The sequence below is a fragment of the Leuciscus leuciscus genome (genome assembly GCF_965113295.1).
Source record: "Leuciscus leuciscus genome assembly, chromosome: 16".
Lineage (NCBI taxonomy): Eukaryota > Metazoa > Chordata > Actinopteri > Cypriniformes > Leuciscidae > Leuciscus > Leuciscus leuciscus.
In genome coordinates, this window is record NC_138740.1 from 27796037 (window position 1) to 28069828 (window position 273792).

The 273792-nt window shown below is 38.1% G+C and overlaps 9 protein-coding genes and 4 long non-coding RNA genes across 19 annotated transcripts; 10 read left to right on the top strand and 3 right to left on the bottom strand.

Moving 5' to 3' along the window:
- Positions 1-669: 669 nt before the first annotated feature.
- mmp17a (matrix metallopeptidase 17a) lies at positions 670-88445 on the top strand (the record flags this gene model as incomplete). The annotated part of the gene is made up of 10 exons (XM_082140242.1): positions 670-1196; positions 46101-46233; positions 46500-46635; positions 56171-56457; positions 72084-72260; positions 75067-75169; positions 77966-78048; positions 80285-80437; positions 82665-82922; positions 88123-88445. The coding sequence occupies exons 1-10, from the start codon at positions 1056-1058 to the stop codon at positions 88443-88445; spliced, it is 1794 nt and encodes a 597-aa protein (XP_081996368.1). The 5' UTR covers positions 670-1055.
- On the bottom strand, positions 61402-63508 carry LOC309477124. Its single transcript, XR_014198525.1, has 2 exons — positions 63399-63508; positions 61402-61792 (listed from the first exon to the last, which is right to left on the bottom strand). It is a non-coding gene; the product is annotated as an uncharacterized lncRNA (long non-coding RNA).
- LOC309477123 lies at positions 63728-65336 on the bottom strand. 3 transcript variants are annotated; one of them, XR_014198522.1, is made up of 6 exons: positions 65097-65336; positions 64880-64985; positions 64710-64778; positions 64555-64627; positions 63915-64005; positions 63728-63822 (listed from the first exon to the last, which is right to left on the bottom strand). It is a non-coding gene; the product is annotated as an uncharacterized lncRNA (long non-coding RNA). The 3 variants fall into 3 exon arrangements; XR_014198523.1 differs by having other exon boundaries at positions 64710-64782; positions 64880-65333; XR_014198524.1 differs by having other exon boundaries at positions 64880-65332.
- A 6423-nt stretch (positions 88446-94868) lies between the features above and the next one.
- Positions 94869-120871, top strand: ulk1b (unc-51 like autophagy activating kinase 1). Of its 4 annotated transcripts, none has more exons than XM_082140220.1 (28): positions 94869-95512; positions 95918-96010; positions 96087-96128; positions 99946-99978; positions 100664-100700; positions 102362-102535; positions 102889-102962; positions 103048-103149; positions 103286-103344; positions 103460-103542; positions 103680-103730; positions 104584-104672; positions 105929-106097; positions 106254-106314; positions 106771-106860; positions 108533-108667; positions 110976-111118; positions 111247-111324; positions 111541-111770; positions 112555-112697; positions 112983-113098; positions 113512-113634; positions 113731-113918; positions 114009-114187; positions 114408-114526; positions 115112-115269; positions 118065-118200; positions 118290-120871. In XM_082140220.1, exons 1-28 carry the CDS (start codon positions 95423-95425, stop codon positions 118343-118345), a joined length of 3051 nt encoding a protein of 1016 aa, XP_081996346.1. In that variant the 5' UTR covers positions 94869-95422; the 3' UTR covers positions 118346-120871. The 4 variants fall into 4 exon arrangements, with proteins under 4 accessions (XP_081996346.1, XP_081996347.1, XP_081996348.1 ...); XM_082140221.1 differs by having other exon boundaries at positions 113734-113918; XM_082140222.1 differs by having other exon boundaries at positions 108536-108667.
- A 1034-nt stretch (positions 120872-121905) lies between these two features.
- On the top strand, positions 121906-125669 carry pus1 (pseudouridine synthase 1). Of its 2 annotated transcripts, none has more exons than XM_082140262.1 (6): positions 121906-122152; positions 122234-122451; positions 122919-123056; positions 123721-123823; positions 124219-124904; positions 125509-125669. In XM_082140262.1, the coding sequence occupies exons 2-6, from the start codon at positions 122272-122274 to the stop codon at positions 125539-125541; spliced, it is 1140 nt and encodes a 379-aa protein (XP_081996388.1). In that variant the 5' UTR covers positions 121906-122152; positions 122234-122271; the 3' UTR covers positions 125542-125669. The 2 variants fall into 2 exon arrangements, with proteins under 2 accessions (XP_081996388.1, XP_081996387.1); XM_082140261.1 differs by having other exon boundaries at positions 121907-122152; positions 122284-122451.
- Positions 125670-126277: 608 nt separating this feature from the next.
- noc4l (nucleolar complex associated 4 homolog) lies at positions 126278-131572 on the top strand. Its single transcript, XM_082140247.1, has 15 exons — positions 126278-126451; positions 126560-126680; positions 126873-126979; positions 127405-127512; positions 127603-127752; positions 127868-127970; positions 128888-128922; positions 129008-129058; positions 129154-129265; positions 129589-129649; positions 129743-129853; positions 129970-130133; positions 130855-130937; positions 131084-131197; positions 131327-131572. The coding sequence occupies exons 1-15, from the start codon at positions 126311-126313 to the stop codon at positions 131441-131443; spliced, it is 1578 nt and encodes a 525-aa protein (XP_081996373.1). The 5' UTR covers positions 126278-126310; the 3' UTR covers positions 131444-131572.
- Positions 131573-132501: 929 nt separating this feature from the next.
- On the top strand, positions 132502-134656 carry phpt1 (phosphohistidine phosphatase 1). The gene is made up of 3 exons (XM_082140279.1): positions 132502-132739; positions 133502-133629; positions 133727-134656. The coding sequence occupies exons 1-3, from the start codon at positions 132595-132597 to the stop codon at positions 133817-133819; spliced, it is 366 nt and encodes a 121-aa protein (XP_081996405.1). The 5' UTR covers positions 132502-132594; the 3' UTR covers positions 133820-134656.
- Positions 134657-135052: 396 nt separating this feature from the next.
- mamdc4 (MAM domain containing 4) lies at positions 135053-154896 on the top strand. The gene is made up of 28 exons (XM_082140215.1): positions 135053-135327; positions 139193-139288; positions 139399-139560; positions 140656-140781; positions 140943-141176; positions 141931-142056; positions 142227-142382; positions 146630-146730; positions 146899-147054; positions 147169-147259; positions 147386-147502; positions 147622-147720; positions 147799-147936; positions 148021-148160; positions 148498-148600; positions 148720-148824; positions 148935-149066; positions 149220-149347; positions 149571-149784; positions 149980-150117; positions 150205-150329; positions 150482-150572; positions 151212-151361; positions 151484-151609; positions 152385-152509; positions 152604-152703; positions 152874-153067; positions 153853-154896. The coding sequence occupies exons 1-28, from the start codon at positions 135270-135272 to the stop codon at positions 153889-153891; spliced, it is 3570 nt and encodes a 1189-aa protein (XP_081996341.1). The 5' UTR covers positions 135053-135269; the 3' UTR covers positions 153892-154896.
- Positions 154897-160001: 5105 nt separating this feature from the next.
- On the top strand, positions 160002-163728 carry LOC309477111 (glutamine synthetase-like). The gene is made up of 7 exons (XM_082140267.1): positions 160002-160106; positions 160380-160578; positions 160667-160828; positions 161807-161953; positions 162700-162827; positions 162957-163156; positions 163296-163728. The coding sequence occupies exons 2-7, from the start codon at positions 160410-160412 to the stop codon at positions 163606-163608; spliced, it is 1119 nt and encodes a 372-aa protein (XP_081996393.1). The 5' UTR covers positions 160002-160106; positions 160380-160409; the 3' UTR covers positions 163609-163728.
- Positions 163729-167221: 3493 nt separating this feature from the next.
- Positions 167222-197005, top strand: LOC309477101 (glutamine synthetase-like). Its single transcript, XM_082140253.1, has 6 exons — positions 167222-167575; positions 167665-167808; positions 194039-194185; positions 195979-196106; positions 196236-196435; positions 196571-197005. The coding sequence occupies exons 1-6, from the start codon at positions 167407-167409 to the stop codon at positions 196881-196883; spliced, it is 1101 nt and encodes a 366-aa protein (XP_081996379.1). The 5' UTR covers positions 167222-167406; the 3' UTR covers positions 196884-197005.
- LOC309477131 lies at positions 167799-238679 on the bottom strand. The gene is made up of 3 exons (XR_014198537.1): positions 238253-238679; positions 193216-193722; positions 167799-167895 (listed from the first exon to the last, which is right to left on the bottom strand). It is a non-coding gene; the product is annotated as an uncharacterized lncRNA (long non-coding RNA).
- Positions 224245-225199, top strand: LOC309477129. The gene is made up of 2 exons (XR_014198535.1): positions 224245-224801; positions 225101-225199. It is a non-coding gene; the product is annotated as an uncharacterized lncRNA (long non-coding RNA).
- Positions 238680-267119: 28440 nt separating the features above from the next.
- On the top strand, positions 267120-271343 carry LOC309477100 (glutamine synthetase-like). Its single transcript, XM_082140252.1, has 6 exons — positions 267120-267303; positions 267398-267541; positions 268473-268619; positions 270316-270443; positions 270573-270772; positions 270911-271343. Exons 1-6 carry the CDS (start codon positions 267135-267137, stop codon positions 271221-271223), a joined length of 1101 nt encoding a protein of 366 aa, XP_081996378.1. The 5' UTR covers positions 267120-267134; the 3' UTR covers positions 271224-271343.
- The last annotated feature ends 2449 nt before the right edge of the window (positions 271344-273792 follow it).

Below are 273792 nucleotides of genomic sequence, written 5' to 3' on the forward strand. Positions count from 1 at the left end.
ATGACAGCAGACTAAAAGGCTCTTGTTGAATTTTAACTCTCTCTCTCTCTCTCTCTCTCTCTCTCTCTCTCTCTCTCTCTCTCTCTCTCTCTCTCTCTCTCTCTCACACACTCACTCACTCACTCACTCACACACAAAATCTCTCAAAATATCTTTGTTTAATACTTAATGTATTTGGATAGCCTGTTGTTCACTCACTAGCCAGATACAAGTGCAAGATAAATGGTTATTGTAGGACATCTGACTTCCAAACTGACTGCAGATGTAGAGGTCCAATACATACATTCTTAAAACTGCTGTGGGTCACGACTCACGGTTACAAATTAAATTATCAAATTAAATCGATCCCAAGTTAATTGCATCCTAAAACATTAAAATCACATGCTATTTTCACGCATTCAACTTATGAAGTAAGCTTTCGCATGGGTGACGTCAAAAAACGTCTGTGAACCATACCTGTCTCTATCTTTTTTTTAACCAAAGTGAGTTTTTGTTAATGACTTTTTTTTTTTTAATAATTTTTTATTTATTTTAAAGTAAACTAGTGAAGTAACAAAAATAAAAACGCATAGGTTTCAGGACGACCGTACCCCCGCATCCCCCACCCCCAATCCGGGTAGTATACAAGTTCTCCTCTCACTTACCGCGCATCAGTCCGTTTCGTTCAGCGCCGAGAGCGCGGCACCTCTTTTCTGACAGAACACGCACAGATCTCAAAGGGCTTCGGATTAGGACTGAACGAAGGCATTTGACTTCTGGTCTTTTGGGAGGGAATGCTTACACGGCTTATCTTTCAGGCAGCTTTGGTAAATCGTGATGACCAATGTGAATGACATTTCGCTTGGAGACAGTGATCCCTGAGGAAATGAACTGTCCTGTAGCCTACTCCGTTGTATGTGATATGTGTTTCACGTGTTTGCGCACCACACCGAGGTAGTTTGACTGACACGCGTTCCCACGGACCGTTAAATGCACGGGATCCGGATTTGGGAGATCTATACGGTGGATGCGGCGGAAAGAAAGACCGTTCTGTGATCAGCGGGAGCGGGGACAATATGAAGTGTCTCAGAAAGTGGAATTCCGCCCGGACCATTTGGATTATTTACCCAGAGATGATTCTTTTTCCAGTTCTTTGGTTTTTATCTCAAACTCGGGCGGCCCCATCTATTACAGCCGAGCAGATGGATATGGGGGTGGTAGGTGCTCTTTCAAGCCCGTCTTCCGACTAATAATTATCGTTTAGGGGAAAGGCGTGAAAGAAAAACCTGTAGGTATTGATAATTACACTTATTAGACACGTCTATGAAATCGAAAATGTATTCGCACTTACACTCCCACACGTCTGAATGGACACACATAACGGATTATACTTCATTATGTCTTCACAGAAGTCAAGTTTCATTCAGCAGAACCAAATCGTGCGCGAGAGACTTATAGAAATAGTTCAGGCACAAATGAAAATCCTGTAATGGTTTACTCACCATCATTTTGTTCCAGACCTAGTATGACTTTCTGTCACACACAGAAGAATGACGGCCTCGGTCACTATTAATTGCATTTTTCTTAACATACAATGAGATTGCATGGTGATTATGAGACTGTCATTTCCTTTTATGTACCGCTGAAGAAAAGGTTACCCTGGTTTGCAATAATACGAGGGTGAGTAAACGATGACAGAATGTGAACTATCTCTTTAAATATCGAGCCGCTCACTTGTGGGTTATTTTTCTACATTAGTAACTCTATTATGTAAATTATGCGTATTATAGTGCATGTTAGACAATTTTCTTTTGTGTTTGTCTTCCGAGCCATAATCAACCTCTTATGTTCTTTTTTTCCTTAAACACACTTTCATGCTGCGGTCGGTCTCAGAAATAATGTTGATGTGCCATTTTCACGCGCAATGAGCTTTGGAGAGCGCGCAAACTGTGCTCATCTGTTCGTTTGAAAGAGAAGTTGACTAAGAAATATAGAAATGTTCGCTTATTGGATACGATTTGTTGGGTCATCAGCTAATTTGGCCACTTCTCAATATGTTGAACGATTTATTTGTACTTTTCCAACCTGCAATTCCTTAAGAAATGCAACAATGTGGTAAGGACACTGAAAAAAGGGGGAGAAAAATGTTGCTCACTCAGTTTAATAGTTTAGCATTCAATCTTCCCCAGAACGTTTTTAAAATCCTTTTGTATCCACATATTCATCTATGAAACAGGGGCGGTCACCTATACACACACACACACACACACACACACACACACACACACACACACACACACACACACATATATATATATATATATATATATATATATATATATACATACAGTATATATATAACACCCACTGTGTAGCCTACTATAGAAAAACAAGACTGGGTTTCCTGTGGGGAAAAGTTTTGTGCAAGTTTCGATCAATTTGATAAAGAGTAGTTTGGAGAATGTGCAATTCAGTTTGACTGACCTAATTTAGACATGTTCATAGACAGGAACATTAATAGACATGCTTAATAAACTATACTTTTTTTTTTTTAGTTTCTAAAATTCTGTTGGCTCAAAAGTCCCAGGTGGTCTGTATCCCTCCCTGCATGAGGTTGTGATCTGACAATCATATTTGTGTGCGCATGTTGCTTAAATATACATTACTGTTGCAACAGATGCTTGTAATTTAATTTAACAAGAGTACTCCAATACTTGCTTGTTAAGTTGTTCTTTTGTATTGATTTTCTTTTCTAAGGAATTGATTTTCCCAATCAATATCCTTTTATCTTTCATATCCAGTAACTTTTCAAGACATTTTTTGGCATGAACATAGTGCTCATAAAGATGCTGCTAAAAGTTTCTACTACAAGAAGTTATTTAAATAAAGTCAAATTTGACCACAAGTGATCAATACCCTCTTGTAATAGAAACTTTCAGCCTTGTCCAATAAGTTTTTCATTTAAACTTGCAAATGAATGGCAGCGAGTTTAAAGGCTCTGTAAGAGCCACCTTTTTAAATGACCCTCACAAATCTAATGTGACGCTACTGAGCAGTTGGTCCGTGCATATAATGAAGCGGTTGATGTCTGCCAGCGTGTGAGACTGCATGTCATCAAACCTCTGATCATTAAATGTGGCATAGACACTCTGCAGAGGATCTCTGATGAATTACAGCTCTCTGTGACAGCAGCTGATAATAACATGACACTTACAGAAACACTTCTTCCAAATGACATCTCCCACCCCGCCCTTTCTTGCAGTGTCCATATGACGAAACCACAACCATATAGCACTGTTATTAACTTGGCACTCCAGACCATTCATGCTTGAATGAAGACTTAAGGAGTCATGGCCACCTCCAGGGAGGCTGCTATTGCTCTGTGTGTTATTGGGACAGCAACACCTGACAGGCGCAGACAATGCTTTTAGAGATCTAAAAGCCATGGGTGATGGCACAGATGGTGGAGTATTGTTGTGCTGGAGTGGACGGGTGTTAAGGGAGAGCGTTGTGATGGAGCAGATGGGCGTGTGGCACGATGATTGGTTTTTAAGACTGTTGCTCAGACTGTACAGAATGGGTCAATAGTGACTGCAAACCCCATGTGACACAGTGGAGCTCTGTCAGCATCCCTCCCCTTGAACAATGCATCTCTTGGATAAGGTGACCAGGAGGGGACATGTTCGGTTCACTTTTGTCGTGGCCACGAGATATTAAGTCATGGGAACGTGATATGTTGTGACCACAAGATTATATTTCTTGGGAACATCATTTTAACTTGGGAATGTGATAAGTCGTTATCGAGGTAACGATATCTTTATGCCGTGACCTTGTGGTCATAGGCCTATCCATTTCTGATAATTCCAGGTTGCTATTAGCCTGGTTCTGCCCTCCTACGTACTTCTGCTCAATTTTCATTTTCCTTCAGTACGTCGTCTGGGTTTGCGGTATATTCGCGGGTTTTCTCCGGCCAACAGAGGGAGTGGCTGAGAACGATGACGTTGAGGTCGTGCACTAGTTCGAGTTGTAGGGTTACGTCACGACCAAATGTTAGTGATTGGTTATGGCAAATCCAGAGTGGCTCTGGGCAGATCCAATAGTTTTAAACTTCAACAGAGTACCTGCCTTCAAGGAAGTTAATGCTTGTCAATGGAGAGTGGCTAGACTCTCTGTACAAATGAAATGTACGAGAGTCTGGTAGGACAAGGCTAGGTTGCTATGGCCATGAGAAATAGATGTTGTTCCCTCAACATATGAAGTCGTGGCTCTGAGAAAAATATGCCTTTCCCTCAACATAGGATCTTGAGGTCTATGACTTAAAGATGTCGTTACCTTGGCAAAATGTGGCCACAACATAATATTATCACGATCCCACGAGTTGATATGTCGTGGGCACGACAACACTCGTGAACCGAACGTGTCCCCTCTCGGTCACTGCACTTAGAACATCATCATAATTATAAAAAACTGTATAAAAAATGTCCAAGTCATATTTCATCATTTTGCACGAAGAAATTGTAATCTACTTGTAGGATCTTTTAGCATATTTTTGCATGGTAACACTATATTTAATCACACTTTATCTGTCAGTTTAACTCATTAGTATTAGTACACTTTAACTCATTAGTATCTGGTATTATCTATATTATAGGTTACACATTTTCTTTTTACTTATACAGGTTAAAACAGTATCAGTAAAGTAATCGTGTTTCAAAGAGTTTTTAGAATTAAACTAAATTATTTTTTAAATAATTAAAGACACTACAACAAATTGTACCATGTATAATTACTTCTACATTCATATCTTATTAATCTTATTATTTATTTTTTTTTTACAGTAATGGGAATTGGAGTGTAACATGCTTAATTCTCACATGCTTAAAATAGTGTCACATTGTAAAAAAAAAAAAAAAAACTTTGATTATTAGATTGATTAATCAATGATGAAATGTTCACCTCTGTGAGAATCACCAAAATAGGTAAAATACATTAGATTCTATGTGGTGTGCATGAAAAATGTCCCTTCTTTTTTATAAGTTGTGAAACATGCTGCAAATATATTTTTCTTGCCTTTCTATTCTGCATTACAGGTTAATTTCTGTTTTGAAATCCTCTTGAGTCGAACCAAAACCACTTGAAGGCAAGCCTGCCAGCTTAAAAAAGAGTATCGCTGTGGTACGCAAGGAAAAGAGACCAGAGGCCTTTTTTTAATGGATATCAATGGAGGACAGCGTAAACAGATTCTCATTTAATGAATCGACAGCCCATCGGCTAATCTTAAACATGTTTGCTCTTAAACATTCGTTTTGGATTGATCTATTTTTAGAGTTTACTCCAAGTAGAAAAAGGTTTTATAAGAGAAACAGTGATTGACTGTCACACAACTTTAAACGAAATTCTATGACGTCAAGGCTGTAATGTGATTGGTTGTCTAAAAAAACGTGATTTAAGTTAGTCGTTACACTTTTTCCATTGGTAGAGCCATGGACCCTCAAATCTCCCAATAATAAGATCATCTCTGGTCAAACAATGACTCTGGTCAAACCACTGGTCTTAAGCGAGAGCACCAGCTGGACTCGTCAACAGATGCACGTAGCAGCGCATGAGCTCCACTGCCTGCCACCCTCACCCGTGCCATACTCATTATAGTACACACCACATATTAGCTCACAAGCCCTGAGTGGCACATCCTCAACTGAGCCAAAGAGAGCCAGCCACATCTGCTGTCTTGAGCCTGTCCATCATTCACAATGTCAATTTGACCAATGTGCTCACTTACTGGCTCTCACTTCTAATTACCCAGAAAGACTTAAGAATGAGTGGAGTGGGCCAGCGATTGACATCCAATGCAAGGTGGCTGAGAGCCAACACAGGCCCATTGCAGAGTAATCAAGAGAAAGGGATGAGTATGAAAGCACAGCCTTGGAGACTAAAAAGGGCAACAGCATTTAGAGAACTGGTAAACATTAAATCAATAGCATTTCTCTTGCTCATGTCTCTCTGGAATAATGTACTGTGGATTGATTTACAGCTTCAGTAGATCAGGTGATTTTTCTGGATAAAAACTCCCAATAATTGTACCTGTCAGTTGGAATCAGCTCCCTTGTGCATTTCCGCAAGGAAAACGTAGCTGTTCGGGGCCTTTAGTTTGGTTCATGTCCTACTTTTAGCTGCCGTTCTGGATTCTCATGACCTCAAGTCCATTCCCAGGCATCTGGAGTTTGGGATTTGGGACGAGGAGTTTATTTCAGGAACGAGTCTGTGGAGAGGTGGCAGAGGTGTTGATGAGAATAGATTTGGCACAGTGAGGCAGGAGAATAAGATGTGGAGAACTAAGCACCTGCTAAAACTGTGTTTTTTTTTAACGTATATTAGGCTACCTAATTAGATTTTCTCTCAACCTGGAAGTCAAGGTGCACAATACAGCAGGAAATCTAGTTAAAAGTTTTGAGTCAGGAGTAGCTGCCCAACAACAACACTGATGTATCTTTGTACCAAGCTATCACACTGTTTTTGATTGTGTCCAGCCCAGAGTAGAGAAAAGCACCAGGGAGGAATAGAATACGATGGAGTCTCATCACTCTCTTCACACTCCTATATTGTAACCCATTCGAAAGAAGCCCTGGATGCTGTCTCTAGATATATAGAGTGTCAGATAGGCAGACCTTTAAGGTGCTGTTTCTCATTGGCACCCAACGCGGCTCATCTCCCTGAAACAAATACCTTGCAGGGCTTGTGCTTCATCCTGACCCTGTAGCCTATCTAAATGACACGAGCAGCAATCTGGATGCAGGGTCAGGCACATGGTTAGTGCTCTGTAATGAGATCCATTATGGTGGCAAACATGTGTAACTCTAAAGGCTTTGGTAAAAGCTTGAAAACATTGTCCTTTCTGACTCTGGCATCTGAACAGGGGAATAGCAACCATTTATATTAACTCATATTTTGGGAAGTAAACAAAAAGGTGAGAACCCTGTAGATGTAATATATAATAGATAAATAGTATATTTTATGCATTTCTACCTGATATATGTATATTGAAATACATAAACTGAAGTGTGCAAGCAAGCAACATGTTCAACATGTACACTGGCAAAAAATAGCTAGTCCTCTATGCACGGTAATGATGTATTTTTGGTATGGGCCCTCTGAACATTACAGGCCAGGGTAGTGATTATACTGAAAGCCTCAATGGATAAACCTCAGGAGGAAACAGTGCCCTGTAATAAGTTAAATGCATGAGGGAATGAAAAGAGCGGGACCTTACGCCAGCAGCGAGCTCTCAGTAGTAACAGATCAAACTGTGTGGTAAAGGAAGTAAGAAGGACAATCTGTAGCTGCACGCAATATTATGTGCTTTCCATTGGATCACACCGATTGCAGCACTTCAGGCTTAATTCTCCAGTCCAAGTCTCTCTAAAGAAAACCCCAAATCATCTCCATGTGTACCCTTGGTCTTATTTTAGGCAAGGGGTACCCCTATCCTATATACCCAGGCAGGCTGAGATCAAGGGCATCTATGCTATGGTTGTATAAACAACCAACTGGCTCTTATAATTTTTGTGGTTTTGTGTTGGGTTGGTGTGCTCTTAGCAGCTCAAAGTAACCCACGAATCTATCGAGAAATAGGCAACCATAAAGCACCGTAAAAAAACAGCAACAACAGAGCTTGTCTTAAATTGCTTGCAGAATTGTTTAAACAGTTGCTGTGAAGTTTGTAAGAGAGTTGTTTTTTTCTTTATTTTGCTCAACAGCCATCCCCACTATAAAGATGTCGGCAAAAGGCCAAATGATTTTAAAAAGCACTGTGTAGGTTTTGGTGACAACCCCGAGCCTCTACTAAGTCAGTTCATTTTCCAGGTCTTCAGAGGCACGCAGCAGGTGCTCCTGTGGTTTGTCTCTCATTTGCATTTTTTCAGTTCCTAACGAGATGACAGAACAAGCTTAGAGTAGGGTGGAAGAAAGGCCTTCTCGGATGCAAGGAGTGCAGGAGAAATCATTTTGCGAGAATAAAGGCTTTTGATGTGCGGGAAAAAAAAGATTCAAGACACTGTAAAGTTTAAATGACACGGCTCCTTCCTTGTCTTGTGCCTGTGAAAAATGGCAGTGTGAAAGAAAGGTATGTTTGAGCCAGTAGCAAGGCTTTTTTGGATAGGTTTAGGACCCAGCCTAAAACTTGAAGGTTTAGAGAGATTCAAGATGCATGAGATAAGAGAGGCAGTATAATAAGGTATTCTTTCTGTTTCACCAAAAATTTAGGACTTGCCACAGCATTTACATTTTTCCACAGTAAAAAAAAAAAAAGAAGAAAAATCAGCATTGTTAGATTTAATAAATTAAGCTTTATTGAAATGACCTCATTAATACAAAGGTTTTCATGGAGAAACAGAGTTAGGGTGCCGGCACACCATGATTTATTGATTTCAATGGGGATTGAGTCTCACAAGAACGTAGAGGAGAAACACAAGGGTTTGTGAAAAGTGACGCTCGCTCATGCAACCAACAGTTGAGAAGTTTTGCTGCAACACAATCTAGTCTATTGCCATCCCTCAAAGTAATGTATTTTATTAAGTGGAGTTGGTTTTTGTATATCAATTATATTTTGGGGCTTGATTGAAGGAGAGACCGGAAGCGATAGGGAATGGGATCAGGAAAGGAGCACGGTCAGAACTCAAACTAGTTTTTCAGCAGGCCTTTCCATTGGAGAGATTAGGCTCAGTTAATTGGTTACCTAGATTTGGATAAATAACTACATTACACAGCATTTATTTTATATCAGTACTGCCCATTTTGTGTCAGTGCTGGTGGTGTAGGAGTGGTGTGTGCCTTTTAGCAAGGCTCAAGGAGGAATTAATAAATATACTGTACTGTCTTTTTAGGAACCACTTTACTAAAGTAACCACTTTACTACTCAAGCTTTATTATTTGTACACAGCCGTAAGTTGAATGCATCTGTGTTGTGATCAAATGATCACCTTCAGATGTCATTTATTACAACCCTTTAGGTGAATTTACTTGGATCAAGTGAGTACAATTTAATAAAAAGCATGGCCATCATAGTTGCGGAGAACCATTTGACATGGCATTTTGATGTAAATCTAACATCTAATATTTTTTAGTGCTGAGTGAAGGATTAAATTGCTATAGAGCACAACAGTGACTGTCCACTTTTTAAGCGGCCTTGGTTCCGGAATGTATTTTGTCACATTTATTTCCATGAAAAAAAGAAAAAAAAGAATGAGACTTTCAACAAAGAGTTTTAAGCCATGAACTGAACAAACCCACTCCCTGATGAATCACAGCAGTACAGATTTTGTTTTACAGAAAAGTATTTGAAGTGTATTGGAAAACATTTAGGTATACAATCGACAAGTGTTAGAGAGTGTAGGTAGACTGACATATAATTCGCAATTCAAACAGTGTTGAAAAAATGAATTTCCTCCTACTGCAGCATACGATATATCATGGCTTAATCCCAGAGGTCATGGTAGGTTTGTCTTGAAAGGTTTATATATTATTGTTAAAAATACAATTTTCTATAACAAATTGAATGAGTCACCTAATATTTGTGTTCTAGTGAGATATTAGTCTTAATGTTGCTGAAATGCTCAAGTCTAGCTATTATGAGGCATGATCTGGCACGTCTAGGTCACCCAAAAATGATAAACTTGACATAATTCACTCACCCTCGGGTTGTTCTAAACCCGCATGATGCACTTTATTCTGTGGAACACGAAATAAGATGTTTTGAAGAATGTTTCAACTGTTTTTGTCCAGACAACTCATTGGGAGCCAAAACAACATTGGACCCCATTGGGGGAAAATGTGAAATATAACGCTTTATGTACAATAAAAGGCATTGGCAGTATCATGGCAGAAGTGAAAGTTTTGTTGAACAGTGCATTCGTGATTTTCGTGGCACAATAACTCCAGAAGTGTTTTTGTCCCTTGGCTGACCTTTCCACAGCATTTGACATGGGGAACAGGGAACTGCTGTAGGGTTTTCTGCTGAAACTCTGTTGTATCTTAGTTAAATTATGAGTCACTTCCAGATGAGTCAGGACTGCATGCTGGCATCTTTGCTATTAAGACTGTGTATTGCATAACTTGCCCCAAGGAACATGAAGACAGTAGTGTAGATGTGAACTTTAGACTGGATGAGAACATCTTTACCATCATGCAATTTTCAGGTTAACGATCACTACAAAGATCAGCTGAAAAGATGTATAGAATGAATCCAGCATATGTTCAAAATATGGATGACGCCCACATCATCTAGCAACAGCTTGGCTATGATGGCACACATATGGTGGAGGTAGACAAAACAGAAATGATTCAGGAGGCACACATCCATGCCTGTCCCCACTAGCTATGTCACTTGTATTATTTGTCATGAAATTTGCATGTCTCAAAAGGAATTCTGTAATCCCTACAGAGCCCACCAATGAGGTAGAATCATTATTGGATATGATTCAGTACCATTAGTAGCCAAGGAAGCAAATTATCACATTCTTCTGTTTGTTTGTTTATCAGGAGCCTCTTGTGGCTGTTATGAACTTTTTGGACTATTTGTTTGTCATGTTAATGTCTTGCAGTCGCTAAACGAGGGCTTTTGGGCAATTTTTTCTGAATTTATTTTCTCACTTGGATTGCTACGAAGAGTAGTTGGGTCAATTGGTCTGTCGGAAGGGAAAAATAGCAGTCTTAAGTGTGCTTTTATGATAATTTCTGTTCTTAGCATCTCAGGGAGATGAAATACAGAACGCATAAAGCACTAAATAAAAATTACAGTTCACAGCAGCCAAAATTAAGGTGAATATCTTATCTCTCAACAGTGTTGGGGAGTAACTAAGAGCACATTAAAAGACTTCTGTGTTGGTTGATGTACTTTTTTTAATGTTCTTGAAGTTTTCCCTCCATGTTGTTTTATGACATTATCAAGAATAGCCTAGTCTCCTGTTGCTTTGTGCATCAGTTTGTGTGAGATGTTGTGGTATTGTTGGTAGTTAGGAAGAGAATTATCTTGTAATTGACGCACCTAGTCTGAGCCTTGCAAACAAGTTTGAAGTCTGAAATCTTCAATGAAATCTGACAACAACAGTCTCATAAACTTTGTTTCTAAATGCTCAAACAAGGATAAAATACAGAATTTTTCAGGCTGGGCCAGCCAGCATGTACGGGCTGTTTTTATTACAATAACTTTATTGGCTCCGCCCTCCTACGTAGTTCTGCTCAATTTTCATTTTCCTTCAGTACTCCGTCTGGGTTTGCGGTATATTCGTGGGTTTTCTCCGGCCAAATTTTTACCGGTCCAATCAGCGAACAGAGGGAGTGGCTGAGAACGATGACGTTGAGGTCGTGCGCTAGTTTGAGTTGTAGGGTTAGGTCACGACCAAATGTTAGTGATTGGTTATGGCAAATCCAGAGTGGCTCTGGGCAGATCCAATAGTTTTAAACTTCAACAGAGTACCTGCCTTCAAGGAAGTTAATGCTTGTCAATGGAGAGTGGCCAGACTCTCTGTACAAATGAAATGTACGAGATGTATGAATGTGTATGAGTATATGAGTGCACTGTCTTTGTATATCTAAAGTCTTTGGTAAGAACTGAAGACTTTGGAGAACTTCGTGCCAACGCATTACTCAAGTTACAGAAATCTATTGAGTAAACTGTAAGATATAAGAGAGAGTCTGTTGTATTGATGCTTTGCAAAGGCAATATCAAAGCATGGCAGAAGCTGTATGTATAGTCGATGCTTCTTCAAGCAATATCTATTTTCTCCGCCTCTTTTCATTTAGAAGGGTCAGAAATCTTCTGCAAGCGACGTGTGTGTGTAGTGCTCAGTGGCTCATTGCTCTTTTAGCCCATTCGGTTTCACAGATAAGAATAAAACAAAGCCTTTAGTTTGTTGATAGTTATCTTTTTAAATATTGGAAGGTAACTCTCACTACAGTACATGAAATATAAACTGAATCTAAAGACAGAGGAGACCGCAACACATGGGTCAGTTGTCACAAGGGCTGTAACCAGAGGGTTTTTAATTAGACAAATGTGTTTTCTCTCCATAAGTGGTTTTGTAAGTTCAAAATCCTCTTAAATTGGATTGGAAGTTTATTTTTAGAGCATTCAACAAACGTAAATTATTAAATCCTTTTCATAAATGTCAGCTCAAATGTTTTTAAATGTTATAAATGTTTACATTTTGTTGAAATGCCAATAATAGATTGTTTAATGGCAGATTCCATTGTATCAACTTACCACATAGCATTACAACATGTCCCAAAGGTCAATGCGCATTTAATGAACTGAAACTTTTTTGTTTCTTGGCCAATAATGCAATGTTCAATAGTTTTTCCTTTGTAGCTAAAACTTTATGATATGTATGAAACACTGTTTCTGCTGTAAAACAATAATATGGTAATTATGACTTTATTTCTTATAATTGTGACCTTTTGTGTCATAATTGTAGCTTTATATCTCACAATGGCACTTTATTATCTCACAATTGTGATTTTAGATCTCACTTTTGTTACTATTTCTCACAATCGTAGCATGATTTCTCTAAACTGTGACGATCTCTCACAATTGTGACTTTATTTCCCCAAATTGGAACTTTATTGCTTATATGTAACTTAATAGAATGAGACTTTTTATATATATATATATATAGGTACAGGTTCCCATAGGTATTTGCAGAAATTGACTTTCAAAAATGCTAGCCTACTAGATACTAGGCCCTGAAAACAATCAAATATAGTTTAGCCCTTTCTCATGTTTTGTAGATGTTGATGTATTTGTTGACATTTAAACATCGTAACATCTTGAATTGTACAGTCACAGACTCTTGTTTCAGTTTTCAATTTTTCATTACCCCACAGAACCTTTGGGTAATTTCATAAACTAATTTTACTGTAGAGTTGACCTTCTCTGGTCAGGACTCATTTGGTTGACAAAAGCGACATTAGAGAACATGTTATTTTCCAGGGTGGCCTTCTCATCAATCACCTGTGTGCTTCTGTTCTGTACATTTATCTGCTTCAAAGTGAGCATCCGTGGTTCTGCTTTGTTGAAGTGCCCTGAAGCGAGGCCCAATGCTTGCGTCACAGGACTCATGAGTCTGGCCCCAGAAAAGATAGGAATTATGAGCTAATTAGCCGTTTGTAGCTCAGGGCCCTGGGATGATTTGGAACATGAGAATGGATAGGAATCTGTCTTTTGTTGTGGCCTCTCTAATGATATAACGGACCTTCCCTGATCGCACAGGCTCATCCACAAAAAAAACCTCGCCCCCTTCTCCTGCACCATATACAGAAGTAGAAGACATCTAATTTCATCTGGTTCAGAGCGTCCTGCAAAAATTTATTCACCGATTCTGACAAGGACACAAAAGCTATTTTTACACCTTCCTAACGAAGTCACTGTATTCAACGGTTTGTTTTGGGATAGGGTGAAATATTATCACAAGAACGGAAATGCAGTCAATTGTCTACTTTCAGATTGTCTCTCAATTTCCCCAAGACTGATTTAGCAGTGCGAATGTTTCATACAATTCTCCCAAAATATATTTCAAGTTATTCAAGTAAAAGTAAAAGCTTCCTTGGTTGATAGTGTAAACAAGTAACAAAACGTATCTTATTACATTGTGCATTCAGTATTCATCAAACTGTGACATTTGTCAGTCTAATGCAGAAGACAGCGTGCACAAAGAAAGTTAAAGTTGACTGCAACTTTTTATATCTTCCTAGGCATTTGTTCATGTCTATGAATACACATATTCTCCTGTCAACACTCAGCCCCAGTTGCCACCATTCCTCAGGTCTGTCTCAGACAGAACGCTTCCGGGCTCTGTGTGTGCGAGTTAATCTCCATCACAATGATGTGTCTGACCGCGACAGCTGTTCTAGAAGTGCATCGGTGTTCCACCATAGATAGAACCCATCAAAAGGCTTTTTCGTAAAGTATAAGTCAAAAGATTGGACACATTCTTCTATCTATCTATCTATCTATGTTGTCTCTGAGTTAGTTTTTCAAAAATAGATAACTCTGTTTTTGTTAATTTTCATAAATCATGTTTTTTTTTTTTCATTTCAAGTAACATCACTCAAAATGCAGTTGGGTTGCTTTGATTAAGTTATAATAACTCAAAAAAATACAGGTCACTCACAAAATTAAAGTTCTTTGAAAGTATTTTTATATATATTAAAAGTTACTTTTTTAGCAACAGCACATAGTTATGTCACACAGTCATTTTTTGGCAAAAGCAGATAACTCCACATTTCAAGTTTCAGAGTTAAACAAAACCAAGTAATTTCTATGATATATAATAAAACACTTGGTTAATCGTTGTAACGTTAATCTCCTCAGCTGACATGGACGTCTGACAAACTTTGTTGTTATGATTACACGCAATACATGGAACTTTTCTCTCACCACTGTAACGTGCTGCTTTAGCAAGGTTCCATGAAAAAGTTTCAGCTTTTGTTTTCCTTTGAAGCCCCAAAGAAGATATTACAGGTTCATCAAGTTCGTCAAAATTATCCATCCTTGAACGATTTTAGTCAGCTTTAACGAATATCCTCTCAGCTAGCGCGTCTTTTCGAAGTGACTTTTGCCAATGAACTCTTCATATGTATTTTCACATTATATGCTGACCGGGAGCAACCACTGCTGACCGGGAGCAACCCTCAAGCCTTGACGTTTCAGAGATGCTCTGACACAGTCGCCTTGCCATAACAGTTTGGCCCTAGTCGCTCACATCTATATTCCTGCCCATTTCTTCTGCATGAGTACTGATTGTTCTGCTTACCGTCTAATCTTCCCAGATCTTAATATGTGGCCTTGTTAGGAAATGATCAACGATATTCTCTTTACAAGTTCAAGTTCTTTATTGTCATTACAACCATACAACAATAGTGTGCAGTAGAACAAAAATGCTTTTCTCCAAGCTCAAATGTGCAAAGTAAGTACAAGCATAAATAAGAAAACAAAATAAGGGTAGTACAAGCAGGACAACAGGTGGACATAACATACACTATAGATATACCAAATAACAAATCAACTTATAAGAAAATCAAAACTAAATATATTCTGAAAATATACAAAAATTATATAAATACTATACACAGTGGGTATAGTGCATTTAGTAGTACATTGCACATAGGGATAGCAGAATATGTGATTCAGTCTTTCTGTGTACATGTATTGACAGTCCAACAGCCAGCATATCTGTGTATTGTTAATGTGAGTTAAGTATTCTAATGGCCTGTGGGAAGAAGCTATTACTAAGTCTGGCAGTCTTGCATCGCATGCATGCATTTGCCAGAAGGCAGAATGGTTAACAGACCATGGGCGGGGTGGGTGGAGTCTCTGATTATTTTGGTGGCTCTGTTAAGGCAGCGAGCAGATTATTTTTTTCTGCTGTCCTCACCACTCTCTGGAGGGACTTCTAGTCTGTGGCCATGCAGCTGTTATACCAGATTGGGAGGTTGCTGGTTAAAATGCTCTCTATCGTGCCTCTATAAAAAGCTGAGCCCTCTTGACCAGTGATGTGGTATTAGTCGTCCATGACCATGACAAGTCCTCAGTTATGCACCCCCAAGAACTTGGTACTTCTCACTGACTCCACAGTGCTGCCATTGATTATGAGTGGGAAATGAACCGTATGCTTCCTCCTGATCTATTTAGTCTTGTTGAAGTTCAGTGAATGGTACTGTAGTTTATCACACCAGGGGCGATTTCACAAAGCTATTTTAGACCGGTCTATAGTGTTAGACAAGTCTAAAATTTGCTCATAGACTAGTCTAATGCAAGTTAGACTGTTTCACAAAAATAAAGACTGACCAAAAAAATGAGACACCTTACCTTATTTAGATGTCTATCTGAAGTCTGACTATCTACTATATCTAAGCCATAGTCAAAGTCTATCTTTGTGAAACCGGCCCCAGATGACTAGCTGGTTAAGTTCTTCTCTGTAGGCCGATTCATCATCATTGCTGATGAGGCCCACCACTGTTGTTGTCTGCGAACGATGTGGTTCGAATTGTATCTGGCGCAACAGTATTGTGTGTCATCAGGGTGAACAACAGTGGGCACAAGACACAACCTTGGGGGACCCCGGTGTTCAGGATGATGGTTTCAGAGGTTTTGTTCTCAACTTGTACTTTCTGGGGTCTATCAGTGAGGAAGTCCAATATCCAGCACAGTGGAGTGGTCACACCTGTGACTGGTCATAATATTTTGGCTCATCAATGTGTGTGTGTAATATATATATATATATATATATATATATATATATATATTTACATTTACATTTACATTTATGCATTTGGCAGACGCTTTTATCCAAAGCGACTTACAGTGCACTTATTACAGGGACAATCCCCCTGGAGCAGCGTGGAGTAAAGTGTCTTGCTCAAGGACACACTGGTGGTGACTGCTGGGATTGAACCAGCAACCTTTGATTTACCAGTTCAGTGGTTTAACCCACTAGACCACCATCTCTATTATTCACCATATTTGACATTAACAACCGCCAAATGCAGGTGGATTTCAACGGTGGCGTGTAACGCAGTCACTTTTACTAGCCACTTTGGGGGGTTGAATTTTATATAATATACATTTTCAATTGTAGTCTTTTAAAAAGGCATCTGAAATAATATACTGTACTAAGTGCAATCTAGTGTTGTCAAAAATTTAGATTTTTCAATACATATTGATACTGAACTATCTGAAACCGCATGATACACAATACCAGCTGCTCGTTCTCTCTCTCATCTCTCTGACAGCGAGCCTAATGTACCGGCTGCCAAATTATGAGATAATATAAAAAAAATATATATGGCAGTTTTTCCCCATGGTATCTATCGATGCTTAGTGGCTAGTTACTTTGGAAAACCACTAGTCACAGTGGCTGTTTAGCTAAAAAGTTAATGTCAAGCCCTGTGTGTATATATAGAGAGAGAAAGAGAGAGATTCAAGCTCACAAAAAAATGCAGCAAATTATGTCCAAACTTTTGATTGAAATTTTATCTGATATTAATACTCTCTGTTCTTGTGTTTGAAGAGCTATTTTTCCTGCTTCAATTCTCTGGAGCTTTATTAACGTATACGGGACGCCTAAGTTTACGTCACTATATTACAATTAAATCCTAATTTAATCATGACAAACTATATATTGTTGGAAAGGTCTAAGACTCCTTAACAGATATTTCAGCACTGTTTTTTGTTACAATTTATGCAGGAACAGTAATAGATGAATTTATGACAAGAGCGCACCTCAAAAAATCTACATCATAACAGGCGTTTCTGACGTTTGTCACAAAAAGTCGATGCACACACTTTTAATAATTGAAACTTTGGTTTTCATGCTAAAAGTTCATAATAAAACATTTAATCTAGTATTTGTCAATAAAAAAATATAAAATAATATTATCTTCTAAAAAGTATATCACATATATTATCCTCTAAAATATTATATTATATTTTTTTATCGCCTTTTTTTATTACATTACATATTTTAGTAGTTATCATAAATTAGGTATCATTTGAAAGCTTACGATCTCAGAATTCATCCTGTGAAAACTGTTTTGAAATTGGACATTGTGTTACCATAGAAACGGTTCTCTAAATTATTTTATCAGGCTCCTCCCCTTTTGGGCATAATTATGTTTCATAATTTATGATAAAAATATGTTATAATCTTGACAAAACACATATTGTCAGAAAGGTCTGAGTCTCAAGGTTCCATATTTAGTGACAGAAGTGATATTTGGACAGAAATTTATTAATTTGTTATGTTAGAATGCATACAGTTCAATTCAATGGAATTCAATGACACCCGGTGGCTATTTTTGGTAATACGCCTAAACAAAATCTCATGGGAACTTCAATTTTTGTGATATCAACTTCAAATTTGGAACACAACTTGGTTAGATATATGGCTTTCATTTTATAGTAATTTTTTTGTAAAACATATTTTGTAAAATATATATTTTATATAAAAGAAAAATATTAAATAAATCATATTTAATTTAATGTAAATTAAACTTCCATAACTTTTTCATACTTTAATTTTTTGAAGTGCTTTCACTTCAGCAATAATCTGCTATTTTTCCCCTTTAAAACAAGACCAAACTTAGGTCTATACTCCAAAGCATTCTTGAATTACAACCATTTAAGCTTGAATAGTGCATTTTAATGTACATTCTCAAAAAGGGGGGTGACAGCTAAGGGGTTAAGGGTGTATTGGAGAGTCTGTCAGAAGGCATTGTGTGTCTGTATGGCCTATATGCCCACCGTGCTCTATGTGGAACATAACATGTATTAAATAACGCAGTCTGTACTGTTTCAGATGTATTCATTCCCCCATTTGCGGGTTTTGGCTAACTGCCATTTCTGACTGGTGACCAAAAGGGATGCAACTTCAAGTGCTTATTTCAGGGCTCAGTACGGCACTTAAATTTAACTACTGTAATCGAAAATTGTTCCTGGAGTCAGGGTTTGTTTATTTTAAAACCAATACCGGCTCTTGTTTACCTTTCTCCGCTTCCCATTGGGAAAACAAGCTGGAACGTGAGCGCACATGAAAAGTGACAAGCTGCTTTGATGTGGGATTTCATCATTCCATTCTGACTAAATATTTGATTGGAAATATGTTGTTTGAAATATGCGATGGAAGTACCTCAAATGCTGCTAACTTCAGCAGGGATTTTCACACAGAAATCTTGAAATACGTGAGGTGCCCAAGCTTTGTTGAACAACTCACTCACTCTCTTACTTATAAAAGAGGAATAGGAATTAGAGAGAATATGTCAAGTGACAGAAGCAGGAAAGCGTGGCGAGGAATACCAAGGAAAATAGGCCTAGCTTATTTAAATGCGCCTGGCTTGTTCCGAATGGCACCCGCCACACTATTGAATATGAATTGATTTTCAAGTCTTTCGGCAAACGTGGTTTTGTAATGCCATAGTGCTTGCTGTTCTCTTTGGGGTAAATGTAAAAAAATAGTTTTTGCAGTTTAAGGCTAAGGCTTTGAAACTCGTTCATCCGAAATACAATTGCCTCCAGTGACCCATCATTCACAGCTGTTGACAGAAGATTAGAGCCTAAAATTAACTTTTTGCCACACCTGGGTGAGTTGAGAAACTATACCTTCCATATATAAGTATTATTCTGGACATGAAACTGTCTTTGCATTATTCTAAAATCTATATTTGTCTTATTTTTCATGTCACTCACAGCAAGATGAGTCACTTGCTGTCTCACAGTGAAACTGCACCTGGCACAAAAACAGAGACAAAAAGAGACGTTATGATTTTGTTTCTCATTTATTTTAAATATAAAACTTTTATGCATCCTAGATACCTTTGATTGCAAACTTTCCATTGGCAATGTGCAAGTGATAAATGTGCACTTTAATTGAAGCTTTCATGTCTTGATTTGAATCGCTTACACTACCATTAGTTTGGGGTCAGTAATTTAATCTTTTATTTAGTAATGATTCATTAAATTGACAGTAAAGTAACTGTAAGACTTTTACATTGTTACAAAAAAGATTTCAAATAAATGCCATCCTTTTGATTTCTCTATTAATCAAAACATCTTTAAAAATCATGGTTTCCACAAAAATATGAATCTGCACAACTTTGAACATTGATTATAAGAAATGTTTTTTGAGCACTAAATCAGCATAATGATTTCTGATGGATTATGTGGCACTGAAGACTGGAGAAATGTCTGCTGAAAATTCAGCTTTTCTGTCAAAGGAATAAACTGGATAACACTTAAATTTACAGTGTCCTTGTTACACGTTACATGTAGGCCTAGTTACTATAGTAATTACTATAAATTACACTGTAACACCTTGAAATAAAGGGTTATACTTTATTTTAAGGTGTCATTGTTACAGTATAATTATATATTTAAGTACTGAGTAATATTAATTAACTACTGTACATGTACTTACTATGGGGTTAGGATTAGCATTTGGTTGAGGGTTAGTTGCATGTTCATGCATAATTTACTGTTATTACTATGGTAAGTACATGTAACAAGGACTCTGTAAAATGAAGTGTTACTGAGATGTTCTTCTATATCTTTATGTAACTCTCTTCATTTTTTTTTTTACTTGCATTTGGTAATTGGCAAATGTTAATTTTGGATGATTCTGCTTCCTCAGTTGTAGCCCCTCTGTCCTGTAAAACGCTTGTGATGTTTTTTCTTATACCCCTATTTAGTTGTAAGGAGATGAAATGAACCTAGACCGTTAGCCTGACACAGACGGTGGCTGTTTGAAGGATCTGACATATTGATCCCCTACAAGGGTTTAACGAATCTGCCTGCATGTGTTCACCAGTGGTTTCAACTCAAATTTAATGGAGTGTGACGTCCATTAGCCTCTGCTCTGTAATGTTTCAGATGAAGACAGATTTGACAAATCCTCACTCTCTCTTTCTCTCTCTCTTATTGTCTTTTTGTTCTTGCCTCTGTACAACTCATAATGGTAATCTCGCTCCAGAAAATGAGATATCAGAAAGCCGAGAGATCAGTATTTCTTGGCAAACTTTGTCAAAAGCGCTTAGATTGAGAAGCATCAAGATGTTTATTAACCCTGAATCCACAGACAAAAGAATGTCGTTAACCACCCGAAGAAGAGCAGTTTCAGTGCTATGAGATGGGCGAAATCCTTACTGAAAAGGTTCAAAAAGACCATTAACATCTAAATATGATCGCAATTGCGAAGCCACAACTTTTTCACCGATTTTGCTTTAGAATGTTAAATTAGATAATGGCCTGTAATTGTCCATGTTTAGATGGTCAAGGCCTGTTTTTTTAAGAATGGGGGTCACCGCAGCCATTTTTAATTCTGCTGGGACAATGGCAGAAGCCAAACTACAGTTTATCACATGTGTTATGAAGGGTGCAACCTCGAGGACACACATCTTAAGCAAAACAGTAGGTGTAGGATCAAGCTGGCAGGATATGGAATTAGACTTCACAATTAGATTACTTATGGCAACAGGAGTAGTCAAGAGTAAAAGCAGAGAGAGAGTTTGTTGAGTGAGCTGAATCAGATAACATCAAATGAACATTTGAGTCACTTGTATGAGGGGTGTCCTTGGTGATGGATTCAGTGATTGACTTCAATTTGTCTGAAAAGAATTGGGACAAGCTATTCACAAGCACCCCAGAGCCCGAAATAACATGTTGTAGTGGATTAGTGAGTTTGTTAACCATAGCAAAGAGTGATTTGGGCCTGCATGTGGAATTCCTAATGGTAGAGGAGAAATAAGAGGATCTTGTATCGTTGAGTGCTGTACGGTAGTTGAACAAATGTTCTTTAAAAGCCAGTGAGTCCAGTTTTCCTGTATAGTCTTTCTAGGCGGCGACCCTCAGTTTTCATCATTCGAAGTTCAGGAGTGAACCAAGGTGAAGCACGAGTAGATGGAAGCAGTCTAGTTTTAACAGGAGCATGCCTCTCAAGTATTTGAGAAAAAGCATTATTGTAAATACAGCAGATTTCTGACGGACAGTTAGATAGTAAACATTAGGGTTGGGTATTGGTTGGGTTTTATCCGATACCAGTACCTACTCAGTATTTTTTAAACGGTTCCGGTGCTTAAACGGTTCTTGAACCGGTACTTAAGAAAATTAAAGCACACACACTTTATAAAAAATAAAAAAACCTGCGTGTGTGCGCGCGCGCGCGTGTGTGTGTGTGTCCAAACTGGACACAATATTAACTTAAATCTTTAAAGATTTTCAGATTTCTGATTAAATGAAAAATTGCGCCATTTAATAGGCTACTGATGTAGCTTAAAACACTTAAGTTAAGATAAAAATGTTGTCTTCTCATATTATGACTTTTACTTTAAAACAGAGAAATATCTGACACTGAGCAGAAATATTTAACACACACAGTATAGCCTCATATAAATATACTTGATATACTTGATACTTGATATGCAAGATTTGCAGTTGGCATTAAAATACTAGACTTCCATGTCCACCACGACACTGGCAGCTGAACTTGAACTTTAGTCAAGCGTGTCAGAGGTTTTGGGTTCTAATCCCCATTCGTACATTTTTTTTATTTAATTTTTTTAACCGATTATGCTCATCAGTGGTTGTATATCAAGCAGGGAGACGCATTTCGTGATTTCACCGGAACGAATAGAGAGTCTCCGCAACGTATTGAAGCGCGTGTCAGAGTGAAGGCAGTGCGGTGTGCGCGAACCCAAAAAAAAAACACTGTATCAGCGCCACTGATCGCAGCGGCAACGAGCACTTTGATCACTTGATTTAAAAAACACATTTCCACGCTAGATCGTCTCTTATTTAACAAACAAACTAATTGAATGCTCTGCTGGTTAACTGGAGATGTTTTATTATTGGGCTATGTTTTAGTTTTATAGGGGGCGGTAAAAAAAGTCAGGCACCGAAATCAGGCACTGAAAGTTTCGTTCTTATTCGGTCTCGTTACTAACCGTTTACGTTGGAACCGGTTCCCTATTGGAACCGGGTTTCGGTACCCATCCCTAGTAAACATTCTGACAAGGTTGAAGCCCTTATTGAAACAGAGAAAGAAGATGGATTCACAGAATTGATTTTACGATAAGTGAGCATTTTCTTCAGTGATGATATAGATATTGGAAAACTAAAACTGAAGTTTATGAGTTTGTGATCTGAGAAAGCAAAATCAGAGCCACTAACAAGAATGTTATATAAGCCAGATGTATATATGAGATCCAGTATATGACCCCTGGAGTGAGTAGCAAAAGTTAAGTTGAAACGGTCCAGCACAGACATCAATTTTTTGCATTGTGCAGTGTTTTCATGTATATTAAAATCACCAAGCAAAATAACAGATGAATGACTACCACAGACAAGAGTAACTCACTAATCTCGTTTTGGAGATTTTGGAGGTCAGTAAATTAAGATTACAGCCAGTGATGTTTGGCCAGTCATTTCCAGTCATTTTCAACATCATGAAACTAGATCTTGGACATTTTAATAGTCTCACAGCAAACTACAGCCAGCCCTCCACCTCTGCAATGAAGACGCGGTTGAGAGAAATAGATGTACCCAGGTGGTTTTAAAAGATTCAAGTTGAAAAGGTCATTAGGCACCTGCCAGGTTTCCGTCAAAAGTAGCATGTCCAGGTTTGTATCAATGATGATGTCATTCAACACTGATGCCGTCTGCAGGTTCTGAGGTCGGGATCAATACGCAATGATCTGAGATTTCCAAAGTTGATAAGTCGATTTTCCTGCTGTGTTTTACCCGAAGCACAGGTGTTGGTACAGACAACAATAATATTATTTGAAGACGAGCAATGATAAATCCGAAGTTTCTTCCGTGAACGGTGTATGTAGCGAGGTCGGCGTAAAACTCCAAGTTGTTCACACCATTTATAAGTGTCCGGAGCCAAGCAGAAAGATCCTTTTAATGTTCTGAGTTGAGCAGCAGAAAATTGTAAAGCCATCTCGGAAAAAAGTAATTTGGTTAACGTCATCCAAAAACAGCACGAAAAGACTAAAAAACTAAACCTGCAAGTGGATACGCAACGACATGACCAGTGATGACCAATGTGACCCACACAACATTTTATCGGTTTAACTACGTTAGCCAGAACCGTATCGGATCCACAATCCACACAATCCACAGAAGGGAAGGGTACCCAACCATACCAAGAATTGACACCACAAAAAGATAAAGAGAGTGGAGATCAGATGTCGAGAGGGATACAAGGATGGGAGTGGAGAGGGCTCGCAGCCGATCTGTGTGACAGGATCACGGAGACTGCCGGGTCAGGGTCAGTTATCCAAAAAACATATCCAAAATCAAACGTAACAGTCAACAATAGCAGACAGACAGGTACCAGCGTGAAGCGGCAGCACAAGTGCGCCTAGCGTTCTCACTCAGGAAGTCGCAGGTATGACATCAGTGACATCATCTCAAAAAACGTATTTCAAGATTACAGTATGTTCAAAACTCAGCAGCAAGAGTTCTCACCTCCACCAGGCGTTCTGTTCACATTACTCCTCGGCTTCATGACCTTCACTGGCTACCCTTGGCATCACGTATTCACTTTAAGGTATTACTTCTAATGTTTAAGGCATTAAATGGTCTTGCACCTCCATATCTGTCTGATCTACTTTACTCTTACCGCCCTGCCCGGTCCCTTAGATCAGCTGAACTTGGTTTATTGTCCATCCCTCGTTTCCAGTTGTCTATAGGTGGAAGGTAATTTAGTGTTAATGCTCCTAAACTATGGAATTAACTACCCCTTACACTTCGTAATATCTCATCTGTGGCTATTCAAGATTCAGCTAAAAACATATATATTTAACATGTATTTTGGATAATGTGACTATGTGTCCTTATGTGATTGTAATGTGTGTGCGGGTGTGTAAATGTATTGTAATGTACAATGTAAAGCGACCTTGAGCTACGGAAAGGTGCTATATAAATAAAACTACTTCTTCTATGTCTGTTACCACTGAAAATTAATTTTTTTTTCAAAGCACAAATCATGGTTACAGTTAAGGCACTTAAAATTGAAGTACACATGACCAAGTGGTACATTTTAAATAAATGACACTTTTCAAATGTATATATATCCTCAAGGTGTTAGCATGACACCTTGTCTGTTTAAAGTTATATCCAATCTTTTAAATGTGTCAACAATGCAGCTTTGGTAAATCTGTTAACTTTCTCACAATATGTGTTAAGACCAGAAAGAGGTGTGACGCATCTGTATATTAGAAGTACTGTTTACAAAGAGTAAAACTCCACCCGCAGGAATTGCAATGGTAGCTTGTTAGCTCATCTATCCAGAAAAGATGTTCCACATAAAAATGAATGATTTAGACAACTTTACATCTCAAATAATAATGGGCTTTGCCTGAATAATTCATGAAAGTGCTTTAACAAAAATACAAGCTTCACATTTGGGCTTTTAAACCTTCCAGAATGCTGCTCTGGTTTACATAAATTGTAAGTGTATTTACTGTAATCATGATTTATGTATGTAATGTATTTATTTATTTATTTAAAAAAAAAATAATTAAGTAACCTTTCAACTATATGTTAGCTAACTCATTAATTTGTAACTACATAACTCACATTAGAGTAATGGATCTGGTGAAGAAGCTGTAATTTTCAAGTTGTTGAAAATTATAGTTTTGAGAAAATATTTGAGAGTTTGTGAATATTAGCCAGATGCTGAATGTTCTGGGAAATGAGCTCTGACGAGGACAGTGATTATGGTATAAAACATCTGCTCAAACTGAACCCTTCCAAGCTCCAAAAGGTAACAAATATGCTTTATTTTATAATTTTATAATCGTTACTCTAATATCAGGAGAGTTTTATATTATCGTGACAGGTAGAGATCCATCCGCGTTATATATCCGGGTCGCTAAAGACCCGAATATGTACTAATGATTGCCGAAACATTCATGCATTTAAGGGTTAACTAATGAGTCTGTCTATTATTATTATTATTATTATCATCAATAGTAAAATATTATATTTGCTTTAAGAGCCATTTTATTATTAATATATACTTAAAAAATATATATTTGTTTGTTTGTTACAAATGCTATCAGTTGTGATTAGCTCTGTGTGTCAACATGTGTCATTTGTATACATTTTTTCCAAGACAAAGTTAACACTTTAGTGAAACATAACTGAGATCTCTATTAAGCCTCCTGAGCTTTGAAAGAGTCACATCTGAGAAATACTTTTTCTCTGGAAGTTGCTTTTTCATTTCAGCAATGAAGTGGAAGGATAGAGAAGGAGCATTCTGTCTACTCAAAGTACAGCCACGAGTGAAGCGTGAGTTTTTGGCTGTGGACAGATACGCCCTAGATCTTCAGCATTGTCAAACACAGGGAATTTAATATTGAAGCTACTAGAGTGCCTTCAAATCATGTGCACGTATTTGTGGGAGAGATTGTCGAAGTCAGAATGGCAGAGATGGAGAGGTTCCTGTCTTATTTTCTAAAATATATCTCTCGTACTCTCACTCCTCTCTGTGCTGCATGTAAAATATATATGAAGCTAAATAAGAAAGTGCTCATATGGAAAGACATCAACAACAGTTGCACCCTTTTGAGCAAAAACTGTGATATAAACCAGTGGAGACACACACTCCTTTTCTCTCTATGGGTACCGCAGGAGGTTAAAGCAGAAGTTTTTGATATGTATTATTAACACATATACTCCTCTGATCCAACACCTGTGCAATATTGATCAGCTTAAAGCCCTCAGGCCCCACAGAAAGCCTGCTCATCTGAGCTAATGTCAGATCATGGCCCATTTAATTGTGTGTGCGTGTGTGTGTGTGTGTGTGTGTGTGTGTTTGTCGCTTTCTCTAGGTGTGTCTGACAAAGGCACTAACTGGCTGACGGCATGTCTGACATGTTTGTAAATAGATAATGTATTAGAGATCGAATAATGAAGATATAATGTCTGCACATGGAGAAAGCTCTCATAGGACCTGATGGAATTTACTAGGTTTTTGAACATTTTCTGTAGTAGTTTTGTTGGAAATCTGTGGAATTCAGCTGAATGGAATGTGTTAAATGAGGCTGAGAATGCTACTCTATTACCGGTAATGGAAAACATAATCTAATTAGCCAAATTATTTGACAAACAAATTTGCAAGGATCATTAAAAAAGAGATGTATTTTGCTCTAAACATCTGGAAGAAGTCGCCTTTGTATTGTTCTGTACTTTTTTAGAAGATGCGTAATAGCACCCCCCACCATATAACAGTGAAAAAATGGATTGCGGAAAATTCCGTCAATAGCGTGGAAAGAGTTCAAACCTTTTGATCTAAAAATTGTATCCTGAAATGCTTGAAATTAGTGCTTGACTGCTTGAAATTAATGTTTTAAAGACAAACTTAAAGTTTCACCTGCATATGAATTTAGTTAGTAACTGAGTTACATCATTATAAAAGTAAAAGTAAAACTAATTACCAGGGAAAGTAACTATTGCATTATTTAAAAAAACTGCCGTTTATTTATAACGCCGTTATTCCCATCACTGATATACACATACACTAACACAGTGTTTCCCAACCTTTTTTTGCCATGGCAGAGTTTTGATAAGTATAAAATCCCACAGCACACCACTATATAAAAATATAGGCTAACAAAATTGCTAAAAAAAAAACATGCATTGCTTCAAATGGCATATATAAACTAGATATTATATTAAAAGTAGTAGGCCTACTCACATTTAAATATTTGTATAAAAAATTAAATAAATAAAAAACACACATACAGACGTAAAGGATGACCAATAGCATTAATTTGATAAAACAATGATTAAATATAGAGATACAAGGTTTCGGCCCGATAGCGCGATGATATATTCTTATTTTTATAGCATTTACTTTTTACTTATTTTTTGGAATTTGATCATTTTATACCGCACACCTGACAACCTGTCACTGCACACTAGTATACTGTGGCACAGTGGTTGGGAAACACTGCACTAACATTTAAGACTTGACATGAGGATGAATAAATAATAGCAGAACTTTTATTTTTGGGTGAACTATTCTTCCTAACATTTTGGGAAGTGTCTCCTTGTCGCTGTCACATTAGCTCGTGCTTTTTATGCGGTAATAGTCAGAGACAGTAATAAGGAGGACACATGCCACTCAATGAAAAATGAATGGAACAAAGTGCAATGCACGACATGGTAGCCGTAGGAAAGAAAGACTGTCTTTTGATTAAAATAACTAACTATCTTATTGGTAAAAGCATCATGTGGACCAACCTCAAAGATGTTTCTTTGCCTGATATGAGCTAAATTTTGAGTTCAGTTGGGTCCAATAGTCTGAGAGCCTTTTTTTACCAATTATATTTTCAGCATTACAATTTGAGTGGAAGGTTGAATTGAAAGATTTGCATGAATATCAGAAAGGCCCTGTCCCAAATGACATACTTCATGCGCACAAGACCGCAGGGTGTCCCATTTCAGGTTTCAGAAGGGTGTTCGCGAGCACCCCCTTTGCGGCCAATATACGCCTTCGATGCGCACTTTTGGTGAGCCCACAAGCCTGCAAGCTCCGCAGCAGACTTCTACCAGACAGTCAAAGTGGCATTACGTCACGAAAGTGTGGACTCGGAGGAAGGTCGCGAGAGCTTAGGGTTCCAGTGGGACAAAGCATTTGGTGTGTCCCAATTTCCTTTTAATGGAAGAAGCATTTGAGCTGCATGAACTCCACAAGTTTGTGTAAAACCTGAAAGCACCATCATTTCTTCAAAATCCTTAAACTTTTCAATATATTTCCAGGTTTAAATTAGATTTTAAATCCCATATTTTCAAATCTCAGCTGTTTAGATGTCACTGAAACGTAAGCTTGGCAAACAGTTCAGGAGGTTTGTCCCTTTACCTTATTTCTGCCACCTAGCCATGGTGGATGGATTGGACTGACATGCTTAAATGGATTTTGTCATTATTAAACCAATTTTCAATATTCTATTATGCTCAGTGCTTGAAGTGGAAAACATAAAGTGTCTTTATTTAGGATTTATATATCATACTGAACTCTTAATTTCCTGTCATTTCTTGGAATATCTGAAAGCCAGGTTTTTCCTAATATCTGTCATTATTAGCGGAACACATTTTACAAATAGGGAAAACCAGTTGCTTAGTCAATAATTCAAGTAGGTCCAGATTTTAAAGCTCTTGATTCTTACTTGTATTTGGCCTTATAAAAAAGGAGCATAGTTATTGTAATTGTTTAACTATAGCATTTATAAGGATATAATTACAGATAAGACCACTGATGGCTCCTCATTAACCATGCTCAGGCCAATGTTAACTTTTTTCTTTCTTTTTTTATCTATAGCTTTTGTCATGAAAAATAGTAACCTACAAATTTCTATAGCTACAACATGCCACAGTTGTAATATACATTTTTAGTGAATAATCTATTCCCCTAACAGATTATCTATTATAAATTCTCCAACAAGTTAGTCCAAATTTACCACAATAAATACAATAGAACGTGATCAATTCTAGTAAAGGGGCCCTATTTTAACGATCTGAAACGCAAGTGTCAAGGGCAAAGCGCAAGTAACTTTGTGGGCGGGTCTCGGCGCTGTTGCTATTTTCCCGGCGGGATAAATGACTCTTGCGCCAGGCGCAAATCTAAAATGGGTTGGTCTGAAGTAGCTTCATTATTCATAGGTGTGGTTTGGGCGGAACGTGAAATAAACCAATCAGAGCGACATCTCACATTCCCTTTAAGAGCAGACGTGCTTTTTCCATAGCGGATTGCTATTGTAACGGCGGATTTGCCAGGAGCGGTTCACAGCCAAGGAGAGCAACGCTCTCGTCACGGCCGTAAAAGAGAGAAGTTACATTGAAATGGAGAAACCCACCCAAATTAACTTCGGTTAAACAGGCGTATGATAATTTGGGTAAATGTGTAAGCTAGATGTATGCTTTTATAATAAATTGTCTATCTATCTATCTATCTATCGTAATAATGTATGATTTGCAAAAATGAAGACTGCTGCTTCTGTGTAGATGAGAGAATCAAAGTGTATCCGCGTTGTGCACACGCTACATTGATTATGGCCCAGCATGCACCCTTAAAATAGCATATGAATAACATGCGCAACGCGCCACTGACTTTAAACTATTTTTTCCTGGTTAGTGGCGCAATTGTTTTCTAAACCATCAAAATAGCATGAAGGAACATTTGCGCCGGAACACGCCTCCTTTTTTGCGCTGAACCGCCCAGGGAGCGCAAGTTCATTCCCTAGTTTAGCGACGTGCTTCTGTGGAGGGAAAAGCGCGCTTTGCGCGGGTGCAAAATAGGAATGATACATGCGTCGTGTACAAATGTTTGCGCTGGGTGCAAGATAGGGCCCAAGGTGTTCTTGAGGCTTTTTTAGTGGCTGTTTTATATTATGTGAATTTCTCCAGAACGTTTTACTACATTCTCAATAGAATTCAAATGGGTTGCACATTTTATCATTAGTGATGCGATAGGAACAGCTTGCGCAAATCTTACCACACCTTTGGAGCGTACTGGTGAACGCGCCTCCGGTGATTCGCTCGCCACTCATGCAAAATTAAACAATTGGGCTTCAGTCACAGTCATATTGCGGAGATAATTGATCCGTTCAGTTCGTACATCTTATAGAAGCTCCGAACGCACAATGTATACAATTAATTAATAGTCTGATTCTATGTTTCGGTGTGGATGCTCAGAGTAAAGGTGTGATGCCAAATTCTGTGACCCACCCAATTCGGTGACCTTAGTAGGCGATGTATTGAGCTAATCTGACCTACACCTAATCCCAATCCTAATCCTAACCCTACCGTCACTACAGCGCCTACTAGGATCACAGAATTCAGCATTACATCGGCACCATGTGAGTGGCAAGTGCCGTACGCAACAGATTCAAATAGAGAAGTGCTGCGTACCGGCCCACTTCGAGCACTGATTATACTGTGCTGAAAAAGTGTCAGAATGTTGCCTCCCTCTCAGTTTGAGTTACAGAAAAGTCACTGAACCCAGAGGGGACTGTCAAGCTTGTGTACACAGTCGCTTCAATCCCTAGATGCAGTGCAGATGTCTTGTTTTTCTATGTTATTGATGCATTGCTGTAAATGATTACACAGTGATGCAAAAAAACGTTGTTTGACTTTGTAAAGGACGGCGTTATTCCATCCTTGACTCGCTCGATTAATATATAAGCAACATGGCAGGTTGTTAGACAAAAGACCTGCGTGCTGGTTGGTGGTCTATGTCTGAGATGATTGATCACCGGTCTCTTGATTGTGTATTAAAGCAGTTCTGTTCTGAATGCTTGAAGTTGATACTGTATTGATTTAGCTGGCCTGTTTGTTTGTGTTGCCATTGCGCTGCCACACTGAATATGGATGGTCAGGGAACGGCAGACAGCTCAGCTTTATCTCCTGCTCTTCTTTTTTTCATGCACATCTTTCACTCACTCCATCTCCCTCTCCTAATCTTTCAGCTTCGTCATTGCAACTCATGAAATTCAGCAAACATTTCTACAGCAAAGTGTATTTCTTAACCCATAAGTCTTTATCCTCTTTGTGTTTACGGTTGGCTCTTGAATTCTGCAAGTGGATAAATCCTGCATTTTTTTTATATGCATTACTTTATTTCTCTTTCACCCTTCCCCTTCGGCTTGTTTACAATCTCCCAATCCTCTCTTGGTAGCTTGGGTTGGGCATCGTGATTGATGGATGGCTGGGTTTCCATTCTCTGCTTCAGCTGCGATGATGCCCAAATCCTTCCTGTCCTCTTACTCTCTCGATTATAAACTTTCGTCAGTCCCTGTGGGACAAGGTAATAGATTAGCAAGTTTATCTGGATGGAGAACAGCACCAAATCGTTCATCATGTGGTTTTGCAATTTAACTAAACTAAACTTGTGTTTGATTTATTTTACTTTACTTTAACTTTTGTTGTATTGCATTTATTTGATTATTTAAAATGCAACTAAACTAGGGCTGTCAACGAATATTCTAAATTCGAATAGTTTTAAAAAACAGAAATTCGAACGTTAAAATTAATATTCGAATGTGAATTTCGAACATGGAAAAACACGGCCGCGGAAGCAGAGGCGCGGCTGTCTGCTCTGCGAGTGGGCGCGCGCGCTGCCTGAGGGACAGGTCACACGAGTCGCACTGTCTAGCACAGCGTCACTGCTGAAAGTTGACAGTGCACTAAAAGACAATGGAATAAATTGCAGTCAGTTTTTCCTTTTTTTAATACAAGCACCAATAATGTAGCCTTTTTCTTTTTTAATAGCGCTTTATTTTTTATGAACCTCAGGCTCAGGGTAAAAGTTCTTTGTTGTCACATTTCTCGGAATTGTGTGCCTCATTTTATTTAACGTTAAACAGAAATGTTCCATGTTTACCACAGCACAGCTCGCTCGGATCGTTCAATGTCGGTTCTATACTGTAAAACTTTTAATGTTAATAAATTTGTTTCAATCACTGAATGAAGCCTGCTATATTTGGGACAAGAGTCGCGACCTTAAATTGCTTGCACAAAACTCTTGATCAGCACTCAACGTGTGCTTATTGTTGTTAATTTAAACCGTTATGCGCAGAGAGAGCGTGAGCGCGAGGGCGCGCGAGAGAGAGAGAGAAAGAGTGCCTGCGAGTGAGCGAGACTGAGGTCTGCGGTCTTGGCCATTAGTTTATTTACTTGGTTTTGTGTTGGTAATACATTGTCAAATATGTTTAAACTTAAATTAACTACCTATACAAATGTATGTATGTCTCTTTGTATTAATTTGTCCTGTTATTGACGTAATGCGAATACGTCAATAACTGGTTGCGCATTGACCAAATGCGCAACCAGATGTTCGAATAGTTCGAATATTCGTGTGTTTTTTAGAGGGAATATTCGAACGTCATTTTTGAGCAATTTTGACAGCCCTAAACTAAACTAATATTTTTTGGTAATTTTTTTAATTTTTTTGTTTATATATATATATATATATATAGTTGAACTATATGTGACCCTGGACCACGAAACCAGTCACATGGGTCAACTTTTATAAATTGAGATTTATACATCACATGAAAGCTGAATAAATAAGCTTTCCGTTGATGTATGGTTTGTTAGGATAGGACAATATTTGGGCGAGATACAACTATTTGAAAATCTGGAATCTGAGGATGCAAAAAATCTAAACATTGAGAAAATCGCCTTTAAAGTTGTCCATTTAGGTTCTCGATTCTGCTGCATTCACTCACAAAAATAAATCTTTTATATATTTACGGTTGGAAATTTTCTAAATATCTTCATGGAACATGATCTTTACAACAATATCCTAATGATTTTTGCCATAAAAGAAAAGAAAGATCGAGAATTTTGACCCATACAATGTATTGTTGGCTATTGCCACAAATATACCCGTGCGACTTGTGACCTTTGTGATCCAGGGTCACATATAGTGAAGAAAAAGCAGCCAAAAAGTGTCCATTATTACTCCCTCAATGCTATACTGTGCTTCAATAAGTGTCCAAGGATGCATCTCATGAAGAGAATGTCCAAATTGTGCAGAATGACCTACAGTAGATAGTGTGAACTTTTAAGAAATCTAAAATATATCAGTTAAACATTGGTCATCTCAACATTCCCATAATTCTATTTGGATGTCGTAATTTAAATGATTTTACTATTAAGTCCAAACTTTTGACTCATGTTCTTTCTTGCTTTTCAGCAGATACTTTCAATCCAGAGCGAGACTGAATAAACTCATTGCAGAGCCGATCACTCCTGAAGTGGAGTGAGGTTAAGTGCCTGAGTCAATTGTGATTTAACAGGAAAGTGGTATCAGAAACTCTCCATTTCTCCAAACACTCCTGTGTGGAGTTGAACCTGTAACCTTTGTTAGCAGACCCAGATCCTTTACTACGAGGTTGGCGTCACCTCATCAAACCCTTACAAAAATGTTCATGTTTTTATGGTACCATGCCAAAATACCATGCTATTTGATAAATGTTCCTGTTGGGAGCTGAAATAATTTGTCTCAACCAGATGGTGGTACAATATGAAGTTATCTCTTGAGTAATGTTCGATTGGTATATGGGGCCTTAGATTTCTGCTCTGTATTTTCGGTAGAGCCATGACTTAGTTTCAGGAGAGGAATGGAGGTGATATTTGGATGGCCTTACCAAGGATTTATTTTCACTTTCTTGTTTTGAAATCCTACATAAATCTTATACAGGATGACAGTGGGCCATGAAAAAAAATGGTGCTTTCTTTGGCACTCTGCCTTCTCTGCATCGAGGAAAAGCAAATTCGGTTCTGCTTAAAATCCCTGTTTATTCATAGATACACATAATTTGCCTGTGAATTTTTTTTATTAATTGCACACTTTTAAAGAGGATTTACACATCTCAGAAAGGCCCACAGGAGTGTATTTATTTATTTATTTATTTGGAGGATTAGACGGAGACCTTTCAGTTTGAATGTCTTTTTAGAGATAACTTTTACTTCAAAGCTTGATAAGAAATGTAATCTTAAACCCAGATTTCTATGAAACTGCTTGTTCTAAGATTTTTAGACACTCTTTGGTGAAAGATTGTCTGTGAACCTTAAGCTTAAGTTTAGCTGTATTTGCTTGTGTCTGTATTATTGTTTAAGTGCACTAATGACTGTAATAGACAGTTTGCTTTGCGTTCGGGTCATGACTTCAGTTCATATTTAAAGCACAACAGAATCTGCATATTTTAGATTTTTCTATTATATTTTATTTATACACTACTGTACAAAAGATTGGGGTCAGTAAGATTTTTGGAAAGACATTTTAATAAAAATGCTGTTCTTTTCATCAAAGAATCCTGGAAAAAAAAGGTATCATGGTTTCCACAAAAATATCAAGCAGCACAACTGTTTACAGCAATGATGATAATATTAAGAAATCTTTCTTGAGCAGCAAATCAGCATATTAGAATGATTTCTGAAGGATCGTGTGACATTGAAGACTGGAGTAACGGCTGCTGAAAAATCAGCTTTGCATCACAAAAATAAATTACATTATAAAATATATTCAGTTAAAACAAATTTTTGGGGGCCACAACCCCAATGTTAAGAAACATGACCTATGTCTATGTGGTGCTGGCAGGTCTGCCGAAGTCACTGTGATGGAAATTTTGTAGATTGAAAATATCGCTCATCAGCCACTTTCCCTGACATTTAGCTCTGTAAACAAGCGTTATTCACTGTATCCATGAGCAGACATGATGACAAGCCTGACAGGGATGTCAGTGTCTGGGGAGATCCCGACTAATGACTCACTTCCTCTCAGAAAGAGAGATGAAGGGGCTTTGTCAAATGAGCCGGTTGACTGGACACAGCAGACTGGATTGAGCTGCTGTGTGTTTAGATGCTGCCTATCAGTCAGAGACAATGGCCCTCTTCACCGGAGAGACGCAGCTGACTGACCGCTGTGACTCTCCACGGAAGCCGTGCGAAGGACAAGGGAAATGTCCTGCCATTTGACTCTCCCGCTTGACCTTTCAGAGCTCCGTATGAAAGCGCCCCCTGTGATGACAGCTCTACCCAAATTTAATTATGGACATCACATGGTAATGTGGGTATTTTAATCAGATGCTCTTTAATCAGAGGGTGAATGGGCAAAATGGTAGTCAAAAACAGAGTTTAGTTCAGTTTCCCTCTCTCTTTATCACTCAGTTGGCAAAGCATTGAAATAATGTGAATAGAGACAAAAAAAAGGCACCAGTAATGGTGATATAAAAAAGAAAGAAAGATGAGAAAACTTCTGAATACAAGATGACTGAAAAGTTTTGCTATATGGTTCTTAGGTTGTTCTGTATGGTTGCTAGGGCGTTTCTAGGTAGTTGGTAGATTGTTGGTGGTTGCAAGGGCAGTTAGGACATTCAGGGTGGTTGCTAAGGCAGTTCTAACCATTTGCTTAGATGTATTTTTTTTCCATGAAATCATAATATAAATTAATTAACTTCAGTGACAGAATTATAACGAAAGCATTTAAAATGTTACTCATTTGTGCAACGGCCGTACGTGTGTTCACGAGTCAAGTTCTGAACCGATGAATCTTGAGGGTGAGCACATTATGGGATAATTTTCATTTTTGGGAGAACTATTCCTTAAAGATCAAATCTGATTGTACATGCAAATCTGATTGAATAGGCCCCGGGAAAGCCGATTGCTAGGGTGTTCTGGGTGGTTGTCAGGGCAGTGCTTGGCAGTTGTGGGTGGTTGCTAGGACATTTGAATGCTGTTGTTAGGGCAGTCTGGGTGGTTAGGGCATTGCTAGGGTGTTACTATATGGCTTACTAGTCAAGTCTCCTATACAATCTGTTTCCTACTTGTCTGTATGGTGTAGATTATTTATTTTTTTTGCCTGTTTTTTGTTGTTGTTTTTTTACATTGTGCTGTTGCTGAGGCAGTCTGGGTGGTTACTAAGGTGTTGCTAGGACGTTACTAAATTAATTACTAGCCCATGGCAAAAATCTCTATGATATTATGATTCCTAGAAGATTTTTTTTTTTTTTATCCCTATTTTTGTCTGCTGTGCAAACATCTTAAATTAGATAGAGTTGTGAGCCAACATTTTGACAAGACAATATAGTTGAACATCAGAAAATAATCAGCACCACTAATAAAATAAGCATCCACTTTATTCAGCAATACTTTACAGCTCTGTCTTTCTTTCATGATCGTTTTCTCTCCATCTTAGTTCCATGTGTCCAGGCGTAATGAATGCTGCTGATTATTAGAGCATGCTGATTTAAATGAAATGTACAGCTGTGAAGAAGCAAAAGTCAATGGGTCTCATTCACTAATAATCGAGCACAAGTGTTCTCACTTATGTGAGCAGAAAAATAATTATCATGTACAATTCTGTAAACGGGTCCATATGTGCATAAATTTGATCTTAGCCTCATTCTAATGTTGATGAATCTGGATTATTGTAGATGAGGGAGCTCATGCTCGCACTAATTAGCATAATACATGCCTATCTGCTTTATAAAGGTGTTTCCACACAACCTGTCCTCTACAGGTATGAATGTGGAGAAAGGAGCTGAGCTGATCCACAGATGTGGGCGTCTTAATAATGATACCTCTTAAAATGTTTAATTTTAATCCAAATTATAAGGAAGCATTACATGGATTCTCCACAGAGACTATTTCAGTGAAGAAAAAATAAATTCAAGATTGCAGACGAGGTAAGAGAAATGTTGATTGAATAAAAAATTTCTTTTTTCATTCAATACTGACAAGCAACAACAACAACAAAAACATATTTTAAAATTCTTGTTTATCCTAGGTAACTTTATGCTTGTTAGAATACCATGTGGTTAACATGCTATTGTTAAACTCTATTGAAATCAATTGTGAGCTATTTAGGCTTATTTCTGTGTGAAATGTGCGTACAGGTTTTACGCACAGATATGAATGAGAGGTATGGAGAGAATAAACCTTTTTTCTCTGTATTGTTGTTTTCAGTGTATCATGCACAGTTGCATGTTGTCTGACAATATGGATTAGTGCAGCTGGGATTAGGTTTATGAAGGAATTAGAGACCGTTTTAGAATCCAAATGAAGTTACTTACACACTGCAGAGGTGAGATTTGGCAGCTCATGAGTTTGTGACTATAGTGAGAAGAACACCAGTATATAGATATAGGGATTACAGCATGGCTCCTTTGTGTTTGCTCTGCCCTCTGCTTCTATTCTGCGACAAAGTCAGTGTAACTTTAGAGGTTAAGTCCCATATAAGTTCCACCTGTCCAGCTCTAGATCAGCCCTTGGCCTGTGACATTTTGGAGGTTTGATCTGCAGATCCCCAGTAAGAGGATTGTTGTTTTTTTTGTTCCCCCTTTGAACTCATATTCTCTGCTGTGAGCAGTGTGCAGGAAGAGTTGGTCCTAACTAAGAAAAGAAACTAAATTAAAACATTTTCTAAATTAGGTTGTAATTGAATTGTAAAAATTCATATTTTTGTTAGTATTTTTTATAATTATTTTAAATGAATAAAAAATGTGCAACATAATTTATTGTTTTTATTATTAATAATATTTGCATGTATTATTGTTGCACTGCATGAAAAGACTCTCTAATGATATATGCACTTATTTTGTTTCTAAATAAAATCATTTAAATGTTGGTTGCGATCAACTTAAAGGCAGGGTAGGTAGGATTTTTCTAAAAAAAAAACATTCCAAATTTGTTTAAACTGTCTTTATATACCAATACATAATTAAAATGTAAGTACTCTAAAAAAGAGAGTATACAAATCGAGTGTCTGTAGACCTCTCACGACTGTTGTAAACACAGCTAATTATTTCCATTCACTCCACCCCCTCCCTTCTGGGCTCCTTCCAAAGCCACGCCCCCAAAACACATGAACGCGCGACGCCAAACGCTCAGGCTCAGCTGGAAGACGCATTTATTTACCTGAGACGAGTGGAGAGGAAGGAGCGCAGTGCATGTAGTGACATCATATCAGAATCACATGTAATAAAATACCTAACTTTATCACTATAAATATAAACAAATAAGATGGCTTTTAGTACTCACTATCAAGCTAGCATATCGATACTGGTAAAGTTTAAAATATATTTTGTTTGATTCGGTAACGAGCTATATTTATAGGTAACGAGCTATATTTATAAGGCAAAGCTAAAAACAGGTTGCACTGATACACGTTTTTCCATTACCATCAGTTACACTGTGATGAAGGTGAATTTCATGTAAGATTCATAACATATACAGTGTTTTGCATGTAAGAGTTTCCATGATGAAAACATTGTTGACTCTGATGAGGACTACACTCCGGAGACAAGTACCGCATCGTCGGTTCGAGGACAGGTCGAGGGCGAAGCAGAGGAAGTCGTTCAAGAGTGCGGGCAACCAGGGTTTTGGTCATTGCCTTTTCTAGAACTGTCTTTCTTTTGTTGCCTTGTTTGCCTTCGCTGACTGCATATGCAGGTGCTTTGAATTTTGAATGCTCTTTCTCTGCCATAATTTTACTCTTCGTAGGTTCTGCGCCTCTCTTGCACTCCTCAAATCAAACGGGTGAGCGCATATGGGCAGATCTTGTAGCAACAGGGGTGGCAGCCATGGTTGCGAGAGAGAGTGACAGTCGCCCAAACCAATCAATTGTTTCGTCCCGAATGGAAATAATGAGCTGTGTTTATTGCGGATTAAAAGGTCTACAGTCACTCGATTTTTATACACTCTTTTTAAGAGCACTTACATTTTAATTATGTATTGGTATATAAAGACAGTTTAAACAAATTTGAAAAAAAGTTTTTTAGAAAAATCCTACCTACCCTACCTTTAAGTTATTGAGAGAGAAGAATGTTAGGTTACATCTTAGATTAGGGTCCAATTCTCACTATTAACTAGCTAATAACTACAACTATATATTTTTTTCTTACTGCTTATTAATACCTAGTAATGTAGTTGTTAAGTTTAGGTATTAATTAGGTAGGATTAAGGGATGTAGAATATGGTCATGCAGAATAAGGCATTAATATGTGCTTTATAAGTACTAATAAACAGCCAATAGGAATATGCATGCTAATAAGCTACTAGTTAATTGTGAGACTTGGACCCTAAACTAAAGTGTTACAGAATGTTATGTGTTTATATAATATTTAAATAACTGTGTAGATTGTAAAATGTAATATATGTATTTAATGAATAATTGGCTCTATTATTTTCATTGATATATAATATTACAACATGATATGTAATATTAATATAAAGAATAATATAATATTAATATATCATAACTTTTGCAGCCAACATTTAAATGATTATATAGTTAGGAACAATTTTTTTTCTTTTTCTATGTTATATTTCATGGCACCCAGTTTTTCCCTATTATCGTATTCAAAACAGACTGCAAACACATAACTAAGCTAATTATATATATATATATATATATATATATATATATATATATATATATATATGTACACACACTGGGGAGAACAAGTATTTGATACACTGCCGATTTTGCAGGTTTTCCTACTTACAAAGCATGTAGAAGTCTATAATTTTGATCATAGGTACTCTTCAACTGTGAGTGACGGAATCTAAAACAAAAATCCAGAAAATCACATTGTATGATTTTTAAGTAATTAATTTGCATTTTATTGCATGACATAAGTATTTGATACATCAGAAAAGCAGAACTTAATATTTGGTACAGAAACCTTTGTTTGCAATTACAGAGATCATACGTTTCCTGTAGTTCTTGACCATGTTTGCACACACTGCAGCAGGGGTTTTGGCCCACTCCTACATACAGACCTTCTCCAGATCCTTCAGGTTTCGGGGCTGTCGCTGAGCAATACGGACTTTCAGCCTCCTCCAAAGATTAACTGGTGCAGTTAATACAGGTAATAAGTGGAGAACAGGAGGGCTTCTAAAAGAAAAACTAACAGGTCTGTGAGAGCCGGAATTCTTACTGGTTGGTAGGTGATCAAATACTTATGTCATGCAATAAAATGCAAATTAATTATTTAAAAATCATACAATGTGATTTTCTGGATTTTTGTTTTAGATTCTGTCTCTAACAAGTTGAAGTGTACCTATGATAAAAATTACAGACCTCTACATGCTTTGTAAGTGGGAAAACCTGCAAAATCGGCAGTGTATCAAATACTTGTTCTCCCCACTGTGTGTATATATATATAATTTTTTTTTTTTTTTTCGTGCAGCTGTATCTGTAGAAATGGCTCAAGAAAGACTGGTTTGCTCGGTTGAGCAACACTCAGTATGTTTACAGATGATGCTGTTTGGCTGTGTGGCAGTTGTGGCCTAATGGTTAGAGAGTCAGATTTGTAACCCAAAGGTCGCAGGTTCGAATCTCAGTAGCGGCAGAAAATTGACTGTAGGTGGGGGGAGTGAATGAGCAGCGCTCTCCTCCACTCACATTACCCACAACTGAGGTGCCCTTGAGCAAGACACCTAACCTCCAATCGCACCACAGCAAAAAATGGCTGCCCACTGCTCAGGGTGTGTGTTCAATACTCACTTCTGTAATTGGGTGAAACGCAGAGCACAAATTCCGAATATGGGACAGCATACTTAGATACACGTCACGTAACTGTTTGCATACTCTCTGAACAATATAGCCCAAATCAAGCCTGCAGCTTGTCTGTTGCTTCTGCTTCTTTTCAGAAATAAAACTCTGAGACAATTTTTTTCTGAAAAGAAGCAGAAGAAATGGACATGCTGCCGTCTTTCCTGCATCTTTCAGAAATATCCAGCAACGCAGACAGATTTTGAAAGGCAGGCGGATGGCATACAATGACTGGCTGCTCTACAGATAAATGCTAAACCTTGGCTTCGAGGAAAACGAAGCAGTCGGCTTTAAAGACCATGGAGGAAAAATAAAGTTTTTTTACAAATAAAAATTCTTCCAGAAGCCATTTTTTTTTGTCACTTATCCTAATGCATTTCTAAAAGATGTCAAGAAAGGAATGAAGCAAAATATTTTTCAGAAATGCCTCAAAGGTCAGGTTTTCTGAAAAACACAAGGTTGCGAATATTTTACAAATATTTAACTGTAAATTATCTCACAATTTGTTTGTAGTTAATGCTTTAGTACATTTATTTTTTTAAAAAGCGTAATTTTTAGGTTCAGCAATTTGTGCAGGTGACACTCATAACATAAATGTATGCAACTTTTTTTTTATATTATTCAGAAACAAACTGACTTCACTTTTGTTAAAGTCCTGTAGATTTTCCTTCATCATTTAATGATATAAGGTGCTCTGTGCCATTTGTGTACATGTGGAACCAATCAGTTCCAATCATCTCTGATGGGTCCTGTAAGTATTTATATCTGATGAGCTTATTGAATAAATGTCAATGCTGTTAAAAAATTTAAATATATATAATATCCATAAATATAAGTAATTTACCTCATGCATTAAGGTGTTAACTTAAGACAAAACATAATGCCCAAAAAATTGCTCTTCCTGTTCCAAGACTTTAACCACTCATTGAAATCTTTCCTTACGAAAAGACCTTTCATTCATATTGCCATTGACTGACGTCCCGGACTATTAGCCTCTCGGCGGCACATTAGTCTGTTAACCTTTCTCGGTGTGGCATAATGATCTGTGACACCTCATAGGGGATGAGGAGAATTGACTAGAATTCTCAGAGTTCGGCGCAGTTAGGTCAGGGCTATAAATCTATGCAGTAAAAGTCTTCTGTGCAACCAAGAGACTGGAACTGGCTTTGATACACCGAGCTGGGACTGTTTCAAAGCATAAAAAGCTGTGCTGGAGTTTATTTTCAGGTTTATACAGCTCCGCTCATATTCTATGAAGGTTTAATATACCTTTGACAATTCTCACCGCCCTATGCTAAACAATTCATATTGACTTCTGAATTTCATGTGAAGAGAAGCCTCACCTTTCCACTAGCTTTTCACCGGTTCATAGTAAGGCAGATAACATGCTTGAGGATTCTAAGCACCGCTGAACACTGACCTTCACCACTGAACACATTTTCTCATCATCACCTCCGGACCGCCAGGGTTTGTCCATCTTTTTCAGTAATGCACTTGATCAAAGCCAGCAAGCCAGGCTGAGTTTTTTGGAAAGAGTTCTTTTTTGAGTCTTTTGGAAAATGTGCCTCAGTAAAGCCTTCGACGTCTCTGACTTCTATTTAGTTCGCCCCTAACCATTAAAGGTTGTGAGATGACAGTCCTCTCTAAATTTGAGAGCTCTGTCAGTTAAGTGGCCTGGCTGATAGTGTACTTGTGTGGACAAATCTGGCCCGTGTCATGTCCTGAAATCCCCAACCTCCTTTTCTCTATAACCTCCTGTTATGTATCAAGTAAAGGCAAGAAAAGGTGATTTATAAATTATACAGAGAGAGAGTGACAAAGAAGTGTGGAAGTATGCAAACTTCTAATATCTATTTTGTCTCTTGGTTGTTGGTTGAAGATTAGCATGAATGGCATACTGTTCGCTTCTGTAATGGATTTTATCTTGCCTGTAATGTTGTGGGCAATTGTAACACTGTTTTATGAGTGATATAAAAATTGTATGCCTGAATTGAAAGGTTGAAATGTGATGAACAGTATTTCATTAAGGTATATAGCTGAAGCTATTGAAGACTGAAGTCATTCTTTAATGATTTTATTTGTAAGGATTGCACCAATATGAACATTGTGGGTGACAAAATGATATATAAAATATGTTGCTTGAATAAACTAAAAATAAAACATTGTCATGCAACCCTTATTATTAGTATTGCCACATATGTCGGCAGATAGATTTTGCCACCAGTCTCGCCTATCTGATGATTTTAGCATGAAGATAATTATAACAATGCTGATGTGTGCTAACCCAAGATAGTATTAGGATGTCGTCTTAATGATCACACAGCAAGTTGTCCTATTCTCTGGAACAGTGGACACTTGTACTTTGAGTTTTTAGATATCTTTGCTGCTGATAACAGTGTGAGATTGTCAGTGTGAGTAATCTGTGTTGGTACTTGATACTGTGTATGTATGCGTAGGAGATATGAGATATTGAGTACGCACAGTAGCTCGTCGTGCATCAATATTTCAGCCAGCGGGAAAAGAGCTCACACAAAGAGAGTTAGCATCTTCTCCACACTTTTACACAGCTGGACCGTGTGTCAACACACAAATTGTGTCAGCTGGTAGCGAGGAGGGAAACAGACTAGGCAGCAGTCAGCGCAGCATAGCTGAAGAGGACCATGATTTATTATCAACCCACGTAATGAATGACAACTTGTTAATATAGTCCTGTACAGCACTTTTAAGCTGTGGGTAATGTTTTTTTGTTTTGTTTTTGCTTTCTTTTGTGATTTATTAGAAATCATTTACAAAATCACTTTCTGTAAAATGGGGTTTCTTGTCCAAATTTCTTATAATGTTAAAAATGTGTTTGGGGTTGTGGATAAGTCCCTGTTTGCTCAAATTTCAGGTAACTTTGTATTGGACCTTTTATTTTATTTAAAAAAATTATATTTAGTATATAATGTATCTATTTTGTTATTATTTTATAAAATTTTGTCTATAGTGTACCTATTTTAATTTATTAAAAGATAATTTAATAAAATATAATCTGCAGTGGAGCTATTTTATTTAATTTTAGATTTTATTTTATTAAAATATTATTGGGTCTAGAGGACATTGTGGATTTTTTAATAACAAAAACTCAGGAAACATAACACATGCTAAGAACAGATGAAGAATGAGGGAGAACACATGGTATAAATGCAAGGGCAAAAAAAGGAACTTAATCAGGTAATTAACAGGTCACAGGTTAATGAAATGACTAATTACACTGACTGGGGAAAACTAGGTCACAGGGACTGAACACAATGAAGGGGGAAACACAGAACATACATGTTACAACTGTACCTATTGTTGATTTTTTTATTTTTATATTGCTCTTATAATGTGATTTTTGTCTAATCTGGAATTTATTTTGTTACACGTAGTTAATTATTTATTAATTATAATTACTCTCTTTTGTTGTTCCAAACCCGTATGATTTTCTTTCTTTTATTGAACTCAAAAGCATATATTTGTCAGACTTCACACTGTCTTTTTTACATGCAATTAAACAATTATTGTATAACTCTCTAGCTCCACTAAACTGTCTAAAATGGTCATATGGACCAGTTTTGATGGTGCTTTTTCTTCTTTGACAGCAAGAACATACTGTTCACAGCAAAGAAAAATCGCAGTGCAAACTTTCTTCAAAACATCTTTTGTGTTCCAGAAAAGAAAGTCAAATGGTTTGGAACGAAATATAAGTAATTCAATTTAATCTTTTTTTGTGAACTATTCCTGTAAGTCAGATCTTTTGGTTAGTGCTCCATGTTGACCCACTCATCCGCATGTCCCTTAGACCCTTATTTTATTCTTCTGACTCATACTTTGAAGTGATTCCTAATTCTTACTCTCTAGCTTGTTACAAGGAAGTGTGCTAGAACTTGAGGATGGAGCTTGACAAAGGTTAGCTTCAAGAAGTGAACTTTTCAAGTTCAACTCTTATTCAGATTCAAAGACAGAGCATGAATGCAATATTGATGGTGTTTTTAGCTCTTGTACCTGATGTTCTAGTTCTTTTGCTCGTCAGTGTCATCATTTGTTACACTGAGGTGAATTGGTTTGTTTGTGTGCTCCTGTTCTGAAAGACCTTGGTCTGTCCACACAGAGCACATCCTCATTCTTTTATAAGCCCACGTCATCAATGCCTTAAGTAAGCCAGCTTTGATGGTTTAAATCGCTCTCTTTTACTCGTATAATTAATGTAGCCATAATGCTGTTTTTCTAGACAATGAAGGTGGCATGATTAATCAAGCGAGAACCCTTTCAGAGATCATACATTTTAATGAACTGTATTACACTCGCGTTGTGTTTTTAGCACAATACTATATGAAATTAAGTCCATACGCAAACAGTTTGCCCGCAGGCCTGAACCGACGTGCAGCTGGGACGCCTCCATGCTCTGCTGAGTTTGCTGCACTGGCACAAAACAACTTTACTAATGGAATTGTTTGAATTGTGAGGAGATGGTCTCAGATATTGATCTGACTGGCAAAACAACATTAAAAGTCAACATAGTCTGGCATAATGCACAATAATGGAGAACAAAAAATCAGGCTTGAGTGTGTCAGAATCTTTAATGTCGCCCTGATTTTCAACTTAAATCAATGTTTGTTAATAGTCATTCAGCACTATTGCAATAGTCATCAATGTCAAGTAAATGAGCTGCAGAGTTGAGTCAACTTAAAGTGAGTGGGTGATTGTAAGAGATGGTGATTGTCTCTTTAGAATCTGTGGTAGTGATTTCATGAGGTCTGATCAACCACTCTTGACATTGAGGGGGATACGTATCAAACCGAATTCTGTAGTTTTATCATGTCTTTTAGTGAGACAAACACTAAATATACTAAAAAACATCCCATCATTTGAATTCGTCAAATCCATTGCTAATATTTACTAATGTTTGTGCTATTTCTAGCTCTCCAAAAATGATGTCACTGCCTGAAGGTTGATGTCATTAATGAATGGATAATTATTTTTTTTTAATTTATTTTTTTTGTGTGTGTGAAAGTTGAAGATTTATAAACGACTAACAGGATGGAAAGTGAAATTGAGGACATAGGAAAATGTATGGCATGGTAACCAATGAAAACTGAAACTTTTTAATTAGTAAAACCTGAAAGCACCTGGGATATTTCTTAATAAATTGCCAGTTTTAGAAGTTGCACTTGAAGACATGACAAAAAGTGCACGATTCTGTCATCTTAAATGTCTGCTAACTTAATTATGATATTGTGATAGAAACAAACTGATAAGATTACCATCTTTAGAAATCGCAAATATAATATTTTAGCCAATTAAACCCTGTACATGTCCATGCCCTCATCACGTCATACTATACAAAATTGATGAGGAATGCATGAAAATGCACTGCATTTGCTGTAAAGTGCCTGCTACTGTAGTTGTCAGAAATGTATCATTTTAGCGAAAGCATCTACTAATTTTGACACAGTGCTCTTTAACAGCACCTGCTTTCTACTACAGGATTGGCTGAGCAAGTTTGGGTATCTCCCAGCCCCTGATCCTGTGAATGGACAGCTACAGACCAAGGAAGCTCTGACACGAGCCATCAAAGCCATGCAGAGGTTTGGAGGGCTGGAGGAAACTGGAGTGCTAGGTTAGTACATGCTTTTATTTTCATAATACAACTCTGGTGCATGTTATCCTTGGTTGTTCTCCTTGCATTTTTGGATGTTTTAAGAGATACATATTTCTCAATTTTTTTTATATTATCATGTCCATCTGGCTTACTGCAGCTGGCAGATTTTCTTTTGAAGTCAGACAGAAAAACAGAAGACAGAAATAAAAAAGCATCACCCTATCTATCTGCATGCTGCACATGTGTCTGGGTCTGTATTTATGCATGTATGTGTTTCCCTGCAGACCTAGCAACCTTGGGCTTAATGAAGACCCCTCGCTGCTCGCTGCCAGATGTATCAGAGCCAGAGATGTCAGCAGGCAGAAGAAAGCGAGCACTAGCTCCTCAGAATAAGTGGAACAAGAGGCATCTTTCCTGGAGGTACATTCACCATATTTGCGTCTGAAACTGAGTGATTGCTATCAGACAGCTGTACATGTCAGAGATGCATTCAATACATTTGAATTCGAAACATAGAGGAATTGTAGCCTCGTTGATAGTAAGAGTTGATGGAAAGAGTCAGAATTAGTGATGCAATGAAATGAGAGTTCTTGGCCAAGGCTGAAAATTCTGGACACACTGGACAAAAAAAATATTTGTGATTTTATTACTAGACAGGTTGTATTCTGATTTTATAGTTAGAAAATACTGGCATATATTGTGATTTTTCTGAATATTCTGATTTCCTGCTAAAAATATAAGATTATATTCTGATTTTATAGCTAAAAAAATATTGGTTTATTTTGATTTCTTTGCTAGAAATATATTGGGTTATTTTCTGATTTTATAGCTAGGAAATATTTGGTTATATCCTGATTTTATGTCTTGAACATATTGGCTAATACTCGGATTGATTTTCTGATTTTCTAACTAAAAATATTGGGTTGTATTTTGGTTTTATAGCTAGATAATACTGGCTATGTCAGAAATCCATCAACACAAGCTTTTCCAATTTCCATCACAGAAGCTCTCCTCAAGGCTGTCTGTTTTGAAGACAGATTGACAATGTGAATGTGTCTGTTCTTGAAGTGTGTGTGTGTGTGTGTGTGTATGTGTGTGTGTGTGTGTGTGTGTGTGTGTGTGTGTGTGTGTGTGTGTGTGTGTGTGTGTGTGTGTGTGTGTGTGTGTGTGTGTGTGTGTGCGCGTGCGCGTGCGCGTGTGCGCCGTGTTGTGTAATATTGGCTTTTGTTTACAGACACTTGTCTTGGGTTTTATACCATGTTCTTTCCTGTTTCTCATTACAGAAGCCCACTGTGATCTCATATTCTTTGTGTTGTCAATCACAAAGGCTTACATTCAATCCACTCTTACCTATACAGTGAAATACACCTCTGCGACTACCTGTTATTTTTTTATTTGGTAAAACATCAATGTTTAGGCATGTTTGTTAGTTGTATCTAGAGTTATTTTATGACCTGCAAATTAGGTCTCCGTGGCATGCACATTCTCTGTGCTAGGAAATATATTGCCTTGGGATCAATATAACATTTACCTTCATCATCCACACACGGATAAGAACATTGAAGAATTTATTCTGGATCATCAGGATGTGTTTTTCCCATTTATCCTCATCTGAATGGCTTCATCAGTTGTAGGGTGGTAGTAATTTCCTGACATTTAAATACCCCATAAAAAGAGATTGATGAGTGCTGTTTTCCTATTAAAACAAAGTTGGCAAAAAAGCTGGCCAAAAAAATTGCCAATAGACTTTAGAGTGAGTGCAGTAGTATTAATCAACAATATTTTTGGTCCAGATTCCCAGAAGAGATGCATTTTATATGCAACACATTCTCACTCCCAAATCGTCACATATTGATGCTTGGTCAAGACTCGTCGGCATCACTTTTTAACGCACAGGGTAGAGGTTTGCGCTGGGTAGACTGTTTTTTTTCTGGCCCGCTCTCGCTAGGTAAAAAATATCGATTTCTCGATTTTAATCGATTCTCATTTTTACGAACGGATATCGATTCTTAAATCCTAAGAATCGATTAGTCATCCTGTTTTTCAGTTGATGAATGAATGTAACATTGTAGCGCGCATCCCATCCAATAAATCGCAATAATCTTTGTGCTTTGTTACTATTGATATGAAATAAAGTCTCAGATTTCAAATTACGTCCATTTTCTTAGGAAATTAAAAAACATAAATACCGTTTTGGCGCTGTGGCGTGAGATCGCTCTGGCAAAGCTCAGATCAAGAGCAGCAGCAGCGTGGAGCGCACGTGATCTTCTCTTCCGCCTTAAAGTCCCCGTGAACCGGAAGTTGCAAACGACTTTTCTCCAGTGTTGTGACGTATTTCCCAGTGAAACGGAATATTGAACAGAGGGCAGGGTTTTACTCTAGCGCTCCTCCTCTCCATCTCTGCTCATAACAGACTAACGGTTTGAGGGGAGTGGTTAAGCGTTTTTCAACCCAAGCCGTCAAGCCTATGTCATCAGAGAGGGACCGCCATTCCAGACCGGAAGTAACTTTTCAGACTTTTTTTCTGTGTATTAACTTGCACGGATTAATTGTTCACCACAAGACTAGTAATATGCACTAACAAAGTAAATAGGGTCAATTTTGATTTCACGGGGACTTTAATAACAGTTACCGCGCGAAATAAACATGAATGAGCATCTGAAAGTGTGTTAAAAGGTAGAGTACAACTTATCGAAATTCTTAAATTTTTAATGCATGTTTGAATAAATCTGGCAGGTTTTTATGACAGCCACCATTTAAATGTTTATATTTCATAACTTTATTATTATAAAAAATAAATAAAAGTGTAATTTAAGTGTTTGTATACAAATCAGTTCATTTTTACCTTCAATATTATAGTAGGTTACCACTGACTCCCATAGTTTACAGCATTAGTTAAGAGATTTGTTTTCCTTGAGAGAATTTGCCATGTATTGTACCTGATATCCAAAATAATCAATATTGAATCGAATCGAATCGAAATCGAATCGAATTGCAAGCTTGTGAATCGAAATCGAATCGAATTGTGAAATTTGTGTCAGTACCCAGCCCTACTCCGCACCCACCCGCTCCCTCTTAAAATTCACTCTCTGTTCTCTCTGTATAAAACGTAGGCTATACAAAAATGTAATTGTTATTTGTATTCGTCTTGTCGAGGTACAAAATAATTGTAACATTTTACTGTCAAGACAGTAGAAAAACATTTCAGAAAAATTCATTTAATACGACATCTGTCACTCAAAGTTATAAGCAAAATATTAATAAACGAAAACCACTGGCTTATAGCTATTGTGAAATGAAATCACTTTTTTAAACAGAACTATTTAACATCCATGCAAGAAAAGAATTGTCCTGACGAGTTTTAGCGTTTCTCGTCCAAAACCCGACCACGAAGGCTGAATCTGTCACTCATCGACCACCTGCCCGCTCTCAGGACGGTATTATGCGTGTGCTGTGCGCACAGACGCATGCAAATAAAACTTATGACGCAGAAAGCACTGGTCCATGCGCACAGCACATGCATAGTCCTCAGAGCAGGCTGTTCAGGTGGTCGATTAGAATGAGAAAAGCGCGGATATGCTGTCAAAGGATGTCCAAAGTACACCAGTTACCGATCACAACGGTCTTTTATTCCAGCGATATTGGGGCACAGTTTTGCCATTATGACATGTTTTGGCTTCTGGTTTTCAATTTAATCAGCCATCATGATCATCATTTTATTTATATTTGTATTTTTTGGACGTTTGAACGCGTAACCCAACACCTACCCCTAAACCTACCTATTTGTATATTATATAATATAAGGATACCTTGAATGAAATGTATTAGTCACTTTGGATAAAAGTATCTGCCAAATGAATAAATGATATACAGTAGCTTGACTTTTCCTTTTGTGTTCCACAGAAGAATGAGAAATCCATACAGATTTGTAACAACATGCGAAATTGGGAAATGGGAAATTTGGAGAAACTAGTTTTGAGTGAACTATCAAATGTAGAGACATTTCCGACATTCTAGAGCTGTGTTGTGAACATCTTCAACACATACAGTACATCCAGATGTTCCGGATTAAATTGCACAAGACATCTGACCTCAAAGACATGCAGTTTAATAAATGTTTGGCTTTCTGACTCAGGGTCCCTTGAGAGTTTGACCTGTGGCGATTGCTTTAAGGCTACACAGGAAGGGGTTCCCTTAAAAATTCCTCAGAAATGCAGCAATGATGTTTATCAGTGAATGATAATATATAGCTATTTAGCTAAATAATATGTACAAGATATTTTCAAAATCACTCTGGGTACATTTCAATGGTTTAGCGAATAAAAGTGTGACATATTACACAACACTATCGTTGGCCTTTGAAGATAATTGAATGTGACGTATATGACTCATAGTGCTTGAAACATCATACACTTCGGAGATACAGACGGAGACAGAAATCTGTTGTAACATTTTAAATTACTTCTATGCACTTCTACGTCATTCCACTCACTGTTTAGTAGAGTAGAATGAGCTTTTTGGAAGCAACGTGTGTCTATTCAAATGTATTTTTCTTGTCAAATTTGGAGTTAAAAAGAATTAAATATACATATACATTTTGCCGTTCGACACCTGTGCTTTCTCAATTTCCTCATCCTGTCTCCCTCAGCATTTGGATTATTTTTGTGTGACCTTAATTTTAGCTTGAACCTTCCTTCTCTGTGTTAATAAGTTTGGGCAGACTCAGTCGAGTGACCTCCTCAGACCCGCCAAGTGCTGGCTGGGGTGAAATGACTCCTATAACTGTGCAGGGAGAACTCTATCAGTTCTTGTAAAATGTATGTCAGGAGCTTTGCACCCCTGGTTCAGTTGTAGCGACAGAGGTGTGCCTGTACACCAGCCGAGAAGCCAGTCGCTATAATAAAGCATGTAATGGCTTGTTTTAGGAGCAGTGATAAAAAGCCTTTCCAAGCCAATTGAAAAGGGCTGTACAGAAAGAGACAGAAAGACAGGAAGGGAGAAGGGACTATGGCGGATTCTGAGTGATTATTGCACTGCACTATCATACAGGTTTTGTGTGAGAAGAGATCTTTTAAAATGGGCTTGAACAAGGGAAGAATCGATAACGCAGCAAATGTACAGACAGTATAAAACTCTGAGCTTTTGATCAGCACAGGCTGACGGGTTTTGGCCTCTTTATATTCATCAAGATTCTCAAGGGATGCAACTCTTTCTGCAGTTATATTGCAAGAAAAAAACAATTCTGTAAAAATATCTAAACAACCAACTAATTGTTTTTGATAATTAATTATCTAATTAATATTAACAATATTAATTTACAAGAAAATTTTAATTAGCAAATTGCAAAATGTTGTTTTTGTTTTGTCATAAGCATGAACCTCAATTAGAGTACATTTTGTTCAGTTTAAATGTAAAAAAGCAAATGTAGGGATGATAATCAAAACCAAAAAGATGTTTTGTTAGTTTTTGGCTGAGTATCTGGACAGAGGCATGAGCTGTAAAGGCTCCGCCTTCCACTCAAAAATGCATTTACAGCATGGTATACAGTAATAATAATCTGTGAGGTATTTTGAGCTGAAACTTCACAGACACATTCTGGGGACACTTGAGACTAATTTTGCAAAAAGGGGCATAATAGGTCCTCTCTAAATATTTTTTTGCTCACGGTAATGTCTATAGGCAACATACTGATTTTAAAATTAATTTGCATGATGTTTTTTATTATAGAGTGACAGTTCATAATGACTGTATTGCATTGGGATGAACTTCAGAACCTAATCAATAAATAATTATTTTGAGCTGACTCAATCAGACTAAATGATTCATTCCTAAATCGAACTGGTTTGTCCATGAAACAGAGTTCACTCAGTGATCTGTTCTCAGGAGTTTTGGGGTTTACAGCTCCATGGAAGGAAAGATTGTCAGTGAATAATGACTCAATTTTGTTCTTATGCTCTTGACTTGGACTGTTGTGTACGAATCCTGTGGACTCATTTTATGAAGTCACTATAAATTGGATGGATATTAAGAATCCTTAAAACATCTCACTTTTGTTCTACAATAGAAAGTCATACAAAAATGCAACATTTTTGGGTTTTATTTTTGAAACAACATGAGGGTGAGGAAATTGTCAGAATTAAAACAAATTGGCTGAACTGTCACTTTAAGGTTTTAACAGGCATCAAAACATGTTTAAAAAAGTTTCTTTGCACTAAGCATGAATCTTTTTTTCAATTTTTCAGACAGTTTACTGGTTCAGACAGTTGGATAAATGATTGATCAGTAAGAACAAGGTTCAGAGGTCTACATATGTATTCAGAGCACATGGACCATCAGTGTCAAGTGGAGATGGCCCCTCATCATGACTCCATCACTCCAAATTAGACCCTCACCATACTCTAGGGCCCCCGCCTGCTCGTTAACACTCTCATTAATTACCTTAATTGATTAGGAGTGATTGCTTTGAAGACAATGTGTTTCCCCCCCCCCCCCCAGACTCATGTTGTGTGTCTTTGGGGTTGATTTCCCAAGCTGATTAGTAGGGAGCAGAGTGAAATGGCTTTATGATAAGCATCTCTTTCCTCACCACCCTCCATTTCTCCCATCACATTTCTATCTATCAAACCCTATTGACGCTCCTAATCCTTTCCGTGCCGGATAAAAATGGGAACAACTCTCACAATTGCTCAATACGCTCCAGGCAATACCCAATGAGAGTGTGAAGGAGCTGTGTGATTTCTGTGTCATGGGCATCTATGTGTTCGCTTGAGCATCTAACCCAGATGCCGGCTTACAATGAGGGCGAAAGTTGTAAATAATCATGCTGTAGTTTAGCTAGATAATCCCACCCATGTCCAAAGGACTCAAATGACGGTAATCCGTCAGGGTTGGATTTCTTTTCATCCCTCATAGCGCGTGCCTGTTTGATTGGAGAAGTAACTAAAAACCATATCGCTGAATAGGCTGGGGGGATCATTAAAGGGATAGTGCACTCAAAAGTCAAGATAATGTTATCAATTATTCACCCTCATGTCGTTCAAAACCTGCATGACTTTCTTTCTTCTGTGAAAGACAAAAGGCAAAATTATTTTTTCAGTTATAATAAATGGATCCCAGAACTTTCAAGCTTCAAAAAGGATGCAAAAGCATCATAAAAGTGGTCCAATTTGATTCATACACTATATCAAGTCTTCTGAAGTGAGTTTTCAACAACTGCGAATCATTGAGTCAGTGAGTTGAATTCAAGAACCAGATCAGTCTGATTTGTGAAAAAAAAATTTCAGTCTAGTTTTGTAAAATGGATTATTTGATTCATTGAAAGCATTTGACTCAAAGAAATGATTCATTCATAAATTGGATAATGATACTTCTTTTAAAAAATTCTCATGAATTTCCATGGTGCATATAAAGATTTTCAGTGAATAACAAATTACATTTTTCTGTTTCAGAATTTTACAAAGGCTACACTAGAAAAGTTTCTATAGAACCTTTTAGGGGTTCTCATCATGGGATAATTTTACGGATTTAGTTTTAATTAATTAATAAATTTGTGTTAATTTATTTTCAATTTGAATAAAATTGTATGAATTATACCGCTCGTAAATATACTTTATCACTAGAATAAATTGAAATATCCCGTTAAATATGAACGTATTATTCAATCATTTAAGACATTTCTCCTTATATAGAATCATCTTGGCATTATGGATTCTTTAAAATTGAGTCAAATACAGAACCCCATTAACCTTTATTTCTAAGAGTGAATTTGAGGAATCATTCCTTTAAAACACCCATCTGGCTGTGCATCACTCTCAGTGCCTAGTTGTAAATGTGGAGGATTGATTTGATGTGTGATTATCACCATACAGTAAATGTCCTGTCTGGACCACTGATCTGCAGGGGTAAGACCCGCTGTGAGAATTACGACAGAATAGAGAAAATGAGTTCTTTTGAACTCGCTCCTCCTGATTTCTATTTGCCATTTTCTCTCTTTTTATCCACTTCCCCTCTTGTCTGTCTAATCAGTCTTGTATCACATGGAGACAAAGAAGGGGGATTGTGACTGAAAATTAAACTTCAACATTTGAGCGTTTACATGCTGCTGGGATGACCAATCTTCCCAGAGGCACTTTGTCTGGCTTTCAGGTTAGCTGCCACTGTTAGTGCCTGTATAATAACCAGACGACATGGAGAGGAAAAAAAAACTCCCTTGATTATTCTGCAATTTATGCCGGCCGTCTATTCAAACCCTGCCAAGGGCACATTATGGCGAAAATGGATAGAAAATTGAACTTGAAATTCATACTCCCTTCCCTAGCACCCTACATTTTCATGTGACCATATTAGGTCATTGTATACTTACAGGACAGACTGAACTTATTGAATGTAAACCTGAACAGACAAAAAGACACACAATTATGTCAAAATGCCAGTTTTTGGCGAGTGTCCTCATAAGCAGTCTTAAATTAGTTGAGACGTCTAAAATTAACATCAAGTTCAACAGATTCGCGTCAAGTCTTAAAGTGACAGCAGCCTAATATTCCTGCTGCAGTCTATGTCATAAATGTTAATCAAACAACAAAAGACGAAGAGAAAATCACTCACTGCTCTTGACTGAATAACTTTTGTAGCTTTAAAAGAGATTAATCCATATTTCCTTGGAAATATTAAGGTGATACATTCTGAAATAACGGTCGCCTTAAACTCACGCTGGGGGCTCAGCTAGAATATTTAAACTTATGTGTGAAAGGGTTAAAAGTGCATTTTCAGTTGAATTCGGGGAAACCATTTGAAACATTTGTTGTGTTGAGCTATTTAAATTAATTGTTTGATTTGTTCATTGCAAACAGCTGGAAGTCTGTAAATTTTGCCAATAAACCGGATTTGCAATGGGGGTTGAATATTTTTGATTACAACTGCATAATATACAAATATGTATATAATATACTTTATATGCTGTTTTCTATACTATATCTTTTTGTCTTTTCTATTTTATATATTTTGTTATCTAATTTTATAGGCTACACCATAAACATGAGCACAAATTGTACAGTATTTCACCTTAAATTCCCTCTCAAGCTTAAGATTTGCATGTGAAATACTTAGGGGGTTAACGGCATATCTGGCACAAGTCAAGCAGAAGAGCAATGGGTTAGGATGAATTAATGTACACGGTGTAGCACATCACAGGGAGAATGTTGGCACACAAAGAGGTCACTTAGCTCATTGTAAATTCAGCTGGGGGCAGCATTGACCTTGGCACGGCACTATTGTGCATCTCCTGTCTTTCCATTTGAACCAACCTGACTGTAAACTCATTGTAGAACCAGCTGTTACCACCTAAACTGTCATAGAACTTGATTGAATTTACGTGTTGATCTTGAGCAACCGGTGCAAATACGTTACCAGCACCCAAAGAGCCCTAATAACTGTATTGGAAGAGTCAATGTTCTGCAAATGTAATAGAATGCCTGAACCTGGTGCTTGTGCAGAAAGGATAAGTGTATTCTGTGCAGAAGGCACACTTCTTAGTGGGCACTTGCAGAGCCGGCACTTTGAAATTAATTTCTCATCGATCTGTGTCTGTACTTGGAAAGAGGGCTCAAATTGTCCTTGGAAGTGATTACCATCATTGTGGGGTGTAGTGGACCTCCAAATCACACTTAATTGTTTCCAAATTACCTTGAGTGAAACAGAAAAGAGGAAGATGGGAAGAAGATGTGTTGTAACTGTTGTGTATCCTAAATGTATTACCTTGGAAGTAATTCTGAGTTAAAAAGAGCCACGAGACAGGATTTTAGAGCTGCTTTTGACAGCCTGCTGCATGCCTTGTCCTATCTATGCATTCAAAAGCGGTGTGGATTTATCTTCTTGCACTTTCGGTGGTCCTACAAAGGGATTCTTGTCTATTTCAAGCCATAGTTTCAAACATATACTCATGTTTCTGCTCTCACAGGGTGAGGACGTTTCCAAAGGAGTCAGTTTTGCTAGGTCGAGACACGGTGCGGGCGCTCATGTACTACGCACTGAAAGTGTGGAGTGACATCTCGCCACTCAACTTCCATGAGGTGGCGGGGAACGAGGCAGACATTCAGATTGACTTCACCAAAGCGGACCATAATGACGGATACCCTTTTGATGGACCCGGTGGCACAGTGGCCCACGCCTTCTTTCCTGGAGAACGATTCACAGCTGGTGACACACACTTTGATGATGATGAAGCCTGGACCTTCAGGTCGCCAGGTAAGAAGTCTCTTTTTATTAACAACATTTTTTGTATTTTTGTGTACATGTATTTTATTTTTAATATATATAATGTCAAAGATGTGAAATGTACAGGTAGACAGGTAGAGATTGTTTCTGATTGGATCTGATAAGCTAAAAAGACTGCTGTCCACTCCCCTGACTCTTTTTCTGTCTGGGACTGTCCCAGAAGCAGGTGTAATTTCTCAGGACAACTTTTTCAGTGATGTCTGTCAGGTAATAGAGACATTTTTTGTGCGGTATTCCAAAACAGGATCCGGAGCCCAGGAGGCAAGGCCTGTCAGAAAGCAACAGATGCTGTTGTCTATCTCAGTTCCTCATTCTTCTCTCTTGAGCCATAACCTGGCTCGACCATCTCCAGGATGCATCTCCTCGCAATCCAAAGGTGCACATGTTTGCCGAGAGGCTGCGCTAACCACAAGGCTGATAATTAGCATGGGGGCAGGTGGGGTTCCCATTACACAAGCCTGCCCAGTGAGTGAACTCTGATAGGATTGGTTCAAACGACCCTTTGCATCCCAACTCTGCTCTCTTGTGGCTATGGTCCATATGCTCATGGACAGCAGTGGAGTCTGCCCCAATTAGGCCCCCCCATCAGACGAGCAGCTGTTTGCTTAGGCCTTTGGCAGGTGCGGATGTAATATGAGGGACTGAATGATGAGAGAGAGAGTGAGAGAGAGAGAGAGAATTAGGGAGGGAAAAGTCCTACTTAAAAATCACAAGCCTTTCACCACCCACTTACACAGTCTCGACATACACAGCTGAGCGATGCACCCCTCCTTCATCTCTCAGTACTGCTGAAGACAAGCCCTCCACCTCTCCGTGTGTGTTCAACTGACCCTTCACCATAACACGGCCATTTCCATGTTTTCGCTTCATTAGCTGTCCATCTAATGAGCACCTGCACCTGGACCTCCCATATGGTCATCAATTATTCGTCATTATTCATTATGGGCCGTTGTAACAGGCCCAAGATTTCTACATCAGCCAAAAATGTCCTGATTTACTGTGTTATTTTTGGTTTTCCATCTGCCCTCTGAGACTATCTAATGAGAAAAATCAAAAAATGTAATATGCATACACCACTGTTCAAAAGTTTGGCCTCAGTAAGATTTTGTCTCTTATGCTCAAATTTTTTTTAAATAAAAAAATGCAGTACAGATTTTCAGCATCATTACTCCAGTCATCACCAGAAATCATTCTAATATGCTTATTTGGTGCTCAAGAAACATTTCTTATTATTATCAATGTCAATGTGTTGTGCTGCTTTATATTTTTGTGGAAACCATTTTTGTAAAGATTTTTAATGAATAGAAAGTTCAAAATAACAGCATTTATTTTAAATATAAATATTTTGTAAAATTATAAATGTCTTTTTAAAAATATTTCATGCATCCTTGCTGAATAGAAGTATTGATTTCTGTTAAAAAAAAAGCATCTTACTGACCCCAAACTTTTGAACAGTATAACAGATGTAGCATCTGGACCAATCAGACACACACAACTTATTCATTATATTTAATGAATAATCCAGCAACGGTCTATAAAACTTCCCCCAAAACTAACATCACAAATAAAGCTAACACACTGGCAGAACCCGGTGTCCTGTTACAGGACACATTAAGACTGATAAGACTTTTTACGACCCCAAAAGGAATTTGCAGAGAGTTGTGAATCTCACTTAGGCCACATCCACACGAAGCCAGAGCTTTCCCTATCCGATATTTTTTTTTCCCGTTCCCAGAAATATCTGCGTACACACGAAACCACTGAAACCGACTCAAAACGATGTAGTATACATGCCAGACCAGTATGTGGCGCTGTAATTCTGCCTCAGACATACACTAAAAACGGAGAAGAAGACTTGGAGCTCGCGCATAAACCTTGCGCGCTGTATACAACAATAATATTAGGCACAGTAGCTTCTTTTTTTCTTTTTTAATCAAGAACTTTGTTGAACAATATGAAAAACCATAAATGTAGTTGCTGTGACTTAACGGTGTCTGACTAGTTGATACTTGGTGTAATGACATCATCGTTTCGCAAAATATACGGATTGGCCGTACACACGAAAACGCAAGGGCGGCGTTTTCAGATTTATCCACCTTGGGACCCGGTTTCAAAAAATAGCGGTTTCAGTCTCCGAAAACGCCGGATCCGTGTGGACGAAACACCAATACGATAAAAAATGTATACGTATACAGCGAAACGCGCCTCCGTGTGGACAGGGCCTTAATTATTGCTGAGAAGGAGAAATAAACCCTTTTAATCCTATATATTCTATATATAACCACTTGAGAAATGTATAAACATGTATCTAATTTTCCCATCTCATGATTTTCCTTTTATGTGGTTTGGCCTATGTACTCTTTTTAACTCTTTTGGGTTAATGTTTCAGACTTGCATACTATGGTTAACCAAAATCATATGTGTGGCATGTCTCTATAAACTCCAATCTTCATCCCCCATTTGTTAATTTACATTACATTTTCGCTAACTTTGTGACGCATTAGTATTATAAGTTATAGTATTATAGTATTCTTTGATTAAACATCCAATCAAATTTCATGTTCAAAGGCCTGCTTGAACAAAGGGTGGTAGAGAAATTCCCTCCAAAGTGAACAACTTCTTATTGGCTCACAGCCATCCAGAGGGTGTGACATCTTCACGCTTTAAAAATTATTTATCGCAAGATCACGCCTCTTAGCCTTAGTCTCTGAGGGCCCTATCTTACACCCGGCGCAATGCAGCGGCAAGCGCGACGCAAATGTTTTTTGCTAGTTTCAGTCTGACGCAGTTATCATTTTCACATCCTGCCCCACGTTGTTTAAATAGCAAATGCATTTGCACCCATTTGTGCACCCATGGGCGTGCTTGCTATTTTGAGGCAACAGAAATAGACTGTGTCATTGACCAACTGAAACCTGGTCTAAAGTCAATGGTGCAATATTTTTTTGTTATTTAAAGAGCGCGTTAGTAATGTGCGCCTATAGGCGGGTCTACAACGCGCATACACCCTGCTTATTAAACATACAGGGACAAACAGCAGCACACAAACATGCTAAATATGAAAAATAAAAGGATTACAATGTAAAATATTATTATTGTATAAATAAAGATATGGTGGAATCCAGCTTGTCCCGTAGATGGTCTGCTTGCGCACTTTTACCTTGCGCACGAGCAGTTTCGTTTGCGCTCTGGAGACGTCTTCGGTCTTTCCACTATCAAATTCCGTCATGTAAATAGCGAATCTGCCATGGCGCGAGTGCAGCTGGCATTTAAAGGGAATGGGAGATGAGACTCTGATTGGTTTAACGCACGTAAATCCCAAAACACACCCATTACCCATTATGAGAATAGGAACAACTCTTTTAGACCATGCGCCTGTGGCGCGCCGACCATTTTTCCCGTCGTTAAACTAGGAAAAGTGGATTCGGACATGCCCTAAGTGAACTTGCGCCCTGCGCTTTAAACCATGCGCTTAGATCATTCAAATAGGGCCCTTAGTCTCTTAGTCCCTTTCTGAAATCCTAATGTGAAGATGATGCTGAACTAGAAGTTTTCTAAGGACCCCCAAGCTTGTGCCAGGCTGCGGCCTTGTCTTTCCATTCACCAAAGATCCTCTGACTCCCACTGGTTCTCTCTCATCAAGACAACATCAGCAAAGATCAACTGGAGCCTCAACAAATTGCATCAGGATAGTTTAATTCAAATGGGCGAGACATGCAAGTATCAAACTTAGTCTCATTATTTGGTACATTAAGTTTTTTAAGAAGGGCGTGTTAGAACTAAACTGATGGTTTGCTCAAGGCTGTTGATCTGCTGAATTTCAAACATCTAGTTAATAGACCCTTTTACAGCCCACGTGATCAAATAGCTGCGCGCGCATTTTGGCAACGGAAGTGGTGTTTCTCCCCACTGGCTCTAACGTGTTAGCAACTCCGAAAGTTTATCAAAAACAGTTTCCCAGCATCAAAATGTCTGGTTGTTGCGTTTACGGTTGCCCTAATCGATATTCCACCAAGGGGCTTAAGTTTTATATTATTCCGACAGGATCACGGCCGTTTCAGAAGAGTGGCTGCAGGCGATTAAACGTGTTGATTGGAGCGAGGACATAATAAAAAATGCTTGCGTCTGTTGTTTAATCCGCTCGCGTAGCTTGACACGCTGTTGATTCTCGCCATACTTCCGTTGCCAATGTGCGCGCGCATACGGCATCATTGTGTACAAACAGTAAAAGGGTCTATAAAGTCTTGTTCATGTCACACGTAAAGTTGTCCGTGTGTCAAGCTCATATACTGGAGTCCCTAATCATAGATTTTGACTACAGGCTCTGAATAGTACTGTACAGTAAGAAAGACATTTCCCATGCCCCGTAAATGTCCATTTCTTAGAATTAATAAACAATTAACACTGAGTGTTCACGGTACAAACAGGTTATTTGATTGTAATATTAATTTGACTACATTAAGTTAATTCTATTAACTGATCCAAATATTCATAATATAACAAGTTATGATTGATTATTAATATTTATTTAGAGCTAATTTGCTACACAGATAAACAGTGTTTAGGCCATTTTTCAGTACCAGGTATGTACACTGTAAAGAGGTTGCTGTAAATTTTACAGTAACTTACTGGCAGCTGGATGCCAGTAAGTTACTGTAAAATGTTTTACAGTATTATTACTGTATTTTCACTTACAGTATACTGTACCATTTACTGTAATTGCATTTACAGTATTATTGCTGTATTTTCACTTGCAGTATACTGTATCATTTACTGTACTTGCATTTACAGTATTATTACCGTATTTTCATTTACAGTATTAGTATTGTTTTTTGTTTGTTTTTTTCATTTAAATTTTCTTTTTTTAATTTATGTTTACCCCACCCCCCAAAAAATCACAATAACTCACAAACATTTGTCCTTATAATATTCTTTTTAATCGTTGAACATTTTGTTTTAGAAGTACAAATTACAAATCTTGACCTTTAGGAGCCACTAGCTGAAGAAAAAAAAAGGCAACATCTCCAAAGTCCATAGAATTAATCTCCTGGTGACCATTTATATCTGTAGCATGGCAAAAACGTACACACACTGAAAAGCAAAACAGGCCTTAAAACAATAAAATACAGTCAAAGTCAGTGTTGTGTTGTTACATTTCAGTAATTTTGCCAGTCAAAGTTGACAACCTCTCTGATGAGAAACACTGAGGGTTTCAGGCTGATGCTTTTCTTTGGACCTTTCCAGATTTCCATCTGATCTGTGCCTTTGGTGTTTGGTGCCATCAGGGTTGACTCTCAGAATGAACCTGCAAACACAAGCAGGGAAAAAATATATAATTTTTTCAGACCGGTGTTGGCAGAATTTTCCCTAACCCTCAAACTTGATGCTGCATGTACTTTGGCGTTAATAAAAGCACTACATCTGATTCTGAATCCACCTACAGTAGTGGTGGGGGAAAAATCGATTCTGTTCAGTGTCGCGATATTTTGCGCACGCAATTATATTGATACAGTAGCGCAAAGTATTCCAATATAGGTTATAAGGCTGTGACGGTGGCAGTTTTTTTTACCACTGCGGTGGTAATGGACCAACTACCTGCAGTGGTTGGGGGGTTATTATGAAAATTGAAATAAAAAAATGTAGTTTATTCGAGCAAAAAAGTCTTTATTTGAGCAATTCCGTCAAAGAAGCAACACAAAGCCTGTAAAGCATTCAAATACATATCAGTAAATATTAGAAACTTACATAATAGAAAAGTTAAATCTATATAAAAAAAATAAAAACTTTCGTTTAATACTTCCACACAAAGACACGTGATTCCACATGAAGCCATACCGCTCTGTGCTTTGAGAGGGATGACACGAGGAGGAAAGAGACCATCTATCTATTTTCTGATATCTTCATGTTTTCTACTTGTTGTAAAAGGTATGAAAAGTGAATTTAATCTTCCACAAGGGCAAGACATTTAAGCTATGTTTGAAATTGCGCTGCCAAAGAGAGCGAAACTAAAAATCAAATAAACTTGACGCGCCGTACATGTCTAATAACAAGCAAAAACTGTGTTGAAATGAATCTGACGTGCAAGTAAAAATGTAGGCTATCTGTCCTACAACGTTTTTCTACTTTACCACAGTAAAGAATGTGAATGTAATAGGCCTAAATAAAAGCGAACCAAGGAAGAAACGTTTATAATCCCCTTCGAAAATCGAGACGTAAGTGAAGATTTTGGGAAAAAAACAAGGTATTAAATGCAGGGATGAGTCACAATTTTTGGATATTCGATTAGTTTATTTAATTATAGAATTATAGTATATCGAATAGGTTGTGTAATTATTCTCTAAAATAAAATCTCCATGTTTTTGGTGCTAATGCGGTGGTGACGCGTTCATATAATTACGTTCTGTAATAAGGTCCTGTGTCCTGAATGTTCAAGGACAAAGTTTTTGCACTAGCCTCCAGTAAATGTGTAGAAGATGTTCACAGATTTAATGTGACATTTGTAGTGAGTTGTAGCAGTCTTATTTTTTGTAATGTCTTTGAATAATATGGGGGACATGAATCGCAATATATCGCAGAATCGAATCGCAATACTTGCTGTATCGCAATGTTAGGAAGCGCAATAATATTGAATTGTGGCCCAAATATCGCAATACTATCGAATCATCAAATTTTTGCCAATTTCCACCCCTAACCTACAGGGATGGTATTACCCCATAATACATTACATTAAAATCATTAAAGCTTCATTCTTTTTCAATATTCCTGTAGCTTAGATTTCCAGGGAATGGATAATTTAAATTAAACTTAATACAATGTAAGTTGCTTTGGATAAAAGTGACTTCCAAATGCATGCATGTAAATGTAATGTAATGTAAAAATATATATATATATATATATATATATTGGTTTACCTGATTCTGCATTCGACAAAATAGACAGCTAATGCTGAAGAGTCGTCTGTTAGCAGTTCATTGCCCTTCATTGTCAGCATCCATGTTTTTGCTTTGAGAACAGACTCTCCTGAAACAGATAAAGTCACAGCAGCCTTTTAGTGTTATAGTTTACAGAAAAAAAACCTAAAATACAATAACAGAACTTATTACTAACAACAATAACATGTGGGGTGAAGATGAGGTAAGATATAATGTTGTATGGTGTTTATAGTTTTTAATCAATTAAACAACATTAAAAATATTAGTTAGCAAAACTTTGCTATATTGATAATGGTATATTGCTAACCCTTTCCTCCTCCTTCTCTTCCTCCTCCAACGTCAACCCGTTCTGTGTATTAGTGGAGAGCGTCAGCAGTGATGTACAGTCCGGAGGGAATGGCCGCTGCAAATTCAAAATAAAGAACAGAAAATAACATGTTTGCCTGCTTAACTAATGCATACTTCAGCTAATTTAGTTGATGTCATCTTACTCACCTGTAGATGTTATCACCATTACGAAGGCAATCACAAAAAAGACTCCAAAATACACCTCCGACATTTCAGACGACATAATTCAGACCACAAACTTGAAAATAAAACAAAAGATGAAATTAACAATGGTGTTGGATAAAGGGTTAGTTTACTCAAAATTGTAAATTCTGTCACCATTTACTCACCCTCAACTTGTTCATAACTTCCATTAAATTATTTAATGTGCTGTATACAAAAGAAGATATTTTAAAGAACATGAGCAACCAAACAGTTACTGGTCCCCATTGACATCCAAAGTATTTTTTCTATTATAGAAGTCCATGCGGACCAGCCACTATTTACCAACATTATTCAAAATATCTTATTTTATATCTTAATAATATCTTATTTTACATAAATGTTCAGACGAAAGAACTTCATGCAAGTTTAGAACACGTTGTGGGCGAGTAAATGATGACATACATAATTTTCTGTTTAAGGTGTACTACGTTATCCCTTTAACTAAGTTTTACTCAGTATTTACGCTGTACATCTGCCAAAAAGTTGTGAAAGAGGAGACAGAACATACCAAAGTTATTATGCTTCTCTGTTTAATAAGTTTACTTCGGCTAATTTAGGTGAAGGTGACCATAACGTTACATACCAGTTGATGTTATCACAATGAAAAGGCTCCAACACACTCCATCGTTGCAGATGGCATTATCCAGATCACAAACCTGAAAATAAATCATATAGGCCTACGTGAAAATATTGTTTAAAACCCGCACTTTAACAAGGGTTTCGTCTATCTCACTTTACCTCAGTATTTCACGTTGAGTTCGCTGTTAGCTCGGTTAACGTTACCGTCGACTCCGCCCGCCTGATGAGCTAACTTGCGTTAAAGAGGCAGAGGAACACACAACCATTATTTTTTTATAGTTTTAACTAAAGAATATTTCGGCTAATATAGGTGAACTTAACTTACTCACCAGTTAATATTATCACCGTGACAGCGACCCGGCCGACAGTCAGGAAAAAAGACAGTAATAAAGGCACCAAAAAAAACATTCTGACGACAGTCAGGAAAAAAAGACACTAAAACCATTCAGACGAAAACAAAACGATACATCATGTTAGTTTGCTGTTAACATAAGTAAAAACATTTGAAAATGTTTATTTTACATAAAATAGAAATTATATACTAACCTTTTTGGTGAGTTACATGATCTTTTGTCCGTGCATTAACTGCCACTTCACCCCTCAAAAAAACACTTGAAAAGAAATCCCTCTTGCCATTGGTCAGTTTTTCGCGGGCAAGTTCACTACTGTAAATTGATTTACAGTAGTGAAGAATTACAGTAGTGACCCTATATTTTCCCATAATCCTTTGCTGTTTACAGTAACATACTGTATACATATTTTACAGTATGTTACTGTACATATTACAGTAAAATACTGTTCAAATTACAGAAATCCGTTACAGTGTATTTTATGGGGTTTGATACCTTGACTAAATCTTCAGCTAGATATAGAGGAATTGCATAATATGCGTCATACTTTTTCATCTTTCAGTTTGTGCAGTTGTGTTTGTTGTTTCCATATACCAACCAGAAAAGTTTTTTTTTTTTTTTGACCACTTCTATTATTGATTGCTATAAAGATGTGAAGAAAGTTTCAACCGAAAAAACTAAGTGTTTATGAAAAACATTGTCTACCATACCTTTAAGAGTGACGAAACATGGAGTAATGCTAAAATAAAGACCTGGATGTTTTATTTTGAAGGTGAGGATGAACCTGTTATTAAGCAGTAAGCAGAACGGGAAACAATTTAGTAGTTTACAGTATGGGTGTTGCCAAGGGGTGTAAATAATTTATATGATCGTGTTAGAAATGCATCCACAGATAAAAACTTGCACTCTGGTTTCGAATTTGGTGTTAAATTTCAGTGCTATTAATTTAAAGAACAGTATATATTAGACACTTTCATTCGAAATTAATGAAATTTAATTCAAATTACATCTTAAATCATTACCCAGTAGAAAGAAAAATTAACATTCTCACATTGAAACTTTAAAATGAATTATTTCTAAGATAAAATCCTCACGTTTATAAGGAATGTAAATCTTCGAGGCTCAGCTGATTGAACTCCTTAAAAAAAAGACAAGCTTTATCATGCAAACAGAGGGGGAGTAAATGTACTTCCCTTTTCCCTGTTTCTCTCTCCCTCCAGCTCAGTCTGGAGAACTGTAAGCATATTGTTTTTGACATAACAAGAACTTTCTCTTTGAGGGAACAGCGGAAAGAAACAGGAAAGAGGAAGTTCTGCTATGTGTTCAGATTAATTAACTCTTAACAGAATTCAAAACGCTTCTTTTGAGATTGTGGGTATCGTCGTACTTGTTGCACAGCAGTGGAGGCGTCCCATGTTCCCATGGGTCAGAATAAGAGTGGAATCAAAGGAGCATATCTAGCTGCTGTTATGACAGCGGGCAGATTGCTTTTATTAATTATGCCTTCATTGGCTGCTCACTAATGCAGACTGATTATTGTGGCCCAAACAAAAGGCTCATTAAGCAGGTGGTTTTTTGATAAACTTTTCGCAATTTGGCCCAAGCCTGTGAATCACCATTGAATTTAATGTCTGTGTGCGTGTCCACATCTTTTTGTGTTTTTGACAAAATGAGGCAGAAGACCCTGGTCCATTATCGCCCATTTTACCGAGCCGCCAGTCATTAGCAGTGACTATCGTTGATTTCCTTTCTGTGCACACACTGCGAGAGAGAGTGCTCTTTTACCTTCATGAAGAAGGTTATTTTAAGAAATCATCAACTTTCTGCCTATGCTTCAGTGACCGTAAAGGATTAGTTCAACCACAAGGGAAAATACTGTCATTATTTACTCACCCTCATATCCTTCAAAACCAGTATGAATGTCTTTTTCTGTATAGCAGAAAAGGAGAAATTTATATCAACTGGCTAGGCTACTCTTTTACATTTAGTTGCAATTAAAGGGGACGCTTTAAAGCTTCAAACAGGACGTAAAAGCATTATAAAATAGTCTATATAACTCTTCAGCTATATTTCAAGTCTTCTGAAGCCACGTGACTACATTATTCATGGACGAATCTTTCAGACGTGTTTTGTGAACTAGATTAACTAATTCATTGACAAGATCTGACTCAAAAGAATGATTAAATCTTACTGATTTCTTCACAATTAAAAGTCAAGAATTTCATTGAATAATGACTCACATTTCGGTCAGTTTCTGAGCTGTCATAATGTTTTAGAAGATTTAAAATAGGGGTAAATTCAGGTTGATTGAGTTTTCCCACTCAATGGTAAAAAGTGTCCCGATCAACCTGAATTCAACCCCTATTCATATGGACTACTTTTGTGATACTTTTATTGTGCTTTTGCTCCTTTTTGAAGCTTGAAAGCCACCCCAAATGCATTGCAATAAAGTAATTGCATGAAAAAGAGCGACCAGTACAGTTTTTCCACAGAAGAAAGAAACTCGTGCAGGCTTAGAAAGGGTGAGTAATTGATGACAGATTTGAAATTTTCAGTGATCTATTCCATTAAAGCCTTTCTGATCTGATAATCCTAAACACATGTATTTGTTTACTGAACAGAAGGTACTTTAATACCCTAGCCTTCACTCAAACAAGCTTTTGAAATCCCGGGCCAAATTCTTAACATGCAAAGGCTACATTTCGGTCTTAAAATAGTTAACACTCATTTATTTCAGTCATCTGTGACAGACACCTTCAGCTTGCTGCTTTAGGCTGCCATGCACCAGATGTTTCCAGTGCGTAAGGTCTTAATCAGATTTCTTCAGATCCATCTGTCATCCGCCGCATCTCCTCCTTTGGACCCTGATCGGCGCAAAGTTCATCTGGATGAATCGCTAGCTTGTGCTAAACAAATCAGCCTCTAGCGATTAGAAACGAGGGTTGCTAACCAGACACAAGGCAAAACTCATCAGGCATGATTCTTCCTCAGAATGTGTGTTGTCTTAAAGGGACAGTGCACCCAAATAATAATAAAAAAATGTCATTTACTTCGCATCCTCATGCCTTTCTTCAATGAATATTTGTTATATAAAAAATAACAGTGTAAAAAGGTTTTCTTTTGAGTTACACAAAAGAAAGAAAGTCATATGTGTTTGAAACAACATGAGGGATCAGTAAACAATAGCTCCGTTTACATGGATCCATTTGTAAGCAGACTAGTAGCTAGGGCTGGGCGATGTGGGCGACCAAAAAAAAATTCTCTATTTACAATTTCGATGTTTTAATTTTTAACTAGTCAACTTAAAAACATAACTACAATATGATTCAAGTAACATTCTCTTTATTAACCATCTGGTTAAAAAAAAGTTATCTTCCAAGTACACAACACCTGAAGTGATCAAAACAAATTACTTATGTTAAATATTTTTGCAAAAAAAAAGAAAAGCATGAAATATGAAGGCAAATATTGTATAAACTTACAAAAGATTGTAAAAATCTCAAACATATCCTATATACTCATAAATAATATAAAATAAGAAAAATGCTAAATATTTCTTAGCCAAAAAGTCAAGGCAATTCAAATTCAAAATGACTAAAAGTATAACACCAGTAATAGTCTATTAAATGCTTTAAAAACATCTTCGTAAAAAGTGAAAAATGGTTTTTGCTTCGTAAAAACAGAAAATAACAGCACCTTTCAGCCTGTCACCGACATACAAACATGAAATATCAAACATTTAGTTGTTCTTTACATTCAATTTAGCTATTTTTCTATTGTGTTTATGTTTGGCAGATGTGTTTGGCTTTTGCACTCGTGTCTCAAGTCTTTTTCAGCGTCTCACCCATTAAAAACAGCATTCTAAAAACGCGGCGCTCAAATAAAAGAAAAATTTAATAACTTAGATTTTTTTTACCATTCCACTGCCCACATCTTGTTTTGTTTTGTTTTTTCAATGCTTTTTCTTTGTGAACAGCTACTTAAAACCAGGGGGGCAGTGTTTCGGAAAACATTGAAGCATCCCCGTGCGCCGCCATTGATTAGCAGACCATCACCTGCTGTTAGCATTCCATTGACTCCCATTCATTTTGGTGTCACTTTGACAGCGAATAACTTTACATCTGAGGCGTTTAAAAACTCCATTTGTCCATTATTTATTTCTAAAGAAAGTAACACGAAAATGTATAAAAGGCTCCATTACCTTGTATCTTACGTTATGGCCCAGTAGAAACAGTTTTTGTAAAAGTAGGCTAACGATTGCGTCATAACCACGCGACTCTCTGTCGCACAGTAGAGAGATTACCGTATGGACAGGAGGAGAAGCTCGCGGGCAATCGGGGGGACGTGGAGGCAAAATGACAAAGTAATTAATATTTAGCAAAAGTTGCTCCTGCTCCTAGCTCATGGACACCTCCTACTCACACTCTCCGTCTCTGCAAGTTTCGGAAACTGAATGATTCAGATTTCTCTTGGCACAACTACTAGGAGACAGACAGTTTGCTCACGTCACATCTACGTCATCAAGTTCAGTTTGAGTCTGCGCAGTACACTCAGCCATCAGGAAGTGAGTGCTTCTAATTGACTTCACTTTTCTCCGTTGAATCCAATGGGGTCGCTGTGTCCATTTCTTATACTGTCTATGCTTAAAACTAACGTCTTCTACGTTCATAGAGCGCGCCACACAAGAGCGGTTAATCAGTGGCGCCATCATTTGGTCGGATCATTTTCTTATCTTAACTGTCAAAATGTCTAATTGTAACATTTGCTAAAATGTATTCAAACCCGCGATTTCTCGATTTAAAAATAATAAAATTGAAGCAAAACATTACAATCGAATTAATCAAAAAATTCTGCCTTCTAGTATTAGTCCTACTAGTAGCACAGTCGGAATAAATAAAAAAGTCAGGAATGAATCGAAATTTTATTCGGATTGTAAGGGGTGGTAACTTTTCTCATCTGTTCGACAGGACATGTAAACACTTGATTCGATTGAAAACCGAAACTGGAAAGATCTGTGCATGTGCAATGACATAGAAATTATGCCTACACTCATCGTCTGTGAAGTGGCGTAGGACAACGTCTAACCAGGCCTTTGCTTTGGGCTCTCATTCATAGTCAATGCCTTGTTTTTGGCACGGAAAGGGGCATTTTTACTGCTTGGTGATGAATATATAAGCCACCGCACGGCACAAAGCTTCATGTGCTCGTTGTCTCCTAATCAGGACCTGAAATAGATCAATAATAAGTCTGTTTTTAAAACAAAGAAAAGAAGCAATGGCAGGATGATGGTTAGTATGCACCAACAGCGAGGTGCACATGTCAAAAGATCATTTCTGATTTGAAGCTTGTGACATAAACACGCACATCAACCTGATCACTTTATTTAGGCTTCATGTAACACTACGTTCGGAATGATTTCATTCCAATTGGAACAAAAGGTGTACAAGTAAATGTAGCAAATGACAGAATTGTCATTTGCACGTGTACTGTTGCTTTAAAACGTGCACACATTTTCAGACAGACACACTTTAAGATTATGCTTGCATTGTTCTGTTGGAATCTTGGGTGACTTTCTTCACCAAGCAGAAATCCATCAGGTCCCGGCCTCTTTTGTTTTGCGTAATCTTTGAAGTGCATTATGCTAATGCAAAAAGCAGGTACCCACACGAGGGTGTCGATCCCCCGTTAGTGATACACGGCTCATTTTGAGTCGTAATCTTAATGAGCAAGTCACTGATTTAATACTCTGTTTTGCTCAGAGAAGCTTGACTAGCTGTGTTCTGCTTATACAAACCTGCAGCATAAGACAGCTGTCGCACATTTTGGTATTTTCACAGTTTGTAGAGCCCAAGGCTCTGCTCACCTTTCTCTCTGTCTATCTATCTATAAAACTCTTCCTGTCTATTTGTCTCTCTCTCTATTCAAACGAATCCAATGACACTTTCCTGGCCCTGTCTGCATTTTTGTTGCCATCTCTAGGGGCCATTTAACAGAAAAGTGTGAATGTTATTTTATGGCTGGCTGCATCGCACAGATCTGTCTGTGTACTAAAGCGAGATAATGAAAAAGGTGAGTAACGTTTAATGGTGCAGTCCTCCCTGTCAATCACAAGCTCATTGTGTTGAAAATGACAACGTGGGTGGACATCCTGAACTATTTCCAATTTAATCACCATGATTTCCGGGACGTAATTGCACTGGATGTCTTCTTCCTTATGAAACAAGGTATTTGATGTTCAATAGGACAGAAATATCGCAAAAGAAATCTGTTTCTAGTTTCAGTTCTTTCTCCTAGATTGCATGGAAAGCAAATTGCTGAGGTCTTGTGCTTCTCAGATCGTTCTCCTCATCTGTTTCTTAACAATGCCTCAAACTGTGCTTATATTTGCTGAGTCAAGATAAACCTCATCAAATTCTTCAGGGACAAAATTATGTGAGATTTGCTAACCACGTAGTTTTATAGATATATTTATAATGGATAAATCTTATTTCAAATCATATTCTGTTAAATGTATAAACCTGAAGAGAGATATAAAACAATGGCCATCGATAAAATAAAATAGTTGGTGAATTTTAAAGTCAAAATTCTGTCATTTCTAATGTATTATCTTTTGATTTTATTATGTTTTGTAAAAATTTTCTCTGAACTTAAGGGCCATTCGCATCAAGAATTATAACTATAATGACATTTTTGTCATCTGCCGCTTTAAATGCTAAGTAGAATGGATTCTGATTGGCTGTCAATGTTTTTATCGTTTCATCTATCTATCGTTCGCTCGTTAGTTCGTTTCGATAGATGGATGAAATTCTATCCATTCATCCGTCTGTCTATCTATATATATCATTCGTTAGAATTTCATCTATCTATCTATCTATCTATCTATCTATCTATCTATCTATCTATTGTTAGAATTTCATCTATCTATCTGTCTATCATTCGTTCATTAGAATTTCATCCGTCTGTCTGTCTGTCTATCTATCTATCTATCTATCTATCTGTCTGTCTATCTATCTATCTATCTATCTGTCTGTCTAATTTCTCTTAACTTTTCACCCTCTTGTGGCCCCCTGGTCGTATCCGGACCCCATTTCGAATAAGCATTACTGTCTTGAACTGGTTTGTTATTATGAAGAAAAGACTTTTCTTTCTAACATTTCTTTTTTATTGTGTCTTTTCTCTTTAGATTCCCACGGCATGGACCTTTTCGCAGTGGCGGTGCATGAGTTTGGCCATGCCATAGGGCTCGCACACACCTCTGCCATCGAGTCCATCATGCGCCCTTACTACCAGGGGCCAGTAGGCGACCCGCTCAAGTACAACCTCCCGTACGAAGACAAGGTCCGTGTCTGGCAGCTTTACGGTAAGAACGTCCACCCCTTGGTCACGTCTGGTTTCTTTCTTTCCTCCCGGTCCTCCTCCCTCTCCATCAGTTAACTGAAAACAGGCACTGTGGCAAGCTGTGTGAGCTGAGATCCTCAATCAAACACGGACACCCTGCTATCATCTCAGATGCCTTGGCATTGTTGAAGAAGCAAAAAGTGACAAGTAGCGACAACTTGTAGACGCAGTCTCTCTGCAAGACATACAGACAGATAGATGCTGTAATCTGTCAACAGTAAACACACAAGGATGACACAAAGAATGAGGTGTGCCTGCTGATAGCGCTGTTACATGCGCTGTCTGCATCGCTTTAGAGCCCTAATATTTACTAAAAGAACTAGAATCAGGAGGTAACCCTGCAAATAAGCCTGCAAAATCTTCATAATGCAATTTGCACTGTCATTTCTGTTCTTGTGGGCCCATCCGAGTGCTCGGATATAAATGATGCAGCCAGTGTTCATTCGTATACATACAGTTTTCTGTTTTAGTCCTAATTTATACATTTCGTTTATTTCGTCAATTTATTGTAGTCAATTTTATTTAGATGAAAATGTATTTATAATAAAACATTATTATTATTGTATTCTATTATTTAATTCTAATACATTCATATCAGAATAATATGAATATATTATTATATATTCAATATTTATTTTCATTGTATTCAAATATTAATGTTATTATTATAGTCAACTTTAATAAAAAATAAAATTGACTACAATAAATTATTTTATTCTAGTACTTATATATAATTAATATGTTTATAAATTATATATTCATTTAATTATATATTCATTTGAATTTTATTCAAATTATTATTATATTAATTTATACATGTTAACATTAGATGTGTTCCTGAGAAAATCATGACTGTAGTGTACTATTCATGATGTTAATTCTTTATGCTTTAGTGAGCTTATTTAATGTCCATGTTTAAGTGAGTAATTATAGGAGTGCATTCGCATCGTGACTTACACAATCGGACATAAAAAAGTTCAACAGTTCTCTGTTTTTCCTCTATCCCTCCCCACTCACATTATCTTGTTTTTTAGCTAAAGTGCCCATTGTAATTGTAAAAACAAAGTGATTGGCAGTGCATGCCCCCTCCGCAGGCTGCCCTTTTCTGTGATCCCACCAGGCAAATAACAGGCCCTAAACGAGGGGCGCAGCGAGCAGAAGTGATTTGGTTTGTATAGGGGCACTATTGATTTAATTACATGGCTGTGTTGAGTCAGACTTGGGAGCACAGGGATTAATTGGTCGTCACCATGATTTGGACCCTGCTAATCAACATGCAGAACGCCGCACGGCGCTGCAAACAAGCATGGTGGAAAGCAAAGAGATAGAGAAACATTTAAGGAGAGGGATGGAAAGATCAGGATTGGCTCAAGCAAATAGTGCCAGGAGCTCTGGACCTCGAGGTGATGAACACTGGCCAAGCGTTTAATAAATGCATGTGCAGTTTCAAAATAATGAGAGTGTACATACCCTGAGTTAAATCGGTCTTTAAACCAGTCCTTTTCCCCAATGAATGTTCTTCAGAACTTCATGTTCTGTTGAGATTTACAATTTACTGTCTTTATTTTTGAGGCCCAGAGACCACTGTGAAGTAGGCTACTCATAAAAATGATAATGATAGTATTTAGTAATTAACCTCTTATTTTACATTCAAATTCTTTTCTCTTGAGAAAAAGAACCCAGTAATCTCAGCGTCTCTTTTTTGTGCGTTTCAGAAAGATTTCAATAATGCCTCGAGCTGTGCTCAGACATTTCAATATGAACTGAAATAAGCATACTCCAAAGACCAAATTATCAGAGCTATGCTATCCACATCGATTTTATAGCTCAATACTATTAACATTTGATTTACAAAAAGTCAAATTTCTGTCATCTTTTTAAGATAAAAATCTAAAACCGAGACATATCTGATAACTAAAAATAGTCCTAATTTCATGATTATTTCATACTGTGTTTTTATTTTTAAATATATGTTCCTCTAATTAAGTCAAAACTCTAAATTATTGAAGCTTTAACCCTCTGTTGTAAAACTAAGTTAATTGCTTGTTTGTGAGGTCAATTTGCCCCCAGCAAAAAAACCTTGTACAATATGAACAAATCCAAATAGAAAAGTGGCAGTTGTTGACTTTTGTGCACACTAGAAATACTAACTAGTTAAATATTTCTCTGTATAACCAGAAAGTTTTCAGAATGAAAGTTAATTGCATTTTATCATGTTTTTTGTCTAAGGTCACTTGATGGGCCCCCGTCATACTTTTTTGTATTGAATTTTTTGATGGAGGACATTTGCATGTGTGTTTTTAAGGCAAAATCTCATTTATAATAAATTTGCATATGATTACAAATCCCACCAGACAAGTATCACCAGACAAAGTATGTATATTGCTTATATATTTTTGAACTATTAAAAGGGCCTTGGAGTCCCCAAGCAGAACAGGAGGATTAAAAGTTAAAGAGATAGCGTCCTTTTGAAATAAATACTATTTGATTTGGAACAAAGCTGGATTGAACGTGCACTTTGTTGGTTGTTAAACATGTTGCTCATTAGATCAGTTTAATTTTTACTTATGCATTATTACTCATAAATGTTCTATGTATGCAGTAGTTTTACAGAACTCCTTTTCTTAGACTGGTTATTATCTCTATCTTTGAGTGATTACTTAATGAGGTTTGTCAAAAAGTCAAGAATGCACTTAGTGTGTGTTCCTCTCAGATGTGTGGCATATTTATTATTGTGCACAAGTTTAACTCATCTTGTGTTTTGTCAGGTGTTCGGGACTCTGTATCACACACGCCGCAGACAGGTGACCCCTCTCAAACAGCTGAACCTCCTGTCCTGCTTGACCTCCCCACAAACAGATCTACAATACCGTGAGTCAACAAGCACACATCCACAAAACCCACAAAACCCACATTCCTCTGTTCAGCGAGTCTTGAGTATTTTGAATTGCAGAGGTAGTGGTCCATCATTTGGGAGGCGAGTATGTACAGACTTCATAATGCACCCACAACTGCACTCAGCCTTCCTGAAGCAAATGCCAGAATGACACAAATTATAGACTCAATTCCTGACTCCTTGTAAGCAAGAATTTAGCTTCTCAGAGAGAAGCCTGCACCTCTTTATTTTCCTCTCTCTCTATCTTCACGGTCGACATGTGAGGCAGGTAGATTTAGTTTGACAAAGGTCAGTAATATATTCCTCTCGGAGAGTTCAGCTAATAAGCTGTGAATGAAGATCTTTGTTAATAAAGTGTCAGGCGAGTTCCCGCTCACAAAAGCAGCTCTGTCACCGTAATTGCTCCATCATTAGCATCCCAGCCACGTCAAAGTGCTAAGTCAGTCATTAGCCGAGGGGATAACGCATTCAGAGATTTTGTTGCCAGCAGGTTATAACATCTTTAATTTGCCCAATCTGAAACCAAACACATAAAAAAGGACATTCGGGACTGGTTGGACATAGCCATAGCTAGCCAAAAATATTCATATACAGACTTGCAATAAAATATGTAAGCACCATTAAAAAAGCACCAGTGGCTTGTGCTGATTCTAAACTGGATATTTAAAGGTGCTCTATGTAAAAAAAAAAAATGTTTACTGTACTAAAGCATTAAATACAATAATTGGTTTGCAGATGTAATACTTGTTTCTCTGAAAACAGCCAGTGATTTTACTTTGAAATGTGCATTCTGTTTCGTAATATCTGTTTTGTTTTGGTCTGTATGATCCCACCCACTGCCGGTTTACCCAATAGTATTTGGACACCCCGGGTTGCCAGTTGGCGGAAAACACAGCAATAAAAGCCAACAAACGAAATGGGACAAAGATCGCAAATTATATCCGACCTAAAATGCCTTAGAAATAAAAACATTGCAAACAAATATATTAGCTGATCAACTTATACGGTAAGGCTCATTGCTTTCTATTTTCAATTACACTCGTCATGAAATCTGGCAACCTGTGTGAGCATTGAGTCGACTCAATCCAATATTTTGAATTTGGACTGAAGTACGCTGTTCAACTGCTAGCTATCAATATTACATAGAGTACCTTTAAATGGTGGCGTAAGAAAGTAGTGTGTTTTTCTCTAATACACATTGGCCACAATTATTGGAAGTTAGAACCCCTAGAAACTCTTGTGAGTAAAATATCTCTGAAGTACAGTACTGTGCAAAAGTCTTAGGCATGTTAATAGTCAGTTATTTATATATTTTGCTGTAGTGTGTCAGTAGGAAATATCAGTTTACATTTCCAAACATTCTTTTTGCCATTCATTGTAATAATCCAGTGAGATTTGTGTATACACAAGGAGTCTGACAACAGCCGGTATGATCTGATCTCACCATCATCGAGTCCGTCTGTGATTACATGAAGAAACAGAAAAAAACTGAGACAGACTAAATCCAGAAGAACTGCGGGACTGTCTCCAAGATGCTTGAAGAAACCTTCCTGCAAAGCTACCTGAAAAACTATGCGCAAGTGTACCTGGACAAAAGCCGTTTTAAACGCAAAGGGACATTACACCATATATTGATTTGAATTAGTTAATAGAAGTTAAATCATAAATAAATTCAATTTGTGATTTTATTTTTGAAAGCATTCTCACTTTACATCATTTTAACACAAGTGCCAGTACTTTTCACAGTACTGTAGCTTTGCAGGAAGGTTTCTTCAAGCATCTTGGGATATTAACATGCCTAAGACTTTTGCACAGTACTGTATATTCCCTTCATATTTACAGTTTTTTTTTACCAGGGTGACTAGGAACATGAAAATATCCAGTCATGACTTCCTGTTTCACAAGAGTATAAATATGAGGTAAACACAAAAGCCAAATTCCCTTAATCATCTATTACAATAGGTCAAACCAAAGAATATAGTTCTGATGTGCAGCAAAAGATTGTTGAGCTACACACAATAGAAAGTGGCTATAAGAAAATAGCTATAACAATCAACAGGAAATGTTAAAAATCCGCGATGTAAGGGGACGCATGTGTATATTGTCTTAATGCACGGCAAGGAGAACAGTTTGAGTGGCCAAAGACTGTTCAAGAATCACAGCTGGAGAATTGCAGAAAATAGTTGAGTCTAGGCCTTAAAAAAATATATCAAACTACATCAGTTGTTTGGGAGGGTTTCAAAAAGAATCCTCTGCTCTCCTGCACAATCAGTTGTCAGACACTACTGGATTTTCGTTGATGGAGATCTGGCAGCAACATCACATTTTTCCGCTTGGGTGAGTGATTCGCGGACAGCTTTCCCTGCACATGAAATCCCCCATATGCCAGCAACCAATGAGAACGCGGGACACTGACTACGACACATAACAACAGAGCGCAGGTGCCAAAGCTGTTGTGGATCCGCTCACCCGAAACCCTCCGTAACTGGCACAGGTTTAAAGAAAATGTTACGTTTGGCAAATAAATAAATGACAGACAGTTACGTACGTGTTACCAATATTTTATCATGTAAGCTTTATGGAACACATCAAACAAGGGAATTTGTAGTAATTTATAGTCTTATTATTATTAATTAGCTAGTCCAAAACTGGCTTGGGACCGCACGACCCTGGTAGAAACACAAATACTTCTACTAGTGAATGTCTTGTGCTCTACCTTCACACTCCTGGTAAAGTTTATCTATCTCTTTTTTCTTCGTATTTTCTCATAGACCTGACCGTGATGCCCCTGACCGATGCACTAGCCACTTTGATGCTGTTGCCCAGATTCGAGGGGAGGCCTTCTTTTTCAAAGGTAAGAACCAAGGGCGTAGGTTTGGCCTCAGCTTTGGTGGGGACATCCCCCTCCCCCTCCCCCTGGAATGAGTTTTCTATATGTAATTAAATAATGAACAAATGAATAATACACACGTATCATATGCATTCAACACAACAAATCCATTATTATTATCTATTATTATTATTATTATCCATGATTACAGTATTCCATTAATACTAAAATTGTATCTACTATTCTATATCAAATTCTATTGATATATTCTATTCTTAAATATTAAATTCTTAGGCTACACTCACTCACAAATACATTAGCCTACATAAATAGAATGTAGAAACGAAAAATGTCTCAGATCCACTGTTTATGTTGACTGCAAGATTCTAAAGCCGCTTGTCCAACAGCGTCTCGATTTCTGACGCGACGCCAAAGCCCATTCATTTCCTATGGAACTACGTCAGGCAGCAAAAACGCCCCCGCAAAGCATGATGGTTCGCGTCGCGTCGATTTGGTCAACAGCGGCGCTGCAAAAAAGTATCTCGGTGGATACTTTATGCAAATGAGAGCGTCAAAACGCGGGGCAGCAGCCAATGGAAACTCGGCAGCGAGAATTTGTGTATGGCCGTTGCTATGGTTTCATATTTTTTTTTACATTTTTCCCGGCGCGAAAAGCAGCGAAAACGTCACAGGCGTCGCGTCGGAACAAAAATTGATCGGACGCTGGTGGACAAGCGGCTTAAGTTAAGGTCAGCTAATGAACATTCAGTGACTTGCTAACGTAGCATTCTATCATGATAGCGTGACTTCTATGAGTCTATCAGTGCTGCACAGCCTAATCAATACTCTTAACCTTAGTTGAAAGATTGCTGCTGCTAGGTTTAACTGTAACAACATGGTAACACATACTATCACCAATCAATACTATTTTCCACAGTAGAATCTGCATTTGAAAGCCTGGTCAGTCACTACTACTGCTAGTTTATTTGTGTGGCTAGTTATTTTGCCTATTTACACTCTGCTTTATGAAAAAGCTTCGTATGTCCCCTTTCTTCTTCTTGGGTGGCATAGCTGATCTATCTACAAAGTACAAAAAGTGGCAAAAAACGGAATATTAAAATGTTTTACTCTGGCCTTTGTATGTGGCAGAGAGACAGCCCTGGTAACTTACCGTCGGCGTCGTCGACGCGCGCGCACTCACACACCACCCGCTCGCTGCCAGTGCAAGCACAAAAGTAGTCCCGGCCCGCGCGTGTAGCCTGTCAGATACACCGCCGCCAATCAAATTACGGCGTTTCTTGTACTGTCGTTGTTTTGGCCGTTGGAATCGATCCAAATAGCAGCGCAAAGATCCAAATAGCAGTTCAAAGGAGCTTGCTAAATATTGGTGGGGACAAATTTGTCATCTCAAAATATTGATTGGGACTAGTACCTAGCGTCCCCCCCTAAACCTACGCCCATGGTAAGAACACCCAGAAGTCCAGTGAAATCAATAGATACTAGAAATTGATCATGTATGAGGTTCTACATCCTTTTGTGTGTATAAATTACAAAACATCTGTATTAAAAAAAATCTTAATCTGTATTTGTGTCTTGTTTTCTAATATTTTGACATTTTTAAAATAAAATGTATTTAATTGAATGCATAATTGCATTAGATATTATGACTAAAATTTATATGAATATATTCCGACTTCTTGTCAGGCGACATATCTTGAATTTTAGGTTACTTTTTTAACTTTAAGTTTAATTTTCTTACCCCATTATTTATTGAAACAAGGAATAAAAAGTTTGCCAGTGGGGTAAGAAGATATATTATGTGATAATATAATATAATATTATCAAGATGCACTTTTTTATTTTATTTTATTTAAAATTAAATAAAATATTAATTAAATATTTGCTTCTTAAGTAAATGTATCTAGAAATATTGATAAAGAAAGTAATGATCATAATCAACCTTCAAATCGGTTTTGAGGGGCACTATTGAATTTATTGAACTGCTGTTAAATTGTTTTGTTTTCCTGTTTAGCCATTCATGTGCTGTCTGTATTTTGATACATAATCATTTGTGCGTTGTATTTGTTTGGCTGATTCTGCCAGCTGGGTACACTGCTACCCACTGCCCCCGGCCAGGCAGCAATTCCTCGCTTTATTTAACCGATGTCCCTCATACATCATGTGATAGCACATAATTACACCATAAGCTTACATAAACACACAAATAATCACACCTTCTTACTGTCAATCCTCTCGTCAGGGAAGTATTTTTGGCGTCTGACACGTGAAAAACACCTGGTGTCGTTAAGGCCAGCTCAGATCCATCGCTTCTGGAGAGGTCTTCCTGCCAACCTGGACAGTGTGGATGCTGTATATGAGAGACCTGGAGACCATAAGATAGTGTTCTTTAAAGGTAAATGCCTGAATTCAACCTTTTATTAAATTATGATTTAACATCTCCCTTCAATGCACCTTTTGCAAATTTGTTATATGTCTGGTTCATTCTGAACTGGTATAGACATGCTACAGACATGAATGGTAACTGAACTCATGCAGCTTATCTCAGATGTTATAATTTTCCAAAAAATATAAGATTTCTAGAATATACCTTAAACAAATGCATGGTTGCAAATGAAAAAATTGTTTTTATTTGATTTAATTAAACCTTGTTGCAAACATTATTTTGAGGGGATCTATGTTGATCAACTTAATATTGTTGAGTAATTTAAAACTGAAACTTGATTTTAAAAATAAATAAGAAAATAAGTTGTAGTAACGTAATGAAATTGTCTTGATTACTTTGAAAAATTTAGTGTTGATTACTAAATTGAAATTGTGTTATTTTATGTATTTTTTAGTAAAGGAAAAAACCTGTTAGTGTTTAATGCTGTTATGTTTGACATTTAAAGGTGCTATATATAATATATATATATAATTTTTTTTTATTACTGTCCTAAAGCATAAAAGTACCATAATGTGTTTATGATGTTTGAAATGTTCCGTGTCAGAATGTCTGTATTTGTTTTGGTCCGTGTGATTCCACCCACTGCGGGTTGCGGGTTATAACCCGGGTTGCCCGTTGATGGAAAACACAGCGTATTGCAGCAAGCTAATGAACAGGGTCGCAGATTCTACCTGAACTAAAAATTAGCTGAACAACTTGTAGTGTAAAACTCGTGGGTTTCCATTGTCAATTACGCTTGTTCCTGTTACATGTCCTCAATCTGGCAACCCGCATGAGTGCGGAGTCTGAGGATGATGGGGTGGGGGAAACAACTCTTTCCAATATTTAGAATTTGGACTGAAATGCCCATTTCAACCTAGCTGTAAATATTACATACTGCACCTTTAAATAAGTTTCTGTTATGTATGTTAAGTTTTTGTCGTTACCATTGTGATAAAGATTAGTGCTCTATATGAAGGTAAGTGAGTACAATTTTATTTATAATTCGTAATAATAATTCGTTACATTTATATAGCACTTTTTCTGAGACCTCAAAGCGCTTTACAATCAGTATATGAGGATGATTAGGAGGCCACGATGGACAGAGGCCAAGGGGCAAATTTGGTTTGAAATTTATATAGCACTTTTAACGCAACAATGCACAAAGTGCTTTACACAAATTTAAAAACACAATCATTAAAATCATTAATGAGGAGCTATACACAGTACATGAATAAACAAAATATTATATAAAATATCAAAACCCAAAATACACAAAAGATATCACAAAATATTAAAAGCACGTCTATACAATTAAGTTTTCAGACGACATTTAAAAACAAACACACATTCAGATGATCTAATATCAACTGGCAAGCTCTTCCATAGTTTTGAAGCCCTCACTGCAAACACTCTATCTCCTTTAGTGTTGTATCTAGTTCTTGGAGCAGCCAGTAGCCTGTTAAAAGAAGATCTAAGACATCTCCCTGATTCATAAGGTCTCAGGATCTCAGTTAAATATATAGGTGCCAAACCATTTAAAGCTTTATATGTCAACAATAAAATTCAAATCAATTCTTATATAAACAGGTAACCAATGTAAAGAAGCTAAAACAGGTGTAATAATGTGAATACGTATACAGCACATTGACTATAGAAATTATATCTTATTAAATTAAATATGTTGTATTTAGTATTTGTTATGCTAGCTGTTTGTTTTAACTGAAATATATATAAAAGAATAGATAGAAATAGCAACCATTCAAAACACCTTACCCCGGTGGTGTTGTTTTGTGCTACACATTTCCTTCAGAAAATGTCCAAATCTAGTTTCACACTGTTTGTTGCTTTCGTGCAGTATTTCAAAAAATATTGTATGGTTAATTCCAGACATTTTAAGCAAAATGCTCCCTAGACACTCTTACAAAAATTCTCTAAATGATTGGAATTTAAAGCTCTCGAGTTATGTAAATGTCATTTTTAATAAGAGTTTTCACTATAAAGAGAACAATGTCCTTCAAAGATATAACGCAAGAGTGTTTTGAAGCTCAAAAGCACAGAGGTAAAAAGAACATATTAAATATTTAAAGCACTAAAATGCATTTCACTGCAGGTCTGTGTTTTCTAATCTGGTCTGCTGGTAAAGAAAGCCTTTACCATTATCACACCTCACAAGAAGTTGTTCTCACTTCTTTAGGAGGGAAATATTGGGTGTTCAAGGACAATAACGTTGAAGAGGGCTACCCACGGTCTGTCGGTGACTTTGGGCTGCCCCTGGAAGGAGTAGATGCCGTATTTGTTTGGCTGCACAACGAGAAGACGTACTTCTTCAAGGACAGCCGTTACTGGCGCTACGATGACCATCTGCGTCGCATGGACCTCGGCTACCCAAAAGACACGGCGCTGTGGAAAGGGATCCCACCCCAACTGGATGATGCCATGCGGTGGTCTGACAGTAAGCATTGTGAATCGTAGTAGGTCTCTTGAATTTTAAGCAGTTCTCCTGGATCTTATTTTTTAGGGCCACAAGAAATGAACATTTTCCTTTCCCTGGTGAAAAAACAGACTTGAATTTCCATGCTAGTTTATCCAGGTTAGCTGTTTAACTAGGAAGGGAAGAGCATAGCTATACAAAATGTACTCCTAAAAGTTGACAAAATCAGCTTTTAGCAGATATAAATATTTTGATTGTAGTCGATTGAAATTGTTGACGTCTCATTCTCTACACACAGATGTCCAATAAAATGATAATAAAATCTGATCAAATTAGAACATCCCCTCCACATAAATAATAATTACTGCTTATAAATGCCTCAAACTAGTAATAGAAAGTAGCAAATTGTGTTGTTGTTTTTCAGGTTGTGTCAAGCCAAAAACGAAAAGAGAGAACTTCCGTATCAGTGTTATTTTAGTATTATTTATATCTATACTATTATAGTATTTATCAATATTTTGTTATTTTAGTATTTTCAACTTTCATTTTAATTTTAGTTTAAGGTTTTTTTTGTTTTCCATTTAGATTGAATCTATTTTGTTTCAGTTTCAGGCATTTTAGTACTTCAACTTAAACCTGTTTTATTTCTGTTAGTCGCCAAGACAACACTTCTAGACATTTTTTTATGCTTAAGTTTTTCATCTTATATTTATTTTTTTATTTCAGCTTTATTTCAATGAACAAAAACAATTTTTAATAGTTTTGGTTAACAATAACAACAATCGAAAACACAGGAAAGAATACTGAGCTTATCAAGAAAATAAAAAGGCAGCACTTGGCTTTTTTCACTAATTTAGCCATAGATGCTAAAATAGCAGTATTTTCTTTTGCAAGAAGTGTAAATAGTAGTGAGATGCTGCTTATACTTTGTGCAAATAGTGGCAGATACTATTTGCACCTCAGTGTATTGTATTGTATTATATTATAAAACAGTATGCAATAACATATTCAGTAATATTTATTTAAATGATAAATGGATGCTGCTTTATTGGGACATTACTTGTACTTGACATTACCCCTACACCTACTCGTTAAACACTTCATTCCCATTATTAAATACCCACTTGAATATGATATTTAATAAATATCATATTTTCTTCATTTTTATTTAAAATAAATGCTGCTCTGAGCTGATATGCGATGGGAAAAGGGAGAAGAATGAGTTCGGGAAAAGGCGGGTTCGAACTCAGGTCAGGCATGTCAAAAGCTAACGCCACTTCTCCTGTTATCAGATGTGTTTCTTTTATCATTTTGTTTAATCAAGACAATGATTTTGTCATCAATCAGACAATGGTGGGTGGAGTTAGTGTAAATAGCCTCTGCCAACAAGGCAGGCTATTTGAACTTGGTGTAGACATTGTGAAATAAACATTAAATCATAAAATGATTCCTCCTAAAATTCAAATGTGTGCTAATATTATCTTCCATATGCAATACATATCTAGTAGCATCTCAAAACGACTCTTCAAAGCCCCAATCCGCCTTGGAAGAAATGGTTTTATTTGGATGGAGAGGCTGTTAGCCATGCAGGTGTTTTGAATGTGTGGTTGTCATAGCAGCAGTTTTAAGGTCTATGTGAGCAGAATGGAGAAAGGGGCATAATGTCCTGTCATGCCTAATGCACAGCATTGTGTCTAATGCACAGTGAGCTCTCACTGATGGATGGACCTCAAGGATGAAGGCCAGGCAACTGCAATGTTGTGGTGAATCACAAGAAGCCTGTGTTAAATAAAAGCAAAGCTTCAAAGCAAAGATTCAGTTGACCATACCAATCAGCAAATCCAAATATGCTAAAGGTTTGACATGTAGAAAGCCTATTTCTGATAGGAAAGAAGTGCAGGCCATTCCCCCCTTTTCTTTTTCTTTTCGCAGAGTTGAGGATGGTCACATAGATGAGTATGATTTATCAGGATGCGTGTTTCAGTGATTAGGACATTTATGTGTGGTATTCCAACAAAGTAATTACATCCAGCACCTGTAATTAGCATTGAAGCATTTTGAACATTTTTCAGATGTCACCCACGAGTGAAACATACCATAATTTGTATGAATGTGAAGGTCAGTTATTTAGCATATTATGCATAATGTTAGCCTATAAAGACATGCAGGTGAATGTTTTTTTGGTCATTGAGTCATCTCTTGTGGTTTTTTCCCTTATAGTCTCATGCAAAATGTATAAAATGGCAAGTTTGGGCTGTTTTATTCCCCTAAAAAATCATCTTTGCACTTTGCATATTGCTAATTCCTTTACAAGCACAGTTTTAACCATCTTTAGGATAACTATAACGATAAAAATATAGTTCTAAAAAAAAATGTACATACAAAAGAATATATAGCAGAGTCCACACCACGACCATAATGATAACGGCACTGAGAAACTATATTGTTGGAATCACTTTCTGAATGATTTTTTCCAGCGGACAGCCAGTCAGAATCCATTCTGCTTAAAAGAGCTCAAGCATTTAAATAGGCAGACGACAAAACTGCAGCGCTCTTAGAATAAACAGAAAGATATCATTGTACTCTGGTGTGGATGGTAATCATTATAGTTATCTTTACAGTTATTGTTCTTGGTGTGAATGGACCTTTAGGTTCCACTTGATGCACCAGATCTTCTTCCCTGCTGTGGTGACTCTGTAAGCAGGGGCAGAGAAGGGGCAGAGAAGTTGTCTCATCAGGTGTTGTTCTCTGAGGCTTTGCTAGCCCCACAGGAAGAGCTTTGAACGAGGAGTGAGGGCAGGACACTCTAAAGTGACAGTCCCCTGCCTCCATGGGAGCGAGAAACTATTAAGCCTGTGGAGGTGCTGGCAACAGTATCCTGTTCGAATAGACAGCACTGATGGCCCATTTCACCTGCAGAGTGAGACAGAGAGATAGTCTGGCTATCACCAGACCAAGCTCAATCTTTTAAGATTGAACATTAGTCTGGGGAATCTGCTCTGTATTTTCTACTGCACAAGAGGCGTGATCAATGGGCATAGTTCAAATGACTCAGTACGCAATTGGATAGTCCTTCAACCAATCAGACCAACGATCCAGGTGACATACTTTGCAGCGAAAACTCCAGGCAGGAAACGTGTCAACAGACGTGTTGGTTTGGAGCATTGATCAGCGGTTTGCAGAAGCAGCAATGGCATCGAGCAATTTTTGCAGGTTGTGCAAAAAAAAAAACATAAAAGTGAGTGGTATTTACACCCACTCGAGCGATTTGTTTGCTAAACTAAAGAAGCCATAGAGCATCGTCAAGAGGTTAAATGGAATTGGATTGGATTAAACCCGACAATAGCGCGCCAGGTGGGTAAGCCAGTTTGTGATTGATCCCCGCAAATTTGTAACAGAAGCAGGATAGAAGAATGTACAGGTTTCCAGCCTGAGCTGCAGGGCGAAATCAAATCGCCGGCAGATCGAGCTGGATTTACCCAGTCTAACAGAGAGAGATAGTAAAGCTCATGTTCAGATTGAACAAATGCAAGCATTAGGTTGAACCAGAGGAAAATTGTCTCCATTTGTGTTTCTAGACTCTATCTGGGCTATTGTCTCATGTTTCATCTCATCCCCCAAAAAACATGATTTACTGTCAGATGAGTAGAGTGGGTTTTAAAAATATATCATTTCTGTCATCATATACTCACTCTCATATCATTCCAAACCCATGTAAGACTTTATTCTTTGGAACACAAAAGGAGATATTTAGCAGAATAACTAAGCTGCTCTCTTCCATTTAATGAAAGTGGATGGGGACCAAGCACTGTCAAGCTCCCAAAAAGAAAAAAGCACCATAAGAGTAATCCGTATGAGTCTGTGATCTGATGGCTTCATGTGAGGAAAAGACCAAATGTGACCCGTGCTTGCAAAATGAGTTGCAATGAGCATATTTTCAAAAATGAATTATTGTTATTTTCACATTCTCTATTAAGAAACCTTTCAAAATTGATGTATTGATGTACCAAAAATGAGATACACCTGTTTGAAGTCGATAGAGTCAGCAAAGTCAATTTGGAGAAAAATTGAGTTAAAGTTTTCTAAGGTTTCCAAAACAAAATCACCTAGCAACCATACCTTAAAATCCCTGGTAATAACACAAAATTTGGCTAACACCAAGTCAAAACCAAATATCAATAGGAAAAATATATATTCAACTTTTATTCCATGATACCACAATTATTTGATTAACGTTAATGAAACAGACAGCCTATAATTTAAGACCTACTGTACATCACGGATCTAATATAATGTTACCACCAGGTGTTTTTCCCCAACAGTTCACCAAACATTCACTTAAGACATAACAGATAATGTGAATACTCGCCAAGACAGATATTTTGAATTACTGTAATTCTGTGTATATGTGTATATCGGGATCGCACGCTTCGTGTCAGTCAGGGCGAATAAGATCGTTTTGTTTACATCAGCATTAGTCACATCACAGAAAATCACATTTCATTGGTTCAGACTCCAGATTCCATCAAGAATTCGCTATGAATATTCACAAAGCTGGAATACTGCGCTTTAAAAAGATAACATTGTAACTTTCATTGTACAGAACAATGGCTAGGATATGTTTTTCATGAAAAGAAATTCATGCAAGTTTGGAAATGCATGAGAGTGAGTAAACACACATTTTAACTAGCTCTTTAAAAATATGAGATTATGCAATCATTGATCATTTCATTTTAAGTTAATATGACATTTTTATGATTTATTTAATTACTAGCTTTTTATCAACCCATAAACCCCCTGCAGTTCCCTCAGTTAACCCTGAGTTATTTCATTGTAATGAGTTAAAGCTGCAGTCCTTAACTTTTTTTTGTTTAAAATGTAAAAAATGTATATAATAATCCACATCATGAATCCATTTTCCAAACTGTGTTTTTATCTTATCCTGAATCACTACGGTACACCTATAATAAGTGTTTATATTCGGACTATTTTAGACTGGTTCGGGTCGTACTGCTGCAAAGTAACCCAGTAACTGCGTGACTCATCATAGACATAAACTGAGAGTAGTAGCTCTGAAACAGGAAATAGGGTTGACAAAAGCCATAGAGGGAAAAGTAAAACCATAATGATCTGTATACTAGATGAAAGCAGGTCTGGAAAAATCCATTCTGTGCATCAACCTGTATTTTATTATCTTGTATTTTCCGCTCTTTCTACCCAGGTGCATCATATTTCTTCAAGGGAAAGGAGTACTGGCGTGTGGCGGGCAGCGATATGGAGGTTGAAGCGGGTTATCCGCGTCCCATCGGGAAGGACTGGCTGGTGTGCACGGAAATGCAGTCGGACTCCCCGGAGATGCAGAACAACTCTAACACGAGGCTTCACGGGCAGCACCACGCAGACCATGCAGAAAATGGCTACGAGGTTTGTTCCTGCACCTCGGACTCAGCCTCCCCGCTGGGGATGCGACTGACCCTCTCACGCGCCTGGGTGTTAGCGCCACTCTGGACGCTTGCTCTCGCTCTCTCCTCTGCTCCTCTCTGATAAGGGCAGAGCCACAGGCCTGTACTCAAAAAGACTCAAGGAGCAGAACATACAGCAGCCTGTGGGTGAAGAGAGCAATAAAGTAGCACCGGACTAATGGAATGGACTCAGCACTTCAATCAAGAGAGGGATTGGATCACTTTTTCTTTCTTTTGTTTTGGTTGATGCTTTTTGTTATCTTCTTTTTCTGGAAACTGGAAATTCTATTATTATTATTCTCACCATCATTCTTATTAGTGATGCTTGCTATTGCTATCTCAACCCCAAGTATTAGACTTCAGCACATCATTTATCTCACGCCGTTTGTGCTACAGACATAGCCTAAATGATATCTTAAATGGTGCCGCTCAAATGGTGTGCTATTCATTTATCAGACCTACAACTTCACCTGGCAGACAATAAAGCAAGCGAAAAAATATGATATGAGCCATATTTAGGACCCAAAATAACAGAGACTTGGAATACATCCATATGAAATGCTACAAATTAGTCTAAACGCCTATCGTGGCAGCGTGTTTTGCACAGGCAAGCATCACTAACATTTAAAAAAAATTATTGGTAGTAGTATTCAAAACCTGAAAATAATCATTATCAGATTTATGTAATCATTTTGTGTTTCACAATATCAAGATATATAGTAACTAGCTTCCTGAGGCATATCCAGACCCAATAATAATAATGATCATGATGATAATGATAATAATGGTAGCAATAGTAGTAATATTGCTGATATCGGAAAGGTGGCGGAAATCTCACAAATAGGCATCATGGGATAACATGAGTCACAACCTTAACCTTCCTTCGCTCACTCGTTTTTATTGGCACTTTTTTCTTCTAAAAGCGTAATCCTTTAGCCTACTTGTTTTACGGGTTTCTAATTGTAACCGTCTCTTCTGTCTGATCCACCTATTCCCAGTGTTTTAGCATCTTTTTCTTATTATTCTGCCTTGTTCTAAGCAATTATATTTACTCTCATCTTCAATACTGACTGTTTTAGTAATAATACACCACATCACTCTAAAGCAATGACAGTTACTGATTGCAGTCAACTGTATTTTTGTAATAAACATCACTGATGTTTAGTTCAAGGTCATGCATGATGCTGGATTCACAATGCCTGGATCACCACAGCTAGAAACATTTCACAGCTTTGTTTATATGATTATTTTTGTCTTCTTACAGTCTTTCCAAAAGTTTTCCCAGTCAGAGAGAGCTGAGGACATTGAGAAATACTTAGACTGGGAAGATGTTTGACTCATATCCTGGGCTGCTGAGAGTGCACTCTGATCATTAATGGAAAGAAATGCTTATACTATATATAAATACATATACATCTATATTTAAGGTAAAAACTTCTATGGCAGTTGCAAAAACAATGTACATTCTGAGCTGTCTTTTATAAGGTGAAATATTTTTGTAGAAAAATAAAGAAGTATGAGCAAGCTCGCGTGATGACTGCTGTAATTTCATGACACAACCGAGTCTAAATGCGAGCCCCACGCGGCTATTTCCCCGCAGACATGACAGCTGCTGTCACACGACGGCGGGAACCGCATTCGCACCACATTCACCCCGCGATGCCAAGATAACATCAAACCACCAATCAGAATTTTCTTAGCGCTCAGAACTCTGTTGGTGTGATATTCCTGTTTGTTTGTGTGGAAACATAGCACATGTATTCTGCTGTAACGTTGACTATTCGGTGCCTGTCTTACTGTAAATCAAGGACAGCGCATATATTTCATAATGGATATGGAAAGTAACCGTCGCCTTGGTAACGAGCCCACTCCGCATCATCTAATGGGAAAAGCTGTAGACTTTGTTTGCGTGTGCCTGAATGTGTGTGGGTGCCGAAACAAAGATGTTTTAAAAGTGCTGAAAGCAAAACCAATGACTCTGAACGAATTGTGTCGGTTATCTTCCGGTGGCGATAACCGAAATACTTTGAGCGGTAAAATGTTTCATCAAAGATTGCAGTGCTGCTAATTACCGGCTGCCTGGAGACCGTCTGTGCCCGCAGGTAAGCAGAGTGGACATGTTCCAGCTCAGGGACTGTGTGCTGCTGCCTGGGACCATGTGAAGTACACCCTGAAATTCAATAGGTTTGGCTTTAACTCTTTATTTGAAGGTTATAACCTTGTTATAAACAATCTAAATGGTTTTCCGGGTTTATCATGTCAACCAGTGCTGTGCAAAATTCGAAATTGAGATAAACTGGAGCAAGCCTGAGTTTGAATCGAATCGGACACGCCCACACGAAGTTGAATTGGAATTAGCGGAAGTAAAATTTACTGAATTTATAATGCGTCGTGCGAAATATAGTGTTTTACACAAGTTGATCTTTTAAATATGACAATAATACAGATATCTGTCAGATAGGAATCCGTGTATCATCGTTGTTTTTTTAATTTAATATTGAAAGTAGAAAAATGAGAAAACTCTTTCAATATTCAAGCTGTTTAATCATTTTTCTACCTCAGAACGAAAAATGAAAAAGCAAGCTGAATTCTGTTTTTTTTGTTGTTTTTTTTTGTGGAAATGATGAAAAAAAAACGTTTTCTCATTTTTCTACTTTCAATATTAAATCAAAAAACGACTGAACGAATGATACACGGATTGATAGGATACTATCACTTCCAGATATGATCGATCGATCGATCTATCTATCTATCTATCTATCTATCTATCTATCTATCTATCTATCTATCATTTTTGGGTATCTATCCACCTGTCTGTCACTTTCAGATAGGGTAGCCTATCTATACTATCTATCTTTTTTAGGGTATCTATCTATCCATCTGTCTGTCTGTCGCTTTCAGATAGTGTATCTATCTATCTATCTATCTATCTATCTATCTATCTATCTATCTATCTATCTATCTGTTATTTTAGGATATCTATCCACCTGTCTGTCACTTTCAGATAGGGTAGCCTATCTATACTATCTATCTTTTTTAGGGTATCTATCTATCCATCTGTCTGTCTGTCGCTTTCAGATGTCGATTTACTGTCCATCTAGTAAAACATAAATATCTCTGCTAAAGCAGCACTGGCCCCCTCTTACCCATTCCTCTAGTTGTTGTAGGCATAGGGTCCCAGGTGTTTTGAACACATTGTATGACAATACGAGCAGTAAGAGTGTCACCAGTCTTCCCTCACTGGTGCTGAAGGGCTTTGGACTGAGCAACAGCAGGGGAATCCACCATATGGTTCAGGCAGAACCAATCCATTTCCTCTAAGGCTGTTGCAATCACAAAGCCTCCATATGCCAAGCCAAGTGCACACAGAGCGCCGGGGTCTGAGCTGCTATTGATACTAGCGGTGATAGAGAGTTTTAGGGGCGGTCATGAACACCCACCTGCCTGTCTCTCTACCTAACTGACAGTTTCTGATAACCTTTTGGCTCATATGAGGAGCAGCTCAGCTCAGTGGTTGTGTGAGTGATGGTTTGCTTGGCATGAGTTAAGCTCCTCTGCAGTTACATTTGATAAGGTGACAGGTGACTCATGAACACTAGGGGTTTACTGCTCAGGGGTCTTTCACTTTGATCTCCACCATACATCTGAACAGCAGCTCTGTCTGCGGGCACTATTGACACTGGAAAGATCTGACGTCTGGGGCATCACATTTTTCTCCAACCTTAAATTCCACCGGCCCACTGTGTTCAGTTCAAGCATTTTTCTCTGATGCAAAGTCACGAAAGACTATATCCATAAATGTGAACAAACGGGGCTGCAATCAGGAGCAACATGAGTGAAAAGAACCAGCATAAAAGAGCCATTTGAAGGCATTTACCATCATAGCACCTGCATCTCCACTCCATGCAGGGCAAGAGCCAAACATATCAGATGCAAAACATGAAAGAATTTGAAGTAAGCTTGTTAAAATGGGTCACAATGCAGGACGCTAAGTGCTCTCAGGCTCAGCTGGATCTTCCAAATGACTCTTCTTCCCCAGACCGATTCCAGCTGCCAAACTACGCTCTCTCGTGCATCAATAATGCTGTTGTCCTCGAGGCTCAGACACTTTTGAAAGCCTGCAGCGTCCTCTTGTGGTAGAATTTGTAACATTTGAACCCACATGTTCTGATAGTGTTATGAATGGGGTCCCACTGAGACTGTAATAATAATGATCGTAATGTTACATTTCCATTTATAATACTTTTAGTTCCAAATCAACTATTATAAGCTTTTAACACAAAGTACACATGGACTTTTGAAAAGAAATAACTTTTCCTCCATGTTTTCATGTCAAAACTTGTCATGTTAGCATATGAAAATTCATTGCATTTATTCATATTTTATATCTGGGGTCTGTGAGAACCCAAACGTATGTGACATTTTTCATGGAGGATGATTGTGTTATCAAGTTTATTTTCAGTTCTCCTAGGGGAAACGTATCCATCTATTCTGATATAGCCTATCGTATAATGTTTTTGAAGTCTCAAGGCTGCATTGGATCAAGTTGTGAAATGTTATTACAATTTAAAGTAACTTTTCTATTTTTAATATATTTTATATTTGTTATTTATTCCTGTGATGGAAAAGCTGAATTTTCAGCAGCCATTACTCCAGCCTTCATTTGCTGTTCAAGACACAGTTATTTGTATTATCAATATTGAACACAATTGTGCGGAGTAATTTTCTTTATGTGGAAACTAAAAAATATATTTGTTGATGAATAGGAAATTCAAAAGAACAGTATTCATTTGAAAATGGGTTTTTTTGTACCAGAGTAGAAGTCTTTACTGTCACTTTTGACCAATTGAATGTGTTCATGCAGAATAAAAGTATTAATAAAAAATGTGTAAAGTCTTACTGACCCCAAATTTTTGAATAGTATAGTATGGTACTAAATGATTGGCATATACCATGGTATTTACATGGTACTCCAGGGTGCTTCAAAGAATACATGCTACATGTATAAAAAAATAATAAAATAAAAACATGGTATTACCATAGAACCATGTCCAAATAAATGGTACATAATACATATAACTGCAGTGTTTCATTTTTTTTCATTAACAAAACATGGGTTAAAGTTCATGTCATATTGTATACCTGCTATGAGAAGGTTAAGTTTTGATGAAGCAAAAACTTATCCTTGACTATATGCTCTGCGTTATATTTGCAGTGGGCTCACGGCTTTCGTATGCTGCAGTCAAATCATGGGGAGAAGGTATTTTCTTTCAACTGCTCAATTTCCGAGGCTATCTTCTTTCTGAAATTTTCAAAAGCTTGTCAATAAACAGGCTGTCTGAAATACCCAGGCAGTTTGACCAAATTTCAGATTCAAATAGAAACACTTTTTTGTTTATGTGAAGATCAAAGCGGACCCTCTTATGCATGAGTTGCCTTAAAAGTTCAGTTTGGTGTTTGGAATATGTATGATGATGATTCTCTATGGGATAAGTTTTTGCAGTGCAGTTGATTGCTCAGTGAGAATATAATTTCAACAATATTTAATCCGCCTGTTTTATTTATCTTGTTTTATGGATGTGTAGACTTTTACTGGAAAACTTGACAAAATAATGTATTAGCTTTTAAAATATTTGTACTTTCTTTTAAAACGTTACACTAAAAAAAATCAAAAACATTTTTTAAGACTTTAATTTTTTAATTGTTTTAATTGTTGGTTATTTTGCCATCATGGATTCAGACAACTGAGCTCAACCAATAATATTGTTATTCCAAACTACTCCACATGATGGCACCTGAAGTACTCTCTTCTACAGAATACCTTCCTGCACTTAAAAAAGTTATTCTTTTTTAATTTCTTTTAAAAGTTTTGAATCAAGTACTAAATTAAGTATAAAAACCGCAAATACAAACTGAACTGCTATTCGCTTGGTTTGTTTGTATACAACAAGATACATGTCACAGATATTAAATATATTAAAGCGGGTAAAGTTTAGTAATCACGAATTTACTGTTAAAGTAAATGCAGTAATGTACACTGAATTCCAACAGTGAACCCGTTTACAAGGAACATTTTTTTGTGTTTCTAATAAAAAATTTGTTTGGGCAACCTTGGATTTACTTATAGCCTGCCCTATATGCTATCACACTTTGATGAGTTGCTTCTTGTATTTTGATCTGAAGGTCTGTCTGAAGAAGCCGAGAATTACTGATTTTCTTTCTTTTAATCACCTGTGCCAAGCTGCAACTATTTCCTTGAGTTAAAAAATATATATATAGGCCTAACTTTGTTACTACCTGTCTTCTCGATGAATAGCCTACCTGTAAATGATTAAAATTGATGAATTATGTTGCAATAGTCTATTGTCTACTTTCTTGCAGTCAACTTGTATTAAAATATTACAAAACTCGACATTATTTCAACTCATTACTTCATGTGACTTGATATCAATTTGTGATGTGTTTATTTTTGTCACTGTGACAGCGCTTCCTTGACGTCAACATTGAGCCTGTGTGAAATGGTTGTGCGCATGCGCAACGCTGCAGACCTAGACTAAATTGAGGTCTTTGTTGAGATCAAAAAGACAAATCTTGCTCGAGCTTTTCAGATGTCTCAGGGATATTTCGTGAAACGACAACCGTGTTGTATACAATCGCGAGCCTGGTGTAATCCTGAACACGAACTCAAGGATGTTAGCATAGCTGACAACATCGGATGTAACGTACATAAACAAACACATCGCTGCCGTTTTAAGGTGGTATTTTTTTAGCGCAGCTTGATTTTATTTATTTTTACAATTACGACAAGCGGTTTGCCGAAATGGGGAACTGTCATATTTTTAAGGAGTAGATCTCCTCTTCACCTCCATGATATCATGAAAGTAGAGAGGAGTATTTGTATGGAAAGGCCCCCGATGGCACGCAGAAGTGGGGTTCAACTTTCCAGCTGCCTCGTCCAGACAGAGGAGAAGAGGGACGCAGAAAGAGGATATTTGTGGGTCAGCTTTATTTTACATAACGTTAAATAGTCAGGCTGCAAAATTCGGGATCAGGTGGGAGATGGAGACTGTCGGGAAATTCGAGTTCAGCAGGAAAGACCTTATAGGACACGGTGCCTTCGCAGTGGTATTCAAAGGCAGGAATCGAGAGGTGAGAAAATATCATTTTAAAATGTTTACCAAATAATTGCCATTTGCATACATTGGTGTCATTGTGTGTTGATAGGAATTAGTTTTTTGTTTACCTCTGGTTGCAGAACTGGCATACCACCTTAAAGGCCTCGAGCACAACAGATGGAGGAGAGAATAAGAGATTAAATTCTCAGTATTATAAAATATAGAGATGTGGAATGCTTTAATATCCCATTACATATATATCCAAGCTTTAAATGTGGCATTTCCGTTTTTATAAATGACAATTATTCAGAGAGATTGAAACAAAGCATCTGAGCACTCAAGCCGACAGTAGACATGCACTGACATGTTACAATATATTTAACACAATATAAACTACAAGATTAATCTGTTTAACCACTTATATCATTGACATTTTCAGAAGCATGATTGGGAAGTTGCAGTCAAATGCATAAATAAGAAGAATTTGGCCAAATCTCAAACTCTTCTGGGGAAAGAGATCAAGATATTGAAGGTATGTTTTGGTTGTTTTGGTCAGAACCCAAAATCGAGCGTTTGTGTGCCAATTATTTTTTCTTTGTTTTCTCTAGGAATTGAAACATGAGAACATTGTTGCATTGCACGACTTCCAGGTAGGATGATTTGTTCATAGAATTACACTGCAGATGTTTAGATGAACAGTTTTCGATTTAAGTATAGAGAAAGTGGTTTTGTTAACTTTAGTAGTCCAAATGGTATTAGTTACTAATATTTTAATAGTTATTATGGACTAAAAAGGGTTCAAATTTATGTTTTACCACCCCAGAGTGTGTATTATGACTTCCTTTGCATTGATTGGTTAAAAGCAGTCACATGTTCTTCTGTTGACATGACATGTGCACTTGTTTTTAATGGCTCTGCTGCAGGGCATTGTGGGTATTGAAGTCTTAGTCACAAACACACACACACACACACACACACACACACACACACACACACAGTATATACCAGGAAGAGAAATAAAGTTATGTTTACTCACTCGATTTGGCATTTAGAGTTTATTGGCACTCAGTGAATGCTTTTCTTGCAATGGTGTGAGTGAAACATGTCTACCCAGACTGGTGAAATGATTTCATTGAAGTCTTGACACGTTGTTCAAACACCTGGGTTTTTGCTATTTGCTCTGCTCTTGGGTCATCATGAGGTTAATGTGTCAGGCATGTGTAAGTTAAAGCCACTAGGATTACAAAAAACATGCAAATTGTAGCCTACCTCTATTCAGTTGTAAATGCTTTGAATTGTCTCCTTTAATGCAGTCTTTGTTACTGACTTTTGAACTAATAAGCATAGTAATGTATTTGGTTGGATAATCCCCATGTGACTTAAAAATAGGATAATAAAGAATAATTTATCATTTTATTAGTTGATAATTTTTTTTAAATATATATATATATATTATTTACAAAAGTATAATTTATTTAAAAAAAATACTTAATAAAGCTTTAAAAAAAATAATTGTACCTATATTTTTATTTCATTGTTTTTATTTTAAGTATTTTCCCTTTATTTTTGCAATTAATTGTTTTAAAGATATTATTATCTGCATCGGACATAAAAAATTCATGTCAGTTAATTACAAACAAAAACTGCTATGCTAACTTGTTAAGGTGTCAAATACCATTTTACCTTGATAGTCACTAAGCGACTGAAGAATCTCCATATCTATGCGGTTTACGTAGTACCGTGGTACTTCAGTGGTTAGTATTTACAGTATACACTGAGGTTTGATGCTGCTTTTGTCTCCATTCATGTCAGTTATTTTAACGAAGGCTCACACTCTGGTGTTGCTTTTAAGAGCCACATGCACATTTCAGCCACATGCTTCTCTGATCTGACCTCTTCTCACATCTCCTGGAAAGTCACACCACTTTCTTCTGTGAGGTTGTCTGTCTGTGAAGTGAATTCCATTAAAGTTTGAGTTGGTCTCCTTGCACGACCTGGAGGGAAAAGTCTGTGACCTGCTTGGCTCTTTGCCACACGTGACAAACATGAGCTTGCTTGTGCTCGACGAACCTGGCAAGAGTTAATTTGGTCATCTCTCCCTCACAAACACACAAACAAGCTAAGTTTTAGGGTTTATTTTTAGTGCATCAGTCCCATTTGGTTTTCAATATCAAAGGGAAATATAACCATTGTCTTCCTACAGTTAAATGTGTGATGTAGGATCTTAACAGGTTCAGTAGCATTTCAGGTCAACTTCAGCGTTCAAAATATAATGGTTTCTATTTGAAACGGGATGAGTAACAAAGCAAACATTAGTTAAATTACAAATGTCCTCTCCAGAAGCAGTTAATTAGGGTCCCTACTGCATCTGTGGTTAAATTCAACATTAGCAGATCTCACAGGCATGCTGTGTTCATAAGCAAAGCTCACTTTATCACCCACATGAACATCAGTCATTTAGGCACCCAGCAGTCTGTGAGTTATGTTGGGCTTGTTGGGTTTTCCCAGCTGAATCGCTAAGCTCGTTCAAGCGCTAGTTGTCATTAAACAGTGATGTTTGGCCTAGTTTCAGTCTGGCTACACAGCCAACTGAGGTCTATCTTCAGTGGCAGAAAGTAGAACATGGGGAACGCTGAGTCAGCAGCATACGCCAGTCACGGATCAGCCGATCTGGCTGATTGGTTGCAGGCAGACACCAGAATGGGGGAGGTCATATGTTGCTAAGTGATAAGGTCATTCTAAATGGGCTACCCTGTATTTTTTCGAGAGGCCTCAGCCATGGACTCAGGAAATAACAGGATTATGGTGCTGTAAAAGCTGACCTGATAACACAAACAACCTGTCCTGTGGGACTGATGGCAATTGTCTGGATAATTTAATATTTAGTGCTTTGACTATTTCGGAGAAGCCTATCTGACACGGTTTAAAGAAAATTTCATGCATTTGTTTAGTTTAGTCTGTTCATATGTACTGAGGACAGTTCTGTTTTAATAGCTAGTCTTAGTCTGTGTTTAAATGTTAATCAGTGTCCTAAAGCTTATAGACTGGCATTGCTGCTTTGTTGTTGTCTGAATAAGGATTACCAGGTTTAAAAACATTATCTAAAACAACATTTTATCGGTGCATAATAGGCAAATACTTACAAATACATAAAGGGATAGTTCACTCAAAAATGAAAATTCTGTCATTTACTCTTTCAAAACCTATATGACTGACTTTCTTGTGTGGAACATAAAAGAGAGAAATAATGTCTTAGTGTTTGTTTGTCCATACAATGGAAGACAATTGTCACCTAAAATGTTACATTCAGATTGCATTTGCTGTCATCTAACGCTCAATTTAGTTAATCTTTAAAAGCAGTAACAATTTAATAACACGTATGTAATCTTTGGCAAATCTCAGAAAGATGATTATTTAATATTCATACTGTATTTTTATTCATTTGCAGCATTTAAAGCTATTCATTTTAGTTTTGTATTGTTTTGTTTAATTTTTTTTTTCTTTCGATCTCAAATTTTAATACTGATTATTTTGGGGGAATTATCAGCTTATTGGTATCAGCCAGAGTTTTTATATTAGTTAACCTCCACTCAACTCAATACTCAACAGTATCAAGCTTCGGCAGATAACTGGTGCTGTTCTGTGGATGATATATTCTTGGGGAAGGGATCTTTTGTCTTTAACCAGTAAGAAACCCCCCGGAACACCCTAGCAACCACACAGCATGAGCTAAATCCACTCAGAAACCAGAGCAACTGCGTAGTAACACTTAGGTAATCACACAACACCCTAGCATCGTTCTAAACACCACTCACATTTCACAGCATCAGCACTATCAGTACTTTCGTGTGTCTGAGTGAGCTTCAAGTGTGTGTGTGTGTGTGTGTGTGTGTGTGTGTGTGTGTGTGTGTGTGTGTGTGTGTGTGTGTGTGTGTGTGTGTGTGTGTGTGTGTGTGTGTGTGTGTGTGTGTGTGTGTGTGTGTGTTTGTGTGTGTTTGTGTGTGTTTGTGTGTGTTTGTGTGTGTTTGTGTGTGTGTGTGTGTGTGTTTGTGTGTGTGTGTGTGTGTGTGTGTGTGTGTGTCAATGGCTGCATTGAATAGAAATCTGTCACACCATCACACGGTTAGCACAGTGAAAATGCACAGTGTTAACAAAGCTTATGACCTTTGCCCTCCCCCTGGCCTGTATTAGCCTATTATGACCCAGTGCAGAGAAAACACGCTCACGGCACGCCATATGTGGATTAGTGTTAGGCCACTGCATTTGTAAAACACACAATACCAGTTCCACTGTAAACATGTTCTATTAAAAGTCTAAAAGCCGACATACAAACAATGTTATGCACAAATGTTGAATATATATATATATATATATATATATATATATATATTTTAAAGTTCATTAATTTGCTTTGATGGCCACCTGTCTGTCCCAGTGTTGAATCTCATTACTCCTATCTCTTTCTAGGAAACGGCAAGCTCTGTGTACCTAGTGATGGAGGTAAGAGGGCCTGTTTTCCCAGTGTCTTTTGTTGTACATCTTGTCTTACATTTACATTTACATTTATTCATTTAGCTGACGCTTTTATACAAAGCGACTTACAATTGCTATATATGTCAGAGGTCGCACGCCTCTGGAGCAACTAGGGGTTAAGTGTCTTGCTCAGGAACACATTGGTGTCTCACAGTGGATTCGAACCCGGGTCTCTCACACCAAAGGCATGTGTCTTATCCATTGCGCCACCACCACCCATGTCTTGTCTTGTACCTGGTAATGCCTGCAATTTGCCATGCCCTGGGGCCAATGGAAGACAGCTGCAGTTGTTAATAACACAACACCCATAGATATATAAACCTGAATTCATGGTGTTTTGTGGAACACAGTGAGGATTTGTAAAGTTTTTTAAATCACTATGCAATTCAACTTCCTGTAAAGGCCACGCTACAGAGTCAGCTTTCAGAAAAGCTCCATGGAAAAGCAATGGGGCCACTGGGATACCCATCATTAGTGGACAAAGGGAAATAATGGCCCATCTTTTCTGAGTGGCTTGTTTTAATATGCATCTGAATCATCTCTCCCCATGCAATGAACTAAGCCCCATTTAGATACAGGTTTTGTTATACAGCATTGTTGTGTGGTTCTGTTGTTCAAAGTAAAAAGATCAATGTTCTTTCTTTAACTGCAGTACTGCAATGGGGGAGACCTGGCTGACTACTTGCACTGTAAGTGGGACATTTCATTTATCATGCTTTGAACTCATTTTTGGATTTTTTTGCTCACTGCACACCAGCCTTCTTTAGTAAAATTGTGTTCATTCTTAAAGGGATGGTTCACCCAAAAATGAAAATTGTGTCATCATTTACTCAGCTCATGTCGTTGCAAACCCGTAAGACTTTCGTTCATCAATTTGGACTAAACCACTCAATTCATTTGGATTAGTTTTACGATGTCTTTATGAACTTTTTCAAACATCAAAGTGGTAGTTGCGTAGCTGTCAACAGAGGGACAGAAAGCTCTCAGATCTCAACAAAAAGATCATAATATGTGTTCCGAAGAAGAACGAAAGACGGGTTTGGAATGGCATGAGGGTGAGTAATTAATGACAGAATTTTCCATTTTGCGTGAACCATCCCTTTAATACATAATTATTTGTTTTAAGATTGCAAACTTGCCAAAAGAACATCTGCTTTTTTTGAGTAGAGAGGCAAGTCCTAGCTTCAAATGCTGAAATTATTTGCTTGCGTGATGAAACAAATTATATCGGTTCATTTCAAAAGCATGCAAAGAGGAACTAAGGAAGTTAGGCCAGAAGGGTATAGGGTGTGTGTTTGTGTATGTATGTTTTGTTTAAAGCGGGTCTGAGGAAGCTGTAACTGTTAACTGCAGGGTGTGAGTATATTTTCAGAGGAAGTAGTTGCTCTGAAAATTCCAGACAAAATCATTTTTGTTCTTTATGGAATCTGACATTTCAGTTCAGTTCAGAGAGGTTCAGAGAGGTTGAGAAGAAATATGTGAATCACTACTGCATATTGGATTGCTTATATATGCAGTGTGTAGTAACTCATTTGAATTTCCAGTGCTGTCTTAGTTGATATGCTTTGCACTGTGGAAGGATTGCATATTCCATTTGCATTCAATTTGCATGTAAAAAAGTTGTTGAATGGACTCTATACTGTATATAGTATGAAACAGTGGAGTCAGGGCCAGGTGATATAACACAAAACATTATCTCAATATTTTTTCGTCTTTTGATGATATGTTTTTTTTTCTATTTGTTCTGAAATGTCTTAAAAGGTGATGTATTTTTGTCAATGAGATTTGCAATGTTTAATGCAAGGCATAAATTCATTAACAATCTATTTAAATATCAATTTAGAGCTCAGTAACTTAAAAAAAAAAAAGAATTTAAAACTTTTATTCAGCAAGAATGCATTAAATTATTAAACTGATCATGATGCCATAGATTTATATATTTCAAATAAATTCTGTTCTTTTGAACTTTCTATTCATCAAAGAATCCAGGAAAACGGTTTCACAGTTGCCACAAAAAAATATTAAGCAGCACAACTGTTTTCAAAATTGATAATAATAAGAAATATTTCTTGAGCAGCAATTCAGCATATTAGAATGATTTCTGAAGGACTTGAAACTGGAGTAAAAAAATATACATTTATTTATTTATTTATTTATTTATTTATAAATTATAAATATAAGCCTAACCATGTCCCTTTGGGGGCTCCGTAGAATGCGTTACTCATTTTCCGTGCCTTTACGAATTCGGATTTAGGCTTCTAGCACCAGCAAAATCTTCACAAATGTGTTGTATTGTCAATAGGAATCGCCTAACCCTAATGAACTCCTCTTTACTATGATGCTCTTTCAGCTAAGGGCACTTTAAGTGAAGACACCATCCGAGTATTCCTGCAGCAGATCGCAGGGGCTATGAGGGTCCTTCAGGCCAAAGGGATCATCCACAGAGACCTGAAACCCCAGAACATCCTGCTGTCCCATCCTGCAGGTCGAAAGTCCCACTCCAACAACACCTGCATCAAGATAGGTGAGTGTGTGTGTGCACGCCTGTTTTTATTATTTATACATTCTCAGCTTTCAGCATTAGAAGCTCTAGATACCACATCCATATGTTTGAGGAGGTCCGATGTTTGCAGATGCAGCCTTGTTTTAACAGTTTGTTTGTGTTTTGCTTGAGGATTTCACTTAGTCTACAAACTCTATTGCATATTGAATTGCTTTAGCCCAGTGAATATGGAAATAAATAAATAAATAAAACAATATGCTGATTTCTAAAGCCACACTTCACAGCATGTTCTTTTTTCTAACCTGGGTTTGCCATTACCCAGAGTGTATTGCTTGACCAGCACAGTTTCTAAGATCTTATTTTGGTCTCTTCAGCTGACTTTGGCTTTGCACGGTACCTCCAGAACAACATGATGGCCGCCACACTCTGTGGGTCCCCAATGTACATGGTATGAATTGTACATTTTCTTCATTTCAGACTTTGCACATATATGAGCATCACTGAGATTATAACTCTGAAATGCTGTTCACCAGGCACCTGAGGTTATCATGTCACAGAACTATGACGCCAAGGCTGACCTGTGGAGTATAGGGACCATTGTGTTTCAGTGCCTGACTGGAAAGGCTCCATTTCAGGTACTCAACATTCTGTGAGAAGATGCACTTTGAGTTAACTGTTTAGTTGTCATTTACAAGTGTAAGATATGATGCATCCATGCCATGATTTGGAAAATGACTTTAAGTAAGCTTGTTTTGATTGTCTGTCCATCAGGCCAGCAGTCCACAGGACCTCCGCTTGTTTTATGAGAAAAATAAAAGTCTTAGCCCAAAGTGAGTGCATATCTTATTGACTTTGATGGCCAGCGACACTTTTCAGATTAGTCTTGGTGTACATATTCTGCTAAACCTTGTGTAAAATTCCATCTCTTTCCATCTTTCTCTACAGCATTCCCAGAGAAACTTCCAGCCATCTCAGACAACTTCTGCTTGGCCTCCTGCAAAGGAACCATAAGGACCGTATGGACTTCGGTAAGTGTCCCGAGTGCCTGTGTCCACTAGTTTTGATGCGGCGATGTTTGTTATTTATAAGATTAGCTTTGGCCATGGTTCTGTTATTCACCATGCAGTCTTTTTGAGGTGTTTGTGAAATATTTCTGTTTTTATAGATGAATTCTTCAGACACCCCTTCTTGGAGGCAAGCTCCTCTATGAAAAAGTGTGAGTTATTACACTGCCATTTCAAACAATGTTTTTACTCTATTTTAAATAGTCAGTAAAAGGAGATGCTTAACCTTCAGAACATGTTTAGTGTCAAATTTAATATTATTATTTATAAAAAAAGATTATTTTATAATATAAAAAATATATATTTGTTTATTTTTTGGTTTATTTTCTGTCATGTTTGGATCCTTGGTACTAAACTTTGCTTTAAACCCCTGATTCTTTTCAATAGATATTAAATAAGCTTCAACATTAAATTGACCACATTTATCAAGTTAAATAAATATGATCAATATCCATTATTATTTTTTAATAATAATTATGACATAATGAATTATAGTAATTAAAACACCAGAATGGGTAACAGGGTAAATAAGAGGGTAGCAAAACTGGGATCAAATGTTGGTTTGTAGATATTCATAAAATAAAGAAAGTTGAGTATTTTTACTTACATGGTTTAATCACAAATACAGTCATCATTACAATTTTTGTAAAAATTTAGAAAGTGCAATAATATCATTACTTGTCTGTAGAAAGGGTCCAAATGATGAAATACCAAATGTATTTATTTATTGGGTTACAGGGTTGCAAAATATGGGACAAAACTACATATTTTGTTTTTGGTCAGTAAAATGAGTTAAATTTACTTTTTTTATTACAATGATTTGCATTTATTCTTTTTTTAATTAATTGTATAGGAACTTATTTGAACCGAATTTATATGATTGTAATTGTCGGGTACGATTGAGAAGTGGACCGCTTAAAGTCATCTGACTCTGTAGTGTGCTGCACTTATGGAAAGTACCGAACTGTCTTCCAGGATATTAAGTGTCTGTGTGTATCTTCACAGCTACTCCAGTGACCGTGACTTGCTTTCCAAATTCAGCCTCTGCAAGCTCATGCAGCAGTTCTTCTACTTCACACCTGGCCTCTCCTCCTGTAAGTGTGTGTGTGTGTGTAAATGTATTTCATTAGAATGATCAATGGCAGGTCATCGTGTCTGTGCACTGTTAAGTGTTGACGTGTCAGGAGTTTGTCACAGACATGAAGATAAATAAGCACAGCAAGCAGCTGCCTCATTGAACAAAGACACACTTTCTTAACATTTTATGGTGGCTTGTAACACTAATCCATGATAGGAGCCACATGTTAATCAGCTCTGTATTTTGTGACATTTTATGGGTCTCATGGTGTCAGAATGCTGTATAGAGGTCAGTGCTTCAAAAGCAAAGAAATCATACTGTCACATTCGTTATTTAACGTCTATGAGTGGTTAGGAATCATATATATATATATATATATATATATATATATATATATATATATACACACACACTCACACACACACGCACACACACACACACGCGCACACACACACACACACACACACACACATACATATATATATATATATATATATATATATATATATATATATATATATATATATATATATATATATATATATATATGTGTGTGTGTGTGTATATATATATATATATATATATATATATATATATATTGGGTTTTTTAAGTTTTTCACAGTTCAAAAGTTTGTGGTGGGTAAGTTTTTCAAAAGAAGTCTCTTATGCTCATAAAGACTGGATTTATTTTATTAAAAAAACAGTAATATTGTGAAATATTATTACAATTTAAAATAACTGTTTTCTATTTTACAATGTCATTTTTTTACTTAATATTTTTGTGAATTTTTTTTCCAGTATTCTTTGAATGGAAAGTTCAAAAGAACAGTGTTGTTGTTTTTTAAATATATATTTTTTTTTTTTTTGCAACAATGTAAAGGTCTTTATTATCAATTCAAGTATACATTTTTCAAAACGACCCCTTTTATACTGTAGTGTATGTATCCGTGAAAATATATAAATATATATGAAATATATGATAAAGAAAAGAAACGGGGAAAAAACAAATAACACACGGAAAAGGAACCTGAGTGGTGCCAAATCAAAAACCCCCAAAAAATTCCCTTAAGACTAATTCCTAAGCCCTCTAACCGAGAGAGAGAGAGAGAGAGAGAAACAGAAAAGAAACACTAAAACTGGAATGTAACATTTATGATCTCTCTTATACTTTAAAAAGAATGTAAAAGTTAGCAGAGATGTTTATGACCAATTCAGGATACAAAGGATCTTTATGGTGTAACATTTGTTCTCATCCTCTTATATATTTTGTAGCAATCCCTTGCAGAGATCCAGCAGGTCCGTGCAAAGGCGTTAGCCTCCCCTACCCAGGATTCTCCAGGATATCTGCTGAAGGACTCGGGAGGTGGCGGAGGCGGCAGCAGTAGCAAGAACTCGTCCTGTGACACTGATGATTTTGTCATGGTTCCAGCTCATTTCCCCAGTAAGCTTGCAAAAACTTCTCCTGCAAGATTTTTGATTTCCTTTCTTTCTCCCCACTCACAAGAAAATTGTGTCTGTCTTGGTTAAGTGGGAATGCTGGGTATTTATCATCTTCCCCCCCCCCCCCCCCCCCCCCCCCCTCTGTCTGTCTTTGTAGGTGAGCTTACCTGTGACATGCCGACAGGAAAGGTTATCCAGGACAGTCTGATGTATAGTGGGTAAGAGCTCAATTGAACTGTGATGATCATGCATCTGATGCAGGTTTGAATCCTGCTTGTAACATAATCCTTCGGAAATAATTCTAATATGCTGATCAAGAATCATATTTTATTATTATCATCAATGTTGAAAAAAAGTTTTGCTGCACTGTGATACTTTTTTCAGAATTCTTTAATTAATAGAAAGTTCAAACAGCATTTTATTTAAAATAGAAATAATTTAAATGTCTTTACTGCCCTTCTTATTGTTTTAATGCTTGTTTTATTAATTAATTAATTTAAAATCTTACTGACTCCCAACTTTGAATGATAGTGTTTAGTTGTACAGCTAGAATAATAAGATTTTCAGTTTGACACGTTCAGTTAAATTATTTTAATTAACCATGCTTACATCTCCTAGAGTAATCGTCTGGAATGAATCTTCTCCTTACATTCTCCATCTCTGTCCTGCTTTAGGAGTTCTCTTCTGGCATCTGGAGGTCAGTGCAGTCAAGTTAAGACCCCTCCACGCTCTCCCTCCTACAGCAGCTCTCCAGGACCCAGCGGGTATGAACACAGCAGGATGAACACATAGAGCTTAAAAAAAGAAAAGAAAACACAATGATTATTTCATGTCTGGACATTTTGCATTTGTTTTTTGTGAGTAACTAGTAACTAGTCAAAATATTTATTTCTTTTTGTTTTCATATTTCTTTTTTGTGGCGGTGCTTTAAATACTTACATAATTGAAAAATAGTTTAAAAATGTAATTTGTATGTTTTTTTTTTTTACTATTTTAAATGGAAATAATTGGTGTATAATTTGTTAAGGCAAGGCAAGTTTATTTATATAGCACATTTCATACACAATGGCAATTCAAAGTGCTTTACATAGAAGAAATTAAAATAATAAAAAGAAATAAGAATAATTAAAACAGTTTAGAAAAATAAAATAAAATACAGTACTTTTAAAAATAAAAGAGAATATTATTATAGATCTTTCCTTCAAAGGATTCCCTTAAATCTTTCAACCATCTTTTAACCTTCAATCTTCTTATGACTTCCATCTATCAACTTTCCTTTAACTAGTTTACTGTTAGATGACCCCATGTTTGGCTGAATCCCCTTTCTGGATTTAACTCTCTTGACACGTGTCTTACTAGTCCGTCAAACGTCTTCAACAGACCCGATTTTTTCACCCAAAATCGGCCAGGTTTTAGCTGTGATTATGGTTTTACTCAAAATCTTCTCATGACAGAGATTTTGAGCAAAATTAATCAATCATCACCTGTGATTATCTGAATCACCAGTGGCACTTCCGTCCACCAACGAGCTGGGTTTGGTGGAAACCGGTCTGAATCTGTCAGATCAGTTTCTCCCTCAAAAACTCCCTCTGCTCGTACCAAAAGCAAACTCAGCCAAAATGGTTCACGTTCACTCACAATTATCAAATTGCACTTTCTTTAAATTAAGTATAGTAAGACCTCTGAATATTTTTCTCTAGTCTCCTCATGGATTTTTGTTTAAAAAAAACTCAAGCATATCACAAGTTATAACAAATTATTGCAAAAAAATAATTCATGCATTTGCTAATTTATTAATTTATATTGCTACTCTTCAAAAAATTGTGATTGTAAGTTAATGAGTTCAAAGGGGAATTATATAAAAACATTTTATATTAATCAGTGTGTTGAAAGTATTAAGATTTAGACAACCCACCTGTACATTTTGAAAATATATAGTTTTACACTTCCCTACACGCAAGTTGCATGAGTAACCAAATGCCATTTTCAAGCTTGCACATTTCTCCATGTTGCAGCCAAGACTGATTTCCTCCTGCCTAGCTAAGGCTAATCTTTTCACTGTTTGATTTCTGGGTCATTGAAGATTGGGGCCTTTGCCACAAGGGTAATGAGTCCTAGATTGGCATGAAGATTGCATCTTTGATGGGCACAGATCGTCCTGTTCTCCTTCATTATTAAACGCAGCCCATGAAACCCACAGCCACACACAATAGGCGTAGGCCATAGAACTCTTGCAGCCTCTCCTGCTGACTAATTTGTAGTTCCTATACAGAAATGTCCTGTGAGATTTTAAATGATTTTATTGTATCGATGGGAGCTAGAGGATATGCTGGTGTCAGTGCTTTTATGTTTTACCATGTTTCTCTCTCTCTCTCTATTCAATCACTCAATTTCTTTGGCTCTCCCTCTAACATTTTATTTCTGCCTCATTCTCAGCAGGCATAGTGAGTTTTCTGGGAGTAACTATGGCAACTATGGGCAGTCTGTACCCATTCCAGTCCCCACACAGATTCACAACTACCAGCGCATGGAGCAAAACCTCCAGTTCCCAAGTCAAGAGGGCTCTCCACGGTGAGTGAAATCATATCAGTGTATACTAATGGCAAAATTCCCTCTTGAAATTGTAACTTGAATATTGCGCAACAGTCATATTTTTTCACTTTATAAAAATTTACATTCTCATGAAATTTTTTATATTCTGATTATTTTAAGTTAATATTTTGTAAAGTGTTTGTCTATAAAATGGAAATGAATTCATTACATGTAATTATTTAAATGTATTTTCCTGGAAATACTCCACTTTTTTGTATAATAACATAGGGGTGTGCGATATGACGATTTTTGATCGTGGACGATTAAAATGTCTCCACGATCTGCTTTTGAAGAAATATCGTAGTATCGCGCATTCTCAGTTGCTGTTCTGGCGCCTCTGTCCCAACATGCTGAACAACGCGACATATATTCAGATCAAATGTTAACGCAGCGGAACGGGACACTACAGTTCACAAAAGTTCATAATTTGCATGTGCTTTAATGCCTTGTCGGTTAAACATTTAATTCGCGTGCTGATGCGCTGTTCTAACGTGTGCGTTTCTCAGCGCGTACATGCGAAGCTCACATGCACTAAAAGCCTGTCTACCAGTGCCTGGACTAAGTTATCTTTCGAGTCTTTACTGTCAAATACACACAAGCAGTGGTGTATACGTGATACGCAGGTATACGCCGTATACCCACTAGAAAAGGCCAAGGATTTGCGTATACCCACTTAAAAAAAGCGTGAGGATACGTATCAACTTCGTTTTGTGTCAGAACTTTCACACTTTCATTCATAAATTCACCCCGTCTGTGTTTGCGAAGCGACGGATCGAATTGCGGAATCCAGTCACAAATGGAACTTGCTATATAAAGCAGAACGTCACGGAATTAGGCTATTTTTGAATGAATAAATCAAAAGTAGCTGCTGTACAATGAATCAAATCTCGATATGGACTAGTGTCTATGAATATTAAAGCTAAAAGAGACTGCAATTGTTCTACGCGTCTCTGGGAATGAGCGCTCAGTGTATGCTCCACTACACACACACACACACACACACACACACACACATGTTATATAGAGTATACTCACTACAAAAAACTAGACTACACCACTGCACACAAGGTTTACATAAACAAAGTCGGTGATGTCTAAAGTGAAAGCAAACTTGAGAAAATTGAGAGAAAATCTGCTTGTCAAATGCGTGTATAAAAGACGCGTCGAGTGCAGCTCTTAAAGAGACAAACACGCTGCCGTTTGTCCTTAAAGGGATAGTTCACCCAAAAATAAAAATGATCTCATTATTTACGCACTATAATGTTGTTCCAAGCCTGTATTAATTTCCTTCTAATATTTTCTAATATTTTTCTAATATTAATATTTTGAAGAATGTGGCTATACAAACAGTAGCTGGTCCCCATTGACTTCCATAGGAGAAAAATATACTATGGTTGTCACTGGGGTACATCAACTGTTTGGTTACCCACATTCTTCCAAATAACTTTTATTTTCAACAGAAGAAAGAAACTTATTCGAGTTTAAAACAACTTGAGAGAGTAAATTATGACAATTTGAATTTTTAGGAGAACTATCCCTTTATTGTTAATAAAACAACAAAATGCAAAGAGAAAATCACTCACTGCTCTTGACTGATAACTTTAATAGTAGCTTTAATAAGTATCAATTTATAATTTATACAGTGAAGTCTATGTTTTGTTTTATTTTCATATTTGTTCATTTAATTACTTTCTTCAATGCTACTGTTAAATACACCTGTAGCTGAAAACAAAGCACTGTTTATTTAATTTGTATATTAAGTTGTGTGTGTAATGTGTATCTTTGATCTTAACAAAGAAAATAATGACAAATATTTTTATCTTCGCCCCTGTCTTCTTTCGTATTTTATATTTTGTTACCTAGGCTTTGTTTTTAAAATATGGACATTAGTTTGGCTATAATGCTCAGTCACAAAATAGTAAAACCAACATAAAAAAGAATCGTAATAAAATCGTTAATCGTGATTTTCCTGAAAAAAATCGTGATATGATATTTTTACCATATCGCCCACCCCTATAATAACATGTTTAGGGGTAATTCATACAGAAAATGAAACGTTAAAATGACCAATGAATGACCAATGCAGCTATACATGAATTTCTTTGAAAATCATTTTACTAAAATTTAAAGGGTTTTGTTCCTACGTTTTAATTTAAATTAGCCTAAGTTCAAATGAAATTTAAAGGCATGTATTCATTACTTCTTTCTTTCTTTCTTTCTTTCTTTCTTTCTTTCTTTCTTTCTTTCTTTCTTTCTTTCTTTCTTTCTTTCTTTCTTTCTTTCACAGATCTGCCACGGTCCAGCGATGCGGTAGCGGGAGCTTTCTGGCCTGTGGAAGGACAGGGCCTTCTCCTCCTCAGCCTGGTTCTGCTCTCACTTCTCGCAGGCTGTCCACAGGAGGCACGAAACCCTTCCAGCTCTCTCCACAGGGTGAGTGCCACTTTCTTTGGCCCAAAGCCTTAGTTATGTCACTGTAGCTAAAGATGATTTAGCTGTGTTTCTGAACAAACCCTCTGGCTCACTCTCTCTCCCTCTCTGCTCTGCTTTTGTCTCAAAAGTGGGCACCATTCCTGAGTTGCCAGGCCAAATTTGCCCAGCGAGTACAGAAATGGTTCACAGGGGCTCTCGGGGTGGAGGTAAAATCATTTTTCCTCTGTTTGCACTCTTTTGTTGTTTTTTAAAGAAACATCTGTATTTCATAGCCCAGTTAGTTTCCATTTTGTAAATGTTGCATGTCAAGAAAGTTGGACACGATTGCTTTCAACTCTTCCCATAATATAAAAGTTTATCCATTCGTTTTTCTGTTTTTGTATTTTTGGATGACGACTCTTCCACTCTTCCCGGCTGTTTAGAAACCAAGGCTCGGCCACAACAGCAGGGTCTAGGCACGCGGCTCAACAGCGCCCCCTGTTTGCTGGAGGCGACTGGTGGGTGCAGGCAGAAGATCAGGAAGCAGCATTCAGATCCAGTGGGAGCTCCTCAGGGAAACATGATGCCCTTTAGGACCCTGCACTCCTCGCCCAGGCTCAGTGAACTTATGCAACGCAACCCCCTACCAACCATCCTGGGTTCTCCTTCCAGAGTAAGATCCTTATTTCTGTTTGTGTGGCCATGAGCTCCCAGTTTTACACTCCTGTCCAAAAGTGTGAGATTGGTTCGAATATTTATTTTTTTATGTTTCAAAAGAAGTCTCTTATGTACAGAGCCCCTAAAGGGACATGGTGAAGGAAAAAAATATGAGATGGAGGAACAATTATTTGTCAATACTTTTGCGTTCTCTTGCAAATGTTTTCATTACCCCGAGTAACTTTGCGTTTTTCCACCACCATGTCCCTTTAGGGGCTCTGTACTTATGCTCACCAAGGATGCATGTATTTGATCAAAATACAGTAAAAACAGCAATATCTGTAAAATATTATTAACATTTTAAGTAACTGTTTTCTGTTTAAATATATTTTAAAATGTAATTTATTCCTTTGATTGCAAAGTTTCAGCATCACTCCTCCAGTCTTCAGTGTCACATTATCCTTCAGAAATCATTCTAATATGCTGATTTGGTGCACATATTTCTTATTATTATCAATGTTGAAATATAATGAAAATATTTTTTGGGTGGAAACCATGATACATTTTCCCCAGACATTTTTGATGAAATAGAAAGTTCAAAAGGACAGCATGTATTTTAAATTGAAATCTCTTTATTTGTTATTTTGATTTTTAAAAAATGTGCATCCTTGCTGAATAAAAGTCCTTATTTCTTAAAACAAACAAACCAAAAAATCTTCCTGACCCCAAACTTTGGTGCATGTATGTAATATGTAATAAATGCAAACAAATAATGTAAAAATGTCCTTTTTCTTTTCCAGGCCATGCCTCCATTTGAGTTTCCCAAGCCCCCGAGTTCCCCAAACATGGTCACGTTTCTTACCCACCAGGGCCTCAGACCAGCTCAGGGAGAGGCTAGTTTGTCACCTATCTACCAGCCTGAGGAGAGAAAAGGCTTTGGGAGGTAAGAGAAGAAGAGTTGGGTAGATTTGAGCTCCATTCCAAATCCTAATAAGCGGCCTCGCTGTCTACATAAGCAGCATTGTAAACAAATAAGAAACCCTTAATGACTTAGACACTCTTCAAAAGGCTAGGCAGATCTCCTTGTTTTGGAACAGAGCTATCATTTAGGTTGGAAAACTGGACTCAAGCTGTAATTGAACAACAAAGCCCCTGTCCTTCTACCATTCGTTACTGCTTTATTTTTCCTCTTATTTTGTTTCTTTATCATCTCTACTTCTCGGGACAGGTCTCAGAGTGCTGGTCGCCTATCTGATGTGCTACTTATGGCGGCATTTGGGGGTCAGCGAGGAGAAAGAAGCAGCATGGAGAATCTCAATTCTGACAGAGGCATAGACATCACAGGTGAGCTCACTGAAACATTCACAATGGTCACCCCAATTTAACTATCCCGGTAAATTACCTTTTAAAAAATTACCTTTTTTTGCATTATATGTACATGGGATAAATTACATTTGAAAATATATTAAAAATAAAAACATATTTTAAATGTAATTGTTTCCTGTGATGGTAAAGCTAAATTTTCAGCATCATTACTCCAGTCTTCAGTGTCACATGATCCTTCAGAAATCATACTAATAAAATCGAATTAAAAGAATCTTGACCCCAAACACGGTAGCGTTAATCTGTAAAATGATTTCTGTCCTTGAAAGGGAACATCAGTATGTAATTGGTGTTCATCTTGTAATTAAATGTTATTTTAAATGTCGAGTTATATGCAGTCTTCATTTAACACACTGTTGTTTTTCTACTCACAGCGCCACCTGGTGGTGGAGGCATCGTGGTGGGCTCAGGTAGCCCTGCCCGAGTAGTGTTCACTGTGGGTTCTCCGCCTAGTGGGGGAACACCTCCTCAGAGTTCTCGCTCAAGGAAGTTCTCCGGTAAATTCGTTTTTTCCCTCTAAGTGTGACTTCTTCATGATTTGTCTAAATTTAAAATGGATCCTTCAGGGTAGCACTGACTTGAGTGTCTCACAGCAGGCTCTTCAAGCTCCATTAGTCCGGTAGGGTCCCTCACCAGCCGCTACCCGCAAACAGGCCTTCTCATGGACGGCTACGAGGGGCCCTCCAGTCCCCGCTATGGTTTCTCTGACCCCATCTCAGCCAACCTAGAAGGAGCTGTGACTTTTGAAGCCCCTGAACTACCAGAGGAGACCCTAATGGAGGTAAGCACAAAATTGACTGCTTTTTGTTTTGATAGTCATGCTAACTAGTTTAAGTTTGAGTCTAACGCCACACTTCTCTCTCCACTGCAGCAGGAACACACAGAGACTTTGCACAGGCTCCGATTCATGCTGGACTTTGCTCGATGTATGGTGGATGTGGCAGAAGCCCGGGGTGATGAGGCTCCCCAGGCCGACCCCTCTTCCACCAGCCTGCTCCAGCAACAAAGCCTGGTGGCCGACCAGATCAGCTCTTTGAGCCGAGAGTGGAGGTGAGAAGATGTACACCATGGCTAGTCTCTCACAACTATGATTCTCTCTAGTAATGGATCACAATTGCATTTGTTCTATACATTTTGAGAGCAGAATGGCAGTTCTTCTGTTCACAAACTGTGTGCCAGTGTGGTGTAATGTTGTATAAAATCCTTTAATGTGGAAATCCTGGTTCTGCGTAGAGGGGTGTTAAAAATGTGTATGTTTGTGTCGTGTCAGTTATGCTGAACAGTTGGTGCTTTACATGAAGACTGCAGAGCTTCTGTCATCTTCAATAAACACAGCCATGGAAGGAATCAAGCAGGGAAAACTCTACCCCTCTACCGCCGTCAAACAAGGTCAGCAGTTTAGACACACTTTCTCCTCACCACCATCATAGTATGCACAACAGTGACCATCCACTTTTTAAGCATAGTTCCTATTCATTTTCTCAGTAGGCATTAAAAATGTATTGACTATGTTTACGTGCACCCTCATTATGTAAATCTAATGAGATTTAGGCAATATTGATGAAAAAAAACTGGGAAAAAAACAACTGATGACTATAAGTCAATGAATAGAAGTACAATATAATATATTTACAATGTGCAATTTAAGTAAAACAATACATTTGATGTTTATAGCAAAATATTTAAATATGTATACAAGTCATTTGAGGGTGTCTTATTTATTTATTTAATTTTACATCATTATGATTTACTTAATTACAAACCTCCAGTTTGGAAAACCCTGGTGTAGGGAGACTGACTCATTCGCAATTCTTTATGAGACTAAGATACATTAAATATACACTGTCAAATACTTGAGACTGTAGTTCTAATATCAAAGTAGATATTACAATTATATTATTATTAATAATTATAATATTATTATTCTTGTCCATGCAGTGGAACTGAAGGTGTTTACACATTGATGTTTTTCAGTGGTTAGGAGGTTAAATGACCTGTATAAGTCCAGTGTGATGTCCTGTCGCTCTCTGAGCGCTCAGCTGGAGCGATTCTTCTCCCGTAAACACAAACTCATGGACCACATCAACAGCATCACCGCAGAGAGGCTCCTCTTCAGCCACACCGTACAGATGGTAAGATAGGTTCCAAAGGGTGGTTTTCCCAGCCATGCCATAGAAGAACCATGTGCTCCCCCCACAATGTTCTTAAAAGAACCATTTTTACTAAATGTGGAGAACATTTAAATCTAAAGCTCCTTTTTCCTCAATAAAGAACCTTTTCTGCAATGGAAAGGTTCCATGGATGTTGAAGGTTCTTCAAGGAACCATACCAATAAAGAACCTTTATCTTTAAGAGCGTGGCCTTGAAAAATCAGGGTATTTTGAAATTGTGACTTCAGGGTTCTAGAAAATACTTTTTTTCCTAATTATGCTCAGTAGAGCTGCATGATTAAAGGTTCTCTAAGTGATGCCGGGAGTGTTGACATTCGAATTGTTGTCAAACAAAACGGAGGCTAGCTAGACCCTCCCTCCTCCTCATCCCGTCTCCTCCCTCCTCCCCTCCCTTCCGGCATAAAGGAAAGTCAAAGTAGTCACTAAAAACAAAGTTAAGTTTTACTGATACTTCATTCAATGTGTAATGTCACCAAGTTAGATAAATGCTTTTATATATTGCAGAACAGAATGCAGAAAAAAAGAAACATTGTCTTAAAATCGTTTCGCCACCTGAGGTTATAACTATAACGTTAGCTCCCATACAAGGACGAACGCTGACTGCATAGTTCTAGCTAATTACATCCTTGTGTTGGTTTGGCGAACATGAACGTCAATTTAGAAAGAAAAATGGATTTACCTGTTCTGCAAAAACAGAGCAACTGAATGTCTGATTGGAAGCCCTTCTGCCGGCGGAGTTCTCGCCACATTTCGAGGGTTTTTCCGATGTAAATTCGGGACTTTGCGCGTTCCTTATCCTTGTCCCTCTTCTTTACAATTTGTTCATCGGAACGTCGTCTCTTTAGTCGTGTGTCGGCCATAATTCAAACTTCCCTCTTCATGCTTCTCTCTCGTCTCTCCTCCACACCCCCTTCATGTCCACGCGCACTAACCCCCAAACCAAACCCCTCAAATACTTCTTGTCGGTGATTGGCTGGAGCACTGTTTGTTGTGTTTCGTGGTGCGGGTGAGCCCAGTTTGTTTTTGTTGCCGTTTGTGGAGCCTGTGGTGTCTAGAGAGACCGCGTTTTTTTACAGTGTGTTCAGGGGACAGGCAGCTAGCGGATAGTGAGGAGATGTTTGCTGTATGTGACAAAAAATGTTTTGGCCTAAAAAACGCGTGACATCACTTAGAGCACCTTTAATTGTTAAAAGATTGCGATCTCAATTCAAACACCTGCACGATCTTATTCCTAAATGACAATGGTTCGGCTATTAGAATGATCATAGCGGAACATTCAAATCCTGTTGGCGCTGCCTAGGGCTGTATTCTTCCAGTCGATTAGTCGATTATTTGGTCGATACGTTCTGGCTCGACCAAAATTCTGATTGGTCGATTTTTTGCCGCGTTCATTTCATTAGTTTTGCCGCGTTCATTTCATCAGTTTTGCCGCGTTCATTTCATCAGGTGGAAAGCACTAATTGCTAATGGGGGTGTTTTCAGAGCACCCCTGTTTCACAGGTAACAGTCTGTCTTCAGAACACCCCCCTTGTTTTCACTTCTTTTGGATTAGCCCAACTCACCGGAGAAGACGGACAGATTGGAGAAAGTAGGCTACTAGAAGGTTTGCTGAATATTACTTGATCTGGTTTATTTAATAAATATAATTTTTTTTTATTAAAGTGGATGTGCCTTTTGTGTTTAAGAGTAAAAGCTTTAAGTTAATAATCTATTCGTGTCTCAGCCGCGAAGCTGAGCTCCTATGTTCAGCCCATAGACTGTAAAAAATAGGTTCAGCCTCACTCTGTGCGAGCTGCACAGAGCGGCTGAAATTATAGAGTCGGTCAGTTATTATAATACATATGACAGAAACAATTGTCTAAATAATGTTACATATTCCTCAAAAGTTCTTGTCATGATATCACTAGTTGACAACATAGTACTATTTTCGGAAATCATAAGCTATGATATTGCGCAGGTGCACGTGATGCAACGCTGTCAGAGCCGACAGACTCGAGTGTCAGACTCATTTCAGTGCAAAATAATTACGTCAAAAACGATTTAATACTGCAAATAGCCTACTAGTTTTTTTATGTTTATTTATAATTCATTTAGGCGGACAACAAGGCTACCAAGTACTGCGCACAGTGCGCAGCTAATTAATTTAACGTTTTTTTTCTAACGTCATTTTTAGTCGATTTTAGTAGATTTTTAGTCGAAAACTTCAGGACTTCAGTCGACCAAGATTTTCTTTGGTTGAGTACAGCCCTAGCGCTGCCACTGACCCAGAGAGAGCAGCTGTCCTGAATAGCCGCATAAACAGGCTCTTCAACCACACAGTATAATTGTTTTTGCAAGAAACTTCAAATAAAGATTGTATTACATCGTTACACCAGTAGGTGGCAACAAGTGACCATTGAGAAAGATTCGTAGAAAAAGGCTGATTTATCCAGTAATTAAAACAAGAAGTCTTTGAATAAGTCATTGAATCATTCATTCAAACCGATTTAAAAAATGTTTTGTTTTGTTTAGTTATCTATTCAAAATCATGGGAGAATCTTGATCTCTGTTTGAAACACAAAAACCATGATTCTCAATTTATCCAGAATTGTGCAACTCTAATGCTGAGCTGTAAAATATTTGTCGCCTTGTATAACACTGTTTCTTTTTTAGATTTGTTCTATGTTGTCAGCCTTTTTCTATTTCTAATGCCTTGTGAATTTTAGCTTATAGCCACTGTTTGTGGAGTGTATTTAAGAAGTTGTCTGGTCTTACAGGTGCAGGCGGCTGCTCTGGATGAGATGTTTCATCAGGGGGAAGCATCAATTCAGCGCTACTATAAGGCTTTGCTGCTCATGGAGGGTCTGTCTCTCCTCCTCACAGAGCAGACTGACATCCTCAGCGTTAGCAAGTGTGAGTAAAACTACAGACAGACTTGTGTATTAACATTCAGGATATCTTACTAAGATCATTTGCATAACCAGTGTGATGTTTCCCTACAGGCAAGCAATGCATTGAACGCCGTCTCACCGCCTTGCAGTCGGGTCTCTGTGTGTAAAGTCTCTCCAGCACGCTGCTGTTACACCATCAAGATTACCGTTGCCTCCCTGAGCACCTCTCGAAGGGCTGTGGGGAGGGAATGGCCCTCTGATTGGACCAAGTTAATCTGATTGACAGCTGATGTCATAATGGTGGAAAAATAAACAAATGTTGCTACTTTACATCATTACAGACACGGATGGACACCAAAAAAACCTGTGTCTGTAGTCAAGATGAAACTCGTTTCCACGACGATTCTCTCACAGTTTAAAGTGAAGAAGATGTTTCTTGGTGCAACTTGTTGGCTCAAATGTCCATGTTATCAATGGGTTGTGCAATCTGAGTTTTTTTAGACAAGGTTTACCCACCCCAGAACATCAGTTTCTTACATTTTCCTTAGTTTGTATTTAGTTTTCTGCTCATTCACCACGCTAACTAGCGGAGACGTTGTAAAAAAACACGTTTAAGATGATTATTAGCGATTTATTACTGCATTTAGGATTGATTTGTGGGATTGAAGTTGAAGTAATTTCGGTTTGGTAGGCTGGTTGCTTGAAATCCAAGTGTCCAGTTAGAAGTTGTTCTAATCGCTAGATAAATGTTGCAAACCAGCAAAATGGCGATTTCTGTGCACAATGTGAATGTTATAAGAGACCCAAATTCTCTCTCACAGGGGAAATTAATCAGAAATTCAATGACCAAATTACAAGCCATGCAGAAAACAAATTATTTTGATTCTATCGTTTCACAGAAGGAAACTGTATAAAGCCAGCAAAATCATTTGTAGCACTTTAGTAAATGTTTACCAAGTAAGAGCATGTCAAACCCTGTTTTCATCCTTTAAATGTCTTAGAAATGAATATTGTATGCGTTGTTTGGACATCTCTCATGACCTGTTCAGTTTCTTCATTTTTTAAATGGCTAATATTGTGTTTTTATTTTGTGTCTGGCAATCATTTGTCTGAATGTAGTTCGAATTTTTAAGTTAATGTTGCATTAGGGCTTAAACCGAGAGCAACACAAAGTTCCTGCGCCATCACAGGGGATTTTAAGTGTTATTTAGTCAGAAATATTATGCCAAAAAAATCTTTATAGTTTAGATAATGGCGGTATTAACATTGGCACGCTCAATATTAGGTTGGCATCAGAATTTGTAAGGAACTCTTGATTATACCTCTTATTGGAATCATATGTGTGCCCTGGTGATCCTGTCCCAGCCTTTAATGCCCATTTTAGTGTTTTTTTTCTTTTTTTTCTGAGGACAGAATGTACTTCCTTTGGGTTGTGCATGCATAGATATTCCTGTTGTTGATGTGAGCTGTGTTTAATCTGACAAAGGACAGGTCTTAAGATAGTAGTCTATTCTAGCTTGCTGCACTGTTTGAGGGCTCTTTAGCTAGGTAAGCAGAAGACATTCAAAAACGAGCGGACCATTTGGTGCGAAGACCACATTTTTTCACATTAGAGTTATATAGTCAGTGCTTTTTAGTCTTTTTTCCAATTGTGCTGTATATGAACAGTGTGTTTGTGTTGAAAATATTTAAAACATTTTTAAAATGTGCCTTTAAAAAAAAAAAAAGCAAAAACTGAAACACTGAAAAAATATTTTGCTCTGTTATATTTCTTTTTCTTTTTTTTGTTCTTTTTTTTTTTTGCATTGTTAGTATGGAGTGTGTAGTGTTTTGATTGGTTAAATTGGACTGGGTTAAGATGCTGTGGGAAGGATTTAGTTTGCTTCACTTTTATGTGTGTGTGAATGTATTTGTGTTTAAATGTCGTACATACTAGTTAAAAAAAACTGAAGTGCGTCGTCATGATAGTGAGACATAAGCTATTGTTTCTGTTTCGAGTTCCAGAGGCCAGTTGCCATCATAGTAACATGTATTATTCTTTAATAAATACCACTTAAATTGCAATTTATACAGCTTTGTTAAAAGACAAATAGCTTTTTTATTTTCTCTGTCTTAACAATTTGAGGATTATGCTGCATTAAGGTGTTTTCGCCATGCAGTGTATTTGTGTTGTGATTTTAAAACCGCATAAAATAAAAAACACATTTAATCCATCAAATGTTAATCGCCGCCTACATGGACATTGAATGTATCGTGACATTTTAAATCACTATGTACAGCATGAAGTGTTTGTTTCGGGGAGGTCGTCTCTGATTTAAGAGTCACTTTGTCATTGAACTGCACACACTAAAACTTGCAATATGTGAGCTCACCAGTTCTGCATCACTACACTGTTGTCTTCTCCAGTAATTAATAACGTACATCTGTTTTACCTTGGTCTCTCGGTATCATGTGTAAATATAGATTGTAAATTATCACTTTAAACTTGTACATTTAGCAATCGCATGGAGATTTGCTTTCCGTCACCCTCTCCCCACCAAAGATATGAACGTTCCCAATTGTGACTGTTGATAAACATTTACAGTTTTTTTGTTCTGTAAAAAGACCTGTACACACTCTTTCATGTCAAATGTAAGATGTAACTCTTTGCTTTAAACAGTACAGCACCAATAAAAGAGGAAAACTGAAATAAATATTGCCTTTTTTTGGTTGTAAGTTGAACTGAAAATGGTCCTATTTATCCCTGGAAGGGGTTTTGGGAGTGTTTAATGTTTTCTGTGATTCTGCATAATATACAATTATATATTAATTTATATATATTTTATTTTTAAAGTATGTATTAAATTGCATACATTTTAATTAAACTATTACATAAATATTAAATATAAATGATATTTTATTTATTAAATTAATGTTATATATTTCAAAGTTTATGTATTTTAAGAAATTTACAATTATATTTTAATTTATATTTATTTATTTTTAAAGTGTATTAAATTGCATACATTTTAATTAAACTATTACATAAATATTAAATATAATATTAGATTTTAAATGTATTATTTATTTTTTAAATTAAACTTTATACATTTAAAAGTTTATGTATTTAAGATTTTCAGTTATATTTTAATTTATATTTATCTTTAATTTATGTATTAAATTGCACACATTTTGATTAAGCTATTACATAAATATTAAGTATAAATTCGATTTTTAATTTATTATTTAATTTGTTAAATGTAATTTTATAGATTTAAAATTATGTATTTAAGAATTTTACAGTTATATTTTAATTTATGTATTAAATTACCCAAATATTAAATTTAATTTAGATTGTAAATGTATGATTTTATTAAATTAAGTTTTATACATTTAAAAGTTTATGTATTTAACAATTTTACACTTATATTTTATTTTATATTTATTTTTGATTTATGTACTTAAATATTACTTAAATACAAATAAGATTGTACATGTATTATTTATATACATGTATTGATTAATTTAGTTATTTAATTAAATTGCATACATTTGGACTATTTTAATCAAACTATAAATATTAACTATAAATTTGCTCGGTGTAATTGAATATGTGAAATTAATACATATATGATTACCTATAAATACACTTGAGGGAAATTGTAAAACATGGCTCCCCTCTTGGCAACTTTTTTTGAAAACATGGCAACCCAATTTAGTTCTCGCGATATTCGGCGAGATGTGAAAGTTCAGCCACTCCACGTGGGTGTATTCATCATGGTACAGGGGAAGTACATAAGTTGTTGCAGTGAAGATAGATGATACTGCTGTCAGAAGTCATTTGTCCAGATCAATAGCATTTATTGCAAATCATGCCGATTTTGTACAAAAGATAATTGTGAGATCCTCACTGGAGAGTTTGTAATGACATGCTGAGGTCCTGTCGGATCATTCATATTTTATCACGTCATTTATCCCATTTCTCAAAATCAAAGGTACGTTTCTTAATGCGTTCTGCTGTAAAGTAATTGATGAATGTTCTTTTAGTGTTCACCGTTAACTGAAATGCTCTTCAGGGTGGCCAGGTCCAATATTAAAATCCCGTGTATTTTGCATGTCCTGCAAGATGACTGAGGATTCAGTCAAAGCTTTGAAAAGACCAGCAGATGATGCGCTCGTTGAGACTGAACATGAGGACAAGAAGATTAAAACAGACCAAGATGAGAAGAAATACCCCAAGAAAAAAGTGGCCCTGCTGATGGCATATTCAGGCAAAGGCTATTATGGGATGCAGGTGAGTTATGATATGATTTATATATCGCTGTCAGTGTGGGGTGTTACTCAAAAAAAAAAAAAGTAATTTATTACTAGCTTCTTATTATATCTTCAACAGAGTGATTAAATCACTGTACTAAATACTCTCTCTAAATCCCATATCAACCTCGACTAGTTAAACAATACAAGGATGGATGAAACTGCTTTTTTAATTCATTCAAATAAATAATATAAAACCGAATAATTGTTCTTGAACTGACCAAGTATTTAAATGGAGAACTTGCATTAAAAACAAATTTTTTACATACATTAGTCGTAAAATGTTGATGTTAAATCCACCATTGTTTTAGAATTGTTCTGTAGTCTGTACAGTATTTAATGCAATTAAATCACAAGTAACTCATGTAATTCATTACTTAGTTATGAGTTACACCCAACACTGATTGCTGTGTTGCCAGAGTATTAATATTTATCCTGTTCATCCAGAGAAATGCAAAGAACTCTCAGTTCCGAACCATCGAGGATGAGCTGGTCACTGCTCTTGTCAGAGCAGGATGTATTCCAGAGGGCCATGGAGATGACATGAAGAAGATGTCTTTCCAGCGGTGTGCGCGAACGGATAAGGTGGACACTTTAACCTGCTGCATTTTATTATTAGTGTTATTATAGTTATTGCTAAAAAAACATAAAAACATTTCCGTTACTTGAAATCAAATCAATGTTAACTGACATTAAAAATGAACAAAAACTATAAAACTGATTTGATACATTTTGAAGATTATTTTTACATAATCAACAAAAATAAAAATGCACTATAATTAACATAAGTAAAATGAAGTAAAATAAAATAATACTATATATAATAAATAAATCTGTTTTAAATATATATTATTAGTGCTGGGCAAAGATTAATCGCTATTAATCGCATCCAAAATAAAAGTTTGTGTTTGCATAATATATGTGTGTGTACTGTGTATAATTATTTTGTATATATAAATACACACATATGCATGTATTTATTTAAGAAATATTTGCATGTATATACTGAATATGTATTTATACATAATTTATATTATATATAAATATAAATAATTTATATATAAATTTAAAAAAAATCTTAAATGTATACATGCATATGTGTGTATTTATATATACAAAATAATTATACACAGTACACACACATATATTATGCAAACACAAACTCTTATTTTGGATGCGATTAATCTTTGCCCAGCACTATATTATTATTTTAAGCATAGTTGCTGATTTCTTCTCATTGCATTGACAGGGTGTTTCTGCGGCGGGTCAGGTCGTGTCTCTGAAGGTGTGGATGATTGAGAACATCCTGGATAAAATCAACGCTCATCTGCCATCTCACATAAGAATTTTAGGTCTAACCTAAAGGTTTCTTTACATACAGTATTTCCTAGAAATCTGTATTATTTTAGTATCATTTATATACTACTATTGTTGCATTTATATTAATAATATTGTGCTCTTTTATTTTTATATTTTCAGTTTTCATTTTAATTTTGCTTTAGTCAATGTGCTTTTGTCATTTTATTAGTTTATATATATTTCTATTTAGGTTTAATATGTTTTTATCTTAGTTTTAGTCATTTTAGTACTTATTTTATTTCTAATTTTCAATAATATTCTAATATTTATATCTGATTTGATTTCAGCTTTATTTTCAATTACCGAAATTTTTTTTTAATAGTTTTAGTTACAATATTAATACTGACAGAAATCTCTGCATCACATTTACATTTTCTCAAATTTGCAGGATACAAGAGAGTCACGGGCGGCTTCAATTCCAAAAACAACTGTGATGCCAGAACGTATTCCTACATGCTCCCTACTGTGTCTTTCTCCCCGAAGGACTATAACCAGGAGGACACGTCATTCCGTGTGAGTTCAGAGACCCTTCAGAAGGTCAACCATTTGTGTGGCCTGTACAAAGGCACCCACAACTTCCACAGTTTCACTTCGCAAAAAGGTCCTCGGGACCCCAGCGCCAAGCGCTACATCACCCACATGTCCTGCGGAGAGCCCTTTGTGAGACAGGGAGCTGAGTTTGCTGTCATCACAGTAAGAGGCCAGAGCTTCATGATGCACCAGATCCGAAAGATGATCGGCCTTGTGATCGCTGTAGTTAAAGGATATGTGGATGAAGGGGTGATCGAGAGGAGCTGGGGAGAGGAGAAAGTTGACATTCCCAAGGCTCCTGGGCTGGGGTTAGTGCTGGAGAGAGTGCACTTTGACCGCTACAACAAACGCTTTGGAGGAGATGGCATCCACGAGACACTGGAATGGACTGAGGAAGAAGAAGCCGTCGCTGCTTTTAAGGACAAGCACATTTATCCGAGCATCGTGGAGACTGAGCTCCTGGAGAAGTCCATGGTGAACTGGATGGCTACGCTATATATCCACGATTTTGAAGCCACGGCCACAGGAAGCCAAGAGAACAAAGTGGGTATTGTTGAGCTGGTGTGTAATTGTTGTAACATACAATCTCCTTTTTTCACCTAATGAATATTCGGTAATACTTTACAATAAGGTTCCTTTATTAAACATTAGTTAATGTATTAACTAACATGAACTAACAATGAGCAATACATTTATTACTATTTTTGTTCATCCTTGTTAATGTTAGTTAATACAAATAAAGCTGTTCATTGTTAGTTCATGTTAGTTCACAGTGCATTAACTAATGTTAACAAGATTTTAATAAAGTATTAGTAAATGTTGAAATTAACATTAACAAAGATGAACAAATGCTGTATAAGTGCAGTTCTTTATTAGTTAATGTTAACTAATGTAGTTAACTAATGAACCTTATTGTAAAGTGTTACCGAATATTCATATGTGTCTTATTGTTTGACTTTCTGAAATCAGGGTAAAGTATTTTCAATTTTGAATAATTATCAAATATTTGAAATACTTTAACCTGATTCTATTTTCCTCATAGTTGGGGCAGCTGGTGAGGAAGTGTTGCTCTGTCTCTACTTTTCTCTCTGAAATCATTGAAAATGATTATGGATTATAAACACTTTGTTTTTGTTTTGTTTTTCAGGATGATGACGAAGATGGAAATGCATCTGACTGAATCACTGAGATGAAGACATTCTTTTTTGTTAAATCTTTTATTTTGGTTTTTACTTGTGTGCTAACATTCAGTTCCAAAGTTTGTGCTGTAATGATAATTCTGAAATAAAACATTTTTTTAAAGCTTTACGTTTTCGTTTGTTGAACGTTGTTAAACAGTTTTAATGTGTATTTGCAATAAAAAAAATTACAGTTCAGTTATTATTGGACCTTCTGTATTATTAGTAGATTGTAAAGGTTTGTGAATTAGAAACATGTGATGCCTTACCACGTGTTTTCCTCTAGGGGGCGAATGGTGTCAGCCGAATCCTCCATTGAGTCACTAGACATGCTCTGGTCACATTCAAATATCAAGGCTTTTTTCCTTTGCTGAAGAATTTTGTTAACTAGAACGTGCCATCTTTTAAATTTAATACATTCAAGAATTGGCCCTTGACAGACTACTGAATAACAGACAATTAAATACAATTCCTTACTCTGTTCGCATCACAAACCATTATGATTGGTCCAGCCTGTGGTGGGCGCAATGAAAAGTATTTGGTGTCACGTGACAAATATGACTTGCATACTGCTTTCGACAACACCTTAATAGGCAGTTAAACTGAGTGAGTGAAAAGTTTAAATTAATTTATAATTATTTGGAATTGAACGTTCGTAAATAATCGCTGTTGTACCAGTTTATTCCTTTTTCATGGTAACACCAGCTGACCACTAGGGGCGACCTCACCCTTTGACACCAACACGACAACACTTACTAGAGAGCAACAATCATGGCGCCGTCCAGGGACAGCAACGTGAAAGAAGAAAGCAGCCAGGTTTCATATAAGAAAGATATAAATACTAAAACAGATCGTATAATTCAAAACAGGAAACATGCTAACGACATATTCGACGTCATTGAATATTTACAGGTATGTTATTCTTATTTCATAATGGAGTCTCTTGAATTCGACATGTTATGTTCAGTTCTGTACATTAATTGTGTTAATCAATAAACATCCATTTTTTTCTACTTGCAGTCCGAAAAGGAAAAGGAAATCATTTTCGCCACTAATGCCTGCAGTAAGATTTTCTGTGAGTTGTTAGACAGAGGAGATCTCTATGTTGGTGAGCTGCCGAAAGAAGAAGACCTCATGCATGGTAAACTTCTATTCGTGATTTACCTCACAGGGGCAAAGTGAACAGACATCTGTCTGTCCAGTGTATTTCTATGTAGTTTACCAAGAGGAAATCGTGTGTGTGTGTGTGTGTGTGTGTGTGTGTGTGTGTGTGTGTGTGTGTGTGTGTGTGTGTGTGTGTGTGTGGTGTGTACTTGGTTGGGTCTCTTTCCAGGTGATCTCAGTGCTGAAGAGAAGTACCATATATTTATGAGACACCGTTACAACAGTTGTGTGGAACTTCTTCTGGAAAATATAGGCCATGAAGTTTTCCAAGTGAAGGTGAGTGGGTTAATTCAAATTGCATGATGATTTAGTTTTTATAAACTTGGTCTTTTAATCAAGTTTTCATGTGCACATACAGTAAATTGGATTAGAAACAAATGTGTAATACAAATGTCTATGAGATATGCAATAACTAACACACTAGTGTTATTTTAAATTAGCTTTATTTTTTTTTAAGTTTAGCTTGTTTTATTGTTATTTTCTTTTGTTGTTGTTAATATTGTTTCTATGTAGCTTTAACTATTTTTGTTTTAGTTATTTTAGTACTTTAACCTTTAACTTTCTGTATTCTGTTCAAGTTTGTCATTTTTATATTATTAAAGGTAAATTTAATTTACCGTAAACAATTTTTAATGGTTTTAGTTAACTATTGCAACACTGTAACAGTGTGATATTGATTTCCATTATTTTCATATTTTCAGGAGACGTCCCTCTGTGCCCTGATGAAGTTTGTTGCAGCGGAAGGTAAACACCCTCTCCAGAATTTGGACTGGTGTGAACACTACAACTTTCCTAGGGAGCTCATACTGGTCAGTTTAATTTATAACAACAGCTGATATTGATGTGTGTTGCTCACTGACTCCATATGGGCATAAAGTGTCTCGCTCTCATGTTCATAGGCCCTGGTGAAGCATCTTCTCTCGGAGAAAGAGGACATGTCACTGCTCATCTCCAGGTTTCAAGAGTTTATGGAGAAGGATGATGTGCGCTACTACGTCATGAGTTCAGTACGAGACAACATAACCAGAGTTATGGGCAGAAACAAAAGGGTGAGTGTGGTTTAGTTTACATAGCCAGTTTTTAAAATATTTTTTTTATAATGTTTGCGTATTTATTTGTTCATCAGTTAAACAGGCTTATTTTATAATTTGATCTGTTTTTTAGGATGTGATGCCTGTGTATCAGAATAATGTGTTCACACTCCTCTCGACCATCAACATACCCAGCCAAGCATCAGAAATGACAAATTTCCTTGTCAAACAAGAGAGTAAGTTGGTTTTGTTTACTCTGGTGAAAAGGTTTGGAACAATTAAGATTTTTTTTACGTTTTTGTAAGAAGTCTCTTATGCTCACAGACGCTGCATTTATTTGATGAGAAATACAGTTAAAACAGGAATATTGTGCAATATTATTACAATTTAAAATAACTTATGATGAACTTATAAGATTTATTCCTGTGATGTCATTATGTAACATGATCCTTCAGAAATCATTCTAATATGCTGATTTGTTGATCAAGAAACATTTCCTTTTATTGTCAATTGTGAAAACAGTTGTACTGATTCATGTTTTTGTGGAATAGACTACCATTTATAAGTTTTGGGAACAATCTTTTTTTCAAATAATAATAATAAATACTTTTATTCAGCAAGGACACATTCATTGATTCAAGTGACAGTCAAGATATTTATAATGTTACAAAAGATTCTATATCTAAATGTTGTTTATTTGAACTTTCTATTCATCAAAAAATCCTGAAAAAAATGTATCACAGTTTCCACAAAAATATTAAGCAAAAAACTGTTTTCAACATTGATAATAAGAACCATTATTAATAATTGATCCCCAATAATATCTGATAATAATTTAGCAATAAATCAGCATATTAGTATGATTTCTGATGGATCATGCGACACTGAAGATGCTGTAATGATGCTGAAAATTCAGCTTTGTCATCACCAGAATACATTACTTTTTAAAATATATTAAAATAGAAAACAGTTATTTTAAAATGTTTTGCTGTATTTTTTAATTAAATAAATTTAGCCTTGGTGAGCATAAGAGACTTCTTTCAAAAACATTATAAATATAAATTATTCCAATCTTTTGACTACCAATGTACACTGTATTGTACCAATAAAAATGGTGTCCCTTATAAATACCATTTTTCTATGATTTTATAAGAAAAACACGAGGATTGGAAAGCAGCCAGATTAAAGGTAAACAAATTCAAAATTTCTGCATGTATATTTATTCTGTCCAAAGTTCATTCTGGCATTATAAATATCTTAATTTTTCCTACAGGAGCATAAACGAGCTTTTGAGCAAATGTGGTTGGTGTTTCTCAAGTACAAGGTAAAACAACCCTATTTCTATAGATTCTCATTACATACTCCATGTGTGTAAAGACCTTTCCTGTGGTGTTTTGACTGTGTTGTGGGTTCCCATAGTTACCTAGCAGCATGTACAAGAAGATCCTGGTCATCCTTCATGAATCTATACTGCCACAGATGGGTGATCCCACAATGATGATTGACTTCCTGAGCGCCGCCTATGAGATTGGTGAGTTCAGGGTTCACCAGGGGATCAATGCTTTACTTCACTTTATTTGTGCTGTGATGGCATTTACATCCATTTTCATTCATTAAAACATGTGTTTGATTTCTTCTTGATGGTCAGTATGTTTCTATTCCTTCCTTTAGTGTTAATTGTTTTGTTTGTTTTTGTTCGCATTGGTTGTTTAGTGTAACAGGCCCAATAACTGAAAAGTGAATAATTATTGGGCTATTTTGAATATATCTGCATATTCATAATTGATTGTAATTAATTGCTTTTTATCACATGTATTTGTTTTTGTAACACTAATCTGTCTGTGTTTGACTCAGGTGGAGCGATCAGTTTGTTGGCTCTGAATGGCTTGTTTGTCCTCATCCATGAACATAATTTGTAAGTATTAAACCATTTCAAAAGCCAGTTCTCTGATCTATATCCACACCTTCATATTTAAAAAAAAAAACCATATCTGTTTTTGTTGTGTAGGGATTACCCAGATTTTTATAAAAAGCTGTACAATCTGCTGGATCCCTCCATCTTTCATGTCAAGTACAGAGCACGTTTTTTCCACCTGGCAAACATTTTCCTGTCTTCAACGTAAGTTTAAACTTAATACTTTTTATTTTGACTAAAGATCGATATAAGCAGTTTATCAGTGTCATGTTTTGATCTTGAATACAGTTGTAACCCGTATGTTCTGACCTCTCTGACAGACATCTGCCAGTCTACCTGGTGGCAGCGTTTGTGAAGCGTCTCGCTCGTCTGTCTCTCACAGCGCCACCTACAGCTCTCCTCATACTTCTGCCATTCATCTGTAATCTCATTCGCCGGCACCCCTCATGCAAAGTTCTCATCCACAAACCCAGTGCTGCAGAAGGTACCTTACTGATAGAATCTTCCAATTATGTATTTTTATTCAAAATATTTATTTATTTAACATCAGTTACTATTTGGCTATAAATAAACATACATGTTAACTCATACTTATTTATTTCATCATATATATATATATATATATATATATATATATATACATACATACATATATACATACATACATTTTAAATGATTTTATTTGTATTATTTACTATATATTTGTATATGTAGATTTGTATTTGTATGTTGTTTGTTGTTGACATATTCAATTGAATTTGTTTATTTAAATTTAAAAAGTATTTTATAAACATTTATTTGTGTAAAATATATACATATTTTGTATGTTTTACTATATATATACATATATATACTTTTGTACATTATTTTGTTAATTTTTTGTGTATTTATTTTGTTTTATTACATTTATTATATAAATATTTATTTAAAAAATGTTTATTAAAAATAAATATGAATTGTATTTATTGATTTTTAGTATTTATTCATATTAGTATTTATATATATATATATATATATATATATAACTTCAATTTTGTTTAAATTATATAAATGTATTTTATTTATAAATTTAATTATTTATTTATTTTTATTTATTTATTCAACCAATCCTCTTCATTTTAACCAAAATTTAATAGGTGGTATACAGGAACAATTGTCATTTTTCTGTATAATAAATAAATGTTCTTGTCAATGCTTTTAATCAGAGCCTTGCGATGACCCATATGTGATGGAAGAGAAAGATCCGACTCAGTGTCATGCTCTGGAGAGCAGCCTGTGGGAGATCAAGGTAAGACCACAAGACAACTATTCATATTGCTACTTGTTTGGAGCTGTCCTTTTTGATTGACATTGACAGGCTCACCATCCACAAACTCAATTAACCTTTGAATATCTAAAAAGTAATCCATTAAAAAAGGCAAATCTTTTTTTTAGACATTACAGAAGCATTACCATCCAGATGTGGCCAAGGCCGCCATGATGATCAATGAGCCTCTTTCTGAACAAGAGGATGACATCAGTGTGCTGCTAGAGCTCTCTACTTTTGAGGTAATTAGCAACATTTTTTCCATAAACTACTAGAACATGATTTGTGAATATTGATAGTAATGTTTGCCCTGTGTTGTAAGTTTATAATTGCTCAACTAATCATTATGCCCTCCACATTTTGAATGGCAGCTAATGGAGCGAGAACTCAAGGCTGAAAGGAAGACGATACCGCTGGAGTTTGACTCAGCCACAGAGCTCCTGAAGAGCTCCAGAGAGGTGCTTGGAGTGCACTTTTCTCTAGAGTAGCCACACTTATTTGCAGATTCTCTGTCCTTCTATGTGCTTTTCAAAATCTAATCTATGTATAAAAATGTTTGTGCATCAACTATGTTAGTGCTTTCCCCAGTCTGAAGAAATAAACATTTGTACAAATAAGCACATGTTGAATGTTTTGTGGGCTTTAGTGAGTATTGCACAGACAGAATCTCTTTGTAAAATAATTATTAATTGTTAATTATGTAAGCTTCACAATTTATAGATTAAACCATTAACCCTTGCAGATTTCTTTCATTGTAACCATACTTATCACAACCAAAATAGCATAGTACAATTTGTTACTACTTTAAAAAAAAGTCTAAGAAGCCCCTTAGTTTCATAGTAAAATCATATCAAGATAATACTGTGGAACTTCAGTATATATGGTAAATAATTTGAAATCTTTGTCATTTTATTTTATGGGCTAGTTTTTCATTTCATGTATATCGTTTTTTTAACGCAGTGGTGACTAATACTATGTTACCACAGTTTTAATGTAGGGACGGTAACTGTAATGTTAATTTCTATGGTGATTTTCCTTCTTTCTTTTTTTTAGTTCACCACTATAGTTTTCTTTCTTTTCTTTATCTCTACATAAAAAGCAGGCATTATCATTGTTATTAAGAACATCCAAAATAAATACAAACAGCATACATTGAAAGACAACAATAAATAATAAATGTTTATAAAAAATGTAAATACTAACACCAAAATGAATAAAAGCAAATTATAACAAATGAAATGAAACTTAAGGGGTTTAATCAATGTAGAGTAGAAGTAATTTATAGTTTTAAAGCACTCCTTTTCCTAAGTTGCTTTAAGGATTGAAATAATTTTGAAATGCTGCAAAAGTCGGATTAAATCTACATAATGTGTAAATAAAACTTAACTATAATCAAAATATTGCACAGAAATTCTACTTCCTTTTTTTTTGCATAAACATTGAAAGGTAACTTCAAAGGCAGGGAAGCCATCTGTGTTCATTTTTGTAATTTTTCTCCAACCCTGTAGGTGTCGCTAATATGAATATGTTCATTCAAGTTCGCCAAAAACACAGCAGTGGTAAATGAAACGCTTTTCTGTTGCTGTAGTTCTAAACTTAGCTGTCGTGTTAGGGGTTTTCAGTATCGCTTTTTGCAATAATGTCCGCCGAACGTCTCGCTAAAATCCCAGAGGCTGATATAGATCCCAATGGCGTCTTCAAATACGTCCTCATACGGGTTCACAGCAAAGATGATGATTCATATGTTGATATTGTGAGAGGATACGCATGGGCCGAGTATCATGGTAAGGATACGTTCATATGTTTGAATGAATGACAGGAGAGACAGATGGAAGAGTGTGCACATTTATTAACAACACGTGCAATCGGTTTTGGATATGTCAGAAAATACATTTTAAAATAGTATTAAGGCTGAATAACAGCTGACAATGACAATTATTTTGGCTTTAAGTTTAGTGGGAATATCGAATCGTTTAGTCTTGGTGAGCTTTATGCCTCATTTTTAAAGAAATTTAAGATTACATTTTGAGTAAAATAATATGTGCTATTGACTTACATTGCTACTGTTTTAGAATAGAATAGTGATGTTTCTTAAACGAAACGAATCAGTGTTTTGAACAAATTTTCTAAGCTTACGAGTCGTTCTAGTTCACTTGCAGAAATGGCCAATCAAAGAATCTTTTTAGTGAACTGATTAAAAGCTTTGCATAAAATTAAAATTAACTCCTTTTTACGTCTATTTGCATACAAAGGTTGTGATTTGGCCTTTTCTGTCTTACATGTATTTAACTATTTTTCCTCTGTATATAATATGTTTACAACTTCTCTGGCTGTCATTTTACTTAAGTTCTTACAACAACAACAAAAATTATATATATTAGCAACTACAATGAAGCACTTGAGTTACTATAAATACAAAATAGTTCATTACCGTATCATTTTAGACATGTTACAGTTTTTAGGAACTTTCACTGCACATTTGATAGGAGGACAAAAGTTTATTTGTGTCTTGCTACAAAACCTTCATAAGGTTGTATCTCCTTAAGCTGATATCTATGACCGTGTGGCTGGAGAACTGGAGAAAAGTGGAGGATTGGATTGTGAGTGTCTCGGAGGTGGAAGAATCAAACACGACAAAGACGCAAAGAAGATCCACGTCTACGGTTATTCCATGGTATGCATGATCTTCCTGTGTTTAATGTTATACGCCTTAAAGGTAATGATCCCATAATCAGTTCTTCCTCTTTTTTTTCTTTTTTTTTTTGTTCCAGGGATTTGGAAAAGCAAACCATTCTGTTTCCACAGAGAAGATAAAAACCCATTACCCAGACTATGAGGTGACCTGGGCAGATGAAGGGTACTGAGTGGGTCACATGGGATCTAACACATCTCAGTAGGAGGACTCAATATTCCAGGACTACTGATGTGCCAAGGCTGAGAAAGAACTCTCTAGAATGTTTCTGATTTGGATGGGTGTGTGGATAAAACGCTTACTCCATTATTTTTGATTGGTTTTTAACTGCATACATGTGTAGAATAACACATGGCAACAGAGAGAGAAGAATGCACTTATGTTTATGGTCATTGGTCTTTATAATGGCAAATATAGGAAATGATGAAATAAAGCACAGAACAGCTTAGAGGGAAAGGTTAAGTACTTCATCCAAACCATAAAAAGTTATATAGTGCAACAGCGACATCCTGAAACGATAATAAAGTGCTCTTAGAAATTGCCAATACTGCTTTTTTTCTCATGTATTTAAGTTGGAAAAATGTTGGGATACAACCAATTAGTATGGGAAACTACTGTGCTTAACTACAACATATAAAATGAATCTTAATGATTTCTAAAGCGACATGGACCCTCAAACCTGATCCAGAGGTTGTAAACCTTGCCTGATGATCCACTTCACATCCGTTTTGTCAGCAATTTCATTAGAAGATGCCATTAGGATATGCAATGACTTTCTTGACTAGGAATATTATGACATAATGACATCCTGAGAATGTTTAACATTCTGAATTTACAACATTTAAAAAAAACAGTATCAAGTCAGCACTTTCTTTTTTTAACTTAATTTCAGGCCTGATGATTATGAATCAAAATCTTCTTGTATCAGTTCCATTTAAATTGTGTTGTGCAAATGAACAGAAGTGGATTGCACAACAACATTAAATAAACCCATTTATTTTTGCCTCTAGTACTGAATCTGCTGCCTCTTTTATTGCATTTATTTTATTTCTTGTTTCCTTGCTTATCTGTCAACACTAAAAAATGTGGCTGCGATTTAGTTATAACAACTTAAAATTTGTTGAGAGAACTTAAATATCCAACTTAACTAAAGTTAACTAAACTTAATATTTTAAGTCAAGCATGAACATACTTTTTAAAGTTGAAAAAATGTTGGATTTTAAGTTGTGATAAATAATCGCAGCAATTGTTTTTACAGTGAAGGTTTATTTACAGGCCGAACCCTAGAAATGGTTTACAATTTGCTACTGTTAGTAAGACCAGAATGTGCAGTTCATTTTGGCTAAATAGTAACATTGTTAGGTAAAGTATCTGGTGTTGAGGCCAAAATAAACTGAGCTGTCTGTGGTGTGCTGCATATCAGAAGAGCTGAGCAGCTTTAAAGGAAGGATCTGGCACTCGTCTGAGGGTTAAAATGTAAAGTCCAGGTGTTATCAGTGTGGAATCAGGAGGGAGGGACACAGGTGAAGTTCAGAACTTCATATGAGGCAGCAGCGCAGTGCTTTTGTTCACTGTGTGCTGAAGAACAGCTCTTGTTCTGACTTCTGGTGTCAAAAGCAAAGATGGCTACATGTCACTGGATTCTCCTTGTGTGTCTCATGCTGAAAGTCTGTCAGAGGGGTGAGATCTGGTGTTTTTGTTCCTTTCATTTTTGTAAACGTTTTTTGGTTGATTGCTTCGAGCATTGAATGCCATTTTGGTACATATGTGGACTATTAAACGTTAGTGTGTTTTTATTTATTGTTCTAATTTGTTTGTATTTTTAGTGCTTTCAATGTACACTTTGATGACCGATTTTCTAATGGTATTATTATTATATTTCTATAAATAAGCTCCATTAAGTTAAATCAAATCAACATTAAACCATTATTACTGTAAATAAATGTAATTAAGTCTGTTTTCTTCTAAACTCTTCATAGCTGCAGAAGCATGACTTTATGCTTGCTGTCAAAAATTATGATCAATAAGTTATGACAACTTATGTTTTACACTGCTATAACTCATCAAAATAAGTTTTACAAGATTCAAATCATGTTTTAAGTTAGTTTAATGTAATTTAAGTTGAAATTACTTAAAAATCCAAGTTGATTGTACTTAAAATTTTACAGAATGCAATGTCTGGCATCTTACCTCATTGCTTTTCTACATTGTATAAGAAACGTTGTCCTTGGAATAAGAAACGTTGTACAGGAACTCATATCTGACACTTGTGTATCAGAGACCTTTGACTGCGTACTGTGTGTGATTACTAAATAGACAGACCTTTGTGACGACTTGAAGATTTATAAATTTGTGTGGTTTTTATTTCTTGACCCACACTGAGACTAATCAGCAAATCAGTATATTCAAATTATTTCTGAAGGATCATGTCAAGTCAAGTCAAGTCAAGTTTATTTGTATAGCGCTTTTCACAATACAGATTGCATCAAAGCAGCTTCACAGTATTAAATTAAAATAATACAACAAAGTTTGTTTCAAGAGGAATTTATTGATTGATAAAATTAAATTAAATATCCCCATAATATCCCCAACTGAGCAAGCCAAAGGCAACAGTGGCAAGGAACCGAAAAACTCCATCAAGTGACCTAATGGTGTCCTAAAACTCCATCAGGTGCCTTAATGGAGAAAAAAAAAACCTTGGGAGAACCCAGGCTCAGTCGGGGGCCAGTTCTCCTCTGGCATTGGATAGAGGCCGGATTGTAGTTTGAACTGTAGGATTATATGAATGCCTGGCTGAAGAGATGCGACTTTAATCTAGTTTTAAACTGGGAGAGCGAGTCTGAGCAACGAACAGTATCAGGAAGACTATTCCAGAGTTTTGGAGCCAAATGTGAAAATGCTCTCCCTCCTTTGGTGGTTCTGGATATCCTAGGTATGACCAAAAGCCTTGAATTTAGTGATCTCAAAGAGCGCGATGGATTATAGGGCGATAGAAGATCCGTTAAATAGACTGGAGCTAAGCCGTTTAGGGCTTTATAAGTCAGTAGCAATACCTTGTAATTAATACGGAACTTTATAGGTAACCAATGCAGTGATGATAAAATCGGTGTTATATGATCATATTTTCTTGATCTCGTAAGAACTCTAGCGGCGGCATTTTGGACTAACTGTAGCTTGTTTATTGAGGATGCAGGACAACCAGCTAATAAAGCATTACAGTAATCCAGTCTCGAGGTCATGAATGCATGAACTAACTTTTCTGCATCAGAAACTGATAGCATATTACGTAGCTTAGCAATGTTTCTAAGGTGGAAAAAGGCTGTTTTTGTAACATAAGAAATATGATTTTCAAAAGACAGGTTGCAATCGAGTATAACACGCAGGTCTTTTACTGTAGAGGATAAAGTAACAGGACATCCTATGATGTTAAAGTTGTATTGTGCGAGGTTTTGTGGGCGGTTTTTTGAACCGATAAGTATTACCTCTGTCTTGTCTGGATTTAATAAAAGAAAATTACGCGTCATCCAATCTTTTATATCTTTAACACACTCTGTCAATTTGGAAAATGTAGCGTTTTCATCCGGCCGTGATGAAATATATATTTGAGTGTCATCAGCATAACAATGGAAACTAATTCCATGTTTCCTTATAATATTTCCAAGTGGCATCATATATATTGAAAATAACAGGGGGCCTAATACAGATCCCTGCGGCACTCCATAGTTTACTGGAGTTATGATCGATTTTTCTCCATTTAAATAGACAAAATGGTAGCGGTCAGATAGGTATGATTTGAACCAGCTTAGTGCTTGTCCTTGAACACCAGTATAATTTTGTAGTCGATCTAAGAGTATTGTGTGATCTATAGTATCGAACGCAGCACTAAGATCAAGTAAAACTAGTATTGAGATACAGCCTTGGTCAGAAGCTAAAAGTAAATCATTTGTGATTTTAACGAGCGCAGTTTCAGTGCTATGATGCGGTCTGAATCCAGACTGAAACTTTTCATAGATATCATTTTGTTGCAAGAAAGAGCCCAGTTGAGCGGACACCACTTTTTCTAATATTTTAGACATAAATGGAAGATTTGAAATGGGTCTATAATTTGCTAGATTATTATGATCTAATTGTGGTTTCTTAATGAGAGGTTTTATAACTGCCAGTTTAAATGTTCTTGGAACATGACCTAAAGATAAAGACGAGTTAATAATATTGAGGAGAGGCTCTTCCACTACAGATAACACTTCTTTCAGTAGTTTAGTTGGTATAGGATCTAATAAACATGTTGTTGTTTTAGATGAAGTGATAAGTTTATTTAACTCTTTTTGTTCTATAGTTGTAAAGCACTGTAATTGTTCTTTCGGGGTGATAATTGAAGCTGAATTATAAGGCGCGATTGAAGATTGAACGTTTATAATTGTGGTTCTGATGCTTTCTATTTTCTCAGTGAAGTAGTTCATGAAATCATTACTACTGAACTGTAACGGGATATTTTGTTCGGGTGACGTCTGTTTATTTGTTAGTCTAGCCACGGTGTTAAATAGAAACCTTGGATTGTTTTGGTTGTTTTCTATTAGTTTGCGGAGGTGCTCAGCCCTGGCAGCTTTTAGGGCCTTTTTATAACGTGACATACTGTCTTTCCACGCGATTCTAAAGACCTCTAAATTAGTTTGTTTCCATTTACGCTCTAAAATACGGGTTTCTCTCTTTAAAACATGCGTAGTATTGTTATACCATGGTGCTTTATTTTTCTCTCTGACCTTTTTTAATTTAATAGGTGCAACCACATCCAATGTTCTAGAGAGAATGGTGCTCATAGTGCTAGTTAGTTCTTCTAGTTCATCTGTTTGTTTGGGTTCAGGCAGCAGCTGAGACAGATTAGATAAGCAATTTGAGAAATTATCTATGGTGGATGGGAGGATTGTTCTGCCTGGTTGATAACGCGACGCCGCATGACATATTACAGCAGTACGTAATATGCAAGTTACCATGTAGTGATCAGTGACTTCATGTGACACTGAAGACTGGAGTGATGATGCTGAAAATTCAGCTTTGCCATCACAGGAATAAATTACATTTTCAAATAGAAAACCAATATAAAATTGTAATCATATTTCACAATATTACTGTTTTTATTATATTAAACATTTAAAAAATCACAGGCTACCCTAAAACCTGGCTCAAATTTTTGAACATCAGGCTAATAGGCCCTATATGATTTCTGCACTTTAATAGCTTTTTCTTTATCAGTGCAGTAATAAACTTCCAGCAAAAACTCTATTTTCCCAAGATTTGCCTCTTTATATTCAATCATTTAAATCTCATGTTTAATTTATTTAAAACTATGAAGTAGAGTTGTTTCGTTTTGTAATTGCAAAACTAAATCATATATGATAATGTTTAATTTGAATTACATGTATAATTGCTAAAAGCTTTCATAATGTCTCTAATCGTAATAGCACTGTGATGTCCATGTTTTGGATTCTATAAACACAACTGCGAAAGGCCATTAAGTGTCTTCATGATTATTACTCATATTCGGCAGCTGTCGCGCTGGATCGAGAAGACTGCAGCGGCTCCACAGAAGACAGATGTGATTTTGTTTGTGACTGTAAAGACTGTAGCGATGAGCAAGACTGTGGTAAGATACTGAACTTCTGTATATTCATATAGCTTCTGGAATCCAGTCAATGTATTTATATATGTCATTCGTTTCTTGATATATGTTCTTATTTATTGGTTGAATACTAGGTTATCGAGGACGAGAGTTTGTGTGTGATTTTGAGCACGAGGGGAAGTGTGGATGGACTGAAGAGTCAGAAGAAGGTGTGTACATGTGGCAGAGACAGCAGAGAGGAAACACTCTCCCTGACAGTGGGCCGTCCTCCGACTACACCACTGGCACTTCCACAGGTTACCCTTCCGTTGTTTTTATAAAGCCTTTCCAAATCCAGTGATACATTTACTTGTGTTAATTAAAAATTAAATTAAACCGTACTGAAGACCTTATTCAGAGCAGCGCCCTATGAAAGCGAGGCTGTGAGGGATAGACCTACTGTTTTTTGTTTGTTTTGTTTTTTAATGGCATCCGCTGTATATAGCTCCAAGATCACTTATAATTTTACAAAGCTCATATTGTCGGGATTTTTTTGTCTACTTAAATTTTTTTCTCGCTTTCATTACCGTTAAAAATGGCGCTAGATGGCGCTGCTGTGATTAAGGTCTATGCTATTTCAACTCATTGATTTTAAAAATTGAAATGCATATTTTGGAGTGATTGATTTCATTTTCTAATGCATATAATGCAGTTTCAAAATTACATTTTGTTTTTCTAAATTAGTATTGTTGATTAAAATTTAGAAGGAGGAAAATCTACACCACTGTTCAAAAGTTTGGGATCAGAAATATTTTATTTAAGAAATTAATATTTTATTCAGCAAGGATGCATTAAATTGATCAAAAATGACAGTAAAGACATTTTAAAATGTAACAAAAGATTTCTGTTTCAAATCCTAAATGCTATTCTTTTGGACTTTCTATTTATCAGGGATTCCTTAATTTTTTATCATAGTTTCCACAGACATTTAATCAACACTGTTTTTAACATTGATGATAAAAATAAATGTTTCTTGAGCAGCAAATCAGTATATTAGAATGATTTCTGAAGGATCATGTGACACTGAAGACTGGAGTAATGATGCTGAAAATTCAGCTTTAACATCACAGGAATAAATTACATTTTTAAATATAGGCTATTGAAATATATACAAGTGATTTTTATTGTATTTTTGATCAAATAAATGCAGCCTTGGTGAGCATGCTTTCAGTTGAAACAGCTCAAACATGCATTTTAGCCTATGACTAGGCCTTGTCTGAATATTAAATGCTGTAAAAGTTGTATTCATTGATACATCATGATACCTGCACATTAACTAATGTAAACAAATTGAATCTTATTGTAAAGTGTTACCAAGGTTTCTCTTCATGTAATGTTTCTGTGTTTCTCAGGCTGGTTCATGGCAGTGACAGCTGTTTCTTCAGATGCTCCGAGAACTGCTGTGCTTATGTCCCCTACAATAAAACATTCCTCTCCTACTTGTCGCCTTCGGCTCAGATACTTCATCTGGGACTCAGGTTCACACACATACTAACATATTCAAAATTGCATTAAATATGGACTAATTAACCTGTAGAGTAGTATTAAATGAAGATTACTTGGAGAAAAGGGACACATCTAACTCTAAAGGTGTTGCTTCAACACTTGTGAATTCAGTTTGTGTGTGTGTGTGTTTTAGGTTACACAGGGCTGGGTGACACCCCTCTGTGGGGGTCAGTGCTGCAAACTGACGGCAAGGAAGCTGTGGTTTGGAGGCCAGAGAGCTCCAGCGTCCGAGGCTGGAGGGAGGCCACCATCTACCTGGGCCGTATCCCGGGCCCTTTCCATATCCAGCTTCATTCCAGACGCAGTGAAGGGAAGCAGGGAGATGTGTCCGTCGATCACATGGAATTTCTAGATTGTGCCCTGCCAGGTAAGAACAAATGGGAAAAGGTCATTCACATATTATTTTGTACATTTAGACAAGAACAGCTGGAACAACCAGATTTTTTTATTTTATTAAAGCAATAAGGCCCAAGAAGCCTTAGTTTACACTGAATTTAGAACAGCTAAAGGGCATTTTTAGGCATGACGTGGAGTTGAAATCCATATTCCTAAATAAGTATTTCCATTTTAAAATTTTGGAAAGATTACATGTAAAATTTAGTGATTGTCTGATGCATAAAATGCAGTTTCAAAGTGACAATTTATTTTCCCCAAATTATTATTTTTGATTAAAATTTATAGAACGTATAAAGGGAAATCTACAGTGCTGTTTAGTTATTTTTTAAGAAATTAATACTTTTATCCTGCAAGGATGCATTAAATTGATCAAAAGCAACAGTAAAGACATTTAAAATGTCACGAAAGAGTTCTATTTCAAATAAATGCTGTTCTTAAAACTGTCTATAAATCGGAGAATCCAAAAAAGAAAAGAAAAAAAAGATTTTCACGGATTACACAAAAAATGTATCAGCAAACCTGTTTTTTGTTCATAATACTGTTTATATTACTGAATTTTTGATGCAGCCTGGGTAAGCATAAGAGATATTTCTTTTTTATTTTATTTCTTTTTTTAATCACATTTAAAATCTGCTTGCCTTAAAAGTCTACAATTGGGCATCTGCGCTTTAGATGGATAACACCATCAGTGATAAGGATGTTTGGATTATCTCTCTCTCTTTCAGTTCCCCCTGAAAATGGAACATGCATTCCTGGTTTTGTGAAGTGTAAGCGGGAGGGATGTGTGGAGGACTATAAAGTGTGTGACGGCACGGATGACTGTGGTGATGGATCGGATGAAGAGAACTGTGGTGAGAGACCATGAATCTAGTGAAAGAAATCAGTGATGTATTGATGATAAGATATGTTAATTCATTTAGTCTTCAGTGCATATGATTCCTGTGTTAGATCGCCCACTGCTGGTCTGGAGTCATAATCATTGATAATGTTTGTTATATTGGTGTGTACTTAATATGTACAGAGCAGAACATGAGCTGTGACTTTGAGGATGATCTTTGTGGATGGGACATAAGAACAATATCATCCTTGAAATGGACAAGGACAAATCAGATGAATATATCACTTTCTGAGCCTCGAAAAGGACCTGGTAGAGACCACTCAACTAATACGATGATGGGTATGTGCTGGCAAAATTTTCATATATTATTATTTATCTTAGGGTTTTTTTTCAATATATCATCTAGTCGCATTTAATGTTTAATGCAGGTGGGTTAGAATGGTTTCATGTTTTATAATATACCATGTACACTACCGTTGAAAATAAATTAATACTTTTATTTAGCAAGGTTAAATTAAATTGATCAGATGTGACAGTAAAGACAATTATAATGTTACAAAAGATTTCTGTTTCCAATAAATGCTTCTCTTTTAAACTTTATACTGATCATATATATTTCTGTATCACAGTTTACACATATTAAGCAACACAGCTGGTTTCAAAATTGATAATAATAATACATTTTTCTTGAGCAACAAATCAGCATATTAGAATGATTTCTGAAGGATCAAAATGATGCTGAAAATTCAGCTTTGCCATCACAGGAATACATTTTAAATCGTAATAATATCTTTTACAATATTTTACGGTATTTTTGATTAAATAAATGCAGCCTTGGTGAGCATAATAGAGTTCTTTCAAAAACATAAAACAATCTTACCAACCCCAAACTTTGGAACAGTAGTGTAACAAGAACTTTACTTAATTTGTGACCATTTTTATTTTAGTTTTTTATAGTTTTAGAGTCATTTTATTTCATTTCATTTCGTTTATTTGGTTTATCACTAACAAATATACAATAACAAATATTCAACTCATCATACATAACTTTTGATTAAACCAAAGGGTATAGGCTGAAGCTCAAGGCTTATTAACGCCTATCCCTCTCAATTTTCACAAACAGTCAAACAGTGCTCAATTCTCTTCTTACAAGCACTTGAAACAACAAAGTCATAGAAATTAATTACCCAAAACTTTTCTGTATGAAAGTATCATCTTGTTTCTTAGGAGCCTTTTAAATCCACTTATTGTTTGTGTCAGTTTAAGGTCTATATGCAAACAATTCCATAAATTCACTCCTCTTACAGAAATTGTTCTGCATCTAACATTTGTTCGTACCTTCAATTTTTTAAACAAACATGTTCCTTTTAACTCATACTTACAATAACGTTTCTCAAACATACTCAAAATTTTATCAGGCAGCATTTTATAATATGCTTTATACATTGTCAATGTAACCTTGTAATCCACTAAATCATAAAATTTTAAAATGTTTAATTTTATAAATAAATCGTTTGTATGATCCCTATATTGTGATCTTGTGATGATACGTAAAGCTCTCTTTTGTAAAATAAAAAGTGGTTGGGTGTATGTCTTATACGTATTACCCCAAATCTCCAAACAATAAGTTAAATATGGAACAAATAACGATGAATATAACATAAATAATGCCTTCTTATTGAACAAATTCCCAATCCTATTTAATATCGCAACTGACTTTGAGATTTTAGATTTTACATAATCAATGTGCTTTTTCCACCCCAGTTTAGAATCTAATATAACACCCAAAAATTGTATTTCATTAACTCTTTCTATTTCCTCCCCCCCTATTCTTACTTTCACGTCTGTCACACTATTTGTACCCCAAATCATAAACTTGGTTTTACTCATATTCAGTGACAGCTTATTAATATCAAACCATTTCTTAACCCATTCCATCTCCCTTTCCACATTTCTCACAATGTCTTTTAACTCTTTCCCAGAGTAAAAAAAATTTGTATCATCCGCAAAAAGAATAGGCTTGAGAACACTTGAGACCCTACAGAGATCATTTAAATATAAAATAAACAATTTTGGTCCCAGGACCGAGCCCTGTGGAACCCCACAAAGAATTTTCAGGGGACTTGACATAATTCCATCAACTGAAACAAATTGTGTTCTGTTATTTATATATGAACAAATCCAAGAATATGCAACCCCTCTGACCCCATACTTAAGCAGCTTCTTCAAAAGAATATCGTGATTAATAGTGTCAAATGCCTTTTTCAGGTCAATGAAGACACCCAGACTCACTCTCTTATCATCAATGGCCTTACTTAACTCATCCACTAGTTTCATTATTGCAAGTCCGGTCGACTGCTTGGCCTGAAATCCATACTGCTGCTCATTCAAAATATTATATTTATTAATAAAACTATCCAACCTTTTAACAAAAAGTTTTTCCAATATTTTAGAAAACTGTGGAAGGAGTGATATAGGTCTATAATTTGATAAATCATTTTTATTACCTGCTTTAAAAAAGGTATGACCTTTGCTACCTTCATCTGGTCAGGGAATATTCCCGTCCTAAATGAGACATTACATATGTGTGTCAATGGTTTAATAATTTCTTCTATGGTTTCTTTCATGTTATTGCAATCTTGTGATCTCTTACTTTTATGGTTTAAAACCGTTCCCCTCACTTCAGATTCACTAACCTCACTTAGATACAAACTTTGCAGATAGTTTTCAATTAATTCATCCAATCCATTTTTCTCTTTTGGTTCAACAATATCCCTTTCGAGATTTGGTCCCACATTAACAAAAAAATCATTAAATTCTTCGGCCACATCTTGTTTCTTGTCTATGCACATATTATCTTTTATTATAAATTTAGGATATGCAGCTTCTTTAGATTTATGTCTTTTTAAACCATTTATGACTTTCCACATTCCTTTCATATTTTCTCTATTTGCCTCTAAACAATTGCTGTAATATGTCTCCTTCCTTAACCTAAGTATTTTCGTTAGTTTATTTTTATATACCTTATATTTCATCTCAGCTTTTTCCGTTCTTTGTCTTAAAAAGACCCTATATAGTGTGTTTTTCTTTTTACATGCATTAAGTAACCCTTTTGTCATCCAGGGTTTTTGTTCCCTCTTTTTCTCAATGTACATTTTTAAAGGACAATTTATTTCATACAACTTTAAATAAATATTCAAAAAAGAGCAATACGCTTCATTTGCATCATTAACATAAACAGCTTCCCAATTATATCTTAATAGATCTTCCTTAAAGGCTTTCAAGTTTACAGGAGTCCTCAGCCTCCATTCTCTTTTCCTCCTTACCGGTGCTTCTCCATTTAATTTACAATTATAATAAACAAAAATTGGCAAATGGTCACTTATGTCTTCCACCAACAATCCCCCAACAATATCATTATCAACAACATTTGAATAAATATTGTCAATTAATGTAGCACTTTGTGCTGTAATTCTACTCGGCTTTGTGATTTTTGGAAATAAACCTAAGCTGTCCATTGTATAAATAAAATCTGTAGTACCTTTGTGGCCTTGTGAATTCAAAAGATCAACATTAAAATTTCCACAAACAAAAACATTTTTTCTACCTACCACCTTCTCAAACATGCAAACTAATTGATCCTTTGTTTTGTCAATACATGTTCCAGGCGCTCTATACAAACAACTAACTATTAGGTTTCTACTTGTTTTCATCTCTATTTCTACAGTGACTATTTCAAAATTCCCAGCACATTCTTTCGACATAGAGACAACCTGCTTGCATTGCAGGGCAGTATTAACGTATAAGGCCACTCCACCTCCCTTCTTTAAAGTCCGATTTACAAAGAACATTTCATAGCCTGTTATTCCAAAGTCTTCAACAGTGTCATTTCGTAACCATGTCTCAGAAATCGCAATGACATCAAATGTCCTCTTCAGCCGCTTCAAATAATCCATAATATTGCCGAAATTTCTATTTAAGCTTCTGCTATTGAGATGGATAAATATACACTCCATCCCTCTCTACAATGTCATTGAATTGTTTCTCAGTGAAATATTTACAGTTGGACCCATCTGTTGTGGAGTCATAATAGAAATTCCTCTCGGGGTCTATTTCACTCCCCTCATCAAACGCTCTTTCATCCAAATCTTCTAATCTTCCACTGTGTATGTAATTCAGAAATGGTGTGACCAAACTTGACATTGGCATTTCATTGTCCATTTTATCACTCTTCGGCTGGTCTAAGTCTTTGTCATGACCATCAATAAAGGGAAACACATAATCTTTAAACATACAGTCAGTCATTATCATTTAAGATATGCAACACTTGTAAGCCAAGTCCTTTATCTATGATCCATACGCACAAACAATCCATCCATCCAGTTTCACGGCATTCCAAGGCCATAAAAAAAATTGTCACAGTCAGTAGTAGGCCCAATAGCCCTGAATAGTCATGAAAATGTATTTTAAAATGTATTTTAGTTAGTTTTTCCTAGTTGGGTTTATTGCTGTTTTTTGTTAAAGATAATACATGTGCATTGAAGTCTCAAAATAAATAAATAAATATTTATTTATGTCCTCTTCAGGACATTTCTTATATGTAACTAAGCCGGACATCCTGACGAATGATTGGACGTCTTTTCAAAGCCCGCCCCTGGCACCAACCAATGACACACATCCTTGCCGGGTATGTATAGTACCAAATGCTTATTAAATGGTGCAGTAGCATGACAATAAAGGCACAACTTCAACTTAATGCACTCGTTTTGTATCAGGATTGTAACCAAATACGCAGGATTGGGGATGTCTCAGTGTCTATAGGCTTACACTTTACACCCATTGTTCATAATTACAGATGATAATGTACACACATCAGTTTGGCCGAGTTTCGGGCGGACTGTCTGTGTTGGTGGCCGGGACGGAGATTTATCCTGTGTGGGAACGTGGAGGTGCTCTTGGGGACTTGTGGGTAAAGGCTGAGGTGGAGTTTGTTGTCAATAGCACGTTCCAGGTACTTGAACTCATTGCTCCTCTGACATCATCACTCTGATCTCAGAAGTTTTCCGCTTTTTTATCACACTGCAGTCATAAATGCTGTCTAATGTATTGAACTTTCCCCAATCAGATACTATTTGTTGCTGCCATTCGAGACTATACTTATGGAGGGATCGCTATTGATGATATTGTGTTGTCCCCTGAGTGCATCTTATTCAATGGTACTCTCTGATTTTATGCCTGTCTACGTCGATTATACACCACAACTCTGAGTTTACCTACAAATTTGTCTGTAAATTTATAAAACAATTCAATAGTGTCTTTCTGTTTCATTGCCTGTTATACAGACTCAATGCCCTTTCCAGCATTTCCAAAGCCTCCCGCTAAACCTTGCATAGAGGACAGTCTGAAAATCTGTGACTTTCAAAAGGACTGTCCTGCTGGAGAAGATGAAGCTCAGTGTGGTGAGTACCACCTATACAAATATGTGTGCATGTTAAGTGTATGGTTGTTTTGGTGTACATGTGTACACATGTATATCTTAATCACACATTGAGGGTCTATGTTAATGTTGTGTACATAGGGGACTTCTCATATGAGATGGGAAGCTCTGGCTGGACAGATACTAGTATAGGGAGCCAGGCCTGGGAGCTAAAAGAGTATAATGACACCTTCATTCAAGGTAAAAACAATTTTTTTTAGCATGATGGAATTAAGAAAATGCTAGATAATTGAATGTAATTTGTGTATGTGTCATTAGAAGAGTTCCTGTTTGTGACTAGTGCTCCTGGGCAGCAGTTAACTGAAGCTCAAACTCGTACCCCTCTCCTGGGTCCATCAGGTCCAGCGTGCACCCTTCAGTTCTCCTACAGTCTCAGTGGCAGTAGCCCACACATAGGTACAACATCAGCTGTAATACACCTGTCTCTCCTCTGTTAGTTTGCGTGATGTTAGACTATAGATTCTCTTCCTCTCTCTGCAGGTGATCTGGCAGTGTATGTTGTAGACAGTGTGTTTGGGACCCCATCTGTGCTGTGGAAGTTTGCTGGAAGGACCAATGAGACAGCAGGAACTTGGCTAAAGGAGGAAGTCTATGTTGGAGCAAGAGATAATCGCTTTCAGGTAGACTATATATCTACCTCTCAATCTATCTATCTATCTGTCTGTATCTATCTATATATATGGATATATAAATATCTATATATCTGTCTGCATCTATCTATCTGTCTGTCTGTATCTATCTATATGTCTGTATATCTGTCTGTATCTATCTGTCTATTTATCTGTTTATATCTATATATCTGTCTGTATCTATCTATCTGTCTGTATCTATCTATCTATCTGTATATCTGTCTGTATCTATCTATCTATTTATCATCTATCTTTCTGTCATATCTCTTATCATCTACCTCTCTGTTTTTGTCTATTTGTCCGTCTATCTATCTATTGTCTTTCTCAGTTTGAGTTCATGGCCCGTTCTGAGGAGCTCTCCCCAAGTAACCAGATTGCAGTGAAGGATGTGTACTTTGTTTACTGTTCTCCTCTGTATATCCCCTCTGGTGGTGAGTGGATACAAATAATCAACATTATTTTACATGTTTCATTTTCATTGTCTCTAAATGATTTGGTTATTTTTTTTGTTCCATCTTTGCATCATTATCTATTGTTTTCCCTATAACAGATGTATCGTGTAATTTTGAGGTAAATTTGTGCGGGTGGTACCAGGACCAAACGGATAATTATGACTGGAAACTTCATACTGGAATGGACCATACTATCCATGTTGGTCAGGAGACTTTTAATGTTGCTTAATTTTGAGTGAATTGTATTTGAATATTATGTTATTATATCATCATCATACAAACATCTTTCTTCACTTATCTCTCTCTTTCTCAGGTAGGAGTCTGGTGGTGGATATGTGGAACACTTCATTGCAAGGTCTTTCTGGACGTCTCCTCTCCATCAGACAGTATAGTAACACAGAGCACTGTCTGTCCTTCTTCTACAAACTCTATGGGCCAAACACAGGTGGATATGGACATCTTATTCCCAGCTTCATAAAATATGAGTTTCTCGGCCATTGTGTGACCAGATGGTCCTACAGCTTGTGCTGAGAAACTGACTCAAACTTTACACTTCATTATAATTCATTTGTTTCATCATTCATCCTCTCTTTCCAAGGCACTCTCAGTGTAAAGCGGCTATTTGCTGATGGCTCAGAAGAGCTGTTGTGGATGCGCAGCGGTGCCCATGGTAACGTCTGGCATGAGGGCCATTGCCCCGTGCTTCCTCAGCTCTCTGCTTTCCAGGTGCACACAAAAGTTGTTTACACGCCTAATGCATAATTGTCAGCAAAAGCCCCAGCAAAACACATAATGACTCTGTAAATGGCCACATATATTGGCTTAGAAGAGTTTTAGTGAATAAACTGGTTCTTTTAACCATTTTATGACTGTGAAAAGGGATGTTTAACATTTTCAGTATTAAATCCTCATTTAATTTTCTTGTCATTCATTCTTCTCGCTTATGTAGCTGGTGTTTGAGGCGACTCGCTCTGGTTTTGATGGTCAGTTGGCGTTAGATGATGTGGCGTTTGTGACGGGACCATGTTCTTTGCCCACTATGTGCTCGTTTGAGAGTCAGACTTGTGGCTATACCAGTTCTGAAAAAGCCAGGTGGATACACCAGAGCTGGGCATTACACAAAACTGGACCTGAGACCGACCACAGCCTGGAAACAGAAAAGGGTAAGGGAAATTTGAAAATGAGAGAAAATTGGTGAGAAGTCTGAGCTAATTCGCTAAACTGTTGCAGCGACAGTGTTTGTGATCCAGCTCACAATACTGCTTAACCTTGTTTAAGATATAGATTACTAGCTATGTTTTCTATTTTATTTTAGCTGGATTAGTTTAAAGGAATGATATATAGTATGTTGTGACTAGGGTTCTACATGCTGGCACACAGCGGTGTGGATGTCCTTCCCCAGGACAGTGTGAGCACCCTGACCTCACCTGTGCGCAGAGGTTTAACTCACACCGAATGTGTACACTTCTGGTACCATACAGGAGGAGAAAATCCAGGTAAGAGAACATGATCTCATATTTGTGTTGGGTGTACACACCTATTAATTTTCAAGTAACTACCATATGTATCCCCCCCACACACAGGCACGCTGAATGTCTATGTGAAGCCATCTGATGGAGACATGATACAGATATTCTCCAGCAGCGTCGGGCAGGGACATGCCTGGCGTCATGGCCAAGGGAACATCAGCTGGCATGGGGACTGGCAGGTAAGTGATCTGCTGCCTTAACCCGTTTAGCAATGTAAATGACCTGCCAAGGTATCGCAATTACACCTGTGTCGTTAGCTTGTTATGCTTAATAAATGGTCTGGGTGTGAGTCTGGATGTGTGTAAAGATTTGATGCATCTTTATGATTCAGCTGCAGTTTGAGGTGAAGGGTGAAGGAGGCTTATTGAGTTTTATTGCCATTGATGACATCACCTACTCGACCCACAGCTGCCCCACACCAGGTTTGAATTAAAACCAAAGTTAAAGTCAACATGAAATCAAAATTAACCCCATTTACTTTCACAAGCACCTTCTTGTCATCTATAACTTGTCATATATTGCATAAAATATTGACAATATATATTTTATAGTTCAAAGTTTGGGGGCTGTAAAGTCGTTTATTTAATCAAAAATACAGTAGAAACTGTAGTGTTGTGAAATAGTATTACAATTTAAAATAACTTTTTTTCTAATTTAAGATTAGATTATTAGAATTTATGGTTGGATTATTTGATAAATAAAAAGTTCTAAAAGAACTTCTAAAACTTCTAAAAGAACTAATGTGTTTTTTTACATTAGAAATGTCTTTACGGTCACTTTTGATCAATTTAATGTATTCTTGCTGAATAAAATGTTAATTTCTTTAAAAAATATCTCACTGGCCCCAAACTTTTGAACAATAGTGTATTTTTTTTATTATTAATAATAAATAAATGCATGTAATTGAATAAATATATATTATTGTTCATTATAATTAATTGTATTTTTTATTTATTAATAACTTATTTGTTGTTGTTTATTATTACAAGATCTATAAAATAGCTTAGATTTAAGTTTTTGTTGTTGTTGTTTGGTAATTTGTGTTTGTGTGTGCATTCCAGATAGCGTCTGTGATTTCGAGAAAGGTTTCTGTGGTTGGTCCAACACTCAGAAGGCATCTGTAGACTGGTTAGACTGGGACCTGACCAGTGCACAAGCTGAGATGTTCTACAGCACACCAGCATATGACCACACACTGTACACTGAAGAAGGTGATTTATGCGCTTTACACTCATCCAAAAAATGCTTGTTGCTAAGTAGAGAGTATATATATATACTCAATGTCACCAGCTCATTTATTTTGAGTAAATGTTATTCTCCTTTATAACTCCAGGACACTTCCTGGTCCTTCCTAACTCCCAGCGGGACACCGCTAGTCGGAATGCCTGGCTGCTTAGCCCTCACCTGGCACCAACCAAAGGAACCTGCCTGAGCTTATGGGTTTATCAGCCAACCATTTGTATGCCACATCTATATCATCAAATGATCCGTTTTGATTGTTTATTACCTCAGTTATTTAGTCTTTGATAAGCGTAAATTAGTGTCAGTGACATCAAAAGTTTTGGGTCAGTATGATTTTTTTCTAAAAAAAACAAATACTTTTATTTAGCAAGGACACATAAAACTGATCAAAAGTGACAGTAAAGATAGAATATTTATATTACAGAATATTTAGATTTCAAATAAATACTATTCTTTTGACTTTCTATTCATCAAAGAATCCTGAAAAAATGCATCACAGTTTCCACAAAAACTTTAAGCAGCACAACTGTTTTCAACATTGAGAAAAATAAGAAATGTTTCTTGAGCACCAAAATCAGGATAGAATGATTTCTGAAGGATCATGTGACTCTGAGGACTTGAGGAATGGATGCTGAAAATTCAGCTTTATCATCACTGGAATAAATTATTCCAATAAATTATTCATAAATTTGAAACTACATTAAAATAGAAAACAATATTTCACAATATTACTGTTTTTACTGTGTTTTGGATCAAATAATGCAGCCTTGGTTAGCATAAGAGACTTCTTTCAAAACATAGACGGCAGCATAGCTACTAAAATATCTATCAAAAAATCTTTCTGCCAATTATACACCTTATTTGTTCCAAACTTTTCCTTTAAACTAGCATCCAGCTATTACATATCCTGTAAAATGCACTGCAAGTTGCATTGGATAAAAACAATATAATTATAATTTAATAATGATTATTTATGTTGTTTTCTTCTGAAGATGACAGCAAACTCATGGTATGGAGGCTGTCTGAAGAACCCAAACAAGAATTACTGATGCTGCAAGAGGGAGGAAGAAACTGGAACTACTTTAGTGTCAATATCACCTCAGAAACCGAGTACCAGGTGACCAAACCCTACTTTATTCAATGTTCTTATTGGTTCTGCATGAATTTGACTTTGATTATAATGATTGTGTGTGTGATTTAATGGGAGGTAGATTGTACTAGAGGGAATTAAAGGAGAGAAGGGTTTTCTTGCCCTGGATGACATACGGTACACGGTTGGGGTGAACTGTGCTGGGCAGAAGACTGACCAAAGTAAGAGTTCTTCATCTAGCAAGAATTCTTCAAATTTGTTTTTACCTTAGTGTCATTCAGATTCTTTATGTATTCTTGTTACCATTATACCTATAAGTATGTGTGAATTGGAAAGTGATCGGTGTGAAAACCTTATATATAGTGATGCATGAAAATCTTTGTATTTACAGCCTCATCATCTGACAACACCGGAACCATTGTGGCCTCTGTTGTATTCGTCATTCTGCTCTTACTGATTCTCACTGCCTTGTTTGTGTTCTACCTGAAGACTAAACATAATGCCAATGCCTCAATGGAGACCTCAGACGCATCTCATATAAGCTGCACTGGCTTTGGCAATGAACTGTATGATTCTGGAGATACTGTAAGTTACCTGGCTGTACATGTTCTTGTTTTGTGTAAAAGCTTTAACCTTAAAGGGATAGTTCACCAAACAAAACAAAAAATTCAGACATTATTTACTATGGAAGCCATTCTGACTTTTTTTCTTGCAGTTGCGAGTTTATATCTCGAAATGCGTGATATAAATTAGCAATTGTATGTTATAAAGTCAGAATTGTTAGATTCTGAGAAAAAGTTTGGACTTTATGACACACAATTGCGAGTTCTCACATTTCTGAGAGAAGAAGTCAGAATTGCGCGATATATAAACTTGCAATTGCGAGAAAAAAAGTCCGAAATGCGAGATGTAAACTCGCAACTGCAAGAAAAAAGGACTTTTTAGATGTTTAGATGTAAACTCGAATTGTGAGATAAAAAAAAAAGGTCATAATTATATTTTTATTCCGTGGCGGAAACAAGCTTCCATAATTAACTCACCCAATCCAAACCTTTATGACTTCATATCTGTTGTAGAACACAAAGGAATACATTTTAAGTGTGTTATGTTTCACACCCAGTCGCTATAATACGACTTGAAGGCTTAAGAAGTCATATATGGATACTTTTATGGTGATTTTGCATAATTTTTTAAGCTTGAAAGCTCCAGTCCCCCATTCATTGTAATTGCATGGAAAAGAACGACCAGTAAATTCTTCAAAATTTCACGTTTTGTATTCCACAGATTAAAGAAGGCCATATGGGTTTGCTGTAATCTCTAATCTCTGTGCGTAATATTAAAATCTCTTTTTGTGTGTTTGCTGGTTACAGGAACGTCCGGAGGAGGTGCGTGAGAATACAGGGCCGTAGGAGGTTATTGTGGTGACTGCGCCACCAACTGGCAGCCTTCAAGCAAAACGGTCGACATCACAGCAGGAGAACTGCTTGTGTCGCCATGGCAGGACTAGCCCGGTCATAACACATGCAAAACCACACCCAACATGCTAACACTGATGCTAACTGAAAGATATAGAGTTATCTTCACTATGAGTGAAATATAGGGGTAAAATAATACAGAAGTCTGCTTCTTACAATTACTTATATTTTACTCAACTGGTAAGAAAGTCTATATTCCATCACAGGAAAAAAAATGACATTATCCAAACAATTAATCCAATTCAATGCAATTTAATATTTGATATACAATAAACAGAATCCATTAAGTGGTAAGGTTGTGGTATTTGATGTCCATATATTGTTAAAGGTTTTTGAGGTTTAAGTGGTTTGGGTTCATCATGGCTATCATCACTGAGAAAGATCTACCCTGTGGATGGTCTTTCACTTAATGGATTCTCTCTACTGCAGAATAACAGAGATCCAAAAGAATGCACTATATTTTTAGGAGTACAATGCAGTTTTGGTTATGGTAAAAATGTAACTAAATGAACTATTTGGAGCCCTTTTGTAATGATAAGAGGGGTTTTAAAATAAAGAGACAATTAAGTATAATTTTGCATATATTAAATCGTATATTGTATTACCATTCTGCATATTTGTATGTCAAATTAAATTGAGTATTTATTTTAAAAAGTGTAATATGCAATTAATAGAAATATTATTAAACAGATTCTCTCAGACAAAGGATATCTTAATTTCTTAATAGTATTGAGACATTTCAATCTCTCTCTCTCTCTCTCTCTCTCTCTCTGTGTGTGTGTGTGTGTGTGTGTGTGTTTGTGTGTGTGTGTGTTTGTGTGTGTGTGTGTGTGTGTGTGTGTGTGTGTGTGTGTGTGTGTGTGTGTGTGTGTGTGTGTGTGTGTGTGTGTGTGTGTGTGTGTGTGTGTATTAAAAAGGTTTACAGTTAATTTATCCATAAGGTATTATTAGACTGATTGTCTTTAAGTACTACAAAAATGAAATGAAAATTGGTTACATGATTAACCAAAATTAAGTTAGGCTACTAGATTTTTGTACGCCTTCAGAAAACCGTTGCTGTCAGCAAAATTTCCTGTCGTTGTTTATACACGTGTGAATGCCACAATGTTTTTGTTTTGTTTTGTTTTTTCTCGAGGAATGACTTGTATGAGGGGTTCATATGGTATAATGGCAGCGATGATATATTTTCTTTTTCAATCTCGGCACTGAAATTGAATTACGAGGTCTCTTGGCAACGGCGATGTCTCCACGGCAACATCATCCTCCTAGTCATGATCCGTCTGACGAAAAGCTCAATAGGATATAATTCAAGCAACAAAATCCTCACACTACGTCAACAGTAAAAGATGAAAAGGTCGGATTATCAAGTCAGTGATGGGGAGTAAAACCCCGCTGTTTATGAATTATTTTTGAAGCGCGAGACAAGTAACTCGTGGAGGGATAACAAACGAGCGCGTGGGCGAGATGCAGTGACCCTGTAGCTAAATTCCGTGCAACCCGCATTGCTGTGCAAAAACCTGTCAAATAGCGAATACTTGCACTTACCGGCAGGATGGACCCGGGTGTGCTCATATTCTTACTTTACGTCATGATAGCTCACGAGCTGGTGTGTGGACTGATGCAGTACAGGAGACAAGCAGCCAAGCCACATAAACGCCTCATGTGGTCCTCCGGGTAAGATGTTTATTGTTTACATGTGCTTTTTTACCTCGCACAATTACTAAAAATGTGAAACCTGAAACCACGTGAAACTAATCTGACCAAACCTTTTTAAGAGTTATTCCGCATGCCTTAAAATGTTTGGTTTTGTTACCACAGGCACATTTAGGTTACCTCCTCTACATAATACTAACCCTTAATGTTTCGCCAATCATTATCACATGGATGGATCTCTACGCTATCGCGATAATATAAAACTCTCCTGATATTAGAGTAACAATTACAGAAGAATAAAATAAAGCATATTTTGTTACCTTTTGGCGCTTGGAAGGGTTCAGTAAATTCAGCATCTGGCTCAGATTCGATCTCAAACATACTCTTAAAACTATCATTCCTATGTAAAGCGACCTTGGGTTTGCGAAAGGCGCTATATAAAATAAACGTATTATTATTATTATTATTATTATTATTATCAACATCTTCAAAATCTATATTTTGATCGCTGACAGCTTCTTCACAGATCCACCATCACATGACAGTGACAGTAATATTTGATTGCGTTCAGTACTTGCTCTGCAGTAAATCGCTGAGCCACTTCAAGTTTTGCTGATGATACTTCCTATTCTTTTGTTTTCTGCCTGCGCTGCGGTAACTATGAGTGAAACATCAATTGCACTTGTTCAGTCATCAAAGATCCAATTATTGTTGTGCAGAAAAAATATATACCTGCACCATTACCTAGGGTCGTTAATGACCCTATACAATTTTTACAAAAAAATTAAATAAAAATGAATGGGAAAACAGGCATTCATTTATAATTGTATTCATTTTTGTTTATAATGGAGAAATACTAAGAAGAAGGTTGATGTCTAACTTAAAAAAAATGTATGAGGGGCAGTGAATGACTTCCCTGGTCACTAAAGACCCGAGGTAGGCTATGTGTTTAAGGGTTAATATTCATTTCACCCTGTTGACTTTCTGGGAAATCAGCCCGTAAGTGTCTCAGAAGGATACAGTATTACCATAAAACACAAAACAGCCCCTATTTAGACAGCAAATTACATATGTGCATGTGTGTATGCCTTCATAACTGTCTGTGTTGTTCTTATTCTTACCCACAGTACCCGTGTCTGTCATGGAACGTGGCGAGTCAGTAGCCAGCCGGTCCGGTCAAGGAGACGAGACTCAAAGAAAACTGGGCGTATTGTCAGGAAAGCATGACATGAGAGCTGCTGTGGACATATGATCCATAAATGTGATTCTTAATCATCCATCCTGCACTGTGATCACTCACTGAAGCTATGCTGGACCGCTCACTGTCGTTCATGATTATGTTTTCCTTCTCACTGTAATTCTGAATATCTTTTCTTAAAGGGATAGTTCACTCAAAAATGAAAATTCTTTCATCATATATAGGCCTACTCATGAAGACTTTCTTCAGATAAACACAAATGAAGATTTTTCTTCTCGATGAGTCCATATAATGCAAGTGAATGGTTGCTGCTTGGTTGACGCTTGAAAAATCACACACAGTGATCGTGACGGTAATCCATACGACCCCAGTGGATGAATCAATGTCTTTTGAATTGAAATTAGGTGTGTGTATAAAATAAGACTAATATTTTAAACTCCTTTATCTATAAACCATCACTGAACTGCCCTAGACTTGTTCGCAAGTTCAGCTCGACTTCAATGTAAGTACGTGGTGAAGTTTGCACAAGAAGTAACGCAATTGGACTCATAGTCGCCACTTCTTGTGCGAGCTTTACAACGCACTTACGTCTAAGGATTTTCATTTTTGGGTGGCCAATTCCTTTAAGAATGTTTGTGTTATTTGAAAGCTGCTATTTTATTTCTTTTAACTGAGTAGATTGCCTTGAGTTGTGGTAGCCGAAAGCAAGGTTCAGTCCCAACCTGAGGTGATCTGGGAGCTCTGAACAATCACAATCTGATATCACTGTGCACTTGAGCATGGATTTTTAATCCCGGATCACTTTTGATCAAAACCATTTGGTAAATGATGTCAAAACAGGTTTGCAGATATAATTTGCATGTTTTTCCTGCATATTGTTTATTAAAAAAATAGCTATTTCTTGTTTTAGATGTAACAAGTGTGTTAACCAGTTTGTGAAGGACTTTAATTAAACATGCACTTCATGTTAGTAGTAATGTTTTTGTTGTTGTTGTTGTTTGTGTTTCACATTTGAGGCATTCACCAAGCATCTTTTATACTTTTGACCATTGTTTTTTTTTAGATTTGTATCACCAGAAAGGTATGAATTGGCTCTTTAATATGTTAAGCAAGTATAGTTTTAGTTTAGCTTTTATTGTTTTAGTATCAGTATGAACCACTCAGGAATACTTATGTTTCAGGAAACAGGTTACATTTCATTTTAAAGTTACATCATCAAGATTATCTTGCGCCACATCATATTTGTTTTGTCATAAACTATTTAGTTTTCTGCTTGTAAATGTTCCAAAACATCACAATGGAGACAGGATGAACAGGTTGCATCACATTTAGCCTAAATGTTTTAACATTTTACCATAAGTAGACTATGTAGTAGACACCCAAACATGGAATCCATATGTACTTATATAAAACATTTAATTGAAAAAACACTGACATTAATAAAAAGCTGGAGCTCTTTAATATCTTCTGAGAAGCTTTTCACTATAGATTTTGGGACATGGCTGAAGAGATTTGCTCCCATTCTTACACAAGAATGTAACAACAGTAACATGAGTAAAATCAGTAACAACAAAAATAAAAAAGGTAAATATATAAATACAAAAAATACAAAAACATGCAATATCTATACATACATATATACAGAAACACATACAAACAGCTATATACATAGTCTACATAAAACAATATTTAAAATTCCAATACCAATGATTACCCAATTAAGAAAAAAACCTGCAAGACATTATATAATCTACCATATACCTCTTAATATGTGCAGAATGTTCAATTCAATGATCAATCCAGATATGAAAAAAAAAAGCAATTTCATATCTGATCTTTTACAAATGTAACACACTTCTAAACTCTGTAAGCCACACCTCAAATTTAGGTACAAACACTTTGTTCCACGTCAACAAAATTGCCTTCTTTGCTATTGTCATCTCATATTGTACCGTCTGGATTTGATTGAGACTATAGGTCTCCAAAGAAGGGGCCCGGGAGGATATAGTGGGAATCAGCCTTTGAGTAAAAACAAAAGATCTCAGACAAGAAATTAGTCAATGTATATCCTTGTTGGACTTATTTAATACACAAAGGTGATACAGAGTGATATATATAATGTTACTTATATGAGAGCAGTGCAATCTATTCACAACTTTATTAAATCGGCTTTATTTATTTTCATAAACACCTTCTTTGTTTAGCTTCTGCTTTTTAAACTGGTTTTGCCTGTCTATAGGTAACTTGTGGCAATAAGACTTGTGATTTCCTTTAGTGAATGAAAAGCCAAACCCATTAGAAGAGGTTGTGTTCCTAAGTGTATTTTATTATGTCTGTTCTGCAAACAAGCAGTTTCTATATAGTTTGCTTCATGACGTGCTTGCAGGGGTTTGAATTAATCAGCTTTAGTAATCAGGTTTTTTACAGCAAGTGTCTGTTCATATCAAAGCACATAAAAAGCTTGGTTCCTCTGAGCCTTGATTGTGCTGATGTCTCTTTGCAGTGGAAAAAAGCCTCTCATTAAGCGTAGTGTGTAATTGTGTGTGAAGGAGAGCTGAGGTGAGAAAACGGTTGAGTAGATTGTATTTGTCACCGAAAATACTGGTCATGCACAAGTCTTCATTGCCTCAAGAGAAATCTACTATTGTATATTCAGCTTAAAGGGATACTCCACTGAAAAATGAAAATTCTGTCATCATATACTCACCCTCATGTTGTTTCAAACCTGTATGAATTTCTTTCTTTTGCTGAACAGAAAGGAAGATATCTAGAAGAATGTGAGTAACCAGACAGTTTTAGATACCATTGACTTCCATAGTATATTTTTTTCCTACTATGGAAGTCAATGGTATCTAAAACTGTCTGGTTACTCACATTCTTCTAGATATCTTCCTTTGTGTTCAGCAAAAGAAAGAAATTCATACAGGTTTGAAACAACATGAGGGTGAGTATATGATGACAGAATTTTCATTTTTCAGTGCAGTATCCCTTTAACTATACTTATAAAATACCTGGTAATGCATCCCAGAAAAAACAAAAACAATTCATGAATGAAAAAAAAAAATCAGCAGCAGTATCGTAGCAATTACAGGTAAACAGGTTTAAATGCATTGGGGTGTAATGACTCATTTTGTTTAGTCATCACAGAATCAAATCTAAGAATGGAAGTCACGCCCATGTTATGTTTCATCTCTCACACGTCATAACTTATTGATGACGGGCTCCTTAAACTCAACTGTTTCAGTACACAGGTCTTCATGTGTGGAGAGGAACGATTATATCATATTCACCTGTCTGAGTAAGTAATACATTATGGTACTTTAATGAGCAGTAAAATTTCGCTTGGCTTTTATTATTCACTGTGTAATCAAAGAAAATATAATATTTTGATAAATCTATACAAATTTGTGGATAACGTATTGACAAACAGTACAATTTAAAAGTTTTTAGATAAAAATTTGTCAGAATTTCTAATTAATATATTTAAATAATTATAATTCATATTTATGATATTTTAATAAACAACTACATTGACAGCATAGTCGATGTTCTTCTTGTTTTGCTTCTCCAGATACATTATTTACTGTAAATCTGGTCCAGTATGTCTTACGTATCTGACAGCTCTAGCCTGAACAAAGCCCTGCGGCAGCAGTATCTCAGTCTGCCTCAGGGACACTCCTATCAGGTCACTTACGTCTGGATTGATGGCTCTGGGGAGGGTCTGCGCAGCAAGACTCGAACCATGGATACGGAGCCAAAGAGCATAGCTGGTAGCAAAGTTTCGGTTTTACCTGAGCAGTTTCACTTTCTTTGTTTTTATCTCCATTGTTAATGCTGGTTTTTCTTGTTCTTTGGCAGATCTGCCAGAATGGAACTTTGATGGTTCCAGCACAGGTCAGTCTGAAGGACGCAACAGCGACATGCTACTGATTCCCGTCTGCATGTTCAGGGACCCCTTCATTTTGGACCCAAACAAACTGGTCCTGTGTGAAGTGCTCAAGCACACCCAGGAACCTGCAGGTATGATTGGGAAACTGTATAAAAAAAAGAAAGAAAAAACAGTAAATAATGCTAAAGATTTACATATTGTAGTTTTTGATTTACTTACTGTTTTGAGCCACATTCAAAAGGAGCACAAGCAATGCATCTTAGTGCAACTTTTTTGTTGTTGTATTAATTCATTTTTAAAGTATAACAGGTAAACTGGATTAATGCATTTTTAGTTCATGTAGGCCTGTATTGAAAAAAAATAGTTTATTCAGTCTCATTCACCTGCTTCCCAGCATGCCCTGGTGCATTAAAAATGAATATGGTTACATTGTTTGGCAGTTTGCTATTTTCATGTACATTGTTACGGACACATTTAGAAACGTATTTTCTTGTGATATCAGAATGAGTTTTTTCCTCAACTCAAAATGATTACTTGATGATTGCAAAATGATTGTTACTGCTTCATGTGATCACTTTTTAAGTTTGTTTACCATTATATGGTATTGTTGAATGCTTATTCCAATTTCTTATTAAAAAACTGACACATTATTAAACCACAAAGTTTTATTACTTCTTGTTGATAAAAGGAGACGAAGTAGTTAGTTGGTAAAAATTAGGGCAGATTTAAGTCATGGCAACTTGACATTTTAAGTTCACTGAAGGCATTTACTTATATAACTAAGTTTATGAAACAAATTCAAAAAGAAGTCATGCAAACTGTTGCCTTATTTGTAATTTAAGTTCTACAAGCACCATATTTATTAAAACGGTTTTTAAAATTCACTGAAAAATGTTTTAAGATGTTAATGGGTTAGTTGCACATGCACATCAGCTAATACTACTGTTTATATATATACAGTATATATGTAATGTTTCTTCTATATAATGTTATACAAGAAACATTTCATGCAGGTGTCACACCATAAAACCAAATAGAGAAAGATGATGCTATATTTTAAAGTTGTGTAGAACTGTAAATGATTTAAAGCCTGGTACCTTTTCTCTTAGAATCGAATCATCGTAACAGCTGTAACAAGGTCATGGAGAAGGTCAAAGATCTCCACCCTTGGTTTGGTATGGAGCAGGAATATACTCTACTAGGTGTGGATGGACACCCTTATGGCTGGCCCAGACTAGGCTACCCCAAAAAACAAGGTGATCTGAATGTTTTTATGAGTTGTTACATCCACAGTCTAGGTTAAGGGCGCAACATGAAACTTAATGATCATTTGTAACACCTTATAATGCAATGAGAAAGGTCTTTGGTTTTAAAGGTGCTTTGGGGGATATTTTGAATAACACACTTACAATGTCCCTATAGCAGTGCAATTTTAGTATCATTGAGATAATATTATATTTATTAATATTTTAATATTTAATTTTTATATTTAAATTGTATAGTTTGTCACTTTGTTGTGTTCAAATATGCTTATATGGTTTTTATTAATTTTTATTTCTGAATTATTTCAGTTAATTTTGTACATCAAGTGAAATAAATGAAAAATGCTGCAATGAACTGAAATAAAACAAGTTTAAATAGTTTTCTCTTACATTTGTTAAATGTTTATTTTATTTCAAGTAACATTTAAGTTTCAGTACCTGATAGATGGCTCTCTGGTCCACACTCTTTTTGCCAATCAGAAAACACTCTCTGCCTGTGACTCTTTTAGCCAATCAGAAAACACTCTCTGCCTGTGACTCTTTTAGCCAATCAGAAAACACTCTCTGCCTGTGACTCTTTTAGCCAATCAGAAAACACTCTCTGCCTGTGACTCGTTTTACATGTTCAGGTTTGCTGGCATTTCTTTAGAGAGTTTTTATGTGTCTGATTTTGCAATAAAATGGCATCTGTGACAATCCTATATTTTTAAGAGGACAATTTTGTGTCTCTCTTCTGTCAGGTCCGTATTACTGCAGTGTTGGTGCTGACAGAGCCTTTGGCAGAGACATTGTGGAGAGTCATTATAAAGCCTGTCTTTATGCTGGCATCAAAATCAGTGGCACTAACGCAGAGGTCATGCCCTCTCAGGTAACTACCATGAAGTTATTAGGTATTAGAGATACAGTAGACACTATTTATTTACAAAAACACAACATCTGTAGATCACTATTATGTATGTACTGGATGGGCAGTGAGGATAGTTTACTCTCTCTGTAGTGGGAGTTCCAGGTGGGTCCATGTGAAGGAATTGAGATGGGAGATCATCTGTGGATGGCACGTTTCCTGTTACACAGGGTGTGTGAAGATTTCGGAGTGGTGGCCACCCTGGATCCAAAACCCATGACGGGAGACTGGAACGGAGCCGGTTGCCACATCAATGTGAGCACAGAGCAAATGAGAGAAGAAGGAGGAATTGAGTATGTACTCACTTATGCACACACACACACACAATCATAAAAGTCAGAGACACTAAAGACATCTATAAAACAGAGAGTGTGAGTTGTGTTACAGTGTTATTGCCATGTCATCTAACCTCCATCGTCCTCCTCTCATCAGGCACATTGAGAAAGCCATCGAGAAACTGAGTAAGTGTCATTTAGAGCATATTCGAGTCTACGACCCACACGGTGGAGAAGATAACAAGCGTCGCCTCACGGGTCATCACGAGACCGCCAGCATCAGTGAATTCTCAGCAGGTGTTGCTAACCGTGGGGCGAGTATCCGTATCCCTCGTCAGGTGGGTCAGGATAAATGTGGTTACTTTGAGGACCGCCGTCCTGCTGCCAACTGTGACCCATATGCCGTGACCTGTGCAATGGCCCGCACATGCATGCTCGAAGAGGGCAAAGATGTTCATGAACTGGAATAACACACCTTTAGAAACAAATAAGTTATTGTGAATGTTTAGATAGAGGCCACATTAACCTGTTATATTTGTCTGTAAATCATACTTGTTACTCAAATTAAATAAAAATTTTCATCTGAAGAATGTTTTATGACACATGACTTGCAGGCAGGCTTGAAATGCTGTATCAAATGATCATATGATCAGTTTGCCTGATTCTCTGTACAATAGATCTCTTTAAAACCTGTCCAGGGTTAACAGCATTGAAGTTTCACAAAGAGAAATCAAAACACTACATTCCAAGTTAACTAGTTAGGTGAACAGGTTTTTAGCCAAATTACCAAGGGTGTAAATACCAGTTCACAATGTACAAATATTAAGCCACCTAAACCACATGTAAAAGATACAGTAACACAAGCTTATCAGTAAGCGCATTCATTATCCAAATGCCCCAAAAAAGTGCACCAAATGTCCCCACAAGGATAGTAATACCAGTAATTTTTGACCTTGTGTTGTCATTTGTTGGTCCCTATGAGGAAAACAGCTTATAAATCATACATAAATGTAAAAATGCAGAAAGTTTTCTGTGAGGGCTGTGTTTAGAGGGAGGTTTAGGGGATACACTGTACAGATTGTACAGTATAAAGATCATCATGTCTATGGAAAGTCCCCATAAAACATGGAAACCAGTAAATGGCCACAAGTGATGTCTGGAGGGGATATTTGTTTTTAATAACACTACACGTTTAACTAAACCATGAAAATATGAGCAAAATATATATTTTTTAACCCCTTCAGACAGGAGGAGGAGGAAGTCCCATTTTTACCTTTAAATGCAGATTTATGCTCACGGGACAGCCTCATCAACTTTCACCTATCATAAACTTAATAGTATCGTGATCATATTCAAAGTTATTTTGAAGATCTTTCAGAGTTGCAGAACACAGGAATTCTTTACATTTTAATGTCCATCAGGTCTTGAAAGATATCAGCAGGAACCTCATAACTTAGGCTAGTTGTGGCTCATAACTTAACACCAGACTCCACATTAATCTATACTACAATTACTGATTTCAGAATCATACAGAATAAATCAAGATTAATATTTTATTTGTCAGGTAAAACTGCATCGTGCCAATTACACAAGTAAACAATTAAAAGTCAATTCAGAAATAATAACTACATAACATCAATTGCTCAAAGATGACTCGGAAGAGTAAGAAATGCACCTGACAGAGACACACAGTGGTGTGTGAGTGTGTTCTCAGCGCAAGACTCGATAAGACATGACACAGCACTGCATGGGGTTTGTCTGGTTACAGATTCCCAAAGACTGCTCTGCCACTTTCCCTTAACAGATCAGACCAAAAGCCTTGTACAAATATCTTTAGAGTTGTTTTGGGTCTATTCATGCACCCCAGGGGGTTACACCTGGTTTCAGGGGAGAGGAGAGAATTATCCGATATCTTGATGAGACACCACCCAAAAAGGAGAACCGAATTCTCCTAAGTTTTCAATCTATCTCATAATAATGACTGCAGTGAAATTGAGACATTTTTACCAATCGCACTGAGACATTTAAAATGATACCAAACATGAAAAGGAAAAAAACAATAGATTTACATGATACATCATATGTGAGATATAGACATTCTCAGCATACTTTCATTGACTTGAATCAGGGAGAAAGGAAGGGAGTATAGGAGGAGGGAAAATGCATAGATAAACGAGGAGATAAGTTTGGGCAAGGCGGTGTCTTCTCTCCAGGGTTGTGTTTTTACTGCAGACGATTTGATCTCAGTTTTTGTCTTAGCAGGAAAAACAAGTCATACATGTCTTCAAAGTTTCTTTGGTTTTAGTGAAAAACAAATAGAATACAGAAGAAAAGAATACACAGCAACACACACACACACACACTTTTCAAAATCTTCAACGCTAGTTCACAAACTCTAGTTCATAAGTATTTATGTTTTGAGTCGTGGTGTCCATTGTATAGTGGCGTAAAAATAAAAAATAAAAGATGAGTTGGCAAAAATCTTGTGTTTTAGATTAATTTCTACATTGAAGAAGAGCAAAAATCAAATCAAGCAGGTAAAAAAAATTGCTCAGTGGAAAAATTCAGGTCTGAAGGGGTTAAATATGAGGGAAGAACAAAACACTATTTATCTGACAATATGATTTGGCAAAAAAAGGTAAACTACAGCAGCAGGATTTATTTTACTATGCAAAAAAAATAAAAAAAATAATGCATATAAAAACAAAAAGCTCACAGGGAAAAGCATACATTGACTACAGTATAATCAGTTGTTCATATTTTGTTGGTTCTCTGTTGTTTTTGCACTTGTTCGTCATTTTTCTTTTTGTATGACAGCCAAGCTAAAACTTATGTCTGCATAATTTGGCATGTTTCATTGAGTTATCACAAATAAAACTAAGCAAAATGCTGACAAAATCTCTAACAAATTTTTAATAATATTTGAATATTATAATACTTATATTTCTTCTAGACCGGACATCACTTTTGGCCACTACTGTATGTTTGCGCAGACATGCTGTTCAAATGTTTTAGGGTATTTGGAAAATAAAATGTTTATTTAACAAAACAGTAAAAAAAAGTATTGTGTGAGTGTGTATATATTGGTGTCACGTTGTTACGAACTGCTCTGAGACACGAGGGTAGAGGATCCAAATGCAGCTTTTATTAAAGGGGTTATCCAGAATCGTAATCCAACAAGCAGAGGGTCGAGCACAGGAAGACAGTCCAAACAAACAAACAAAAACAAAACAGGCAGGGTTCAGAGGCACAAGAGTAATCCACGGGACAGGCAACAAATCCCCCCCAAAAAAAACAAGAGACAAGAAAACCAGGGAAAACGTTCAGAAGTGCAGTGCAACAACATACAAAACTTGATGGGGTGATGGGGTGAACCAGGCTATATGGGGTGAACTAAACAAGATAATGAGTTACAGGTGAATGTGATAATGGTGAGTCCAGGCAGAGAATGATGGGAGATGTAGTCTGTGAGTGAACAAGATAGTCTGGTGTGGAGTGCCCTCTGGTGGCTTTCAAGGGCACTCCAGCTGGTGACCGTTACACACGTGATCCTTTAAAAATCATAATAGCTGATTTGGTGCCATTCAAACAGAGGATTCCCGAGAATATTTATAGATAATAGGCTCTTTTTTCTTTTCTTTTTTCTTTTTTTGCAATATAAGAAAGAAAGTAGATTTAAACTCAAAATCAAATGACTTTTCAGCAATAATTTACACAGTTAACTAATTACGAATGAGAAAATAATTGATTAAACAGAAAAAAGTATGATTTTATAAAATAACAACATTTGAAACATTAACAACTTGCTCCAACCACACAATTGTGAAAAAGAAACACTGTCCTAAGAATAGTTACAAAGATAATTCACACAAAAATAGATATCAATGACTTCTTCTGTCAAACACAAAGTATTTATAAAAGATATTTTAAAAGAATGCCTCAGTGTTGTTTTGTCCATAATGAAAGTCAGTGGGTCCGGTGTGGTGTGAAATGCAGCAGTTTTAATGACAATAGCAGCTCTAAGGTTGCAGGTCAGTTTTGAGGACCTCCTACAAGTGACAGAAGATATTCGATGTGGATCTGTTTGTCACACCAGTCTCAGTGCAGCTTTGGAAAAACAGGAGAGAGCGAAAAGCGGTCAACAGACGACGCATATTCATATTTTCTTTTGGATTTGTTGCATTATACAGAAAAACAGGAGAGAGCGAAAAGCCATCAACAGACGACGCATATTCATATTTTCTTTTGGATTTGTTGCATTATACAGCATGTCTTGCGTATCTGAAAGCTCACATCTTAACAAGTTCTTGCGGCAGAGATACCTCAGTCTTCCCCAAGGAAAATTCTGTCAAGTTACTTATGTCTGGATCAATGGTTGTAGTTTGGACCTGTGTAGCAAGACTCGAACCATGGATTCTGAACCGAAAGTCATAACTGGTACTACAGAAATATCTCCATAATGGGGTTTCTTGTGATTTTCATGTTTCATGCTTTGTTTTTTTTTTACTTTGTTTTTTTTTTGGTAGATATACCAGAATGGGATTTCAGTCAGCAAGAATCCAGCGCTGAAATGCTTCTGGCTCCCGTCTGCATGTTCAGAGACCCCTTCCTTTTGGACCCTAACAAACTAATTCTTTGTGAGGTGCTCAAGCAGACCCGGGAACCTGCAGGTAAAATGGGCTGAAATGATGTGCTGAAATGTATAAAAATACTTATAAGAAATTGGGTGGTTATTGTAGTGGATTTTTCCCTAAAACCTCATTATCTAGCGTCTGCAAATCGACACTTAATAACTTTTATACTCTAGCCTCTCTGTGTCTTCCGTCGACAACCGGCTGAATCTCTTATCCTAACTTATACTTGCTTCCCTAAACTGACCTGCTGCGCAGCAGAAATTAACAGACAGACATCAGCAAATGTCCTCCAAATGCTTTAATAACGGCCTGGAGAGTCTTCGAGCAGTTCTCAGAGAAACTCTCCCAAGAAGAATCGAGGCCGGAGGATCTCAGACAAATTCCATTGAGAAATCCCACCGTAAAACACATATACAACAGTTTTTGTAGAATCGAGAAAACAAATAAGACTAACATGTCACCTTCAATATGATTGGTTCAATTGGTTCAAAAGCCCCAAACTTTTTCCTCTGTCACTGGCACAAGCAAACTGTTTTAATGATGACTTCATTTGTTAATCACAAGATTCAAACAGACTGTCTAGTTTAATTTCCCAAACTGTTATTTTTACATATACATATACATATGCACACAGTCAAAGTCACAAGTTTTCCATTGATTTCGTACAATACATCCTGTTCAAATAAGGTTAGATGTTAGAAACATGGTTAGTTTAATATACAGTTAAAAATGTACAAGGCAGTTCCCCTCAATTTTCCATACCTGCATGATTTACCTGCTCTTTACCAAATCATCCCATTATAAGTCAGTGACTGTAATACCACCTGATATCTCTAATCATTTCCATGTTTCATCATCTACTTTATAATAGGCTACCTGTAAGATATTCCTTCAATCAGCATCCTAAGTTGTAATTAAAATACCACCTATTTCCAATGTTACTACATACACATACCATCTTCTCATCTTCATCTCCTTCTCAACATTCTATCTTCAAGCAATCTAATTCTATTTTCAGTAAAAACTAAACATACCATAGAATATTGCCTTTTAACTTTTCATTATCCTTTGCTAAATTTCGAATCTAATTGATCTATTGGGCCTTTAACAGGCTGATACTGCTGCTGGACCAATTTTATTAACCATATTTTACTAGCTTTTAATTCAAGCAGGCGATTGTTTTACTTAGTCAGATCTATTTAAGGATCTGTGTAATAAAATCTAACCCCCAAAAAATTCTATAATCTTTCATTTTTATCCTTAACACAAATATCAATAATTGTATTATTATTTTAAAAAAATGTCATTATTTTAAAATAAACTCTCACCCAGCTGTTGCCATGATAATAGCTTTAGCTGCTGATATGCCATTTAATCATTAATTACCTATCCTAAAATCCAGTTTTTCCAGAATTAACTGATGGACATAACATGTTCTGCCTCTATTTGTTGGCAATGCGGAATAGTTCATAATGGATCCATTGATCCAGATCATTAAATCTGTAACTTCATTCTGAATTAAGAAAGCTTTTCTTTATGAGCAAATATTCTATTTCACTGAAATGTCTTAACTGTTTAGATTAATTTTAGTTTAAATTTAACATGTTTGTGTCACATTTCTCTTTGTCTTGGTTTTAACTTTGGGCTCCCTACATAATTTGCTTTAATTATTTGAAGACCTTTATCAACAAAACGAGTCCATATTTCATTTCTGGAAGCCGGGGCTAAATAAGCAAGCACTGTTACTGTATTCCTAGATAGACTAGACCCGCAGTCACCTCTCAGAGATCAAATACAGACATTAGACAATACATAAAAGGAACATTTCAGTATTCACACTGGAAACTTCTTCAACCAATAATAATCCAGAAATTAAATATGTTTCCCAAAATCTATCTCCGTTTGAAAGTTTTTCTTTTGCTGTTTTAGCAAATGGAAACACTTAAAATATATTTAATGTAGTCATTAATTAATCGCTATAGAAACCTACCCAATTATCCATTCGGACCTAGTCCGGCAAAGTAACTTATCACCCATTCTCTCTTATTAGAGAACAATACTACCACTATTAATTTCTTATGTCTGCATTAGAATTTGAAAACCCTCAAGTTTCTTCAAAAATAGATTAGTCCCTAGATTATTTATTATTTTTACAGTAATGTACCTAGTTAGAGTCCTTATTGTAACGAGGTATGTTGTGATGGGAAGAAGGAGGTGGGAACCGGCGAACATTTAAACATATTTAATGATAAAAATAAAACAAATTCAAAACGAAAGTAAAAGACAGCAGCCCCTCACGACTGCTGTCACAATGAAACAGAAACAAAACACAACATAAGTCCAGGCCTGTTCCTCTCTCGGGGTGCGTTCCAGTCCAAAGTTGTCATGCCCTTCACTTGCTAACTTCCCTTCGTCTCGTTCACTCGGATGTACGTCATTGCGAGTGCTCACTACTGGCGGAAACTGCAATGGGCTGAACTGGAACGTCCTAAGCCCTTGATCGCTTGGAATCAGCTATGTAGTTGATTTATTATTTACATTTTTTTTCCTTTAAGAATTTGTTTAATGCAGCATCCAAATGTTTATATGTGTGTTTGGGTTGTTTAAAAAAAAATAAAAAAAAATATATATATATATATATAATACACTGAAAAAAACAATAAGTAAAATTTACTCAATTTTTCTTTGGCAAGTTTTTGCACAAATATTTTTAAAGTAAATTTCACATGCATATTTTTAAAGTAAATTTCACATATGTAAACTCTACTTAACTAAGTTAAGTGAAAGTAACAAAGAAAATAAGTAATTTTAAATTGGCTAGTAAAAGGTTGAGTAATATTTATTTAGTTGAAGTTTCCTTTGTAATACATTTCACTCACACAATATAATATTGAATTAAGTATATGCTTTACTTAAAAATACCTAAGTAGTAATACAATAGATATTATGTAAGACAGCATATCTACATATCAGATGTTAACTGTAATACTTGGTAGACAATACACAATGACGGTAATGTTTGATGGATTGTTTTTGTGTTTGAATGTGTCATTTTGAGTAGAAAATGAACTCTAAATGTCACAAAATGGCACTTTACTAATCCTAACAACAAAAGCAATGATGAAACAGTGTAAATACAGTTTGAAAACAGTGAAAAATCAACCTCAGTGCATGATGGGAATTCAAGGCCCAGTGCATGATGGGAACACCAGTATCAGAAAAGTTGAGTAATTTTACAACGTTGATATTTACGCTTTCATTTCTACACGCTTGAATTGAGTACTAATATAGAATTTACTTTTTTTTTTTTAACTCTTGCCTGAAATAACTTTTTCATGTAAATTACATAGTTTTTTTCTGTAGTATTTACTTTACCACAAAATCATTTTTATCAGTGTATATCATGGAGTTGTCTGTTGTGGTGGTGATTAAACGAGATCTGTGGTGACGTCACAAACGTACTGCATTGTGGGACATATAGGTGCCTGAAGTGTACATATGAAGTAGACTCGCTCCCTCGGTCAAAATCGAGGGAGCGAGGGTCTGTCCATCTAAACTTCCCCCGTCCACTTCACGAAGTGGAACACACTTCAAAATGGCGGCAGGGATTCCCCCGAGGGGAAGTGCTTAGGGAAGTTCGCAAGTACGTGTCTAAAAGTGTACTGGAACGCAGCGCATCTCACCACTGTCGTCGCTCCTCCTTTTATGCTTCCGCTCCTCCGTGAGAGATGCGAGACCGGTGTGTTGCGCACGTGTCGCTCATTATCAAATCACGCCACCGGCCTCGCGCCGTCCTCCCACGGCCCTTGACCTCGTCGTCACACCTATACTCTACAGAATTAAGAGATTTTCCTCTTTCCAATTTACATGTTGTAGCGTTTATACGCCCACGTATAAATATAATTAATTATTATTCATAACAGATTATGATCAATAATTAATAATTTAATTATTTTCAGAATTTACTGTAGCAGAATCAATAGTATGATCATTTTATCAGTTCATCCAAGGAACAGAAAGCATAAACAAATATAGCTGCAAGCAGCAATTACCGGGGCCAAGCAGAATAAGACGACAAGACATTTCGACATGTCTGAAAGTGTCAGACCAACTGCGACAATGAGCAATTAAAGACATTTAAAGAGGATTTTAGGCAAAATGCCTGAAAAATCATAGAAACAATAATTAAAAATATGATTTAATGGATTATCACTTTCGACCAATAGGTGGCGCAGTTACAAAACTGATGTGATGTTGTCAGAGTGAAGTGACAATGACACATACAAAGTTTGGTGTCAATATGTCAAGGCATTGCAGAGATAAAGCCTGAATAGTGCTTTTAGCATCATGCCTCAACTTTGCTGCTGCGCTATACGAAAACGGTTTCGTTAATCGACACGAAATCCATAACTTTTAGTTGGCACAGTCTGGAGATAATATGATTCGATTTTGGTGAAAATCGGACAAACGGTGTAGGAGGAGTTCGAAAAAGTAGGTTTTGAATGAAAATAGCATTTTATTTCACAAAACTGTATTGAAGTCAATGGGAATTTCATGTTTTGTTCTATTATAGCGCCACCAAGAGGCTCAGTCCCGCAATTTTTTTTACGTGTCCTCAGAGTGAGCCCATACATATGTGTGTCAGTTTTGGTGAAAATATCTCAATTGACTTCAGACATTTATATGAAAAAACCCGTAAAAAATGACTGACACATGACTTTGATTGAATTTTACTACCCCTTACTATCAATATTTTCGCATTTGGGCATTGGCGCTTAGCTATCGACCTATGTTTCCAAACTTCTGACGGAGGTTTCGTCTCGATCGGACAAGCGGTTTCGAAGATATAGCCAAATGTTTTTTAAGCGCTAAATCACAACGCTACACAAACCGTAAAGCGAAACCTTGCATGTTTGGTATCGTAGGACTCGGCAAGGATTCAGGAGTCTAATTAGATGAGTCTCGTGAAAATAAGTCGGCCACACCCAAAGTTATAAGCACTTGAAAAAAAAAATTCACCACTAGTTGGCGCTGTTTCGAAACTTCTTATGCTCCTTCAGGGCATCGTGCTGATGACCCATACCAAGTTTCGTAACAATCCGTTTATGCATTCTTAAAATACAACATTTTAGCACAAAATTCAAAATGGCCGACAGTCAAAATGGCCGATATGGAAAAATTGGATATCAGTCGACTAAGCATTTCGCCCTGAATTTAACAAGACCAATTTTATGATTTTTGGACAAACTGTTCAGAAGTTATAAGCAAAAATAGCCATTTTTCATATCTCCGGACCAGTAGGCGGCGCTGCGCCGAAACGCAGCATGTTGCCTCAGGTCATGCTTGGGATGATATGTACCAAGTTTGGTCTGAATCCGATAAAGCGTTGCAGAGATACAGCCTTACGTCTGTTTTTGCAGGCGCTACGTAAAATTTGTTCGAGCGTTTATCGAAAACGGTTTGATGAATCAATTTGAATTTCATAACTTTTGGTCAGCACTGCCTGAAGATGATCTGGTTAAATTTTCGTGCAAATCGGACAAACCGTCTAGGACGAGTTCGAAAAAGTAGGTTTTGAGAATAATTCAAAATGGCGGCCATATTTTAATGACGGAAAATGACGACATAGGGTGCAATCGAATCGGCATGAGCTCAGGAATCAGAGGAAAAAAGAATTTTGTTGATTGGCCTTACGGTTCAAACGTTATTAGCAAAATATAAGTGAAACTTTGGACAGGTGGTGGCGCTAGATGGAATGACTTAGACACACGAAAGTTGGTGTATTTAATGTTGGGACTGTGCTCTATCAGAATATCTAACCAAAACAACTTTCCCGCAAACGGTTCTATGGGCTGCCATAGACGCCTAGTCGGAAGAAATAACAGAATAATAATAAATATAGCTGCAAGCAGCAATTACCGGGGCCAAGCAGAATAAGACGACAAGACATTTCGACATGTCTGAAAGTGTCAGACCAACTGCAACAATGAGCAATTAAAGACATTTAAAGAGGATTTTAGGCAAAATGCTTGAAAAATCATAGAAACAATAATTAAAAATATGATTTAATAGATTATCACTTTCGACCAATAGGTGGCGCAGTTACAAAACTGATGTGATGTGGTCAGAGTGAAGTGACAATGACACATACAAAGTTTGGTGTCAATATGTCAAGGCATTGCAGAGATAAAGCCTGAATAATGCTTTTAGCATCATGCCTCAACTTTGCTGCTGCGCTATACGAAAACGGTTTCGTCAATTGACACGAAATCCATAACTTTTAGTCGGCACAGTCTGGAGATGATATGATTCGATTTTGGTGAAAATCGGACAAACGGTGTAGGAGGAGTTCGAAAAAGTAGGGTTTGAATAAAAATAGCATTTTATTTCACAAAACTGTATTGAAGTCAATGGGAATTTCATGTTTTGTTCTATTATAGCGCCACCAAGAGGCTCAGTCCCACAATTTTTTTATGTGTCCCCAGAGTGAGCCCATACATATGTGTGTCAATTCTGGTGAAAATATCTCAATTCACATCAGAGTTATAGACATTTATATGAAAAAACACGTAAAAAATGACTGACAAATGACTTTGTTTGAATTTTACTACCCCTTACTATCAATATTTTCGCATTTGGGCATTGGCGTATAGCTATCGACCTATGTTTCCAAACTTCTGACGGTGGTTTTGTCTCGATCGGACAAGCGGTTTCGAAGATATAGCCAAATGTTTTTTAAGCGCTAAATCACAACGCTACACAAACCGTAAGGCGAAACCTAGCATGTTTGGTATCGTAGGACTCGGCAAGGTTTCAGGAGACTAATTAGATGAGTCTCGTGAAAATAAGTCGACCACAACCAAAGTTATAAGCGTTTGAAAAAAAAATTTCACCACTAGGTGGCGCTGTTTCGAAACTTCTCACGCTCCTTCAGGACATTGTGCTGATGACCCATACCAAGTTTCGTAACAATCCGTTCATGCGTTCTTAAAATACAGCATTTTAGCACAAAATTCAAAATGGCCGACAGTCAAAATGGCCGATATGGTAAAATTGGATATCAGTCAACTCGGCATGTTACTCTGAATCTAACAAGACCAATTTTTTTATTTTTGGACAAACTGTTCAGAAGTTATAAACAAAAATAGCCATTTTACATATATCCAGACCAGTAGGTGGCGCTGCGCCGAAACGCAGCATGTTGCCTCAGGTCATGCTTGGGATGACATGTACTAAGTTTGGTCTGAATACGATAAACCGTTGCGGAGATACAGCCTTACGACTGTTTTTGCAAGCGCTACGTAAAATTTGTTTGTGCGTTTATCGAAAACGGTTTGATGAATCAACTTGAATTCCATAACTTTTGGTCAGCACTGCCTGAAGATGATCTGGTCCAATTTTCGTGCAAATCGGACAAATCGTCTAGGACGAGTTCGAAAAAGTATTTTTTTTTTGAAAATTCAAAATGGCGGCCATGTTTTTATGACGGAAGATAACGACATAGGGTGCAATCGAATCGGCATGAGCTCAGGAATCAGAGGAAAAAATAATTTTGTTGATTGGCCTTACGGTTCAAAAGTTATTAGCAAAGTAAAAGTGAAATTTTGGACAGGTGGTGGCGCTAGAGGGAATGACTTAGACACACCAAAATTGGTGTACTTAATGTTGGGACTGTCCTCTATCAGAATATCAAACCAAAACAACTTTCCCGCAATCGGTTCTATGGGCTGCCATAGACTCCCAGAGCGGAAGAAGAAGTAGGAAGAATTAAAGCTGCAAGCAGCATTTAGCGGGGCCAAGCACAATCAGATGACAAGACATGCCAACATTGCTGAAAGTGTCAGACCAACTGCAACAATGAGCAATTAAAGACATTAAAGAGGATTTAAGGCAAAAAACCTGAAAATTCATAGAAACAGTAAATAAAAATATGATTTAATGCATTATCACTTTCGACCAATAGGTGGCGCAGTTACAAAACTGATGTGATGTGGTCAGAGTGAAGTGACAATGACACATAAAAAGTTTGGTGTCAATATGTCAAGGCATTGCAGAGATAAAGCCTGAATAGTGCTTTTAGCATCATGCCTCAAATTTGCTGCTGCGCTATACGAAAACGGTTTCGTCAATCGAGACGAAATCGATAACTTTTAGTCGGCACGGTCTGGAGATGATACGATTCGATTTTGGTGAAAATCGGACAAACGGTGTAGGAGGAGTTCGAAAATGTATGTTTTGAATGAAAATCAAGATGGCGGACAGGAAGTTAGGCCAAATAAGGAAAACTTGGTTTCTATGTTCTCGGCTTGACCCAAGGAATCTATTAATACCAGTGGCATTTCAATGGGCAGATTTATTCAAAAGTTATTAGCATTTTTAGAAGTTTTGTTATAACTTTTGACCAAAAGGTGGCGCTGTCTTGAAATATGTTGGGTACTTTCAGGAAATGGTGCTGAAGGCACTTTCTGAGTTTCATTAAATAACACCAATGCATTTGTTTAGTATAGCATTTTATTTCACAAAACTGTATTGAAGTCAATGGGAATTTCATGTTTTGTTCTATTATAGCGCCACCAAGAGGCTCAGTCACACCATTTTTTTTACGTGTCCTCAGAGTGAGCCCATACATATCTGTGTCAATTTTGGTGAAAATATCTCAATTCGCTTCGGAGTTATAGACATTTATATGAAAAAACACGTAAAAAATGACTGACACATGACTTTGATTGAATTTTACTACCCCTTACTATCAATATTTTCGCATTTGGGCATGGATGTTTATCTATCGACCTATGTTTCCAAACTTCTGACGGTGGTTTCGTCTCGATCAGATTAGCGGTTTCGAAGATATAGCCAAATGTTTTTTAAGCGCTAAATCACAACGCTACACAAATCGTAAGGCGAAACCTAGCATGTTTGGTATCGTAGGACTCAGCAAGGATTCAGGAGTCTAATTAGATGAGTCTCGTGAAAATAAGTCGACCACACCCAAAGTTATAAGCATTTGAATAAAAAGATGAACCACTAGGTGGCGCTGTTTCGAAACTTCACAGGCTCCTTCAGGACATCGTGCTGATGACCCATACCAAGTTTCGTAACAATCCGTTCATGCGTTCTTAAAATACAGCATTTTAGCACAAAATTCAAAATGGCCGACAGTCAAAATGGCCGATATGGTAAAATTGGATATCAGTCGACTCAGCATGTCGCCCTGAATCTAACGAGACCAATTTTATGATTTTTGGACAAACTGTTCAGAAGTTATAAGCAAAAATAGCCATTTTTCATATCTCCGGACCAGTAGGTGGCGCTGCGCCGAAACGCAGCGTGTAGCCTCAGGTCATGCTTGTGATGACATATACCAAGTTTGGTCTGAATACGATAAAGCGTTGCGAAGATACAGCCTTACGACTGTATTTGCAAGCGCTACGTAAAATTTGTTCGAGCGTTTATCGAAAACGGTTTGACGAATCAACTAGATTCTAATAACTTTTTGTCAGCACTGCCTGAAGATGATCTGGTTCAATTTTCGTGCAAATCGGACAAACCGTCTAGGACGAGTTCGAAAAAGTAGGTTTTGAGAATAATTCAAAATGGCGGCCATATTTTAATGACGGAAAATGACGTCATAGGATGCAATCGAATCGTCATGAGCTCAGGAATCAGAGGAAAAAAGAAGTTTGTTGATTGGCCTTACGGTTCAAAAGTTATTAGCAAAATAAAAGTGAAATTTTGGACAGGTGGTGGCGCTAGAGGGAATGACTTAGAAACACCAAAATTGGTGTATTTAATGTTGGGACTGTCCTCTATCAGAATGTCAAACCAAAACAACTTTCCCGCAATCGGTTCTATGGGCTGCCATAGACTCCCAGTCGGAAGAAGAAGAAAAAGCAGAATAATAATAAGAACGCGAACAGAAACAATAGGTGCCTCCGCACCTTCGGTGCTTGGCCCCTAATAACAATAATAAGAACGGGAACAGATACAATAGGTGCCTCCGCACCTTTGGTGCTTGGCCCCTAATAATAATAATAATAAGAACCGGAACAAATACAATAGGTGCCTCCGCACCTTCGGTGCTTGGCCCCTAATTATTAACTCTAGGAAATATAATATCTTCCTGGCCAAGAAAGAATAATCCCCAGATAACAGTAAATAAAGAAATAGCCTAAATCAAGGGTAACCACATAGGTAACTTAGATCGAAGTTCAAGACAATAAATTCGTAAGCAGATAACACAAGTAATCTCTCTATTCAAATACAAACAATACTTTATTGATTATATACTAACACATAAAACTAATATCTAACACAAACACAAACACACACACACACATTCGTACGAGTTGCAGAAGGAAAAAGAGTAAGGAAAGATTAAGTTTTAAGAGTGAGATGATGAAATCCCAAGTTTCTATATGCCCTTATAAGACATGACCTGGAACGAACCATCAATCATTAATTTAACCCTTCTATCGTTTCTTAGACAGGTTATTAAATGTATATCAATACACCAGTTCAGCTTTTAGTCTGGAGGTACTTGCTTGTCTTTGCGTTCCTTTTTGGGAATTCCCTTTCGTTGCATAAAAGGGGGTTTCCCCGGGTTCGTTGGCTGGTCTCCTTGTGCCTGGGTCTGCGGCGCCGGTCACGTGATGTGCTGGCTCTGCTAGCAGATGGATGAAAGTCTTTGTCTGAAGCTGGTTTTGCCGTCGAATCGGGACCGAAACTTTGCCGCAATACTTAACTTAGAACCGAGACTCACAACGGAAAATAAAGGAAAACTTAGAAAAGAAAAGAAAACTTAGACGAGAGTAGTAAGATGGCTTGAATAAAGCTGTTGAACCCGTTCTTCTGATCTTAATTTGGGTTCTTTGTCTCTGCGTTTACACTCGTCTGGTTTAGATCTTCATCTCCCGCTGCATTTTTGGTTCTGCACCACACTTCTTGAGAGTGATAGCAGAGAGAGAGAGCACAGAGATCGAGAGAGCACAGAGTTAGAGAGAGCACAGAGAGAGAACTTTGTTTCGGGTCTAAGATTTTAAACTCAAAGTTTGTCCCCCCTCCTGAAGAGATCGGACCAATTAGACACTGGCTTTGTTTGTCTCATCGTAAATCATGCATTATGTGGGACCTCCTTACTCTAAGCTCTAATAGAGAGTACAGAGGCCACCGTTTAGACATCATTACTATTATAAGAATATGAAACATTTTACACAGATTTAATTCCAGCCATCTTGCTAGTGGTGTTCGTAAGATAGCATTGATATGAAACAGTACACACTTTCATTCACACACCTATAATAATTATAACAATTACATGAATTATATGGGATCAAGGCATATTAAATGGACACATATATCGTAGAAACACATAGAATGATGTATGATGTTTATAAGTCCATTGAAAATTGTTACTGAATGAGTTTTATGTATACTGTAGGAAGAATCTCAGTTTTCTGGTTTAGAGAGAAAAGAATTCTGGTTTGTTCATTCAGAGGTCCTTAAGGAGGAGGGGGTCTGGAATGTTGTGGGGGTTCAGCAACATCTGCTGGTATCGATCCGTCTTGCAAACTATCAAAGTTGACCAATAAAAGTCGTTGGTCCGCAGACTTTCTGGAGACTGTGAATGATTCATGGCTCTGGGTTGGGTAATTTGAATCTGGAATGTGAGGATTCTTGTGTGAGACCTTGGTCTCTGTCTTTCTCTTAACCAATCAGTATTTTGGCAACAAAGTTAGCATTGACCAGTTATTTCGTTAGTGCTGGGGGCTCTTTTAATTAGTCAGACCGGTAATGCCGGACCCGATGGCAAGATTGATGACGATCATGAGACGTTCTGAACAAATCTTCCTCTTTGTTCGGCAGGAAGTGGAAAGTTTGAATTAATTTTCTGGAAGAAGATTAGTCTGTGTTTGGTTCATACTCATTATCACTACAATGTACCTGAAATATTTTCTAATTAATCAGTAATTGTTCAAATCATGAGATTTATATCAATTCTCAGTCGTACAGTTTGATTGAACCAAATAAAACATCAATAAAAATCACACAAATAAGCTTAAACCATTAGTTGGTCCACATCTTTCTCCCAGGTGTGTTGATCATCTCATTGCCCCATTGACGTTCCATCTTCACCAGGGTGACTCTTTGCGAACCGTTGCAATGGGCTTTCCCTCGTTGGCAAGGGAGGTACGTTACTAGCACGTCCTTGATACCCCACTTGACGCTGTGCGTTGTCGTTGGCGTTTGCGTTTGGGGTTGCTGAGGGCTGGTTGGTGTAGTTTAAGTCGAGATGCTTGGACGGAGGTGTCACCGCACCCCAGATGGGACCTTGCTTGTGGAGTGAACCACAAGAACAACCTGTGAATGGAGACTTTAAGTATTTTTTTGTTACTGACAACATGTATTATGTCATCTGCTCGTCTGGCCGGTCGTCCTTTTTTGATGAGTAAAAGTTAAACAGTAACAAGACAATATTTTATACATTTGGAACAGAACCAGTTCTGTTCGATGAGGTCCATCATGACATCCTGTAAAAAGGAAAAAGTTAAGTATGCGGTGGACAGGGCAAGTTTGCTTGCTCTCTGCCTCCCAAAGTTATACGCTGTGCAGGTGTGGCATTGTTTCTTTCTGTCACAACAATAAACCCAGACCAGGATAGTTAGTCAAAATCATCCATGGCCATTAGTTTATTCCTAATGGCCTGTGGGGTCATATTTTAACCTGTGGGTCATATTTTAACCTGTGGGTCATATTTTAACCTGTGGGCCTATTTTAACCTGTGGGCTGTAATGGCAATTTTCAAAGGTTAATCAAACAGCATCAAAAGGCATAAGAAAACTTTCCGAGGCAAATTGTAATAAAGAGAAAAAGTTTATTCTCTGAGAGAATTCTGTTCACAGTTACCGCAGCTACCCGGTATCAGGAAGACAGAACCTAACAGACTCAACAAAAACAGACATTTTATAGTGTCTTCTCTGACACTATACTCCTCCTCCCCAGTTTCTGTAACTTTCCTTACTGATATCCCCATATCTTAACCGGTTTGGACTGGCTTCTATCCCCCTGGGCAGGTCAAATTGTTCTTTGTCCCCGAGAAGCCAAAAGGCTTCCATTTATGACTTAAATAATCTTCTGTTCCCCTCCTGAGAGGGCATGGGGCTTCACTTTAATACTGAACGACCCCTGTATTCTCCTGACTGAACCATTTCTCGAGCCCAGGTCTTGCAATCTCCCTGGCCCATCCATTTTATTGCGTCTGTTCCTTCCTGTCCTCCGTCAGCTGCTAAGATACTCACAGAAATACATGATTCAATGAGATTAAAGGTCCCATGACATGAAATTTCCACTTTCTGAGTGGAACTTAACTTTTAACATTAATATGAGTTCCCCTAGCCTGTATATGGTCCCCAAGTTTCTAAAAATTTTAATCGGTGTAAATCGAGCTTTTGCTATTTTTCTCTGCCTTTGAGAAAATGTAAGCTCAACCGGGCTGATCTTGAATCTCCTCCTTATGACGTCATAAGGAGAAATGTTACCTCCCCTTTCTCTGCTTTGCCCGCCCAGAGAATATTTCTCGCCCATGAGAAAATGAGCTAGGAAGTAGAACGCGCGCGAGCGATTTTAGTTTGTCCACGAGAGATATCATGGCTTTTGAGCGAGCGAAGCATAATAATTGCTCAATAATTGGATGTACAAATGAACATCGAATGGTCAATACAGAGCTGGGCTTGCTGAACGTCGGACAAGTAAGTCAACAAATTATATATAAGTGTGTTGCTTTACTGTTTATGGTTACCTAGCTTCTTACACGTAGAATGTGTCTGTCACATTAGCTATGCAGCTATGCAGTTACTTGCGCTAATGTAAAGGTAGACAGCATCAAGTTACACATACTGTAACGCGAGTGTTGTACATTTCTTTGTTATTTGGATAACCGTTTTCCTGTTGGTTATATGGCGCGCGCGATATCCGCATTTCAAGATCGCAGAGCTTGATGTAATTGTAATAAGATAAATTACAGACGTTACAGATCTCTCATGAAAAGGCAACAGTAGGTTCGTGTTAGCTACATGATGATAACTGTAAACCATCCGAATAAAGTACCGTATCCAGACATAATATTTTAAACTAACCATTCGGAAACGTCCTGCTGGAGCCGCTGAGTTGCAACTTCTTCATCCGTTGCTTCTCCATCTGGATCAGATTCTGGGTCAAACTGAAATGCTTGAACGACTGCGTGTCTTCGTGCCATTGCTATATCCAACGTAAACATGCATGGTACCGTTGTGCAAGATGGTCAAGGCCACACCCACCCTCCACCTTGCGCTGCCTTTCTCCTCCTCATTAGTATTTAAAGCTACAGACACCGAAACGGCCCATCTGAAGGAAGCTCATTCTGGCACTGGCTTGTAGTGGCTATAATTCTGCACCGAGGCTGAATTTTTGGAAAGAGATTTCAGATACAGTACTAAGGACCACTAAGGACTATATTAAAGCCTACAAAAAGTAGCATGTCATGGGACAACAATATTCCTCCTCTTTATCATTCTCTGATAAACGATATATAAAAATTCACCCTTGTTTTCTAATTCTAATCAAACCCATTATACTATTAAATCTTAAGAATATAATTAATTCAAGTCTTTAAATCACAGTTATACCCTTCATGTCTGATTTTCGTATACCTGATCATTTCTACTTGAACTTTATGAAGAAGATTAAAAGGAAAAAGCTTAGGCTGTTTCGTAAGGATAGGCCCTTAATTATTTAGCAAGCAAATAAATATTTATATGAAGCCGGGCTAAATGAATAAACACTGTCATTGCACTCTCGACCTGGATCGAACCCTCAGTCACCTCAGTATAAACAAGAAATAGTATAGATCACATTAGTAGGAAAAACATACCAATCCATCACCCCATGGTTGATTCAACAATCTTAAAAAGATACAAAGAAATAAAAGTACATTAAAAAAATCCCTCATTTCAAACCCCGTCACTTTACGTCACCTCGTAACACGGATGACTGCTGCTTTTAACCCTCTTTACATATCATCATTCTTCCAATGGAAAAATAAAGAAAAATAAGGAAAAATAAGAAAAAATAAGAAAAGGAAAGAAAATGAAAAACACACTCCAGTTTACCACATGTTACTGTAGCTTCGGCTACTTCCACCGTCTGCCTAATTTTGTTCATTCTTGGGATAGGCTGTCATTTTCGTCAATTGAACAGACATTCCAGTTTTCTCGTATTCACCCATGAATAACAAAATTATCAGAATAACACATACAATCACAACTCCTATACATTCAGCCTTTTCCATTAATCCATGCCCATCTACATATTTCCTAACCATATTTTGTTAACTTTTAATTCAATCGGGCAATGGTTTTACTTAGTAAGCTCTATTTAATAAAATTTAACCAGAAGAGTTTTATGATTCTATCCATTTTATCCAATGTGATTGTTAAAATTTAACTATTACTTTTCCATTACAGACCGACTGTCTTTTGCTTATGACAGTACTTCAAATGAATTAATAGATCTTCTACCTGAAAACATTGGCACCAATCAAATCATTAGATCTATATCCATACTAAGCCCTAGTTTGATTTAATCAAATAAAATCATCAAAAACCATCACAAAACAAATTATTCTGCCAAACTTAAACCATTAGTTGGTCCACATCCTCCTCCAGGTGTGTTGATCATCTCGTTCGCCCCATGGACATTCCGTCTTCACCAGGGTGACTCTTTGCGAACCGTTGCAATGGGCTTTCCCTCGCTGGCAAGGGAGGTACGTTACTAGCACGTCTTTGATCCCTCACTTTGTGCTCTGCTCTATGGGATGGTTGAGGCTTGTCTGTGTAGTATTAGGTGAGAGGCTTGGACCCATGTGTCACCCTCTCCAACCATTTTCTGATCATTACAAGATTTTTCAGATCACGACCGCACCCCCACTGGAATGAACCATTTCCTGCCTGCTGTCATCTGTGAATGCAGACCCTCGCTATTTTGTTAGTGACCGCTTGTCTAGCCGGTCGTCCCTTTTGGTGTGATCTGTGGAATCAACAGCCTGAAACATATTGTCACCAGATCATTTTGCTCACTGAATAACACTCAGGGTCCTTGTTCCCCTGAAAAACATTCAACCCATTTTGCTCATGTTAACAAAACAATACAGAATCAGTTCTGTTTGATTCAATCCATCCTGACATCCTGCAAAATGGAAATTTTAAGTTGGCGCTGCGCAAGGTTAGGCACTGTTTCTTTCTGCCACAATAATAGTCCAGGCCAGGATGTTTAGCCAACTTCATCCATAGCCATTATTTTATTGGGCACATTCTGCCCTGATTTTGTCTGCTGTCATGCCACGGCCTTTGCTGCCGCATCTGCCCTGGCGTTTCCTGTTGATACAATCTTTGTTATTAGCACACTTACAGACAGCAAATTTTGTTAGGTAGAAGAATGACTTCTTGCAGGGCTTTTACCCAGTTAAACCCAGTGTCCTCCCAACATTTATCGTCCCACCTTTGCGATGGCTTTTAGCAAATCCCAAACCCATCCCCCTTTTGATGCACCATTCAACTTGTGCATCAATTTAACATAAGGGTTTTTGGATTTAGTTTGCCATTAACACTAAACCAATAATTGTCCTCCAGACATCTTTCTTTGCCTCTGGAACAAAAATATTACGTAAAGCCACAATCTTATCTTCTTATTAAACTATTTTAAGGGCACCGGCCCTGAGTCTCACTGCTTTTCAGGCGTGTTATTTTGGTCTCTTAAGTAAGTCATCTACAAACATTCTTCAATGTCTAAGTCATCAATTGTTTCTATCAGGTCAGGTCGTGGTGTACAGACTTAAGCCGCTTGTCCACCAGCGTCCGATCAATTTTTGTTCCGACGCGACGCCTGTGACGTTTTCGCTGCTTTTCGCGCCGGGAAAAATGTAAAAAAAAATATGAAACCATAGCAACGGCCATACACAAATTCTCGCCGCAGAGTTTCCATTGGCTGCTGCCCCGCGTTTTGACGCTCTCATTTGCATAAAGTATCCACCGAGATACTTTTTTGCAGCGCCGCTGTTGACCAAATCGACGCGACGCGACCCATCATGCTTTGCGGGGGCTTTTTTGCTGCCTGACGTAGTTCCATTGGAAATGAATGGGCTTTGGCGTTGCGTCAGAAATCGAGACGCTGGTGGACAAGCGGCTTTAGTCAACGTCAGTCAAACAACAATCTCCCCCTTTTACAATACATAACTGTTAAGGGCTCTCTGGATAATCTGATATTTACTTAGCCTACGTGTCACTTTGTTGTCGCTGTCAAATCTATAACATTGTCTCAACACATGACGGACGGCTATCTACGACTTCACAATTCTAATTTACACATCAAAACTTAAATTTGTCCGGAAAGTAATTCAAATCTACTGCACATCATAAATGACCAAAGTAATAACTAACAGACAGAGCTCGATGATCAATCAACTTAAAGCTCGTCCCATGTTCTGTGTTCTCATCAGATTGACTCACAATCCTCAGCCTACTTTCAAATTTGTAATTTGCCTTAACCCATCTGTAATGATAAAACTCATTCCAGAGGTTAATGGCACAATATACACACTATGGAGACAGAATAGCTCCCCTAAACTAACACTTACCAAGACCTAGTCCATTCACCCTCAAACACACACACACATATACCTGACTATAAATCACTCATATTTTTATATTCACATCTTTTCTCTAAAAAGATTAACGTTTATAATAAGATTTTAAACTTTTTCTGTAGCCTTTATCTAATTTTACAGTCTCTTAACCCGTTTCAAAGCATGTTTGTTCATTATTCATTTGACTTTAGCTGGGTTGTTTTGGTTCATTATCATTATTTTGCTTCAGCTTGCTTTAGCAGGTGGATAACAGAAAGACAGACAGAGTACCATCCCTTCCTCCACTCAACAGTCTCTATCATTATATTAAATATCATATTAAACAAATAATCTTTTCAACAGCCTCCTAAGACTGTAGCTAAATGAATCATAGCCTAGAACCCTTAATAGTTCACAAATGTTAAAATACAAATGTTTAACTCAAATTAGAACCATTACAACAATCTAAAATACATTATGCTATGAGCATTTCTAAGGTTATCTTTATTTTAAATACTCAATTCACCTAACCTTTGTTATCCAAACTTTTCTTGAATCTACAAAAGCTGTCTTCATCTTTAGCCACCACCATGTCTAACGACCTTCAGGAGTTAAAACTATCTTATTGACATATTATTTCAATATCAACACTTCTATAAATTTTCCTTGCCCATAAGGCAACCAAGATCATGTTCCTGATATAAATTAAGTTTTGTTACTGTCTCCAAAACAAAAAATGACAATCACCTCATAGTCTCAGCTGGCTCTTGAAAGCCCATTCCCATTAGCTCTTAAATCATAATTTTCTTCTTCAGGGTGTTGTCCCCTGGCACAGTTGCAGACACTTGTCAATGAAAAACAAGCCATACAATAAATGCGGTTTCTGGTTCATGGTATAGAGGAACTCACATTTTCTGGATCAGACTGCCGTAACTCCTCACAGCTCATCTCCCCTCTCAATTTTCTGCTGATGCTGCTGGCCTCAGTCATCCGCTGCACTCTCATACCCATCTCACATAAAACACCTCCATTCAGGAGATGCCCAGTGTCGGCGTGACCCCCTGCCTTAGGTTGACCTCTGGCCAAAGGTTCTTACCCGTCTTTGAGTAGTCACTTCGTGCACACTGGTAACCGCTCTTCCCCATAACAAAATCTGTTTTCTTCAACAGACTCAGTTGTTTTCTGGAGCTTAGGAAAGGCACATTCAAGAGTCACCAGAGCACTCTGGACTGCCTAATAGTGTTAACACAGGGAGACAGGTTAATAACAACAGTATTTAATCACAAAAATCTGTTAAATCTGTCCGAATCAGCAAAATCTCAGTGAACTTTAATCACATCCGTCTATTCAGTGTACTGTTACATCTGTAGCAAGAGCCATCGGCCCTGTTTCATGGTGGAGGCTAAGGTCAGACAAAGAAGTTACTGGGCCTAAAATAAACTAGTCAAAACGTAACCTTCTATCATTTAAGGTCATTATTATTTTAAAAACTTATTTAAAGTCATTCAGTTTTACTTTTAAAACATATGCCCTCTAAATGTATAAATTCTGAACTGCCTGTAGCATGATTTCTTTTAACATCTCTATGTCTATGGTTTTCAACTGAAACACTGTGCTTTACTAGCTCATTATCACTTATGACACAGGCTCAGATAACAGCTTTTAGCTGACTTTGAATCAGACAGACTCTGAGGCATTCAGGACTGGTACACTGCACTCTCATAAACTTCTAAAATCAAACTTTATCTACCATCTAGCCCAGCTTAATACATTTTGCCAGAATTTACATGTATTTTCAAACAACCATATTTTATATTTGTCTTTTGCCCACATCAAGGAATTTAGACATTACAAATTTGTATCTCTCACAAAAGTGTCTCTGTCGCACTGGCAGTTCAGCCAAGCACACACCAAATTCAGATAATCAAACCTGTTTCAGCCAAATCACAAGCTTATCTTTTGAACCCAAAACATCAGCTCTTAGTTCCTTTCATAGTCAACAACAAGCTTTTTTGTTTAATCAAATGCCTTTCTCATATATTTTACATTTAGCAACTTTTAATCCTATAACACTGCTTCTGCTTATTTTATCTTAAAGAAAGAATAATAATTATTCTAGTTCTTAATAACGTTTCAAATTTCATCTCAATTTTAGTTGTCAGGTTCTCAATTACCATAATTTAATACCTGACTTCAGTGTTTTTCTCTTGGAGTTTATCAATCTTCTTCTAGGATTCACACTAACTTTTGAGGCTGCCCTCTCTGCTTGTGATACATTTTATTACAAGTTGTGATACAACTCGTTAGATTTGTCTCTCTATATCATCTAAAACCTTATCAAAGCGTTTCCTTCAAAACACAATCATCCTTTTAGTTACCGGTACTTTTAAAATATTTTGCAACTCATTTGTTGGAGTCATTAATTTTACATCAACCTGTAATCTTATATATATATAAAAAAAATTATTATAGATCTTTCCTTCAAAAAGATTCCCTTAAGACTTAAATCTTTCTTTAGCACTGCGTTCACATTCTTAGTTCTTTCTCAGACGAAAACTTTAATATCGTCATTTAAATACTGTTCTACTTTTAAACCCACATTAATACACGTCACTTTCACATTATCACTTTCTTTTCTGAGTGGGCATGTACAGTTACGGGCTAAATGGCCCTGCTGACCACAATTAAAACACTCTCTTTGCCTATAGTTTGATCATTGAGCTTTCAAACGGCTCCAACTTACTGCACACCCTTGAAGCAGTGTGTCCCGATCAGGAATGTAAACAGAGCCACTGATAAGCAGTCCTCTGTATTCTTTTACAGTCCACCAGTGGCGGATCCAATCACAATAGCAAATCATAATCTTCATCATTATCATTGGCAGCACATTCATTTTCATAAACTGCACAGAAAATCATTCAACATATTCTAAAAGGTTTTCACAATGTTTCTGTTTAACTTGAATCACATTTCTTTGAAGTCAGAGCTTCAGAGCACAGCTGCTTACAGCGTTTGCTCTCTTCTGTCTCACTGTTTGTTTCAGGACTCTTCATAAAGTATAACATTTGTACTATATGCCATCAATTTCATTAAAACTGGTTTGAAACAGTATTCCTCTATCAAATGGTTAGTCTGCAGATTCAACTTAATGTTATCATTATTTTCTCAGTCCCACTTATCTCTGCTGTTTCACAAAAAACTAAATATCATATTACTCATTTCTCAATCCCTAAAGTGCACAGACAGCCATTATAGATGCTTGCTCCTTCAACTCTTGTTATGAAAATTCTCTAGACATCATTATTTTACCACTAAAATATATAATTGTTCCCCATTCTGCTTAATAAAACCTTTGTTCATTCCTCATCTTTATAACACGTCAATCCCTGTTAATCATACTCAATGCCTTATTTATTTATTTATTATCTGAAACTCACTTTTCATATAATTTCAACTTAATTTGACTGAACAGGCATTCATAAATAGTTCCATAAATTCTATCAGAAATTTTATTTTCATAACATACATTGTTCTACTATATTTCTTCTCATCTTACCCTTTTTTCCCTACATGCCAGTTCCTTCTGCATCATTTTCCTTTTCTTTTCGCTCTGCCTCATCTAACCAGTCCATTATTGTTTTCGTACAATCCCCACACACACGTCTCACACAACAACCTTTTTGTTTTTCACGTCCCTCTTCCACCGAGTCTCTCACCGCTGTCAGCCTAGTGACACTTAAAGTTCCCTCTTTAGGGAAATCATGGTATTTTATTAATTCTTCAATACCCTTTACATACATGTTGATCACACACACACACACACACAGCAACCATTCTGTTTTCCCTCGTTCTTTTCTACTGATTCCTTTACAATATTAAGTCTTATCTTATTCAAAGTCACCGCCTCGGGGAAATCGTGATATTTGTATCTTTACCATACATTTACCCCCGTAATTATTTCCTATTTGACAGAAAAACCGGTGTACAAAAATGGTCTAGCTTACTGTTAGATGACCCCATCTTGGCTGAATCTTCTCTCTTGGATTTTTCCTTTTGCTGCGCGTCTTACTAATCTGTCAAACGTCTTCAACAGATCCGATCTTTTCACCCAAAATCGGCCAGGTTTTAGCAAATATGCTCTGTAATCAGCTGTGGCTCTTCCGTCCACCTACAAGCTAGTTTTCGGCAAAAAACTGGCCTGACTTCCTCAGGTCAATTTCTCCCTTGAAAAATCTCTCTGCCCGTACCAAAGAGACAGTCTCAGCCAATATGGTTCACCCACAATTATATAAATTTACACCTAACAAAAATAAAACAATTAGCCGTTTCTTACCCGGAGATGCTTTTCTTTTCTGTAATTGCCGCGGATTCTTTTTGATCCTGGTGGGAGTTCTTCCCCTGGTACTGAAAGCGGGTATTGGCTCTTTCTCCCTTAACCTGTTGAGCTCTATCTCAAACCGTCGAGGTATAAGACCAGCAGCCTGGTGCCGCCGGGGCGTTCACTCCGTCAAATCCGTCTCAGGACCAGGAGAAAAAGATTCCTCACGGGATCCCACACTTCTGACACCAATTGTAATGGCAATTTTCAAAGGTTAATCAAACAGCATCAAAAGGCATAAGAAAACTTTCAGAGGCAAATTGTAATAAAGAGAAAAAGTTTATTCTCTGAGAGAATTCTGTTCACAGTTACCGCAGCTACCCGGTATCAGGAAGACAGAACCTAACAGACTCAACAAAAACAGACATTGTATAGTGTCTTCTCTGACACTATACTCCTCCTCCCCAGTTTCTGTAACTTTCCTTACTGATATCCCCATATCTTAACCGGTTTGGACTGGCTTCTACCCCCCTGGGCAGGTCAAATTGTTCTTTGTCCCCGAGAAGCCAAAAGGCTTCCATTTATGACTTAAATAATCTTCTGTTCCCCTCCTGAGAGGGCATGGGGCTTCACTTTAATACTGAACGACCCCTGTATTCTCCTGACTGAACCATTTCTCGAGCCCAGGTCTTACAATCTCCCTGGCCCATCCATTTTATTGCGTCTGTTCCTTCCTGTCCTCCGTCAGCTGCTAAGATACTCACAGAAATACATGATTCAATGAGATTAACAATGGTTTAAAACAAATGCATATAAGAAATACTGAATTTTTCCACAACAGGGCATAATTTACCCTGTGGGCCCACTTTATAAATTTAGATACAGCTGTTTTGATTGACAATTTATTTGTCTCTGTGTTTCTCAGAACACCATCTTTCACACACTTTCATACACTTTAATACACCCCTCTCTGCACACCCCTCTCTGGACACCCCTCTCTGGACACCCCTCTCTGCACACCCCTCTCTGGCCAGAGAATTATACCTTTTGCCTGCCATAGCAGTTTATGAACTGAATGAGGAACATATATATTATTAGGAGTGGAATACCACCAAATCCGAACGGTAACAACTTTTCCGGCGAAGCTACTGAACGTAGACACACTGTGGCATTCCCCTTTCGACAGTGTCTAAACGTTAGGATACTTATTTTCAACTGTCCGATGCAGTCGCCATGTGTTTAAGTTTAACACAGTGAACGTAAACCTTTTCAAAATCAAATAGATTAAACACTTTAAATAATAACCGTATAGACCTTCAGTTGCAGTTGAGAGAGTCAGTTTTAATTTCTCAAATGCAATTTGTCATTCATTGCACAATTTCAATTTTTCGAACTTTTTGTTGTTGCTCATAAGCTATTTAAAAGAAGATTTGGAAATCTTCACACAATTTTTGATCCATGGACAAAAATAAGCAAAACTTTTCTATCTCGTACCCCTGGTGATGACAGCATGTGATTTCAAAGTCTATAATTAGATCCATTGTTTCTATTGATTTAGAAAATTACCTTTCAATGAAATGGAGTGACCAATATTGTTGCTTTTATAGCCATAATGCCTTTTCCAGAGAATTCTGTATAGTCAGTAACCTATTCATGGTTTTACCACTAGTTGGTCAATGTAATAATAACCCTCACTATGCCACATCCAGCCTCAGTTTTAACCGATTCGTGAGTCATGCTCTCACTTCCGCTCTTGAACTTTCTGCAGTAGGGCTGCTACTGTTACCTATTGAAAGCAGATTCAAAGAGTTAGTTGAAGAAATATGAAGAATTGCTGAAACCAGTGGATAATCAAAAAATAATCAAGTTAAATAATAATCAAATTTGAAGCAGTCTCTGGAGTGATCATTGAAAGTGCAGCACCTAGCCCACACGGAAGATACATTGGATTGTCTCTCTGTGTGGATTGACATTCAGTTGAACTGTCCATTCTGACCCCTCTCAGAAGTGTCAACTTCCTCTTTCAGGGGGGCAGCTGCAGGCCCCAATTCCTCTTTTTTATTTTTCTGCAGACATTCCCACGGAACAAGGTGTCTGAAATCTTGAACACTCAGAGAACTGCAAAACTCACATTAAACCTACAGATTAACAAAAAATCTCATCTGGTTATCAACACAGCAGTTCCTCATTTTATTAAAAAGCGTACTTCATTGCGGAAAAAAGCAAGCGTTTCTTCTTTGCAAAGGAGCAGGAAAAACAGGAAAACTACTCTTAGAATAGTGTATAATGTAAATGAAAATAATTCGTTGTCTTTTCTCTTTTACAAGAAACCAAAATAAAATGACTGTAAGATGTCTGTTATGTGCATGTTCAAATCACAATTTATATTTAAATTGGTCACACAATCTCATTCTCATACTATGCACAATGCACAACAATTACCATTGACTGTTAGAATCTCATGGATCAAAAACATTTTTCCACACTGTCTCCCAGGGATAACGGGATACAAATTTAGATAGAACACCTTTAGATAGAAAGTATACTATTTAGACATGTGCAGTTAATATCTTATTATTTATTCATCACTTTAAGTGATTGCCTAAATTCAAAAGCAGTGAATTGCTTAAATTCTATTGCTCAGCTTTATATATCTCATCTACATAAATACATAATTAAAGTCTAACTCATAAAAGTTTCTTTATGATTCAAAATTTCCTAATTATCACAGAGTATTTCACATGTGCATATTCCTATTGTTATTATTTATAATTTGAACAATTTCTGCAATGTTTAATTGATTTCAAAATGTAAAAATTCATAAATCTCAGGATAACAATATTGATCTATTTATCTTGTTTCCACATTTCTTTCTTTATCTTTCTTTATTAACCTTTCTTTATTAACCTTTCTTTAATTTAATCAAAATCAAAGTCTTTTTCAAACAAAAAGCAAGTTTCATTACTGCAGCATCTCGGGGTATTTTCCCCTCCCGGATCTGGTTTCCAGCATGACAAGTTGCTTTGCAGAAGTTTTATTGGCAGCTTGTTTGAAGCACTCTTAATACAAAAAACAAAATACTCAACATATACCTTGGTTGCATTTAACCATAATCATTGCTCATTGCCCTTAATAGACAAGGTAAGAAACATTTTTTTATTTTTTTTATCCTTAAATCTTTTAGATGTGATACCAGTTTTCTTCAAAATTTTACTTAACAGAACAACCAAAATTTTATTAAACCTTTTAATTAATTTAGAAGCATTTTTAAGGAAAAGTGCTGAGGTCTGTCATTCTACCTTAATACTTTAAGTCCTTTTAGCCCGACTGGAATGGTTCCCTCTGTCGAACAGGGTTCTGCAGTCTGGCAGAGTGAAGACAACGTGGTTCCTCATCCCCGTCCATCCGACAGAGGGAGATTCCTAGGATTCCTGGCTGGCTCGCCAAACTGTAGTGGATTTTTCCCTAAAACCTCATTATCTAGCGTCTGCAAATCGACATTTAATAAATATAAATCTATCGCGTCTACTGATCGACACCGAGCGTCTACAAATCGACACTTAATAACTTTTATACTCTAGCCTTTCTGTGTCTTCCGTCGACAACCGGCTGAATCTCTTATCCTAACTTACTTGCTTCCCTAAACTGACCTGCTGCGCAGCAGAAATTAACAGACAGACATCAGCAAATGTCCTCCAAATGCTTTAATAACGGCCAGGAGAGTCTTCGAGCAGTTCTCAGAGAAACTCTCCCAAGAAAAAATCAAGGCCGGAGGATCTCAGACAAATTCCATTGAGAAATCCCACCGTAAAACACATATACAACAGTTTTTATAGAATCAAGAAAACAAATAAGACTAACATGTCACCTTCAATATGATTGGTTCAATTGGTTCAAAAGCCCCAACCTTTTTCCACTGTCACTGGCACAAGCAAACTGTTTTAATGATGACTTCATTTGTTAATCACAATCTAAAAGACTGTCTAGTTTAATTTCCCAAACTATGTTATTTTTACATATACATACGCACACAGTCAAAGTCACAAGTTTTCCATTGATTTCGTACAATACATCCTGTTCAAATAAGGTTAGATGTTAGAAACATGGTTCGTTTAATATACAGTTTAAAATTTTCACGACATTATTTATCTTCTACTTCAACATTGGTACTGTTGCTCAGCTGGTAGAGGATCAGAATGAAAAGTTTTACACCATCTACATTGGCTATATTTACATTTATGTAATCAAATGTATCAGATCAAAATACTATAGTGTCTTGTTTTTTTTTCTCTTAGATTTTAATCATCGTAACAGCTGTAACAAGGTCATGGAGAAGGTAAAAGATCTCCACCCTTGGTTTGGTATGGAGCAGGAATATACTCTACTAGGTGTGGATGGACATCCTTATGGCTGGCCCAGACTAGGCTACCCTAAACCACAAGGTGATCTGAATGTTTTTATTTGTTGTTAAATCCACAGTCTTGGGTGAAGGTCCAACATGAAGTATCAGTAAACATTAATAATAATTCCTCTCTAACATAACAGTAAACGTGGTTGAGAGTCGGCCTACCATGTCAAAAATAATATAAAGATTATGTACATGGACTGAAGCAAATATGCTACTTTGCATATGTATACGTGTATGTATGCAGGGCTTGACATTCACTTTTTTGCTCACCAGCCACTTTTTTGACATTGATACCATGGGGGAAAACTGCCATATAGATATTTTTAATATCATCTCATAATTTGGCAGAAAGTATTAGCTCGCTCCCTGTCAGCATTTTTTGACCATTTTCACACAAATTTCATGGCCCCCAGAATATTTTGTTGTACGAATATTTGAACATGCAATATATATATAAAAAAGAGCAAAAGACCCTCTGTTTTTAAGCAAAAAAACTAAAAAACTAAAAACAAAAAACAAACACGTTTTATTCTAGCTCAATGCGCTCCCTTTTTTAATCAACATTTGAATATGGGTAAGTTTCATAAAAAACAACAACATTTTGAGCAAAAGCATAGAATTGGTTTGTCAAAGACTACATCCAGATCAGATCCAGAATGATGATCAAAATGGAGTAGATTGAGTCCATAAACTCCCCCAAAGCTTCACAGTCCTATAGCTAATCCTGGGTCAACATTTTATTCTGTAACATAAGGCAGTTTTGATTTATACTGTTTAATGTTGAAGATCGCATTATTTTACATATGCAGCTGCTAATGCTGGGGCCACACCACAAGATATTCGGGCTGATTTCTCCCCTTCCGACAATCATAAGTGAAGTCCCGATTATCTTGATGGTTCTACAGATTAATTTATCAGATTTCCCTGTGGTGTGAGGACAATTCCCTGGATTCTCCTCGGAGGAACGTCGGAGCCGCCCCGATCACGAATCGTAAATATTCAACATAAGAAATCCTAATTTGTGGGGGGAGTGGAACGGAACCCCGAGGACAAACGCGCACGTAACGTTACCCTGTTGATTATGGGTGGTGGAACGAAACGATACCCAATCAGAAAGCGAGCAAACAGAAGACGAAAGCGTAACAACCGCAGTCATGTTGCATTTACATGTAAAGTCCATGCTCCCGCCGTCTCTTCACCCAAACCCTTTTCCAGATATTTTAGTATATATATATTGAGAAATTGATATTTTTGTTAGAATATGATAATCATTGACTAGAAGTTAATTCCACATCAGCTACATAAATTCATCAACTAACCATTCAGAAATGTCCTGTTGCATTCTACATGTTGTGACATCTTCTTGAGTCTCTTGTCTGACTCCGGTTTGAACATAAAAGGCTAAAAGATTTTGAAATTTTCAGTGTGTCTGTGTGAGGTAATCGAATATGCTAACACACAAGCTCTTGAAGCTCCACCCTCTGTGCCGGGAGCAGCAGCTCATTTGCATTTAAAGGGACACACACAAACTGAACGTTTTTGCTCACCCTCAAAAAGTGACAATTGTAACATGATATAAAAAATATCTCGGGGGTATTTTGAGCTAAAACTTCACATACACACTCTGGGGACATCTGAGACTTATTTGACAACTTGTGAAAAGGACATTATAGGACCCCTTTAAGGTGCTGAGGGACTTAATACTTTCTATTGGTTAAGTTTTACTTAGTATGTACCAAAGTCTTTTATGGCTTATGTCCTGTAGGGCCTACAACTTAACCTGTGTCTATAATTTTGTCTTAATCACAGAAATTTGAATTTTGTCAGGTCTGTATCACAACAGTGTTGGTGCTGACAGAGCCTTTGGCAGAGACATTGTGGAGAGTCATTATAAAGTCTGTCTTTATGCTGGCATCAAAATCAGTGGCACTAACGCAGAGGTCATGCCCTCTCAGGTAACTACCATAAAGTCATTAGGTATTAGAGATACAGCAGACACTATTTATTTACAAAAACACAACATCTGTAGATCTCTATTATGTATGTACTGGATGGGCAGTGAGGATAGTTTACTCTCTCTGTAGTGGGAGTTCCAGGTGGGTCCATGTGAAGGAATTGAGATGGGAGATCATCTGTGGATGGCACGTTTCCTGCTACACAGGGTGTGTGAAGATTTCGGAGTGGTGGCCACCCTTGATCCAAAACCCATGGCGGGAGACTGGAACGGAGCCGGTTGCCACATCAATGTGAGCACATTGCAAATGAGAGAAGAAGGAGGAATTGAGTATGTACTCACTTATGCACACACACACAATCATAAAAGTCAGAGACACTAAAGACATCTATAAAACAGAGATTGTGAGTTGTGTTACAGTGTTATTGCCATGTCATCCCACCTCCATTGTCCTCCTCTCATCAGGCACATTGAGAAAGCCATCGAGAAACTGAGTAAGCGTCATGTAGAGCATATTCGAGTCTACGACCCACACGGTGGAGAAGATAACAAGCGTCGCCTCACGGGTCATCACGAGACCGCCAGCATCAGTGATTTCTCAGCAGGTGTTGCTAACCGCGAGGCGAGTATCCGTATCCCTCGTCGGGTGGGTCAGGATAAATGTGGTTACTTTGAGGACCGCCGTCCTGCTGCCAACTGTGACCCATATGCCGTGACCTGCGCAATGGCCCGCACATGCATGCTCGAAGAGGGCAAAGATGTTCATGAACTGGAATAACACACATTTGGAAACAAATAAGTTATTGTGAATGTTTAGACAGAGGCCACATTAACCTGTTATATTTGTCTGTAAATCATACTCGTTACTCAAATTAAATTAAAATTTTTATCTGAAGAATATTTTATGACACATGACTTGCATGAAATGATCATACACCTTAGTTTGCCTGATTCTCTGTACAATAGATCTATTTAAAACATGTCCAGGGTTAACAGCATTGACGTCTCACAAAGAAAAATCAAAACACTACATTCCAAGTTAACTAGTTAGGTGAACAGGTTTTTAGCCAAATTACCAAGGGTGTAAATACCAGTTCACAATGTACAAAAATTAAGCCACCTAAACCACATGTAAAAGCTACAGTAACACAAGCTTATCAGTAAGTGCATTCATTATCCAAATGCCCAAAAAAGTGCACCAAATGTCCCCACAAGGATAGTAATACCAGTAATTTTTTACCTTGTGTTAACATTTGTTGGTCCCTATGAGGAAAACATCTTATAAATCATACATAAATGTAAAAATGCAGAAAGTTTTCTTTGAGGGCTGTGTTTAGAGGGAGGTTTAGGGGATACACTGTACAGATTGTGCCAGAAAAATATATTTAGAGTTGTTTTGGGTCTATTCATGCACCCCAGGGGGTTACACCTGGTTTCAGGGGAGAGGAGAGAATTATCAGATATCTTGATGGGACACCAGCCAAAAAGAACCGAATTCTCCTAAGTTTTCAGTCTATCTCATATTAATGACTGCAATGAAATTGAGACCTTTTTACCAATGGCCCGAGACATTTAAAATGATACCAAACATGAAAAGGAAAAAACAATAGATTTACATGATACATTGTAGAATTGAAAATAATCAGAGATATTTTAAATGAACAAAGATATTTGCTTGACTGTTTTTCTACCCCCTCTTTCTACCACAATGACCATTTGGAGTTCCTAAGGAACAGAGGGGCTGATAGTGATCTAGGCCTGCAGGCCAAATGTTTGTACTTTGGGGGTCGATGAATTGTCACACCTTTAGTACAGTGGTGGAAGTGTAATTATCTGATTGGTCAGTTTGAATGTGTCACAGTTGGGTTTTAGTCACATGGTCAGGGAAAGGATAAAAGAAGTTTGAAACTGTTGCTCTGTATCTTTGATGCTCTGGCTCTCTTCTTCTCCGGGTCCCCTCTCTTCTTATTCTTGGGGCTCTCTCCTTTTGCCTCCTCTCTTCTTTGTCTCTCTCTCTCTCTCTCTCTCTCTCAGGTAATATTTTATATGCTGGGTACAATTAAAGGGATACTTCACCTCTGGAAAGATTAATGTGTATTTAAAATAGGCCATTTATGTAGAAGAAATGTGAAGACATTTTTTAATTTGGAGTTTTCTAGACTGAGAAAAGCCAGAAAATTTATTTTTGGCTTATGTGGATGAAAGACAACAACTCCCAGAATGCACTTGCTTCGCTGTTCTACGAGGCCACGCCTCCCGGTAAGAGAGCGCAGTTGAAAACAACAAGGTTATGCTACTAGTGAGTCTCCGCGACGAGTTTGCCCGGGATATCGAGATCGCCCAAAATGTCCGGGATTCGGCTTTTGCGTTCTACAGTCGCCATTCATCATGTTTACTGTGGCGAGCAGGACGAGGCAGAGGGGCGCGGGAGAACGGCGCGAGGCCGGTGGCGTCATTACAGAGACGCACAGGTCTCCTATCTCTCACGGAGGAGCGGGAATTTTCTTAGCAATGTTAAAACGCACATCAACCGATCACTTGTTTAGCGTTCATGTAAACACTACATTCAGATTCACCAATCGAAATGAATTCAGTTAGATTGAAACAAAAGGTGTGCATGTAAATAATGAATGGCGACTGCAGAAAGCAAAAGCCGAATCCCGGACATTTTGGACGATCTCGACGGCCGGACATGTCCGGGAAAAAGAGTATGGTAACTCCTACTACTCAGCTTTCTCCTACTACTCAGCTTTCTCCACAGAACAAGAGCCTGCTAGCTTAGCTTCCAAAGAAAGAAGACTGATACTGTGTACATTCTGTGAATGAGATCCCACCTTCTATGGGCGGGTTCAGAACATGCGGGACAGCCCCTACTACTGGCTGTAGTCTTTAGCCTCTGGCCAGAAAATCCTCCGATGACGCAAAATGACTCAGGGGGATATGAGGGTGGAAAGCACAGTAATTCGAAAAAACTACAGGTTTTCTACTAATACAAAGCTTAATGCTAAATCCTGAAGTATCCCTTTTATCATCATCTCATACATCTATTTTGTAACTATTTTAAGTGTAACCATATTTTGTCATTAAACCTTTTCAATTACAACTAATGTGCTAACTAGTTTTGATTTGGTTGTAATTGAAATGCTACATATTGCAATACAATATCGTCACTCTCTATAGCAACGCTCTCCCACAAATATTAAGCTATTGTAACTGCGCTTATTTCCGTCGTTGGTATAAGTGGCAGTGGGTGGTATAGACAAGAAATGTGCAGTTCCCTTTCAAGGGAACTCGCGTTGCGTCGAAATTGACGCTATGGGGAACGCTTTGCGTGGTGACGTCTTGAAGCACATGTAAAATCAGTCCAATGGTGTGGCGGAACGTCAGAGGCGGGTGACGTCACGTACCAGGAAGCTATAAAAGCCAGCCCGAAACAGAAAACGAAAGCTTTCTGAGTCTTCAGTTGCGCTCTGTGTGAAATCTGTCCCTGTTATTTGGTGTTGTCTGTCTATATTGTATTATTATATTTATATATTCAGATATGGCGAGTAAGCAGCAGCAGTTTAGAGTGTGTGTTTACCCCTGCCCGCGTTATTTAACGGGTGGGGACACTTACACTCTTTGTGCTGTCTGTTTGGGTGAAGAGCATGCCCAGTCAGCACTCGAGGGTGCTGGCTGTGAGCATTGCGACGCGCTTCCTATGCGTACGCTCAGATCCCGCCTGGCTTTATTTAACCAGGATCGCGTTCCCCAGGGCTCGGGTCCCGCCGCTGCCGAGGCACGGCGTCAATCTCAGACCTGGGGTTCGCAAATGGATCTATCAGTGGATGTTGAGACGGGCTCTGCCTTATCTCAGCCTCTTTCTGATAGATCCAGTGCCTCTCATTAGGGTGTGGAAGCACGCGCTGCGGTTTCTTCCCCCCCGATGGAGGCACCAATACTGCAATTGTCCAGCTCTGAGGAGTTGGACTTTGTTAGTATTGACGCTGAGTCTGAGGATTCGCCACCTCAGTCTCATGCGTTTGAAGAATTGCTCGATGTTGTTACGACAGCTGTCGAGCGATTATCTGTTGAGTGGCCAGAGGATCGGCAGGGCGCTCGTTCGAAAAGCAAGCTCGACGAGCGTTTCCTGCCATCTCGTGCACAGCCTCAGCACAGAAGCCTTCCGTTTTTCCCCGATCTCCACACCGAGGTGTCGAGATCGTGGGGGAAACCAGTGTCATATAGAGTGTATACTGCACAAACATCACACTATTCTTCCATTCACAATTATAAAGAGCATGGTTATGGGGAGATGCCGAAGGTGGAAGAGACGCTCGCGAGCTATCTCTCTCCAGCAACGGCATCTTCTCTGAAGGCTCCTGCACTACCATCCAAGCCAGTAAAATTTACATCTTCCCTGGTTCATAATGCTTATGCCGCCGCCGGCCAAGCTGCAGCGTGTTTACACACAATGTCACTAATGCAAACGTACCAGGCTGAATTATTCGGTGATTCTGAGGAGGGCGGGGGTATTAGTTCCGATACGGTGTCTGAACTGCGTAGAGCCACAGATTTGTCTCTCAGGGCCACCAAGGAGACGGCTAAATCCATCGGCCGCTCTATGGCAGCCCTGGTGGCCACTGAGAGGCATCTGTGGCTCAATTTAAGTGATATAAAGGACAAAGAGAAACATGTTCTTTTGGATGCACCGGTTTCCACTAAAGGGTTATTTGGAGATGCAGTTAATAGTGCTGTAGCTAAATCACAAGAAGCTTCAAAACAGGCAGCTGCACTTCAGAAACTTCTCCCCCGCCGTTCTTTCATTGAGGCTGCTGAGCGGGAGCAGCCTCACTCATCTAAAAAGAGCGCTGAGCACCGTGCCACTCAGAAACAGAGCGTTTCCTCCCGTGCTCCCCCACAAAAATCTCGGGGACACGGAGGGCGCTCTCAAACCCAGCAGTCTTCGAGGGGTAAAACGGATCTGCGGACCGTTATTACCGCCAAGAAGGCTGCTGGGAAAAAGTCCTGATGTCCGAGGGCTCAGGACAAATGAGGGTAGTCCCCCCCGAAGCAGAGCGGTCAACACCTCTTTTTACGGTGCCCGTCTCTCTTCGGTGCCCTCAGGGGACCGGTCTGCCAACCCTGCCGCCTCCGGTGTTTCAGGGCGCAGCGGTCTCCGGCGAGCACATATCTCAAGGTCCACCCGGAAACGTAGTGGCCTCGGGATGCCCGCCCCCTCTGAGGAGGGTGCTAGAGCAGTCTGTTCGGTCGTTCCCTGCCGGTGCGCCGTTACAGGGCGACGAACCGACTACTCAACAGCAACAAAATCCAGAAACCAGTCTCGAGAGGCTGGTACCTCTAGTAGAATCTTTGACAGCGTGGAAACTACTGTCAAATGTTTCTCGTTGGGTCCTGCAGACCGTGGAAAAAGGGTATCAGATACAATTCAAGAAACGCCCACCTCGGTTTATGGGGGTCCTGCCCACAGTGGTGGGCCCCGAGCAGGTTCTGGTTATGGAACAGGAAGTAAACACTCTGTTAGAGAAAGGGGCCATAGAATATGTACCTCCCTCCAACAGGGAAACCGGGTTTTACAGCCGGTACTTCATAGTTCCAAAGAAGGACGGGGGATTGCGTCCCATTTTAGATCTTCGAGTTCTGAACGAGTCAGTCATGCAGCTCAAGTTCAAAATGTTAACATTGAGACAAATCGTGCCACAGATCAGGTCCGAGGACTGGTTTGTCACGATAGATCTCAAGGACGCATATTTCCATATTTCCATCCGTCCGTGTCATTGGAAGTTCCTGAGGTTTGCTTTCGGGGGCAAAGCATACCAATATCGAGTTCTTCCATTCGGCCTGGCTTTATCACCCCGCACTTTCACCAAATGCGTGGATGCAGCTCTGGTGCCCTTGCGCCTTCAGGGTATTCGCATATTGAACTACATCGACGATTGGTTGATTTTAGCTCAGTCGCATCAGTTGGCGATTCGGCATCGAGATGTCGTCCTCGCCCATATGAAAGAGCTGGGGTTACGGCTGAATGCCAAGAAGAGTGTGCTTTCTCCACTTCAGAGGACCACTTTTTTAGGCGTGGTTTGGGATTCAGTGTCGATGCAGGCGCGCCTGTCACCGCCACGGATAGATTCCATCCTTGCAGCTGTGAAAAGTGTAAAGCTAGGCCAGCTACTCACTGTCAAACAGTTCCAGAGACTGTTGGGTCTCATGGCAGCAGCTTCCAACGTGATACCTTTTGGACTACTGCACATGAGGCCCCTGCAGTGGTGGCTCAGGACCTGGGGGTTTTCCCCGAGGGGCAACCCATTTCGCACAATCAAGGTCACGCGGCGCTGCCTACGTGCCTTGGTTATGTGGAAGAAACCTTGGTTCCTGTCCCAGGGCCCAGTGCTGGGAGCTCCTTGTCGTCGCAAACTGCTAACGACGGATGCTTCCCTCACGGGTTGGGGAGCGATCCTAGAGGGTCTCTCATCTCAAGGTCTGTGGGAAGACCATCATCGTTCCTGGCATATCAATCGCCTAGAGATGTTAGCTGTCTTCCGGGCTCTGAGGAGCTTTATCACAGATCTCAGGGGACACCATGTGTTAGTGCATACGGACAACACGTCGGTAGTCGCCTATATCAACCACCAAGGGGGTTTGCGCTCGCGCCCATTATCCAATCTGGCACGCCATATTCTCTTGTGGTCCCAGGGGAAGTTGCTGTCACTCAGGGCAGCCTACATCCCCGGGGTCCAGAATATAGGAGCAGACACTCTGTCGAGACAGGGGCCGAGGCCCAGGGAATGGAGGCTCCACCCCGAGGTGTTGGAGCTGATATGGAGGGAGTTTGGCCAAGCACAAGTGGATCTGTTTGCGTCTCGAGAGACGTCTCACTGTCCACTTTGGTTCTCCCTCACGCATCCAGCTCCTCTGGGACTGGATGCTATGGTACAGACGTGGCCGAGGCTACGTCTGTACGCCTTTCCCCCAGTTGCTCTGCTCCCGGGAGTTCTGGAGAGAGTTCGCAGGGACCGGGTTTGCCTGCTTCTTATAGCCCCGCGCTGGCCGGGCAGAGTATGGTTTCCCGATCTTGTGTCCCTCCTCGACGGGCATCCTCTGGAGCTTCCTGTCAGGAGGGACCTTCTGTCCCAAGCAGGGGGCTCGATTTTTCACCCCCGACCGGAACTGTGGAACCTGTGGGCTTGGCCTCTGAGGGGGCCCAGCTCATAGAGTCAGGTCTCTCAACTGAGGTTGTTGAGACCATTCTACAGTCCAGAGCTCCCTCCACGAGGAAACTTTATGCCCTGAAGTGGAGAGTATTCACTTCTTGGTGTAGTGACCGTCGGTTGGATCCAGTCAACTGCCCAATTGGTACAGTTCTGGAGTTCCTGCAGGACCAGTTCACTGCAGGTCTGACCCCGTCCACTTTAAAGGTTTATGTGGCGGCTATAGGTGCTTACCACATTCCTTTGGGTGGAATGTCTGTGGGGAAAGACCCTCTGGTATCTCGTTTCCTTCGTGGCACTTGGAGGCTGAGGCCTGCAGTTCGCTCTAGGGTGCCACCTTGGGATTTGTCCATTGCGCTGCAAGGCCTTTCCCTGGCCCCCTTTGAGCCCATCGAGGAGGTTCCTGAGAAATTCCTAACTCTGAAAGCTCTGTTCCTTCTCGCCATTTCTTCTCTCAAGAGAATAGGGGATCTCCAAGCATTGTCGGTTGCTCCGTCATGCTTGGAGTTTGCTCCGGGTATGGTTAAAGCTTTTCTTCCTCCTAGACCGGGTTATATCCCCAAGGTCCCCACTAATGTGGCTAGACCTATTGTTCTGCAGGCCTTCTGTCCTCCTCCTTTTCAAAATGCGGACCAGGAGGCGAATAATTTGCTTTGCCCTGTTCGGGCGTTAGACGCTTATGTCCACAGAGCTGCCCTGTGGCGTAAAAGCGATCAATTGTTTGTATGCTTTGGGTCCCCTAACAAGGGAGGTCCAGTGTCTAAGCAAAGGATGAGCAAGTGGGTGGTTGAGGCTATCTCACTTGCTTATGAGGCGGCTGGGCAGCCTTCTCCTTTGGCTGTCCGGTCGCACTCTACTAGGAGTATGGCGGCCTCTAAGGCCCTTTTATCAGGAGTATCTTTACAGGACGTTTGTGATGCGGCAGGCTGGTCCTCACCGCACACCTTCGTCAGGTTCTACTCTTTAGACCTAGACTCTACTCCAGGGTCTCAGGTTTTGTCTTCCTAGTGCTGCTCACTTGATTTCACACAGGACAGACATTTGTAGCTATGGTGGCGTTGGTATAGACGTTCCCCATAGCGTCAATTTCGACGCAACGCGAGTTCCCTTGAAAGGGAACGCCTCGGTTACGACTGTAACCTCGGTTCCCTGAAGAGGGAACGAGCGTTGCGTCACCTTGCCATATCTCCTTCATGCCTGTCAGCACGACTTCAGAGTCTACGAAGCTTTCGTTTTCTGTTTCGGGCTGGCTTTTATAGCTTCCTGGTACGTGACGTCACCCGCCTCTGACGTTCCGCCACACCATTGGACTGATTTTACATGTGCTTCAAGACGTCATCACGCAAAGCGTTCCCCATAGCGTCAATTTCGACGCAACGCTCGTTCCCTCTTCAGGGAACCGAGGTTACAGTCGTAACCGAGGCGTTTTCTACCATCTTGCTAATAACGTTTCTTCAGTCATTCGGCAGTTCTTGCAGCTTGAACCACTGCAGGAAATCCACCCTTACAGATGGTGCCGAAACCCGGGATCCCTTGCAGCGAGTTTTCTGAAATTGACTGTGGTCGGTCATCAGAATGAGGACATTTTTTCACAGTTGATTTTGTGAATGGATTAAAGCTGACCTTCTGACCATGGAATGGGTACGTCTGTTTTCATTGTTTAATGGTATGATAAGAAAAGTCTCCATTTGCATGAATTGAATGAAACAGAATTTAGAAGGTTTTGAATAGCTTTAATAGTCCCATTACTGTATAATTTGTAAATATTGTGAATATTCAGATCTCCTCAGGGATGGAAGGGAAAATTTCTGATAACAGTGACGTATTGTTTGCTTTATGGAGCAAAAAAGTTGAGCCTACCTTGTGTAAACTCAAGAAAGAGTACATTGGAATTAAATGTCCAGATAAGGAAATGCTCCAATGGTGGGACACAATTGGCAAACATCAAAAGAAATCAAAACATGATGAAATAATTGAGGCTTTAAACTTCATAAGTTTTACACGGCTACGTGAGTTAACAACGTGTCTATCTTCAAGTATAGATCATAGACTGTAAAAACATATGGACGTAGTGTCCGTGACGTCACCCGTAGGTTTCTGAAGAGCATTTTTGAAGCCTAAAGTAGGCGGAGCCGGCCGTCGCCATCTTGACCTTGCGTCACTCCCGGATAACAGAAAATAGGCAAAGAGGCGGGGCGTGAGTGAAGCTGAGGAGCCTTGCTATGATTCTGTACTATTCTGCTAGTTGAAAATGTATTATGCAGTAACTTAATATTACTCTGAGAGTGTGTGTGTGACAGTGATTTATGTGCTTAACGTTACATGTCAGTCACTCTCTTTTTATAGTCTATGGTCCGTCAGCGCGGCATCGCTCAAGTTCGTAGAGAGCTTATTCAGTCCGTTTTAAATTCTGATTTTGGCCGCCTCTCAAATGGGTTAAACCATAGATATATTGCCTATGAAGTTCAAGTAAATGCGCTAGAAAATCCGCGCTCATTCATGGATGTGCATTTATTGCATGGACGGAGAAAGCGCCGACACCTGCATGATTTCATCTGACGGTACATAAGCATATGATATTATAATCTATCTGTTCCGTGAGAGCAGAACGAACGAGCCTTTATTGACGTTTTTAAATCTGAAAACTCCAAAAAGCAACGAAATTGTCAGACATCCATTAGTGCAAGTTCACAGAGGAAAACAACTGAAATATAGTGCTGGTTGTTCTCTCGAACGATACTCGACGACAACGACGGAATCCTAAGCCGTGGGCGAAGTAATGGGTGTATTAAATTGTATTAAATAATCCCGGAAAAAAGCACAAACACTGCAGAGATGGCAAGTTCAGCAGCTAAAATTTGCTGAGGTGAAGTGACGGCTAGTAACAACAGCAGACAAACGGCTAGCAATGACATCAGCGGGAATCCATCTGTTACTCAAGTGGCCACACCCTTAATTATGCAGAACTTTAAATATTAATCAACTAAACGGATGAGTTATAAAAAAATTCACCCCCCTCACAGTTGTTATGAAGGGCAAAATTAGCTGTATAGACCAAAGCCACATAGAGATCCAGGCTGTAAACATGTTTTTTTCTGCTGTAAAGTTGGTAATTTTAACATGGGGGAGATACAGATTCGACTCACTTCTGCAGCCAGCCCAAGCGGCCAGTCAATGAATTGCAGTTTAACTCACTTCCGTGTTGGTTTCAAGAGAGAGACGGGGAGGTTGCCGCTTGGTATAGATGCTAAATGTAAAGAAGTGCAATCTAAAAATGCAGAGGCACAAAAAGTCTGAGGCAAAGATTCAAGATCTTCAAACACAGCTAGATAGATTACTAGCTGAGCAGTTAGCCCTGAATGAAAAGTGTAAAAATCACAAAGAGACTATTGCAGATCTCAAGGCTAAGCTAAATGCTAAAAAGTTATCCATCACACTTAACAGTGATGGTACTAAAAAGCATGTTCACTTCTTAGAGGAGGTGACTTGCTCTAATGAATCTGAAATGTTTAGTTCAGAAAATGCATGTGCAACTGACCAAGAAAGTGTGCCTATTTCAGTTCTTAAGGTGATGCAACACCGTAATAGCGCAGAGTCATGTACCAGAGCGCATGGTGTACAAGCATTAGAGAGTCGTGAAAATCCTCAAACTCAAGGAGAACATAGCAAACATCCTTATGGTAAAGAAAGCAGGTTTTGCAGTTCCTGTCAGAAAATAGGCCATAAAGAGGGAAAATGCTGGTCACTGGGAAGGGGCAGACCTCCTCCTTATTTCCAGAAAAATAGTAAACCACTTTCTAAGAGCAAAAATCAGCGATCTGCACATACAGGTAAAACTCTTAGTGAGTTAACTGCTTTGTTCATGCAAGGCCTTCAGCTATTAACTTCACTTGCTAGTGGGTTAGCAGCCCAATAGCAACGAGTTTAATAGTTAAACATCCAAATTGCAGTGATCCTGTTTGTATTTTCAAATTTGTAATTGTGCATATAAACTGGAATAATTGTTTTACTGGAATTGCATAGCAATTTCAAGTTGCATGTGTGACTATGTTGAATTTGTTTGTCTCCTTAGTGGGAAACTGTGCTATTTTTCCATATAGCTGCAGTAAAACCATGTAAAGAAGCATAGAATTGCCATGTGGCCACAATGTTAATCACAATTTGCATTAACCATGAAAATACTTTCCTCACAACAGGATTCAGTAACTCTGTACTTTGCACTTTTCTCATGCTCCTTAAAGGGATAGTTCACTCAAAAATTAAAATTGTGTCATCACTTACTCAACCTCGTGTTGTTCTAAACCTGTATGGGATTCTCTGTTCTGTTGAACACAAAAGAAGATATTTTGAAAAATGTTGGTAACCAAACAGTTGATGGACCCCATTGACTTCCATAGTATTTTTTTTTTCCCACTATGGAAGTCAATGGGGTCCATCAACTGTTTGGTTACCAACATTCTTCAAAATATCTTCTTTTGTGTTCAACAGAACAGAGAAACCCATACAGGTTTAGAACAACACGAGGTTGAATAAGTGATGACACAATTTTCATTTTTGAGTGAACTATCCCTTTAACAAAAAACATTGGTGTTGGAAGATTTTGAGCCAAATGACACCTCACACTTACATTCTCTTGCTGGCTGGCTCCCTGTTACAACAACAGGACCAAATTTGCATCACAATTGTAAAACCTCCTCACCTATGTTTTGGGGCATGATGAATTTACACATAGCCACAGCTAAATGCAGCCACATAATTTGATCTTCACACAAAGTCAAATCTGCATCTATCTGATTCTGCCTCACAAAATTAATGCATACAATGTTATATACAGTGGGTACGGAAAGTATTCAGACCCCCTTAAATTTTTCACTCTTTGTTATATTGCAGCCATTTGCTAAAATCATTTAAGTTCATTTTTTTTCCTCATTATTGTATATACACAGCACCCCATATTGACAGAAAAACACAGAATTGTTGACATTTTTGCACATTTATTAAAAAAGAAGAACTGAAATATCACATTCACGTTCCAAGACGCTTCCTGAGTTCGAGCGTTCCAAGACGCTTCCTGAGTCCATTGCCTTTTGAATTAAATTGTATTCTGGTCTCCTGTCCTGGTATAACGTGACAGTAAGAGCTTGTAAGATCTTCTTTTATTCTCCCTTGATATTTTTAAAGGAGTCATGAACTGGATTGTTTTATTATTTTATAATGTTGCCTGGGGTGCCCTTATAATGTTAGTATGATTTTTACATCAAAAATTGTCATAATTTATAAATAAAAGCCATTTTTCCAAGCCTGATTTCAGCCTCAGATTTGAACGCTTTTTTAAGGGGCGTGTCTGCTGTGAGACTGCAGTGCAAACGCCCACTGCTGTGATTGGCTGACATGCTTGCATATGAAATAGCTAGTAGTATTACATGAAGTTCATGAACTCTCTCGAAAACTTCTACTACGTTTTTACTACTACAGCTATCGAGATGAACAAATCGTGAAAAGTATAGGCCTAGTTTAAAGCATTATATTTAAATCTATTCCATCACATGAAAGGTTGCAGCATGATGAGCACTGCCTGAGCAGATGACAGACAGTCTGTTGATCGCGTGAATAAAGATCTTATCATTGCAACGCAATTTTTGTAAAATGTTTAGCACAGACACCTAAGCCAGTGGGAAGGGTTGTAGGAACCGCGTCATTAAAAAATTAATTTAACCCACTGGTCCCTGATAGCTTGGTCCGTTCTTGGGAGAGAAAAAACATTTCCATGTTGATTCTGGCAGTCAACAACAGAGCAACTCACGTGTGCACCACGTTTCTGCATCTTTCACGGTCGAGTGCGTACTTCGAATCTGATCGCGCTCGACTGAATATGAGGGGGAGAGGGGCAGGGCGGGCTTCCTGCAGCATAGGTCTGCGGTGTCCATATATGGTATATCAGAGCCCGTCTACGGAGAGCCTGCCCACTCCCTATTAAGTCCTATTGTACCGAATTTTGGTTGTAGTTCCACCAGAGTTCCACTGGGGGGCGCTCGCCATGAGTGCAAAATGAATGGGAGTCAAAGGGGCTAGACGGCTAAATTTGTCTCTTTCACCCGATTGCCGTTGAGAAATCTCAGATTTGATTGTAGGTTTTGCAAGTTCAACATGGGTTATAGGTCGAAAGTTGAATGAACGAGTACTTATGTTCTTTCGATTTCTTACAGGTTGAGTTGTTGTTGCCCATAACACGCTAGCATTCTGCTAATGAACGCTGATTGGTCAGTGAAGGACTGATTACGACCAGAGATACAGCTTGATGGCATCGTGGCATCCGAAGCGGGACCAGAAACAAACAAAACAAAAACTCTTCTAGCACGTGTATTTACCTGTGTCAGCTGTGTTGTGTATTTACCTGTGTCAGCTGTGTTGTGTATTTACCTGTGTCAGCTGTGTTGTGTATTTACCTGTGTCAGCTGTGTTGTCGATGCCTCGAGAGAAAAGAAAGTGCAGAGCGCGAAAGCACCAAAGTGACTGAAGGATCGCCGTAAAGCAGTATCTCTGGTCGTACGATGTGTATGACGTCATTGACACTTTAAAATACTTTTTAAAGCAAATAAGTGACTCAAAAAAATCTAACACCCAGCAATGTGTAATTTCTTTGCATCCCCTTTCGAAAACAACATTCAAATTACTCGACAAAAAAATATATCCTGAGAAAAGTGGATTTTGAGAGCAATATCTCCATAGACCTCCATTCATTCTGCACTCGTCCTGTGAGCGCCCTCATATGGAATCAGAGTGGAACTGCAACCAGTTCAGAAGCCGGAAGTTTACTGAGAGTGAAACTTCTCGCCATATTAGACATTCTCTGGGTATATCCTGCGCCGACTTGACGTCAAGTTGGCGCAGAAATGAACATCATGTATTTGAGTGCGCGTGCACGTGGGCTGGTTGACGAACCCAGGGGTAAACAAACGCTTCACTTTTAAATATCGGCTTCCCGGCCAGTGTATAATCGTTAGGCAATCATAACATACATTTTGTCTCGTGGAAAAGTGAAAATTACAGGTCATGACTCCTTTAAGTACATCAATTTAAGGGCTTTTTGCCAGAGACTAATTTTAATCTGACCATATCAATCCTCTGACCAATGACAAATGCCATGTGTCTGCTTTTGCTGTTTGTTGTGCTATATGCTCTTTTAAGATCACAGGATCCCTGCAACCGAAGTTCACATTCTAGACGCTTCCTGAGTTCAAGCATTCCAGGACGCTTCCTGAGTTCGAGCATTCCAAGACGCTTCCTGAGTTCATTGCCTTTTGAATTAAACTGTATTCTGGTCTCCTGTCCTGGTATAACGTGACAGTAAGAGCTTGTAAGATCTTCTTTTATTCTCCCTTGACATTTTTAAGTACATCAATTTAAGGGCTTTTTGCCAGAGACTAATTTTAATCTGACCATATCAATCCTCTGACCAATGACAAATGCCATGTGTCTGCTTTTGCTGTTTGTTGTGCTATATGCTCTTTTAAGATCACAGGATCCCTGCAACCGAAGTTCACATCCTGTGTCCCGTCTCAGAAAGAGGAACCAGCATTTGCTCCCAGATTCAGTGCATGTTCTTGTGGAGGTGTGAAGTGTTCGATGGATGATTTGCATTTCTATGAATGGTGCAACACCATTTGATGGAACCTCATCATGCAGGGCTGAAGGAGAACAAAGCCTGAACACTGACCAATTGGGTGAAATGCTTTTTCATGCATGCTGAGTTTTTTACACTCTTAAAGAGTTGGATTCCCATGCTAAACATGGACAAAGTTTCAAAAATTAAGTTGTACTTATTTGGAGTATTTCTGTGCCAAAAATACTCCTTCCGGTTTGTCACAAGTTTCGGAAAGTTTTTTTCGCGTATGGGCGTGTGTGACGTCAGATGGGGCGGAATTTCCTTACACGGGTCCTGAAGCCTTGTTTATACTTTCGCCTGGCTCCGCAGCGCGAGTCTCTGCACACTGCGCGCACACCTCCCCAAACGGACGAGGCGTTTATACTTGACGCTGTTGTGGAAAAATGTATCTTTTCTTTGTATTTTATTTTCAATGATTTAACAAATTAAATGCCATACATTTATTTGGCTGTATTTTGAGTTTCTTTATACAGCTGGAAGGTGCGTGTGAGACTTCAGAGGTGTAAAGATTCCCGGGGGTAGGGGAGCCACAGGGGTTCCTCTGTTTTCGTTTGATTGGGGGGGGGGGGGGGGGGGCTGTAAAAGATAGCTTTTGAAAAGAACACTATAAAGAAGCTGGCCCCATGTTGCCTTGTCCTATGTTCGGCCTTCAAGGCTGTGGCCCTTATGGCCTCGTTCTGTGTGGCTTAGTGGCCGTTGTCTGTACGTCTCGTCTAAGTGTGGGATTATGGTTTGGAACTCTTTATGTTCTGTGTGGTCTACTGAGACCGCGTAGCCTAATGTGGCCTTGTCTCGTGGTCTTGTGGCCTTCATGGCATGGTTAAATGTGGCCTAGTGGCCTTGTATTCAAGTATGTCTGTCTACGTCCATTAGTGGCCTTGTGGCCACGTGGGCCTCGTGTACATGTGGGGCTTGGCGCCTTGTGGCATATGTTTGCCTTGTCCTTTTAAAAGATGCCTGATCGGCCAGTGGCCCCTTTGGGGCATAGGTCCAATGTGGCTTAGATGCCGTAGTCTTGTGTGGTTTGTCTTCGTGTGGCACTAGTGGCTGGTCTTGTCCTTAAAAGATGCAATGGTGGCCAGTCGCCCCCCGGGGCATAGGTTTGTGTGGTCTTTAAGGCCCGTTGCATCTTGTCAAAAAAAAAAAAACCCTATGTGTTGTCCTGTCTTACCTCGTCTCTTTGTGGCATTAGCGGCCGTTGTGGCTCATAGAAGCCTTGTCTCTGTGGTCTATAAAGGCCGTGTGGCTCATAGAAGCCTTGTCTCTGTGGTCTATAAAGGCCGTGTGGTCCAAACCGTCCAATGAGGCCAGAGTCTGTGTTTATGCTCGGCCCTAGGCGGCTGCTATATGTGGTCCAATGTGGCCTGTTTTATTATTTTTGCCAAGGCGGCTGTCTGTGTGGTCCAATGTGGCCTGTTTTATTATTTTTGCCAAGGCGGCTGTCCGTGTGGTCCAATGTGGCCTGTTTTATTATTTTTGCCAAGGCGGCTGTCCGTGTGGTCCAATGTGGCCTGTTTTATTATTTTTGCCAAGGCGGCTGTCCGTGTGGTCCAATGTGGCCTGTTTTATTATTTTTGCCAAGGCGGCTGTCCGTGTGGTCCAATGTGGCCTGTTTTATTATTTTTGCCAAGGTGGCTGTCCGTGTGGTCCAATGTGGCTTGTTTTATTATTTTTGCCAAGGCGGCTGTCCGTGTGGTCCAATGTGGCCTGTTTTATTTTTGCCAAGGCGGCTGTCCGATTGGTCCAATGTGGCCTGTTTTATTATTTTTGCCAAGGTGGCTGTCCGTGTGGTCCAATGTGGCCTGTTTTATTATTTTTGCCAAGGTGGCTGTCCGTGTGGTCCAATGTGGCCTGTTTTATTATTTTTGCCAAGGTGGCTGTCCGTGTGGTCCAATGTGGCCTGTTTTATTATTTTTGCCAAGGTGGCTGTCTGTGTGGTCCAATGTGGCCTGTTTTATTATTTTTGCCAAGGCGGCTGTCCGTGTGGTCCAATGTGGCCTGTTTTATTTTTGCCAAGGCGGCTGTCCGATTGGTCCAATGTGGCCTGTTTTATTATTTTTGCCAAGGCGGCTGTCTGTGTGGTCCAATGTGGCCCGTTTTATTATTTTTGCCAAGGCGGCTGTCTGTGTGGTCCAATGTGGCCTGTTTTATTATTTTTGCCAAGGCGGCTGTTTGTGTGGTCCAATGTGGCCTTGTCTACGCAAGCCAAAAGCGGCATTGCTGGTCCAATGAGGCCTTGTCTCTGTGTTTTCCTAGGAGTGAACTGGCAATTTATAAAAAATAAAATAAAATAAAATAAAATAAAAAAATTCATACTAGAATTTAATTGTCCTTCTTTCCTACGGAGCCCCTGAGGGGACCTGTGAAAAAAAAATAAAAAATAGGACTTTCGCGTGCGCACGAGAAACTATTGCGTGGGCACGAGAAACTATCGCGTGCGCACGAGAAACTTTCGCGTGGGCACGAGAAACTATCGCGTGCGCACGAGAAACTATCGCGTGGGCATGAGAAACTTTCGGTTTGCGTTATAGCGTCATTAATACAAATGTGGAAATATGGATGATGTATATATCATTTATGTTGTTGTTTGACATGTTTTGAAGTGTATATTTTAGCAAAAATCTCAAGCAAGGTGCTATTAAAGACAAGACTTAGAGGCATATTTTAGTCACAATTCAAATAATTGTATTAAATGTGAATATACTTTGAATAAACTTTGTAGGCTATTTGTATGTGTATTGATAAAAAATAAACAACAGGCTAATAATCTTCTGCTACTGAGATGAAGGAAACATTTTTTTAAAGAAGTAAAGTTCACAAGATTGCTATTTATCTTGACCAAACTGTTCCGTCATCAGCTCTTCCTCAGTTCCGCACTGCAGAATAAAATAGTCATCCTCTGCTGCAGTTGTACGGATTCTTAACACATTTATTGCAACTACATTTCATCTTTTTCTCATCAAACAACCAGACTAACGAATGGTTCGACACAACCCGTACCTAAGAGCCTAGACAGGTCTTTCTTCTGTATAGATATACTGTATACAGGGTAAATGACGACTGTTGGCCTACCATGGTCGCCCTCGTCCAGTAAGTTTTAAATAATAATAATAATAATAAATTAAGATATAAATCAATATAATTCGTTGTAAATTACATTTAAACAATAGCTACAAAAAGGTAATAATTGACTGTATAGTCCTAACGTTCATGCATGAACTGCCATTCAGACTTACTGTCTAACAACCAGAGAACAGAGAACATCAGAGATATTAAAATACATACTCTTCTGAGTTTTATGATGTAGACCTTTTTTTATTAATTTATCGGCCTATAATTTATATCTCAAGGATGCGAGCTTGTGCGTGGCGCACTCAGTCATGTTGAGTGGGAAACACGCATTATATTATTAGGCTAGTATATTCAGAAATAGTGTAAAAGACCTGTAAATAAAATACAACATTAACATTATAAACACTATTAATAACATATAGGCTATGCGTATTTTACTTCCCCATAGCCAAATCCTTAAATGAATGGAATCAGAAAACAACAAGAAATGAAAAATAAGTAACCACTTATAATAATAATAATAATAATAATAAATACATAGTAGTCTATAAAAATAGCCCATTGTGCCCTTTATTACAAACAACTTTTAGCCTATTTTAAACGCCAAGCCTAAACGAATTTATTTGAATCGAAACTGAAACTATACCGCAAAGTTGGGTTCGCGCATAATGCAAAATGTCATGCCTTTGAAAAAGAAAGAAAACAACATGATGCGGACGTGTAGAACTTTATCCAAGAGCTGCTGTAAAGCCTAGCCTATAAACAATCTGTTACAGTAATGTTCTATTATATGCAAAAGCTGCAACCAAATTGTTAAAAGCGCTATATAAATGAAGGCGACTTCACCTGACCTGACTAGAAATCGAAAAAAGAATGATGACAAAGAAAGCTGATGACTGTTCAATGAACATTCTGCAAAACATTTTTGTGTTCACAGAAGAAAGTCTGAAAAAGACAATGTTTTAAATTTATATTTAAATATATATATATATATATATATATATATATATATAAATTTTAGATAAAGGTTTTTTAATTTTTTATTCAAACTTCAATTAGTGTAATTGAATCAGTGTGTCTTTCGTTCAGTATAGTTTTTTATTTGATTTAATATTTAAAGTAGAAAATTAGAAAAGAGTTCCTTTTTCGTTTTATAAACAATATTTCTAAAACGTTTTTCGTTCTGATGTAGAAAATTTAATAAACAGCTTGAATTGTTCGATTTCTAGTCAGGTCAGGTGAAGTCGCCTTCATTTATATAGCGCTTTTAACAATTTGGTTGCAGCTTTTGCATATAATAGAACATTACTGTAACAGATTGTTTATAGGCTATAGGCTTTACAGCAGCTCTTGGATAAAGTTCTACACGTCCGCATCATGTTGTTTTCTTTCTTTTTCAAAGGCATGACATTTTGTAGTCATTTTGAATGTACACAAATAAAAATATACATTTTACTGTTTCGAATGACAGAGTATGAAACGATAAAGTTATTTCCCCATGATGGCGCCGGCGAATCGCGATATTAACAACATCGGTTCACTTCTGGCATCAACTTGACATCACAGCCGGTTCATTATTAAATTATTATTAATTCCTGTTCAGTATTAAACTTTGGACCGAACGAAAGATGCGCGAACCCAACTTTGCGGTATAGTTTCAGTTTCGATTCAAATAAATTCGTTTAGGCTTGGCGTTTAAAATAGGCTAAAAGTTGTTTGTAATAAAGGGCACAATGGGCTATTTTTATAGACTACTATGTATTTATTATTATTATTATTATTATTATAAGTGGTTACTTATTTTTCATTTCTTGTTGTTTTCTGATTCCATTCATTTAAGGATTTGGCTATGGGGAAGTAAAATACGCATAGCCTATATGTTATTAATAGTGTTTATAATATTAATGTTGTATTTTATTTACAGGTCTTTTACACTATTTCTGAATATACTAGCCTAATAATATAATGCGTGTTTCCCACTCAACATGACTGAGTGCGCCACGCACAAGTTCGCATCCTTGAGATATAAATTATAGGCCGATAAATTTTAATAAAAAAAGGTCTACATCATAAAACTCAGAAGAGTATGTATTTTAATATCTCTGATGTTCTCTGTTCTCTTGTTAGACAGTAAGTCTGAATGGCAGTTCATGCATGAACGTTAGGACTATACAGTCAATTATTACCTTTTTGTAGCTATTGTTTAAATGTAATTTACAACGAATTATATTGATTTATATCTTAATTTATTATTATTATTATTATTTAAAACTTACTGGACGAGGGCGACCATGGTAGGCCAACAGTCGTCATTTACCCTGTATACAGTATATCTATACAGAAGAAAGACCTGTCTAGGCTCTTAGGTACGGGTTGTGTCGAACCATTCGTTAGTCTGGTTGTTTGATGAGAAAAAGATGAAATGTAGTTGCAATAAATGCGTTAAGAATCCGTACAACTGCAGCAGAGGATGACTATTTTATTCTGCAGTGCGGAACTGAGGAAGAGCTGATGACGGAACAGTTTGGTCAAGATAAATAGCAATCTTGTGAACTTTACTTCTTTAAAAAAATGTTTCCTTCATCTCAGTAGCAGAAGATTATTAGCCTGTTGTTTATTTTTTATCAATACACATACAAATACAAAGTTTATTCAAAGTATATTCACATTTAATACAATTATTTGAATTGTGACTAAAATATGCCTCTAAGTCTTGTCTTTAATAGCACCTTGCTTGAGATTTTTGCTAAAATATACACTTCAAAACATGTCAAACAACAACATATATGATATATACATCATCCATATTTCCACATTTGTATTAATGACGCTATAACGCAAACCGAAAGTTTCTCGTGCGCACGCGATAGTTTCTCGTGCCCACGCGAAAGTTTCTCGTGGCCACGCGATAGTTTCTCGTGCGCACGCGATAGTTTCTCGTCCGCACGCGAAAGTCCTATTTTTTTTTTTTTTTCACAGGTCCCCTCAGGGGCTCCGTACTTTCCTATTAAACTTTAGGCACGCTGTATTTTTCACATCTAATCTACCATTTGTTCTTCCTTCTCTATTTCTCAGGAACCCCAGGACTCTAGACTGGTGGGTATACTCAGTTACCATCTTTTGGGGGTTGGCGGGCCCTGTCCCGGTGTATTCATACTCCACCTATTTTTGGGGGTCTGCTGCGCCCCTGCCTTCATCTTTAGGCAGGAATTGCAGATCCGATACTCTCGGATTATGCACTACGGACAGGGCCTACGCCAAATGACTTTGTAGATTATCAGCTTGCTGAGCTGTCAATAAATGTACGGTTTATTGAAATAATTCTCCCGAGTCTTTCTGGTAGAACTGCTTATCAGTGGCTCTGTTTGCATTTCCTGAATAGGACACACTGTTTCAGGGGTGTAAAGATGGAGCTGTTAGAAAGATCAGAGTGATAAGACTGAGGAAGGAGAACAGAGAGTGTTTTATTGCGGTCCGTGGGGTCATTCAGTGATTGTAAATGCCCACTGTATGACTGTAAAAGTAAATAAGGGAGAAAAGACAGTTGATTGATGGAACTTTTGATAGATGGAACTTTTGAAAGCTGTAAAGAAGATTGAAAGATATTAAGTGTAAGGAGTTCCTTTTGAAAGGAAAGAACTATAAAAAGAACCTGTTGACGTAAAATTGATAAGGTTTTAGTTAGGGGTGGGCGATATGGCAAAAATATCATATCACGATTTTTTTCAGGAAAATCACGATTAACGATTTTATCACGATTCTTTTTATGTTGGTTTACGTTACTATTTTGTGACTGAGCATTACAGCCAATCTAATGTCCATATTTTAAAAACAAAGCCTTAGGTAACAAAATAAAAAAATGGCAGACGGGCGAAGATAAATATATTTGTCATTATTTTCTTTGTTATTAAATATTAAGATCAAAGATACACATTACACATACACAACTTAATATACAAATTAAATAGGCTAAACAGTGCTTTACGTTTTCAGCTACAGTAGGTGTATTTAACAGTAGCATTGAAGAAAGTAATTAAATGAACAAATATGAAAATAAAACAAACAGACTTCACTGTATAAATTATACATTGATACTTATTAAAGCTACTATTAAAGTTATCAGTCAAGAGCAGTGAGTTATTTTCTCTTTGCATTTTGTTGTTTTATTCAAATTATCATAAATTCAAATTATCATAATTTACTCTCTCAAGTTGTTTTAAACTCGAATAAGTTTCTTTCTTCTGTTGAAAATAGTTATTTGGAAGAATGTGGGTTACCAAACAGTTGACAACCATAGTATATTTTTCTCCTATGGAAATCAATGGGGACCAGCTATACTGTTTTGATAGCCACATTCTTCAAAATATTAATATTAGAAACTATTAGAAGGAAATTAAAACAGGTTTGGAACAACATTAGAGTGCGTAAATGATGAGAGAATTTTTATTTTGGGGTGAACTATAAGCGGCAGCGTGTTTACTATTGCTACTGTCTCTTTCAGAGCTGCACGCGACGCGTCTAATATACACGCATTTGACAAGCAGATTTTCTCTCAATTTTCTCAAGTTTGCTTTCACTTTAGACATCACCGACTTTGTTTATGTAAACCTTGTGTGTGTTTAACCCTCTGGGCTTCTTCATAATTGGGTCACACTTAGCTTCCTCCCGCCCGAAAACGGGCGAAGCCTTAAAATTGTACTTAACTTTTTCCTAGGATAACCAATCAAATATTTTTTTGTTCTATAATGTTTTCTGATTATTATTTAGAATTTTTAGAATTTTTTATGATACTTTGCATTAATTATATAATTTTTATGAGCTATTTTTTCCATTAGAATTAATATATATATTTTTATTTTATTTATTTTATTTTATTTTTCAATAAATGCAGCATTTCACATCAAAATAGAGTGCAGGCCTAAAAAAAAAAAAAATTCAAGTGAGAAGAGCGCCATCTAGTGGCTTCAAAATGTATTAATTTATGTCATGTCCTATAACCGCCTATAGGCGGCCTATAGCTTTTTTATTTATTTATTTGATTTATTCCCATTCGGAAAGAAAAACATTTATTACTAAGCAACCACTGAATGGAACAACACAAATTATATATCATTTTAAAGCTTAGGATCTCGGCTTTTTAATGCATCTAATTACATTTATTAGCTCCTAACGAGTGCTGAGTAATCCCTCTAAAACCAAGTGTACCGCCAGCAGGCGCCACCTAGCTGCGAAAATATTCATTACCATATTTTTCTAAAATCTTGCCTTGAGTAACACAAAGTTGATGTCATTTGAAAGCTTAGAGTCTGAACTTTACAGTGAATGTATCCACTTTGAAAAACTCTTAAGTATTGCTGAGTTATTTGCTGATAAATAGAATTTCTTTTTTTTCATAATCTATAAAATAATGTACTGCAATGTGTCAAAAACATCATACAGCTCATGAAACATTCACAGATAATTGAAAATGGCACTTCATTTTTTACAGCATATTATTACAATTAAAATGAGCCCAAAATGAACATAATCTATTGCTTTTATGACAAGATATTCTTCATGGAGAAAAAATTGCCCATGAGGGGGTGTCAAAGACTGTACAAAAAGGCTATCTCTTTTCCAAATGCTGTAACTTTTGATTCCTTTATCCAAAAATTATTATTTTTTTATCCAAATGAAGCTAACATGTAGGGGGACTTCACTAAAAAAGAATTTTCCTCCTACCTTATTTCCTTCCGGAGTTATTCCTTGACAAATAAGAAAGATATGCAAAATCATAATAAAAATTATATATATATATTGTCTTTTATCCGCCATTTCTTGGCAGGACAATGTCTAAATGTAATGTAATTTATATTTTCAAAAAATTTAAAAAGAGTTCTTTCAAACGATACCTAACTTTTGATTCTCCTTGCTATAGTTTTGGAGTTATTATGATTATATAATTTTTATATAGTTTGGGGCAAAATTTGCTGTTTCAGTCTTACCAGTTCATTTCTCTCTGTGTGTGTGTGTGTTTGTGTGTGTGGGTGTGTGTGTGTGGGGGGGGGGGGGGGGGGAAAATTAAACAATTCAAAACGTTCAAGTTTTCGCCCGTTTTCGGACGAAGAAGCTCAGAGGGTTAACAGTATAAGCACAATAAGACTCGAAAGATAACTTAGTCCAGTATCCAGGCGCTGGTAGACAGGCTTTTAGTGCGTGTGAGCTTCACAAGAAACGCACACGTTAGAACAGCGCATCAGCACGCGAATTAAATGTAAACCGACAAGGCAGTGTCCCGTTCCGCTGCGTTAACATTTTATGTGAATATACGTCGCGTTGTTCAGTATGTTGGGACAGAGGCGCCAGAACAGATATAATGCACGATTCTACGATATTTCTTCAAAAGCAGATCGTGGAGACATTTTAATCGTCCACGATCAAAAATCGTCATATCGCACACCCCTAGTTTTAGATGATATAGAGAGACAAATCTAACAAATGATTTATAGTGATAATAAAAAAATGTATCACAAGCAGAGAGCGCAGCCTCAAAGGTTAGTATGAATCATAGAAGCAGATTGATAAACTCCTAGAGAAAACATTGAAGTCGGGTATTAAATTATGGTAATTGAAAACCTGACAACTAAAATTCAAATGAAATTTGAAACATTATTAAGAACTAGAATATTATTATTTCTTTAAGATAAAATAAGCAGAAGCAGTGTTACAGGATTAACAGTGTTGCTAAATGTAAAATGTGTAAGAAGGCATTTGATTAAACAAAAGCTTGTTAATGTTGATTTTAAAAGATAAGCTTGTGATTTGGCCAAAACAGGTTTGCTTATCTAAATCTGGCATGTGCTGTGACTGAAACTGCCAAAGTTTCAGTGCAACAGAGACTCATTCTGAGTGGAAATTTGTAATGTCTAAATTACAATACATGTCATTTATGGATAGGATGCCTTAAGATGGGCTAAAGTAGATAAAAGATGGTAGAGTTAAAGTCTGAAGTTAAAAGTTTATGAGAATGCAGTGTATCAGTCCTGAATGCCTCAAGAGTCTCTCTCTCATTCAATGTCAGCTGAAAGCTGTTGTCTGAGCCTGTGTAAAGCACAGTGTTCCAGTTGAAAATCATAGATATGGAAAAGCTCAAACAAATCATGCTACAGGCAGTTCAGATTTGATCAATTTAGAGGACAATTTGTAAATGTTTTAGAAATAAAACGGGAATGATTTAAAATAAGTCTTTAAAATAATAATGCAGACCTTAAATGATAGAAGTGACATTTTTGACTAGTTTATTTTAGGACCACTTGATATTAGTCCGATGTCTGATATTAGCCTCCACCATGAAACAGGGCCGATGGCTCCGGCTACAGAAGTAACAGTACACTGAATGTCAATATTGAATGTTCCAAGTGGATATGATGGTTCTTGGTTACCTCGTATAAAAAAATAAATACATTTCATTATCACAAACTATGATAATTTTGCTCAAGTGAAGTAGAGCCATAACTCAGTGTGCAGGAGGCGTAGATCCCGAAGACGGGTAAGATTCTCTGATGGCCATAAGGGAACAACCTAAGCCAGGGGCTATGCCGCCACTGGGGCATCTGCCCACCAGGTTTCGGGAGGTGTTATCTACGAAAAGGGAGTGGTTGTGATGCTACTTGGGGCCAAGAGCATCAAAGAGGGGTCTATAAGCTGTTCCCTACAACTTCCACTCCAATATATATATATATATCAAAATGTTCCTTCACTTAAAAGAGCTTAATTATCATATAGAGACAATTACATCCAATCTCAGTAATATGTAAATAGTATCACAGAGCGCAACCAACAACCATCTTGATTACAGGGACTTCGAATAGCTTGTCACCTTAAACATTTGACCGTTCTGTTTTAACAGAAGATCAAAGATGTGACATAAGGAACAGGTTGGTTGCCTTATGGGCAAGGGAAAATGTTTGATATTGAACTAGTTCTCTTACGAGAGGTCTCTCGTACTTGCGTAAGATATCTTACGCTAGGGGAAAACCTCTTTTCCTCGAGATATTGAAGCCAAAAATTATCCTTAATTTTGCAATAATGTAAAACGCATTGCAGCAGCATGCAGACATGGGCGACACAGCTCGCGCGCCCATTGGCTGCTCTGCGGCAACTGCACTAGCCTATCGATAGAGGCTCCTCATGACGTCAGAACCAATGAGGGCGCTTCGCGCCCATTACGTCATGTCCCGCCGAAATCGGGTGGGGCCAGGGCTATAAATACGGCCCAGAGAGGCTGGTTTGGTCAGTTTTTCATCTCTTCAGCGGGCCTTCGCATCGCTGGATCCTGAGAGGAAGCCGCGCCGTCTGAGTCAAGCACCCAGCGGGATTAGTGCATCTGAAGCTGCTGGTCGACATCTCGCCGCCTTCAGTCGCCGTTTCTGCTGACGCTTTCCGGCGTACATATCCTTTTCTCTGCTACTGTGTTTTGTGTATGTGTGTGTGTTCGCCGCCGCGACACACACTCTCATTGCACTAAAAGAGCCGGGCGTCTTTTTCAAGACGCCCCTTTCCCCCCCAACCCGCAAAGCTCGCCGGTGCGCCCGCTTGCCTTGCCTGCTTGGAGGATGATTCCTTCTCTCTCCCTCTGTTCGAGCCGCGCAAAATGCGCCGTTCACAGGGGAGGCTGGAAGCGGACGGTCGGGGTTAGTTTTTCTTTACGTACAAGAAAGCTACCCTGCCTCTGCGCCCCATTCACGCGTCAATCACCAGCGAAAGGAGAAAATAGCGTTTTAGTCCCGCCGAGGCTGGACTGACCTGAATTTTCTCACACATTTCTCAGTTCCCTGATCAGGCGACTGGAAATATAAATATTGCAGCGCCGGCAAGCAAACGCCGAAGAAAACAGGTTGACGCTCTTATATGCTCGTGCATCTGAAAGCCTTTGTATTCTCCCCTGTGGCTCAGTGGCGGAATCTTTGGTTTTTCACACGAGAGATCGGTGTTCGAATCTCGGTCTAACGGCAGATTAATTATGCCTCCAATGCTTCGCTCTGTAAGTTCCCTGAAAGGCGACTGCAGATGTGCATTTTGCAGCCAACGAGCGCATTGTACAACCCGCTCGCCTGCACCCAAACACCATTTCTATGGTTCCCGTGCGTCACTGGCGAAAGGAGAAAAGAGTGTTAATGTCCCGCTGCGGCCGGGCCGAATTCTATTTCTCATTCCCCTCTGAAGTTCGGGCGACTGGAAATGTCATACTGCAGTGAGCGAGCCTGTTGTAATGCACGCGCCTGCAAACAAACGCCAGCATGTTGACGCTCTCTGTTTCTATGGCAACTTCTCGCTCGTTCAGTTCCAGTAAATGCGACTGTTCCAGTGTATTCTGCAGTAAACAAGTCGGCGACACAGCCCGCTTGCCTGCACACAAACGCCGCTTGACGGCTACCCAGATAAATCCCATAGTGTGTATTTTCTGGTGTTCCGGCCACGGCCGATGGTGTTATGAGTGTAGACAAAATGCCCACTGCCCAGTGCTCATTCCTACACAGAAACACAGCCCGTCGCACAGGGCTCGCGCACATGAAATCGACCCAGATCGATTGCGCATTAAATGTGGTAAATGTGCCCACTGCCCAGTGCCCACAAACACTACGTTCTGCATGTCTCAAGGTTTCTGTAAAACGAAACCAACATGCATTCGCTCTGCTCAGGCAGACAATGCTCTCAGTGTTGTAAATGTGCCCGCTATCCCACGCCCACATTCACACATAGACGTGACCGGTCTTACGGGACTCGCCCAGCCCTCCCCCTCTCGGTTGACCACCGCAGAGGAGTCGAGCGCGGGCAATCTGCCCGCTGTTATCAGCGCGCCCCCTGCCTCAAATGTCATAAGCGCGACGCTTATGTTGCAGCACACTGAAGCCCCTCTGTCGCTGAGCGACCAGAGCGCGCTTCGCATTCAACCCCTAGCCATTCGTGCAAACGCATGGGCAAGGCTACCCGGGGTTTCGAAGTGGGTGCTAGACATTATAGAAAGAGGCTATTCGCTACAGTTCGGTCAACGCCCGCAACGCAAAGCGGCGCGAATCGATACTACGGTGAAAAAGGAAGTAGCACACCTACTTTGGGCCGAAATAGCGAAGTTACTGAGCAAAGGGGCTATAGAACCCCTATCACAAGCTCAGAGCGAAGGGGGCATGTACAGCAGATATTTTCTGGTACCCAAAAAAAAAAAAAAAAAAAGACGCGGGTAGGGATGTCCCGATCCGATCCACGGCATCGGTATCGTGCCGATACTGGCCCAAAACGCTAGATCGGATATCGGAGGGGAGAAAAAAAAATTATCCGATACCTATGATCCGATACCCATTAGGGGTGGAACGGTACGTATTCGTACTGAACGTACGTTCGGTGCATGGATTTACACAGAGAATACACGGTATAAAAATACATAAAACTCGCGTGCACATTAATTAATGTAATACGGAACTAACTGTTAGATACGCGCATATGCGGGTTCTTTTAGGGACACCTAATCTGTAGCCCCGCCTTAGCTCTGAACGCGCGTCTATATCGCTTCAAACGTTCACTTTATCATTATACGCGCGCGGCGCGTCCTATTCGCTTTGGACGCGCGAATGGATTCAAACTGTTCAAGCATCGAACTAGACGCGATAGACACGAATTTGACGTTCTATTCGCGTTTGGTGTGAACGCAGCAAAATGAACAGGCTGCGATGTCAAGATTGCAATGCTGGTGTGTGTGTGTGTGTGTGTGTGTGTGTGTGTGTGTGTGTGTGTGTGCGTTTGATTTATATTACATTGTGGGAACCAAATGTCCCCACAAGGATAGTAAAACCTGAGATCACCTCCATTGTGGGGACCAGCCAGCGGTCCCCATGAGGGGAATGGGTAAATAAACATACTAAATTGTATTTTTTTGAAAATGTAAAAATGCAGAAAGTGTTCTGTGATGGGTAGGTTTAGGGGTAGGGTTAGTGTAAGGGGACAGAATATACAGTTTGCACTGTATAAAAACCATTAAGTCTATGGAGAGTCCCCACAAAGATAGTGGACCAGACATGTGTGTGTGTGTCAGAGAGAGAGAGGCACGGGCGCGATCGAACAGTGGAAACATAAAAACATACTCCGTCATTTTCATACAGGACATCATTAAAACTGCAAAAAGTGTTTAGCCTACTTATATTTGTGTAAAACACAACATTGTGCTTTTGTCAAACTGTAAACTCTTGTCAAACTGACTGTCACCCAAAATCACAAACACACACACACACACACACACACACACACACTGTTTAAAAGCAAAAATGATCTAATCTTTTGGACATTCATCATATTGCATTGGTTTTCATTTCTTGTCCTAAAACAGAACACTAATCTGTTTATTTTTAAGTTACACATTCTACATTGAATAAAACAGAAAATCAAATCATGTTTTTAATGGTAGTATTATTTTATACAGAAATAAATTATTTATAATTCAGATTAAAGTTAAAGTTAATTAAAATTTTAAGAAAACAAATATATTGATCTGAAATATAGCAAATTAATTTTAAATTCATTCAGGTTACCAAACATATCTCAAGGTCTTTTGAATAAAGGGTGGCAGTCTTTCATTATCAACTGTTGTTGTGGACTATATACTGGAGAAGTATTTGTTCTCCATTTGAGTGAGATGTTTTTATGTTGCTAATTGTGCAAAGTGCTTCCATATATTTTATTATTAGTAGTATTAGTTCAAGAATAAAATAAAAATGTCGGATTGATATCGGTATCGGCAAATAGCCAAAGCTGCGGCATCGGTATCGGTATCGGAAGTGAAAAAGTGGTATCGGGACATCCCTAGACGCGGGTCTCAGACCCATTTTAGATCTAAGACGACTAAACAAAGCACTTCTGAAACGACGGTTCAGAATGCTCACGACCAAGAAAATCCTCTCGCAAATTTGCCAAGGGGACTGGTTCATGTCGATAGATCTGAAAGACGCTTATTTTCAAATACAAATAGCGTCACGTCACAGGCGATTTTTGAGATTCGCCTTCGAGGGCCAGGCATATCAGTACACAGTCCTGCCATTCGGCCTATCCCTGGCACCTCGCGTATTCACGATGTGCATGGATGCAGCGCTCGCACCCCTCAGGCTCCGAGGCATACGAGTGCTGAATTATTTGGACGATTGGCTGGTTCTAGCTCGATCACAGTCGGAGCTCATAGAACACTGGACCATATTACTCGATCACCTCGAGAATTTAGGTCTCACAATCAATTGGGCAAAGAGTTCACTGTCTCCCAGTCAGAAAATATCTTTTCTGGGCACAGATCTGGACTCGCTGTCTATGACAGCACAGCTGTCGCCGCAGCGCAGACTAAGTATTCAGCGCATGACAGAGATTTTTCGCCACGGCGCTTTAGTCCCGCTCAAAAAAGTTTCAAAGGATGCTGGGTCTCATGGCTTCAGCATCCTCAGTGCTTCAGCTGGGTCTGCTTCGCATGCGCCCGCTGCAGTATTGGTTGAAAGCGCGCGCCGCGCAGAGCTTGGACCTCCGGTCTCGCGCGCCTCAAGGTCGATCAGAAATGCGTCGCAGCTCTGAAACCTTGGACAGTGACCGACTGGTACCGGTCAGGTGTAAGCCTGGGGACTTCCTCGAGTGTGAAGGTGGTGTCTACGGACGCCTCAACCTCGGGATGGGGAGCGCTGCTCGAGGGCAGACCGTTATTCGGCCAGTGGTCGGAACGGGGAAAGCTTCTGCATATAAACTGCCTGGAAATGATGGCAGTCGACAACGCGCTGAGGCGCTTTTGTCCCCAGATAAAAAGACACCACGTCTTGGTCCGTTCGGACAACATGTCAGTGGTGGCTTATATAAATCACCAACGAGGTATCAGATCCAGAATCCTTCACAGGCTGACGGAACGCCTCCTGGTCTGGGCTCAGCACAATCTGCGCTCGCTCAGGGCAGCGCATGTGCCCGGCCATCTGAATGTGGGACCAGACAGACTGTCCAGTAGCAATCTGCCGACAGGAGAATGGTCTTTACATCCACAGACAGTCAAAATGCTATGGAGGACATTTGGCAGAGCGGAAATAGACCTATTTGCGTCTCAAGAGAACGCTCATTGTCAGGAATTCTTCTCCAAGAGCAGGGATGCGCTGGCTCACGTCTGGCCCCGCTGCCCGCTCTATGTGTTTCCCTCTGTCACGCTCCTACCCCAGGTGTTAGAGCGAATCAGGGAGAGCGGATGCCCAGTGCTACTCGTCGCCCCATTTTGGACAAACCAAGTCTGGTTTCCAGTCCTGATGCAGCTGACGAGTACCGCCCCGTGGCCGATACCGGTGAGGAGGGATCTCCTCTCGCAGGCGAACGGCTCGATCTGGCATCCTTGCCCGGAGCTTTGGTCCCTACATGTGTGGGCCATCAGCGGGTACCCGTTAACCTCCCAGCGGGAGTGTTAAACACGATCACGCAGGCTAGAGCTCCATCTACGAGGCGGCTCTATTCCTCAAAATGGTCTGTGTTCACTAGCTGGTGTACAGCGAGTGGCACTTCACCCTCACGCTGTGGGGTGCCGGAGGTTCTCTCCTTTTTACAAGAGCTTCTGGATAAGGGCAGAACCCCATCCACGCTCAAAGTTTATGTGGCTGAACCACCGCTTGGCCAGTCATTAGGAAGGAACGATCTGGTCATTCGCTTCCTTAGAGGAGCTAAGAGGCTGAACCCTCCCAGACCTTCCTCAGTTCCCGTTTGGGACCTTTCCACGGTTCTGGAAGCCATGAAAGGTGCCCCATTCGAGCCAATACAGTCAATAGACCTGAAACTCTTGTCTTTCAAAACAGTGTTTCTTCTGGCTCTCGCTTCAGTGAAGCGCATAGGGGATTTTCAAGCGCTCTCAGTGAGCGCGACGTGTATGGAGTTTGGGCCGAATGACTCGAGAGTCATACTCAAACCAAAGCAAGGATATGTTCCTAAATCCCTCAATACACCGTTTAGGGCACAGGTGATCTCCCTGTCGGCCCTGCCGGTATCTGAAGAGGAAGGGGACGCAGGCTTCCTTTGCCCGGTCAGGGCGTTAAGGGCCTATGTGTCTCGCTCATCTGTTTTCAGACAGACAGAGCAGCTCTTTGTTTTTGTTCAGCGGACGTTCTAAGGGACTAGCTGCGTCAAAACAGAGTCTATCCAGATGGATAGTTGATGCTATAGCGCTAGCTTACACATCCAGGGGCCTGCAATGCCCGATAGGTGTCAAAGCGCAATCCACAAGAGGCATGGCCTCGTCGTGGGCTTGGTCCAGTGGGATTGCCTTGCAAGATATCTGTATGGCGGCAGGCTGGGCCTCCCCGTCTACATTTATAAGGTTTTATAACCTCGAGGTTCCCGCTTTGCAAGCTAGGTTGCTCTCGGTTTAATTTTTCAGTATTGCCCGCCCGATGCTATTGGTGTAACAGGTACAGAAAGTGTTCTGTTAAAACATGTCTATTGATTGTTATAATTCTCACAAAATGGTTTTTCATATATCTGGTGTACCTGCCTGAATGAGCATCTTTCCCCTTTAATTGCTGTGATGTCATCATGAGCCTACATAATTTCCTGTTTTGCCGCCGCCTCTTCCTCTTGGCATTGTTAATGCATGGAAGAGGTGGGTTATTTTTGGCTCCTGCTAATCCTCATTAATCTTTATTTTAATCATTGCTTTTATGTCTATATCTTCATTGCAAATTATGTGTATTATGTTATTTTACTTACCTGTGTGGTTATTTTTGTCATTTTGCCCAATTTAAGTTATATTTGTGTCTTTGGCCTATATGTGGAGATGAAAAGCACATGGTAATTAAATCTACGTCACATTTGTTTTGTAGAGCAAAATAAGGGTGATTGTACTCAGAGGCTGCTTTTATTTGTTTTACATCAGGTATGTTTTCTCTGTATTTTCCTCTTGGCATTGTTAATGCATGGAAGAGAGCAAAATAAGGGTGATTGTACTCAGAGGCTGCTTTTATTTGTTTTACATCAGATCTCAGAGAGTAAAACCCAGTGAAACCGCTGCCTGTTGTCCCGTGTCTGTCTTCACAACGCAGAAAAGTGATTTTATAACTGGTGTCGCAAGCCACCGGTTACATTGGCTCGGGATGCTGAAACTGCTAGAGCGTCGATCACGGATCGTCTGTATACTTCTGTGGGCAGTGCGTAAGTCCCCCATATTTACCAGTCCAGGCCGAGTTCGCCCTGGCTGTGTGGAACACTTGATATAACATGCTCTTATCAGAGCTCCATATTACAGGAATGATGCTATTCTAGCCCCTCTTCCCGGATTCTCTGTGAGTCCCTTGTGATTAGGCACTGTATGAGCCCCGGGCACCTGCCCTTGGGACTTTAGTGTTATGTCTCAAGCACGCACGGCGTTTTACATTGTGTTCCCCTAGCGTAAGATATCTTACGCAAGTACGAGAGACCTCTCGTAAGAGAACGTACTCGGTTACTAACGTAACCTCGGTTCTCTCTAGAAGAGGGAACGAGTACTTGCGTATCTTGCCGTGCATGCGTCATGTTCTGATTCGCTTCAGCGATGAAAAACTGACCAAACCAGCCTCTCTGGGCCGTATTTATAGCCCTGGCCCCACCCGATTTCGGCGGGACATAACGGAATGGGCGCGAAGCGCCCTCATTGGTTCTGACGTCATGAGGAGCCTCTATCGATAGGCTGGTGCAGTTGCCGCAGAGCAGCCAATGGGCGCGCGAGCTGTCTCGCCCATGTCTGCATGCTGCTGCAATGCGTTTTACATTATTGCAAAATTAAGGATAATTTTTGGCTTCAATATCTCGAGGAAAAGAGGTTTTCCCCTAGCGTAAGATATCTTACGCAAGTACTCGTTCCCTCTTCTAGAGAGAACCGAGGTTACGTTAGTAACCGAGTACGTTTTAACTCCTGAAGGTCGTTAGACATGGTGGTGGCTAAAGATGAGAACAGCTTGTGATGAGTCAAGAGAAATTTCTGAAAAACGAAGGTTAGGTGAATTGAGTATTTAAACTAAAGATAACCTTAGAAAAGATCATAGCATAATGTATTTTAGATTGTTGTAATGGTTCTAATTTGAGTCAAACATTTGTATTTTGACATTTGTGAACTATTAAGGATTGACTATGACTATGATTATTTTAGTTACAGTTCTAGGAGGCTGTTGAAAAGATTATTTGCTTATAGTGAGAGAGAAAGAGACTGCTTGAGTGGAGGAAGGGATGGTACTCTGTCTTTCTGTTATCAATCAGCCAAAGAAAGCTGAAGCAAAGTAAGATAATGAACCAAAACAATCCAGCTGACTTTTCTAAAATCAAATGAAAAATGAACAGACATGCTTTGAAACTGGTTAAGAGGCCATAAATAAAAACATTAGATAAAAGATACAGGAAAATGTAAGGTTAAAATGTCATTTAAAATTTAAATATTTTTAGAGAAAAGATATAAATAAGAAATATGAGCGGTTCATAGTCAGGGATGAGTGTGAGTGTTAATTCATGTTTTGTACAGTATGTGTTAGTTTAGGACAACTATCCTGTCTGAATAGTGTGTATAAATTTGTCATTAACCTCTGGAAAGAGTGTTTTAGCATTATAGATGGGTTAAGGCAAATTGTTACGAACCGCTCCGAGACACGAAGGTTGAGATCCAAATGCAGCTTTATTGTATGGGGCAATCCAGAATCGTAATCAGATGTACAGGCAAGAGTCATACACAGACAGGCAGTCAAAACAAAGAAACAAAACAGGCAGGGACCAGAGGCAAGAGAGTAATCCAGGGAACAGGGCAAGATATCCAAAACCAAGAGACAAGAAAACCAGGAGAATGCTCAGAAATGAGGTGTAACACAAACAAGACTTCGCGGTGAATGAATGAATGAACATGGTATAAATAGACTGAGACTAACAGGGTGATGGGACACAGGTGAATGCAATCAGTGATAATGAGGTACAGGTGACTGTGATGAGTGATCAGAGATGATGAGTCTGGGCAGTGAGTATGGGAAATGTAGTCTGAGAGTGAACGTGAGTGTCTGATGTGGAGTGCCCTCTGGTGGCTCTCAAGGGCACTTCAGCTGGTGACCGTTACATAGCCCCCCCTTTAAGGAGCGGATTCCAGACGCTCCTAAATTGTCCAGGAGGGTGGTGGAGCGGAGGCGGACCCGGGGGCGGGATGGAGGGCCAGGCCCGTTGAACGGAAGAGGACCTGGAGACTGTGGTGGAGCAGGCAGTGCAGGCGACCGGGGCGGAGCAGGCTGTGCAGGCGACCGGGGCGGAGCAGGCTGTGCAGGCGACCGGGGCGGAGCAGGCTGTGCAGGAGACCGGGGCGGAGCAGGCTGTGCAGGCGACCGGGGCGGAGACGACCCTTCGGGCGGCCGGGGCGGAGACGACCCTTCAGGCGGCCGGGCCGGAGACGACCCTTCGGGCGGCCATGGCACAGGAACAGACACCGGCTCAGGAAACGGAACAGACACCGGCTCAGGAACAGACCCCGGCTCAGGAACAGGAACAGACACCGGCTCAGGAACAGACACCGGCTCAGGAACAGGAACAGACACCGTGTCGGCGACCATCTCTGCTGAAGACTCAGGCGACGTGGTGGCGGTCATTTCGTCTGGAGACACTGGCTCGGCGGCAGCCATCTTGTCCGAAGACACTGGCTCGGCGGGGACCATCTTGTCCTGAGACACTGGCTCGGCGACGGCCATCTTGTCCGGAGAAACTGGCTCGGCGGCGGCCATCTTGTACGGAGACACTTGCTCGGCGGCGGCCATCTTGTACGGAGACACTGGCTCAGCGGCGGCCATCTTGTACGGAGACACTGGCTCGGCGGCGGCCATCTTGTACGGAGACACTGGCGTGGAGTCGGCCATCTTGTCCGAAGACACAGGCGTGGAGTCGGCCATCTTGTCCGAAGACCAGGGCTCGAGACTAACGGCATCCTATCGTCCTGGGGACGATAGAAAATGTGTTTAGGACGAACAGAAATATTCTCCAGGACGCCTACAGGACGAAAGACATTTTTGTATGCGTGTTCATTTATTACTAGCCTATTAGGGTAACTTACTTAGAAAATGCCAAAATTAACCGACCAAGCGCTGACTACAACGGAGCGCGTCTTCTCATGCTGTTACTATTGTTACAATCACTGGCCGGCTACTCACCCGGAGACTTGTTTCGCGGTACATCTATCACATGGCTTATTTTCACAGACAAAAACGAGACGATAACTAAATAAAACTAGTTTTGAATGACAAAAACCATAATGAAAATCTATTGACATTTTCGTCAACGAATAAAAACTAGACAAAAATGTTAGATAGTGACGATTTGGGAAGCGATCCAGTCAGAACTGATGTCCTGTGTTTGTGGTCGATGCGCACATTTGACTCTAACGTGCTGATCTACCCAGCGGCACACGGGTTGACATGTGCTGAATCCTGCATGTCTCATAAAACGTTAAAAAACGTAAACGTCTGGGAGAATGAGTAGAGCAGACATATAGATCTGAATAAGAGTGACGACGCAAAAAAAGAGCTCTATTCGGTACGGTTTTCTGTGCGCACACACCCGACCCGAAGCGTGCAGCCATGCACATAGACACCTATACAGCGCGCGAGTACTGAATTGAGCTCTCTTTCGTGTCTGAGTGGACAAATACACACAACATTATGTCGAAATGTCCGTTTTGGAGAGTATTCACGTAAACTATGTTGGTTATGTCTTAAACAGGTTTGAGTGTATCTATGTGCATCAGTGCAATTGGATCCGCATGTCATTGGACATGAGCCGATGTCTTAAGTGACAGTGGGTAATAAACCTAATGCGGTCTGTGTCCTTAATATTGATCAAGCAACAAAAGAAAAAGAGAAAAGCATTCTCTGCTCGTTAATAGCTTTAATAATGATTCATTATATTTAATTCATACAAATAAATATGTCTGCTGCTTGAAAGAATGATGATATTTTTGAGATATGTAGTCACCAGTACTTATTTGTTATTTTTTTAATCCAACCAACTCAAAAACGTTTTGAGCTGTATGTATTTTTATTTTATTTTTCGTATATGTAAAAAAAAAAAAAAAAAATTGTTCTGCATGAATACAAAAAAGCATTTAACTCCTGTTCTTTTTTATTAAATATGTTTTTTACCTGTTTACAGATAACTACTTTGAATGGAGCTAAATAAATCTAATAAATCTAATAATATATATCATAAACATTTTAATGGTGTTTTTATTATGTAACTAACAACTATAGATGATAATAACAAAGTACAGAAACAACATGTTTATTGTGTGACGGTTGACATTCACTTTAGGACGGTTCAAATCGTTTTTCAGGACGGTTCCAGGACGGAGGTGAAAAAAGTTAGTCTGGAGCCCTGCCGAAGACACAGGCGTGGAGTCGGCCATCTTGTCCGAAGACACAGGCGCAGAAAGAGGAAGAGGAACAGATTCAGGCTTAGTATCAGGATCAGATTCAGGCTCAGGAACAGATTCAGTCTCGGCGGGACGAGACTCTTGACGGGCGGACGTGACGTGAGGCTCAGTCTCTGGATCGGCGGACGTGACGTGAAGCTCAGTCTCTGGATCGGCAGAAGTGACGTGAAGCTCAGTCTCTGGATCGGCAGAAGTGACGTGAAGCTCAGTCTCTGGATCGGCAGAAGTGACGTGAAGCGCAGGCTCGGCAGGGCTGACGTGGAGCGCAGGCTCGGCAGGGCTGACGTGGAGCGCAGGCTCGGCAGGGCTGACGTGGGGGCAGGGCTGACGTGGAGCGCAGGCTCGGCAGGGCTGACGTGGAGCGCAGGCTCGGCAGGGCTGACGTGGAGCGCAGGCTCGGCAGGGCTGACGTGGAGCGCAGGCTCGGCAGGGCTGACGTGGAGCGCAGGCTCGGCAGGGCTGACGTGGAGCGCAGGCTCGGCAGGGCTGACGTGGAGCGCAGGCTCGGCAGGGCTGACGTGGAGCGCAGGCTCGGCAGGGCTGACGTGGAGCGCAGGCTCGGCAGGGCTGACGTGGAGCGCAGGCTCTGTGCTGGACGGGACCAGCAGTGAAGGCTCTGTGCTGGACGTGACGGTCTTCCTGGCAGCACGTGCAGACATTAACGGAGGATCGGCCACGCTGGAGATCGGTCCTGTACGGACATAGACCGATCTGGTGGCTGGCTTGATTGCTGGCAAGACGTGGAGCGCGGTCTGAGGGGACACTGCAGGTTCAGGGAGCTTCTTCTCCTCCTCGCCCACAGTAAACAAGGAACCGCTCCACAACAGGGCCAGGTCAACGTACCTTTCTAAAGACCCGTGCGGATCAGGTTCGGGCATCAGAGACCGGAGATCCGATAATCCGATAATCCCCCGCGGAAGAAGATCATCAAGCACTGGGTGCTCATTTGTGCAAGATGTGCCAGCTCAAGGAATTCTGCGACATAATCCTCGATGGCGCGATTCTCTTGGCGAAGACGGATGATCTGGACATCAGGACTCCAGGTAGGCATGGCTGCTGGATCTAGGTTTGGCGAAGTCTTCTGTTACGAACCGCTCCGAGACACGAAGGTTGAGATCCAAATGCAGCTTTATTGTATGGGGCAATCCAGAATCGTTATCAGATGTACAGGCAAGAGTCATACACAGACAGGCAGTCAAAACAAAGAAACAAAACAGGCAGGGACCAGAGGCAAGAGAGTAATCCAGGGAACAGGGCAAGATATCCAAAACCAAGAGACAAGAAAACCAGGAGAATGCTCAGAAATGCAGTGTAACACAAACAAGACTTTGCGGTGAGTGAATGAATGAACATGGTATAAATAGACTGAGACTAACAGGGTGATGGGACACAGGTGAATGCAATCAGTGATAATGAGGTACAGGTGACTGTGATGAGTGATCAGAGATGATGAGTCTGGGCAGTGAGTATGGGAAATGTAGTCTGAGAGTGAACGTGAGTGTCTGATGTGGAGTGCCCTCTGGTGGCTCTCAAGGGCACTCCAGCTGGTGACCGTTACACAAATGACAAATTTGAAAGTAAGCTGAGGATTGTGAGTCAATCTGATGAGAAGGCAACACAGAACATAGGACGAGCCTTAAGTTGATCATCGAGCTCTGTCTGTTAATTATTATTTTGGTCATTTATGATGTGCAGTAAATTTGAATTACTTTCTGGACAGGTTTAAGTATTGATGTGTAAATTAGAATTGTGAAGTCGTAGATAGCCGTCGGTCATGTGTTGAGAAAATGTTATAGATTTGACAGCAACCAACACGTAGGCTAAGTAAATATCAGATTATCCAGAGAGCCCTTAACAGTTATGTATTGTAAAAAGGGGGAGATTGTTATTCGACTGACGTTGACGAAGTGTGGAAACCACAACCTGACCTGACCAATTGATGACCTGGAGAATGTTTGTAGATGACTGAATTGCGAGACCAACAACAGGCCTGAAAAGCAGGATACGCTATGCGACTCGGTGCTGTTGCCTTAAAACAATTTGATAAGAAGATGAAATTGTGGCTTTAAGTAATATTTTTGTTTAAGAGGCAAAGAAAGATGTCTAAAGGAAATTTGGCTGAAGGACAATGTTTGGGTTAGCAAACTTTATCCAAACAAATGTTACCAAATAAATATTAACAAATATTGCAGTTTTCCTGTAGCTCAAACATTAGAGTTTGACACCTGTAACGCCAAGGTCATGGGTTTGATTTCCGAGGGAAAGCAAGAAATGATAAGAATGTAAATGTGTATCTTGAAATGTAAGTCGCTTTGGATAAAAGCGTCTGATAAATGTAAGAGAATCTTATTATGTTAAATTGATGCACAAGATGAGATCTCGTGCATCAAGAGGAGGATGATAACAGTTGCCAAATATGGTTTACTAAGGGGTTCACATTTGCTGAAAGCATTCGCACAGGTGGGAAGATAAATGTTGGAAGGACACTGGGTTTAATTGGGTAAAAGCCCTGCAAGAAGTCATTTTTCCCCCGAACAAAATTGCTGTGTGCATTGTTTGTATTTTTAAGTGTGCTAATAACAAGAATTGTTTTGACAGGAAACGCCAGGGCAGATGCGGCAGCACAGCAGACAAAAGAAAACTATGTGACAATAACCTCAACATTTGTTTTTCTTTACAGAAGATGCAGACTTTTGCGCACATGGCATGAGCAAAGACACACACACACACATGAACAAATGGTCAGATAAGAGCCTTTCAACTCTTCAGAGGGGTCAGAAGGACAGGAAAGTCCAGGGGGTCAAAAGGACCATTTGCATTTAGGAAAGCCCCAGGGGGTTAGAAGGACCTTTTGTCTAAAACCAGCTGATCTTGTCATACAGGAGTGAACGGGCAGGGCAGACTGTGCCCAGTGAAAACAATGGCTATAGATGAATTTGACTAGTAATCCGGGCCTGGGTCATTATTGTGACAGAAAGGTGCCATACCTTGCGCAGCGCATTACTTAATTTTTATTTTTCAGGATGTCAGGATGTTTTGAACCAAACAGAACTGATTCTGTATTGTTTTGTTAACATGAGCAACGTGGTTTGAGTGTTTTTCAGGGGAAAAGGACCCTGAGTGCTATTCAGTAAATGCGGTAACAGTGCTTATCCATTTAGCCCGGCTTCAGATAAAATGTTTACTTGCTTGCTCCAAAGTTTTTTTTTTTTGTTTTTTTTTTCTTATTCCTTTCAAGGTTCAAGTAGAGTGATCAGGTATATGAAAATCAGATATGAAAGGTTAGAGGTTAGATTTGTAATCAAACAGGGTAAGGGAAAAATAATATTACCTTTCACGTGTAAGATACTCACTCACACATGCTCACTAACAATGCCAGGACGCACCCGACTTATCTAAAATTACGCCAAACAAACACATTAATCAATCATGTGAACAAATTTGTGAATTGTTCTTTTGTTAGTACATTTTTCTTTTTGTGTGTGTTTGGCCAGTGTATAGGTGGCCGGCCCATGTGAACCGACTAAAACGAAGCCCATTGGGCTGATTCATTCACAGTGATTAAATTGTTTTTATCATTGATGTTGAGCTCAATGTGTTTAGTAATTAATTGATAAATAAAATTGTAGTCTGTGGTTTTGTCTCTGCTCGTCCTTTTCATTTAGTTGAAAGCCTGTTTGGGGAGGCTGGAAAATTTGGGGTCTTGAGTACGGGCCTTATTAGTGTAAGCTGATCGAGTCATACGGTCACAAATGGGGGCTCTAATTCAAGCTCATAGTGATCTTTTACAACGCGCTCGTTGTTGTACTATTCTTTGAAACGATAGGGGCGACTAAAGTAATTATCCTCTAAACCATCAGGAATCAGCGGTTAGAAGAAGAAGCTTAAGGGCACTTCTCCCGGAAGGGCGCGCGCGCACCCGTAGACCAGAGCGAGAGAGCGAAAGCAGTACGCCCATCAAAGCGCTGTGCTCAGCTTTAGGGAAGTCATCAACGGAGTTGTGCAAGTGTTTTTGGTTGTTCCCTGCATTTCGACGATGATTGTTTTATAAACAAGGCCCAGTTCGATGCCGGATTTGCAGATCGTATAATGCTTAAGGATGGAGCAGTCCCAACGATAAAGGTTCACGGTCGTGCGTTGGAACCGCAGGCGGTGAGTAAAACTGCTTCAAATGTCTGTGTGTTGTTAGCTATCGGCGCGTAAGCACAGCAAGTAAACATGATCACATATAGTTAATGTATCTATGGAGCATGCGATGTATGGTGTGTGTGATTCGCGCTCGTGATTCTTTAGCTCCGCCCACACGGCACGCCTCCAACCGCTCGTTTTTTTCCGGAAAGACTCGGTACAGCCTATCTTTCTTTTATAGATATAATAAAACTAAAGACTTTTTGGAGATATGAAGGATGCAATACTACTCTATAGGTACTCAAGATTAACATGAGATTGACTGAAACTGAGTGTTTCACCCCCCCCCCCTCCCCCCTCCCCCCTCCCCCTTTAAATGAACAAAGATATTTGCTTGACTGTTTTTCTACCTCCTCTTTCTACCACAATGACCATTTGGAGTTCCTAAGGTACAGAGGGGCTGATAGTGATCTAGGCCTGCAGGCCAAATGTTTGTACTGTGGGGGGTCGATGAATTGTCACACCTTTAGTACAGTGGTGGAAGTGTAATTATCTGATTGGTCAGTTTGAATGTCTCACAGTTGGGTTTTAGTCACATGGTCAGGGAAAGGATAAAAGAAGGTTGAAACTAGGGATGTCCCGAACCGATCCACGGCATCGGTATCGTGCCGATACTGGCCCAGAACGCTAGATCGGATATCGGAGGGGAGAAAAAAATATGATCGATATCTATGATCCGATACCTATTAGGGGAGGAACGGTACATGTATTCGTATTGAACGTATGTGCGTCACAGTTCGGTGCATGGATTTACACGGAGAATACACGGTATAAAAATAAATAAAACTCGCGTTCACATTAATTAATGTAATGCGGAACTACTGTTAGATACACGCATAGACATGCGGGTTCTTTAGGGACACCTAATCTGTAGCCCCGCCTTAGCTCTGAACGCGCGTCTGTGGCCCTGTCCCAAATGGCGCACTTCATGCGGACTTTCGGTCTCGTGGACTTGAATTGCGCGTGCTCGCCGAGTCTACTAGTCCGTAGGCCGTCCCATTCTGAAGTGTGCTCAGCAGCGCCCCCTTTGTACCCTTGAAGCGGTCTCCACGAAGCCTGCATAGAAGCAGGCTCCACACACTTTAACTACTCAGGAATCCTTGCGAAAGGCCAATCAGACAACAGATGGGAGGAAATTTCACTCACGGATAATTGTTGACATGGCTGAGAAGAAAATATTACGGTTTTTATGACCTAAATGTACATTTTACCAGTTGTTACCTACAGTTTATACAAACATTATGGTCATCGAGCAGTGGTTGATGTCTCAAACATAATAATAGCACGTTTAATAATACGATCGCATTATGATTCATTAAATAAATAGAACCGAATGGCAGGGCTTTACTGAGTCATATGTAAACGTAGTATGAATATTGAAACCTGTAAATTGAAAAAATTATGTTTAAATTATGTTTTAAAATTGTAATCTTAGTTAAAATGGAACATTATGTATTATTATGTACAACTGTACACATCATTTAAATAAGCATGATATATCTATTGTCTAATGCCCAGGTGATATGCACAATATCAAAATATAGAACTGTAAAATTAGGCTGTGTAGTTGACATGCAGATAATGTCTCCTTTCCAACAACAACCAGACCGTTATTTCCGGCGTGCCGATCGAGTCTGTCCCAAAAAATACCTCTCTATGCGCCCTCGTGGACTCGCGCCAAGGGCCCTATAGGTCTGCACTACATGACGTCACCAAAGTGTGGACTCTGAGGAAGTCCACAAGTCCGGCGTGTGCCATTTGGGACAGGGCCTATTTTGCCTCAAACGCTCGCTTTATCACTCGCGCGGCGCGTCCTATTCGCATTGGAAGCGCGAATGGATTCAAACTGTTCAAGCATCGAACTAGACGCGATAGACGCGAATTTGATGCTCTATTCGCGTTTGGTGTGAACGCAGCAAAATGAACAGGCTGCGATGTCAAGATTGCAATACTGGAATGTGTGTGTGTGTGTGTGTGTGTGTGTGTGTGTGTGTGTGTGTCAGAGAGAGAGAGAGATCACGGGCGCGATCGAACAGTGGAAACATAAAAACATAGGCCTACTCATTTTGTTCGTACAGGACATCATTAAAACTGCAAAAAGTGTTTAGCCTTTTTATATTTCTGTAAAATACAACATTGTGCTTTTGTCAAACTGTAAACTCTTGTCAAACTGTAACCTACAACTGTCACCCAACCAAAATCACACACACGCTGTTTAAAAGCAAAAATGATCTCATCTTTTGGACATTCATCATATTGCATTGGTTTTCATTTATTGTCCTAAAACAGACTAATCTGTTCATTTTTAAGGTACACATTCTACATTGATTAAAAAAGAAAATCAAATGTGTTTTTAATGGTATATTATTTTATACAGAAATAAATGATTTATAATTCAGATGAGAATAATGTTAAAGTTAAAATTTTAAGGAAACATATATTTTGATCTGAAATATAGCAAATTAATTTTAAATTCATTCAGGTACAATTAAACATATCTCAAGGTCTTTTGAATAAAGGGTGGCAGTCTTTCATTATCAACTGTTGTTGTGGACTATATACTGGAGAAGTATTTGTTCTCCATTTGAGTGAGATGTTTTTATGTGGCTAATTGAGCAAACTGCTTCCATATTTTATTATTAGTAGTATTAGTTCAAGAATAAAATAAAAATATCGTATTGATATCGGTATCGGCAAATAGCCAAAGCTTCGGTATTGTATCGGAAGTGAAAAGGTGGTATCGGGACATCCCTAGTTGAAACTGTTGCTCTGTCTCTTTGATGCTCTGTCTCTCTTCTCCGGGTCCCTTCTCTCTCTCTCTCTCTCTCTCTCTCTCTCTCTCACACACACACAATTAATGGTATAAGTTATCATCATCTCATACATCTATTTTGTAACTATTTTAAGGTGTAACCATATTTTGTCATTAAACCTTTTCAATTACAACTAATGTGCTAACTAGTTTTGATTTGGTATTGACTTTGAAATGCTACATATTGCAATACAATATCGTCACTCTCTATAGCAACGCTCTCCCACAAATATTAAGCTATTGTAACTGCGCTTATTTCCGTCGTTGGTATAAGTGGCAGAGGGTGGTATAGACAAGAAATGTGCAGTTTTCTACCATCTTGCTAATAACGTTTCTTCAGTCATTCGGCAGTTCTTGCAGCTTGAACCACTGCAGGAAATCCACCCTTACAACATCATATGTGAGATATAGACATTCTCAGCATACTTTCATTGACTTGAATCAGGGAGAAAGGAAGGGAGTAGGAGGAGGGGAAATGCTGGCCAAATGGGAGGAGGGTTTGTTTATACTGTAAAGGATTTGATCTCAGTTTTTGTCTTAGTAGGAAAAACAAGTCATACATGTCTTCAAAGTGACTATAAACTGTCAAACAATTTCTCTTTGGTTTTAGTGAGAAACTAATAGAATACAGCAGAAAATAATACACAGCAACACACACACAAACACACTCTTTTCAAATTCTTCAACACTAGTTCACAAACTCTAGTTCATAAGTATTTATGTTGTTTCAGTCGTGGTGTCCATTGTAGTGGACGTAAAAAATCTAATAAAAAATGAGTTGGCAAAAATCTTGTGTTTTAGATTAATTTCTACATTGAAGAAGAGCAAAGATCAAATCAAGCAGGTAAAAAAAATTGCTCATCTGACAATATGATTTGGCAAAAAAAGGGAAACTACATAAGCAGGATTTATTTTACTATGCAAAAAAATGCATAGAAAAACAAAAAGCTCACAGGAAAAAGCATACATTGACTACAGTATAATCAGTTGTTCATATTTTGTTGGTTCTCTGTTTTTGCACATGTTCATAATTTTTCTTTTTGTATGACAGCCAAGCTAAAACTTATGTCTGCACAATTTGGCATGTTTAGTAGTTGATACCCTATACCACCTGTCAAAAAATGATTGATTGACAGGTGCCCCGCCCCTTCCGGTGTCCCGCCCCTTCCGGTGACAGGTGTCCCGCCCCTTTTGGCATAGGATCAAAGGGGTCAAAGGGCTTTTGACAGCTAGTTTTGACTTTTGATTGACAGGTTGACAGCTTTTGATCATGTTTTGACTTTTGATGTCTTTTGAAGGCTTTTGAAGCCTTTTGATATTGACAGAAAGTGTTATAACAATATGTCATGGTATCTGACAGCTAGTTTTATGCCTTTTGAACATGACAGTTAGTGTGTGTGTTTTTGAAGACACTGTGATTAAACAATATGTTATGGTATATGACAGAAAGTTTGATTGTTTGAAGCCATTTAAAGCCTTTTGAACATGACAATTAGTGTTTTTGAAGTTGGTAGGCTATCACAGGATTCTCCTCCCTTCATATTCCTGAGCTTATCCGAGCTGTACTGTGAAACTGATAAGGATAAACTGTGGAAGTTTATCTCACACACAAATGTTGAAAAGCCATTCAGTTCTTTTAAAAGAATATAAATGAAATGTTTATAAAGATCTTACACCAAAAGTTGAAATAAAATAGCTTACTAAAAAATCCACTGAATCAACCATTTCAGTTGAAATAAAATGGAGTCACAAAAAATTGCAATCAGTTAAATGTTTATAGAGTTAAAAAACAAAAAACAAAAAAACATACAGGTTATGAAACAATCAGTTAAATGTTTAGAGAGTTGAAGAAAAAACATACAGCTTATGAAACAACGCAATAAATGAAACGGGTTCACAAAAAAAAAAAAAAAAAATCATCTCACATGTTTAGATAACTAAAGCGCCTCTCCAGTCTCCAGCATAGCCCCGGCCTGAGTGGTGCGCGCGCCCTCCGCATTCTGACATCCCCCTCCTTCTGCTCCTCCACATTCCAGAGCACAGTGATAGTGAGAAACAGAGATTTTATAAAATAATGTATATTTCACACAAATAATATAATATACAATAATATAAAATAGCATCTTACTGAAACCAATTCTTTCAGTTTTAGATAAACAAAAGAATAAAAAATCATCTTACATAAAACATTCTGTTCTTTAAAAGAATATAAATGATTATAAATAAATAATATAAAATAAAGATCTTACTAAAACCTGTAACTGCATATTCGATCGTACACCTAAACACGACCATCACAGAAAACTACATTTGTACATTTTCAAAAATGAAATAAATAAATAATTTAATATCATTTCTAAGCTGTATTGCACGCGCGCGCACACACACGGTTCTAAAAAATGAACTAATCTCTATGTGCATCATGTCACAGCTTATGTAATGTTAGTCTACAAACGCCTTTCCAGAGCCAAAGTTTTGTTCACACTAAATTCATTTAAAAGCATCATCTTAAAAGTTTAAATGATATCTTTTAAAAATAAAAGATTGTTTAAATAAAATCTTTAAAGTTTGAATACATTCATATCTTCTATTTATCTTTTAGAAGATTACTGTAATGATTTTGTTTAAATTGAACCTAAGGTATAATTGTTATTAAACAATGTCTGTTCAAAAACTTTAGATGGTTGAAAAACTGCACTTAGTCGTCTTATATCTCATTTATATGAAAAGATTTAATCAGCATTTTTTGTCCATGCGGAGTTTCAATTTGTATGGCTTTCCATAGCCATAATGATTTTTGTACTGTAACTGCATATTCTATCCCTTACACTTAAACACGCTGATCTTTCTGAATTTATTTCAAAGCATAATCGTAAAAGTTTAAATATGATCTTTTAAAAATGAAAGGTTGTTTTAGTTTGAAGTTTAAAGTTCTTAACTTTCTTTCTTAAAAAAATCTTTAAAGTTTGAATACATTCATATCTTCTATTTATCTTTTAGAAGATTACTGAAATGATTTTGTTTAACGGTGACCCTATAATTGTTATAATGTGAGACAATGTCTGTTCAAAAACTTTCGATGGTTGAAAAACTGCACTTAGTCGTCTTATATCTCATTTATATGAAAAGATTCAATCATAATTTTTTGTCCATGCGGAGTTTACATTTTTATGGCTTTCCATAGCCATAATGATTTTTGTACCGTAACTGCATATTCTATCCCTTACACCTAAACACGACCATCACAGAAAACTACATTTGTACATTTTCAAAAATTAAATAAATAAATAATTTAATAAAATTAAGGTAAATAAATATATAAATAAAAACACCTTACATTTTCAGAGAGGTGAAGTAGTTCGTTATGCAACAATCCAAAAAGCAAATAGTTTAGGTTGTCAAACAAAACGCCTCGGTTACGACTGTAACCTCGGTTCCCTGAAGAGGGAACGAGCGTTGCGTCGAAATGACGCTATGGGGAACGCTTTGCGTGATGACGTCTTGAAGCACATGTAAAATCAGTCCAATGGTGTGGCGGAACGTCAGAGGCGGGTGACGTCACGTACCAGGAAGCTATAAAAGCCGTCCCGAAACAGAAAACGAAAGCTTCGTAGAGTCTGAAGTCGTGCTGACAGGCATGAAGGAGATATGGCAAGGCGACGCAACGCTCGTTCCCTCTTCAGGGAACCGAGGTTACAGTCGTAACCGAGGCGTTCCCTTTCAAGGGAACTCGCGTTGCGTCGAAATGACGCTATGGGGAACGTCTATACCAACGCCACCATAGCTACAAATGTCTGTCCTGTGTGAAATCAAATGCGCAGCACTAGGAAGACAAAACCTGAGACCCTGGAGTAGAGTCTAGGTCTAAAGAGTAGAACCTGACGAAGGTGTGCGGTAAGGACCAGCCTGCCGCATCACAAACGTCCTGTAAAGATACTCCTGATATAAGGGCCTTAGAGGCCGCCATACTCCTAGTAGAGTGCGACCGGACAGCCCAAGGAGAAGGCTGCCCCGCCGCCTCATAAGCAAGTGAGATAGTCTCAACCACCCACTTGCTCATCCTTTGCTTAGACACTGGACCTCCCTTGTTAGGGGAGCAATTGATCACTTTTACGCCACAGGGCAGCTCTGTGGACATACGCGTCTAATGCCCGAACAGGGCAAAGCAAATTATTCGCCTCCTGGTCCGCTTTTCAAAAGGGAGGAGGACCTCCAAGTGCCACGAGGGAAACGAGATACCAAAGGGTCTTTCCCCACAGACATTCCACCCAAAGGACTGTGGTAAGCACCTACGGCCGCCACATAAACCTTTAAAGTGGACGGGGTCAGACCTGCAGTGAACCGGTCCTGCAGGAACTCCAGAACTGTACCAATTGGGCAGTTGACTGGATCCAACCGACGGTCACTACACAAAGAGGTGAATACTCTCCACTTCCGGGCATAAAGTTTCCTCGTGGAGGGAGCTCTGGACTGTAGAATGGTCTCAACAACCTCAGTTGAGAGACCTGACTCTATGAGCTGGGCCCCCTCAGAGGCCAAGCCCACAGGTTCCACCGTTCTGGCGGGGGTGAAATATTGAGCCCCCTGCTTGGGACAGAAGGTCCCTCCTGACAGGAAGCTCCAGAGGAGGCCCGTCGAGGAGGGACACAAAATCGGGAAACCATACTCTGCCCGGCCAGCGCGGGGCTAAAAGAAGCAGGCAAACCCGGTCCCTGCGAACTCTCTCCAGAACTCCCGGGAGCAGAGCCACTGGGGGAAAAGCGTACAGACGTAGCCTCGGCCACGTCGAGGCTACGACGTGGCCTCGACGTGGATCTGGCGTGCCAGATCGGATAATGGGCGCGAGCGCAAACCCCCTTGGTGGTTGATATAGGCGACTACCGACGTGTTGTCCGTATGTACTAACACATGGTGTCCCCTGAGACCTGTGATAAAGCTCCTCAGAGCCCGGAAGACAGCTAACATCTCTAGGCTATAGAATGCCAGGAACGATGATGGTCTTCCCACAGACCTTGAGATGAGCGACCCTCAGGATCGCTCCCCAACCCGTGAGGGAAGCATCCGTCGTTAGCAGTTTGCGACGACAAGGAGCTCCCAGCACTGGGCCCTGGGACAGGAACCAAGGTTTCTTCCACATAACCAAGGCACGTAGGCATCGCCGCGTGACCTTGATTGTGCGAAATGGGTTACCCCTCGGGGAAAAACCCTCTGGTCCTGAGCCACCACTGCAAGGGTCTCATGTGCAGTAGTCCAAAAGGTATCACGTTGGAAGCTGCTGCCATGAGACCCAACAGTCTCTGGAACTGTTTGACAGTGAGTAGCTGGCCTAGCTTTACACTTTTCACAGCTGCAAGGATGGAATTTATGCGTGGTGGTGACAGGCGCGCCTGCATCGACACTGAATCCCAAACCACGCCTAAAAAAGTGGTCCTCTGAAATGGAGAAAGCACACTCTTCTCGGCGTTCAGCCGTAACCCCAACTCTTTCATATGGGCGAGAACAACATCTCGATGTTGAACCGCCATCTGATGCGACTGAGCTAAAATCAACCAATCGTCGATGTAGTTCATGATGCAAATACCCTGGAGGCGCAGAGGCGCCAGAGCTGCATCCACGCATTTGGTGAAAGTGCGGGGTGATAAAGCCAGGCCGAATGGAAGAACTCGATATTGGTATGCTTTTGCCCCCGAAAGCAAACCTCAGGAACTTCCAATGACACGGACGGATGGAAATATGCGTCCTTGAGGTCTATCGTGACAAACCAGTCCTCGGACTAATCTGTGGCACGATTGTCTCAATGTTAACATTTTGAACTTGAGCTGCATGACTGACTCATTCAGAACTCGAAGATCTAAAATGGGACGCAATCCCCCGTCCTACTTTGGAACTATGAAGTACCGGCTGTAAAACCCGGTTTCCCTGTTGGAGGGAGGTACATATTCTATGGCCCCTTTCTCTAACAGAGTGTTTACTTCCTGTTCCATAACCAGAACCTGCTCGGGGCCCACCACTGTGGGCAGGACCCCCATAAACCGCGGTGGGCGTTACTAGAATTGTATCTAATACCCTTTTTCCACGGTCTGCAGGACCCAACGATAAACATTTGACAGTAGCTTCCACGCTGTCAAAGATTCTACTAGAGGTACCAGCCTCTCGAGACTGGTTTCTGGATTTTGTTGCTGTTGAGTAGTCGGTTCGTCGCCCTGTAACGGCGCACCGGCAGGGAACGACCAAACAGACTGCTCTAGCACCCTCCTCAGAGGGGGCGGGCATCCCGAGGCCACTACGTTTCCGGGTGGACCTTGAGATATGTGCTCGCCGGAGACCGCTGCGCCCTGTAACACCGGAGGCGGCAGGGTTGGCAGAACGGTCCCCTGAGGGCACCGAAGAGAGACGGGCACCGTGAAAAGAGGTGTTAACTGCTCTGCTTCGGGGGGACTACCCTCATTTGTCCTGAGCCCTCAGACATCAGGACTTTTTCCCAGCAGCCTTCTTGGCGGTAATAACTAGGGGTGTAAATATTAATCGATTCGTATCGATGCATCGATTATACAGCCGACGATTCGATGCATCGATGCGTCCATAAGAGTATCGATTCATGTGTTTATTTTGCCGCCTGTCTATTTTCAGCGATCTGCTCCGAAAAATGCGTACAACCTATAAGCTGCGGGTGGCGCTAACCTCATTATTGTCTTCTACTTCACACGCTTCACACGCGTTACTTACGTTTCACAGTCTATCAATGTTCACACACATTGTTGAGTCTGACTTTCAAGAGCGATGGATCCTTCAGAGCGAGCTGGCAATGACAGTGAAATGTTACACACTCCAGTCGGCGTCAAGTCATGGGTGTGGATGTATTTTGGCTTCAGGAAAACAGATGGAGCAGTGGTAAGAGATGTTGCCGTTTGTCTGATTGCGCCCGTTTCACACATACTCCGTTTGCAGTGCGTATGCGGTGCGTATTGTTTTCAGTACCCATGTTAACAGGTCAGAGCTTTCACACTGCACGCGGTTGCGGTCCGTTTATCCGTTCCAGTTGCGGTGCGTATACAGCAGTGCAGAGATCGTTTCCACACCTATTTCCACCGTCTATTTATGCTGTGCTGCACGCGCTGATTTAAAGTGACAGCGCATGTTTTGTGGTCAAAATGAACACAGATTGACATGAAAATGTAGTAATTTCACCATAAATGTATTTAATTTAATTCTACTATTTTTCACAGTCATCTTTTTTACTTTAAGACCGGGGTAAAGCAAGGAAAACTACAATTTACCTCAACAAGGCGACATAATGAACAACATTCATTTGTGGAGGTGGAAAAACAATTTCTTTGTGACATGCAATTGTATTCTGTATACTCAATAAAAGGCAAATTATATATTATTTTTGTTGATTTATTTGAAACTTAATAGATATCATGTAAAAATCGAGTATTGAATCGTATCGAATCGAATCGTATCGCGGGGAATTCTGAAGTATCGAAAATAATCGAATCGTTGGCTTAAGAAATCGGTATCGTATCGAATCGTCATGTAGGCTCCGATTTACACCCCTAGTAATAACGGTCCGCAGATCCGTTTTACCCCTCGAAGACTGCTGGGTTTGAGAGCGCCCTCCTTGTCCCCGAGATTTTTGTGGGGGAGCACGGGAGGAAACGCTCTGTTTCTGAGTGGCGCGGTGCTCAGCGCTCTTTTTAGAGGAGTGAGGCTGCTCCCGCTCAGCAGCCTCATAGAAAGAACGGCGGGGGAGAAGTTTCTGAAGTGCAGCTGCCTGTTTTGAAGCTTCTTGTGACTTCGCTACAGCACTATTAACTGCGTCTCCAAATAACCCTTGCGTGGATACTGGTGCATCTAAAAGAACATGTTTTTCTTTGTCCTTTATGTCACTTAAGTTGAGCCACAGATGCCTCTCAGTGGCCACCAGGGCTGCCATAGAGCGGCCGATGGATTTAGCCGTCTCCTTGGTGGCCCTGAGAGACAAATCTGTGGCTCTACGCAGTTCAGACACCGTATCAGCACTAATACCCCCGCCCTCCTCATAATCACCCAATAACTCAGCCTGGTAAGCCTGCATTATGGACATTGTAAACACGCTGCAGCTTGACCGGCGGCGGCATAAGCTTTATGAACCAGGGAAGATGTAACTTTTACTGGCTTGGATGGAAGTGCAGGAGCCTTCAGAGAAGATGCCGTTGCTGGAGAGAGATAGCTCGCGAGCGTCTCTTCCACCTTCGGCATCTCCCCATAACCATGCTCTTTATAATTGTGAATGGATGAATAGTGTGATGTTTGTGCAGTATACACTCGATATGACACTGGTTTCCCCCACGATCTCGACACCTCGGTGTGGAGATCGGGGAAAAACGGAAGGCTTCTGCACTGAGGCTGTGCACGAGATGGCAGGAAACGTTCGTCGAGCTTGCTTTTCGAACGAGCGCCCTGCCTATCTTCTGGCCACTCAATAGATAATCGCTCAACAGCTCTAGTGATAACATCAAGCAATTCTTCAAACGCATGAGACTGAGGTGGCGAATCCTCAGACTCAGCGTCAATACTAACAACGTCCAACTCCTCAGAGCTGGACAATTGCAGTATTGGTGCCTCCATCGGGGGGGAAGAAACCGCAACGCGTGCTTCCACACCCTGATGAGAGGCACTGGATCTATCAGAAGGAGGCTGAGATAAGGCAGAGCCCGTCTCAACATCCACTGATAGATCCATTTGCGAACCCCAGGTCTGTGATTGCCGCCGTGCCTCGGCAGCGGCGGGACCAGAGCCCTGGGGAATGCGATCGGGATTGAACCGAGCCAAGCGGGATCGGAGCGTACGCAATGGAAGCGCGTCGCAATGCACACAGTCACCACCCTCGAGTGCTGACTGGGCATGCTCCTCACCCAAACAAACAACACAAAGAGTGTGAGTATCACCTCCCGTTAAATAACGCGGGCAGGGATGGACACACACTCTAAACTGCTGCTTGCTCGCCATACTGAATATATATATATATGATATAGACAGACAACACCAAATATACAGACAGATTTCACACAGAGCGCAACTGAAGACTCAGAAAGCTTTCGTTTTCTGTTTCGGGCCGGCTTATATAGCTTCCTGGTACGTGACGTCACCCGCCTCTGACGTTCCGCCACACCATTGGACTGATTTTACATGTGCTTCAAGACGTCATCACGCAAAGTGTTCCCCATAGCGTCATTTCGACGCAACGCGAGTTCCCTTGAAAGGGAACAGCCCCAGATCCTTCAGAGATAAACTACAGTGTGAAATAAATCATTTAAAAGCATAACCTTAAAAGTTTCAATAAGATATTTTAAAATTAAAAGACTGTTTAAATCAAATCTTTAAAGTTTTATTAAAATCATATCTTCTTAGAAGACTTATGTATGATGTAAATGATTTTGCTTAAATTGAACCTAAGGTATAATTGTTACTAAACAGCGTCTGTTCAAAAACTTTAGATGGTTGAAAAACTGTGCTTAGGCGTCTTAGATCTTATTTATACAAAAATATTTCAAACAGTATTTTTGTCCATACAACATGTTGTCAAAGTTTGTCACAATGTTTTTTGTTGTTGTTGTTGTTGTTTTAAGAAATCCGAGGACTCTACATTGCTCTTATTTAGATTAAGTTGTATCTTTTAGAAAATCACCACACATTTTTCAGAGATGCTGGTGGTCCGTGGCGCCACTGGCGTGGCATAAGTAAAGTTTGTCTTGAGCGAATATTAAATTTTACCCGTCTTAATTCAAATCATGACCTTACTTGTAGCTATGATCTTTTACACGTATAAGATAATTTTTACTTGTATCTCCCGAACTATCCTTAATCAGTGTGGAAACACACAGGGTGAAACCCTTTACTGAGAATATACTATCGGTTATCTACTCAAAATATATGTAGAAGTTTAAAATGTTAGCATTTGTTGCGCGTACATTTACACGAAGGACATGTATTTAAGAATAATCTTTATTTAAACTCTTATTTTGTTATTCACATTCATTTGTTCCAGTATAATGATGGATTATAAGAACCACACAAAACAATATTAATTATTTATTGTTAGGTTTTCATATGTTTACATTTACAGCACATTTTTATATACATTGTTACTGATTTGAAGTGCACACAAATTAGTTACGTTGTAAATGTTACTTGTATTTGTTTCTATTTTGAGTTTAAGTTTACAGTGATGAACTTCAGACATAGTCCGCTGCAGGATTAGAGTCCGGACAGGAACAACATTTTAGCATTATTGGTTCTGCCCGGACATACCATTTGCTGGGAATTGCACGGGGGAGGAAGAAATGTTAATGTCTTTATTTAGTTGTACATTTATGATACTCGACTACATTTTGCTGTCCTTATCATACATGTGCTTAGTTGTACATTTATGATACTTGACTTCATTTTACTGTCCTTATCTTTATTTACTATATACCTCTGTTTGATTTGATTTATTTAATGTTATAAATATAACATAACAGATTAATATATCCTGTTAATATAAATATACAGTTTAATAACAGTAAAATATAATATAACAGTTATAAATTACAAAATACCATTTTTCAACCGAGTGAATCTAGGCCTTCAGAAGTCATAACTTCAGGGGTCAACGGTTTAGGTCAGTTGGCGAAAACACTGCGTGGGGAAAAATCAAATACTGTATTACACTTTTCAAAGGATAATCTAGCTATAAAGTTAGAATAAAAAGTTAAAAACCAAACATATCTTCATACCTGTTGTGTTCTGACACAAGGCCATTAACTTGTTCTTTTTGTTTTATAAATGTATTTTGCTTATTTCTACAAATATCAACCTGATAAATATGGTAAACAAGATAATCATGCTACCCAATACGTCTGACACAACATCTTAAAGGAACACTCCACCGTTTTTTTGAAATAGGGCTTATTCACATTCTTTCCTACATTTAGATAGGTGGGCAAATGCATTTTTGTCTCAGTGCATGCATTGTTTTAGTTTGACAGGGTCGGCGTTAGCTTAGCTTAGCACAATGAATGTGTTAATGTTTATTTCTTTTGAGTCTAAGTTGCTTACGTGGGAAGAGCGGAGGTTTGGCGCTGTCTGGGACGCTGCGCTCCGGTGGAAGTCCATTCCAATAAAGGACCGGTTGGCGTCAGTTGCTGCCATTTTGTTCTGTTGGGCTAATCCATGTTGCCAATTAGCTGGGGGGTGCATGATTGATTGTATGTTTGTTTTGTTTATTATAATTCTTTATAAGTTATATATAATTCTTTTTGGCTTCAATATCTCGAGGAAAAGAGGTTTTCCCCTAGCGTAAGATACTTACGCAAGTACTCGTTCCCTCTTCTAGAGAGAACCGAGGTTACGTTAGTAACCGAGTTCGTTTCCCATGTGTGTCATTTGGGAGGCCATGTTTTCTTTTAGTTTGTTTGTTTGATTACTGTTTTAGTTTGATCTTCTTTAATTTACCATTTTTATGGGCCCAGACCTGACTTTATTTTCAGTCAGTTTTTCAAGTTATTTAATTTGTAACTTTGTTTTTTGCATTTAATAAATAATTTTTGGTTGGAAATCCTGCGTCCTTTTGCCCTTGACGGCTTGGTCCCTCACAGAAATAAATAATTAAATTCATCTTTTTTGAGATACATGAGAATGTTAATGTGCACACTGGTAATTAGTGTTAAACAATATTACGTGGCTCATGATGTCAATATGCTAAGGTTGCTGTAAGTGAAACATCCTGCAGTTATGAAACGCTACAATTCTTAAGTTAAAAACGGCCATTGTCTGAAGTCTTTAGGACTTTGACCTGTCACCGCTACGCATTGCCTACCTTTTTTATTAACCTCGCCAAATTTGAAAAAAGATTATTGAAAATGATTGTTACAGAGAAGATATACAGAAACCAGTTGGATTTAATATACAGTGATTTATTACATACTTATTGTGTTTATTTACATAGCTACATAATTTCATAGTACTTTGTGATTAATGTTTTAAATATAGCATCAAATTTGAATACAGCAACATCTCCATCAGGGATAGGCAACGTTGTTTCTGGAGTGCCGCTGTCCTGCAGAGTTTAGCGTCAACTCCGATAAAAACCTCACCTGTCTGTATAATTATCCTTAAAGACCCACTCCGATGAAAATCATGTTTTTCTAGGTGTTATAACATGTTCTTGTGGTATTTTTCTGATGTTAGAGGACATATCTTGAGAAAAATAAGCTCAAAGTTGTATTTCTGAGTATTTCTGCATTCAAATGGCTGTGAATCAGTAGCAGACGCTAAAATGCCGGCTAAAATAGACTGGAGTTGTGACGTAGTAACTCCACTGGGCGGGGCCACAAGCTCATACTCCCCTCCGCCCCGCCCGCTCAGGTTCTGAGGAGTAGAGAAGACGATGGCGGATCAATACCTATGTGCGGTAGCGGGTTGCAATGCTAAGAGGAGAGATATTGGTATTAGCTTTCATGCTTTACCAAAACATGTTGCTGTGAGAGATGAATGGATTACGTTCCAGGGTTCCAGACTGCGACCATTTTTTGAGAATGTGCGAGTTAAAATTTTATGTGGTCGCATTTGTGCGAGTGCATGGTCATGTACTACTCAGTTAAATTCACGCATGAATTTTCCTGCATTGAACTTGTTTTAGCGCCCGCCAAAGTGAATTTTTGTCCCGCCAAAGTCTTATTTGATCGGTGAGTAATGTAGATGAACTGCTGCGCTTGTTTAAATGAAAGAACGAGCAGAGAGAGAGACCCGGTGTTCTGTCGATGTAGCATACTTTGTCAGAATAGCATACCGGAAGTTGAGTTTTATAGCGGGGTCTGTCAATTTAGCCTACTTTGTCAAAACAGCATACCAGTGTTTATAAAGGGGTATGCTGTTTTGATAGCCCCTGGTTTAATAAAAAATACAGTTTATAAAGGGGTGGTATGCTGTTTTGATAGCCCCTGGTTTAATAAAAAATAGTTTATAAAGGGGTATGCTCTTTTGATAGCCCCTGGTTTAATAAAAAATACAGTTTATAAAGGGGTATGCTCTTTTGATAGCCCCTGGTTTAATAAAAAATAGTTTATAAAGGGGTATGCTCTTTTGATAGCCCCTGGTTTAATAAAAAATACAGTTTATAAAGGGGTATGCTGTTTTGATAGCCCCTGGTTTAATAAAAAATACAGTTTATAAAGAGGTATGCTCTTTTGATAGCCCCTGGTTTAATAAAAAATTGTTTATAAAGGGGTATGCTCTTTTGATAGCCCCTGGTTTAATAAAAAATTGTTTATAAAGGGGTATGCTCTTTTGATAGCCCCTGGTTTAATAAAAATACAGTTTATAAAGGGGTATGCTGTTTTGATAGCCCCTGGTTTAATAAAAAATACAGTTTATAAAGAGGTATGCTCTTTTGATAGCCCCTGGTTTAATAAAAAATACAGTTTATAAAGGGGTATGCTCTTTTGATAGCCCCTGGTTTAATAAAAATACAGTTTATAAAGGGGTATGCTGTTTTGATAGCCCCTGGTTTAATAAAAAATACAGTTTATAAAGGGGTATGCTCTGTTGATAGCCCCTGGTTTAATAAAACATTGTTTATAAAGGGGTATGCTCTTTTGATAGCCCATGGTTTAATAAAAAATAGTTTATAAAGGGGTATGCTCTTTTGATAGCCCCTGGTTTAATAAAAAATACAGTTTATAAAGGGGTATGCTGTTTTGATAGCCCCTGGTTTAATAAAAAATACAGTTTATAAAGAGGTATGCTCTTTTGATAGCCCCTGGTTTAATAAAAAATACAGTTTATAAAGGGGTATGCTCTTTTGATAGCCCCTGGTTTAATAAAACATTGTTTATAAAGGGGTATGCTCTTTTGATAGCCCCTGGTTTCATAAAAAATAGTTTATAAAGGGGTATGCTCTTTTGATAGCCCCTGGTTTAATAAAAAATACAGTTTATAAAGGGGTATGCTGTTTTGATAGCCCCTGGTTTAATAAAAAATACAGTTTATAAAGAGGTATGCTCTTTTGATAGCCCCTGGTTTAATAAAAAATTGTTTATAAAGGGGTATGCTCTTTTGATAGCCCCTGGTTTAATAAAAAATAGTTTATAAAGGGGTATGCTCTTTTGATAGCCCCTGGTTTAATAAAAAATACAGTTTATAAAGGGGTATGCTGTTTTGATAGCCCCTGGTTTAATAAAAAATACAGTTTATAAAGAGGTATGCTCTTTTGATAGCCCCTGGTTTAATAAAAAATACAGTTTATAAAGGGGTATGCTCTTTTGATAGCCCCTGGTTTAATAAAAAATACAGTTTATAAAGGGGTATGCTGTTTTGATAGCCCCTGGTTTAATAAAAAATACAGTTTATAAAGAGGTATGCTCTTTTGATAGCCCCTGGTTTAATAAAAAATTGTTTATAAAGGGGTATGCTCTTTTGATAGCCCCTGGTTTAATAAAAAATAGTTTATAAAGGGGTATGCTCTTTTGATAGCCCCTGGTTTAATAAAAAATACAGTTTATAAAGGGGTATGCTCTTTTGATAGCCCCTGGTTTAATAAAAATACAGTTTATAAAGGGGTATGCTCTTTTGATAGCCCCTGGTTTAATAAAAATACAGTTTATAAAGGGGTATGCTCTTTTGATAGCCCCTGGTTTAATAAAAAATACAGTTTATAAAGGGGTATGCTCTTTTGATAGCCCCTGGTTTAATAAAAATACAGTTTATAAAGGGGTATGCTGTTTTGATAGCCCCTGGTTTAATAAAAAATACAGTTTATAAAGGGGTATGCTCTGTTGATAGCCCCTGGTTTAATAAAACATTGTTTATAAAGGGGTATGCTCTTTTGATAGCCTCTGGTTTAATAAAAAATTGTTTATAAAGGGGTATGCTCTTTTGATAGCCCGTTTCGATAGGTCTTGCTTCATAGAAAATGAAGTGTTGGGGTATCCTTTTTTGTTAGTTTTCACACTTACCAGCATACCCCTTCATAACCTATTTCTGTGTATCTTACTAAAAGAAAATAAATTAAAACATTCATTGTTTATAGACTGGTTGAAAAATATTTTAATACAAATTTCAAATACATGCCCTGAATTCATTTGTAATATTTCCTTCATTTCAAATCTAATTTTTTCTTTTCTAAACCATTCTTTCAGCCTAATCCTTTCCTCCTTATACCTATGACAATTAATAATTACATGTTCTACTGTTTCGTTAATATTACAGACCTCACACATCCCAGTTTCATGTTTCCCTATTATTTTAAGCGTACTATTTAATCCAGTATGCCCAAATCTCATTCTCGAAATAATATCCTCTTCCCTTTTATTCCTGTTATTTTTCTCTCATACCTCCTACCCTCTTCTGGATACTGTAGTACATTCTTGCTTTTATTTCTATATTCCACTCCTCTTGCCACTTCTTTCTCATTTCTGCTTTGATTATGCTTTTAACTTCCGCCTTACTATAACTTATTACCATATCTATCTCTGTTTTTTTGGTAGCATTTTTGGCATACTTGTCTGCCAATTCATTTCCTTCTACTCCTATATGGGCTGGAATCCAGATGAATTTTACTACTACTCCTACTCTATTAATTCTATAAACAGCTTGGGCTATTTCCAATAAAATATCCTGTCTTGATTCTGATTGCATGTTCTTAAAGGGGACATATCATGCTAAATGCACTTTTTTAGCCCTTAAATGCATTTTTTTTGTATATTTGGAGTGTTTAGAAGTACAGAAAAGATGAAATTATTCTCTTCAGGTGCTTCGTTGATATCTTTATATTCTGTTTTGGTCATATTTTTCAACCGGTTCAGATTTTTCTGTTATCTATGACGTTTTTTGAACTATCACGTCACAGTATTTGCAGCGGAACTGCCAAATAAGGACATTGACTTCCAGCCCAACACTTCGAGCAATCCGCCATTATTATTTCTCGCTGCAATTTTGTAGTCCAAGCTAAAGGATGCAGAAGTTACGAGAGGGTAAGTTAAAATGTTCGGTTGTTGGATGTAGTAACCCACACGCTTCATTACACCGTCTAATTTAGATGAACTGCCGCGCTTGTGACAGGAGCATGTTTAACTGAAAGAACGAGCAGAGAGAGAGACCCGGTCGCGCGCGCGCTCACTCTCTCTCTTCAGAGCCAGGCGAAAGTGTAAACAAGACATCACCGTCTCCAAACTAGACGCTGTCTTGCTCTCTCTCCCTCGGACATATTAATCAAAATAAATCGACACGGTGGTAAAAGGTCGGAAGACCAAAGTTTCATGTGTAAATACAGTAACACACCATTGCGATACATACATCCATATGAAGACGTTGTTCTGCAGGTTCGTCGTCTTCATTTTCATCTCGCTCCGGCTCTGGCTCGAACATGTAAGGCTGGCTGGACAAGTCTTCCGTTGTTGACATTTTGTTAATAACGTGTGTATAAAAGTTTCTGTGCGCTAGATAATCCTATCTCTGCTACCAGACTACAAAAATGGCCGAACGGGGTGGAGTTGAACCGAGTGTCACCGCTGCAACCTGGAGAGGGGGCGGGGTATGAAGTGTCTCAATATTATTTAAAGAGACCGCACCAAAACGAGTTGCTTTCAGAAGCACATTAGAAAAGGGGTAGAAAAGGGGCCTGTGGAGCTATAATAATGAGGAATTCAGACCCAAGCATTGCAGTTCCGCTTTATATAGACTACAAATGTATGATTTATATGTAAAAAGGAACAATTTAAAAGCATGATATGTCTCCTTTAATACTGGTTAACGCACTGCTTGAATCTGACCCTATTAGCACTTCCCTTAACATACTTTTTTCAACCCACTCAAGGGCTAAGAGAATGGCCAGCATTTCTCCTGTAAACACTGACATTTTATCATTTACTCTCTTATTTAACATAACATTCACTTCTGGTATAACGAACGCAGCTCCTACTCTATTACCTTCTGTTTTTGATGCATCTGTATATATCTTAGTAAACTTAGAATAATTCTCCTCTATTATCTACTAACCTGATTCCTATCAATAATACTATTCTTTTTCCACTCTAAAAGGTGCAAATCTACCTCTAACTCCCCTAATAGCCAAGGTGGAACTTTAGATAATGGCACAGTTGGACTTACCGTCATATCTCCTATCCCTATCTCATCGACTACATCTCTTATTATCCAACCAAAGCTCTTAATCTGTCGTCTTTCCCTTTCTTGACAAGGTTGTAACACCTTTTGAGTCGGGTGACTTTCCTTGTGCCCTTTTAAATTTGCCCAGTACGTTAATGCTATCTGATTTCTTCTAATCTCCAACGGCATCTCATTCATTTCTACTTGTAATGCCGCTACTGGGGTTGTTTTAAAAGCACCACAACAGATTCTCAACGCCTGACTTTGAATAACATCCAACTTTTTTAATAATGTTCTTGAAGCAGACTGGTAAACTATACATCCACAATCAATAACTGCCCCAATTAATCCAATATAAACTACTTTCAATGAGGTCCTACTTGCTCCCCACTCTCTACCTCTCAGACATCTTACTACATTCAATATTCTTTTACATTTTTTAACAACATTCTCAATATGTATTTTCCAGTTAAGTTTTTTGTCAAACCATATTCTGAGATATTTAAAACATTCCACTCTCTCTAGATTTTTGTCATAAAGTTTAAAGCCACACTAAGTAGAAATTGTGTTTTTGTCAAACAGCGACCCCTAGAGTCGCTGTGGAATACTTGCACTGTCGTAAATTATATTATAACATTTTTACATGATTGCAGCTAAATCACAAGTAAATAGTCTATAGTCTAGGTCTACTGTATAATTTAATTTGTGTTGTTTTTATTGGAATGTAAACATTACAAAATGCCAGATAACATCAATTAAGTTAAATGTACGTCGCATTATTTCATAACATTGGCCGTTATGATGTCATTAGACATGTTTGCAAATTGTGCTCGTTTATTTACAACCTCTACGTTAGGCTTATTTATGATAATTATGTGAGATATTGAAAGCTGTTCTCATGATAATCGCAGGAATCAACGTGATAAATACACCTCACAACACCTGAGTTCAGCTGGCAAACTAATTCGTGAGGCATAGCTATCTGATTCATCAAAACGATTCCATTTACACCTGGTCACATAAATGTATTTTTGCGAAACGGATTTAAATTCGATCTTCAATTCTCGCGCTATTTATGCAGATTTAATGGAGTGCACGTCACCGAGATATGAGCTGCATTTTATAGATCATCAGCTAAAATTTCAAAATCAAAGACCGCAATAAGAGAGAGCAGTAACAGCCCTGGTAAGATCATTTCGTTTCTTTACTTTTAATGATGAAGATTGTGTGTTAAGCGTCTACGACTTACTTTCACTTTGATTTGCGATAGTTTGCACGTTGGCTTGATGCAGTTGCTCGTCTGCGGTGATGCGTGTTCCAGCGCGTCATCATATCTGGATATAACATATAGCCTATACAACGCTCTCACACGGTTTTTTTTTATTTATTTATTTTTCGCATTTTTGGGAGGAGTACAATTTACATATGTGGTTTCAACAACCATATGCATTTGCACTTGTCCAGTTTCGTCTGGAATGCGTCTCAGATCTCCTCCTGAAGTGGTTTGAGGGATCGGATTCAAATCCGTCTCAAATGCGTTTCGGAGGGTATTTAAACCTGGACTTTTCACGATCGGATAGCTATCCGATCTGAGAAAACGCATAAAGTGGCCAGGTGTAAACAACCCCCATGACAAAAACATACGCACGAAAGCCGAAAACAAACGCTAGTTGGCCTCTCACGTCCAAATTTGAGAAGTGGTGGGGGAAGTGACGTATGCCGTAAAGCAGTCGAATTTTGTAGTTCTTTTTGTGCTCTTGTTACTACCCGAACACCGAAGTTACATAGTGCCAGTAAAAGCGATACAGACCCTGTCAGGCTATGGCAGACGTGTCATTCAACCTATTGTAAGTCGATGTACCATCACAAGGATCTTGGAAATATATTATGAAGGTTGAAAAGTTACATAGTGTCGCTTTAAGTTGAATCTGTTCTTGATTTTTACTTTGAGAAAAACAGATTACTTTGGTCTTTGCCACTGAAAACCTAAAACCCCATTCCATTCCCCAACTTTCTACCTTAACCTTCCCAATTGCCTCTTGCATCTTCCTCACTATATATTCTATATTTCTTCCCTTTTTCCACATAACACCGTCATCTGCAAATAAAGCAACACTTATAGATCTATCAACTCTACTAAACACTTCATTTATCATAATTGAAAACAAAACTGGACTAACTATACTCCCTTGAGGAGTTCCATTTTCCACTAAATACCTTGTACTCAATTCTTTCCCTACTCTTATTGCGATCCACCTATCAGTTAAACATTTTTTGATCCAACTATACATTCTCCCTCTTATTCCCATTTGATAAATCGTAATCATTAATCCTTGTTTCCACAACATATCGTACGCCTTCTCAACATCAAAAAATACAGCTACTATACTTTCTTTATTAACTTGAGCTTTTCTAATTTCACTCTCTAAACATATAGCCGGATCTATTGTGCTTCGTCCCTTTCTAAACCCACTCTGGTAATCCTTTATCAATTCCTTTGTCTCCAAATAATACTTTAATCTTTCATTTATCATTTTTTCCATAATTTTCCCTACATGTGAAGTTAAAGCAATCGGTCTATAACAGGGGTCGGCAACCTTTTTGTCATAAAGTGCCATTTTTAAGTTTCCAAGTTCATCACTGTGCCACAACACACACATAGCCTATATATATATACACACACACTCATATAAATACACAAACATTTTACATTTTCATAATGGCTTACACAGAAATAGTACAGAAATTTAAATATTTCTCTTGAAATTTGTTTTAGATTTAGATAGGCAATTTAATAATATTTATAACTCCTAACTAGAGATGCACCGATTCCGATTTCCGATTTTTCATTGAGTTTGACCTGCCGATACCGATTTTTTTAGCCGATTCATTTTTTCTAACTACTTTACAGCACACACAAATTTTTTTTTCTATATTTTTTTAAATAAAATACCATATCCTTGTACCCAAACTGAATAATAAAAACAAGTTTAAATGGGTAAATTTTATATAAATATTTTTGAGTGTTAATTTTCTTTTCTGACATAACCTAATCCAGTTCTTGTTAAAACACACTAGACATGCACATTCTGTGCATTTTGGGCACTTTTGTTTGCAATCATATTTATTTTGTCCATCAAAAGTGTGCTTTCACTTTAGCACCTTTCACACAGCGCTTTGAACCCAGCGCACAGCGCTTTGCCTTCTGTGTGAATGCAAACACGACCCGGGATTGATGCCGGGTTGGGGACCTAGTAACATTGCCGTGTTCAGTCCGGGAACGCGCGCAGTGTGAACAAAAGCCGTAATAATGCCGTGTCGTAGTGATGACGCTGAAGCCGGGATCGTTCGCCAGCAAGTGAAACGGTACGTAATGCGCAAGTTTATGATCGAATCAGAGAGAGAAATCGCAGCTCATAAGCAAACTTAAGACATTTTAAGTTACATCGATGTCACGTGTCTTCACAGGATTTGTACGGCTTGTGTGAGAACGCACTCTCTGATTCCGGAAAATCACTGGCAGTGTGAATGAACCAAAATCAAACGAACCCGGGTCAAATCTCGGGTCACTTTATCCGTGTATTTTCTGGAATCTCTGTGTGAAAGGGGGCTTTAAATTGAGCGTGAGCAGCGCAGAAAAAAATAGACTCGGCGGCGAAATCCCCGCTTCACTGCTGCTCACGCGACGCTCCTGTTGGGCGCTCACGCGCTGCTCCCGCTCCCGGTGAATGCACTCATTGATTAACATGTACGCCGAAAAAAATATGCGTGAAACTGCCGTAATTCACGAGGTTTCCTACATGTGCGTTCCGTGTTCACGTGTGATGCTGATGTTGCGCGATGTTAATCATGGGGAGCCCGAGTGCATTTGACCGGCATAAAACTAGACTACTTTGGCCCCGTTTACACGATGGGAAAACGCAGATATTTCCCTGCGTTTTGGCCTGTCATTTACACGAAAACGCCGTTTTTATCCCAGAAAACGATTATTTTTAAAAACTCCGGCCAAAGTGGAGATTTCTGAAAACGCCGGTTATGTGTTGCCGTGTCAACTGGGAGAAACGGGGTTTTAGGTTCTCAAACGTCACATTATGCGCCAGAAAATGCTTACGTCATGTGAGCGCCCTATGTTTAGAGTTTGTTCCATACTGTCTATGAGTTTGTTTGGCTACTATTTGATCATGGATGCTGTTAAAGTGGTACTCATTTTTACTTTTGTGAAAACGCTTTTGGCCTGTTTGCATTTGCTTCGCTGTCTGTCCACACGAACGAACCTCGCGCCATGTCTATTGTTTTGAAAGGAACAGGAAGTCGCTCGTGCTATTCGTCGTTGTCGATTTTGAGGATTCTGATTGGCTTGCATGGCTGTATCCTTCTCCTTACACTGCCGCCCCTTTGTATTTATGCGGGTTGATGTAAACGGCAACTGTTTTTGAAAACGATATTGTGTGCACGATGTTATTTTTGAAAACGGAGGGGGAGAAATATTCGTTTCTCTAAATACCCGGCTATGTGTAAATGTGGCCTTTATCTGAATGAAATACATCAGTGGTTCCCAAACCTGTCCTGGAGGACCACCAACACTGCACGTTTTCTTTGTCTCCCTAATCAAACACACCTGATTCAACTCATCAGCTCATTAACCCATGTGATAATGAGCTGATGAGTTGAATCAGGTGTGTTTGATTAGGGAGACAAAGAAAACGTGCAGTGTTGGGGGTCCTCCAGGACAGGTTTGGGAACCACTGAAATACATAACTTCTCTCGCATTTGCTTGTGTGCCAGCGATTAACCCTCCGCGTGCCAGTGTTGGCACGCGTGCCTTAGGTTGCCTACGCCTGGTCTATAACTTTCTGCCAAACTCGGATCCTTACCTGGTTTACATATAGGGACAATAATTGATTCTTTCCACTGTTTTGGCAAATATCCCACTTCCCATACCTTATTATATAATTTTTATAACGTTTCTTTACTCTCATCATTTAAATTTTTTATCATACAATAACTTATTTGATCATTCCCTGGCGTTGTTTTTCCCGATTTTCTTAAGACATTATTCAACTCACCCATTGTAAACATCACATTTATGGTTCTTTCATTGTCCCCACCATCCCCTATTACTTCAACATTTTCTCTTATTGTTTTCTCCCTCTGTGTCTTTTCCTCATTACTCAAATTACTATTACTATGTATTTTAACAAATGTCCTTGCCAGCAGCTCTGCTTTACCTTTGCTCTCTATTATTACTTTCTCTCCTTCTTTCATTATAGGATAACCATACTCTCTTTTATTTCCTGACATTCTCTTAATCATACCCCATACTCTATCTAATGGACTTCTTCCTAGAGATTCACAATACTTACCCCAAAAGTTTTTCTTAACTCTCTTTATTGTCTTCCTTACCACAGCCTGCTTCCTCTTATATTCCATTAAATTCTGGAAGTTAAGTGTTCTTTTCATGATTTTAAATGCTTTATTTCTCTCTTTAATTAGCTTTACTGCTTGAAAGTCTTTGTAAACTTAAAGGAAACTGTCGTCTTCCCCTGTATAGGCATCAGTAGCCACGAGTCGCATTGGTGTGACGTCAACTCCCCTCTTCGATTGATTGGCTAGAGGAGGAGCTGTCAATCTAGAACTAGTCGACCAATGGTGACATTTAAGGCCGCCCTAATTTACATGAAACTGGAACTGCAACATTTGGGAAAGCAAGCGCAGAACAAAAGAAGAGCGAAGAGAAAAACAGCACAAGCGTACAAAAGAGTAAAATATGAGCAGAAAATGCAAATGAGCACAAAGTACAGAGTAATAAAACCAAGGAAAACATACTTTTTAAGAAAGCATGACCATAAGTTTAAGTTTTGTGCAAAATAACTTTTAATGTGTTTAAAGTTTTTATTCATGCTTGTTATTTCTTGATTCACGCTTATTATATTTTGATCCGTGACCACGTTGTTTGCTATTCTGATCATTTTGCATAATTTTTATCAGTTTGTGCAATATATTTTTGCATGTGTTTTTAAATGTTTTTATTCATGCTTGTTATTTCTTGATTCACGCTTATTATTTTTTGATCCGTGGCTGCTATAATTTAGGCGGGGAATTGATCCCATAGAAGAGGGCAAAGATGTTCATGAACTGGAATAACACACCTTTGGAAACAAATAAGTTATTGTGAATGTTTAGACAGAGGCCACATTAACCTGTTATATTTGTCTGTAAATCATACTCGTTACTCAAATTAAATTAAAATGTTCATCTGAAGAATGTTTTATGACACATGACTTGCATGAAATGATCATACACCTTAGTTTGCCTGATTCTCTGTACAATAGATCTATTTAAAACACGTCCAGGGTTAACAGCATTGACGTCTCACAAAGAAAAATCAAAACACTACATTCCAAGTTAACTAGTTAGGTGAACAGGTTTTTAGCCAAATTACCAAGGGTGTAAATACCAGTTCACAATGTACAAAAATTAAGCCACCTAAACCACATGTAAAAGATACAGTAACACAAGCTTATCAGTAAGCGCATTCATTATCCAAATGCCCCAAAAAAGTGCACCAAATGTCCCCACAAGGATAGTAATACCAGTAATTTTTGACCTTGTGTTGTCATTTGTTGGTCCCTATGAGGAAAACAGCTTATAAATCATACATAAATGTAAAAATGCAGAAAGTTTTCTGTGAGGGCTGTGTTTAGAGGGAGGTTTAGGGGATACACTGTACAGATTGTACAGTATAAAGATCATCATGTCTATGGAAAGTCCCCATAAAACATGGAAACCAGTAAATGGCCACAAGTGATGTCTGGAGGGGATATTTGTTTTTAATAACACTACACGTTTAACTAAACCATGAAAATATGAGCAAAATATAATATATTTTTTAACCCCTTCAGACAGGAGGAGGAGGAAGTCCCATTTTTACCTTTTATATGCAGATTTATGCTCACGGGACAGCCTCATCAACTTGCACCTATCATAAACTTAATAGTATCGTGATCATATTCAAAGTTATTTTGAAGATCTTTCAGAGTTGCAGAACACAGGAATTCTTTACATTTTAATCTCCATCAGGTCTTGAAAGATATCAGCAGGAACCTCATAACTTAGTTGTGGCTCATAACTTAACACCAGACTCCACATTAATCTATACTACAATTACTGATTTCAGAATCATACAGAATAAATCAAGATTAATATTTTATTTGTCAGGTAAAAATGCATCATGCCAATTACACAAGTAAACAATTAAAAGCCAATTCAGAAATAACTACATAACATCAATTGCTCAAAGATGACTCGGAAGAGTAAGAAATGCACCTGACAGAGACACACAGTGGTGTGTGAGTGTGTTCTCAGCGCAAGACTCGATAAGACATGACACAGCACTGCATGGGGTTTGTCATGGTTACAGATTCTCAAAGACTGCTCTGCCACTTTCCCTTAACAGATCAGACCAAAAGCCTTGTACAAATATCTTTAGAGTTGTTTTGGGTCTATTCATGCACCCCAGGGGGTTACACCTGGTTTCAGGGGAGAGGAGAGAATTATCCGATATCTTGATGAGACACCACCCAAAAAGGAGAACATAATTCTCCTAAGTTTTCAATCTATCTCATAATAATGACTGCAGTGAAATTGAGACATTTTTACCAATCGCACTGAGACATTTAAAATGATACCAAACATGAAAAGGAAAAAAACAATAGATTTACATGATACATCATATGTGAGATATAGACATTCTCAGCATACTTTCATTGACTTGAATCAGGGAGAAAGGAAGGGAGTAGGAGGAGGGAAAATGCATAGATAAACGAGGAGATAAGTTTGGGCAAGGCGGTGTCTTCTCTCCAGGGGTGTGTTTTTACTGCAGACGATTTGATCTCAGTTTTTGTCTTAGCAGGAAAAACAAGTCATACATGTCTTCAAAGTTTCTTTGGTTTTAGTGAAAAACAAATAGAATACAGAAGAAAAGAATACACAGCAACACACACACACACACACACACTTTGAAGCTATAATGCACACAATCATATATTCATCAAAACAACCAGCATGTACACATAAACACATCCACAAACACACAAAGACATCGGCCTACACATATACTCAGCTTCTCCCACTGCAACCAACAAAAGACAACCAAACAAGTTTCTTGAAATTTCATCTCGTCACCTACATTCTCATTGCATTGCTCATTTTTACAATATGTGTTCTTTTCAAAATCTTCAACACTAGTTCACAAACTCTAGTTCATAAGTATTTATATTGTTTCAATCGTGCTGTCCATTGTAGTGGACATGTACAAAATCGAATAAAAAATGAGTTGGCAAAAATCTTGTTTTTTAGATTAATTTCTACATTGAAGAAGAGCAAAAATCAAGCAGGTAAAAATATTGCTCAGTGTAAAAACAAAACACTAAACTTGGTTAAGGTATTTATCTGACAATATGATTTGGCAAAAAAAGGTAAACTACAGCAGCAGGATTTATTTTACTATGCAAAAAAATATTTAGTTGGTTCTCTGTCACGTGTTCATAATTTTTTTTTGTATGACACCAAAACTTGATAAGCCAAAACTTATGTCTGCACAATTTGGCATGTTTCATTGAGTTATCACAAATAAAACTAAGCTAAATGCTCACAAAATCTTTAACAAACTTTTTATAATATTTGAATATTATAATATTTATATTTTTTCTAGACCGGACATCACTTTTGGCCACTACTGTACATTTGCGCATTCTGCCGTTCAAGTGTTTTGTGGTATTTGGAAAATAAAATGTTTATTTGATAAAATAGTTTAAAAGTAATATTGTGTGAGTGTGTATACATTGGTGTCACATGATCCTTCAAGAATCATTCTATTATGCTGATTTGGTGCCATTCAAACAGAGGATTCCTGGCAATATTTATAGATAATAGGCTTTCTTTTTTCTTCTTCTTTTTTTTTTTTTACAATATGAGAAAGAAAGTAGATTTAAACTCAAAATCTAATGACTTTTCAGCAATAATTTATACAGTTAATTAATTACAAATGACAAAATAATTGATTAAACAGAAAAAAGTATGATTTTATAAAATAACAACATTTGAAACATTAACAACTTGCTCCAACCACACAATTGTGAAAAAGAAACACTGTCCTAAGAATAGTTACAAAGATAATTCACACAAAAATAGATATCAATGACTTCTTCTGTCAAACACAAAGTATTTATAAAAGATATTTTAAAAGAATGCCTCAGTGTTGTTTTGTCCATAATGAAAGTCAGTGGGTCCGGTGTGGTGTGAACAACAATGCAGCAGTTTTAATGACAATAGCAGCTCTAAGGTTGCAGGTCAGTTTTGAGGACCTCCTACAAGTGACAGAAGATATATTCGATGTGGATCTGTTTGTCACACCAGTCTCAGTGCAGCTTTGGAAAAACAGGAGAGAGCGAAAAGCGGTCAACAGACAAAGCATATTCATATTTTCTTTTGGATTTGTTGCATTATACAGCATGTCTTGCGTATCTGAAAGCTCACATCTTAACAAGTTCTTGCGGCAGAGATACCTCAGTCTTCCCCAAGGAGACTTCTGTCAAGTTACTTATGTCTGGATCAATGGTTGTAGTTTGGACCTGTGTAGCAAGACTCGAACCATGGATTCTGAACCAAAAGTCATAACTGGTATAATATCTCCATAATGGGGTTTCTTGTGATTTTCATGTTTCATGCTTTGCTTTGTTTTGTTTTACTTTTCTTTCTTTTTTTTTTTTGGCAGATATACCAGAATGGGATTTCAGTCAGCAAGGATCCAGCGCTGAAATGCTTCTGGCTCCCGTCTGCATGTTCAGAGACCCCTTCCTTTTGGACCCTAACAAACTGATTCTTTGTGAGGTGCTCAAGCAGACCCAGGAACCTGCAGGTAAAATGGGATGAAATGATATGCTGAAATGTATAAAAATACTTCTAAAGCCCTATTCGGACCAGATTAACTTTACAAGGGTAGATGGAGTAATGTAATTTTACCACAGGACGTCTTTAATATTAATGGCAATTTCGCTGAGGATAATTTATCTCAGTAAAACTAGCAGAAGTGGGAGGGGTAACTCGATTTGCGCATCGCCGTCACCTTACTGTCGTCATGTGCATATTACGTTGCTTCCTGATATCACATGTAAACACATATAACCAATATTTATATATTTATATATATAAAACAGTTATGTCTGGTCGAACGATGTATTAATTAACTTCAGATTGGATTGTGTTGGTAAAAGGCACTTACCTAATGCTAAAAGATGTTTCATGCCTCTAACAAGTGCTTTAGATCTTCTTTCTGATCTGAATGGTATGTGGAAAACACTTGAGTTTTGCCACAGACTTGTCCCAGCATCTAGAACGCAACTGAATGCTTTGTCAAGCGTCTCCATACTTGAAAAACTGCGGAAAACTACTTTTAAACAGGAAATGACGAAATATTTACGGACCATTCGCACGGGATTAGTATTACCTGAGGTAATTTTTCCGGACCTTTTTACTGAAGGTAAAAGTAGCCGTAATCTTTACTGACATTGTCCGTTATGATTACTGAGATGGCACATTCGGACGGGACTAAAATCACAGAGAAGCTCTGGTAATTATTACTTTACCCCATCGCTCCATGTTAAACTCCCGTCCCAATAGACATTGGGTTAAAAATCTTCTACTTCAACATTGGTACTGTTGCTCAGCTGGTAGAGGATCAGAATGAAAAGTTTTACACCATCTACAGCTATATTTATTTACATTTATGTAAATGTTGTAAAACTACATACTGATCAAAATACTATAGTGTCTTGTTTTTTTTCTCTTAGATTTTAATCATCGTAACAGCTGTAACAAGGTCATGGAGAAGGTCAAAGATCTCCACCCTTGGTTTGGTATGGAGCAGGAATATACTCTACTAGGTGTGGATGGACACCCTTATGGCTGGCCCAGACTAGGCTACCCTAAACCACAAGGTGATCTGAATGTTTTTTTTTGTTGTTACATCCACTGTCTTGGGTGAAGGTCCAACATGAAGTATCAGTAAAAATTAATAATAATTCCTCTCTAACATAACAGTAAATGTGGTTGAGAGTTGGCCAACCTTGATCTAAACAGCAAACAATTAAGTCAAAAATAATATAGCCTAAAGATTACATGGACTGAAGCAAATATGCTACTTTGCATATGTATACGAGTATGTATGTATGCAGGGCTTGACATTAACTTTTTTGCTCTCTGCTTTTACATCGATACCATAGGGAAAAACTGCCGTATATTGATATTTTTAATATCATCTCATAATTTGGCAGAAAGTATATTAGCTCCAAAAAAGTTTTTGCCCATTTTCAAACTAATTTCATGGCCCCCAGAATATTTTATTATATGAATATTTGAACATGCAATATATATAAAAGAGCAGACCCTCTGCTTTAAAGGAAAAAGAAAAAAAGCAGGTTTTATTCTAGCTCAATGCGCTCCTTTTTTTAATCAACACTTGAATATGGGCTAGTTTCATAAAAAAGCAAAATTTTGAGCAAAAAGCAGATCATATTTTTGTCAAAGACTACATCCAGATCAGATCCAGAACGATGATCAAAATGGAGTAGATTGAGTCCATCAACACCCCCAAAGCTTCACAGTCCAATAGCTAATCCTGGGTCAACATTTTATTCTGTAACATAAGGCAGTTTTGATTTATACAGTTCTACAGATTAATTTATCAGATTTCCCTGTGGTGTGAGGTGTGTTCAGAGTGACCAAACCTGCTCGGAGGAACGTCGGAGCCGCCCGATCACGAATCGTAAATATTCAACATAAGAAATCCTGATGTGTGGGGGGAGTGGAACGGAACCCCGAGGACAAACGCGCACGTAACGTTACCCTGTTGATTATGGGTGGAACGAAACGATACCCAATCAGAAAGCGAGCAAACAGAAGACGAAAGCGTAACAACCGCAGTCATGTTGTATTTACATGTAAAGTCCATGCTCCCGCTGTCTCCACGACTTCACCCAAACCCTTTTCCAGATATTTTTGTATCAATATAAATTATATACAAATATATCTCTCACTATATTGAGAAATCGATATTTTTGTTAGAATATGATAATCAATGACTAGAAGTTAATTCCACATCAGCTACATAAATTCATCAACTAACCATTCAGAAACGCCCTGTTACATTTTACATGTTGTGACATCTTCTTGAGTCTCTCTATCTTTGTCCGACACTGGTTTGAACATAAAAGGCTAAAAGATTTCGAAATTTTCAGTGTGTCTGTGTGAGGTAATCGAAGATGCTAACACACAAGCTCTTGAAGCTCCACCCTCTGTGCCGGGAGCAGCAGCTCATTTGCATTTAAAGGGACACACACACAAACTGAACGTTTTTGCTCACCCTCAAAAAGTGACAATTGTAACATGATATAAAAAATATCTCTGGGGTATTTTGAGCTAAAACTTCACATACACACTCTGGGGACATCTGAGACTTATTTGACATCTTGTGAAAAGGACATTATAGGACCCCTTTAAGATGCTGAGGGACAGATATTGGTTAGGTTTGACTTAGTATGTACCAAAGTCTTTTATGGCTTATGTCCTGTAAGGCCTGCAACTTAACCTGTGTCTATCAGTTTTTCTTAATCACAGAAATTTGAATTTTGTCAGGTCTGTATCACAACAGTGTTGGTGCTGACAGAGCCTTTGGCAGAGACATTGTGGAGAGTCATTATAAAGCCTGTCTTTATGCTGGCATCAAAATCGGTGGCACTAACGCAGAGGTCATGCCCTCTCAGGTAACTACCATGAAGTTATTAGGTATTAGAGATACAGCAGACACTATTTATTTACAAAAACACAACATCTGTAGATCACTATTATGTATGTACTGGATGGGCAGTGAGGATAGTTTACTCTCTCTGCAGTGGGAGTTCCAGGTGGGTCCATGTGAAGGAATTGAGATGGGAGATCATCTGTGGATGGCACGTTTCCTGCTACACAGGGTGTGTGAAGATTTCGGAGTGGTGGTCACCCTTGATCCAAAACCCATGACGGGAGACTGGAACGGAGCCGGTTGCCACATCAATGTGAGCACAGAGCAAATGAGAGAAGAAGGAGGAATTGAGTATGTACTCACTTATGCACACATACACACAATCATAAAAGTCAGAAAACACTAAAGACATCTATAAAACAGAGAGTGTGAGTTGTGTTACAGTGTTATTGCCATGTCATCTAACCTCCATCGTCCTCCTCTCATCAGGCACATTGAGAAAGCCATCGAGAAACTGAGTAAGTGTCATTTAGAGCATATTCGAGTCTACGACCCACACGGTGGAGAAGATAACAAGCGTCGCCTCACGGGTCATCACGAGACCGCCAGCATCAGTGAATTCTCAGCAGGTGTTGCTAACCGTGGGGCGAGTATCCGTATCCCTCGTCAGGTGGGTCAGGATAAATGTGGTTACTTTGAGGACCGCCGTCCTGCTGCCAACTGTGACCCATATGCCGTGACCTGCGCAATGGCCCGCACATGCATGCTCGAAGAGGGCAAAGATGTTCATGAACTGGAATAACACACCTTTAGAAACAAATAAGTTATTGTGAATGTTTAGATAGAGGCCACATTAACCTGTTATATTTGTCTGTAAATCATACTTGTTACTCAAATTAAATAAAAATTTTCATCTGAAGAATGTTTTATGACACATGACTTGCAGGCAGGCTTGAAATGCTGTATCAAATGATCATATGATCAGTTTGCCTGATTCTCTGTACAATAGATCTCTTTAAAACCTGTCCAGGGTTAACAGCATTGAAGTTTCACAAAGAGAAATCAAAACACTACATTCCAAGTTAACTAGTTAGGTGAACAGGTTTTTAGCCAAATTACCAAGGGTGTAAATACCAGTTCACAATGTACAAAAATTAAGCCACCTAAACCACATGTAAAAGATACAGTAACACAAGCTTATCAGTAAGCGCATTCATTATCCAAATGCCCCAAAAAAGTGCACCAAATGTCCCCACAAGGATAGTAATACCAGTAATTTTTGACCTTGTGTTGTCATTTGTTGGTCCCTATGAGGAAAACAGCTTATAAATCATACATAAATGTAAAAATGCAGAAAGTTTTCTGTGAGGGCGGTGTTTAGAGGGAGGTTTAGGGGATACACTGTACAGATTGTACAGTATAAAGATCATCATGTCTATGGAAAGTCCCCATAAAACATGGAAACCAGTAAATGGCCACAAGTGATGTCTGGAGGGGATATTTGTTTTTAATAACACTACACGTTTAACTAAACCATGAAAATATGAGCAAAATATAATATATTTTTTAACCCCTTCAGACAGGAGGAGGAGGAAGTCCCATTTTTACCTTTTATATGCAGATTTATGCTCACGGGACAGCCTCATCAACTTGCACCTATCATAAACTTAATAGTATCGTGATCATATTCAAAGTTATTTTGAAGATCTTTCAGAGTTGCAGAACACAGGAATTCTTTACATTTTAATCTCCATCAGGTCTTGAAAGATATCAGCAGGAACCTCATAACTTAGTTGTGGCTCATAACTTAACACCAGACTCCACATTAATCTATACTACAATTACTGATTTCAGAATCATACAGAATAAATCAAGATTAATATTTTATTTGTCAGGTAAAAATGCATCATGCCAATTACACAAGTAAACAATTAAAAGCCAATTCAGAAATAACTACATAACATCAATTGCTCAAAGATGACTCGGAAGAGTAAGAAATGCACCTGACAGAGACACACAGTGGTGTGTGAGTGTGTTCTCAGCGCAAGACTCGATAAGACATGACACAGCACTGCATGGGGTTTGTCTGGTTACAGATTCCCAAAGACTGCTCTGCCACTTTCCCTTAACAGATCAGACCAAAAGCCTTGTACAAATATCTTTAGAGTTGTTTTGGGTCTATTCATGCACCCCAGGGGGTTACACCTGGTTTCAGGGGAGAGGAGAGAATTATCCGATATCTTGATGAGACACCACCCAAAAAGGAGAACATAATTCTCCTAAGTTTTCAATCTATCTCATAATAATGACTGCAGTGAAATTGAGACATTTTTACCAATCGCACTGAGACATTTAAAATGATACCAAACATGAAAAGGAAAAAAACAATAGATTTACATGATACATCATATGTGAGATATAGACATTCTCAGCATACTTTCATTGACTTGAATCAGGGAGAAAGGAAGGGAGTAGGAGGAGGGAAAATGCATAGATAAACGAGGAGATAAGTTTGGGCAAGGCGGTGTCTTCTCTCCAGGGGTGTGTTTTTACTGCAGACGATTTGATCTCAGTTTTTGTCTTAGCAGGAAAAACAAGTCATACATGTCTTCAAAGTTTCTTTGGTTTTAGTGAAAAACGAATAGAATACAGAAGAAAAGAATACACAGCAACACACACACACACACACTTTGAAGCTATAATGCACACAATCATATATTCATCAAAACAACCAGCATGTACACATAAACACATCCACAAACACACAAAGACATCGGCCTACACATATACTCAGCTTCACCCACTGCAACCAACAAAAGACAACCAAACAAGTTTCTTGAAATTTCATCTCGTCACCTACATTCTCATTGCATTGCTCATTTTTACAATATGTGTTCTTTTCAAAATCTTCAACACTAGTTCACAAACTCTAGTTCATAAGTATTTATATTGTTTCAATCGTGCTGTCCATTGTAGTGGACATGTACAAAATCGAATAAAAAATGAGTTGGCAAAAATCTTGTTTTTTAGATTAATTTCTACATTGAAGAAGAGCAAAAATCAAGCAGGTAAAAATATTGCTCAGTGTAAAAACAAAACACTAAACTTGGTTAAGGTATTTATCTGACAATATGATTTGGCAAAAAAAGGTAAACTACAGCAGCAGGATTTATTTTACTATGCAAAAAAATATTTTGTTGGTTCTCTGTCACGTGTTCATAATTTTTTTTTGTATGACACCAAAACTTGATAAGCCAAAACTTATGTCTGCACAATTTGGCATGTTTCATTGAGTTATCACAAATAAAACTAAGCTAAATGCTCACAAAATCTTTAACAAACTTTTTATAATATTTGAATATTATAATATT

Excerpts from the sequence above, each read along its gene's own strand:
- phpt1 (XM_082140279.1), top strand. The coding sequence starts at position 132,595 with ATGTCCGCCGAACGTCTCGCTAAAATCCCAGAGGCTGATATAGATCCC. Across the intron at positions 132,740-133,501 it reads CGCATGGGCCGAGTATCATG|CTGATATCTATGACCGTGTG; the intron begins GTAAGGATACGT and ends TATCTCCTTAAG. Across the intron at positions 133,630-133,726 it reads ACGTCTACGGTTATTCCATG|GGATTTGGAAAAGCAAACCA; the intron begins GTATGCATGATC and ends TTTTTGTTCCAG.
- ulk1b (XM_082140220.1), top strand. The coding sequence starts at position 95,423 with ATGGAGACTGTCGGGAAATTCGAGTTCAGCAGGAAAGACCTTATAGGA. Across the intron at positions 103,731-104,583 it reads AAGCTCCTCTATGAAAAAGT|CTACTCCAGTGACCGTGACT; the intron begins GTGAGTTATTAC and ends GTATCTTCACAG. Across the intron at positions 112,698-112,982 it reads GAGAGAAAAGGCTTTGGGAG|GTCTCAGAGTGCTGGTCGCC; the intron begins GTAAGAGAAGAA and ends TTCTCGGGACAG.
- pus1 (XM_082140261.1), top strand. The coding sequence starts at position 122,087 with ATGCTGAGGTCCTGTCGGATCATTCATATTTTATCACGTCATTTATCC. Across the intron at positions 123,057-123,720 it reads GGTGTGCGCGAACGGATAAG|GGTGTTTCTGCGGCGGGTCA; the intron begins GTGGACACTTTA and ends TTGCATTGACAG. Across the intron at positions 123,824-124,218 it reads ATCTCACATAAGAATTTTAG|GATACAAGAGAGTCACGGGC; the intron begins GTCTAACCTAAA and ends TCAAATTTGCAG.
- noc4l (XM_082140247.1), top strand. The coding sequence starts at position 126,311 with ATGGCGCCGTCCAGGGACAGCAACGTGAAAGAAGAAAGCAGCCAGGTT. Across the intron at positions 126,681-126,872 it reads AGAAGAAGACCTCATGCATG|GTGATCTCAGTGCTGAAGAG; the intron begins GTAAACTTCTAT and ends GTCTCTTTCCAG. Across the intron at positions 129,854-129,969 it reads AACATTTTCCTGTCTTCAAC|ACATCTGCCAGTCTACCTGG; the intron begins GTAAGTTTAAAC and ends CCTCTCTGACAG.
- LOC309477100 (XM_082140252.1), top strand. The coding sequence starts at position 267,135 with ATGTCTTGCGTATCTGAAAGCTCACATCTTAACAAGTTCTTGCGGCAG. Across the intron at positions 267,542-268,472 it reads GCAGACCCAGGAACCTGCAG|ATTTTAATCATCGTAACAGC; the intron begins GTAAAATGGGAT and ends TTTTTCTCTTAG. Across the intron at positions 268,620-270,315 it reads AGGCTACCCTAAACCACAAG|GTCTGTATCACAACAGTGTT; the intron begins GTGATCTGAATG and ends GAATTTTGTCAG.
- LOC309477101 (XM_082140253.1), top strand. The coding sequence starts at position 167,407 with ATGTCTTGCGTATCTGAAAGCTCACATCTTAACAAGTTCTTGCGGCAG. Across the intron at positions 194,186-195,978 it reads AGGCTACCCTAAACCACAAG|GTCTGTATCACAACAGTGTT; the intron begins GTGATCTGAATG and ends GAATTTTGTCAG. Across the intron at positions 196,436-196,570 it reads AGAGAAGAAGGAGGAATTGA|GCACATTGAGAAAGCCATCG; the intron begins GTATGTACTCAC and ends TCCTCTCATCAG.
- LOC309477111 (XM_082140267.1), top strand. The coding sequence starts at position 160,410 with ATGTCTTACGTATCTGACAGCTCTAGCCTGAACAAAGCCCTGCGGCAG. Across the intron at positions 160,829-161,806 it reads GCACACCCAGGAACCTGCAG|AATCGAATCATCGTAACAGC; the intron begins GTATGATTGGGA and ends CTTTTCTCTTAG. Across the intron at positions 161,954-162,699 it reads AGGCTACCCCAAAAAACAAG|GTCCGTATTACTGCAGTGTT; the intron begins GTGATCTGAATG and ends CTCTTCTGTCAG.
- mamdc4 (XM_082140215.1), top strand. The coding sequence starts at position 135,270 with ATGGCTACATGTCACTGGATTCTCCTTGTGTGTCTCATGCTGAAAGTC. Across the intron at positions 148,825-148,934 it reads GGACCATACTATCCATGTTG|GTAGGAGTCTGGTGGTGGAT; the intron begins GTCAGGAGACTT and ends TCTCTTTCTCAG. Across the intron at positions 150,573-151,211 it reads CCACAGCTGCCCCACACCAG|ATAGCGTCTGTGATTTCGAG; the intron begins GTTTGAATTAAA and ends TGTGCATTCCAG.